The sequence below is a fragment of the Struthio camelus genome, chromosome 3, assembly GCF_040807025.1.
Source record: "Struthio camelus isolate bStrCam1 chromosome 3, bStrCam1.hap1, whole genome shotgun sequence".
NCBI lineage: Eukaryota > Metazoa > Chordata > Aves > Struthioniformes > Struthionidae > Struthio > Struthio camelus.
In genome coordinates, this window is record NC_090944.1 from 126,783,268 (window position 1) to 127,071,625 (window position 288,358).

General features: G+C 41.9%; 6 protein-coding genes and 1 non-coding gene across 22 annotated transcripts; 3 read left to right on the forward strand and 4 right to left on the reverse strand.

The window, feature by feature from the left end:
• Positions 1-1,389: 1,389 nt before the first annotated feature.
• On the reverse strand, positions 1,390-94,534 carry DISP1 (dispatched RND transporter family member 1). Of its 6 annotated transcripts, XM_068940216.1 has the most exons (11): positions 94,400-94,518; positions 86,445-86,506; positions 84,957-85,002; positions 63,121-63,226; positions 36,369-36,905; positions 19,763-19,792; positions 15,624-15,747; positions 14,099-14,226; positions 13,566-13,663; positions 11,426-11,523; positions 1,390-6,612 (listed from the first exon to the last, which is right to left on the reverse strand). In XM_068940216.1, the coding sequence occupies exons 5-11, from the start codon at positions 36,872-36,874 to the stop codon at positions 2,968-2,970; spliced, it is 4,629 nt and encodes a 1,542-aa protein (XP_068796317.1). In that variant the 5' UTR covers positions 36,875-36,905; positions 63,121-63,226; positions 84,957-85,002; positions 86,445-86,506; positions 94,400-94,518; the 3' UTR covers positions 1,390-2,967. The 6 variants fall into 6 exon arrangements, with proteins under 6 accessions (XP_068796317.1, XP_068796316.1, XP_068796315.1 ...); XM_068940215.1 differs by lacking the exons at positions 84,957-85,002; positions 86,445-86,506 and having other exon boundaries at positions 94,400-94,528; XM_068940214.1 differs by lacking the exons at positions 63,121-63,226; positions 86,445-86,506 and having other exon boundaries at positions 94,400-94,514.
• Positions 94,535-110,050: 15,516 nt separating this feature from the next.
• Positions 110,051-128,075, reverse strand: BROX (BRO1 domain and CAAX motif containing). Of its 3 annotated transcripts, none has more exons than XM_068940219.1 (13): positions 127,813-128,075; positions 126,156-126,286; positions 125,246-125,352; positions 123,596-123,692; positions 122,100-122,195; positions 121,354-121,426; positions 120,854-120,959; positions 120,205-120,294; positions 119,328-119,413; positions 117,932-118,013; positions 116,626-116,776; positions 115,021-115,180; positions 110,051-114,519 (listed from the first exon to the last, which is right to left on the reverse strand). In XM_068940219.1, exons 2-13 carry the CDS (start codon positions 126,254-126,256, stop codon positions 114,433-114,435), a joined length of 1,236 nt encoding a protein of 411 aa, XP_068796320.1. In that variant the 5' UTR covers positions 126,257-126,286; positions 127,813-128,075; the 3' UTR covers positions 110,051-114,432. The 3 variants fall into 3 exon arrangements, with proteins under 3 accessions (XP_068796320.1, XP_068796321.1, XP_009685020.1); XM_068940220.1 differs by lacking the exon at positions 127,813-128,075 and adding an exon at positions 127,081-127,200; XM_009686725.2 differs by lacking the exon at positions 127,813-128,075 and adding an exon at positions 127,050-127,189.
• A 73-nt stretch (positions 128,076-128,148) lies between these two features.
• On the forward strand, positions 128,149-159,149 carry AIDA (axin interactor, dorsalization associated). Of its 2 annotated transcripts, XM_068940222.1 has the most exons (11): positions 128,149-128,365; positions 131,786-131,855; positions 138,718-138,771; positions 141,115-141,169; positions 146,772-146,835; positions 147,286-147,392; positions 149,375-149,386; positions 151,831-151,953; positions 154,568-154,690; positions 155,175-155,292; positions 156,257-159,149. In XM_068940222.1, the coding sequence occupies exons 1-11, from the start codon at positions 128,256-128,258 to the stop codon at positions 156,351-156,353; spliced, it is 933 nt and encodes a 310-aa protein (XP_068796323.1). In that variant the 5' UTR covers positions 128,149-128,255; the 3' UTR covers positions 156,354-159,149. The 2 variants fall into 2 exon arrangements, with proteins under 2 accessions (XP_068796323.1, XP_068796324.1); XM_068940223.1 differs by lacking the exon at positions 149,375-149,386.
• An 811-nt stretch (positions 159,150-159,960) lies between these two features.
• MIA3 (MIA SH3 domain ER export factor 3) lies at positions 159,961-187,960 on the reverse strand. Its single transcript, XM_068940221.1, has 28 exons — positions 187,713-187,960; positions 186,904-187,037; positions 181,419-181,505; positions 177,434-180,374; positions 176,150-176,428; positions 174,350-174,459; positions 172,796-172,927; positions 171,516-171,537; positions 169,295-169,383; positions 169,059-169,136; positions 168,860-168,970; positions 167,984-168,055; positions 167,666-167,770; positions 166,753-166,875; positions 166,520-166,643; positions 165,614-165,669; positions 165,442-165,532; positions 165,167-165,305; positions 163,809-163,910; positions 163,653-163,713; positions 163,494-163,529; positions 163,327-163,394; positions 162,946-163,043; positions 162,730-162,861; positions 162,460-162,528; positions 162,254-162,330; positions 161,239-161,395; positions 159,961-160,857 (listed from the first exon to the last, which is right to left on the reverse strand). Exons 1-28 carry the CDS (start codon positions 187,951-187,953, stop codon positions 160,529-160,531), a joined length of 6,063 nt encoding a protein of 2,020 aa, XP_068796322.1. The 5' UTR covers positions 187,954-187,960; the 3' UTR covers positions 159,961-160,528.
• Positions 187,961-191,702: 3,742 nt separating this feature from the next.
• On the forward strand, positions 191,703-204,874 carry TAF1A (TATA-box binding protein associated factor, RNA polymerase I subunit A). Of its 7 annotated transcripts, none has more exons than XR_011140497.1 (11): positions 191,769-191,966; positions 193,541-193,710; positions 195,657-195,770; positions 197,029-197,227; positions 198,088-198,218; positions 199,066-199,224; positions 200,362-200,428; positions 201,668-201,788; positions 201,901-202,019; positions 202,295-203,366; positions 204,552-204,874. XR_011140497.1 is itself a non-coding variant. In XM_068940224.1 (11 exons), exons 1-11 carry the CDS (start codon positions 191,858-191,860, stop codon positions 204,618-204,620), a joined length of 1,419 nt encoding a protein of 472 aa, XP_068796325.1. In that variant the 5' UTR covers positions 191,769-191,857; the 3' UTR covers positions 204,621-204,874. The 7 variants fall into 7 exon arrangements, 6 of the variants coding, with proteins under 6 accessions (XP_068796326.1, XP_068796325.1, XP_009685031.2 ...); XM_068940224.1 differs by having other exon boundaries at positions 203,206-203,366; XM_009686736.2 differs by lacking the exon at positions 191,769-191,966 and adding an exon at positions 191,981-192,273 and having other exon boundaries at positions 203,206-203,366.
• A 2,686-nt stretch (positions 204,875-207,560) lies between these two features.
• Positions 207,561-226,019, forward strand: HHIPL2 (HHIP like 2). 2 transcript variants are annotated; one of them, XM_009686779.2, is made up of 9 exons: positions 207,561-207,778; positions 214,015-214,667; positions 215,732-215,875; positions 216,245-216,576; positions 218,043-218,169; positions 218,551-218,696; positions 220,241-220,322; positions 224,339-224,421; positions 225,242-226,019. In XM_009686779.2, exons 1-9 carry the CDS (start codon positions 207,761-207,763, stop codon positions 225,592-225,594), a joined length of 1,938 nt encoding a protein of 645 aa, XP_009685074.1. In that variant the 5' UTR covers positions 207,561-207,760; the 3' UTR covers positions 225,595-226,019. The 2 variants fall into 2 exon arrangements, with proteins under 2 accessions (XP_009685074.1, XP_009685065.2); XM_009686770.2 differs by lacking the exon at positions 207,561-207,778 and adding an exon at positions 207,815-208,572.
• A 2,287-nt stretch (positions 226,020-228,306) lies between these two features.
• Positions 228,307-228,379, reverse strand: TRNAT-UGU (transfer RNA threonine (anticodon UGU)). Its single transcript has one exon. It is a non-coding gene; the product is annotated as a tRNA-Thr (tRNA).
• Positions 228,380-288,358: the final 59,979 nt, after the last annotated feature.

The following is a 288,358-nucleotide window of genomic DNA, read 5'->3' on the forward strand; positions in this document are numbered from 1 at the left end:
TAAATTCCCCAGAGTGGTTTATCCACAGAAAGAGTCTTGGGTCTACTAAGCCACAGCTCCGTTGCTTCAAGGAGCAAGGGACAGCGGCAGGGCCCTTATTCCTCAAGTGGGCAGGCCACAAGAGACGCTCCACACTCACCCAGTGCACTACACACACACAGACACACGCATCCCGACTCACTAAGAGATCCCAGCGCAAGGAAGGGCCTCAGTGACAGCAAAGCAGTTAACAGAAATGAGAATATTCTAAGCTTAGCGCCTTCCCTGGGGACTTGGCAATTGCTGGCCACTCTCGAGAGAGACGTACATCTCTGTCGGATGTCATGGTCTCTGCTAAGATTTCCTGCAGTGGAAAAGGATCCCATATCTCCCCACTTGCTCCTAGCAGCCTATAAGAAGTTCAGTTCTCATTCATTTTCTGGGGATAGGATCAGGCATAGTCTCATTAGTCTCCAACCAACACGGGCACCAAGTCTTACTCTCCTCCACTCTCCAGGAGCCTTGTATTGGCTTGGATTTTACAGTCTAAGCATGTATCTACACGGCTGACGCATACACACATCCTTTTGGTGCCGTGTACACAAATAACACACTTACTCTCTTTCAGTGATTGCCATTTGTCCAGCTAAGTGATTTGGCAAGCATAAAGAGGTTAGCAGGGAGGTAATGGCAAAGTCACAAACGGCAAATGTAACAGTAACGTTGTTCGCTAGCCAAGTACATTAGCTCATTTTAATCTTTTCTAAGTGTACATTACATCACAACTCCTTATCTGCCCCAGGATTTTTTACTGTATCAGCCTTTCTTAAAAACATATAAATCATACTGAAAATACAACATTAATCTTTATCGCTTACCTCACCATTATTTAATAAGCAGTAGGAGGGAGTTTCCTCATGCAGAACGCAGTTGTGAAAAGCTGACTTTGAATAAACTCCAGTTCTGAGCTCACCAGTGCTCTTGAGTTTTGTAGCTGTGTTAACTAGGGACTTCCAAAAGGCCCACGTCTATCAATGGTGCAGCTGTGGATGACAGCCGATGCGATAGGCACTACCCGAGCATTACATCCTGCTTTGGCAAGCTCTGACTAGAGGCTGATTAAACTATCCCAACGTCGTCTTTAGTTCTGGCTTATTGTCTAGAAGTTTATTTCCCAGTGTGTTACCTACACCCCTCACAGAAATTACACTCTGCATGTGTAGTGGTTAGGAAGAAAGCTGGTCAGTACCATATGGCAAGAGCCCAACATATTTCTTATCCCTTTTATTTTGATTGCTAGCATGGCAAGTATTAATTCTTTACAATTCCTGGCCTCTACAGTGCACAGAAAATCTTTGGATTACCCTCATTATAGACATTTAGAAGGAATGGGGCTCTAAATTGAGTTCTGAGTTTTAAAAGAGTTTTATTGAAAATTAGTTTTAGTAAAAATGAGTTTTATTTTATATTTCAGAGAAAACACTACTCCCCGTAAACCATATAAAATCACTTCAGCTTTTTCTGTAAAGTTCAACCTCTTATTCTGTTCCAGTCACTGGGTTACATAAGCATGAACATCACCACACCCAGACAAACCAAACTGGTTTGTCACATGAAACTGATCTTCTATGTCCCTTTGATAGGAAAATTGGAACAGAAAAAGCTAAGCTTTTCCTACAGTGCATTATAACATGCCAAGTACAGGACAGCAAACCGTTCTATGAAATGTATCTTATGTTATCTAAGGAAAATAAATCAACATCATTGACATAAACTATTACTGGAAGAGAGATTCAGCATTAAATTATATATCAATTATAATAAATTATATATCCACATCTCAAATCCACCTTCTCTGAATGACGACCCCAGCAAGTGTCTCCATGACCAAACCATATCTGTCATTTGAGCGAACCCTGTGGTCACACAAATACAACGTGTGAAATCCAGTTTCCTGTTTACATGAGTTAGGTCAATACTTGTAACTACATTTTGGAACTTCTCTGGGTAAGCAAAAACTCAGAGCACGATATTTTAATTTATCACCTTGAGCTTTCTCGATTGACTATATCCCATACTATTGGCAATAAGTCTAGAACATGTGCTATGCTTTCCTCTGCAATAGCTTTACTTCTAATTTTCGTACTTACGGAAAAATGCAATGGGAAAAATGAAGTACTGGAGGGCATTTCGTTCCTGACTTTATAACTCCTGAACTTGTATACATACATAGATATATATCATACATATGAACTATACCTTTCTTGTCATCACTAAGCAGTAAATAACTTTACTAACCATTGTTTCTTCTTGTAGTTTCTTGTATTTAAGGGTAAGTCGATATAGTAACTGCCAGGAAGGGCAGTTAAAAATGTTTTACTGTACTATATATAGAGAGATATATAACAATGGCAGTGCAAGTGCTGTTGATTTCCAAAGAGCTATTCTTCAGATTTTTTTAGGATTAACAGTCAAATATAGTCTCAAAACATGCTACACTGCAGAGCTGGTCCTCCAGACAACCCTAAATTAACACAACTACAGCCCTCCTGTTGTTTCAAGGTGCGCACCAGGTTCAAAACAGAAGCCTGCCAAGGCAGCAGAGGAGCAGGGCAAATGATGTAGTCGTCGCACTCCATCCCAAATGTTACCAGTTTCACAATCCCTAGCTTCAGAAAAGGGAGAGTTTCTTTGCATTGCTTTATTTCTTGAGACAGTTTATAAGGAGAATTCAAACTCAAGTGCCCTGGGGCAAAAACTAAATTAAGCATAATCCATCTTTTGAGTTACAGCAAAAAACATTCTGGACAATATCAGGTTTCACTACATGTAATGGCTTTATGAAACGTATAAATGTTACTGTTCTATAAAATACATTTTTCATTCCAAAATGCAAACTATAAATTATATTTAATCAGGACTTTACTCTTTAGTGTTTTAAATGCACTTTTTAAAAGAAAGACACAAGATTGCCAAATTAAAGATTTATTATAGTGTTTTTATTAACAAACTTTCATTGGAAAGTTCTGGGCGCATTAACAGAGGAGGCACATTGGCTTCGATGTTTGGCATTTGACAGTCAACAGAATTGCACTTCACTGTTACGGCCTTGCTACAACAGTGTGAATTTTCATGGCAACCCTCACAGTGAGCCTCTCTCCCTGACGTATCCAGCAGGTGTTTCTGATCGTTTTGGTCAGCTTTCAAAACCTGCTCATTCTGCAAAGAATGCTGATCTGTTTTGCTCTCAGCTTTCTTCTTCTGCTTGGACGCTGAGGTTTTCTTGCTTTCAACCCCGTTTACTTCTGTACCACCCTTTCCATCACACTTGTCTTTCTTCTGAGAGAGTCCCGTTTGGTTATTTGATACACTGTTCTCACATTCAGAGCAATGCATTATTAGAGGCCCTGCATTTCGGCAGAGAAATTGTGAGGAGCTCACCACCTTTGGAAGAGTTCTTACGTTTTCCTCCGGGTTTTGATGACCACGTGAATCTGTCCTATTTATTCTTTGATGGGCCTGAAACTGTTGCACTGACTGGAGGAAAAAATTTTTAGGCAGAGAGTTCTGTGTCATCGTTCTTTTGAGCCTTCCCTGAAGGCAACCGCAGTGGAGGACATGCTGGACCGGGTGCACATACCCTTCTGGGGCTTGCTGCAAAGCATTTACAGGAGCCATAGCATTTTGGAGCTGTACCGTTCCAGATGAAGGAGAGCACTGATAACAGAAGGTATCACTTAACTGTTGGCATGAGTGTGGGCTCCACTTCACTGCTACTTGCTTATATGCATCAGGACAGCCACATTGTCTGCTCTGAGAGAAAAGTGGGCATATGGTTTGTTGGTCAACAGATGACTGTAACACAGACGAACTAGCAACTTTTTGCATGCTTTTATTCACTTCACTATTATATGCTGAATGCATAGACATACATGTGTTTTGGGGCCTGCTACTGAAGAGTTCTGAGCAGATATGAGTTTCTTCATAAGTCACTTTCTCTGCAGGGTTACAGTTACCGGTTTGGGATGCCAGAGGCTCCAGCTCATAGTGCTCATGCTCCATTTCTGGTTTTTGATTTCTGGAGTCCAGCTGATATTTGCTAACTGGATGTGATTTATTTTGTCCTCTGCCTCCTTGTCCTCCTGAAAAGGTCTGAGAGAAAGCATTGCATCGCAATTTTTTTGGTAGTGGAATCTGGCCACAAGTGCCCTGGGGCCCAAGGCAGCGGCACATGCACTGGAAGAAGAATGTTGCAAAAGCCCAGCTAATGCACATTATAAGCATCATAAAGGTGCCAAGCTGCGTGTATGCCAGCACTGTAGAAGGCATCATCATTGCTCCAGCTACAAATGTGGTCAGTGCAGCCATTGCAATAGCAGAACCCATACGGCTTAAAGAAAAAATGACTTTTCCCTCTCGGTCAGGATCAGGGGCTAAGCGATAAGCCACTCCATAGTGAACAGCAAAGTCTACAGATAAGCCGACAGCCACAGAAATAGTGACAGATTCTAACACATTTAGCTCCCATCCAAGAAGAACCAGGGAACCTACAGTGACAAAAATAGTTCCAGCTATTGAAACTATTGCATAAAGACTTATAATTATATTCCAAGTTGTAAGAAGCATTACACTAAATGCAACAGCAACTGAAAGACCCATGGCAATCAGAGTACCATCAGACAGACTGTCCTGAAGATCATAAAATTCTAAATTACTCACAAACCAGCCATTGCTGAGACCCTCAGGAGCAGAACTAAGCTCATTTGAAATCCAGGAGTCTACCTCTTTGTAGAACTGATGCATTTTCTCATAAGCAAGCGTGAAGAGGTAGGTGCTTTGGAACTCCAACACCACTGCCCGGATAGTGTCGTTGAGGTCAAAGCGAGGCCCTGGGGTTTTACTATCTAAATGATACCCTGTGCTTCTTTCTAACTCCATTATAGCTCTCTTGATACATAATTCAAAAACTTCTTGTTTGTATGGAAAGCTCCAGTGGCTGCAGCAGGGGTACAGAGAAGGCTCATCGCAGTCCTGATTTTCCATCCACTGCTTAAATGTTTCAATAAAGCAGCTTGTGAAGTCTTGCTCTTCAGTCTGATAATAAAATGTTTGATTTCTTAACTTCTGACAGAAACGTAAAATCCAAACCTGTGAAGCTGGGCTAGCAATATTAAAACTGCTATCTAGTTGCAACTTTCCTTTACTTTTAGGGTTTAAAGGGTCACCGTTATCTTCAGGTATGACACCCCAGATTACTGTAATTGGCATGTGGAGTTCCTCTCCATGGTGAACACGTTCAAACATAAAAAGCTTTTTGTATTCTGCATCATATCGTTCAAATGGGTGAGAAGACCTGAATACCTGAAACTCGGAGAGCTCCAATGATGGCAGTTTCATCTTTGGATTTACACACACAATATATGCTCCACCTATTGTTAAGGCAAGGAACCAGAAAAGCCAAATGTATCGAAATTTGATAACAATGCATGGCAACACTTTTTCAAAAAATATCCTGGATGCTTCTGAGACCGCAAAAATAACCCTGTGGAACATTTGGCACAACACTGTCCAGCAGTTTTTGTTGTTGTATATCCTCTGCTGAGGTTTTTTAAAGCAACTGAAAATATTGAGAAGATATCGTTCATGTAATACAACTACGGCAGGTAGCCACGTAACCATCAAAACATAATTCACCAATATGGCAGTGCCAGCATAAACACCAAAACATCTGATTGCTGTGATATTGCTGACATAATTAGCATAGAAGGCAGCAGCGGTGGTAAAACTGGTGACAAACATGGAAAGAGCAGCGTGCTGCAATGTGATGCTTACTGTCTCAGAAGTCCCAGCATGAGGTTTATCAAATTTTGTGTAATTCCAAACATCACATAAGACAAAAGCATCATCTGCTCCAATTCCAACAAGAATAATTAATGCAGTGAGATTCATAAATGGAAAAAACTCAAAATTAAATACTACCCGATAGAGAAAATACGAAACAATCAAGGAGCTAATTATTGCAAACATAGTCATCAGCGTGATAAACATTGACTTCGTGTATACACACATAACTAATAAAACAATGACAATGGCTATGGCAGGATACACAGTATCCATCAACAGGTAATCTTGAAACAAACTGTGTTTTATTCCAAACTCAATCCCTGTGATGGTTGTTACACCATCGGAAGAGTTCCAGTTCTCAAAGTTATCCAGGTAAATATTCATCATGCTTTCTCCTTTCTCAGTTGGAGAGAAGAGCATGCTATATTTTAAAGCTGGTAAGACATAGTCAGCTGTCTTTGGGCTTAGAAAATCCTTGTCCACTAGATAGTGGAGGATCTGGTAAACAGCATTGTACTTTGTACATTTACGAGGCACGTTTGTACACTTGAGTTGGTCCTTCCTTTTGGCATTCATGTCCCAGCAGTCTGGTCCCAGGGTCCCATTGTAGTAGTATTTGGCACATGTGCGAAGCAGCTTTAGGGTGTGAGAGACGTCTCGTTCTACAATTTTTTGACATGATGATCTGTTGTTTAAAATGGCAATATAGTTGCCCAGTGTCCAGCTGGGACAGCACGAAGCAGCAGTGGCTCGCTGGCAGAGATCGCCAAATTGGGAATGGGATCTGATCTGTATAAAGACAGGCAGGGCAAAAATCCATTTTAAAGTGAGAGTCTGAATGGTATTTTGAAATTAGAAACGTTCACACACAAAAAATCTAAGTGTGATGAAAACCCAGCTTACAGTCATTTTGTGTTAATATTTTAAATTCTTATTTCCACACATAGTGTTTGGTCTGCATCCCCTTATGTACACCAGGCTAAATCAGCAGCAACTCTACCGAACTGTCACAGCAGCATAAAATTGGCAGAAGAGATAAGAATATTGCACAGGAGTAACTCTAGTCTATTGTTTGAAGACGCATTGAGTTTTCTTCCAGATTGAGGATCGTTTCTCTCCTCTGTTATCTCACGCTACAGTCCTGAAAATAAACAGCCAGTCGAACATTTAAAAAGTTTCATTCTGCTTGAAATCACATACGGAAGTTTCTAGGAGAGGCAGGGATTTACCATCCAGAAAGAAGGGACGTGACAGCTTTACAGCAACGACTTCCATCATCTGGGCTCTCTTCTACAACCCTCTTTGTGAGCCTTTTTTGCTCTCATACAGCTGACAGACATTTCCCCCAAATAAGTCAGCCTATCACGTTGCACTGCATGTCCCTGAGCCAGCAGTTTCCACAGCACAAGCACAGGATAATCAAACGTAGCACAAAACCCTCCAAACTGAGCCTGGCTGCACAGAGACAGACCTCACACCTCGGAAAGCTGCACCCGCCCGTGCAAAGTCCTGAAGGTCACCTCAGTAGTGAAGGAGCAGGAGAAAAATCCTGTGGCAGCATGAATCGCAACCAATATTTTGGTTAAGAAATCCCCTTAGCTAAATGAGCGTTAATCTCTTATGTGGATACTCTTCCTCAAGACTGTTCTAGATTTAGTTGAAGCCAGTAAGAATAGGACTTTGCTAAATCACCATAAGGCACTTTTAAGCAAAATTGAGTATGTCTGTAAAATACATGAATCTCTTAGCTAACAAGGTTAGCTCAGGGAAATTTCCTCTAGTATATAAAACCCACGGACTTGATAAGGCACAAGGAATTTAAGTCTCAAAAACTTCATGGGCATGCTGCTAAACAAAACTTCTGGCTTGTTATGTATGACAGATTAGAATTAGTCTTTCAAATATTTAGGTATATGTAAAATTTCTATCTATTAATCAAGTTACAGGTAATAAGCACATATTAATAAAGTTACATTAATAAAGCTGTGTGGTGAAGGGTTTTCAGGATTTGGGCCCTAATATCATTATCCATGCATATTTCTGATCAGCTGGATTTAATAAATTACTTTGCTTTTTTAGCAAAATTGCGCAGGTTTATTACTAGCAGCCATTTATAATGCAGACAAAAAACTGCACTCGGGGATTCTCCTGGCAGTTATATAAGTTTTAACATGGACTTAATTTTGTCAAACAGTTTCTGAACAAGAACAAACTGGCATTCCAAAAAAACAGGATAATTCACATTTGATTGTTTCCAGATAAAAACACTCACACATGCAAACTCAGGAAAAACCGAACAACCTACTAAATAAAAGGAAGCACTGCAATAGCATATCTGTATTTTTCATGGCACATCTCCAGGTTTATCCTAGGAGGATATAATATGCACACCCTAGGGGTCAGGCAGACAAATTGGGAGGAAAGGATTGTATTGTCTTCTCTGCATATTCAAGTTCAAAATGGGACAATGAGGTTTATACGCTATTCTTCAATACTTGCTGCAGGCCATGGACATTCACTGGTAAAGCAACTGTTGCCAAAGACAAAGCAACACGAGCAGGCAGCTGTAACTTAGAAGCTGAAATACAAAATTTAGCTGCCGATAACATTAACATACTGTGTAAAATGCTAATACATTGTAGTATTGGGCCCTACTTTGCTAGTGATCCAAAGCCATTTTGCTGTTGCCGGAATAGGTCTGCCACTGGCAGTGTTTTCATTCATTTCAGGACAACTAAAGGAACAAAACTGTGCATCCTGTGCACATGCTGTACCTGCAGCCAGACCTCCTTGCCAAATGGATCTGTGCAGTGACAGAGAAGCACAAACACACGTTTTTGGGGCAGCAGGCTGGGGAAATCATTTACAGTCTTTGAAGTTTATAAAATAAATGTTTGTGGTTTATAGAGAAAACACTCTGTGATTAATGTGTAAAAGAAAGGACTCTTATCCACATAATTAAAAATTAGAACACCTTCCACAGCTATTTTGTACATAGTGTTTCCATGAAGATTATAGGATTACCATGTGCTCAGCAGCTGCAGGATGAAGCCCCTAAGTGTCAGTAAAACATACAGTTAAAGTAGTTATGAGCAGATGGGAATGCAATCAACACACAGGGGATTTTTACCGATAGCTTATTTTTAAGCAAATAATAGTTGGCACAGAAATCCAACTCATCATTAGAAAAATATATAAACCCTACGGTTCACACCCCCAGAAAACGTAGTGCCTAATTTTCTTGACTTTGAATATGGGAAGTTTTGCTACTTTTTTAAACAGAACGAGAACTGTGCCCCAAAGCAAGCATGAATTCAACAACAAAGAAATAACTACAAAAGAGAGTCTGTAAGACCACAAGGTCACTGAAGTCATCTATTTTTTCTGATAGCTGCAGGGCAAGTGAGCATCCTTTCGGGAGACGGGATGTTAGCAGAAGAATGTAGCATTCAGAAGTGGGGTATATCTCAGCACTTCAGGAGTTCCAGAAAGTGAAATACCATATGTAAGTAAGTAATAACAAGCGCTTTTTAAATTTTAATGAAAAAAGCTTCAGCTTCTTCTGTCCTGCTTGGTTAAGGTGCCCGATTATGATATTCTTAAGTAAAGCCCTAAGTTCTAAGTTGCAAAAAAGATCAGTGGAAACATTATCTGCAACAAATATTCTTTATAAGAATCTACACAACTCTGGGTGCAGCTGAAGTTGCCAACATTCCCGTTTCTCAAGTATTCTTATTTCAAAGGAAGAGGTATTTCTGTGGAGTCAAGATGGATGGTGCTTGCTCTTTAAAGCAGTTTCCTCTTGAGTGATTTCATCACTCTTTCGTCTTTTGTAAAGTGGTAGGTGAAATAATGCTTTATTATAAAAGTGTACATGTGTACATACAAGGCAAAAAAGATGAATTCCTCAGGAGTAATATAATCATTACAAAGACTATTCTTCAGAGGTAATTCACTGATTTCATTCTGTTATACAAAAATAATATTTTTCTTTTTTATTTATGCTGAAGTGCTTTACAATGATCTATAATATGTGAGATTCACCTGCACCAGCTGTCCACGTGATTAAACTTTTACAGGTATATGTGCACAGATGGGCATCTCCTACTTAACTCCCCTAATTTTTCCCCTTGCAAAAGGCTATTCTCAGCTCTCTCTTCCGACTGAATCACTCCCGTGATTGCTCCCTAGCTCATTTCACTCAAAGGGAGCCAGATTGGACTAAATACTGCCTTTTGCTCACCTGGCTCTTTTTGATTGAAAGAGATGAAGGGTAACCACACCGGCCCTCCTGCTAGTGCAAGATTCTCTGGTGGGGAAATGAGGAACAACGCGGGAGCACGTGAGGACAATAACCACTTACAGCAAAAGAGGCCAACCGGAACAAATTCTGTGTCAAAAGACTTAGAGGGAGATTCACCATACAGTGCTTCAGTACAGCTCAATATTTTATGCAAACAAATGCCAGCGGTTAGGGAAAAGAGTTTGGGAATTTGCTACATTAGGACAGTTGTCGGAAATGCAACAATAAACAAATATAACAAATACTCCTCATGAAATACATGTGGTGTGTTTATTATGCTAATTGTTTGCGATAATTTCGGCTTTGGAGGCAGAAAAAAAAGTTTCTTATCAGGAAATCAACAGATCGTTATTAATAGAAGAAAAACTTACTGTGTAATTAATTTCCATATGAGGCCACTAGGACACAAAAGATATGGTTGCACAGTAATTCAAATAAAAAAATGTACTGATTTGCAGTAAGTCACAAGCTTGTATTTTTAGAAACGTGCTACCTGAATGCTTCATTTATTTTAGCCTGCATCAGTTAACATCCATTAGTTGAAACCAGATATAATTTCAACAGTGTGCTAAGCTGTCTTCTAAAACATGCAAAAGAAGCTACAATAGCCCCTGAGGCTGGCTATTATACTGGTCGTTTTGGCTATGGAAGGTACTGAGCGTAAGGAAAGCCATATGTACACTGCCCAAGGAAAATTACAGCTGGGCCAGGTGGACAAGGCCAAAATATCTTTCATTTTCTCAGTCTAAGAAAAAAAAAATTTAATATAACTCTAGATCTAATTGTGCTATTTGTCTAGATACTGTATCTACGTTCCTTTGACATCCAGCTGCTAACCTATTGTCTTTTGACATCATAAATCTAAGGACCCCCTGGCTGTCAGAGAAAACTGCATATACCATGAAGATGCAGCAGAGAAAAAGCAAGGAAAACTGAAATATTTTCTGAGAAACATGAACAAAAATCCATGGAATAATATTCCAAGAGGAAACACACAGCAAAAGTAAAGTTCCTCCAATCATTCTGTATTGAAACTTCTGAAGAAACCTTAGCCTGCCCTATTCTGGAATCTGGACGATGTTAGCAACAAAATCCAAAGAAATTCCCGTGTATAATCTGACTAGATAAATTGAAAGCTGTTTGTTAACTTCCTCTGCATACAGATTGACCACCATACAAGGATGTGGACAATGTGAAATGCTCTCATATACTATCTGTTCGTAATGGGCAGCAACACAAACTTGAAATACATACTTCATATCAGCATATTAAACATTATTAAAGACCATTTTTACTTACCCTCAAGTTATCTACATTGCACATTGACTTAATTGCATTTAAATTCCATAAATTCTCTCCCTCTGTTGAAGTAAATACCACTCGTGAATAGCGATCACCTGAAATTATAGTAGGAGGGTTTATGGATTATTCAGACATGTCTGGTATCAAAGACTGAAGCAAAATCCCACCATTCAAATGATACAGATGGGATCTTTTTCAGATCACGGGAATCCACCTTCTTCTCAAGAGGGTCTCTTCATCCGTAAGATTCAGCCCACATGAAAGTTTCAGTTTCCTTACAGTGCTTATAGTAAATATGGCATCTTAAGTGGTATTTACCACTTAGAAGTTCTACAGACTTCTATTCAAGCAAATCATCTTCTGAAATATGGCAAACACATGAAAATCAAAAGATCTAATCAGCAAACTATGAAATTCTTGGCACAGCATAACGGTAGCACACAGATAATAGTAATCACAGGCTGATTCAGTAAGACATTTGGGAATATAAATACTAATTATAAGGACGTTTCTACAAGAATGTTTTTGCTTCAGAAGCAAATGACTGCAGTGGAAATTGTTGTGATATCCTTGAGGCCATTTGTAAAGAACTCTACAGTTTAGACACACACACAGCTTAAATTACAAATTAAATCATGTTTATTAGGAGATAGCTTTTAGGAAAGAAAATATTACTTAGTAGCAGCAAGACTATCATGCACAGCTAATGAGGGAAACATACACAGATGCACAAATACACGGTACTGTGTAGCACAATATGGTACTTTGGGTTAAGAAACGTTATCAGGGTAATTACAATGTTTCAAGTACCAAGAGGCTGAATTTTTCCCTCTGTTGTTAATGGTCAGAATTGCTGCCTCTCAGAGAGCTATAACCAAAAGACTCAGGAGCAGTGCTTTAAGATCTTTGACAGTCCTTTAGGATCAGGGAAGCTGAAATCAGCTGATCCTGGAGCAGACAAAGACAGGCACCAGGGATGATAAGTACTGGTCAAGAGGAAATAAACTGTTTTCTTTACATAATGTGCTGGCAAACCTTCCCATAGAAGCATAATTCTGTCATGACTGCTAGGACTGAGACTATGCAGAAACAGTAGTGGAAAGAATGAGACTTAAAACACAAAAAACAGCGGGCAGGATAAGAGCAGTTAATTCTGCTTCAAGCTATAGTTAATGCTCAGTAGAGTTTCCTCATCCTTATGAGAGGTCTAATTAGTCTAATTCAGTTCTGCTCATAGGAGCAGAACTGATGTCCTTGTGCACTTCCTCTCACTTATATTAGATGTAAGACCTTACTGTAATTGAAAAAATCATAAATCTATTTTTCACCTCTGCTTTGTAGCAGTTACTGCTCTCTCAGATTAAGTAATGTAAACAAACAATTACACCATTATGCTTTCACGTTGTAATCAGTGCTCACATATTGAAGCAGCAGCTCACATATTGACGTAGCAGCAAAAAGCCCAAGTCCCAAGGCATTCTATGAAAAAGGGCAAGATCTACATCTGCTAATGCATGCTCTCTGTCAGAACGGGACTTACCAAAGTTTTGCATTATGTCTTGTGAGAAGTTTAGTCAAAATAACCTCTTTAGTTGAAGCTAAACATATTCGCAGGACTTTGATTTTTAAGATTTTTTTTTGTTTCTTTATTTTAAACCCTAAATCCTGGACAGGATGTGACCTGTGGATACTTTTCAGATAAGAGCCTCCTTAAAACATAAAGGGGAAAAGTATTTTGGTTTAGATTTTTTTAGATTTATGTTGATGGCGCAGATAAAACACAACTTCTTTCTTAATGGAGTGAATTAGGTGCAACTTCTGTATTCATATATATTAGAGATACCGCTTTTACAATGATCAGTATTATTAGCAACTCATAAAAAGCTTTAAAGGAAATGGAACCACTTAAAGAAAGCACTTTAAGGAAGCACAGTTGCTTCCTAAGAAGTAACAATAGAATACAACAATTTAGGCTGATTCCTTCAAAGGCTTCTGCACACATGAAGACGGTACTTATCAGGAATATACCAAGCAAGAAATATTTTCCTAATACTAAGGCATACAACATAAAGAAGAGTTCAAAATTCATTGAACTGGCATAAGGCTTTAGGCTTCATTATATCATTTCTCCACTTACTTGGGATATCGCAGAAAAAGGTATCTTTGTGGAAGTTCCAGTCTGCTTGCCTCTTCTCTCTCTCATAGTGATCATCTGACCATCTGTCATCCTGATGACTAAAACAGGATAAATAGTTTTACCTTCTCTTAGCCAAGAGATGTTAAAAGGAGTACCCAAACTAGTCACGCCTCTTCATAACTCTTGCATTAGAAAACATATGTATTTTTTTGTTAATGTGACTTCAGTATTCAAAAACTGAAATATTCATTATACTTTTTGTTTTTTAGAGACTTCAAAGGAAATTACATTGAGCCTAGTATTGAAAAATACTCAAAATTCAAAGAGAAAACAAAAGTGACAAGATATTTTCAACAGCTTGTGATGGGAAAAATCTAATTTCACATGAAAGGCCTTAAAGAATTTAGAGGATCCGATTCAGTGTTCATTGAAATCAGTGGCCATATACACATTAATTTCAGAGGGTACTGCAGCAAGTCCTATTTAAGCAATAAAAATAATAAATAAAATGAGTTTTGAACACAAATTCTTACCTTTTAGCCTGCTCATCTGCATATTTGAAAGGGTAGTTTGCCAGTGTGGCTTTGTACCCTGTGTTCTTCACCATATTATTCCATGTGACCAATCTCTGTCCTATTGCTGTCCCTCTTGGTTCAAAACCCTAAGGCAGGATATTATGAAATTCCGTTAATGCATTTCATTCTTTAGCTTCAACGGGAGAGCAGAAACATGATCAAAGTGATGGATAGTTTTCATTATGAGGCATAGTTACTGCAGGCATCTACACTTAATGTAAAATGCTTTACGATGAGGCAGTTTGACAAAGTAATGACCAACCGTACGGATTGACAAGGGATTAAGAATTCTTGTGCATACTCCTTACCTCCCTGAGAAATGATGATTTTGTAGTCTATAACAATGTTTAATACGTTAACTCTTAGTTTTCAGAGCAAGGGTGCTCTAGAATGTCTTCTTCTGTATCTTAGTCATCATTCTTTATTGATCAAATATGATTAAAAAATCCTGAAGTATATCGATTACTCCAAGAATAAGGCCAATATTTTAATTATTTCAAAAGAAACTTTCAACTATAACTTGAATGACTGTTGACAATCAGCAGTCAAGAAATATCCTTTACTGTACATTGTATATGTACAGATAGACAGTGCTGTGATATATCAATAACTTATAGGAATGGTATATTGATATTTGAGGATAATAACTAAATACAGTTTTTTCTATGATAGTCCTGAAAGTTACTCATGGGTAACATAGCTCTCAGGAAAAGAAAGAAATGAGCCCAGTATTTAACGGAATCTGATAAAGATTACTTTCAGTCTTTCAATATGGATGTGATTTCATCCCCAGAAGGCTCTTAGACTCCCCTTTCCTTTACTAGATCCTGGCACTCACTCTTTGAAACTTGATTTAGAACGTATGGTCTGTGTTGTACTATGCCTATTATCTAAAATTGGGATGAATTTACATTGTTCAATGTATAGAAGTTCTGTTGCAGGACACATGAGCACTGAGGAGCTATTGGCAGAACACCGTAACTGGAACCAGTGCATAACAGTGTCTAACGTGCAACCATTTCTTTATAGCGCCGTTAGCTAGCTATGCCAGTGTCAAGTTCTAATCCTTTATTTTTATTTTTATTTTTTTTTTTAATTAGAGGAAATACCAGGCTCTTTTAAATTCAACTTCTTTTCATGGATTCATCATATAGCACTTCTCTAAGCTCTGGAAATTGATGGAAATTGATACCCACAGATTCATAGTAGGGGAAACACGTTCAGATTTTGATGATAAAGGGATAAATCTGCCAATTCAACTTTTAGATCCCAGAGTTGGTTGCACTGCAGACTTTAGACACAGATGTCCACTAAACTGAGGCATGTTAAGAGTCAGGGTTTTTGTCTGGGCAGACCTCAGTTTAAAAGGAATTTTAACAATTTTACTGAACTGTACTTAACGTTTGCTGTTTACTGGTATCACCGAAAAAACAGCACTCCAAAAATACTTATTTGACAGTATACGTGACTAGTATTTACCTACCAGCAATGGATCAGAGAAGTCTGGAAGATCCGGCACTAATATCCCAACCAGAGCGCACACCACTATTAGCACAGTGCACATGCCCAGGACCACCACGGGCCAGTCAGCTATCAGTGCGGCATAGCTACAGGGAAAGGAGCAGATGAAAAGACATTAGAGAAATGAAAGTCACACCCAGAATGAATCCATACCCCTTTGCAAGCAAAGGGCCATGCAGAAACACGGACCTGCTTCCTTCGTTTTGTTTACATGAACAAAACTAATGAATTAGGCGAGACATCAGATGTGGATGTAGGAAGGATTTGGAAACTATGTTTATTTCTACTACCATTTTATTACGCAAATGAGAAAGCAAACAAATACAAAAAATCACTTTCAAATTTCCTCCCTATAGAAACTTTCTACTCCTTTGAGAAGCTGTTCATATCAAACCAGTACTATTGTTTTTTTCAGGATTGTGACAAAAATGCAGGCTTTCTCTTAGATTTTCTTTGTGCTGATACAGGCACAACTAATTATGGGTTACTGAAATAAGTATTTCTGTCATACATGTTCAGTAATGAAAACTGCCGTGGCAATCATTTATATAAAAGAAACTCGGCACTAAAAATGCATATGTGAAGCGAAACTGTTGTTTAAGGCTAAACATGAATCATTGATATTAAGACTTCTCCCTAACTTTATACTTCATTTTTGGCATGGATATTATCCATGACGGGGTACCACTGGAAAATAAATGTTTCGTTAAAAATTTAATGATAGAAAACATTTCTTTTTGAAAGTTTCAGCTTTTTAAGAGAAATATCGTACTTAAAAAGAGGAAAATCAATTTTAAAGTAGAACCTATAACCAAAGGAAAAAAATTTCCTCTGCATTCAAAACCATCATTTCAAAAAATTACTGAAAATCTACATTCTAATAATGCATAAACTCTGTTGTAAGTTCAAAGGTGAAGGGGAGTTGCTACATGAGGCAAAAACTAATCAGCATTAGTTACTTAGTCTTCCGAAACAAGTCTTCTTGGCTTTTAACTCTCTATACCTTCTAAGTTGTAAGAATGCAAAAAAAATTTATATACAAATCTAATTTTCATAAGATTTTAATTTTTATTAAATTGGTAAAAATGTATGAGAAAAGAAAACGCCCAAATCTTAATTTCTTTATTCTTTTTAAAATTTCTTTTTTTTTTTTTATAGTGAATACTTGAAATCATATGACTCATGTTTCAAGGGTAACATTGTATAATCTTGGGAGCAAAGAGAGTACAGAAAGTTCATAAAGTTTATACAGCATTTTAAAAGATAATTATACAGTATTAATCATTCTACGCTGATAGTGTCTGTACACACTAAATATTGATCAAGAAGATTTCTACTCTACTTCCTCCTCAACTTACACGCAATGGAACACAAAAGTAAATTTATAGTAGAGTGCTCTCTGCACTTATTTCTACTACCTTAAAGATTACGGTTCTTTTCCAGTGTCAGACCAACCCATTATCTAATCACATTTCAATTATCTTCTGCACAGAAATTTTCTGTCCTACTGCTAGGATGAGATGTAACAGCTACAGCTAGCTCCTCACTCCAGCAACAGCCTCCTGACTTTTTGTACCAGGTAGTGCTAGGTATGGTCTAGCAGCCTAAGCATAGCTTTAGGAGTCCAAAGCCTTGGGTGCATCTCAATTTCTCGTTAGGTAAATGTGGAATAATTTTCACCATTCTCACACAAGATGTTACGAACCTTAATTAATGGAAGCTTGAAAAGCAATCTGAAGTGTTAGTTGTTATTAAAGGGAATCACAAAGAGGCAGCTCGCTGAATGAGCAATTGTCCAAACTAGAAGTGAGGGGAAGTAGGTGACCTAACAGAATTTCCTGTTTATAGGATTAAGTGTAGGATTAAGTGTTTTTTTGTATAAACACCGATTGCTAGATTGACTGGCTACTACAGACACTTGCTCTGAAGTCATAAAAATTACACCTAAAAGATTTATTTTCCTGTTCATCACGACTGCAGGATTTACCCGTCTGATTCCATTCTCAGCAGAGCAGCTCTTTAATTGGTTAAATTCTTTAGTCACTAGCTGTAAAAGAAACTATGTCCTAGGTGAACTGTTTAAAATGTTAATAAGCCACATGTAGAAGACAGTAACTGTGTATTTACACCCACAAAATTTTCCTGTTTCTCGTATCACATGCTCAGACAAGCAAAGATGACCCGAGCTAGAACATCTAAATGGACTAAGCACACTACATATAAATTTTACATGTCTGAGTATCATTTGGTGCCAGAGGGCTCTGGTTCCAGCCAAGTTGCCTAGAGATTGCCCAGATCCCAACTGAGCATAAGTGACAAGAAAGACGGTAGTCATTTTACTCTGCTCGCATTAAAAAGCCATAATATGTGTTTAGTTACTTTTTTATTTTCTCTGTGAAAAGTAAGCCACTGCTCTGACTTAGGCTCAGTGTAAATGACCACTTGCCTGATAATTTTTGACTCTAACAGAAAAGTGCTCAAGTCCATTCCTCAGCCAAGAAATCACTTACATTCAGAAAGCAGCACATCCTTAGTGCTAAGCAGGTACTTCAGTATTTTCCTAAATCATGATACCATTCCCCTGCTTTTTGATGCCTCATAAAAACTACAGTTGTGCAACTAGCTGGGCGTATGGCTACACTGATATGTCATCTTCTTTACCAAACTATGCAACTACTAAGTGATGAATTTGCAGTCTCTTTCCTGCCAGTTCATCCCCTGCTTTCAATCTAGTTGTCGCAATGGCAATACTACCCCCTAAGTTGCCTTATAGCATGCAAATACATATAGTTTGGATTTATTTCTTTCCTCCTGATGTTTTCCATACACTTTGAAAGTGTTCACATGTTTTAAGTAGAACCAAAAACACTTGGGAGATACAATAAGCATTTCAATCTACGTTAATCTCATTCATTTGGCACCACTAAAGACAACAGTTTCAAGCAGTTTGCCCACAGGTGATCCAGATCCCAGATGTTATTTTTAAAAAAGAAAAAAAAAGATAGTGTTCTATTTTTCCTTCCCATTTTAAGCAACGTAAGAACTGCATAGTTAACACTTTTTGATTCAGCACCTATACGCAGGCATACTCGGTTTAAACCACTACCCAGTCTCATATAAAGAGACAGGTATATACTACATATAGTTTCAGTATAGTAGAGGTCACTACGAGCAATGGAAGAGTGACTGAATTTGTATTAATGAATAATTTTTTATAACTCGAAATAAATATTTATTGAACATGTCTGTTCTTTACTGAAGGCCAAATCCCAAAGGTGGATTACGTTTTCAACATATTTTCACTTGAAATGGTTTCTTTTCACTACTGCAGGTGCATGAACAGTTTTAAATAAGTTACTCTATCGATAGTTTTCTATTATCTTGCCATTCTTCAGAGTATACATAGTCCAAAACTACTGTTTTTGATTGTTTGGGTTTTCTGTTTTGGTTTTAGAACAAGAAAATATCATTACGGTGACACAAACTGAACGTTTCTGTCAAGCTGCATTATTGTTATTGATGATACAACCAAGCAGTTTCTCAGAATAACTCCTTAATCAAAACGGTTATAAGCCACAAAAATGTTATGCTTGTGCAGACAGTGTACACATATACGTAAACAAAGAAAATGTAATTCACTATAGTCCCAAGATATCTTAAAATACTTGCCAGAAGGGAATACTGAAATCTGCCTTAAACTTTAAAATTCTTCTCCAGCGTTCCGTCTCCAAAAGTAGCAAAAGGGGAGGCTATTTACGAAGAGACGACGTAGGGGCTTTGACAAAGGATGTTAAAAAGCACATCCCTGGCTACTCCTTTTCATGTTCATTTATGGACCTGCTGTAGATCAAATTTTCTCAACCTCTTTTGAACTACCTAATGCTATCTGCCTCTCCACTGCTTCCTGTGGCAGTTCCATAAATTCACTATCCACTGTGCAAAGACAGACCTAAAAAATAATTTTTTTTTAATTAATTGCCTACTATTTTCACTGAATGTCCCCAGTATCTTGTATTGAATGGAGAATAATAGTTTAGCTTTCATATTATCCACTCTCTTCATGTTTTTGTAAACCTCACATGTGACAGTAATATACCTTACCTTTTTGGTAACTTGAATGGTCTGGCTGGTCTGGGGGAAAAAAAAAAAGTATAATTGAAAATATGTGAAACATACATGCATATACCAATTTGTTTAATTCTTCACTTTCATGGATAAACAACAAAAATCAGATATCTAAGAATATAAATTATTTTAAAGGAGTACAATCATATTCAACCATATTCAATTGAGCCTCTGCAAACAAGTAATTCAGGGAATAATTATAGCTACAAAGACAGCTGGGTTTTCAAAAGTGGAATTTTGAGGCAGCTGATTTTCAGGATTACTATTTGAGAGGCTTTTCACATTTTTAATAACAGACCAAATAAACTAATGAGATAAAAATTCAATACCATAAAAATTATGACAAAGTTTGCATTTGATGGGGAAAGACAACCAAAACACCATCTTCCGACACTGCAATTCATGAACCTTCTCAATTGTTCTTGTAGTTCCATTACAGACGTTTTGGCCATGTTTTTGTCTTTCCATAATTAGGAAAACAGAATGACAAAAGGTACCCATCTGTGGGTTTTTGTTATTTATTAAAAATCTAAGACAAATGATATTACTTTGACAGATAAGAGATAGCAAACCCAAATGCAAATTATTCGTATTTGCTGCTGTTCAGTGAGCACTTCATGTTGTTAGTTACTGGATCCTTAAGTTTCATATAAACTTCACTTTAAAAGCAGATGGGAAAAAAAGAAGCCCTAATTTCCATAAATAACCTGCAAGTCCTTTTAAGAACTTCCTGTCTTTTAATGTGACATACAACCATTTTGAAGATGCAACCAAACCATAGTTTCAGGTAAGTTACGAATTTATTCTACTTTTACCATCAAGGTCTTATTTAATGTTCTTTCTTTAGAAAGTATAGGAAATAATGATTTAAGAAACAGCTCCTCGCGTAAAATAGGTCACTTAATATTTCTGCACTGAGGTCTCCAAAAGAGTAAAGATTTACACGTTTTCACACCCCAGGATTAACAGCTCAAACTTTGGAGTCTTCAGAGATTTTCACAAAACTTCAAATCACTGCTCAAGAATGAGACTTCCTGCCCTTTGAAGAACGACATTTGCCACACTGCGGTGAAATCCTAGTCCAGGGGAGTGCAATATGCTGGCATGATCATCTCAAGGTAGCTGCAACTGTGCCCACGCTCGGTGCCAGTACTGCTTAGACTACATCTACTTCTAAATCAGAGCAGCTGCATTGGTAAAAGGGAAATAATCCATATAAGATAAAGCTCAAAAAGTCAATGCTCTGTTACACCAAACAAAAAGAACAATTTAATGTAAAGCAGGTCTTACCACAGCAACAGATCACTTCAGACACACGTTCAAAACATTGCTAACTAGCATGACTGCAAAAGGGGTGATAAATAAAGTGTGTGTAACTGACAGCCTGGAATAATATAAATGCTGACCTTCCCACTGTCACTTCCACCAGTGGAGAGGATGGAAGGAAAAATAATCTAGAGAAGCTAAAAACTGTGGCCAAGCCCTCTTTTACTTCTCCTCCTCATTTATGGTGTGTCTCAACCGACATAGCAAATAACTCACTTTTACAGAACGTTTCGTCAAGAAATATAAAGCAATTTTAATCCAACTGTGATACGAAATTTAAGAATTGTAAGAAAGTAACAGTCTCTCACTGCTGTCTGGAAATGCTCTGAACAGCCAAGTGGGGCTGCTAACTGGGACATGAATGTAAGTAGCACACAGTAGCAAAAATTGCTACTAGCAGCCACGAGAAAGTTGGAGAAAGGGAAGAGAAAGGCAGAACACCCAGTCTTCAGTTGCAGTAACTCTACGGTTGAGGAAACGTACAGGCATAAACTGATTCCAGAAATGATTCTGCAACAATAACTTGTCTGAGGCCGAAAAGGAGTCTGACGCAGGCTCAGGAAACTTCTTGCCTCCCCATCTACAGCCTCAACCACAAAACCAACTTCTCTCAGCCCAGGCTAGGCTGGAAGATAGGAAACTGGATGCCAGAGTCAGAAGTCACTGAACTTGAATCTGGAGTGAGCAGTAACAGGACTGTATCTGAAGAGAAATACTTAAACAGACCAGCCTGTCACGCGTTAATGCATCACCAAAGAACATGGAAATAGTTGCTTGTCCCTTGTGAAGTGAGCCCGTCTCTCATCTCGGTCAGAGTGGGCTTTACCACCACAAACACTAACACCGTATAACTACTCGGCACAACCAACAGCCATCCAAGGACATCAGCCAGTATAGGCTGTTGTAATTCACATTTATATTTACTTGCATAAAGGTTTATATGGCAATTCAGGTTTATGCTGACAAATAAAATTGCTTTGCTTATACTTAGACTTCTAATCAATTTTAGTACCTACTTTCACAACAAAGTTAATCTACAAGGTTGAAAAAAATAAGTGACCGATTTAATTAAGAATTAACTCCCACGGGGATAATATTTTCCTCTGCACAGGCCAGAGCACCGCTATTCACAAGATCATACACCAGGCTGCATTGCTGCTACAGCAGTCCCTATGGCTCCGTAAAGGGCGAGTTTGGTTCATGCAGACAACCACGTCCACGTGACTAGGCAACCCCCAAAATAAACGGGTTTGCTTGGACAGTGAGATACAGAACTGTGAAGTCTGCCACAGAGCCATCGGCAGACCTACGAAAACAGGTGAGAGGAACATTTGTTGGGAAAGAGCAGCGTGTAATGACATCGCCCTGGGGATGATGCAGGCACTTCTCCAGATGCCTTCTGCATACCTATTAGTTCGCTTAGTAAATGCGTGTTTTAAATCTGTCTCTTCATTGTCTCTTCATCAAGCTTTGCCCTGTATTTCCATTAGGTCCCTGTAATTACACAGCAAAAAATGTTTTACCATTAGAACTTATAGCTTGTTTTAGACAGAATCTTCAAAAATTAACTTTGGCTAATTTTTGGCCAATGACCATTCCTCATCCCCCTCGTTTCTCATCAAAATCAAACTACATTTCCCTCTGTTTCCTCCACCTGCAAAATATATTCAGTGCTGAACAAATGATGATGATGAAGTTCTTCAAAGTTAGGGAGGGTTAAAGGTCACACCTGCTATCAAACTGTTTTGTTTCGAAAAGCATGCATTAAAAAAAACAGCATGCACCAGAATGAATTCCAGCAGTGTAACCAATCCCTTGCAGCTGTTGTGATGACTCTATTATATCAGTCAATAGGAAAAGTTATCCCTGAAAACTATGCCAAAAAATTCTTTTAGTTATGCTCTAAAATTCAGAAATGCATAGCAAAACCAGATCTTTCCTGCTTAATTAATTAATGCTGCTATGCCTAATTTTTGAATTATTATCCTTCCATTTAGTCAATTGAAATAACACCACTAACTTCTTAAAAAAAAAAAAAAAAGTCAAGACAAAAAAGAAAAATCCTCATCAGTTTACATGAGAAAGAAATAGTAAATTCCCTAAGTTATGTCAGGAAAAAAATTAATATAAAGTATGTTGTCCTACCAGAAAGTCTTGGACAGAACTCAAGTTGATCTGCATATTAAATTACCTCCTTACTTAGTATTCATAAGTTTGACACTAGAAAGTGACATCGCATTTGTTTGTCATGGGACTGGCAAAACTCGGTTATTACAGAACTCCAGTCAGTGATAAATATCCAATATATACAATGCCAAAGATTGAAACTGGAAGGGGGCTGTATTCTACTACCATTTACTGCAAGCCTCGGCTCCTATTCTGCAAATGCTTTTCTTCATTCTGTCCTTCCTAATGGCTAGTTTAGACTGAGCATCATACAGTTAGGAACTATATAATGAAAAGAAGCATAGATTGGTTTAAGAAAGAAATAGAAGGCTTTTAACATGAAATATATTTGGTTGTCTAGCATCCTTCGTTGCATACGTGGTGAAAAAGATCAGCGGTGTTTCTAAAGCGCTGCTGTAATATCAAAGTTTAACGTAGGAAATTACAGTAACAGGAAGACAGATTAGAGCACCAGTTTAGACTATTACAACTCTATTCACCTATCCAGCCTAAACAATCACCTGACCTCAGCTTTTCTACTACTATTCTGAACAGCTGGGAAATAATGCATTTTCATCTTTGTGTCCACTTGAACTGAGGCAGTTCACAAACACGATAATGCTATAGCTTTCGATGTTTTTCAGCCTGAGAAAAAGAACGGTACCAGCAGTCTAGTTTTCTTAAGTAAAACATGCCAAGCTCTTCTGCCACACTCTGCGTTCAAGTTGTCAGTACAGTCAAAGTTTCCATACAGTTACAGCATTGAATTATTTTTCTCACGAAAAGGGATTGGCACAAGCATAACAGAGAGGGGAGTTTGGCTCTAATTCCAAGCACAGTAATGAAAAACAAGCTCTTGAAAGTCAAAAGTAGTATTACATTGAGTTCTATAACCTTTACGTCACACGGACGTTACTTGACCTAAAGCACTGTTTCATGAGCATGTTCCTCAGCATAGAACTGTTCCAAATCAATTTAATGCTTAATAATAAAATTAGTTGGTTACAGTTTTTGCAGGGTATTTGCTTCACTGACCTAACACATTTCAGGGGAATATGATTTCCAAGAAACCTGAACAAGTGTCTAAGTATTCTAAGACCTTCTTTGCAGTCCTCCTTCACAAATCTCAGTTGTGAAGACGACGTGAATTACGGAAACCCCTTTTGCCTCACGCTACAAAGAATCAACGTTAGCTGCTTCAGCAGTGGGTGCAAGGAACGCTGCAGAAGGCAGCCACGAAAGAGAAAATGATGAAAACAGGCTGCCTTTTGACGCACGCTTTGATGACAGCTTTCTCCCGACTGCACAGCAACCAGCATTTTAAAATATGTTAGCAGTTATCAATAACCTCATCAGGCTCAAAATTATACTAATATGATTACGAAAATGAACATTTCTACCTACACTAATAGTATGTAGCCAGTTAGAAAAGGTGAATACATTGCAAAACTTACTTTGTACTAACATACCCAAACAATGCCTTCCTAAAACATTTAAAATCCTGTATTATAACTCTACACACTGCCCTTGCTAAATATTTGACTTCTGAGTTACTTCCTAACACTTCAAGATTTGATTTGTTTCTGTTTCACAGTGTGTAGATGCAGAGACTGAAGCTCAGAAGACGGAGGGCTTTTCTCCTTCGTTCCTTGGAGGTAGCAAGAAAAACATCAGCCTTCAAGCTAAAACTAATTCCTGTGGCGCCTCTATCCCAGATATGGAGCAACAGAGAGGAGCTGACTGGGATTGTCATGTTCCAGTCTAGTATAAGGCGACAACTAATAGCATCACAGATAAGTCTGAAACGGTCTTCTCTGTTTTGCTCCTGGGAGACAGCAACTACAGGAAGTACAAAGCTGCAGCTCCCAGTAGCAGTACTCAGCCGACTCCGGTGCTTGCTCTGCAGCAGCTGAGCTAAAGACGACTTGAGGAAGCACTGCAGTGCTCTTCTGCACACCATTGCCTGCAGTGAAGCACCTTCTCAGAAGCTCCTGGTGGAAAGGCCTATAGGCATCTCAAAAAGATAGGTACCAGTCTTTGCAACCATTTTTCCTACTTCATTGCAGCAACTGGTCTCAGATGAAAAGTGTCGATCCTCTGGCAAATTGAGCTGAGAACCATGCTCAGTTGGGTCTGAATACGAACAGTGCTAGCGGACCACAATTTCATGGCTCAAACCCAGGTCAAAAACGCAGCAAAGAAAGTCACTGACAGAAACTTGGCAGATAGGAAAAGCCTAGTTTTCTAAACTATGGTCCAGAGAGAACTAACTGGTCACATGGCTGGTCTTCTTCATTTTGGCACTAAGCTGCACAAAGTTTTGAAGACAGATTAAATACATAGCTTATAGCTATTTACCCACAAAAACAATTGAAGCAGTTTTCACAGGAACGTAAAGCGATCACCAGCAGAACTGCCGATAACTCAGTAGAAGAGGCAGTTACGACAGCTGCTCTAGCAAATTGGGATCCAGAGTAAACAAAAATTGAAGACCTTCACATAGATTTATATCAACTCATATTTCTGGAAGTACGGACAAACATTGTCTTTACATAATCTCAGTTCTATTTTTTTCATGCAAGTATTCATAAAAGAGATCTATTAGTTTCTTGATACAAATAAGATCATATGCATAAAAACATGTATGGTTTTTGTGTAGCTGTCAGCACACAAACTGTATCTTCTGCTTGAAGCACCTGACATACCATAGGTGCTATCATTATCTAAATAAATAGCAATACAAAAATTAACTAAAAAGCTAACAGCACAAAAACTTTGTTCTCTTGTATTTCACTATAAAATTAACTTGAGTCAAAAATATTACAGTGAAGGGCTGTACTTACTGAAAAAAATATCAATATAAAGACTCTCCTGTCCAAGGATTATGAAGTGTTTAACCCTAACACTTTATTTTGCCAAAGGGAAGCTATTTCTTTGTTGGTAGATCTGGTTACAAGAAGTGATAAAACATAGCTTTTCGTCATTACTACACTCAAGGATAAGCTAAATCCCTGCAGGATGGAACAAGATACACATCACGTTGTACACCTTCCATTAGAACATACAATACCAACTAAATCCCTGCAGAGGAAGAAAATCCTAGTGTTTTCAGCATGTCATTGACCCATGAGAAAAACTTCAATTGCTTTTAAATATCAAGCTAGCTTTTGCAGTTACATGAGATATAATGTCTATCTGTTTTATTATTTTAACAATCAGAGCAATCACTCAGTCAATAAATCCAAGTGATTTCAGTTGCCAAAAACTTTTTGCAAGCCTCCCAATTTAATTTTCTGCTATGCTGTATAGAGTTTTCCTTGACTCTGATCATGAACTCACTTTTGATGCTTTCTAAACATGCAGTGCAGTCTGCCCTTAGCTTTGTTTATTTATATCTATAAAGGAAGCATAAGACAACACACAGCAGAGGCATGTTGTTAATGAAGAAAGAGAACTGACTTTTTTGATAAACTGCTTCTAAGTTTTACTGAAAGCAAGAACAATACAAAGAATTTCTTCTTGTCTCACGCACAAAATGTCAAAGAACAATCCAAAAGGATTTTTTTTTCCTCTCGGGATTATCAGGGTGAGATGATCTGAGACTAACTACTACTTCACGTCATGAAAAGACGTGAAATCCCAACGTTGCATGTTTGCTTAACCTTATGCTTGTGAATTATTTCTGACGAGGCTATTTTTATGCATAAAAGAAAGCAGAATGAAAGCCGTTGTAGTACAACCAAAATCAATAAATTGGTAACTATATTACAGATGTTGTTTCACGTTTTTTACCGTTGAGATACCAAGCTCTGTGAAGGCTCCTGTCCATTTTTCTTGTATTCTTACCCACCTCGTCAGTTCCAGCTGAGGATCTATGTTCACAGCAACTATGAGCAAATAATATTGCCTATCCACAAGCAAAGCGATTGCAAGTACAGTGTTAACGACAATAAAAATCATTGTCCTTGCTGTAAGTGATTTAAATTTTGTCATGAAAACGTATGCTCCACTGACTTACAGGATGCACACTGGGTAAAAGCAGATTCCTTTGACATCAGTAGCAAGCCCTATATACTTAACTGGAGCCAACACCTTGCTCGCTTTCTTTCTGCTATGAAATCTATATTAAACTGACAGTTTATTGACCTACTTTGCAAAAGTAAAAAGGAGTTTTGTCATGTGCCACTCACAAACTTCCACCTTATGCCAGCGTACAACAGATCCGTTCAGCAGAAAAATACATTTCTAATCAGTCAACAGATAAGTGAAAAGGCCAATGCAATTAGACTAACATCCTATACATATATTTTTTCATTTGGAAGTTATTTTGATGAATTTAATATCACTGTACATTTTATTATATACTAAAATTAAAACTTCTACAAATTTCTAACATACATGTGGCTGAAATTTTAAACGCTCCTGTAAATACCTCCAAGGTGTTGGAGTTCTTTTCCCTTTTGCCTGCTGCTCCATATAGACGGAATACGTGCAGGATCCCAGGATTTACTTACAAAGTCTTCACCTTCACTTTCTTTAGAAAATACATTTTTGCAATACTGACTTCTGATGCCTTCCCTCTTTCACCTGGCACAACTGAACACATATTACCAACTCCTAAGAAAGCTAGTTCTTTTCCTTGAGAGAGTCTAACCTGCTCACTCAACAGGAGGTAAATCGTCCTTTCCATAGGAAAATGTCACAGAGTATGAGGGAGCGATCAAGAACTTATGCAGTATATACCCTAAAATTACTTTTCTTGTACCCTTCTTTGCCTCAGAAATCCCTCTTCAAAGAGTCCAGCCACTTTTAAAGATAGTTCTCAAAAATTACCAGTAAGAAAACTACCAAACATACTTACAATGCATTGTCCCAGTTCTAAGGGGCAAAGCTGGTAAGTTTAAAGTATATTCTTCCTCAAAAGATTTAAAGCTATATATGTTTTCCTTTAGTGTCTGAAGCACTAAAAGCAGGACCACGTATAGTACTGCTTCGCAAGTTAAAAATTCCAAACTATTCAAGACAATAAAAAAGGCTTAGTAAAATACCACCATGAATCACTATTTGAAAACAAGCCAGCAGCTAATTTGGAGCAGACTAATATTATTTCAAGATCTTTCACAAGTCTAAAACCATTAGTCGTTTTCCTTTTCCCTGTAATTACAGTGAAATTAATAGACATGTTCTGGGATTTAAATGACGACTAGAGTAGTTTTCAGCAGTTTCACCCACAAAAAAGTTCCTTCCTTAGAAACGTTTTATTTCAAAGCTGTTTTTACTACACTTCCCAGTTTAATGGAGCCATGCAAGGTCATGGTCACATCTTCTATTTCTCGGACCGACAGGAAATTAACATGACCCAACAAATCACAGCATGCACGCAAGTAAAAATCCATCCCATATCAAAGAGGATGAAAGAGATGTACAAGAGCTTCTATTTGCAACATATGTATTTCTCCACAAAAGCTGTACTCCAGGTTCTTACAGGCATTAATAACTGTAACTAAGGATATATGCACGTTCGGCTCCAAAGCATGGAGACTTCAGACCATCATAGATCACACTTCAGCTGGTGCAGGCTTCAGCCTTCCTTCCTGTGCAGATGTAAGGATTTGTGAATGCCAATCACCAGAGGGTTCATTTTTGCTTACCGCAGACAACCTCCTGTGAATGAAGAGCTGCTTTGAAGATAAAGCAAAAACCCTGAGAGTTTCTTCCCAAAATGTTTGACAGACTGTAGGGGTAAATGCTAATTTTTATCTTTCTACATGTTTAATCTTCTACGGCAAATGAAAATATTCTTGCTTTACTTAAGCAATTTTATTCTAAATTTAGCAAAGTATTTCTCATCTAACAAATTTTAGTGTTAAGCTGATGTTCTAATGCTTGTGAATTGTTAGTCACTTAGAAACTCAGACTTTTATATGACATAAAACAAAACATATATTCAACACAACTAAAAGATTTTAAAAGGATTTGTAAGTATCTATAGAAAAAAGGCCCTTTACTCTTTGCTAACTTAATTGAAAACCCAACATATGTAACAGGCCATCACCTTCTGTATCTCCAGAAATTATATTTGTTATTTGAGTTTTGTTTGCTTAGTAAAAAGCAAGCAAAAAAGGGAATTTTGGCTGAACATTTAGAGGTTTTCAGTATTTTAGCTAAGACCAAAAAAAAAAAAAAATTAACATAACCAAAACTTTTTACTTTTATTTCTTTGCTCTCTCAGTAACAAGTTAGAAAAACTCATCCCCTTGAATGAATGTACCAGACACCTGATGCACCAGAAAAGTAACACAAGAATTTTGCAGAAAGGTATCCCGTTTACATAACAGAAAATACTGGAAAAGAGGGAGAGAGTGATGTGTGTAAGCTTTTCTAACCCAATACATTCATCTCTTCATTTATGGCTTTGCTAGACAAAGTTTAACTTCCAAAGTAGATAGTTTAGATGCTCTCAGTATGATCAGTACTGATAACTTAGGATTTCTGCCTATAACTCCTCCTCATCTGTACAAATCTATTAGTAGTACTAGGTAATTTGTATTTTTCATTAACAGTCAAAGTTGTAAGAAATTTGTTTATTCGGCAGATATGAATGACAGAACTCTCACAGCAATCTTAGTGTAACAAAAACGAGTTAATGCCAAATTGCTCAGGTATCTTTTTCTCTTGCATTTGTCATACCGTTCAAGCACCCTGACTACTTAAAACTGTGCACATCAATTTTTACTAACTAAGAGCTGAAGACGATGAATTGAAATATCATCAGAGAGGAAGGACAAATGATTTTGGAATGAGCTACAGACAATCATGGCAACTTACCGATATCTTTCCAAAGTCAACTCTCCTCATCCTGCACTACCCCCCCGGAAGGCAAATGGAAAGCTTCCAAGAACAGGGCTTACCCGACTCTTTCAAATACCGTATCTGTAAGAACGCCGAAAACCAAGTAGCTGGGCACGTTCGGTTTTGACTTTCCCTCTTCATTTTCTAACGTTGCCTTGTTTCACATTTGAACCTTACTGTTACCTAGTATTAACAGTGACCGTGAACAACTATACGTGGTCAAAGCATTCCAACAAACCAGCTGTCTTTTCTCGCTATTCCTCCACATGTGTTTTCTCAGTACTTCTAAATATAATGTGTATGTAAATGCTCAGTTTTAAAAGTTGTCCCAAGCACAACACACAGCCTACTCCTTTTCCAGAAGGAACACAGCTGATGCTACTTTTCCAGTCAATTTAGTACAAAAGGCAGCACTTGCGTTTTTTACCATTTCTCTTGCATTATCAGTTAATTATATCTTCTGAAGACCACAGTTCAAAGGCCCAGCAGATTACTAGTTAAGTACTAGCTACTCTGTTGTTCAAGGAAAGGTGAGGGATACAGGGCACGGGAAATTCATTTTCGAATACATACAGTCTCTGCCTCTCACAGGCTCCAGGTGCCAGAGGTCAGAGTCCCGCCGCACTGGTACTCGGCTGCACGCAGACCAGACCAGGAATCGTAGCCGCTCTTTTTTGCTACTGCAAAAAAATGCTTAGCTCAAAGCGGTCTGAAGTCCAGACAAATACTAACGCTTAACTAGTGCCACTAAATCCTGCAAAAACCCCTTGGATTGTCTAATGAATGAGATCTTTTAAGAGCACTCAAATCTTTTTCTAAGCATGTTATTTTTAATTTGGTCAACCACTGAATTATAAATGGCATTTTTTATTTGTATTCTGGTCTCTGCCTGTCAGCCCTTTGCTTTAAGCTCTGTGCAAGACTAACAAGGAGTGCAGCACGCTGTTTGCATAGCTGACAATGTACAATAATCATCATGGGAACTATGAATGACTGAATAAAAACAGAATAAACCTCTATCACTGTGTGTGATAACTTTTAAGACTAAGAAAAGTCAATAAAAAAGAGAACGCACAGCTCAATATGTTGACTCCCAGGAAAACATTTTTTTCCAGGGAAAGAATAAGAACCAATTGATTTGTTTGGTCACAAGGAGAGCTCTTCTTCCATACTTCCATACAACAGCGAACCCCCGTTTGGGCTCAGAGCTTCAGAAGGATGCATGAGATTGCTTTCCATTCCTTTTCCTTCCCTCGACTGCATTCAAATCCCCAAGCATGCCACTGGGCTGTTAACATTGTGACATGAAAGCAGCATCTAATTTGTGGTTCCCATTTGCCTCCAGCCTCCTCACTCTGGGAAACCGCTGGATAAAGAATTCCTGTTTTAGTACGGAATAAATAGCTTAAATGGGGAAAAAAAGGAATTCAGAATTTTTATTGTTCCCATACAACTTACTGACATGCACAAACTCCTGATCTGTAACATGAACCAAGGTATTCGCAACATACTGAACATTGAAAACATTAGTATGTTGACAAATGATGGAGCAAAATGACAATAACAGCTTCTGCCTTTTAGTTGCTGAAGGCTGATAACATGGTTCAGAAACAACCTTCAGAAATCCGACCTAACGAATTAAGACATGTACTTTTAACCTTCTAAGGGCAAGAGAGTAAGTGTCTTTTATCAATCTCTAACACAGTATACACATATGTATTGTACACAAAACATTATTGCATGTTTCATAGAAAAAGTAGAAAAAATATTCTAATGCGTTAAATACAGCAGAACCTCACAGTTTTTGAAATGAAAAATATTTAGATATGTGTTAAATACTTTGTTTAAAGACTAAGCCCTGTAGAAGTTTTTTGTGAACCGTTAATACTGCTGAAATGAGAAACCGTAAAATAAAATACTGAAAGTGTATGCATAGGAATAATCAGTTCAGCAAGCCTTGCAAAACGTACTAGATAACAATTATCCTTTTCCTGGAATCAAGCAGGGAGCTGTTTCATAACAAAGTCTTGTTATTAAGATTGGTATTTGGCAAACGTTCCTTTGCTTTTTTGAAAAACAAGAGCTTTTTATTTCTTTCTGGTTCTAATCTTTGTGCCAAGTAACTAGGAGCAAAATATAAAATGGGTAAGAGGCAGCTATAATGTTCTGTCTTCACTTCACAGCTTCTCAGCTACACGTTTTTATAGAATTCCCTTTTTAAAGTGTTAATTAAAGCATAAGTATTGAAGCATATCTGTAATACTGTTTAAACAGTGTGTGGCACAGAAATACATGACATATAGCAGAACCTCGAATCCCAGAACTGTGACATAAATCTGCAGTGCCAAAACAGTTTAAAAGGTTTAAGTCTAACCGAACAGAAGATGTCCAATAAGTTTGACGATATTAACGCTTTAACAGTTTCCTGACTCTGAAGTATTGCAGTTTTGCCCTGCTTAAAATATCAATCGGTCTAGCAAATGAAAAATTTGAATACAGCAATTCCAATTTTAGTTGTGGCCCAGCCACTCATACACTATACTGACACTGCTACTAATGGTGCAGTTATTCCCTTCTCACGGTATCTGGGTGCTGATAAAGTTCTAGTTCACGAAGGCTGGAGATGAGAGGCATGACCGCTGAGAAAAGCTTTGGAAGCTGAAAATTAAAACCAGGGGGACAGAGGATGGGGAGGGATTTATATAATTCTCCAAGTCTTAAATTTTAGCCAAGCTAATGGTTCTGTGCTGCTAGAGCTGATTTCCTTTTTATGTTCTAGCTTGATATGACTGTACGGTCATGGAGAGATCACATGTGTCTTTTTACTACAGAAATTTTTTTATCAGTAACTTTTAGCCCATCTATTTACCAGAGATAATTCAGACGCTTTACAGAGTGGTTTTCTTTACTTATCTGCTTTAGTCAAAAGCATTAACAATATAGTCTTGAAATGTAAATAATGGTAGTGATGTAGAGCAGGTCTACTCTGAGTGAGGAATACCGGTACGAATTTATGGGCTCAGTCTTGCAGAACCGCAAATACTATGCTCACTGGCAATTTGGAGTAGTTTCCTTATCGGCAGTACCACCGCTTCTTCCGCAGCGCCCTGACCTTCCATCCTCTTTCTTTTGTCTGTGAGTCCACAGTCTTAAGTTTTCCAAGCTGTACTACACAAGACAGATTCCAAAAGAGTTGGCATCAAGAGCAGCAATGACATAGGTAGCTTCCAACTAGTTTTCCCACTAAAAGTCCATATCCATGCCTGAGAAAAGCAGTCTCATTTGGTACCAGAGACAACAGCCATACACAGAAGTGTGTACACACATGCTGTCCACAAATCTATTATGACTTACTGAGTGATTTCGGCACATTATTCCTCTTCTGCTCCAATTTACACAAACATATTTGCATATAAATAATAGATTTTGAAAAATACCAGGAATGATTAAGAGAGTTTTCCAGTTTTACACTGCTTTACTGCAGGTTTAGTTCTGCTAGAATATGCAAGCATTTATTATTTTATCCTGCCTTTCATCCCATTAAACGTGCTGCTGGGCTGCACAGTTTCCTCCTGCTCTAGTGACTCCTAACTCTGTGCTTCCAGCTGTCAAGGGTGAGTCTTCACACTTCTTCCACTTAGTCTGTTGTTATCCAGAAGAACAGCTTTGCTTGGTTCCTCTTCCTCATTTCTACCTTCTACTCGGGCAAGGCTGCTGATGACTACAGAAGCAGATGGCAGCCAAGGAAGGGCAGTAGCTACCCACCTTCCAAGGGCTCTAAGCCCCACAGGTTTGTCAAGATACGTAACCGCCTTCAGACAAAACGCTCTACTTCAACATGAGCCTCTCAAAGGGAGAGGGTGGAAAATCTTCCAGAAGCACCTGAAAAGAACAAGTTGCACCACGCTCCACGAAAGGTAAGTTCAGAAGCCACTCGTCAGAAAGCAAACCGAGTCCCCAGACAATTACGTTCTAGTACGGACAGACAGCGGGAATTTCACAGAGGGTGTGCAGTCAGATATTCTGCCCACTACAACAGGGGTAAGAAAATATATGAACGAATTACATCTTAAACACAGGCATAAAATAATACAACACTTCCAATTGCTTCCAACCTCAAGTACCAGAGAAAAGATCTTCCAATCTCAGAAAAACATATTTCCAAAAATAAAATCCATCAGAACGATTAGGATGAACAGCTGAACTATTTTACCTTCTTTTATGACAGACAGACTTGTTTGCCATGATCACGTTGTATACTCACAAATATTAAAAACATTTTATTTCTTTTATGTTACAAGCCTTTCACACCAATCTAAAAAATTACCAGTTGCCCAGACTTTCAAGTTATGGTGTATAGATGACATTCCCACGTAATTTAGTTTAAACTTCAAGCTCAGGACACTACAAAACCCCAAATCCAGCCAGCTTTCAGAGGACAGGACAAGTGTGGCATTATTGCAGTCTGTCTTCTTTACACACTCCAATCCACAATGATATACCAGGCCCACATTCTTTTAATATTAGGTCACTGACAAATGTTAAGCCTTGGGCTTAAAAACCTGACAAAACCTGTCGTGCTGAAACAATTGGTTACCTGCCCAGAGCTGCAAGCATTTGTGATACAGCTTGCAAAAGCTTTCACCTCGTCTATCTAAAAACATCTTTTTCGCCCTCAGACTTAAAATTATAACAATATTTAAATGCATATTTTTAAATACAAAGAACCAAAATGAAAGCTATTTTGACTACACACTGAATTTAATCAACGTATCATATGAGAACTTGCATTTTAAATAACCCTGTTAAAACATGCACATATTCTAAAACTGGATGGATTCCAAGTCAGCCTTGTAAGAAAAGTATCTGGAAAAGGAGCTTTTGTGCAGATTTTAGGCTCAAAATATATTAAAATTAGAGCGTGGAACATGTAAGATTTAAGTTTTCATCTTTTCTTAACATTTAATCAAGTATGGGATGGAAAAATCATGTCTGACTGTAAGCAGTTCCAACAATTAGGATTTTTTCCACTTGTAAGAGCAATAACTGGCAGAGGCAAGCAGACTTGCACTTTATATTATTAACCTTATTTTCAGCGGCTTTCACCTTAAGGAAAAAAAACTTTATTCATTTTTGACATTTTCCATGTTGGATATTTGTCTCGGTCTCATATTCTCAGAAGTTTAAAATTAGTTTGTACATTTCATTGAGACAAAATGCATACAATTGGCCGAGATATATTTGTAGCTCCAAGCTCTAAAGCAAGGATGCAGATGTTGAACAGTAGGGAGAAGGGTAACTTTTGTTATTCCAATGAAAAAACATCAAATTTGGCTCAATTACAACCCCCCCCCCCAAAAAAAAAAAAAAAAAACACCCTTTTCATAAATACTTGGAAGTGTCTTGTACTGGGCAATCAGATTTTGAGAAAACTACTCCTGGACTGAGAGTGATCTTGGCCAGTACCAGCAGGCTGAAGGTGGCTTTCCTTGCAGTTGTTGGCTCTTGTAGCTGGCACTACTGTCACTGAACCTCCAAAACTAAGTAATATAAAGAGGAAAGTTTTTATGAAGCGGAGGAGAGAAAAGATTAAAACCTGGAACAATCCAAAATTTCTCAGTCCTAGCACAACTTTGAAGTTCGGCAGATATATACACTGAAGACACATGGGGTCAACTCACTGAAACAGCTGATCTGACAAAGAAAAAAAAGTCAGTATATTTATGAACAGAGTTGTTGAAAGTATTTTTCAATGTGCCTTTTTGAAGAAAAATGACTTTCGATTAGACTATGCATATATACCAGCTCTTTCAAGGCTAGCTATCTCTGCATTGTTTTATCTCTCATAATGCAGGCACGCACTGCGTCTTGCAAAAGTGTTAATGAGCTTCCAAACAATCCCCAAAAAGAAAGAAAAAATGACCTTTCTTATTTAGGAAGAATAAATTCATTCCAGGAACACTCATGTAGCACTGCAAAACTAGTTTCCTGACTTAGTTTCTTCCAAACAATAAATCCTAAGTAAGAATGAAATAAATAATTTCAACCAATTACACTATTCATACGGGCTTGCCTGATTTAAGCTGGCAATACATCAAAAAATTAACATGGGAAAGCACTGGGGAAGAAATTTGGGTCAGTTTCCTTTTTGATCTTCCGCTTTCACAGCAAAATGAAATGAAGTATTCACAGGAATAGCTACACGTATTGAGAACTAACAAAAATTTAATCTGCTTACCTTATCCTGGCTATATGTTGCTGCACAGGCTGATGCTGAAAATGGTCAGGCCATTGATGGTGAAGGCAGAAGGATGGTGAGGGTTGAAGACAGCATGCAGGCTGATATATGGGTGTATGTTTTTGGCAAATAGATGCTGAATACTCAGTATGTGGCTGCATGCAGCACGAAGTCATAGGAGACGGTGCTGAGCTGCCAACTACTGAATGGCATTCTTGCTTATTATTATGGCTACTTAAAGGATGATGGTATGGGCAAGGGTGGCAGCATTGCGACAACATCTGCTGAGTTCTTTGGTTGTCTAAAGGCAGAAAAGATGGTTTGATTGTACCATTAAGTTGCAGGCAGCCATTTGGACTCGCTTTTGTTCTTGGTGTTTCCTTGGATGGGAGTTGCTGGATGGCGGCATCTCCATCGCTAGCCGCAACGATACCTGGGCCCGTAGCGCTTGACAAGATGCTGCCGTTGCTGAGAACCACAGAATCACTGACGCTGCTCATAGCCATGCTCCCCGTTCTTGATGGGTATGCGATGTTCCTGAACAAAAATAAAGCAAAGTTAGCAAACGTGCAACTTTTTCTGATGCCCAGAAATAAGTTTAGATTTAAATCAGTAAAAAGCTCCTCTACTTTTTATCTTTCACAACACAGGAAAATGGGAAGGAGTCACGCACGCTGATAGGAACATTTCTGAAAGACTTTTTGGAAGACTTGAAAGACAAGTGTTTACTTGTTTGACAAAAAGTTGAAGTGAAGTTACATAAACGCTGGGTGATTAAACCAAAATATAAGTCAAATGAACAGACATTTGACAGTCTCTGGGCCAGAGCCAACACGTAACGTTTGAGATACAGGGGAACAAGCTCATTTTGCACAATATAAAGACTAAGTAGAAAACCACTATTCATGAAAACAGGTTTCAGCGTAAACTGCAAAACCATCCAAACCTTGCGCTGCAGTTTGCCTATGCACGCTGAAAGCCATCAAGAGGCAGGACTGCACAGCAGAGCATTAAATAACGATCAGTGTGGCGGTTTCAGTAACCTCCTTCCCTAGCCTCCCACTACTAGTGAAAACCAGGCTTATTAATATTTTTGAATAGGTTCTTTTAAAATGCCTTATTTAAATAAATCAAAACACTTCAGCAGATATCTGTCAAGATTTCCAGACGATGGACTAAGTCTGTAACAACAGCTCAAAACTGCACTGTTAGGAATACTAAAAATACGTTACGTAACCAGCAGGTTTTCCCCAAACTTTAAAAAAAAAAAAAAAAAAAAAAAAAAGAGTCTGAAAGACTCCTCGGATCCCATTATTGCTGACTGAGAAGCTCACCCTTCACAGGGACAGGTATCCCAAAGGCAACTGAGAAATGCACTGTGCTGTAAGTGTTAGTTTAGAAACATAAGGGGTATTAAAGGTTTTCTCCTCATATCTTGCATTTTTCAAGCAAACTAAATGAATTAAAACTATTTATGCTGGAAAGGTGACCGCAGAGTTTGGCGCAAAACCAAAACCAGCCTGAGGTGCTCGCAACAGCTAATTTCCCTGTGCTAACTACAATCGTGCTTTAGTAAGATTTGAAAATTGTTAGAGATTTATTTTGATGATATAATTTTGATAAATAGCATGAAAAGCGAAACATCACTCTCATCTGGGATAAGAAGTTGCTTCAAAACTGCATAGGTTTTTGGGGGAAGAAGAAAGAAGAGAGCGAAGAATGAGGAAGAAAGAACACTAATTATAGACTATTCAGAAGAGTAACCCAGCACTTGCTCAAAAAAGAGAATCAGTTAATTACCGCTGTTTTGGCTAACTCAACGTTACCCTTTTAATACTGATTTTAATTAACAACATTCCAAGTCTAAATTGCAAGGCTGACATTATAGGCACTGGACTTTGCAGAAAGACACAACATACAGATTAAGACAGATAAGTAAGAAAGTTCCTAACGAGTTTTCTTCCCTGTTACCTTTGCTGCGTGCTCAGAGGGCTAAGCCTGCGGGGCCAGCTGAGCTATTTGATTGCCTGAATGCTAATGTGGGGCAGAAAGTGCTTTGCGCAGAGGAATGCTTCCCCAGCAGCCCCCCCCCGCCCCCCCCCAATCGCGCTCCTAGCCATAACTAAATCCTCAGCTTCTGAAACAAAAAGAAAATTAACGCTGGGCTATTTATTCTAGATCGTGCGCAGAGCCAGATCCCCCGTGTCGGCAGTCGCATTTAGATAACTAGTCGGAACAGGAGAAATTGCTGCTAAACAAGAATATTTTCTCCAGAGCGCAATTCCTCACATTTTTTCTCAGCATCCCCTCCGCCGGCCCCTGGCAAGTCGAGCCCATTGAAGACTTTTCACTAAGCACAGAGAGTAAATTCAAGTGGCTGGCTAATGTTTGTCTCAGTCTGAAGAGACATATTAGTTATGTGAAATACTTCTGTGTTTGAACAGCCTGGTTTTCTCCCAAACTGTAGGCAGCTTCAAAGAGCCTGCTGGAGAGGACAGAGCAAGAGCTGGACATCAGGAAAGAGAAGGCTCCTATTGAGGCGACGGGCAGCGTTTTAGGAATTTCTGCCTGATTATTTTCTCACTCGCTCACATAACAGATACGATGCAGGGTGATGACATTATATTTCTTTTTCTAAATGAGATGCACCCATGTCATTGCTTGAGACCGCTGTAAACTTAAAATAACAATTCCTCAGATTATTATTTTAATTGTGTAAAAAAAAAAAAAAAAAAGTATGGCGATACTGCGAACTACTCTTCAAGAAGACATAAGCATCACTTTCTTGCTTTAAACCCAAAACATCTGTAGCATCCACGAGTGAGATAACACAGCATAATTTATAGCAAAAGTTTCAAGTCCCTTCACAAAGAAAAACAAGCTTTTATGCACAGGGCATACATGCATCACACATATACGCAAGCTAACCCGGATTCCTGGAAACTGGGCACTCACAGCAGTACGGGAACGCAGGCTTGGGATATTCGGTGTGCCCCTCCTCAACACGGATATGGGCGCTTTAACTTTTGCTCCTAACAGGCCAGCAGCCTCAATTTAATATGAGCAGAGGTAAAATGCTTTATTTTCAACAGATGCGATAGCCATCTGCACGTCTCTGAGTTTAAACACAGTCTTCAGAAGGACTCTTTAGAAACCAGTGAATTCAAAGAATGGCCAAAGACGATCACCATCAGTAACAAAGCACTTGAGGGATATAAGTCTGCCTTTGTTCTCTTGCTGAACAGCCTGTTCATGAAATATTTCAAGCTATAAAAACTTTAATAGATGAAGCCAATTCATTCTTTCTTCCTAAGCCCTGAAAAACTTGTGAATTTTGTCCATTTTCACAGCCTTTGAGCAAGGCTTGGAAGCATCTGCTTACCTCGAAGCTCTTTCACAGCCATATTAAAATAAGCAAGACCACTTTGCATGCTTAAGGCAGCCATGTGATTAAGTACTTTGCTCAATCACAGCTACAAAGAATTAGGACTCAGATTAATTCTCAAAGTAAAATAAGAGTTGGACAGTCTGTTTTCACTTAGTTTGACAGTTTTTCTTTTTTCAAAGAAGTGTGAGATGGCTGATGTCACTTGACAAGTCTAAGGTATCTAAATTTTGTTTCATAGATATGTAAGGGTATTAAAATTATGTTACAATTGTATTTAGTTAAAATTAAGACATTTACATTACAAAATATTACAAATTAATGTACTAGGATATTCCATTACATTTGTGTCACACTATATAAGCAAGTACAACTCCACTGACACCAAACCTTTACTTGCAGTTCTCACACCAATACATATTCTTGTAACATATTCTTATTTCTCTGCAATATTTCGACTCAGCTATTACAACTGCAGTGACTGGCAACTTACTGTGAAATGTAATGGCCCCAGGAAACATTCACCTCAGAATCTCAGCTTTAGAGGATGCACAAATAGGCAACTTAAGGCAACAAATGAAACCACAAAAATAAAATAAGGTTTTAATAGGCCGTGGCCTTGGGAAAACCAAAAAGCTGTGCATTATGAAAAAAAATCTAAAAATAGGAGTCTTCCGAAAGGCCATCTTTGAGAATTCTGAATTGCTTCACAGCTTACAGTTTATTTTTGCTGCATTCCTCAGAATGCTTTAGGATTTGTATTCCCTAATAATATAAATGTTCATTTACTACTCTGGCCACAACTGAAAGGATTTCTCCTTGATTTAAGTTTTATTAAAAAGACAATTATCACCCCAGTTTACAACCGAAGGCTTTGAAGTGATGGACGCATATTCTGCATAACGCCGTTATGGATAATACAGGTTTCAGTACAAACAACCCTAGTTAACAGAAGATTAAAGAAAATCTTTTAATCTACACGTTAAAACATACCACACACAGACATCCACCTCTCTCTGGACACATCTGAAACATTAACATCAATTCAGAAATTACGCCAGCTGGAATACTAATAAAAAAAAAACTAGAAGAAAAACTAGAAAAATTCCAGAAAACTACAATTATCTTTAATTACTGTATGCCCGATAACAGCAACTGCTAAGAAAGCACGTTAAGTCATTCAGTTCAAAACAAGAGTTTGGAACAGTGTCATATCTGGAAAGCACCACAGTACGCAGAGGCAACGCTACGGAGAGACAGTTTTATGGAGTAATCCCTCTATTATGTGCAGAGCTAACGACGAGCGCAGCTTGCCCGGCAGACATCTGCCATCTGCACTGCAAGCCCTTCAGGAAATAAAGTAATGCTGTACCACACTGAAACGATGTAGGATTTCGTGTTCCCTAACTAGCATGTTCTTTTTAGATCTGGATTAAGTTCACCTGTTCTTTTGGCTGCAACCGAAAGAATTTTTCTGTGCGTTAAAATTGCTTTAAAAAAAAAAAAAAACACCACCCCAAAACAGACTTAAGAAACCAGTGGTTCAGCAAAGCCCATCTGGATTCATAATGCCTGCAACTGAGAATGACACAAGCGCAAACACAAGAGGGAATGACGTAGTGGAAATTTAGTACAACCCAGTATATTAGTATAGATCTTTTATAGATCTTTAGAACAAGTCAGAAAACAGCTAATTGGTTTATTTAACCGCATAAGAAAAAACATACATGCTAAACATCTTGCACTAAAATAAAACCTTAATTGGCTCATAAGACTTCACATTTTTCATTTAATGGGACAAAGTTCAGGCTTCATCTGAAAGTTATCTAAAGCCTTTCAGCTGCAGTCAGCATCCTGCCACCCAGCCAATCACACCGATTCAGGTTTTGGGGACCTTTCAGACCTGCCGACTGCAAAGCGTCCCGGTTCTGACACGAGCGCAACGTCTGAAGTAACGAAAACACCTCGCCACGCCAAAAAGCTCTTCTAAGGCAGCTTAATTACAAAAGTTGCGCCTTCTTGAAATAAGCAGGGTTTAATAATCCCATCGCAACCACTAAGCCTCCTTCCAGATAAAGTATTATCATGGCCTTACAGTCCCTTAAGCCCCCACAAGTTTTTACGGCGGCGAACGGGATCCGTAGTCTCAGTCTGTCGACTCCGATAACTCCCCGCCAGCCTTGGCCCGCTGCGCCAGCTAGCGCGCTGCCGCGCCAGGGAGGGTCTTCTCCCCCTTCGCCTCACCAACGCTCGGGGCAGCTTTGTCTGTGCTCCGTAACAGGTGGTGCCTGGTATTTGATACTGGTTTTTTATGGGAGACGTCTAGTTATCTATCAATGCAATGTTCTTCAGGAAGTCAAACAGCTTTTTAATGTTTTATGGTTGTTGATCTCTGTTTTGGCTCTCAGGTAGACATTTTTTAAATTCTCTAGCTCTTATTCCCGTGCGTTCGCAACGTGGTGCTTGGTTTCTCTCAATACCCCGATTTGCACTTGTCTAGTTCAGTAGTATATTTAAAAATATATATATTTTACCTTAAAACTCTCCAATTTTTATTTCATTAGCACCACAAGTTTACATGACAGACTTACTAATGCAGCCGCTTCACTGTAAGGATTGATACCGCATAGTCCACCTTTTTAAGAAACGTGATTATAACAGTTTATTTTCTGAATAGTCTGTAAATACAGATTTTCTCAATGAATGTCTCGCTGTTAACAAGTGCATTTTCAGCAAACTAAGTGCTTTCACCACGCTGTAGTAGTGAGAAGACTTTTAGTCTGCAGATCTCTTCTGCTTCCTAACTCGCTCCCCTCCTCCGTTTTGTACGCAGCGTCTCAAAAAAAAGTTAATTCTTCCATCGCTCTCAACAGCTCGATACGGTTCGGAGCTGCCCCATCCCGAACCTGAGACTCCATGATTTCATTTCCTGCGTTGCAGGCTGCCTCGGCAATTGCAGTTCCTGTGACAGGGAGTTTCCAGATGTCACCGTGCCAGGACCGCAGCTCATGCTGCCCACGGGCACCAGCGAATCAGTGTGGCCAAGCTGGCACAGAAAATGACCCACCATCAGCAGCTGCGGGGTGAGGGAGCACAAACTGGAAAAGAACTGTACAGGGTGAGGAGGACAGGATTTTCAAGAACTTAATAAATATAGGTTGCCCTTAAGCTAAAATTACCGTTCCTGGCACAAACAACAAAACACAGCAGACCCCTTGCAGAAACCGTTTGCAATGCTTTGGCTACAGACATAATTGCAGCACTTTGACTACAAAGTCCTTTTAAAGTCAGAACTCGCAGCAAGGATAATTTTATAAAATTGTACGATCGTAAAAAAAAAAATCTGAAAGATAATTTTCATGGCTCCTTGTTGTTACTTCTTTCTATAGTTGTGGGGTTTTTTTTAAAGTATATACATAGGGAAAAGGGTTGACATAACATACTAAGAAAATCAGAAGAAATCTTCAGATACTCACAGTTTGGCGAAGAGATACAACTACAAACAAGTGTGATGAAAACAAAATATACTACTTCAAGAAAAAATGTACATAGCTTTGGAAAGTAGGACCACCTCAGTACAGTTTAAAAGCATGTAAAGCTGTAAAAAAAGCCAAACATTGCTTACAACTGGGACACTGCCATCACACTAAATCTTATTTACACAACTCACTGACTTTCCATTACCACATGAAAGACATTTAAGTTTTCGTAATTGCAAATATTCTGCTCCAAAATAGCTCTAATCCTGCTTACACAGACAGGGAAAAACAAAACACATCTCTTTTCTACATGTAAAAGGAGTTACTTGTATTGAAAATTCCACACATTTTCAAGTTCATCATGCCACCGGAACAACATTTAAACTAACATAGCTGCAAAAATACACAAAAAGAAACACTCTTTTAGGATATACCTACACCTATGCCTGCCATCATCCTGATTACATTATTGTTACGTAATGGGGTAAGAACCTTCTGAACCAACTGCCTGGGGAAAAAAAAAATGTTTTCAGTTCAAATTTGAAAGCAATACTTGAAAAATCTTCGAAGGATCTGTTGCTAATGACACCACTTTCCTCGTATTTTAACATAAGCGCTAACATCGTGCTGCAATGACTGCATATTAGACCAGCAAAACGCGAAACAAGAATGCCCACGCGCGTCGAGCGGGTAGGCGGCAGCTGCGAGGCCTCTGCGCTGGAGGCAGGGCGCTCGCCGTGCGCCCTCCGAGCGCGCAGCGCAGCGCAGGGCGGCTTTTAACAGGCGTCTGCTTCGGAAGCGCCACGCTCCAGACGCGGTTTTTCACTTCACTTCTGAGCTGCACGACTGCACCTTTTTTTTTTTTTTTTTTTTTTTAAATAAGTGTCATGTCTGCTGGGCTGCCCTACGAAGTGCAAATGAGAAAACGCATATACCATCTTTGTAAAAGGGTATTCGCTTAATTAGATTTTAACATCGGGGGGTTGTTTTTCTTTCTCACGAGGCTCTTAAGCTTTAACACAGCTCTGTTCTGAGCTCTCCGACACTGCAATATCCAGCTGCAGCCTTTTACAAGCAAAGGAGCCTACTTATGTTACAAAGTAGCGTTTCAGTGTAAATAAACGGAACATACACAATAGTCTTAGTTAAGTCTACATTGCAAGGCTTTCTGAAAGAGCAAGTTGTTTCAGCCCTGGCCTAAGATAGGCTGCGGAAAAGCACGGCTAGATTTTAAACGCCGTAACAGAAATTACTTCTAAATACTTACCAGACACAAATCCACCAAAAAAATAAAAAATAAAGATTCAACAGTCACAGAAAGAAGTGCTGTCCCTCGAGCAAGGGACGTCCCACGGCGGAGGAGCCTCTTGACGCGACCGCCCGGCAGCGCGGCCGGTCCCGGGCGCTGCTCACCCTGCGGCGCCCAAGAGGCGGCAGGGCGCGGGCCGGGGTCGGGGCCCCGCTCCCGCAGGGCTGCCGCGGCGGCTTAATGACAAGAGCGGGCAGGGCGAGGGCTTGATCTCGGCGCCGGGTCAGCGAGCCAGGATGTGAAGGTGACATGTAATTTCTGGCCCTTTTTTTCCTGCTTCTACAGGAGCGTTCAAACCAAGCCCTGCTGCCGGTTGTAACTTGCTTTGATCTTCTTGATTCAAGTTGATTGGGAGATTAAAGCCATATTCTTAGCTTCGCCTTCGCCTGCTTAGACCTATTGTGAGTGTTACCTTTCTGATCCCCGTGGGTATTCCTGTTTTTCTACCTAGTCTTCAGAACATGTGTTTACACCGAAAGGGACAGTGCAAGTCAAACGAGCGTGCCAAAAAAAAGTAAAGGGCACTCATTTGTTTTCTGAGAGGGGTATCTGGGGAAAATGGGACGCTGAAAATAGCACTGGGTATAATTTGAAATGTTTTTTAAACTCACTTCAGCCTTCATTAGTTCCTAACAACACGTCTGTGTCATCCTCCCCCCCCCGCCCCCAACACCTGATTTCATAGTTTTGTTGTAAGGCATTTCTCATAAAAATCTCTCTGCACGGGCTGCAGAATCTCTTAAGCTTATACACAACAACAACAACGACGACGATTTGGAAAAACAGGGCTTTTCCCCCCCACCGGATTTTAAGATATCTGTGCCTAAAACACCCTTTCTCAAACTTCCTTCGGAGTACTTAAGGACCTGTTAGCCCAAAATCGAACAGCTCCACATACCTGGATCCATTTTCTGAAGACGCTATGAATAAAACCGTAAGAATTATTACAGACTATTAATGCAAAAAGCTGCTATCTCCATGAGCAGAGAAGACAGTTTGTCCACCTGAAAATCAAAATATAAAAACAGAGACTGACAAGCGTGGGGGATTTTTAAACCCTCAGTTCTAGGATGACAAACGTAAAGAAGCACGCCTCGTTCAGAAAGGCTCTGTACCCGTTAGGGTAGAGGACACTGTACTTTGCAGAGCAACATCTTGAGGAATTTTTTTTCAGTATTCCTATAGGAAATGCCACGAGCTGGTCTCAACCTGCTCCACAGGCGCATACTCGTTCTAACTACCGAACCTCACATGCTTCCAACGCCTCGTAGTTCTGCGAGATGACTCCTGCCGTTTCCTCAGCTCAGGATGTCTCAAAACTGACATCCTCCTGGGGCAGCTAGATCTTATAATCCAATCTCCTGCTACTCCAAAGCAAGTCACAAACCTCCAGAGACTGGCTTGCTTTTAGAAGCAATCTCTTCCCCCTCTACTTCAGTCCAGGGGCTCTCATTTCAGGGTCAAGCTGAGCTGGTGAAGCAAAGAATATAGTTGTAAAAGGAATTCCTCCTCCGCAAGCATCTTCACTCTTTGAAAAGCAAGTAAGCTCTTTTTAAAGTGAAAAAAAATCTTACCAAAATAAATACTGGAGCTCAATTTTCCTCAGTGTGACCTCGGACTGACAAGTCCTAATGGTCCAAGTTCTTATGCAAGGCAGCTCTTCCTGCTCACTGGTTCTGGTCTTCAACAAGTGGTGGAAGACCCTTGTTCCACCGCTCTTCTTCCCCACTTCTAAGCCAAACCCTTTTGTTGTAGTTGTTTTTTAAACCAGTGGTTCTTGCCTTTTTCACTTAGCTTCCACTGGAGAATTTCACTGCCATCAGCTGCCTTTCCTCCACCTCCCCCACACACCATCAGCATCAGATCTAGCACACAATTTTTCTAACATCAATGGATTTCCTAATAGAAAACTTATTTTCCACCAGCGTAGAGCCGTTCAACGCTAATGATCCAGGACAGTTCTTACGCAAGGACTCAGGTGTATTTATCAAACAAAATATCAGCACTACGATTAGATAGCTTTAAACCGTAACTCCAAATGGAAGTAAGAATACAGTCTGATTAACAATTACAGACAGAAGCTCTATCTTGAGCAAAGTACTCCCCACCTAGGAACAGCCTGTTTATGCAATCACCTTGGAGAACAGCACATTCTGCAAAGTGCATGCATGCAGCAAGGCATTCACTTTTCAATATCTGAAATACATCCTTAAAACTGTTTCAAGAAGAATCTCAAAGATACTCTTCAGAAATCAGGAAGCCTTATTCTACATACTTTTGAAAAAACTGATACGAATAAAAGTATTCTTTCTTAAAATACGTAAATATTACTGTATAGCAGTTCACCACTGATACCATATCACTTATATTTGCTAACCACCTCCAGGAAGTTATGAAAATCACATTAATATTCGTTCAATGCCTTGATATCTGGGAGGGAAAAGTACTATAAAAATCTAAAGGATGAGTTAATCTATTAAAGCTCTCAACATTATATGTACTGCTCAGAATAGTGTTACTATATCTTGGCTCATCAACTTAGTGGAGCTACTCTGTTCCCAAGGACGATAGTAAAACGCAAGTATAATGTACATTCATAGGTTATGGTTAATAAAATATTTCCTGTGCAAATTGGATTTAAATACTGTATCATATATTTGAAATAGAGACTTTGAGTCAATGACTGGCTTCACGGTATCTGAAAAGCAAACTCAGCACCACGAGCAGCTGCAAGAAGCAACTTTTACCCACACACTATGCTCTATCCCCACAGAGCTTTAAGTGTCTAATGCCCCCTTAGCACACTCCTGGTTTTGATATCTCCATCGCACACCCTTTAACTTCCACTTCTGTACTACATTCAGCTTTTAATGTTGCTATTTATTGCGCAGTTCATCTCTCGTGGTATCAGACAAATGCTGACTTCATCATTTGTAAATGGATGATAAGGAAACACAACTGAGCTCCGCACCATGTGGTGTACAGGTACAAGAAAACTGAGGAGGGAAGGTGGGAGAGGATGGAAGAATTTAGACCGATAAACCACAGAGATTAGGGATGTCAGATTTGATCTGCGGAGGCCTAGAGAGGACGACTGCGTAACACTGTTCTATCCACTACCTAAAAATACATATACGCAGAGAATCTGCATTATGTCTCCACTACTAATTCAGTCTTAAGCCAATACAATCCTCCGGGATCCAGCAGGAAGTTCTGCCAATCTATCAATATACAAGTGATAGAATTTCTGTAATAAATAAAATGAATTCTGCAAATTTAACTATGCATTAAAGAGACAACGAACAGGATAAAATTTAATGCAGTTCCCAGAATTCTAAGCATATGCTTTAGGAAAAAAATGCAATTATCATGACAACCCTAATAGAGGTTCAAATGATTCACAGTTTGTATAATACATATAAAAAGATGAGTTTAAGATACATTATGGCTGATATATGTATTTACAAGGTATGGCTGACACTGATCACTTTCATGTCGATTAACTGTGTTGTCATACGTGAAGTTTGACCAAACATGATACGAACAGCTGCCATTCTTGGTCATGATTCTTTATGGCCTCTCCCAAACTGAAGAATCACCAAGCACTGCCATCAAGCAATACCCATTTCTGCTAATTTTGGCTGCCCATTATCAAGAGTCACTACTGAGCTACCTTTCCAACAGTATAGTGCAGCTATTCCCTGTACCTTTACTTGGCTGGATGCCTTCTCATGCCTCTCTGAACTTAACATGGCATTAATCACAGATACTTCTTGTCACCGCAGTGTCCTTTCAAGGGAGAGAGATACACAGAAGAAAGACGCTGAAGGACTCTGATAGTGTTGGACAGAAATAGGAGAGCCGGTGGCCTCTTGAGGTGTTCTGGGCATAAAGTGAAGCTGAAGGACTGTGCAAGTGCTCAGGGAAACTCTCAGAATACTTTGAAATACCTGAAGTCCAGACAGAAGGGATCATGGACTCTGTAAAAATTGTGCTGGATTGCTAATGACTTAAGGAGAACAAGTGAATATGGAACAGAAATAATCAGAGGTTAAAATGACAGAATGCACTGTCAGTGCACTCTACAAATATTTTATTACACCTACACTGAATTATGAAAATTCCTATCTATCTACAGAACTGTGGATAGAATACAAGGTGCTAAACGTAAATGTAAGAAGTCGCAGCCCCTTGCATTGGTATTCTAAATTTTTTTTTTTTTGCTTGGAGGGGAGGAGACGCCCAAACTTTAATGTAAACATAGGTTGACAAGCAAAACTGATTTAGTATCACCATATCCCTACAGCTGAAGCCTTATTGAGTACTGAGCCTTCCACTTGCAGACTGCTGACTCCATAAGGATGAAATATTATCTTCTGATCAATAGATTACGTGAAGCAAATTGGCTGCCCTTCTCCAGCTCCCATTCATCCAGACTTCATCACAAAAATCTTTTATAATTGATATCCTCAAGAAAGGCAGAGGATGAACAGTGTGGAGGGTGAAAAATCTTCTAAGCCCTGCAAAGCAGGCTTGCCAGCACTAGTGATGGGGGAAATGCTACACGTCATTGCTGTTCACACTCTATTTGTTTTTTAGATAAACAAAAGACTTCTGGCTTGTAATTAGAAAATTTAAACTTTACACACCACATTCTATGAAACAGTTTGATACCAACACATTCTTTTAATATTCTGGAAATTGGATGTTTAAGGTCACATAGTCTTAAATAATGCTGAAAGCCAAAGCACAGAACTGAACTTCAGGGGGCAAAGTCCTTCACTGCCCGTAAAGTATCTAGAACAATTCCTTCTCAATCTCTAGTGCAAATAAAAGCTAGATCGGTACAATACTGCAAACAAACACAGCAGGATGCAGAACTGCTTCTGTTATTTATTTTGTTATAAAGTTCTCAAAATATGATAGCGACATTTTCCAGTCTGTCTTTTTCCAACTGAAACAAGACCCTCCAGGAGGATTTCTCCAACATTTTTCACTGAGATCCTGAATTTTATCACAAACCAGGTCATGTTAAGGTTGTGCTTTATGAAACGTAAAACTGCCTTGTTTTATCTACTTACAGGATAGAAATGCTAACGTCGATTTAATGAGTTTTCAGTAAAAATCCAGTAGAGAGAAATCTTCTACTGAGCACATTCCTAAATCACCATATTTATGCTGAATTGAAGTAGTTATTATAATTGGGCTCCACAATAACTGAAGTCTGACATCATACAAAATCTTAGAAAAGCTAGCAAGTTTAAAAAATTTCCCCATATACACATGAGCATGGAAGCCATTATCTATCGTACCAGAAATAAAAACCCAAAGTTGTACATTAATCACGAAAAACAGCAAAGAATAAGTGTGATACTCTCCTCTGCAGAAATGCTTTAATGAGGAGAAGCTAGTAGGATAAAGTTTTATTAGCAACTGAAATAGTTTTCAAATACCAATATGAAGAAATCTTGTTCAAAGCATGGATCAATCTGAAAGCAGAACTGAAGAGCTGTACTTTTTATTTATCTATTGCTCAGCGTTTCGAAGCGATTTTTAATAGCCTGTCTTCAGTTGTAACACATAGCCTTGTTCTGTAAATAGAGAGCTCCAATAATAAATTACATTGAAATGCAGCTGCATAAACAGATTTACACACAGTTACATTTTCTCATTCACGCCTCCTCTCTCACAGGTGTACCTTTTCCACTACGAACTAACTATACTTACGTACGAATGTTATGTAAGTGCACACATGCAGAATGTCACTTGTAAAGCAGCCCAGACTGACCACGGAGGGAAAAACTAACAGAACGCTTTATCTGACCATAAAGTAAGCAAATGATGTCAAAAGCAATAATTCCATCACTCGTACAACACCGCTATTTGAATTACAACTGCCATCCTGATGTTACAGTGAAAGCGACTGCTGCAGTATAAATTCTTCCAAACGACAGGGGAAAACGCACTTTTGCGATATCACCATAGTAGTTACTGTATTAATATTACCTTTTATTTATAATCAACGAAACAACAGAAAATGGCCTTTTTCTCATTATTTGGGGAAACCTGTACAGCAAGAGTCCATAAAATACAACCACCATTATTTCTATTTTAACTAAAATCAAAAGAAAGGCACTTCAGAATCACATTCCCAGCTCAGGAAACAGCAAACTCTTGAAAGTTACAGGATTTTTAAAAAAAAAACTGAGATATCAAGTACTTTTAAGAGCACAGGGACTGGTATGTTGTCCTTAAGCTCAGGGAAAGTAAAAACGTAACAACACTATTTACTGCAGTCGCAAAACTATTGATAATTTCTAAATACAACTCTTGCAGAAGTTAGAAAATTAATCACTTTATTTCCTTTCACAGCTAAAGGAAAGAGAAGACTCTTGTTATTTAATTAAGAGTAAATGAGGCAATGATTATAGCGCTCAAACATTTCTTCCACTGGATGAAGAGTTCAGACTTCAACCCAGTACGCTGCTCACTGGCTTAGTAAAAATAACACGACAAAAACCCCACCAGCTTCTCTAATTATTCATTTTTCTAAAGCGTTTTCAAAAAACAACTGCCTAAACCTTCAAGTAATACAGGAACGCGCTCCCCGCCGCTGTGCTGCCCAGCCCACAGCCTACCTTCACCTTTCCTCATTAGGGAAGGGAAACAAGCACCCACGTTCTTTTCTCCTTCAGAAAAAAAGCTCCAAGTGTTTTGAGTAAACGGACATTGCTAGAGCCCACAGAGAAGGTTTTATTTGATGTGAGCTTTACTGACACACTAATGAAGGCCTGACAGACAAGGCAAGAGAAAACGTTATTTGAGCGCAAACTTAAATGTTTGCTCACTAGACTGCTTGCCTTTCAGAAGGTTACCCAAACACAGCTCACGCAATGCAAAGTCAATCTTTTCTAGCTGCCTCTTAGCAAACAGATGTGAGCCTGGGAATTTCTCTTGCATTCCGATAAATCAAGAACGAGACCTTTCACAACACTAACTTTCCTACCTTTAGGAGGAGATGTCAAATTTCTCTGGGACTCTCTGATTTCACACTGCCTAGACTAAACTACAGTTACTGCCTATCACACTAAGTCACATCATTTCAAAAGCAGCTCACTAAAGTGAGTTTGAAATACATAGCTTTAATTTGCTATTCTAAGTCTAAAACCTTGAGACAAGTCTTTCTAATGCTGTCTCTATTCCTTTTTTATTATGGCTAGGGATACTGAGGTGTTCCTTCTTAAAAACTTGATGTAGTGTTTTCTGCATCGCACATGGATTCCCTGGAGCCACAGGGCTCTGAGCTATATTCTTGTTAGCACAAAACTGTGCCATTTGACACTGACCTGGTCAATACTCAAATCAGAATGCCTTTGGAAAAGTAGAAGGTATATAGAAATTGTGTTACAATTGTATTACAAATGCAAAAAACTATTTCTTTGCGTGAGGTCCATTTAACAAACCCAGTTCTTCTTACACTGAAAATTTCCAACATTGACTAGGTGTCTAAGAATGATGTCCTTAAGGCCTCCCAAATCTTTTGGTCTGCGTTCAAGTAAGCACAGTTGGACAGCTGGGTAAAGACTGAATTCAAGATCAGACCTGAATTAGATTGCTTCAACTATAGTGTCTGCGATGCAGTTGGACAATACTGCTTTCTGCAGTTAATAGAGGCTACCCATTTTACATGGGCTGTGCTTTCTCTGCTTCTAGGAGGTAATTCAGAACAGGATTCTCTACCGGTTATATGAAATGTAGTATCCGATCAACTCTCTCCACATAAGAAATAAGGCATTTGAACTGGATTAGCTGCTGAGATGTGTTTAGGAGTTCAGTTTCTTTCAATATGCAGAATTTGAGAACCATGAAGTACTCCAGGGCTCTGAAACAGCAGGACTGATACTGGTCTTCTGCAAAGGAAACCAGGCTATGGGAATTAAGCAAAGATTGATAACTTTTGGTTAAGTTGAATAAAACTGTGGAGAGCTTTTTTTTTTTTTTTTTTTTTTTAAAATAACCCTGCAAACAAGAGTGACTGGGTATATGCCAGCAGTACCACACCTGTACAAAGTCACCAACCGTAAACCACCTCTGTCTCAGATACAACCCGAAGCAGCTGCTGAGGAGCGCTGGCAGCCCTGCGGCAGCAGCAGCTGCAAAGCAGGTCCATGGCTGGAAGGAAAATTTGGTCCCTTTGCAACTCTCTCCCTTCCAGCTCCCTTAATTTGGACGGTGTACTTGTTCCAGGGCATGGACATTGCTAATTTTAATAAAGCTAAGAAACTGGTTTACTACCAAGCTGTTGAACCTTTGCTGCAGGGTTCAAACATTAAAACCTACATATTGCTTTTACAATTTTAAATCTTATTTAACAAAACAGCCTTGTTTAGTCTATAGCACTTAACTTACATCAGTCAGATACTATTATAATATGAGCAATATACAAATAAGATACTGACTTTCTCAGCAAGAAAAACATTGCCAATTAGCTATTGAGAGCAACAGAAGAGCAGCAAAAAGACTGCTTGGGTTGTCAGAAGATATTCAACTTTGCGTATTATATCCTTTCCAAAACAACTTATGCTTCAAGCTACTAGGAATTTTTACAAACTGTGAAAAGTGGCCCAACTTTGGGGCCCAAATTTTTTCCATACGCACCAAACATATACACAATAAATTTCTACTCAAACAGCAACAATTATTTTTCCCAAAGGGTTTTCGTTAGAGAAAGAGAGGAAAAAAACATCTAACCTTGAGGAAAGCATCCCAGTCAACTTCTGCTCTTCACGCTTGAATCACGTATCCGACTACTCTTTCTCACAGAGAACAAAGCGAAATCATGTGGATCTGACCACTGAGCTCAAAGACAAATGCACGCAGAGCCACTGCCAAGTATTAGAAAAGACATCAATGCTCTCCCTGGCTTCGCAGTACAAGCGAGTGTGAGACGGAGGGCAGGACTAGCGGTATTTGCGGATGGCGAGTGCAAAGAGGCGACCCTGGGCGCACGGCCCCTTGGTTGCTGGCCTACGATAAGAGAAGGGTGAGAGCAAACAGGGCGCGTTGCAAGGGCAATGGGAGCAGGGAGGAAAGGAAAGGGACCTGCCATGCTCATACGCAGGTCAGAGGACAAGCAATTTTAAAGCTAGGCGATAATTTTAAAAGGCAAGCGGCTATCATACTAACACGTGCTATGACCCCCCTCCCCTGCACTTCCTCTTCATAAATTAGCTTTAATCCCAATAAATTTTCCAAATTCAGTTCACCACTTGTCTGCTGCACGTGCATGTTTGCTGGCATAAGGAAGGGGACCAAGACAGGCAAGAATAACTAGCAAGGAGTGAAGTGCTTCTTTCTGTCACACTGATGATTTAGCCCCACTTAAAAGTATCTATGTATATGATGTGTATAAATAGATTATAGTATACAATGCAAAAGCAACAGCTTTTAGAGTTGACAAACGAGCACTAAATGAAAACTTTTTAAAAATTTTGCTCAAGAAAAAGCATGTAACGCACAGAATACAATTCTAAGAGTTAAACTGCAAACAGAAAGGATAAATGTGCGAAAGTTGCATATTTTCTGGTTTTAAATTTTCTTATGAAAAAGTTATTGCTGAACCAATTTTGAATTCTCACAAAATAACAAGCCAAAAAATGAGCGGCTGGGTTTCAAATGCTTGCAAATTGAAATGCCAGTCCCCTACACACTGGAATTTCTTTCACTAGGACAAGACAGGTAGGAACTAAATTATCAGCATGCTAATTAAATACTAAAAATAGTTGAGCACTATTTGTAAAGCCACAGAAGGGTATTTTCCTAGGTTTGCATTTTATACTTTCTCGTCGAATGACTGCATTTTTGCTTTAAGAGAGAGACATTTAAAACACTTCAGCAGCATGACTGCCTTGCATGACAGTCTTCACAAATGCTGCATTGTTCTGCTACCTGCGTTGTGACCGTAAACACCAACCAGAAGCATCACTGCTCTTCAGCCAGAGCATGAATATGGTCATCCTTCTGTTCACAGGATGAGCCAGTCTGCAAGGTGTCAGACGAACACGGGAAAGAGACAACATGTAAAGCTGTATTCAATGAAAATGACATGGTCGGAAAATATGGCACTTGAGTTTTAATTCAGAGGGAGGTAATTCAAGAAAAACTGCTCTGCATTGCATATTACTGAGTTCTGTACAGCACCTAGAAAAAGTGTCATACACTTCAAAAATATAAGAACAGCTAGCTGTTGTTAAGTTTACTGTGCTCACCCCCCCTCACATTCAAAGATGGAAAGAAATACTTCCCTCAGGGAAGGGGGCCCAGCTCATAATTTCTGGATTAAACCCATTACTATTAGCTGCAGAATGAAATTATTAGTGACAGGTTCACTGAATTACCTCTTTACAGAGGTCACTAACACTTCCTAGAAACCTAAAACTGCCATTGTAAATTTAGCTAATAACAAATGAGTTTTTGAAATTATCAAAATTACAGGTAAACAGAATTAAAAATTGTTTAACACACTAATTCAGTCATGTGGTGAAGTACAATACATTTTTGCTTTCTTCACTTCAAAGTTATAAACTGAGAAATACATGAGTGCTGGCATGCTCCACTATTACATCAACCTTTTATATCCACAGATGTGGATGAAGAATTTGTATTGATTTTCAATGCACTCATTTCTCTCTTAAAACTATAAAACAAATTAAGAATCATTTCTCCAAGAAAACAAGCTATGAACTTGCAGCATTTAAATAAAAATTACTTTCACTATGGGATATTCCCTGTTAGGAAATTATGAAATGAATCAATTTTGCAAATACCAATAATCTGAATCTTTGGGGGGGGTCGGTGGAAAGGCAATTACATGTACAGTATCTTACTTACCATTTTGTGTTTATGACTGCCATTTTAAAGCTTTGCACAATTAATTACTAAGACCTAAGACAAAGTCTGTTCAATCCATCACTCTACAGGCTATGCTTTGTTCTGTTTATACTTCCAAGATTGCCAGTAAATTCTGTGCACTGTTTCCTGTAACATACATACACGCTCCTCAACGTACAGCCCGTGTTTCCTCCCTCCCAGGTAAGTGACCTCATCACTGGATTACAAAGTCCTGCTTCTCTTGCTTGCGCTCTCCCTCACTCTGGTCCTGTTAAGTTTGCATTCCTGGATGCACAAAGGATGCCCTTGAACTCAATCTAATCAACAGCTTGGTAGCTAAGACTCTGCGACGTGGTGAGAAATGCATGTTTACAATCCTCCAGACTGAGTACGGCCTAGAATACAAGTCTTCCTTTTCTTGGAGTCCTTGCACTGTTGTCCAGGAGCTACAGCAAAGCATTGCAAGGTGTTCAGCGACGCGGTGCTGCTCCTGCAATGGAATGGGGACACTGGACGGAGGTAGAAACAGCACCAGGTACAATTTCTGCTCTATAACACCTCAATATACCTTGCTGCTTGGAGCTATTGGAGCGTTACATTTGCTTCTATCGAGATCCACTTTCCCACCTACGTAAGCTCTTTCAGTACCTTCATCCCTTTTCGGTTTTGATATCCTTTGTCAGGTGCTACTTCAAGAATTTTTAGAAGTAATCATGCTTTACACTAGCTAAAAGCAGTCTGTAATCTCCACTTTTAAAAAGGATAAAATAACGATCCTTAATTCTAGGGGTTCACAAGGTACTGACTGTTAAAATGGTGCGACAGCTGAATTACTAGGGAAGAAATGCTACGCTCCACGAAGTGGGCATGGTAAATCTCACATTAAAATGAGCGTCACCCCACTGTAACAACTGAGCCATGTTCATTATTATTGAACGTTAACGTACTAAAGTTTAGATGGTTCCACAACCCTTAAGTAAATTTTAAACTGTGCTCTGCTATGATTTATTTGGCCAGTAAAAAGTTATTAAGTAAAGAATACCGACCCACTGACCCTGGCCACAAGTTCTCTTAAATACTGTGAGGAAAATTCAACAGCTGTCATACAGATCCTGAATCTAAAGTAGACTGATACTAATTTGTGATCAGGAGACTGAACTACCATCGCTGTGCAAATTTCAAGGTCTAAATTCAGTTTACTACTATTACAGTTCACTTTGTCAACCTCTTCCTACGTAATATGTTAAGGGATTTTTTTAAAAACAAATAGTACGATTCACTCAATAACTTGAGATAGCTAATGACAGACAATGATACAGAAAGCTGGAAAAGTGCTTTGTTAATCAACTGGGCGATTCGGCGTGAGCGTTGTGTGTGGCACATCCGCTTCCGAGCAAAGCAGGCAAACAAGCTGCTCTCTGCCAGGCCGGTCCCTGCGGCACTGAGGAACCCCACCCCGCTCTTAAATCCTTGCCTGGCCCTGGATTTAGCTCTTAAGAGCTCAAGGTTGAATGAAAGACCTTACCGACGTAAGAATTTCTCTGAATCGTTCCACTCTGTAGAATTTATTGAGTATTGTTAGTAAGAGCCAGCTCCGAGGAGAAAGGCGCTTAAACACTGAAGCGCTTGGCGTTCCCTCAAAAGAAGCTTCAAGATAAAACAAATCCGCACGAGTAGGTGACCAAAATATTGACAAATCCCTAAAAAAAATTCAGGCACCGAAATCATGCCGTGGTTTAAATTACTCTGTCTTCAAATACTGTTACGTTTATTCCGCTATAGTTTCCAAGTTTTACATGTCTAACTGCCCTTGCAGAATCTTAGTGTGAAAAGAAACTTCAGCTAGTCCCCAAGCCATCAAGGCGAGCTGAAGTTCAGCAAACGCTGTCAGGGGTCGCATTGAATTACCTACCATCTGGAATTTCTAAAATCACTATTCTATTAAGGGTAACTAAAAACACACATTATTAAGGCATGATAGTGGTGGTTTGACACCCTTCCAACAGAACTAACCAGAAACCGGCCTTTTCAGAACACCCCTGCAGCTGACGGGTGGCCAAGGGAGAGCAAAGAGCCCTGAGGCATCGCGCAGCAGGTTACCCAGCAGGTAAGGCCACACCATCAACGCTTCTTATCTCTGCACAGCTGCCAGGCGAGCGCCCGGGAGACAAACTCTATTTCCTTCCATAAAGAAATCTAGCTCATTTTATTTTCATTTGTAAAGCAGACACCAAAAATCAAATTTCAAAATATCAAAATTCTTTGCAAAAGCACAGTTTTCTTACTCCAGCCAACTCCATACAAGTCTCTTTCTGAAATATGCACCACAGTTCAAAATGAAGTTAAAAAGGAATTATTAGGACTTGTCCTGCATAAACGCAAGCCAAATATCGGCTTAATTTACAATAATGGTCTTTATAGGGGCTCATAAGTCACATGGCAAATTTTGGCAGAAACAGACTTCGTTCTTTAGAACAGGCACGTTTAGTTATTTGAACACAATGCCAAAAATCTTCCAACGAAAAGTGAAATATACCAGGAAAACTGTGTTTTTAATATCTGAAGAGTTACTGAACCTTAAGTGAATTTTGCAAGATAAAGAATACATTTTTCTCATTATCCTGAAGACAGATGAATCTTTCAATACCTAACAGCTGTTGCAAACAATCAAGATGCCAGAAATTCTCTACTAAGAAGTTCTGCAAAAATCTTTTATAGTGAAAAATACTTAACAAACTAAACACTGGAGTTGTTATATCCTTCTATAATTTCCATGCCATAGCCCTAAATTCACTCTACTTCATATTCATCCTACAGCCTCTAATCTTTGTAGCTAAGAAGTTCTCAGACAAGCCGTAGTCTTCCATAAAAGACTTGTTCACTTAACATTACTAATCTCAACTCAGTGAAATATTATTGTACCTGTGACCTGCCATATAAAGTAACCGGGCAACTGCACAGTCTATTCTGATGGAAAAGCAAAAAATTTAAATCAGAAATAAAAGGCTACCATTTCAAAACTAAGACTTCTAGTCCATAAAACTATGCAGTTAATTCTGTATAGAACAGTTCAGTTTACTCTATTCCTTAATTCAAACACGAAAATCATAACCTTTAACCAATTTACTAAAAAGCTTTTCTTCCATCCACAGTTTAAGCCAAACGTGCCTCAGCACTGGATCCCAAACTTTAATTTTCTTCTCCTTCAGCTATTGTTATGCCAGCACTTCTAAATATTTACCCTTCCCAGATTCCTAAAATGGAATGAGACACGGCTCTTTTGTAGTGCAGATGATTTGCACAGACCACAAGTAGTGGAGAAATTCTCACGCTTTCATGGGAGGGAACGGGATTTAGGGGACACTTTGTTCACGACAGGGTAAACTAATCTTTAATAAATTTACATTGAAGGATCTTTCTAACACAGACACCTTCCTCATGTACAATGATAAACATTAAAGGCATTAATAAACAGTCCTTAGAGAAGTGCAGATTTACATTTTAAATAAAGCACAGATGTGATCATATTGCACCTATATCTGGAAAAGTTTAGCCCAAAGTTGTTGAAAAGTTATTGCACTATATATTCCATTTCAATTTACCTTCAAAACATCAACCAGTTTTTGTAGATAAGGATTTAATAAAAGTTTTACAGTTTTACAGAAAAAAAAAGAAACCCTAAGGAAAGCCAAACAAAACACAAGCATTAAACAATGTTAAAAAGGAAGACAAGTTCCAGTTTTATGGCTAAAGTATGTTTTGGAGTCTCTGCAGAGACTGGTTGGCCACTGCCACCAAGGGGGGAAGGCAGTCTTGGTCTTTGCTAACACCACCTGGATTCATCAAAGTAACGTACAAAAGAAACATTCCATATCTCATTTATTTAATAAATCAAATGCGGAGTTTTATATGTTAAGCTACAGCAAATCTAAAGGAGATGTAAACACAAAAGATACTACAGAGCAGCCAGACACAAAATCAGTTTTCCTTTTCTCATTTTTGCGAGCACATGCTGAATTCAGTTCTCCTCAATATAAATTTGTTACTAAAACATTTATTACTGCAATAGGTATAACATACCGAAGACTAATTAAAACTTGCTGAAGCCACAAATCATGCCATTTCAGCTGAAGCTGTAAATAATAGTACCAATACCATTCTCATATCAATAGTACACCAATAGTATTCGTTTATTTTAAAGTTATCAAATTATTTCCTCTAACTATAAGGAAATCTTTCCAGAACATCTCTTACTGAGCCTCTTTGTTATCAAAGCAAACGTTTCTTTATGTGTGTATTCTATAGCATAAAACTGGATTTTTTTTTCCCCTTACGGTTGCTGACAACTTGGGGGATAAGAAACAAAATGAGACCATCATCCCCATATATTCCAGAATGTCCTGAGAATCTGTTCAAACATTTGCAGTAACTGATAGAGCAACATAATAAAACTTAGTTTTCTGCACAGTGGGGAGCTACAATTCATCAGTACCCAACTTGGAGCGCTACTAACGTCCAAGAACTCTCCTCTGAGCGTGGGGAGGAGGCTACTCTGCACGTGATTCAGAAACCGAATTAGAAACAAGGAAAGAAAGCAGAAGCTGCTGCAACCCAGTTCTCAGTCCAGTGGAGCAAAATAATTACGGACAAGCCACAATTTCTGTAAAACTAGAAAAAATATTTCGAAGGTATGGTTGTTGCTACCAAACCCGTTTCACACAGCTTTTCTCATCAACCGTCTCTTCTTATGCTCCACGTAGAGCATCATCTCTCTCTTTTCTACAGCCTTTTGCTTCTTTCTCCTGTCCTCCTTTTATATTTATCGCCTTTGCTCCTCAATTTTCCTCATTATTAAATCTTCAGAACTAACCCAGCAACTCAAGATCCATTTCTAGAAGCAGCAGTTTCTAGATAGGAAAGGAGAAAACTCTATATCTGTCCTGTATGCAGTCTTAATATTTAGAATATCAATCTGCATAAACACCATATATCACTGCAAGAAGCTGCGAAGTACAAGACAGTTTTAACACATAACTACAAAGTTTCTGTAAGCGTGCCGGTTCCACAGATCAACGTGCCATAACATCATTCCATTAACCAGTTTCACCTTTTAACCATTGCAGTGAACTGCACTGCACTCGCGTCTTCCTCAACACTGAAACATCAGGCACCACAAAGCTCATTTACGAGGCACGGCTCAAATTTTCCAATTTAGGCTACAATCATTTCAAAGCTATTTACCCTACTAAGGGAAACAGCTAAAAGAAGATGAAATCAGAAACGTTGTTACTGAGGTTAGGAAGAAACTGTAATATCCAAAGAAAGTCATTAAATAGATTTTTTTGTTTTTACAGACTGATTTCATCAAGCAAATATTTCTGAAAGCTCTTTTCAAATGATCCTTACTCAACTGGTAAGTCATGATGCAGTTACATTTCACCAGCTTTAGATAAAACCAGTCAACTATCTAAACTGTCAGGAGATCACTAAATAAGCAGCAGCCATTAATTATGAAAGCCCCTCTGAAAAAAAAAAAAAACACTGAAAACTGGTGCTAGAACTTTAAACTCTTGAAAATACAAAACTTTAAAAACAACAGTGGACACTGAAATTTTAGGTACTTCTTTGTTTTTCTTAAAGCATCTTATTATAAAGAAAAAAGAAAAGAGGAACAATTCCTTATCTCTAATCACTTCAAGCATATAGCTGAAAGGCTAGAGGCCTGTCCTATAAGGTTAACGAAGGGATAAAAGCACATTTTTCAGTCTCAGCCCCACCTCTGATGCCAGATTTGTGATTAGTTTTGAGCATCAGAATTTAAACTGACTGATAATCTTGAAACGCCTTAGACGCTATACCTTCTTAATCTAATTATCTCCATCCCGCAAGTATGATGAATCTGGCTTACAAAACAGGTAAACCAACGTGTGTTGCATGGCACTCACTAACTGTGTAATTTGGAAATGCTTTACTCACATACATTAACTTGTTTCCCGACAGTATTTAAGAAACTATGTTACAAAATAGACCTTGTATTCTCTTCTTCCGATTAGAAAAAGTGAGAAGAAAGCTGATAAACCTAAGTATTGCCAAAGGCCATACTACACATAGCAGAGTAAGCTGCTATGTCTCCCCTACAACCCATCCTCGGACACGCACAAAAAATACACTGGTTAACTTGTATATGCCTTCGGCTGAAAGCAGAGAGGAAGACATTACAGTTATCTGTCTTTCAGTCTCTAAAGCACAATGACAGATAAATGAAAAGAAACTGGCAGAAAAATCAAATATTACTATTAAATTTATCTTGTTTAAGAGCAAGTTAAAGAACTTAGGTTTTCATACCAAAGTTATGCGGAGAAAAGATTATGCTTCTTAATAGAATTACTGGCATTTGTGATTTTCTAATGTGATAATGAAAATAATACTAACTAGCTATACAGAATAGTGTAATTTTCCAGGGTTATACAGTGAGGAACAAGGGAAAAGATTTCCAAAAAATCAATTTAATCACAGTAATATTTTCTACTCGTTTGATGTATCAAGTAACAGAGCTACCAACATCAAAGCTAGTACTCAGCAGAAAATTTTAAAAAGCTGAAAAAAGATCTAAGTTAATCTTCCATTAACTGCAATAACCAGAGGTTAAGTACCACTGAAGATTGGATCAAATTTTCAAAAACTCTTTGTTTTATCAAGTTATGTGCTTTCCTATTTATTGGGTTTAAAAGGGTATTCTTGCACAAATTTTGACCTTAAAAGCCGACAGATAAGGCAGGTAGCAAAACTGGAAAAGTATAATACTGTCAAACTTGGGCGCAGATGTATCAAAGAAATACATTTCTAATACCGAACAGCAAGGTAAGCGTGGCTTGTCTAAGCTGAAAAACAGTTTTAAAGAGCAGCACAGAACAGCCAAGGTTGATTTCCATGGGGAGGAACAGTCTTAAAAAGGGAAATGTTTACATATAGCTAACAGTTCTGTATATATTATAAGAAGTATCATCCAGATAACAGGCCACAGATAGAAGTGTTTCAAAACAGGCAATGTTTGATACTCTCTGGAGTCTCGCCCTCTCCCACTCGGGCTGTACGATGGCGCCGACCGAGAGCTGAGGCAAAAGGGAGAGGAAGGGGGAGAGGGGGGAAAAAGGCATCTGGAAGGAGGCAGCGTAGCTGCAGACAGGACGGTACCGATCCGAGAGGCGCTGCGCCGGGAGGAAGGCGATTTCCGAGTGCTCTGCGCGGGACTCTTCAAGCTGACATTTTAATGACACTGAAAACACTTTTCACTGGGAAATACAGAAAAAATAAGCTTCAAGCTTTATAGAAAAGAGACCATGTTCACGTAGAAAGGTTCAGATACTTACATGTACTGCACTTTTATTCTGTCCATTACCACAAAACACAACATTCTCTAGGTTCAGATTTCTCATAGTCAGAAAGTTCATGGCTGCTTTAATTCTCACTAACGGCTAGAAAAGAAGCCACTTTCGGGTGCTGGATTACAGTTACCTTAAACGCAAGCGTGCTGACAACTGGATCAGACACTTTCCCAATAGAAAAGAAGGAGAATGATGAACTTCCCCGAGAGCAGAGCACGGTGCACAAAGCAGGCCCGTGCCTCCCCACGCCAGCGGCGAGCAACAGCTGACGGCACGCATGACGCGTCCTCCCCGTGTGCGTTACCTTCGACGTACTTTGGGCAAGCGCAAACCTTCCTTACAGCCTTCCAAGCAGGCTGCCAGGAATCAAGGCACGTTGAACCAGGGGCTGAAGGAAGAGGAGTTGTCAGCTGTAAGAGCATCAGAAAGAAAAACAGGAACACGTTTCCTGGGGCTTTTTAAATTACACGTCCAAGAGCTACTGTTACTAACAGATGCTCCGAGCTGTAAAAACTGCAGCCTCAGAGGGCAAAAGTCACAGAAACCCTACTGATTTTCCCCAGATTACTCACAGATTAATAAAATCATTTGGGAGCTAGTCTTGAGGTGATCAGAAATCTCTAGTCACAGGCCCACAGTATAGTTGTGCAGCATTTCTGTTTACAACGTTTTCATAAACTGCAGCTCTGAAGCGGAAATCCTCATGCCTACTACTAGGTGGTATCGGAAGGCAATTTCAGTACCTACATATTCTGCGTTTGCAATGGTAAAGTTGAGAAAAAGAAGCAGGTAAATCTTGAGAAGGTTTCACTACATGCTTCTAAAATAGCCTTACAAAAATGTGTTTACCGCACAGAAAGAATAAATATCAAAACTTGCATATCAATGATATTATTGATAATAAGCAAATTATCATAACTATTCACCATATAATCAAAGGGTACATTGTCTTAGAACAATAAGGTTCCATAAGGTTGGTGGGAGTTTCCTCATCATTTTTAAAAGGAACAGTCTCAGGCCACTAGGAACGACCCAAACAATGAAAAATTGCATTGTTGTTTTGAAACAGGCTGAAAAATCCCACGTATCAGGAGAAGTGAGTAAATGCGTGCCTTCACTACATTATATTTTAGACACTTCCATGGTTTTAGCTGACACATTGCCACTATTTGTGGCAATAAAAACCTTGGTCCCGTGAGGTTCCCCACGTTACCACTGACGCGGAGCAAAACAGAGGTACCATCTCAGATATCACCTCTCGGCATCCAAAATGTGGCCTGCCAGTCAGAAGTTCAGACATCCGCTGTGAATTTGTGATGTGAGATCGTTGGGGTTGACAACTAGAATAGGTATGACAAAAATCAACACCTAGGGGTAGCATCTCAATACGGAAAGAAGAAAAAAAAAATCAGTAACTGGGTAGCGATTCAACTCAGACAAACAAAAACTCAAATATACATGACACAAAGCAGGACCTCAACCTTCCCTTAATGTGACGATTTCAGTCAAAATAATCAGCATTGCTGAAAGTGCTGTGAATTTGAAAGCATCACGCATTTGAAAGCGAATCCTTTCTTTCAGACTAGATCTAAAGGCTCTGAGAGACAAAATGAAAGGACTTGAAGAAACGAAGAAACCGAATGGGCCTGGAAACCAGAATAAGATTACAGAAGAGCAGACAGCCTGGAAGAAAAAAATCACCAGCTTGGAACCCAAGGATCTCGTCAAGATATAACTCAGGCAATAATAAATAAATAAATAAATAAATAAATAAATAAAGATCCCTCTTCTCCCCTCTCCTTAAAAGGAAAAAAAAAAAACCAAAAAGGCAAAAATACCATGCGTAGCCAGCAGTTACAGGTAAGAAGCTGCCTGCCTTTGTTATTGATTTGAGAGAAATCACAGCATTTGTGGCAGGATTTTGCTTGTTCAGTCAGTGCAGTCATCACAATGAAGAGCATTAAGATTATGAGGCAGCCACTGTCACGGCTTCAAAGAAAGTCTTGCAATATTTGACTCCCCTTCCCTCCTACATCTCCAGCAATTCCAAATCGAGTCTAAGTAAGCAGAAAATTTAAACTTCTGATTTATTCTAACACGTCTTTAGTCATCTACTGCCATTTACTCAAATCCAGCAGATGAAGTAGCAGACGTAACACGTACACGCAAATACACGTACATTTAGAGGCTGAAATGGAAAGTTAAGTCTGAACATGAAATGAGGTTACGTGTCACGTACTGCTGTGCATGAAAGTTCGCTCTTCTGAGAAGGGGTTAGCATGGCAAACGTATTAGCCATTTCAGCAGTGCAAACCTGTGCATGTGGGGTTTTTTGCACACCAGAACTGGCCTTAAAGCATCGTCTAAGGAATCCTTAGTCATAAATCTTATTGGATGACGTGCATTTTCAAGGAGTCCCATGGTACTGCTGTCATTTGGTATCTAGGCCCTGCTGATTCACTGTTTGCTTGCACGTGTTGAAAAGACATCTGTCATATGCAACATTCTGCATCCAAGTTCAGTATCTTGTTTATGTTAGCATGAACTTTTGCCCACTCTTGACTGATTATACTTTTTGAACAGGAAAAGCTTCAGATAGGTCTGTGAAATTCCTTTGTCAGGGCAGATTCTCCCTCCCTTGCCCCTCATATGTGCATATACACACAGTCCATTGTACTTGGAAACAAAGGGGCAGGGACAAAGCTTTTAATAAACTCTCAGAACAACAGATAAATGTGCGTGGGTAATTCTGATAAATCACATTACTAGTTATCAGCACATTTCATCCTCAAGAATACAGGAACAAAGAGCATCTGTTATTTCCCCTGTATATCTATACCAACCAGTGAGCAGAGTTGCGTTTCCCAGCTTGGAATTAGTGTATCCGTTTCAACCCACTCCTACCAACAGCTCTTGGCCCCATTTTCCTATTCATAAAGCGTTTACATGAGTAGAACTGAACTTGCCATCTAAATGGCCTGGAGGCAGCACTCTTTGCCTGCTTACACAAGGTTGTTACTTCCAGCTGGCCCAAATTCTTATATCAGGGTGTTGCTTTATGAGTTAGCGCAGCACAGCTCTGGCTGGATCCCCCAAGTTGTAGGACAGATGTACACTGGCTGGTGATATCAATGGCAGTAAGGAATGAAGCAGACAGGTAGTTGGTTTTACATCGTGTAGCTTACCAAAGAAATCTATTGTCTTGGAGAAAAGTCACCCAAAGTGGTAAGATGTGAGGACAATTTCCATCGCCTGCAAACGACAGCTGTGTCAGAATTTCCTCATCTGGGAATCTTGACAAACAATTAGAAGTTCTTAGGTCATGAAAATCAGGTGTCTGTCTTGGAGCTACTGGGACTGGCATCATGGAAATTTAAGGTTAAAAGGGACATTTGTCTTTCCTGAAAGCTCTATGGCTGGTAGCATCTGGAGGCATCTATTAGATTTCTTAAGGAATTTTTGCAGACTTGAACTGTTTTTGACTAGTCACTGCCTGCATTGCTAGAAATGGTCTACCTTTTCTCCCAACGGAGAATTTAGGGTTACAGTAAATCTCTTCACATACTTCACTGTTGATTCTTCACCTGAGCCAGGCACCTTAAGTTTCAAGAGCATAGTCTCGTATTCTTAGAGCTACGAGCAACTTCACCTAACTACTATCTAGGGAGTCCAATTACTGGCCTAACATCTTTATGAGTCCTTAAAATTTTCCTGCAAAACCCTCTCTCACACAGGTAACGCTGGCTTTTTCCTTTTGCACTGCTTCGCCAATACAATTAAAATCTAACTTCTACTGACAAGAAGCCATCATCTAGCAAAAGAACTGTTAACCCTTGGCACTTTTAGCCCGAAAGTGCAATTTTTACACAGTAAGATTATTAGGCATAATATTACATCCCCCCTCTCCCTAAAAGATAACTGCAACAGATTCATTACTACATCTACAGTATCTTCAACGAAAAATTTACATCAAATCTATTACATAAAAAACAAAGTGAAAGAGGACAGCATCTGCTTTCTATATTTTAAGTTTAGACAATACCGAACACAAAAGCAATTATCAAGAAGCAGTTCTTTAAATGTTAATAATTACAAATGTTAAGAATATAAAGAAAATTTCAAATGGGTTTTTAACCAGAACACAGGGGTTGAGAAGTTATGAAGAAGTTGAGATGTTATACCAAAATACTTAACGTATTGCATGCTGACTGGTTCAGAAAATAACCACACAGCTCAGAGATTAAGATGAGTAATTAAAGTTTCGTGTCTAACACACTAGTTTATAGCCACCTTCAGGCAGTGTGCACTAAAAATTATCAGACAACTTTTGCACTGCTCATGTAAATTGAATGGATGGATTCAGTTCAGAACTGCCAGCCTCAAAGAGTCGAGAATTCCTAGGCCCACAGCAGCCTTTTTTTTCATTGCAGTTAACCATCAGGACAACTTTTTAAAATAAGAATTCTCATTTCTGCACCGCAAAAAGCTTTTACTCAGCAGAAAGCCTTGGGGTGATGGCAAGGGAGGAGGCTTGCTTTCAAGAATGCCCTGAAGTTATTTCAGTACACCCTGAAGAACACCTCCACGTTAGAAGACTCCCTGTCCAACGTAAGCATACTCCAATCAAGGCGACTCTATTAGGCATTTTGCACTGGAAGCAAACCTACAAGAATTAACAGACTGAGGAACTGTGACTGTCATGTTGATCTCACCTACCACAGGAATATAAAGTTCAATGTAATTCAATGCCCAAATGTAATCAAATCTATTATTTAAATAATAATAAGGCAAATATTTGCGTGTCAGCTGCTGGCAAATTTCTAATACTCTTAAAACCTGATTTATATCTGGAATATGATCTCAGGTTTACATGTTTTTTACTTGAAGTGGAAAATTGTTTAGTACTAAATATTTGTGCTCATTTGCCAAGATCCCATCTCTGCAAAGGACACTTAACAGAATGAGAGAGGAAGAGAGTTCAGAACACAATTTCTCATTCCCGGTGTCTGAAAACCGTGCACCACTTCGATTTCTAAATTTTTTTCCTCTAAAAATCAAACCTCTCTTTAAAGTTGAGAAGTGAGTTAAAAGCAGTAGCTCCACCTGGACTGACAAAAACCAGAGTCTGCAGCTATTAGCCTCATGAGGGCAGGAAGGCACCTCAGTGTAAATTTCTAAACGGAATTCTGCTTGGAATTTCGACAAGGCAATTAAACATAGACCACTTCAAAGTGGGACGTGTCTACACTGATCACGATAACATATAGAATTCCAGAAGGGGAAAAGTCAGCACTTCAAACAGCATTTGAATAAAATATGGATTTTTTAGAAATCTACACCCTACAAGAAACATAAGGACAAAAGACTGACAGAATATTTGAGCAGACCTGCTTCTCATTTTTCCAGTTAACACTACTTATGCCTACATATACCTTTACAAACAGAAACACTTAGCTGCTAGCTCCAAACACCCTCACATAATCAGAATGGTTTTAAACATTAGTTATGGTTATGAGTTATGTTCAAAATCTTTCTGAGCAGATTGCAAGGTACTGCAAATCCAGCTTGTCTTCTCCCTAGCTGACCTTAAGGTAGTGCAGCAACTAAGCTAGTCCTGCTCTAATTCAGAAGGAATACGTCTTTTCTTCAGCTCATGTCATATGTGATGCTACTTTTGTTGATAGATGATCCATGCCAACACCTTAGCTTCTTTCTTTTGTTTGCTAATTTTCTACCCTCAAACTGCAACCTCTGCAGATAGTCAAGAGAAAACTGTTCTGTGCAGTATCACACTGGCTGGATTATCTTGAACTCTGATTATTCATAACCTCCTCCCTTGTGCTCACTGACTCCCTTGAAAGATTTGCAAGTTATGACTTCTTTCCATGAAAGCTATGCTGATTGTCAATACATTACTTTTATCCAGTCTGCCTGGCACAGAAATTAGACTTACACTACTGTTTCCCTTCAGTCCGGGAGCACAAGTGAAATAGTTGTTTAAACCACAGTATCAAGGAAAAGAATAGGTCCAACAAAGTGCAGCAGCCAAAGCAGGAGGGCAACTGACCACTATTTTGGCATTAGGAGCTGTAGCTGTTACAAAAACAGATTTTCAGAAGGAGCAGAAATTAATTTGTCTTTATCCTAAAACAGAACTCTTAGGGTTTTTTTTTTTAATATACAAAAAGTATCAATTCTAAATTTATAGCTAGAAGATCCCAATGCCCAATCAGATAGACTTGCATGAAAATATATGTTGTGTACCGAGATGCAGAGGCTAGGTGACTTGAAACTTTGCCTAAGATGACATCAGTCAGTTGGGAATAGATTCTAGGTGCGTTATCAGAACTAGAAATACAAGCCAAAAGCCTGGCTCCTTCTCTAGAGATCTAGACACAAGGCAATATTTCACTTGTAGGATGGAATATACAGAAAGGAAAATAATACACCCCACTTTTACGGCATAAAGTCATTTTGATGGATGACCAAATAGGTCATGTCTCTAAATTACATCAAGAAGATTCAGGTTTTTTTTTTTAACAGATTTTCAGCCATATTTGAACTTCAGACAAAATATGCAATATTCTGCAGATTTCAAAACTGAGTACATGTGCTAGCATAATGCATACCACAGTAAAAGGCTGAGCAAATGCCGCCTGTTCAGCTGAATAGCTCTTCCTGCACATGTACGCAGATGGAAGCAGCTGTTGCCACTGAATGTGTCACAGAGCTAAAACACATTCGGGAAATTCAGCTCCGTTCCCTAGGCAGGATCCTCTCTCATGGGTTTCAGCATCAAAATTAGACAGGGCAGAAAGCGGATGCAAGTAGCAATATGCTTACTCCTAAAGAGCAGTCGGTTATTACAAGACTTAAATAAATACCACTTTTTCTTGTAATTGATAAGGAAAACACAACGTAAGCAATGTTAGCTATACTTGCACACTTTTGTTCCGTAGCACCACACTAATGAAAACTAGGCTTTTGTACAAAACCATCAGAAATACACAATTTGTCAATCAGGTCACTATAAGAGTGGTCAAAAAAGTATACTGCCTGCAACACTAGTTTATACTGAAAAAAGGAGGAGGTAGAAGGATGAGGTAATGGAAAGGGAGAAAGTAGTTCATTGCTCCTCTCTCTCTCTCTCTCTCTCTCTCTCCCCCCCTCCTTCCTTACGGGCAACTTTTGTCTGAGCACTCAGGAACAGTAGAGGACTACGTTCCTACTTGTGACCTTTCTTTGAAAAAGTGCAGTACGCAGTCCTGAAAAGTAACAGAAAAGTTGGGGTGGAGGAAGAAATCCGGCATTCCAACACTCCCACTCGGAGCTGCAACCTTGGAGGCAGACTGATTGCTATTTCACAGTCTGCTGATCTGCTCTACTTTCCATGAATCAGACATACTTAAGAAGTTTTAATTTAATCTCTGTTTAATGTCTCAAGTTTAATCACGGTAAAATTCTGTTTCTGGAATCTTCAATGTCATCAGGGGCAACAGTGGCCCATTTAAACTGAATGGCTGATAAGAAAAAGAAAGCTAAGAATCTCCTTGCTTCAGATGAGACTGAAGTTGTCTTTCCAGCGTATTTTAGAGACAAGTTACTTGGTTTTTCAGGGTTTTATATATACCTATGTATATATAAAGACAAATTGCAAGTAGATCAGTACAGAATTTGCACACTCTTTTCCAGCATTTATCAAGATATGAGAAGCCATTAGCAACAGCACTGAAACATGCTTACTTATGGATTCAGAAAATATTTATGCTGTCTGTAAGCTCATGAAGTAACTTTGCTCTTGCATAAACCCTGTAACTACAATATCATTTACTCTTTTATATATAACTGCAGATACTTCCATTTTTAAGCCCGAAATACAGGACAGACTGTACTCAACCAACCCATGAGATCAAATGGATTTCCCATAATCTCCAATAATGACAAAACATCAGATGCTTCAGCAAAAAGTGTATGCTGCCACAGGATGGACATCTCTATGGGGAGCATTTTACCTAGGTCTTAGAAGTTATTTGAGCCTCATCATATTTCTGTGCGTTAGCTAAAAAATTGTGCGAAAAAACAATAAATTTACATTTACATTGTGGTCTAAGCTCATTATGTACCTTATATGCCTCAGTATCTTCCAGCAGCCAGTTCCATATGAAGTAGTCTTCACTGTCTGAGAAAAGTTTCACATTTTGAGTCCATCTTCTTTTTTTTTTTTCCCTCCTGAGTTTCAGATATGACAAGGGCCCTATCACCACACCATCAAGCTTGCAACCACATAGCCAAATATTCTCATTTGCAAACAAATCCTGCCTCTCGTAATCCACTTCATATTTCCAAGAACTGCAGTTTTTTCATTATTATATAGCAAGTAAATTTGGAGAAGTAGCTAACACTGGAGACTCTTTTTCCTGTCACAGGACTGCTTTGCAATTAAACGATTAAAACTGTTGCCATACATGAAGAACACATAGTTATACCAACTATGCGCAGTCATGCTTTTGTGCTTCCTATGCTCTAACTAGGCCAGACACAAATCTTTCCAGTGTTTCAGTAGAGCAGTGAACCAGCAGAAATGTCAACTGTCATAAGATAGTAACTGGTGAAACAAAGAAGCCGTGCCTCAATAGCAGTCCTGAAACACTGACGCTCTGTATTTCCAAGGAAAACATGCCACTTTGAAGCTCCACGTTACTGTGCACCTCCAGAGTTTGCATTAGAAGAACCAGGTTCATGGACTCGCAGGCTCACAAAACGGCTGAGGCTGGCTGGAAGGGACCCCCCCCCCCCGAGATCGTCTCGGCCAACCGCCCCGCTCAAAGCGGGGACAGCCAGAGCACGCTGCTCTGCATCTTGCCCAGTCGGGTTTTGAAAAGCTCTAAGGCTGGAGGCTCCACAACTTATGCGGGCAACCTGTTCCAGTGTTTGATCACCCTGACAGTAAAAAAAAGTTTTTTCTTACATTTTAACAGACTTTCTCATATTTCAATTTGTGCCCGTTGCCTCTTGTCCTTTCGCTGGCCTGGGATGCCAATAACAAGAGAGTCAAGAATAAAAACTACTACTCAGAGTCACCATGCACGCAAAGCTGCTTGACCTGTGAGAAAGAAAAAGATTTCTCTAAACTTTAGGTACTACGATCTTGCTTTGCTTAGAAACATAGAAGGTAACTATCGAGGCACTATCCCTTTAAGGACGTTTCTTCTTCATTTCACTGGGTATTTTGAGCATAGGCAGCACAAAAGCAGATATATGCAAGTTTTGTTCCATGATCTGTCACCTAAATAAACATACGCATTCTATTTTTATAGACAAACTGTGCCACTGTCTTAGCCCAGAAAGCTGTATTTTTCCTTTTGCCAAATGAAAAATGATTTTAAGTAAAAAATAAATGAAAGGGGAAAAAAAAGAAAACAAAATCAATAAATCTGTGTGTCACACGGAAATCAGTATGCTTCCAAGGACACGCTCAATGTCTAAGTTAGGTACTGATACAGCTTAAAGGCATACCCTCTCTTAGTGCAGAACTTCATTTTCCATAGTTTCCACTGAACTGCACACAACTTTTCTCAGCTAAAACAACTTATATCCCACACAACTGATAGAGAAGGATATTCACTGTTCTCCCCTCTGCGGTAAGATGCACTTTTGTTAGTACTGGTTTTTAACTCAGTTAATCACTAACTGCTTTATAACCCAGTCATTACGTGATTGGGTATGATAATAATTGAAAGAAAAATAATTAAAATAATTAAAAGATTCAGTGAAAAGAATCCTCATCTACTTACCTGTCTTTTAAGTGTTTCATCCAACTTTTCTGCTTCCAACTCTTTTGAGATATTCTCCCTGGTTGGCAAGCTGAACGGGCTCAGAGAAGGAAGGATCTGACAAGTGCCAGAGCTGGTGCAGAGACCAGGCTAGCGCACTGGCTTAGCTGCAACGTGCAGCCTCACCTCCAGGACCACGAGTGTTTAACTGCTTGCTGAAACGTTTGTCTTAAAGCCAGCTTTGAAGGTGCAAGTCTCTCTTCATTTCTTATAAAGGGAGGCTGGACGACTAGCACAAACTAGGTACTTAACCTTCTAAACCTAAAGTGAGTTAGGATGAGCCCTCTCCTAAACTAGTAAGGTGGGACTGCCCCAGCAGACACCAGAGGCTACCTAGTAAGCAGCCAGATGGAACAAGTCACATTCAGCACGGCCATTTCTATATTCTTTAAATGCCTTTCACTTTATTGAGGATGCGTTTTCTATCACTGCTTCACCTCGGATGTCCCGTATACTTTATTTGTTCTTCGTAAATTTGCTTTTCCTTCAACTTTTTAACTTCATACTTTCTTCCCTATTATTCTGTTCCCTTGTGCTTGCAAGGGGAACATTCTTCCCATATACTAGGCATCCTAACAGGTCTTATTAAAATCATGACTCAGAACTACTTTCATCCTACTTACTAATTACTAATGCTCACTCCTCTGCCATCTCTATCTCAGCTCTACTCACGTTTTCAGAATGTTAAAACAAAGATGTGAACAAACTGGTGTAACAGAGAAGTACTGGGCACCCCTCTCCTTACCAATAATCCTTTTCATACCCTAGAGCAGATCTGATATTGCTTTTTACGTTGGTACCAGCACTGAGTTTTAATACTTACATTTAGTACCAAGATTATGGTGGTGCTACAAAACAGTAATAAATATCAACTAAATGTTCTGCAGAAATTAAGTTCTACCCTTAATCTATTTTTTAAAAATGACAATTTATTTCAAAAACGTCAATGACTTAGAATAGGAGTAGCTACAGAAAATAAATACTCGGGCTGATGCTGTTTCAAGCACCACATCAGTTAACATGTTCTTATAAGTCTCTAGCACTTCATGATCACAAAATGAAGTGAACTTTTTATGCTGATTTCTGACAAACTACATCCTCTCTTTCAGTATTCAAATTCCACTTGTTTTTTGAACAATACGCAACTAGTAGTAGCAAAAAAGATTATTAGGGACAAAGATTATTATTATTACGCTACCTACTTAAGAGAATTGCAATAAATGAGAATATGATATTGTATTTCCAAACTGTAGCTAAAGGTACTTAAGTAACCCTGCATTTGGATCCGTTTCATTATTTCCATATGCAGAATGTGATGGAGTAAGTATACAATGCTTTCAGCACCGTAGATTCACGAGAAATGGGCCATTTATTTAATTCACGCTGTTTCAAAATTGCAATCATTCTCTAAACGCTTTAACAGAGGGGACAAAAATCATTTAGAACATCCCGATTGTAAAACCACAAAGCAAACAAAACCCCCAAACACAGCACCCTTAAGCGAGAAGGAATATGGGAGAAAAGGAAGGGTTGGCTGACTGTCAGACTCTTGCAACAAGATCAGAAGCTTTGCATTATTTCACATTTCTGAAAATGTTTAATTCAGGCATTCAAATAAAATTTCCATAACATACACTGAACAGAATCTTCTCTAAAGTGACAGACAGCCACTTTATTACTTCGTGTAAAGTTTATGTTTTTTAAATGCCATATTCCTGCATAAAACTTACTAAAAGAAGTTACAGAATCCTTAAAAAGCCAGTGAAGAACAGTATATATTGTACTTCAGGTATTGCAAATTGAAATAATAGAACGGACGTGTAATTAGAAAATAGTTGATTCAATAAGTTGACTTAAGTTCAGCTTAGCTCTACCCATCCTACATAAAAATATACATAAAAGGTAAATATGTAAAAATCAAGTATAAACATGTCACTTGCATAACCAGCATGAAAATTTCAAGAGCTACCCAGACTTTCAGCCACTCTCTAACCACTGCTTCTTATTTATGATAGGTGAATTTTGGTAGGAACATTTTGTTTTAGTCAGTTACAGCTAAATCACTTTACTACGGTTATTTTGCACAGATGAACCCAACCAACCCTCCGCCTGTTCAGACAGGCAGTTCAGTAAAATTCCCCCGATTAGCATTTTTATTCTAGGAGAAGTGGTAATTTGCAGTGGCTCAAACCACTACCAGTTTCTAATGGCCTACATGAAGCAATCTGGGTCTTACTTTAACCACTATTGAATCCAAGCTCATACAAATGAAAAAATATAAGCATCAAAACCTAAAATGAAAAGCCACTACTGGCAGTCTGCAGCCAAGTAACAAAAACAACAAGAAACTAATTTAGATATGAGGGAGCAGCATCTGGATACCTGATTTACTCCCGATCATCAGGAACGCTTCAACAACTTCAAAAGATTGTTCATGAAACAACATTATTTTGACTACAGCACAACACAGAATAATCAATCCTCATCTTACAACAGCTCGAACAGTCTCCAGTTTTTCCCATGAATGTAAAGCCATGGATTAATATTCTATTTGTAGACCAAGTCTACGTGCTAGTTCTTTATCAGATTTTATTGTCATCGTCTCCCAAGACCAGTTCAAGCATTTTCCCCAAAAATGTTTTTCAAATTAGATTTTGTAAGAAACAAACAGGTTATTTTCTTAAAAGCAGGATCCCATTTTGTGCAAGTTCAATTTAAAGCATTAAAAATCCATCCAAAAAATAACATCAATTCTTGTGAGTAGTTAATTTTTTTAATATAAGCATATAACCTCAAAATTGTATCTCTTATCAAAGAACTGTAATAGCGCTTTAACAAAGCAGGAAATTGTATTGCAGTATGACTACTGTCACTGTCTCCTTTTTGCAGATAATTCCATTTTACCAGTACAAACCTTACCATAACTACTTTCCACTGTTTCTCCTCTCTCAAATTTTCCTGTATCATAATGTTACAGAAGATAACTCTTCGCACTTCAGAAACCCAACATCTTGCTCGGAAATAGCTTTGAAAAAATGGCATATGGCCAACTTGCAACTGATACTACAGTTTAAATACCTTCCCAGCAAAGTTGCACAAACTTCAAAATACTCTGGGATCAGTCATTAAAATGTTTTTGTTTCGGTTACAACACTAATGAAAACCAAATGTCTAAATTTATTTTAGCTAGCTTAATGGTCTAGGGACCTCACTTAAGAGAAAGGTCTGAATCAACTCCCATTTCCTTAGCTGAATAGTCAGTACAACATTGTAGCAAGATACAGATAATGCCTAGAACAAATTTTATTATAAGAGTGTTTCAGCCACAGGTTTAACTAAGGAGGCCCAATTAATTATCTCAGTTTGATTCTTCTTCTGTAAAGTCTTCAATTATAATCCACTGAAAGTATGCGCTTCTAGCATAGCAAGTTTACCAGATTCAATCTTTTTGGCGGACAGATTCCAGACCCAAAGCCAACGCTACGCTACAGCGTAAGCTACTGCAAACTGGATGATTTTACCTATCCAAATAGGGTACACAATAACCAACCTTGCTTGAAGTTTATGCTTTCCTAAAGTGTTTGCTGTCATGCTGTTATGTAAGCCTATCTATCTCCAGGTTACCATACACGCCACATTCAGAACACAGGAATATTCCAGGTGGGAAATTTAGAATACAAAAGGAAAGGCTTTGTACAAGCTGCCTTTCAGCTAAGAGCCAGGACATTCTGCTGCCAGTTTAATCCATACCCTCTACAATTAGGTCAGCAATTCTTGTACAGGCTTAGCAATTGATAATAAATTACTTTCCCCCAAAATACATTTTAGAAAGCCTTGTACATTCTTCTCCACAGCAAACAATACCAAGGTTCTGCTAAAACAAAATCAGCACAGACTGATACGAATATCTAAGTTTTCAATGACGACATTGTTGACTGCCATCCACATCTCAAGATATTGAGAACATGTACCACCTGTTTCCAACTAGCCTTCAAACTGTTCAGCTGCACAATTAATGACAGCTGCTAAAAAGTCTAAAATATCAGGGAAAAGACATAAAAGTTTAACAACAGCTATGCAGTACTGAGGCAAGCCAGAGTCTTTTACTAAATATGAGGCATTATAATACCTACAATACTCTAAACACATATATTCACGTTTCAGAGCGTTCTCTTCAAAACTATTCAAAAGTTAGGTTTCTTTATCTGCAAGAGTGCTACAGTCAGTGTGTAATGCTGTCTGCACACATTTCTAGAGCACACTGTCTGCACATTTCTAGAGTCTTACATATTTAAGAAATTCCTAGAAGAGACTTCCAAAATACTCATCCCTACATGTACTCATCCACAATTCCTATTTATCCAAGAACTTGTACAACAAACACTTAAAGCACTCAAGACAAAAAGGAGGGACTAGATATATTTCACTTGAGAGGCAATACCACGCGCGCATTTTGCAATCCAAAAAGAAAAATTGAGATTCAGTCATGTGAAATTCAATCGTTTATTCTCTAAAACAAGTAGAATTTGATATCTAGCAAGAAATAAAAGGTTATACACCATTGATCATATAGTAAGTAAGCTTTAAAACATCAATTACCCCTTTTTTTGAAACTGCAGTTTACTGAACACCGACATTCTCACTATGCTTTCAAAAGCATGTGGAACTCTCCTCCGTGTAGAAAACCCTTTTTCTAGCATACCAAAATGCTGAAATAAGCATATAAACACAGTTACTCTTTCCAGAGGGTTCCCCAGTATCATCACATGCTTACAGTGATTCAATTAATTTTGTGTATTTCAGAGGTTCTTTTTATGAAAATGAGAAGATAAAAACACATATCAGCTATGTAGTACTAGAATTCTATGTTAACCCCAAGAGGAGGAGAAAGGAGTAACGCAGCAAACAGCAGTTCTAGACTCCTACACTTGTGCTTCACAAAAAGCGTAACAAAACTGTATGCAGGGTCACGTGCCTTAAGACTCAGTGTCTTGATCACTACTTTGAAGTTTCTCTCTCAAAACTTTCAGCTGAACTATCTCTAAAAGCAACAGCCAACATGCTGAAATAGTTCAGCTGTTTAATTGCGAATGAAAAAGCATAGGAACAGTAATTCATTACTCCTCCTTCTTCCCTAAATCCACATACTTGCCCTTCACTACTTTAAGAAAAGGGAGAATCAAGGCTCAACCTTCATCCTACGCAAGAGAAATAAGTAACTATACAAAACAGAAAAGACTGAGTACTATTCAACCCATAATAATTCAACCATGCCCTTGAAGAAACTTAACTATAAAAACATCATTGCTCAGGATGAATTTTCTCAAAACCTGGCAGTCTTACAGAACATTCATATGCATAGCTCTAGCCAGCAAAGAGACACCCTAATGAAATACCACAGAGATGTGAAAATGCCTCCTTCCCTCACTAAACTTAACATACCTACGCACCTTAATTTGTTTCGGGCATTCAGCATGGAACATTGATAGGGTATTTGGATAAAACAAACAACGCTCCTAGAGATCAAGAAAAACAAACCTCTGTAACAACACAGAGAGAAGTTCTTCCCTATCAGGCACTGTTTGCACATAGTAACGTAAAACTGCAAATCGTGAACTTTAGAAGACTGCCACATCCTATCGCCACTGAAGGCAAACTGCAGTCCTAAGTTTTAAACCTACTGTTTTGGGCCTATAAATTACAAACTTCTCAAAAATGAATCTACTAAGTAGTACTGAAATTCAAATACATGTTCATTCCTATCTCATAGGAAAGTGATCATGTCAAAAGGAGATTAATGAAGAAATGATAATATTGACAAATCTCATAAATTCAGGCTATCAAGACTGACTTTTATGAAGAACAATAGATAAATATTAAATCTTCCCCACTGAAGCAGAACAGTCTAATACTTTCCACAGGTACACCATTTTTGTTTTAGCACCTCATCTACTTGGGTATTAGTTTAAAATATGCTATATATAAAAAGCAGGTACTGCTTGAGCACTGCTTGAGCTGGCTGCTCAACTGCCATCAAATCAGCATGCTCACAGCTGTAATCACTCCGTTCAGAATAAGACAGCAACATAGTGAGTTAGCATTTCACTATGTTCCCCCCCTGCAATGCTCTCAGCATTTGAGACTTTTCTCACTGCACATTAAGAAAAATCCTTCAAATGGAGAATTTTTATGTATGACATACAAAACACTGATGACACTTTTTTTTTTTTTTTTTTTTTTTGCTGTTAGCCAACCCATTTTCAAACAACTTTTAGCAAGCATAAAGGGAACATTGCTTTGTATGGCACAACTGAAGGCATTTAATAGATTGCTCCGTGAACATTCAGGCTCTTTGTGGCTGTTAGCTTTAGCTCTGGAAGCTAGCTGTCAGGCCTACGAGGCCTGACAAAAAGTGAGGGAACTCAGCAGATATATGCAGCTGTTCTGGTTTTCTTCCCCCTGCCCCTAGCCAAGCGGCTTTACTCACTATAGCACCATAATGCTACAGCTGGCAAGGCATACTGGGGATGACCAGCAAAGGTACAAAAAGCCTCTTATCTACAAGTCTGCTTAGACAGTAAGCTTGAACTGCCTTAAAAGCAGACTAACCCAAGAGCATTTGATCACTGGTGATTACCAGGTCATCAGCAGTTTGGTATTGGTAAGACAACACCTAACCTTATGAAATGGACTGCACCAGGCATTAACCCTCAAGCAGTCATTTTAAAGCATTCTGCTAAATGTGCGCATTTGGGGTATCTGGATAGCATTACAGCAAGCAGTGAGAGCTATACTGGCCATCAAAACCCACAGCTAGAAAGGCATGTTTTTCAGTGATTCCAGTGATCGCTAGCAGTATTATTTAATTGTGGAGGGCAGAAGGACAGGCAGTAGTAGCCTCTTCAAAGTTCATGCTCACTTTCTTCCTGAAATGGCTGAACTTTTGTTCAGGAAAAGTTGACTATAGTTTGCTTCACTGTTCCTGGACATGAAGCTCCCACACATGCACACTAGTGTCTGGATGTCTAGATAAGAAGGAGGACCCTTCTAAACTCTCCAGACAAGTGCAGAAAGAAGAGAACATGCGTTTCAGATTCTGAATGGGAAGTGAAGATGTTTAATGGTAGTGACTCAAGTGGTATTTATCTTGCATGAATCACTTAGAGAGATTTTGCACAATACCTGTAAAAGCAAAGAAAGAGCTCTCCAATTAAACAGATATAGGTACAAAGACAGAGGTGTTATCAACTACCACTTTAGAAAGACACCTCTCCAGTTACTGCTGGACAAACCCATAGAACTTCTTCCTATCTCAGTCTGAAACTCTGCACCGATGTACTGCAGTAACATCGACACACTTCAAGTGTATTCTGCTTACATATTTAAAAACCACAGTAGGCAGTTCTCTGTAAAGACGTTTCCAGGTTTATGGAACACACAAGGTATAAACTGTTGTGCTTTTGCCAAAAATACCTTTTATTAAACTTTACATATGACAGAACTTTAAAACAAGGTTCATAGGAGTTAGCATAGGAAACGATCGGTGCACAGCACTCTCTTATGCTGGTGACAGCATATCATGCTCAGGCTTTATCCCCAGGAAACCTTCCTTTGCATATGAAGTAGTATAGGATAAAGTCATTGCAGTCATGACCAAGGAGTTCCAGAACTAATTTTATCTTGGCATGCACAAAAGGCTCAGTTTTACCAAGAAAAGTGCTGCTGCTAGTACTGCTAAATAAGTTTATTTCGCTCCATTAGAAATGGTGATCTCTTTTAGGGGGCTGCCTCTTACTCACTACATGTTTTTCTTCTTTAGCCATCTTTCACTTTCCACATAAAAATGTCCATCTTTTCCCTCTTTTCCCATGCAGTTGCCTCTTCATTTTTGGCCGCTTCTGACATGTAACTAACCATGTGTCCAGCAGCAGTTAGTAGCCTTGCCCTTAAGGACTGCAGAGGTTTGAAGAGTGAGACATCAGCAGTATTTAGTTTGCCTGTTTGTATCTGTAACAAAGACTGATCATTTTCTTCAGCTTTGAAACATGCCTCTCTCCATACCCCGTCTTATGCGTGACTTGGGAGAGGAGTCAGTTAACACTTGACTTCTGCTTTAATCTTACACTTTTCTGAGTGGTTATTTAACAGGAGGGTCTGGCATGCTCTGTGGGTAGTTCGCATGGTTTGAAAGTCTGCAGTTTGTGTTTTGAATTAGGATTTAAGAGGTTGCATTCACAAATTCATCTATTTGTGTGATCCTTACTTTGGAAGGAGAGAGGAGTAAAACAGCAGTGAGGAAGGAGCAAAGCAGATGGTTTTAAAAGGCAAAGAACAGACCAGAAACATATTTCTAGTGTTGTGTTATATAAGTAGCCTCTACCAGACATTTGCTGACCTATGTATGGGGTTTTTTTGTTTGTTTCTGTTTTTTAATTTTCTTGTTATAGCAATTACGTGAAAACACCACCCTCTTTTTCCCAGATCATAGGGAATCCTTGCTTCATGAAGATGCATGAAACCATGCTGCAGGTTTTGTAGCAGCAACCTTGCATTCCTCAGTTCCTGGGGACAGCAGTAATACATGCATATTGTCTTCGCATTTAAATGCTGATACACAACAGTTAACAGATTAACATGATGCCAAAGTACTGCAGGGCACACATTAAGCCTGCTTGGTTTTTTTCCTGCAGAGAAAGAAAAGCAACCCAGAAATGTACCTGGGAGCACTAACAAACTAGTGCAAAATGAAGATGTACACAGAGACTCATCCGTATTAATGCATTCCAAAGTGAACTTAATCCATTTTCAAAGTAGAAAGTAGAATTCATGTTCACTGGTCAGCTGAACTCCCAGTAAGAACAGCATCTTTTGGATGCAGACCGTTAATTTGAAAATAGTTATCATGAACCTCCTCTACCTCATTCCTCTGTAAACAAACATTAAGAACCTGACATATCCATGGCAACTTGTGCTGTGGAAACCAGACCTAAACACAGCCTTTTTTAAAAAGTGATGTCAGTTCTTTCAAATAGAATTCATTGAAGGAACTGAAAACCCTGTAGGGTGACACTGTAATAATAAATTTAAATGTAAACTTCAGTGGAGGCCTAACTTAAAACACACACCTGGAGAAAGAAGCCCACAGGGATTCCAGTCTGGTTGTACCACATTGAAAAAGGTATTTCATTGCCCTCAAGACCCCACATCATATCTCACTGTTCAACACTTATGGTTTGTTAAAACAGAATTAAGTTATACTAGTACGGCCCTCCTAAATCAAATTAGGTTTAGAAAAAAGATCCACAGGAAGGTTGTATTGCTATAACCAATTCTGAAAGTCACCTCAGTTTAGACAGATACAACCTCCCCACCTAGAAAAGCTAGGTAGCACAACAGACCTGGGATTCTTCTGATAACACTTTAATTCTGCAAGTTTTAAGTAACTTTATAATTAAAGATCCAAGCAATTGCACTACGTGTCTGAAGACACGTAGAGAAAGGAGCTATCTTTTCTCCTTTGAAAAGGGAGCCTTTTGAGAAAGGAGTGAGGAGGGAAGAAGGAGAAGAGGCTGCGTTTTCCTATACAGCAAACAGATAAAGGGGAAAAAAATGCCCATCACAGTAAATTCCACTGTGATGGGTATTTTTAGGCTACTGAAATCTTAAACAGCTGTTCTTTATCCCGAAGACACTGTAACAGAAGTCAAACAACCTAAGAATCCAACAGTGAAGATCTCTGGCATTAGGTATTAACTTTTAATGCAGAAAAAAAGATGAGTGTCTGAAGAGTTTCTATCTCTCTAGCCGCTGACAAAAACCTGATCCTTACAGCATTACGTGCTGCTTGTGGAAAACAAAGAAAGAAATTAAGCATGCCCTTCACCAAATCATAAGTCAATATCATATCCAAGATAAAAATGCTGACAGTCCTGTCTCCTAGGCCTGAGTTCCTGCTACCAGACTACATTGCCTCTTATTTCTGCATCTTAATTGCTAGTTTCAGCAAAGAGCACATGCAAGATAAAAGCTGGTATCTGCTAATGAGTGGATGTTTTATTTCATATCTTAATTTTAAAGTAATGCAGAGCAGTCTGAAATCTCAGATTTTGATATCAAATTTACCATGGTTTGATGAGCGTGATTTCTCCCTTGCACCCAAAGCAAGTTTATATGACGCCGGGGAAGAAAAGATTCTAGAAGTCTGTAGCTGCCAGTATACACTTACCTTATCAACTGCAAGATGTTTACAGTTATGAAGTGGAAGCACATTGGAAGGCTTAGGTCAGAAAGCTTATAAAAGTACTTTCCCCCCTGCTATGCAATATTACTTTTCTCTGAAGAGAAGGCAGTGGAAATGAGGGTGTATGGATGTGCTATTTTGATAGCAAGAGCCATTATCACAAAAGAAGATAGTGATTACATGGACTTGATGCTATTAACCAAAACGATATTTTTTAAAATTGTATGCCCTGGCTTTCTTTGTACTGTGAAACTCTTCTTGGGTTTTCTAATCCTAGAAAATAATGGTTGGAAAGGAGCTCAATAATTCAGCTAATCCACCTTCTCAGAACTAGATTAAAAAAGCATGGTCCAGATGTAGTTAATCAGTTCTTTTAAGAAGTACTCTGAAAATGGAAATCTCACAAGCTCCCTAAGCAATTTTATTTGAGCAGTTTGCAACTTTTTTTCTAGTGTCCATCATCTCTGTGGCCATTTGAACCCATTCCTGCTGGTTCTATCTTTAGGGTGGCAATGGTGAACAACACTTTCCCCTTTTCTTATATTTTGCTTGAAGATAATTCTTTCTTCTCCTTGCAGTCTTTTGTTCTTTAAAAGAAACTATTCTGAATTTTTGTGGGGGGGAAAAAAAAAAATCATGCTTTAAATACTTTGTTCTCTTTACTTTCCTCTATACACTCTCCAGGTATTCTGTATCTTTTCTTGAGGCGGAACACCTAAGTCTAGAGTGAAGGACGTATCAGTTATGAAAAGTTATCCTGCTTACATCTCTGTATATCTGATGTATTTGCAACACTAAGGTAATAAATCAGATGCAGTTCTGTTAACTACAACAACTGCCAGTTCCTGTGCACAAAGTTCTTTCTGCTCTCCCATTGTTTACTTGTATGACTGATTGCCATTAAATGGAGGACCCTGGGTCTTGTCCTCATTTGAAACGCATACTTTTCCTTAGACCGCTTTTCCAGTGCATTCAAATCATTCTGAACCCTAAACATGTTTTCCAACATGCTTGCAGCAACTCCCAGCTCAGTACCATCTGCTGCTAATATCGCATAGCCTTAACTTTTCACTTAAGTTGAAACTAACGGAACCCTGCAGAGACCCTTCAGTCTAGACATCCTTCTAGTTTGACAGTGATCCATGAAATTACTTTGTTTTCCACCAACTTTACGGTATTTTGGGAAACATTTTCCTTGCATTTTACAAGGATAGTATCATTAGATTAGCCTCATTAAAACAAAGACATATCTGTTTCTCCCAAAGCCACAAGACTTGATACCATGTCATAAACAGAGATTTGACTGCTTGTCAATTTGGTTTCGAAAAAATCCATATTGGCCTTTATCACCTTGCTATTTTTTCTTGTAAGAGCTTACAAAACAGTTCATATTTGTTACAACCTTTTTGCAAATGGTCTCTCCTTCTCCAGTGGTTCTTACCTATCTGACCCCTTTAGATGCAGGTAATGTCTTAGATTATTCCCCTTCCCCACCCCACCATCCCCCCCCCCTTTTTTTTTTTTTTTCCTTTTAAGAACTTCACCCATCTACATGAAAACTAACAGAGGTTCTGAGACTGGGAACCAGGTGAAGCAAAAAAAGCTGTGTCTGAATTTCATCTGCTTTTCAGATTAGCACTTCTGTGTTTCCTCTTCTAAGGAGAGTTCCTACACCTCTGTTTCTGAGGTCAGCTGTAATTGCAGCTTATCCTGCAATAAAGATAAGTCTAAAAAAAGTAGTACATTAAACACTGGCTTTCTCAGCATCACCTGTTACACTTCTTTACTCAATAGCAGGACAGCTCCTTATTTTTCTTACTGCTAGATAAACTATTCTAGAAGTAGACTATCACGCCTTTGATACTCAGGGCATTTACCATAGGCTTCCTATAGTTCAAATAGGCTAAACAGATATAAAGAAAGAAATGGGCGTACAGAAAAAAGCTCTCTGAAGACTGCACTATTCTAATGCACATAGCTTGCTGTTGCATGTTGTACAGTCTTTGTATCACGCATTTCTATAATATCAACCTTTTAGTCTTGACTTTAAGATTCTGTTTGACATACCTTTATAATAGCATCAGCTCTGATCTTGGCCAATACGTGTTCTTACCTGAGTTTATAAAAAAAAAAAAATCACCTGTTGGGGCATTTGAGAGTACATAGCCAAAAATCATGCACCAATTGTTTTTTGATAGCTAGGAGGAAAAAACACACAATCAGTCATGGAACATATACATACAAGATTATAGCATTGTCAGATAACATCATTTTTCTTAACGACTTCATACTTTAGCTTGGTGCAAGTTTTACAGGGCTCATAACTGCAACCAAAAAATGCAAGAACTCTCATCCTAGAGGAAAAAAGTTTCCATATTTAACACCTTTGCCTTTCTACCCCAGTTCAATAGAAGAAAGTTTCAAATGTGTGAACTAAATATGAAAAGTTTTCTTCATAACACAGAAACCTTTCCATCTGAAGTTAAAGCTTCACTAATGTGAATAGACAGTTTTTAAACGAGAAAAATCTGTACCTTCATTAAAGGATAAAAACAAAGCTTAAACATTTCCATCTGAAAGACAATAAAGTTCATCCAAACTAGTCTTCTCCAAAAACGTTGCACCTAAGAGATTTCTGGAAACTTTTCATCACCCAGCTTCTTAATTGTATGCACCCTAATTTAGTAAACACCCAGCAGCAGCCCACATTCAAGTGGTAGCCAGTCTAGTTTGGTAAACTGGGAAAACAAAGCTTTGTGTTACAGATGGAAATGATCTTACAGCTCACTAGCGTTAAATGAGACACTTCCTGCCTCCCTCTTTTGCCTCCTCTTCTGGAGGAGCCGCACCAACCCCAGCTCATGCTCATTCTGGTGTGCATCTGACCTTGTCTTGAGTTCATTCAACTTGGTAACCAGCAAGTAACCCAACTCAAATTAAACAACTAGTTTTCTACCAGGTTAGCAACTTGAACAGGCTTATGCCATGAACAGCTAAACGTGAGGAAGGCACAAAGCAGAAGGCAGGACCATGCTGCTGGAAATTTCTGATCTAGGAAAGTAGTTATATGTATGTGTTATGGTTTTATTCTATATACACACGCTATTTGTTTTACAATGTACACTACTAAAAGCAGGAAGTTTCTGCTCTATATTTCTCATCACAACCTAGAATGCCCTACACAGTAAGAGCACAGCTGCTGAACATGGCAGCCACATCCATACCTAAAAAACTGTTTGACTTTAGCTTCCCGAGGTCCTCTAACTTGGCCGTCCACAGAAGTCTGAATTCACTGAACAAAGGTAGTGTTGAAAGAAGAGTTTAAGCAACAAAATTGCCTAATTTAAGCAACAAAGTTGTTACATCATTTTTCCCCCCCCGCTTGCCCTTCTCCATGTAATAAAATACACAGGTGTTTGCTTTTACCTGTGTTTTTATTACACTAAACAGGAAATGACTGAAGTCTACCCACAAGCAGCTCATACTTAAGATGTAACTACTTCTTATTAAGAATTACCAAAATAAATATTTATACTGTTCAGCCTTTTTGCTTACTGTATTTGCTTTCTGCTCTGCCTCAGTCATTCTGGTTAGAGCTATAATACAGTGGAGGAAGTCTGCAAGAGAAATATGAATATAAGTTTCCAGTAAACGCAAACCAGACACCACAGAGCGTTCTTTTAATCAGTTTGATAAAAGAGCCAGCATTAACCCTTGATGAGCAAAGCTGTAAAATCATTTCAGGATGTTATTCAGCCCCATTACTAGCAGTTTACTAAATTTTAACGTGGAACCTCTGACACTAAGACAGTGATCACCTAACTCTGCCCTGAAAGAGAGAGGGCAATAGGGAATGCTGGGGTAGGCAAGAGAGCTCAGCTAATTATTGGTGGGCCTCAGAAGTAGGAAGAAGCTGAACATCGTCTTATCGTCCCATTGTTACAGATTCAGTTTGCTGTTCTTACAGATTTAGCAGTCCAAATTAAACACAGCAAGGAACTCTGAACAGTGCAGTTCAACCACCTTTCGGGGCTAGAGAAGATGCCAGTTCAAGAAAAACAAAACCCAAAACATTTTGGGCACATGAGAACACATGCTAGTTTTGCCTGCCTCAATTGTAGTAAAATAAAGATTAGAAGGTCAATATTTCTGAAAATTAATAACCTCTATCGTAAAAATATTATCAGCAAAGCCATCAATAAAGAAGAGCTGTTATAGGGCTTCTGCAAAGTAACAGATTTTTAAAAACTAGTAAGGGGGGGGGGGAAAAATACACCTAAAATTCACCCACCTTCTTTACATTTCAGTGATGAAAATCCATTTTTAAAAAAATCACTTTAAAATCCCCGTAACTTCACTGTAAAGCTATTTGGCTTACAGAACTCAACAATATTCCAGGCAACTATAACCAGCCACGTGACCCGCTTGTGGAAAGGCCATGGAAAAGAATCTGTCCGGAGTTTGTGTTGGCCAAGCAAATCAATATACTTAGTCATAACTCAGCAGCACTACTTACAAAGCAAGTAATTGTTCTCCCAATAATGCCATCTCTACCATTTTTAGCAGAGAACAAGTTGCCGAAGCACTGAGTGGATCTTAAGCTGCCTTTGCCTAACAGAAGATTATACGCAAAAAAAAAACCACAATGTGTTGATACAATAGTTAAGCATTTGCACTTAACACTAGTTGCAGCTCACAGTCAACCATACCACTACTTTCTTCAGCAATCCTAATGTACACACATTATTACACAATGATACATTTCAAACACATTCTTTAAAACCCTTGATACAAATTTTGCTTTATTTTGTAAACTTCCATTGTCAAAAAGATATACAATGACTAATTCACGCCCACAAGACTTCCAGGAGTATCAGGACCTTAGACTTTACTTTCACAAAAGTGAGTTCTATATTAATGCTTTTTAAAATTTTATATCTATTTCACATGATTTAACTTCAAAGAGTCTTAAGATTAAGTCACAGAATTCTTGCAATACTTGCTGTAGATTTTTCTTGTGGTATTAAGAAAACCTATCAACAATAAGTGAGAACATATGTTTAAGACCAGGGTAAAATTTATTCCAAGAGGCAAAATTCCATTCAGCCTTATATAATTATTTTGAACAGCATACATAGTAAAATCTTTAAACCTACTTACATATTCAAACTAGGTGGCAAAGTATCTTGTAATTTTCTAAGCTCAAAACATCACAATTACAGTAATCTTTAATTTGGTACTCTGTTCTCAAAGTCCGCCTCTTCCTTCCTCCCACTCCAAGAATCCCCACATCGCCACGTTCTCATACAATGTTAAGCCAAATGCTGACATGGGTGTTTTGATATTGAGTATTTTTAATTTTAGAAGATGTTCTGTAATACAGCTGATTGGAGCCATGTAAGAACTTTCAGAGAACAGAAAGTGTAAAAAAAATTCCTAATACAGCCTCTTCACTTCAAGCATCAAGTATCAAGCAACCACGTCTTACAACTAATGGCAACGTGCAAAACTCACAGAGGACAGATGAGGCCCTTACAAGAAGCACAGCTTCAACTCCAACACTACCCTGAAGCATAACTGTAATCCGAGCTGTATCATTCCACTCACATTCCAGGTAGAATAGGTTTTATGTTTACAAAATGCATCTTCTCAAATCTCACTAGTGATGCTCCACCCTGTATACAAGTAACTTCATCACAGACAGGCACTTCACGAAAGACACATTCAACACATTGGTGGTAAATGCATCTTCCCTAAACTAGAAAGACAGAGAAAAAACTTATTGTTCCACGTACATTTAAACATGACACTGGTAAAGACGACTTAAAGAGGCTTGCATTGAAAGAATGAAGTCAAGTCTGTCACTTTACGTCCAAATATTTTTAAAGCCTACTCACTGTTCAGGCAAGCAAAAGTCATAGGAAGACATCAGTGTTCTATTTAAACATTCAGATTTGAAATGACACTCATCAATTTTCTATTCAAACGCTTAGGAAAACTGCAAGTGTGATACTTTGCAAAAGCAAGCAATAAGCATAGTATTAGCCATGGCAATAAAATTAAAAGAAAAAAATTGCTGCCTTTGAGCTTTATTCTTTGTTACAGCTTCAATAAGCATGTCTTATCACATGTAAAGATGGCAACGGCAAAGAAAATATCGGGAGGCCTACAACAGAAGACTGTTTGCAGCCCTTGACCAACCTTAGTTACATAAAGACAGGAGATAAAGAATTAAAGCTCTAGCGGACCAGAGATTCTTGACAATCCAGGAATAACAATAGTCTCAATTTCTAAGTGTTATGGCTATGCACAAGAAAGCACTAGTGCTCAGAACACAAGCTTAACCCTGGAATGTAAATATTTTCAGATGAGAAGGGATACATCCCTCCTTCTAAAGCTAGAGCCTTCTCCTTACCGTTTTATCTACATGTCAAGTTCATTAACAAGGAGAGAGTACACAAGCATAAAACATAGTGTATCCATCTGCTAAAAGTTACGGCCTAACTTTGTCATTTTTAATTATACTACAACATAACTCTTGTGCTACATAGAACCATTTTCTGGTGTTTTGTGCTATCATGCTGTGTTTGTCTGTTTCTACGAAAACAGCTCAATGTTATAGAATAAGCCACCCAGCAAGACCTTTCTTCAAAAACCCTAACAGATAAGGCTAACATTATTTCCAGTCATAGGTTGAATATACCAGTCTATCAGAATGCAAGTTTTTCACTTCCAGAGACAATAAAGATGGAGGAGGAGGTAAGAGAATAAGTATGTGGGACATAAAAAGAGTGTTTCATTTGCAGCTGTTGTAAGCTGAGCACGCTGGGAGCCTCCTGTGCCACCAAGGACACCCTACCATGCCCCTCTTGAGGGTCCCTATAGTTCCTCTCATTCTGGGCTGCGTGTCTCAAGCGCTCCGTAGCACAAGTCCCCCAGTTCCCCACCTCAACACTCAGGTTTTCCCTCACAGCCATGGGCTTTACACGCCCCACTCTCCATCCCCCTATTCCCCCCAGCAAGACTATGCACCTCAGTCACCAGCTCTTCTTCCAAGTACCTGTCCCCTTTTCATGTATATTCAATTTCACATTGTACTTAGGAACTGGTTGGTAGATGGGCAGCTATTTCTCTTCCCTCATTGCTACCTTCCCTCCCCACAAACTCTTATTCTTGTTGAGGTCTGTTACCCAACACCATCACCAGCAACCTTTAGTCTCCTGTGGCACCCTGCTTCCCACACTCCATTCATAGCACCACTTTTCTTGCCTTTTTGCCCCACTTGTCCGGTCTGATTGCTTCCACTTTTAGATCTTTTCCTTCCCAATCTATCATATGCCACCAGCACTCCTTCCCCACAAGGTCTCCCTGCCAGATATATTTCTGTAATACTGCATGCTAGAGAATCTCCCACACAGCAAGTTAAAACTGCTATTAATAAGCACAGAGAGCAGAGGATAACTCAAACAAAAAATAAAAGTTTCCACCTTTCAAATTCCTTGGTTAGGAAGCCATGAGCTGCCTGTGAAGCAATCTTCTCTGCTATTCTAGTTTTCACCAAGCTGGCTGGACTGTACTCCTTGATGACCAGAATGTTTCTCAACAGCTTTTGACTTGACAGATGTGATGTTTCAAAATTACAGAGAGACAGATTAAATGCACACCTTTTTGATTGCTACAAACCTCAAAACCAAAATTCAGACGTAAATTGTGTGGCTACTCCACTACTATCAAAAGATTCATGCAACAAGAGAATTAGCGTATTAAGCTTCATGAAAGGAGAGCCCCTTAAAAGGCGAGCTACTGTAACAGAGGTCTCATTTTGACAGTAAAGCAATTTGCAACAGAATATTGATCTGTCAATAGTTACGTTTACGTAAAAAGCTTCAGAGTGTCATACAAGCAATGGTGAAAAGTTTTAGCTGTCTTTACGTTATAGTCTCACCGAACGTATAATTTAGTGACTATAATCTATTCTTATGCTACAAAGTGAGAGCAACATGCTTATTTAGGTCCTTCTCAAAAACAGCATTTTCACACCCTCCCATTGGGCTTAATTTTTGTTCCACTTCACACCAAAGCACAGCTGACTTCGTAAAAACTGCTCACAGGAAGTCACACTAAACTCAGAAATACCATATGGTCACTGAACAAGAAAATAACCATGGTTACAAAAGCAAATTAATTCCATTGACCACTTTGAAGAGAGATAGCTGTAGACTCACTAATTATCTAAGGTGCTTATTACGTATTTCAAAGTTTGAAAGTAATTCTATACCTCTATCAAAGCTAATAAATCAATCATCTCTGTTAAAGGCTTAAAGGAAAAGTAAAGCTTACTGCTCAAATCTATAGTTAACATATGAGAAACATTACTATGAAAGCCATTGAAAAAGTCTCCTCATGGGAAAGGGCAACATTATGAGAACTAAGTGTTTTCACATGTTCTTTTTACCTTTGTTCTTTAATAGTCTTATTTTTCACCTCTTCTCAAAAAAAAAAAAAAGTCTTGCCATAGGTTACTAATCTGAATTCCATCTCTTTCTTCTCAGGGCCCTTTGGGACTGCTCTGCCCCATCGATGTCTTTTGTTCCTGCTACAGTGATTCTCTGATCAGTCAAAAATAGCTTTGCAGAGTGTTCCACAACAGAGTCGAATTAGCAACAGCAGCAAATTTGGAAAGAGCCAGCAAGTAGAAAGACACTTGAAGGGACAAGACAACTACTTTCTCAATGTTTTAAACCTGTCCACTGAGAAACAGCAAACAGGCTTCATCCTGAACTCATGTCTCATGTATTAATTAGACAGAAAAGGCCAAACTGAAGCAAAGCTGCTGCTATATCCACACACTAAAACCTAATCACTGCTCGTGCTCTTCCAGGTTTTGCGGAGGTAAACAGCTACCAGCACAGCCTTATTTAGCACATATCGCCTCCACAAACAACCTTAACTATGCTCCTATGACTTCAGGAGCAGATCAACAAAAAACAAAAAACCACGCAAACCCACCTAATGCTTACAGATCTAAGTTAACAAATCCAATGTCTGCATGTTATTCTCTACGTAGAGAGAATACTATCCAAATGGGCAAAAAAACTCCTCAGTTACGCTATAAAGACTCAGCTCCTATTGTAGTCTTTAATAGTTTGCACCACTACAGTATTAGACCCTAGTTTCAATACCCATCTGCTTTTAACTGATGTACACACTTAATCTTTAATCTCAAAATAACTGTGTCCTCAAACTAGGCTATTACATTACTAAAGGATACTACTCACTTCACTGTAAAGCAGCAAACAAATGTTTTAGTAGAATTTGACTTTCCTTTTTATTTAACGACTTCCAAGGTATCTAATGCTGAAACTATGGCACAGATTTATTCTGACATACATTCCTGGTTTCAAAGGATTTTCTTTTTTATTTAAAGTTTACAGTTTAAAGATAATTACTACAAAAGCTGCAAGAACTTTACAAGACAAGGGTTTTTGGGTTTAGACTTTTTAATTTCTATCTTAGGTCACTTGTCTGTTCAGCAACTAGCACGACAGCATCCCAGTGCTAACTGCAGTTTCTAGGAGCTCCTGAAAAAGTGAAGAAAGTACAAATTACAGTTATTTTACATTTTCCTTTTTGTAGTTGTTTATGAATGTTACTATTATTTGTTATATTATCGTTCCACAATTTAGTGATGACAAACTTAAGTATTTGCAGCAAAAGCCTTTAAATTTTGTAAGTCTTTAAGTTGCTTAATATATGCTTCCCCACTCCAAAGATTTTTCCTCCACTTGGCTGTTTCACACTAGACCTTTTCCCTCTCCATCACTACAGGATGTTTGCTTCGGGCTCACATGCCCCCCGCTCTAACATCTCTTGTCCCCTTGCCCTGTTAAGGGAGGCCATCTCAAGGAGAGCCAACCCCACCTCTCCAAACGAAATACAAGCAATGAAAAGATTCTGAGACTAATAAGCTACCAGCAAATGATCCTACCATGCTCAGATCCTATTCTGCTTTGTCATCCACCCAGCCTTAAGTCTAGGCTGAATACGTGGTTTTTTGGATAGAGATTAGTCTAACGCTATCATCATCTGATGGAATGGCACAGAGAAGCTCTGACTTAAGGTAGGTCTCCTAGGTGATATAAATACTTTTAAACACAGTATACTGCAGCTCTCCCCACCAATTAATAGTGGGCTAACTTTTTTCTGCAGGGGACTTTCATATCAGCTAAGATTCCGGCCAGTCCTCCTACCTGTTCAAACTGTTTTCTAGCCCTTATTTTCCCTGCAATCCTACCTGTCAACACTTTTAAATCTGAGCATGTTTATTTATGAGCCCATTGACAATTCAGACACGGTAAACTAAGCATTCATTACCATTTTACAGGTTTGCAATAGTGGCTTCTTTTGTTTGCTTGTCAAAACCAGAAGTTAACACTGCTATTCTGAGAGCTAGTTAGGAATTCTGATCAAGTAATTTTAGTAATTCAAAATACACACAACCTACAGACAGGTACACAAAGTAACTACAGCTCTTCATCCCTCTCCTCAAAAGGATATTGTCCCTTATTTCCCTACCTCCAGTTTGAACAACCGAAATCAAGTGTTTTGCAAAATTTTGTTTTTCCATCCCTCAGCCACAGGCTGAGAAAACCGAGGGAGCGCCCTGCTCCTTTCCCGCAGGAGCGCTCTCGAACAACTAAAACGCTAACATCCCTTCCTCTTCTGCTACGAAGAAGATGGGATAAGAAACCACCAGGCGAGTCGTCCTTTACGTGGAGGGTAAAGGCATTTGGTGAGCAGGGCGCAGCTGATGAACAGGCGCAGCGGCTGCAGGTGCCATCACCGATAAGTGTTTCCGGCTCCAGCGCGAGTTACAAGTTACCACGAAGGGGCTTGAACATCGCCCGCTCCTACACAAGTTTTTGAACTGAGGCACAGAAGAGAGGGCGTCACTCGCTGCCCGCTCCCTCACACACAGCAACGTGCGCCTGCCGCCGTCCCAACGAGACCCCCTCCTCCAGCTAAGCGCACAACCCGCCGTCGCCCACGGGTCAGGGGCGCCCCGCCCGCGGCTCAGCGGCGCTCCGAAGCGCTCCCGCCGTTAAGGTTCCCCACCGCGGGCCCCCGGGGCAGGCGGCGCGGCGGGCTGGCAGCAGCGCGGCGCCGGCAGAGAGCGCCTCCGAGCCGCCCGGCCCCAGCCGAGCCGAGCCCGAGCCGAGCCGCCCGGCCAGCCCCGTCTGCCGGCAACCGGGAGGCGGCAGAGCCGAGCCCGCCGCCCCGCGCCGCTGCGGGGGCCCCGCCGCCCCGGGCCGGGAGCTCCGCTCCGCGCTGAGCCGGCTGCGGGGCGGCGCGGCCGTTACCGGCGGCGCGGCCGTTACCACCCTCCCCGCCGTCGCGCACCTCGGTGGCGCCGGCAAACCGCCCTGCCCGGCGGGCAGCCGCCTTCCCGCCCCGCTCCGCTCCGCCTTGCAGCGCGGCGCAGCGGCGGCGGCAGCGGCAGCAGCGCGTACCTGGCCGCGGCGCGGCGGCCCCGGCGGGCTCCGTTGTTGTGGCGCGGGCGGCAGGAAGCGAGCGGCCCCCGCAGCGTCTCCACCGTGGCGCAGTTACCATGGGACAGACGCCCTCGCCCTCCGGAAGTCACTGCCGGGGGCGGGGCCGGGAGGGGGGCGGGCGAAGGGGGCGGGGCAGGGGCCCATCTTGAGCGCGGCGCCAAGAGCGGCGGCTGCTTTCCGCCATCTTGAGTGTGGCTTGCTCTCGAGGCGGCCTGGGTCCGGTCCGGTCCGGTCCGGTCCGGTCCGGTCCGGTCCGGTCCGGTCCGGTCCCTTCCCTAGCTCCTTCTTGAGACGAAGCCCAGTGAGGCGGCAGAGTCATGTCTGGAAGGTGCTAGAGCAGCATTCAGGGCACCCAAAGGTGCCCCGGCCGCCTGCAGGGCCAGGACGCAGGAGGCGAAGCCCCCGCGCTGTCTTCGCCCTCTTCCCTGCGCGGTTTGGCTAGCGTGGGGTGCCCTTGGGTTCACCTCCAGCTCGTGCTGGCCGTCGCTTTCCCTTTTACTGCGAGGTCAATAAATAAATCTGATTTTAGCGCTTAGCTGGGTGACTGTGCTGGGAGCGAGGAGAAAGGGGAGGCTCAGCTCAGGGTCAGCGCTGGTTCTCTCAGCCCCGCTCAGAGCTGAGGAGGGTCTCGCCCGCGGGGCTGCAGCCGGCAAGGAGCTGGCGCGGGGCCTTCGCCCGCGGAGCGTGGGAGTAAAATAATGCTCTCGTCATTTTTCCTTCTTTTTTTTTTTTTTCCAGCCATCTAAAACAGTGGTCGAGGGGTAAGAGAGCAAGCCGGGAGTAGCAATCGCTATGATGTTCTTCTGTACTAAACATGCAGCTGTGGTTCCTTGCGATACAAACTCAACCCTGCAAAAAGTAAGGAAAGCAAAACCTGCCTTGTGATATCGGGCACATAACTGACATTTTCCAGTTGTTTCAGAGTTGTAGCAACTGCGATAAAACGTGTGCCACAAGTCAGTGAGGTCGTTGGTTGTATTCATGTAACTACCTAGTACCTATAAAAACAGAGGTCTGGAGCGGGATTTTGCAATGAGAGGTTGAAGCAAGGGTTTCCCGAAGTGGCTAGTGTAAATCTGAAAACATGATCAATGTGGGCTTTGAGATGCTAGAAAGAGAAAAAGTGTGATTATCCAGCCCGCAGAAAACATAGCAGTGGATGTTTTCTAGAGCTCTCCAAAGAACAAGCATTTCAGTGACAGTTTGATGTTCGCAGTTTCAAGCAGATGTAAGCAGAGATCTAACCAGGTCATACTTGGGGTTAAAATGCTGGAGTACACTCTGTTGGAGTACACAGCTCTGGAGTACAATGCTGTGGAGTACACAGCATTGCACTGCATCTTTTTTTTTTTAATTAAATGTTATATATAAAATTACATCTAGAGAAGAATTTTATCTGAATGGGTAAGTCAAGTGCTGAAATGCTAGGACAGGCTTGCTACAGCCATAGTTGTGCTGTCTTGTGCGTGCGCTATATGCTACATTTTTTAATTACATGAACGCATACCATTTTGTCCCAAAGGATCTCTGCCTCATGTCGTGCACAGAATAGGCTGAAATACAGTTGCATTGTTACTCGTAGACCTGGAATTTCCTAACTTTGGAGGGCTTACTTTTCCATTTTAAATAAAACTAAGTATTCCTAATTTTTGAGATCAGAATAAAACATCAAATAACCAGCAGTCATCCCTTGCACATGACAGGCCGTTACGTTTTTCCCACCATTATAAGGATAATTGGCCCTTTAAGAGCAGGCTGAAGTGTTGTCCGTTGTTTGTGAGTCAGAGTTTGCAGCCTGAGTCAGAGGCACTGATTCCCGCCCCAGTTCTTTCCTCTAGTGTTTACTCTGCATGGTTTTTATTAAAGGCTCATTGTAGTTGTAAGCTCTGACTTTGTACCAAACTCCGACGTGTCTCCTCTATCAACCCAGAGATTAGTGTTTGATCAGGTAGGTGTACGGTCAGAATACGAAATGCTGTGAAAGCTGCTGTTCCTGACTCTGTTGCGCCGGAGCTGCGCTCAAAGAGTACAAGCGTAAATACGGGAAAGCTCATGGATTGAAGAAGAAATTCCTTTTCTGCGAAGCAGCACAGGCACATGGAAAAGGAAAGCTGCAGCACCTCTGGCTCCAGAGGGATTTTGCTGCCAGGCCTTGTCCCAGGGGTGACCAGCCTTGTCCTCAGCAGGCAGGTCCAGTGGTGGTCCTGGACAGGGCGTGGGACACGCTAAATATCATAGTCTGCCCTTTAGTCTCAAATACTGCTCATTTCTTCTATAGGTTTGACCGACTACTAAGTCATGTAGTATAGTTTCTGTAATTCTGTGATGCTTTCCTTTTTTCACAAAATATATCTACAGAATATCAGTTTTGCTTCAGTGAACCTCCACTGAAGTACACGAACCCTGAGAAATTTAAAGTAAGTCTCCATTTTAACTACCCGGCTCCTGTCTTTCAGTGCCATCTAGTGTTCACACATGGAAAAGATGCTGCAACTAATGGAATTGCTCCTTGTCAGATCGATTTGCTACAATTAACACGTTTTCGAAATTGATAGATTTCACTAATAAAACTTATCACTGTAAATTAATAAAATATGCCTATATATAAAACTTAGCGATATAAATATTAATATTTTTATTTTATGGCATTAACTTCTGACACTGATCTCTTTTACATTATTTAAAATCAATGACGCTTGCAAATCAAATGTATATATCAGTTATTTACTTCTAGCTACACCAGTCGTGGTGACTAAATAGACTACTTCAAAAAGTAGCAGTTGCAAAAAAAGAAATGTCCTGAAATAACCTGTCATCCAGCTTCATTTTCCGCTCTCCCAAAAGGGACTGGCCACCAAGGTGGAAGCCCAATCAGAATTTCCTGCAATGCTAGGAGTGACAGATCTTTCAGCTCCTCTAATGAAAAGGAGTTGGGTGGCTTTTGGTATATAGAGGAAATGAAAAATGAGGGATTATCCAGAGATCGTCTGTTTTCAGCTTCTTATCTTTTCTCCCCGATGTCTTTCTTTACAGTGACTTCTGGTTCTCATCCTCATCCATGATCAGCAGCTAAATAGTTCATGACCATTGAAAATATCCTTGTCTGGCTTTACTATTAAACACACTAAGTTACTTAGGAGAAGAACACAAGGGACTTACAACAGGTTATAAATTAAGATACAAATTCTGCATGTAACAAATAAAAGAAGACAAAATTCTGGAAGAAATTCTGAAGAAATTCTGAAATTCTGAAGACAGAATTTCATAAGATAGTTTCGTGCATACTCTGGTCTTTGAAAAAAGCAAAACTGAAGAGGCTACACTCCCACCTAGTCATGAAAGACTCTGAAAGTCATTATTATCTGAATTAGTCTAGTCGAAAAGAAAGCAAGGCAAGGTGCTTAGTTACTTTCATTGCAGTGACAATTAAATTAAATTAGAATAATTCCAGATTACATTTCTGGCAGCTGTGTTTATCGCACTTTTTTCAAAGCGTAGGAATTAGCATGACTGACATTAGTATCAAAGCTTATTTATCCACCCACCCACGTTCTGCCAGCCTTCTGAGTCGGTCTGTTTATTTAGTGCTTTAGTAACACCACAGTAAACCCGATTTCATTTCAGAATATACGTGGTTTTGCCAAAGCATTTAGCATGGACTTCTTGTAACGTCATGTTACAACCCATTGTTGTAGGTGTGACAGAAGAACAGCTAGCAGTGCTACAGAAGAGATATTTTAAATAGGACCAGATGAGCAAGACAAGAAGGACACAGGGTGGGATCTGGAGTTTCCTTTTCCTTCTTTTTGCCAACAGCATACCTTAAGCTGTTGAAGACTTCTTGAGCCCTAAGGCAGCCAGATCACTGGTGTATTGACCTCACAGAGTTTGATTAAGCCAGGCCCTAGTAAAGACTCAGCTGCCTTTTTCACAGCTTCTTGCCAGCTCATAAGGAGGCACGAGCACTGCCCGCTCACTGGCTGTGCGTAACCTGTTATCGTCGATTGTGAACTAAAAGTTGCTTCTCACTGGTAAAGGCCATCTTTTATTTCTTATTTCCGCAGCACCTGGCAAAATGAGACTCGATCCGCAGCTAGAGCTTCTGGAGCACAGGAACAACTTAACTGCGCAGTAGCTCAGCTGCCTTTCTGGGGGCACATATAGACTGCTGCCACCTCAGATAAGACACTAAAGACAACAGCAGGAATCTACTGCCTACGCTGCAACTTCAAGCCTCGAGGTGACAAAAACAAAGCATTAGGGTTGGGTCCTGAAGGGGTCATTCTCCACGTATCACCAGTAGCTTGCATATAGTCTTGATTATTCATGGATAACAAAGAAAATAAGAGGAAATGATGCTACAGGAGGAGACACAGCTCCTTTCAATTACCTTCCAGAAAGATGTAAAACAAACAACTCTATTTTAATTTTCAGTAAGGGGAACTCAGTGGACTTATTATACCAGTTTCACAGCTGGGTAACCTGCTAAAGAGTCCCTCCAGATCTCCATCACCCATTTCCTTTTTCTCACCCTTACTCCCAACTTCCCAACATAGGTGTCATCAGGCGCAAACTAGAAGCAGCGAAGAAGAGAGACAACCTGCCAAAAACCGAGCAGAGTGGAAACGGAGCCTCTCGTATGTATTACCCAGACAAAAGGGGCAGGTCGCGAGCCATCTTAGTTCAGCTTCCCTTATGCAACCAGGAGAAAGCCAGGATGAATGACTCTGCAGGCAACAGGATGCTGCGGTGATTTTCTGCCTTGCAGTGAAACATCAAAACTGGTGATGGAAAAGACTGTTCCTTTCCAAAGGTTTATTGTGCTAAATGCAGAACAGTAATCTCCCTTAGACACTGTTAAAGGCATTGGCACTAACTGAAAGAAAAAGAAATCAGCACCCTTGTTAAAAACGTAATTCAGAACTTGAACAGTGAACAGCATAGCTCTAAGTTGCCTCTTCAGTAGGCATAGGATTGTGAAGAGACGTCAAAACAAATTCAGTTTAGATTGAGACATACAAGTATAAATTTGAGTAATTACCCTTTGAATGACTATTACCCTATGATTCTTCCATACGGGAGACATGCATTGCTATATCCTCACTGAAAAGACACTAAAACTGCTATAGATAGAGCCTCTAACAGTTGCTGAAGCACACTTCCGAGAGACCTGCAGGAGGCGGTGACATATAAAGAACCCCCTGTACCAATATACTGACATCTGCTTGCGCTCCAGGGCTAAATGGTGGACAAAAGTGTTACTTACTGTGCAAAGTTCACTGCAGAGGTTGAATGAAAATCGTAAATTCATAATCCTTCCTCAATTCTCTCTCTACAATATCTTCAGCAGCTCTGTAGTTGCTGCAGATTACAGTATGGTGCACACCAGCATATTACTAACAAGCCTGGCTGCATTGTACGGGTGGCTTTTACAGCAGAGCTGCCGAACCTCTGTGGAGCGACGACGAGAGCCTCCCAGAAGAGGGTGGACCTGGCCGTGGCAGGCAGGAACCCTCCCAGCCAGCCTGTTCGGAGGGAAGCCATTCCCGCTCGTCCAAGAGGTTAGACCCATCCACTCTTGCTGGTATTGTACAGGACACTGGACTTAAGAGATAGCACTTGGTTTTGCATCGGGGTGACAACGCTGTGGGAAAAGATGAATTTCATTAGTACAGTTGGCTACACCTGGAATTTTCGGTAAAAGCAAAAAATACTTCAAGAACTGGCTCCTTTGGCATTCAAGACTGTGCATATTAAATGCTAAAGCATCCAAAAAAAATAGGAAAAAAAAGAGAGGATGACTAATGGGAATAATTTCCACTGTTTTGACCGCAGCATTACATTATAAAATCCTGGGACTTAACATGCAGAAGACTTATCACAAGACAACAGTTGTGCGTAATGGAAATCATTTAAGTTTCAATATTTCATCCACCAGTGCAGACAGGTCTGTGGAGTGCTCCACATCAGCTGAAATATTTATTGATTCTGGCCCCTAGTTTATATAGCAGGAGGTGAAAGGTTAAGAATTCAACTCTCAAATTTTAAAATTGGGAAAACAGAAACGCCAAGGAAACTACACACTCAGCAGCCTGCGGGAGAGCCTTTCAGTCATCCCCAGCACTTGTTATACAGAGATAGGCTAAACACTCACTCCTGCTTGGAGGTCGTGTCATTTTCTATCTTCCCTGAGGGACTCAGGCATGGTTTATAGTGAGTTGCATTTACACAAATGGACCCTCTGCTTTCAATGACCGTGTTTCAGAAACTTATTTTTTCACCAGTTCACTAGTTTTCAGAAAGAAAAAAGCTTTTGAGGTGACTATTTGTCTTGTAAAAAAAAAAACAGACAAACCCATCCTCATGGCCTAAACCATTATACTCAGTCTACTTCTTCTTTTTTTTAAACGAAAAAAAAGGCACAGTATATACAACAGAGCACCACTGATTTGCATTTTTAGCTGACAGCCCAGTGACTGGAGAATTTTGTTTATTCCATTTAGTCAGGCAGAAACCACACAGGCCCATACAGAACCGAGACTGGAATGTGCTTTTTCTCAACTACCACGGAACTGCCAGTGAAAAGTGTATTTCAGAAATCCACTCAAAATGTTGTCCAGAAAACTCATCTTGCATAGCACTTTCCATAGTCCACTCTTCCAGATGCTCTTCTCACTTTCTTGATGCATGTAAGTAATCAAAAAAGGGCAACTATAAGTAGCTTAGGCAATATTCAATATCTCATAATGAGATTATTGTAGGAGCACATCAGCTAGGATAAGTATATTCTTCTTTTATTAGCTTGATTGTTCTGTAAAGCCAATACACCTTCTTATGAATATCAACCAAGATTTGAGTTTGCAAAGAAAATCAGAGGCCAGACAGCAAGAATTCATAAAATCATGGTTAGTAGTGTTCAGCCACTCACTTTATTGACTATTTAATAGGATAAGCTTTACGTGTTTTCAGTCAGCTAAGATTAATTTTTTATTCATTTTGCTGCTCTGATGAATGAGGAAAAATCTGTAGCCCCTCCCAGAACAAAACAGGACTTTGCAGGCTGCATTAAGTGTTCCAGAATATTGAATTGCACTGTACTGTCTGAAGCGGTACGTTTTCCGTCTTGGAAAAGTAATCAACTAATAATGACAGGTCTAAGATCCATGCATCAAAAAGTAAGAGCTTCAGTTAAATGGGAACCAGATGGCAGAAGCTCCAGCTATCTCCTTAGCTTAAATAAAGTGTGTTGTAAACGCGGCAAAGGCCTTATTAGACCCTCACTGAGCTCCTTTCTCTCTTCAGTGACGGTGTTGCTCTTTTCTCTGCTGACCACAGAAATCATGCTGTGCTGGGCAGAGGGAAGAGATGTGTTATTCCATGGCCTGCTAGTGATTCATTCATGGCCTGTAAAGTATTTTCATCAGAGACATAGCGGAATGGCAACATTCATTATTTAAAAGCTGAGACGCTTTACTTTATGGATCATGTTCTGAAATTTCATTAATCTTTGCAAAAGTACTTCTTTGAGAAAAATCCACTATATCATTAACTGATCCATACTCAACACCTTGTACTCCAAGGTGGCATTTTTCACTCAGAGAGTGTATATCATGTCTCTCAGAACCTTCTTCATCTTCTTCATGTTCCTGAAGACAAAACAGTACAAAATTCATTAGACAAAATGTAATTAATTTCAGTGACTTCTGTTAGGAGCACTGACAAATGATAGCTGTCTCAGTGCTCCTAGATACCTTGAGTATTAGTGGCTCCATTGCGTAAGGCGGATTTATGGCTGTAGCTTACATGGTGAAGTAAAAGAAAGACACTCGCACTATCAGAAGCCACAGAACGTATTTAAAATATGTCTGGAAAAGCAACAAAGTGGAAACACTGGCTACAAATCTGCTATTGTATTTTGGAAGTTCACCAGTTTTACTTTAGTGACAAAAGCCTGCATGAAGCCTGTGTTAGACACAGAGCTGGAAAGGTGAGCTGGATTCTTTTATGGCCCAGGTTTCAAGCAGCGTTCCAACTGCAAAGTCTCCTCTGTTATCGTTTAACTCTCAGGTTACTCCCTCCCCTTTTAAGGCCAATAAAATGTGATTAAATAGGTTTCTGTAGATGTATCAGAGGTTTAAATTTAAGACAGAGTAACCAGGAAATAAAAATAGCATTGGATGAAGAAGAAATCAAATCCAAGTGCAACGTCGCTGAATACGTCAGTAGCTCTCCTGAGCAGAGCTGAGATCTTCTTCTAAAGTTCTGCTGTACCACACCTACGGTTTGGAAGACCGCGCTACCGTTCTGTATCCTCTTTTACAAAAATGATATAAAGAATAAACTGCCACCAACTGGCTCTTTAAGACTTAAAGGAAGTTGCGTTGTGACTAAATTGCAAGAGTTCATGCCTGATTCATCTCTAAAGTTAAAATTCTATGTAAAACGATCAACTTGGAATTTGAAATACAGATTCAGACATTTTCGGAAAGTTTTTTGGCGCCTCCATCTCTAGGCGGTTCTCAACAATGTAAAGCGAGCTTAAAAGGACAAAGTGTTCATAAGCTTCTCTTCCCACATGTTAAACAAACAAACAAACAAAAAAAACCCCTCTTCCTTGGAAAATGTTAGTGCTAGAAGAACTGGACTTCACTGCAGTTTTCCTCTATCCTTACTTTAAAAATGTCACCTGCTTGATCAACTGCGCAGTGTTTCCTTAAGCAACACTGTGACATTCCTTTGATCAACTAAGTATACAGTAAAATAACCATTATCACAGCAGTCAATAACTGGTTTCTCAGCACAACAGAGCAGGGCAGGTTATTTTGTTCCTGGGAGGAATTAGTAAAAGACCTCATCACTACCTCAGAACAAGTACCTCTTCTATCTGCTTGTGTACATCTGCCTTGCTCTGTACAGCAGAAGAAGAAATGAGATCGACATCTCTTGTATGGTAGGAGGCTGCTGATCTTTGAGGAGAATGAACTGATTGCAACCACTTGCAGGCCCCACCTCTACAGGCGCAGCACTGCCCTGCCTACAGCAGCCTAGCAAAACCCGTCCGGAATAAACCTCAGCCAGCAGAGTCATATTGTCCGGATGCCAGCTTCCTGAGACAACGTTCTTGGCAGCAGTTATTATTATGACCCATTTGCTTTTTCTTTATGCCCTCAGTTCCTGCCTCTAGGCCAGTTTCTACTATTTTGCTAGTCCTTAAGCCTTTTCTTTATTTGCACCGTGCTTTCCATTTAGTTATGGCCGTCCAATCCCAAATGCTCAACTGCTTTTCCCAGACTGGAATAAATTTTGTTTGAACGTAGCCTACTTGCTGCCTGCTAATTAATATACCTTATTGTAGGTCACATTGACAGTGATACCTTTAATTAAGTTTATACAACGCTTATCAGAAACATTATTTTCACTTGCTGATAATTTGTTGCTAGAGCTGAGGTATTTTGTAACACAGAGAAAAAAAAAAGGTCTTCAAAATGTTAGAAAATATGGGTATGAGCGAAATAATGGATTTTCTTTAGTCCACATTAAAACAACTCTTCAGCATTTTCACTGCTGTAAATCACAGCGATATTAAAGCATTTCAGAGTCTTGAGATTTGGCAGAGGAGAGGGCTACTGATTCAGCTTTCACTATTCTTATGAAAATTTGCCCCAGAGCCAAATATTCAAAGTTGTAGAGAAGACCCATGAGTGGAAAGGACATGGGGCATTTCGCAGAATTATGTTTTATTATTCAGACTGCTTAAGCTTTTCAGAAAGATTAATTTAGATTGGACTTAAAGAAGTTAAAAGAATGCTCAGTGGCAGCTTTTTCCATCATGAAGGGGATCCTAAATCTCCTACCTATATTGAAAAATGGAAAAGGGTCTAGGCATCATGCATCGTTCTTTTGCCTACAACGCAGGCCTCCTTAGCAGCGGGATGGAGCAGGCGATGACTTTGGCTGGACGAGAACTGCGGAGCGAGGGATGCCGCTGTCTACAGGAACCTCACCTGTAACCACTGCGAACATGGCAGATGCGACTGAAACAGAAGCCTGAGAAGGAAGAAAAGATGATTTCATAATAAAGGCAACTGAAAGGTGACTCAGAGAGTCAGATACTATGGCAGGCTCTACCTTAGAGTTCCCATATGATCCCTATGTTAATTTTGACAGTTCATAAGTGTATGATATGAGCTTGCTGGGCTCCAGTCAGAAACACCTGCAGTCTGCCGGCAGCACGGTTGACGTTCATAGCTGCTACAGAAGGCTACAATAGGACCGCTATCCATAGCGTAAAAAGCTGGATGTCCCATAGCCTATCTAACTGGATACTCTAAATGAACTGACTACCGACAATTTTCGCTCTCATATTTGTACGGCAAACATTCATATTTATAGACCATTCAGATACGTCATATGACACCCCTTTATGTGACGCCCCTTCAAGAGCCCGGGAGGAATGACCAAGTCCCCATTCTGCACTGCATTTGGATGTTGCACAGCCAGTAAAAGAGGACAGACCGCACGGGTGCATAAAAGACACTGAGAATAGACCATGCTCTCTTGAATGAGTAACTGTCCTACGCACAAAGAGAGGCAGTGGTCTTTTGGAAAAAGTGGTTCATAATCTTGTAGTTAAAGCCTATCATGATGCATAAGGACAAGGCATTGAATTCAAATCCTGTAGGCAACCCTAGTTCTAGCTATTCACACTTTTTGAGTAACTAATTTTGCCATCTTAAGTTGCTTTTTGGTGTTTAACTGCAATATAATAATTTCTCTTTATAGCTAATACATCATATGGTAATAAAAGAATTAATCTAAGTATCTGCCATAATGGTATAAATAGAGATGTGGTGTTTATTTAAAAAGATCACTGGCAGGAAAAAGTGTATTTAATATAAGAGGATGGAATGAGAGCAAGTAGCTTCATATGGCTTCAAATAACAAGGGTCAGCCATGGGTCTAATTGTTCTTAGAAAATGTGTTTTTCTGTGAAAGAATATACAGAGATTAGTTAACAATATTTCACTGTCGAGCACAGTGGCATGTGCAGAGCAGGGCTCTGCCTTGGACATCTATACTTAGTACTTTCATTAGCAAATGGATTGACGCAATAGATAATGTATCTGTAAATATATCTTGGCAAAGAAGCTGAGAGCAGTATGGAAAAGAGGAATACAATTCAAAAGAATGTCTATAAAAGAAACATTCTGAAAAAAAAACCCCAGGATACAAGGAAATAATTTCAGGGCTCTGCACTTAGCCAAGATGGGAAACAGCTGCTTAAGTAGCAGTCATGCACTCTTCTGCCTCGGTGAGCCCCAGCTGGAGGCTTCCGTTCTGTTTTGGCCACGACACTTGAAAAGCACATGGACAAATCAGTGAAAGTCCAGAGGACAGCAGTAAGAATGAGTAACTATCTTGGAAGTAAGACTAAGGCAAAAAGACGCAAAGAGATGGTGGTGTTTACACTACAGATGGAAAAGCTAAAAGGAGGCATGGTACTAGTCCAATATAGAAAAAGATAATGAAAGACAAAAGAGTAATTTGTTAATAGGATGAGAAATAAACTTAAAATGCAGCCAGCAAGGTCTGGGTTAAACACAAAGAAAAACTTTCTGATAGAAAGGGTAACAAAACACTAAAATCTATCCCCGAGGGAGGTGATGCAGTACCATTGCTACAAGTCTTTTAGAATAAATTTGACAAGCATGTCAGGAAGGACTTGATCCGTTTTTGGGCCAGTGGACAGACAAAACGGTCAATCCTTAATTAGAATCATCCTATTTTGATATTATTGCAAGTGCTTTCTGCCACATTGTTCTGACTATGAAAGTAGAACAAAATTCACAGCGTACCTCACATGCTGAATCCTGGTCATCAGCTACTTTTACAATAATCAGGCTTTTGCCATTGTTTTTAAATTGCTCTTTGACTCACTGGTGATAAACCCTTGAGATAATGCCAGGAGATATTAAAAGGGGGAGAAAAAAAAGCAAAAAGTTTGTTTCTTCAATAATGATTGCATTCCAATTGATCTATTCTTAAAGTGAGCTAATCAATCATAAACTTACTAAGTTTAACTCACTTCGCAATGAACTTATTAAGAAATGAAGTGGTTGCAATTCAAACTGCCTAAAACCAGAGATACAGCCCCCAGGAGAGTCTGGACTAGACCAAAAACAAGAAGAAAGCTTTAATGTAAAAAATATAAAGCCAAGCTCATGCATGAAGTTGCACTAAACATTGTCCTGTACCATGCAGCTGGCAATATGAAATAGTCTGCCACTATGCAAAGAAGAAAACCAGTGGCCTGTTTAATTAATCTCCTCACAGGCCGTTGTCCCTGGCTGGTTTCAGCTAATATATCATGTGCTTTAAATAACCTCACCATGAGCAGCAGACTTCTTATCTACATTGAACATACGTAACAGCTATACAGAGATCTGAATTTAGAAAGACGTAAGTCTCAGAGAAATCACAGAATCACAGAACAGTTGAGGTTGGAAGGGACCTCTGGAGATCAGCTAGTCCAACCCCCCTGCTCAAGCAGGGTCACCTAGAGCACATTGCCCAGGATCACGTCCAGGTGGGTTTTGAATATCTCCAGGGAAGGAGACTCCACAAGCTCTCTGGACAACCTGTTCCAGTGCTCTGTCACCCTCACAGGAAAGAAGTTTTTTCTCATGTTCAGATGGAACTGCCTGTGGTTCAGTTTATGCCCGTTGCCTCTTGTCCTGTCGCTGGGCACCACGGAGAAGAGACTGGCCTCATCCTCTCGACACCCCCCCCTTCAGATACTTGTAGACATTGATCAGATCCTCTCTCAGTCTTCTCTTCTGCAGGCTAAACAGCAGGCCCAGCTCCCTCAGCCTTTCTTCAGAGGAGACATGCTCCAGTCCCCTCATCCTCTTTGTAGCCCTCCGCTGGACTCTCTCCAGTAGCACCATGTCTCTCTTGTAGGGGGGAGCCCAGAACTGGACACAGTACTCCAGGTGAGGCCTCCCCAGGGCTGAGAAGAGGGGCAGGATCACCTCCCTCGACCTGCTGGCAACACTCTGCCTAATGCAGCCCAGGATCCCATTGGCACTTATTACCTGGAGGCACTTGTGGGACTAAAGTTGGAACCGCTTCCAAAATCTGGCCCAAACGGGATAGTTTTAAATATTTTTAGAGATTTTTTTTTCCTTTCCTCCTAGCAAGGGCATCATCTTTCAGACAAGTGACCACGCTTAGCTTATTTAAATGCTTTAATTTTTTTCTCAAGTCTTTAGAAATGTGTTACATCATGCTGCATTCCCTTCTTCCTGTTATCCCTGCTGAGCTCCAGAAAACCAATACCTGGGGCTCACTGTGTCAAGAGGCTGCTGCTCCCCCTGCCCCTCTTCTTCCTCTTCCATGCTGTAGTCTTCCCTGGTGTTACCATTTGCAAAATAAACCATCCTCCTTGGAGATTTTGCTCATTCAAGCTCTTTTTTGTCCCTCTCCGTCTACTGGAAGCTAGCATCCTCTTCCTGCTCAAAGACGCCCATCAGGAGCACAGTTTTAGTACAGTAGATAGAGAAGGTACAAGGCTATTCTTGATATTTAAAGGATTGTTAAAATTCAGAATAGCATGACTGAAGGTAAGGATTTCTTTTATCCCATCTTCTCCCTGAATTATAAAGCATTCCAAACAGTTCAGTCTAGAAAAAGAGACAAGCACCCAGGACTAACATCAGAAATGGCCAAAAACCAACTTGTGCACAGCTACTTTAGAGCGGCTTTTTAATAGCTATGATTATTAGCTGCACCAGTTATAAACTCTTCTATTGACCTACAAGTATGTAGCTTTTTTTCAGTTAAGTCAAAATAAACAGTGTCATTTAGTAGAAGAAACTGCAATATAATAATGTATTAAAAAAAAAAAACACTCAGGAAGACCAAATCCTGCATTATAGAGAAGGGCCAGTATTTCAAAACATAAGCCTACACGAGTAATTTACTGTAATTAAATCAGCAACCTCTCAAAAGGGTGGTAAAAGACTGACACCCTAAAAGAAATTACTTTCTCAAAAAGAATGTGCTCCCTTTAAGCTTATTTTTTTAATTAATTTTCACTTTTTTTTTTTGTTGTCTAACAACTTGATCTTTGGTCAGAAAACTCAGTAAGGCCTGCAGAAGTATTTTCTTTTTTAACTGAAGTTGTAAAATAGAAGATACATCAGATGACTCAAAAAAAACCTTGAGTACGCAGAGCATCATTGATGTTCTCTTAGCCAAAGGTGCACTTAGAGTTGTGTACTGCTATTTAGTCTTTATTTACATCTCTCTTGCTGTAAGCCAGATAGGGAAAAACAGCACGCATATACTTATGAATATATATATGTATGTATACACACACACACGTGAGACTGCTACTGGATGAAAATTAAAAGAAAACAAAGGATTATAATGATAAGCAAATTAGGCAATGAGATTACTACCACAGTGCCATACAAGAGTAACGTATCAAAGCTCTTTATGGTAGAATTTTAGCGTTAAGTCACTTTATGGAGTTAGGGCGTCAAATAGATACATTTGTGAAAAATACCTTGCATCAACAAATTAAAAAGGAAACTCATCTGTAAAATTTCCTGGGGCTTTTCCATCACATAAAAAAAAAAAAGGTGAAGAATAGTATTTCCCAGGACAAATAAAGAAGACAAACTAGAACCAAGACATTTAGTGCTCCCACACAGAATTGACCCACCAAAAAACAAAAAAAAACCCAAAACCACACACACCTGCATCGTGTTAGCAGCAGTGCAGAGCTGGAGGCAGATAAGAAAACCCAAGCTTAGGGCTACAGGATGCAACTATCTGAAAGGAGTGCTTGTATTTGAACTGTGGGCAGGTCCCGACAATTTGCAGGCTTGGCCCGAGATTAAGAACAGGTAAAATGGGGAGTGGGGCATCTGGGGGAGAAAAAAAAAAAAAAAGCATGAAGCACAAAGGCACAAGCCTATGTAAACTGATACCGTTCAGGCAAGCGTTAAAGAGGCAGTTGCAGGTTTCCAAGTATGCCATACTCGGAAGTAATTTGTAGTATCTGGCCTCCTTAAGCGAATTTTCATATAGGAGCTAAACTAAAGTCTCAGAGGCTAGAAGTCATTAGTGTGTTTTTACACAAAAAATTGAGAAAGAGCCAAAGCTGCCTCTGAAAAGGAAAAATCCTGTTTCCTGCTAACCTATTTGCCACCTGCCGGCAGCTTAGAGAAGCGTCCAGCAATTCGCATTTGCCAAGTGACCCTTTAGCGCAGTACCTGGAGCGGCCTTGCCAGCGCTCCGATTTTGCATCGGCAACAAGCCTACCGTTTAAAAAAAGACAAAAGAAAAGAAGTTTGGAAATCCCATCTTCTCTCTTCCTGCCACGTAACTTTAGACGTGCTTCCTCATGCACCCAATTCACATAACCGTGTGAACCGCGTAACCGTCACCACTGTGACTTGCTTAGTGAAACTCGCCTTTAGACATACTCCAAGAATAAAGTATTCTCTTTCCATTTCTGTATTTGTATTAAATTGGAGAAAGCCACATTCAAGATAGACCCTATTTCTTCTTACTAACAATTTTAAATAATGCAACGAAAGATAACATAATGATTGCTTATTTTTATTTTAAATAGTATTCTGAAACTGGTGGTTATATACAAATTTTCAGTCTATCAAACTTAAGACTGCATGGTGACCATCTTCATACAATAAGGCTGCTTGGTCAATCTCACCATAGTTTATTCCATTCAAGTTCAATTAATTGGAGCACACGCTTGCTTCAGATACTAGTCTGTAACCCATGAAGGCACCATCACAAAACAAGGTGGGCCTTACTTCACGGAAAGCTGATCAAGAGCCCCCTCAGTTGCCAAGTGATATCTGTTGGAATTTGAAAGCATCTCCAGCGGGGCAAGATCGGAGCGAATCTGAGCTGATCTGTTGCGGCAGGGCTGCGATGCTGCACGCTCAAGATCTGGAGACAGATACCCACTACAGGGGTCTTCCATGCCAGACAGTCATTTTCAAGGGGTTTTACTCCTCCCTTAATCAGGCCAGTCGTTAATAAAAATAAAAAAAAAAAAAAAAGTGTAGCTCACACTGCTTTGTTAATTTAGCAATAATGATCTTTAGAGAGATTTTTAGGGATGAGTAATACGCATACACAGGATTTACGTTAATACTAAAGCGTCAGTTTTAGATGCTAGGCATAGGGATGAGATGAAACATTACATATGATTCCCCCAGCCAGTAGAGATAAACTTAACTTCTCCAAATTGACACGGAAAACAGATGAATTACTGCCTCCTCTCATGCTCCCTCTGTACTGAAGATAGAGATAGGCTTCATGAGTTTACTTTATACATAGACAATTAAAAATACATTTTGGTAACGTTTCCCATAAAAATCTTACCAATACCACCGTAGTGAAATCAGGGCAACAAAATTAAAAAGACAGGAAGGAATATTTACAAACACATTGTATTGTACTGAAATTGCAAGATTATAAATTTCTAAAGTGCAAAGTTTGCTATATTCTACACAGATACAGGTATGGTTTCTTGCTTATACTATGCACCAATACCATCATCACAGACACATCACATATCCATGCTGAACATTCAAGTGACCAAATGTTTTCCTTATGCTGACAGGCAAAACTCCCCTACTGAAGCCAGTGGGAGGCAGGCATTAGCATCCAAGGGCTAAATTTAGTCTCTTCGTTCTAGGAGTGTCACATGCCAGATGGTGATAAACTACTGTAAACCCAGCAACATGAAACATTGAGGAAGTATAAAGGTCTCAAAGTATAATTCCTAGAGAGCTTACCGATTTGCTTTTTAATCTACTAAGACGATCAGTGCATTTTTAAAAGCACAAAAATAAAGGGCCCAGTGCTCAGCATTTTATTCAGCAGTAGTTTTGTCCTAGTTTAGACTGAGCACAGGTTTTTAAGACATTACTATTGTGTGAACGACATTTGCAGGTTTAGCCATTAGAGCCTCGAAACCCAGAGAGAGGCCACAAGAATGGGCTCTTGCAGCATGAGAATATCAAAAAAGTCACCATTCAAAATACATCATTAAAAAAAACTATCATATGAAACCATAATAGAAGGAATGTGGCTGCTAGGTTTCCAGATTACCTGAAACTCCCAGTCAAGTCACCAATATTCCTCAGGATATTAGACAGTTAATCTAACTATTATGTACAATAATTCTCCCCACTTCCCAACAAAACTGAAGAGAAAAACTGCCTGCTGACTGACAGCGTTCTACACATATGCTTGGCAAAGCAATCAATCTCAATTTCCTTATTCTTGGGCAAAACTGTTCAGTGTTTGCCATAGGATTTTAAACTACAAGTAAACAAAGTTTGTCTTGAAAAGCAACATGTGTTAAGTAAATTAGTTTGTTCCATTAGGCTATTTTAAAACTACTACACCATATTTACTGACATAGCTATGGCGTAAAAAAGTTTCACAGCTAGCCTTAAGTAATGCCATAATCTGACACGATCCAGTTGCTTATACCGAAAACTATTTACAGGGAATTTGGTTCAAACAAACCACTTAGTTTGAGAAAGCACCAAAGAATTAAAAATTGCAATTCTATAAAATAATATTTTCTAAGATTTTTTGGGGAGTGATTTAGTCAAGATTTGCTCTTTTTATTTTAAGATATTCATACACTGAAACACACCCCTGGTCAAAAGCCTCACTGGAAATGAGTCCAGCGCACACATGTATTAGCGAACAAAGGTGAGTCTGTGCCAGTGTGTAGCGGACAGGAGGGAAAGTGAGGGGGAAGAAGGAAAATGGAATATAGTGCGTTTAGAAAGAACCATTAAATAGACTGAGACATATCAGCATCAACAGACACAGACTTCTGAAAAACAATGAGCAACTGACAATTCATGATTATGAAACTCGGTTAATTGAATCTTGATCCTTAAAGGGGTCAGGCTAAGCGAATGCAGATGCCTATAGCTGTAATAAGTTTTTAAAGAGAATTAAAATTGGTATTGGCAGAGTAGCTCCACGCTCCATTCCGGTAAATCCTAAGCTAGGTCTTTTAACTATGCAGGAAGTCTAAAAAGTCAACTGATCAACTCATCAAGAGCTCTGAGTAATTCTTCATCAAATACAGTCATCTCTTTCTGTATGCTGTGCAGTTGGAAGGAATACACATATTTTGGATAAAATCTCACTAGATACTTGTCATCCTCTACCCACATAAGCCCCTCCAAAACAGAAACTTGTTCTTCCAAAGTGATCCTCTGGATTTTATGCTTATTTTTAATGTGCAGAACTGGTTGAAAGAAAGATTCAACACTGGACGGAGCAAGCTTTGCAGTTGATTCACCCATGGCAATCGGCATTAAGATCCTCTTAGTCTTCTGGAGCAATGAATTCTGTATTTTGGTCCAGTATCCAAGGAAGAGTCTTGTGTTCGTATTAACCTCCTCAACAGTTTTTGTTCCACATGCCTTCAAGGAGCTACACAGCTGGTAAGTTGGTCCAGTCCCACAAAAGATTTCAAACACTGAACCACCAAATTAGACTACCGTGAAAGGTGAGCCAAATCAAACAGTGCAATGCCAGGAATTTGTTCACAGTATCCATCATGCTAAGTGCGTACATCATCGTGTTTTGTTTAAATGGGAACATTTTCAGGCTGTTCAGTTTCTTTCGCAGGTAGAAAGAAGTGCAGCAGCCGGGACCTGGAGACTGCAAGGCTCTCACTACAACACACGCCACACATTTGCAACAAATCAGAAAACTAAAAGAATGATTTTGTTGACATGGATGTTTTGGAGTGCTCAGTACTAAGGAATACTATCACGTTTTCCACAGTAGGAAGATATGGAAGAAACGAGTTCTACAAAATACTTTCCTCCTCAGTCTTCGCTGGGCTTGGCCTTTGGTAAATTCTCTTCATATGGGGCTGATTTCAGTGTAATACTGAGAAAGCTGGGAAATAGCACTGTTTATATATGTTGTAAAGGAAATCTAGAGCTTGATGTCCCAACTGTGTCATTAGCTCTTCAGCTAATCTTTCCTACCTCTTCTCTTGATGGTTTCTTACACACACTATCCAGTTGGAAACAGAGCGTCTTAATTACAACCTCGTTATCTTCTGCAGGACAACTTTATGCATCCAAATTGAGCTCTTCTAGTGCCAGGGGATTTTAACCATCTGCAGCTCTCAACCTTTTAAAATCTTTCTAGATCCAAAAACTACGAATGAATTACACCAATGCGTTACCTTTAGGAGCTTTCTCATTACTTGCTGCATCATTTTCATATACAATCTGACATTAAAGGATTTTAATTTAAGGACAGACAAGCTAAAGTACCTTACCGTAAACTCTGATACAGGAACCTGAATCTATGAAGGAAAGGACAGAGTCCAATAGTTTCAGAAGAATATACACTGTGCTCCAATTATACAGAACTTCAAGCTTTCCAAATTGTGTGAAAGTCTATGAAACACTATACGAGTGCTACATACCAAACCCAGCTTTTCTTCACTCGTTACAGTTAAGTGAATCAGAACAAGACAGGGAGTTAAGCCTTTGTGACAAACCTAAATAAATATAACTGTTCAGGCTAATATCTTTTTGTAGAATTTGACATTATATGGCATATAATTTAATGGAAAATCCTCAAGTGTTACAGTCATGATTCTTCCTTTGCTATTTGTGGGTAGAAACTAAACCCATAAAAAGAAACTCTCTAGAGGCACAATAGGAACATTTAAGCCCGTTCATTCTAGGATATCCCGCTAAGACCCAAAACAAGCCAGATATAAATACATTTCTTCTAGAAATCCACCACATTCTCAAGCAAGATAGACTCATACTAATAAAAACTAATTAAATTAGTATTCTAAATGAAAAAGAAGAATCAGGAGTTTAGAACTAAGAGCCCCAAAGTCCAATTAATATAGTTTTAAAGGGAATTCAAAGCACTTATGGCACTTAAGAAATCTGGCATCCACTGTCTTTCTGAGGCTTTATATCTGGTTCCTTCAGAGGTTTTACATCTTCATCTGGTTTCGGTTTAGCCTGCAAACAAAAAAAGATTTAAAATACCGCAAGTAAAAACCACTATGTCTGCCAAGTATTCATGTACTGCTAACTTTACATATGCTAATGTAATAGTCTCCCCTCTTCCCAAAGCTGAAGGCTTTGAATAAAAAGGAGAAAAAGCACCAAGCCTTCTCTATTTCAGTGTCCTTAAATGGATCCTTTTTCAAAAATAAATCTTTCTTCTATAGCATTCTTTCTTTCTATAGCATTCACTCCTGTAGCATCTCAGCATCTCACACACATTACTGAATTTCCTCTTATGCAGTACTTTGTGACCCCGTAACTTCCATATGCTGACAACGTGACAAACATGAACTGACTTGCCTCTTTGCACATTGGAAATCTGAACTCAGGTGGTAGCCTGATGCTTATGCCCTACACTAAGCTGAGGAAGCATGTCAGAAGAACAAAACGGCAACTCTGTATTATACGTACAACAAAGATGATAGGAAAGAACTGAAAATAAGATAATCTTACAGTGTCATCCTTTGGCCTCTTGGTGAGATCAAACGCAGCAAGTGTTTCAGGAGTCCAGTGCGCATTCAGGGCAGGAAATTCAAAAGGAACAGGCTCTACTAAGCCATAGTTTGCCTTTAGTTCCAGCTGCGGAGCCTCTGCTGGCACCTTTTGAAAATAACTGTGATAGAATATAATAATATGTTTAAAACACAACACTATCTCTGCAAGTCTCCTTTGTAATTCCAAAGAAAAACAGCCTGGCCTTTCACAGCGGCTACCAGTGCTGCTCTCCATTTCATTTCATTAAGGCATCATCTGACATGCATTCTATCAGCAAGCTTCACAACAACAAAAGCAATTCCTCCCTGGCTTTGTTCCTCCCCCAATAGCTAGCTGGGCTCTTTCCTATCCCATAACCACTCTTTCCAATGCTTCAATAAAAAGAGCAATTTTTGCCCCCCCCCCCCCCAATCCTAAAAATCCAGATGAAGATTTAAAATACCTCCCAAGAAAGGTGAAGAGGCTGACAGCTCTTTTCCTCTGCTACTGCAAAATGAGCCTTGGTGTTTTACAGGGCATAATAGTACCAACACTGCAACATCCACAAAGACTTCCTACGATACACAGCCTGAATGAGGATATAAATCTACCCTTGGCAAACTCAGTAATTGAAAACTGACAATTACTGGTGCACACTACCCTACTTCCTGTGCTCCAGCAGAGCTTTATGGCAGGCATATCTCCTAAAACATGCGAGGGTTCCCTGGCGTCTCCTTCACAGTTTGGTTCTACAGAGACATGGATATGTTGAAATCTCCAGCATACCGTTGTTATAAGCTACAACAAGGGTTATTGAAACCAAAGCAGAGTAGAGCATTTTCTTCCTTTTTTCAGTTTATCTTGATATACCCAACAATCCTTTGTGTTAGGTCAATTCCCCTACTATAGAGGTCTTTAAATCCTGTAAAGGGGGAAATAAAATATATCATGGAATACTAAATCATAAGAAGAGAAGAAGGGAGAAGGAAACCAGCTAGAGAATTCTAAAGCTGAATTAATACTGCTATTCTAAACTGCTTCCAAACTCTTTTTGGAAGGGGCATTAACTAACGGAATACCCTATTCACACTATTAGTTACACTTACACCGGTAGAGCTCCTAGCACTCCAAGCATATTCTTCACTGAAGGCACGACTGTGCTTTGACTTCCCTGCTAGCAAGGCAGAAAAAGCTACTAGTCTTCTCCATCTCCCCTTTGTCCTCTTTGCCTACTAGATCGCAGCAGCAGGAAAGAGGGCATTAGAGCAATAAAGGAATCTCTGCAGAACTCCTGCACAGGAGAGAGGCAGAGGAACGAAGAAGAAAACAGCTTAACCTCTCCAGCATGTCAGTCCAATCTACGCAGTTGAACTGGCATAGAGCAGGGACAGGGGGATAGCATCAAATCCACAGCAAGTTCGCTAACAGGAAGTCAAAGATTAATTTGCAATTCTGTGAATTACATCTTATGCCTTAAAGGTGTGTCAGAACTGGACAGTAAAACTTACCATCCCATCCTGAAGCAAAAGCAAATGAGGTATTAACAATTCATACAGAGTACAATATCAACCAGGAATTACTTACATGAATCCGTTCTCTCTCTGGCATTTTTCTAGGGTGTTCTTAATCAAACTTCCTAATTTCCTAAAGAAGAGATGTCCAGAAGGTTTGGCTGTAGTCCCAGGACCTTTGGTTTCTCCATATTCTTTGCACAATGCTTCAGCCTTGGCAAAAACTTCACAAGAAAGCAACGTAATAAAAATCAGTTACACGAATCTATTAAATGGCAGTTCTGATTTACTGTTGCTTTAGTTTTAAGAGATACCAGATTGCATGCAGGCTTCTTATTTTTTGAAAATAAAATAAGCAAGCTCAAGGGTAGCACCTCCAGCCAAGATTTACTGCATCCAAGAAGTGACTATGAACAGGAAAAAAAAAAAAAAAAAGAAAAAGAAAAAAGAAAAAAAACCAAAGCTTTTTGAGTAGGGAGAAGGGAAGCATGCTTACTTGTGGGGCAAAATGTAAGAGTAAGCCTAAAAAACTCTGGAACATGGTGGGAAACAAGAGTGGGTATGAAGGTGCCTACGCAGTGCTGATGTCCAAAAATAAACAGTAGTTCAATAAGGGGCGCGGAAAGAAGCACTTTTATCTGAACAGAAGGCACAGTAAAAAACACAAGGTTTGTTTTATGGAAAGTAATCCTATTTAGTTTATGCTGTCATTCAATTTTTCCTTTATCTACTTTTGAAATTGATACTAAAACTCTCAAATTGGATGACTTGTGTGCTTTTATGTTTTCATGTGTTGTGGTAAAGTAATGCAGTACAGGCCACTGGGATACGACAAAAGTCACCCGTCTTTAGGCAAGATGGTACGGCAATATCTTTGCATATGAGCAATACCTTTGAAGGGAGAAGGATGGTGAGGGGAAAGACTCTGAATTACTGTAATAACTCTAGTTAGCTCCCCTAATCTAGCTTCCAAAGGAATGGAAAGGATAGAAATTATCAGAACTTGTTTAAAAAAAAAAAAAAAGCTGCTTTGAGAGGAATCATAGTATATTTTCATTATTTAATGCACAATACTGCAACTTTGTGATTTGGAGGTTGCTGTAATTTAAGACACAGATCAGAAAATACAGTGACCAGACAACTGTTTTTTATTATAGACAGCTCAAAGCCATTCTTCATAGGCTGAGAAACATAGTTGAAATTTTCTGCAGCCTCTTTATGAGAGACAGTCTTCAGTAAGACATACCTAAAACAGAATACACTGCCTCTGTTCAAATCGTGCTAGATTTTCACCAGGAGACCAAATAAACACACAACAAAGCAAAATAAAACATGCATGTCATCCTCACACCCTGCCATCCATTCTTAATAACACTTACATTTTTCTGATTCCTGCAGAGATCTGATCGCCTCCCCACATTTATCACTGGCCAGCAAAGTTTGACCATGGTAACAGTACGCCTAATGAGAGAGGACAACATCATTATCAGCATCACTTGGGTACCTCCTGCATCAATTAACTTCTGCTCTTCCTTTCTTACATCAGTTGCATCTCTTTGAAGCTGCCATCATCAGAAAGCTGACAAAGCAGCACTCACCAATGACCCAGTATATTTACGCTGAACAATGCAGCTCAGCGTATGTACACCTAAGTTAGGCTTAAAGCCTAACTCTCAAGTATGGATGTAGTTTAGTCACCAGTAACTTGGAGCTTCATCTTCGAAGGCTTTTATCTAAAAGCAGTAGTAGATAGCCTCATCCTCTCCACCTCAGTGTGTAGCATTAAATCCCACCAGCAGAAAGATGATGAACCCCAGTCAAGTTTACAAAAGTGAAGACTAAAAACTAAACTACCTGAACCCTCAGTAACTGCATCTGCAACCAACATCAAAGAATCCAGAAGAGATGAAGGTATCTGCCGCCTGTTTGAGATACTTTGCCACAGTCCAAATAACTTTTCCACCCAAAAAAGTCCCATTCCTGCAAACTCACGCTTAAAGACACAGAGTACTGTGTTCTAGTGAGAACTGAACAGCCTTTTCTATTATCAGGAGATGCTGAGTTTAAAGTACTTAAGTACTAAATTCTGTAAGTATAGGAACATTCCCATGAACAACGCATACCTTCCTGGCTATCCCATGAGAAGAGACGTGAAAGTGTAACCTTAACCTGCCATGGCCCATTTTATACAAATTAGGTACTCTTAAAAAACATACACACACAAAAACCCCACATACCATGCTTGCAAACATGCAGCTTTTAGACACAGTTTTAAAGCAAGAGAAGGACAACTTCAACCGTTTAGTTCCAGGCTTTTTTACAGTTCAAAAGAGCCAGCTCATAGGTTCTGACAGGCTACAAGAAGCAAATAGCAAGCTGAGTAGCTGATGATCCCTAGAGTGCCACTGCACTTGCTAAGAGATCCATCACGCAAAAGGGACAGGACCTGAAACGGCAACAAACGTTATTTGATGCAGTTTCATTCGGGGCTTTAGAAAAGATGATCATCTCTGAATTATGCCTAGAATCAGATTGCGACACAGATAATGGAAGATAAGCATCATGGTCTACCTGACCTGGTTCACTTAGAGGAAAGTAATGGCAATAAATTCTATACAGCAGGCACTTCACCTGGCTCAATAAGAACACTTCAAATGTCATTGACACTGCAGAGTATCTCTTCACAGCATGATAACAAGGTCAAAGCAACGCTCAGTCCACATTCTCTGTCCAGACAACGTTAAAAACTATGATCAGTGTCAAGCTAGTACTTACATACGCCATATAGAAACAGGTCTTCAAGTTTAAGTACTTCCTCCATTTACCTACATAGGTTGGATCCAAACTGGATAATGTTTGATCTATGAATAGGTAAGCAACATTACTCTTTAAGACAACTGGAAACATAAAAATCCCATACACGCTCACAGAGCAGAATTCTTAAACTCAGCAATGGATCTTAACTACAAAGCGGTTAGAAACAATTGATAAAAATCATTCCTGCAAAGGCATAAAGAAACCGTGAGAAAAACACAGAGCTACCATGCAGTTGTTCCTAGACCCCTGGATCTGCTGTCCGCTAGGTCTAGAAGACTAATTTTCCTAAATACTTTTAGGTAGCATTTCAAAGTTTGTTCCCAGTTTAATTTCAGGTACTGACCTACAAAAGTTTATGTAAGTTACAATATTCCATCTCCCATACTGACTCCTGTATTTTTGCCCTTTTCCAACTTGCCTCAGTAAGCCCACAGATCAGCTTGCTCTTTTGGAAAGATGTACACAATTAACCTGCTGCACTCTCTACAGTCTGCATCATACTCTGCATGCCAAAGACAGCTGAACATGCTCCGTCTACATCAGCCATTTGTTTGCTGGCAAGGTATCTCAAGACATTACTCTGTCTTCCAGCTCCTCTCATTAGCATGTCCTACTAGTAGGTACAGAAAAAGATGCCCTCAAAAAACGAAGGCCTTATGAAAATATATCTGGCATGCTGGTAACTGAAGCCTTGAATATACTAAATAGAAAATAAACATGCAAAGCATATCCACTGAGAAACAGCATTAATCCTGCAATCGATGGGCGGGTGAACTATGTCTGCTGGCAAGAATGCATAAATCGGGTCGCTAAGGATACAAAACAAGACACTTACCAGCTTTTTGGTAGAAGTTAGCTGTTTCATAAGCAAGAGCAGCTATTAAACCTGGATTATGTTTCAACTCAATAGCCCGGGCAATTGTCACTGAAAGAAAATCCCAGATCACAGTATTAAAGTTTAATCGAAAATGTCTCAAACTTAGCAAAGGCATTTAGCATTTTAACACCCCTGCATAAGCAGAAAAGTATTATGTTCTCACAAGTCAAACAGACGACAGAATGAAGACAGACCGTTACTTGAAGAGGACGATTCCCAATTAAGAGAACAATTGAAAGATTAGTCAGAAGACCAATGAGTAAACAGAAGCACCAAATATCTTTAAATAAACAAACTGGAATTTATGTGAGGCAAGAATGGTGTTGGAGAGACTGCATGAAAGGAAAAAAGGAGGGGGGACGATTGTTACACACAAGTTCTTCAAAACTGGTCATATTTGTACTATCAGACTGATCTTTGGTGTTTTCCTGCTATAACTAGAACTTAAGTTTCTTTAGAAACAACCCTCCCCACCGAACCACAGTACTTGGAGAAAAAACTGTCATTGCTATCAAGAAGACGTCATGAGACATCAAAGAAGCCCACAAAGACCGCCACTTCCCAAACCAACCCATATTCCCAAACCAACGTGCATATTTAAAAATACCTTCTTGAGCTTCAGCTTGGCACTGTACGATGTAAGAGTCTATAAGTCGAGCTTCTAAATCTCTTCCCTTTTCCACAGGTGTAATCAATTTTGGAATATGACTTTCCTAAGTACAAAGCAAGTCTCAAAATTAGTTAAGCTTAGTATCACTATCAGTAATTCAAAGCAAGTCCCTAAATGGGGGCTATTTGATGCTGTTCCTAAACGGATGCAACACTGAGTGATGATCACAAGATGCCTGGCTACACCGTAGCACGTGCTACTGTCCAGACTTGATTGCTACTCCACTGCCATGGGGAAAGAGCAGCAGGAACTGAGCGGTAGCACAACAAACTAATACTCTTTTCTATATGAAAACGGAAAAACTCTGCAGGGAGTCTGAGGTATTTGTTCAAATATTCTCTAACTTCATCAGAAAAGCAAAGCCCTTCTAAGACAAGCAGCCAAGCACTCTAATTAGAGACAACTTAAGGAACAGACAGCAAAGAACATTTTTCTACCTTCAAATGTTTAAAAATCCCAGCTGCTATCTTCAGGCTTCTGTGAACATCTTTTGCTTCATCTTCTGTTATACTAAGAAAGGGCAGAACACACACTGAATCATAGAAACGTTGGTTGGAAAGGACCTCTCAAAGTCATTTAGTCTCACCTGCTGCTTGCAGCAGGACTATTGCCAACAGTAGGCCTGGTCAGCTATGGCTTTGTCTAGCTGAATCTTGGTGTCCTTCAAGAATGGACAGCTCACAATCCCTCTAAGTAACCTGTGCAGTGCGTCCCTCTGGTAAAGAAGTTTCTTACAGTGCCGTATCACTAAATAATCAAGTAAAACTAATTTCGGGAAAAAAAGTAACACCTTGTAATGACTTTCAACTGAAAGGGAGCCTCAGTGTTAAAAGCCAAAAGCTTTAGAAACCTGTAGGGTTAAAAGACAGCAGAGCTGTGGTTCTGAGAATGTAAATCTTGGAATTTAAATCTTGGAACTAATAGAGTAGGACTGATGAAGGGTTTATTCACAGCTGATGCCTTCCCTATATCACAGTCATTTAGTATTAGTACCCTGTTCGTAGATGCAAGGAGGGACTGAGGTGCACTTGGACATTAAAGCACATGAATGAAGGCCAACTGCCTCCCCGAACTCATAGCTGCGTCCATTGGACTTGCACTACAGCGGTCAAAACTCAGAAGCTACTAAATTTTTCGTGGAATACTGTTGCAATAGAATTACTAAGAAAAGAAAAACACTTACTCTTCTTTTCCAGCAAGCCTTGATGCATATTTTGTGTACCACAGAGCTACATTAAATCCCATGGAAACCAGTTCAAATACTGCATCCTGCTGGGAACTAAAGAAAGAGACAGAAACCCCAAAACAACCCCCAAACAATTTAATGCTTTCCATTTTGTTCTGACAAATTCTCTCTTAGAATTCTAAAGCATAAGTTGCCATTTCTGTCCATAAAATAGTTTTCATTTAAGAAGTCAATAGTTTCCAGTTCAGAACCTCCTGTTTGTTGAACTGCCTAAAAGAGACTTCAGTTTTTGCTTACTCCCTTCAAGAGCTCATAATTATAATTTCCCACATTCAGATGCCTACCCTTCCCATTTGGGAACTTTTATTTTAGAACAGTAACTTGAGATTTGTTTAGCTTTGGGTGTGGCTGACATTTTTCCATTTTTTTTTTTTAATTGCACATTTTGTGGAAAGCTTCACTCTGGAATGCCTATTTTAAAGTTGTAGCTGCTAAGTTCATAAGTCTGCTAATCCCTCAAAATGCATTTTATTGCAAACACATAAAACTGCAGTCAAATGGCACGTATAAATAGCAGGACATTTCAGAAGTTAAAAACATGCTTGGTCTTTGAAAGAGTGAACTTGCCATCACAAGCTCAATGCAGCTTAGGAACTAAACATCTCTAAAAAGAAAGGTGTGTGGGAAATAACGTTGGCACAAGAACAAACGGGTACATCCGTGAGAAAATTAAAAGAATCCTAATCAATAGATTGTCCTCCAAGGGGAACAAAAGCTGTGAGGGAGCTGAACACCACTTCTAGACAACCCTCGACAAATCTGTAAGTGTAATACACGTTATACAATGCGATCACCAACAACAGCAACAGACCACTGAGTAATCCAGGAGGCTCTTTCCAGGTCTGTACTCCTATTTAAAACAAAAACTTTGTTTGTTTGTAGCTTCTACATGTACTAGGCATTTCAGAGAACAGGAGCCAAAAAAACCCAAAAAACAAAACGAAAAACCAAAGAAATCCCAAAAACAAAAAAAACCCTCAAAAACCCCAAAACAAACAAACAAAAAAAACCCCCAGACCCTGAGCAACATGTGGACTTCAAAAAAGTCAGAAGATCAGGCAATAGGGCCAAATGGAAGAGTCAGTTTTAAACAGCAGGATCTATGCTATCACATTTAATTCAGAAATACTCTCAAAGTTCTCTTTTTGTACTCCTCTAGGCAACTGTACATACAATTTGTGTTTTAGTTGATCTCTCATGTAACTGATATCACAAATTATCACAAATACAGGCAACACATGCTTCAGAATACGCAGCACAGAAGAGTATAGCAATTATTAAAAACACAAAGTAACAAGTTTTTGGAAACTACTTTGTGTCCAAAATGTTGCTACACTTAAGTTTTCCCTCACACACCAGCTAGCACAGGGGCACGCATGTAGCAGATCAAAAGAAAATAGCTGCGTACCCTGTAATGGTGAAAGCACACATACCTTGGAACTTGTCCTTGTAAAGTGTCTGTCCACTTGAAATTCTGAATATATCGCAACTTACATTCTTGGGAAGAGTCATCCAGTGAAATAATAAAACCTATAGAATAAAACATGTACCAAAAGGCAATCTCAATATGAGAAACACAAACAAGTAATGAAAGGAATGGGGATCAGTGAGAATACAGATGAAGGAATGTTTTTTGTCGTACCACTTAAAAATCTGTGTTATTTCCTGAAGCTTTTATTTCTCAATATCTTGAGAACAAGGCTTGCAACAAGACAAATTGGCTAGTGTAAGAAACTGCTTGCCCAGCAGCTTATCAGTTCAACCCTGTGTGTGGTGCTTGTTCAAGGAAGACCTTGCAGATGTCCGCATGCCCCCATACGGGGACTAGTGAGGATTTTGGCTGGCTCAGGTAGTGGATGGCTGGGGCTTCTCAAGGTGAGTTGATGACTGTCCCTGCTACTGCAGTGGTGATACAGGAATTCCAGGAAAAGCTGCTTGGTCAAGAGGGAGAGGGAAAAGGGCTTTTAGGAAAGGACTTGCTTAGAGATCAGCTATTTTATCTCAAGGGCTACCAGAAACTGATTCTTTATATCCAGCTGCTCAGAAAGGGACAGCGAGCAAGAAGGAGCTCATGTTATGGGATGCACAAATGCTAGCATATGCAGACCCAGGAAGGAATTTTTCTGCATGAAGACTGGCTTTTGCCTGCTAGCAGTTTACCGAGTTCAAAAATTCAAGACTTGCTAGCTATTTAGGGTACAACTCTAGATGTTGTCAGATGTTCAGAAAGAGAGCAAATAGTTGTTTCTTTCACAAGCAGAAGATTGTAGCGACCAAGCACGATGCTTTCTTGAAGACGCTCTTCAAATCTTGTCTGCAGCAACTTGGACTGTTATCTTACCTTTATCTAGAATGTCTAATTAGCTTATACCTTTCTAGAGGCCGAGACCTACAGCAGCTTGAACTGTTTCACTTGCCACAGAGTGGAGGGGGGGGGGGGAACATGCACAATATTTTAATTGATCAGCTGATTACTGACAACTCTCAATCCTAAGTAACTTGTCTGAGTATCTGACTGTTAAGAGGAGGTTATCAAAATGTTGGCAGGAGGCAGGTTTCAAGGAAACACATTTGAGCCATCACAGCTGACCAGCTACATAAAACGTAGATGTTACAACAGCAAGAAGCTATATATGCATCCAAGATAAGCAACAGAAGAAGTGTAAACTTGAAATGAGTCTGTTATCTAGCACTAGACAAATCAGGAGTTTACGCTAAAGAGTGACTCCTATCAACTAGTTATAGGTTCAATTTATTCTAAAGGAGCAACTCAGTACAATCTATTTTTAGAGACAGAGGAAGAGAGTCTCCTCCAGCAGAAAGCTGAGCGAGGTTAAAAACAAGAGGACAGGGCTAACCAACACCAGGTACTGGCAGGGTCACAAAGGATACTGAAACCTGTAGAAAGGGCCTGGTGAGCACTCGTTGGTAACAAGCAGGGAACCCACAAAGACACATGCCTTCCTGCAAAGTGCAGAGCTTCTTTATATAAGATTAGTACAACATATGTTCTTAGCAGTGTCATCAAAACTCAAACTATATGAAAGAGCTCTTGACTTATTAGCAGTTTTGCCTGTCCCTACCTTGCAAGAGTGAGAAGTACAAGTCAGTTGCATTCTTCATCATTTCTGGATTACAACTCAAGTCAGTGAACAGCTCCAACAGTCGTGTTCGAGATAATCTTAAATCACTGTATGGAGGGAAAAGAAAAAAAAAAATTAAGAAATTCTACTCCAAAATGTTCTATTGAAAAAAAAAAGTACCCACCCATGTATACCATCACAGCCTGCTCTTTTAGCTAAGAAAGTGAAGCTCACATTCAACTTAGCTAGCTTAACACAAAGAGAGGTACTTTAGGTACTTAGCAAGAAGCTAATAAACATACAAAAATCTTCCCATCTCCTCTGGATACATAAGACTGTGCAAAATAGACCATGTTTTAAACCAAAGAATCAGATAGCAATGGGTAACCACTACTCACTTTGAATTTCTTGTTCAAATATAGACCAAAAAGAAACATCCCTTTATCCACAAAGAGGTTGGATGCAAGGAAAGGCAAAAGAAGTAACAAGCAGAAATATTCTTCAACATTAGAATGGGAAGAGCACATGAATAAATAAGAACAGATCTGGAAAATAACTGAGATCTCTTTTCATTATATCCCTACCTACAATAGTACATTCATGCCTTAATCACTTATGGAAATTACCTAAAATAATCCTTTCGCAGAAAAGCGCACAGTCATCAGAGATACAATGAAATGTTTAGTCTTTTGCCTCTGAGTTATTATAATGTGCCTTGCTATACAGTAAGAGACTTGAAAACTGGATAATTCACTCTTTGTAACGAGCTGCTCAATGTTATCAGTGCTTTATTGTCTCCCAGCCTACACATCTCTAGTATCTTCAGAGCAAAAATTTATGAGTAACCATTACTTTTCAAGATGCCCTCTAAACTGTGAGAGACAGACTGAAGTTAATCGCAAGCACTTACTTGCAAATCTTTGTTGCACCAGGAGTGGTAGCTACCCCATAAAAATTGAAGGAAACAGGAGCTGTAGCCTTCAAAGGGTTGCGATGAAACCAGTGGGTCATTTTCTTTCTGTAGTGCTGTTTATGCCAAATCTAAAGAGCAGAAGGAAATGATTAGCTCTAGTAACAGGTAAAACTGAGGTGCTGTAAGTGTCACGTTCCTCTGCCCAGTAAAATAAATTCAAAATGTAAACGGTTAGAAAAGAAATGAATTTGCAAAGTTTTACAAATAAGTACAAGGAAATAATTAAAAACTTATTTCAGTAACATATATAACATAAGCATTACAATGAGATGTTTTTACAAGCTTTTCCCAGTGCGGTATTTTCGGAGGATGAGATACCACGGGCAGAAGCCCATGGGAGGTTTGTACTGGATAAAGGGAGAAACTTTTTCAGCATGGGGACAGTCAGGCAGTGGAACAAGTAGTCCTAAGTGGCAGTGCAGTCTCCATCCACAAAGCTTTTCAAGACCCAACTGGATAAAGCCCTGAGCAACCTGGTCTAACCTCATAGCTGACCCTGCTTCGAGCAAGATCTCGGTTGGACTGGAGACCTCGTAAGGTCCCTTCCAACACGAATTATCCTGTGATCTTTTTTGAACCTGTAAGTTCATCACCATGAGCACCGTGCAGCTTAGCTGGAAGACGCAGGTCTGCCAGAGCCGCAATCGCTACCCATACTCAAGGCCGCTGTCCAGTGCTTTGCGAGCGACCGCAGAGTAACCTCTCTACAAACCTCCGCAGCTGCCAACGAACCTTTCACCCCCCCGCACAGCGGCTCCCTTTAACGGGCGGCAGACCCGAGGACAACCTGCCGGCTCACGGACGGCAGCGGACAATCCGACAGGTGCTCACCGAGAGAACAGCGCCGGGCAGCTCTTATCACCTGAGTCCTCCTTTGCTCCCTCCAGGTGACGCACTCGGCAGTTTTACTTGGCCGACGGGGCGGGGGGACGACACGGGCCTTGTCCAGGCAGGTTTCGACTCCGGCCCGGCCGCCGCGGAGGCGCCCCACCACCCTCCCCAGGCCTCGTCAGGCGGCGGCAGCAGCAGCAGCAGCAGCACCGCCGCCGCGGGCTCACGGCGCCCCGGCTCCCAGCGGCGCGGGAGGCAGCCGCGCACCCACCGGCCGCCCCGGCCCTCCCGCCCGCCGCCGCCGCTCCGGGCCCGGCAGCGGCCGCCGCTGGTGCGTCACGCAGCGCCCCGCCCCTCGCCGCAGGCAGCGCGAGTGGAGTGCGGATGTCATCGCTCGGCGCGCTACGGCGGGCCGACCGCATCGAGCCCGCCGGTTGTCCCGGCCCCCCAACCTCTTCCCCCTGCCGCCGCCGCCCTCCCGCACCCCGGCGGCGGCCGCCGCTGCCCCCAGGCCGCCTGCGCCACGCGCGAGTGGGCAGCGAGCCTGGGCAAAGCCGAGCTCCCCCGGTCTGGCACCGCCGTGACCGCGGCTCCGCCCGCCGCGGCGCCGCCCCGGGCCCGGGGAGCGCCCGGGGAGGCACGGCCAGGCCCCGCGGCCCCCCGGCACCGCGCACGGGGGCGGGACGGCGACAGGGACGGGCGCCGCCGTCAGCAGGGGCTCGCCGCGGCCCGGCGGCGGCCGCGCAGCGGCGTCGCTACTCACCGCGCACGGGGGACCTGCCGCGGCGGTACCGCCAGCCGGGAGCGGGGAGGGAGGAGCCGAGCGGTCCCGCCCGGCCGCCGCCGAGGCCTGCAGGGAGCGCCCGGAGCCCTCGGCAGCGCGGCGGCCACGTGACCCCCGCCGCCATGACACGTACCGAGGCGGCAGCGCGCCCTTTCCCTACGGGCGGCGGCTGCCTCGGTAGCGATGGCGCCGGCGGGCGGAGCCGGGGCGCTCTGGCCGCCGAGGCGCGGCCGGCGCAGCCTACCTCGCTGGGCGGCGCTGGCGGGAGGCGCCCGCAGCGCTTGGTTGTCGCGGCGGCGGCGGCGGCGGGGCTGGGCTGGGCCGGGCCGGCGGCAGCGGCGGCGGCGGCGGGGCTGGCGGGAGCGGCTGCTCGGCGCGATCCCCCGGCCCCGGGGTGAGCATGGTGCCCTAGTGCTGAGGCTATGTCGGAGGCGGCCCGGAGCCTCCTGCAGCGCTGGGGCGCCAGCTTCAGGAAGGGCACCGACTTCGACTCCTGGGGGCAGCTCGTGGAGGCCATCGACGAGTACCAGATGTGAGTGGGGCGGCGGCGGGGCCTAGGCCGCGGGGCGCGGCGGCGGCTCCCGGCGGTTGTGTAACGCGCGGGGCAGGTGTCGCCAGCCAGAGGCCGTGGACGGCTGCCGCGGCCGGGCGGCGGCGGCCCCGGGCCGAGCCGGGAGCCCTGGACGCTGCCCGGCCGGTGCGCGCCCCGTCCCGGCCCACGGCTGGGCCGCGGGGGCGGGAGGGGGCAGCGGCGGGGATGGAGGGCGAAGAGGGAGCGACCCCGGCCGCCCGCCCGCGCCTGGCCGGCCCGGCCGCTGGCGGAAGCCGTGGGCCGGTGTCGGTACCGCCGAGAGAGCAGGCCCCGGCGCTGGGGAGAGGTTGGTGCTGTCACGGGAGAGCCGCTGGTGGCCTCCTCAGCCGTACGCCTGGTAGCTTTAGCCCCACGCGCTGGTTTAGCGCGCTGTTGGCCGTGAAGATGGAAGCCGTTTCCTTGCGAGTTGAGAAGTGCAGGTTGAGTTTCTTACGGTGAGCTTTCGGGAAGACGTCCGGAGGGTTTGCGTCTCTTCCCCAAGAGAAAGCCAAAGAGGTGCCATCTGAGAAGTCTTCTAGAGCTGTTCAGGGCTGTTCGAGTTACGGGCTCTAACTCTGGGCTGGCTGCTCGTTCGCTTGCCGCTCGGAGCAAAGAGAGTGCTGGCCAGGTACAGCACAGAGTCACGAGCTGCTATAATCTCTTGAATTCTTTTCTTTCGCCAGGTAGGATGGTGCAGGTTTGGTTGTTTGCGGTTTGCTGATGGTCTTTGGATCAGGGCAAGCTGTCACTGCACAGCTTGGCACAGGGATGGGAAAAAGTTCTTGTCTAGGTCTGTATCTGAGAAGAAAAAACCTTCATCAGAAAGTAAAAGAAGATATTTTTAGTAACTGCCCTTAAGTGGACACCTCTGAGGTGTCTGCTAGGACCCTCATGCTTCAAACCATCGTGACAGTCTCAGCAGTCGGTTTCCTTTAGTGACGTTTCTTCAGAGTTTTCGTTCTGAGCGTGCTTCACTAAGAAGTAAGGTCTCTAAACTTCTGCAGACAGTCCTGTTTGAGAAGTGAACTATAACTTCCATTCCTTTCCTCCCAGCATCACTTGTGCCTGACAAGAACTGAGCTGCTCCCTGTGCCCTTGCTTCCTTCAGACTTTGTAGCCGTGTGATGTCTTTGTAAGAAAGCTTGCCTTGGGTAGTAGTATTGTAAGCTTCTCTCACAAGCTTATCCGTGAATTTCTGCTGAAGAGAGTAGTCAGTAGATGAACTCTTTGTGGTTCCAGCAGGGAGAAGAAAGCAGAAGGAAAGGGGATATTTCCTGGGAAGGAGCAGAACCTTCTCAGTGTGCATAGCCACTTGTAGTATCACAGGTACAATAATAGCAATTTCAATCAGTAGGGTAGAGGCTGCCAGTAAGAGGCATAGAGCAAGATATCTACTTGTAGCTCTGGAGAGATGTATCGGCATGGTTTTGTGCTGTTGCCTGCTCAACTGGTAACCTGAGATGGGATTAACAAGTGTGTTGCTGCAGCTGATTAGGTGCTGCTAACATTGGCAAGGTCTGTACTGATCAACATGGGAAGGCTGGGGATAATTTGGATATAGGGAGCTTGCTGATGCTGGAAAACGTTTCCATGAGCCTGAGCTACTTCATTTCATGGACTTAATGGCTATTGACACAGAACACAATTATTTGCCTCCTGTGTCCAGAAGGACCTACATCTGCTTAGGTCTTTACGTTGCTCCTGGAAGTGCAGGAACCTTGGTATAAAGATTGTCCCATGTTCATTCAAGTGCTCACTTGTACAAGAGCCCTCTGAGCTGTCATCAGGGCCTTCTCAGTTGAATATTCCTGGCAGTGGAACTTGGTCTCATCCAATGCTGAACAAGCTTAGGGTGGGATGCCAGAGGCATGTATTTGGATTAAAGTGGGTTTTTTTTTTTTGTGTTACCGACAAATGGAAAGATTGTTGTGTTACTGATGCTTGCACAAATGTTAGTTCTGTAATGCTGTCTGTTGTGGGTGGCTTATTGCTGCTATGGTGATACGTTTTCTTAAGTCATGACTCTTCAGTGCTCTGTGTATCGTGCATCCAACGCTTGCCTTGTGTATCCCTTCAGACATACCACCAGGGCGGCAAGAGAGGACTATGTATTTCAGTGCTAGCATGTTTGTGCTTTTTGACTTTTCTCTGCCACCATCTTCCCTCTTTTATAGAGGAGGGTAATGCTACTGGGTTGTCTTGTTATCTTGTCCCCTTGCGTTGGTTTTTCACTAGCGGAGGGTGAATGCTACAGTGGTGGCTTCAAACCTTGTGTCTTTTTAATGGAGCTTGTTTTTTATAAAAAGAACAGCAAGAATTGGGTTCTGGTTTTGGTTCTGCTGCAGGTTTTGATGGTAATCTGTTTTTGTGTATGCTTTTATTTTAACCCTCCCCCCCCCCAAAAAAAAAAAAAAACAGGCTAATGCTCACTGCAGCAGTGGTGAGAAGCAGTGGTGAGATTCCTTTAACAACGTAAAATTATGAGGAGATTCCAGACAGAAGTGTACTGAAATGTCTCGAGTACTGTTGTTTTCATTGTTCCCCCCCCCCCCCCCCACTGCATTTTTTTAAATTATTTACAGGGAATGGCAACAATTGCACAGAGGTTTTGCTTGTTTAATTTTCTCCTTCCTCCCCGGACGGAAACTATAACTCTTCCCATAGATTCCCTTCAAATGCTCTCTAGCTTCCTTTTGCTTTCTTGCGCTGTTTGCTTACTGTTACTTTCCAAACCCCTTGATACTCCTGTCTCTGTGGTGATAATGGGTGGAGTCTCAGCTCCGCATGTGATGCTTGCAGGAGCAAATGTGAACTAATACACCCAGAGAGCCTTGGCCAAGCCACCCTGTGCTTGGTTTCCAGCAGCAGGAGAGCATGTGGCCATTACCTAGGGCACCAGCTGCCTCTCTGCCTGTGCTCGCTTACTTCTTCTGGCAGTCAGAGCTGCCTCATATTTTCTCCATGAAATGCAGATAGGCTTGTACTGCAGTGGGTCTTCTCCACAGACAGTATAGTGTTAGTTTTTAAAAAAAAAAAAAAAAGAGGAGGAGGAGAAGAAAAGGTCAGTACTTGTACAGTACAAGAGGCTATTAGCTAGAAGGGCTTCCTTACCTGTTCTCCCTGCAAGACACTGTTATATATGTAGTTACATAGTTATTCTTGCCTAATATATTTGTATACTTTGTCCACCTTCTATTTTTTTTTTTTTTTTTTTTTAGTAAGGCCTAGCATAACTACAGAAAACTGTGAAAAAGAAACTATTTGGAGCAGCAGTCTGTGGACCTTTCTGCTGCCACGTTTTCTGGCAACTGTGATGGTGGTGGTGGGGTGAGGAGGGTTCTGCATTGTTTCCACTGTACAATTTTATTTCCCCTTACCCAGATTAGCAAGACATCTACAAAAAGAGGCCCAATCTCAACACAACAACTCAGAATTCACAGAAGATCAAAAGGTATGTATTAGTGTTTGCTCAGTCAAGGGGCTTGACTCCTCCGTAGATGTCAATGTGTATTATGGTTCTTTGTATCTCTCAGACCTGAATGTTAGAAGACGTTTTTCTCCTCCCTCAATGTACAAAGGGAAACAGAGCCTAGCATGGCTGAAATGGTTGCTATCATTAGATGTGACAGATGCTATGCTGTGTGATATTGAATGTCTTGCATGCTGGCCGGAGTCTTTCGTAACCTGGGTTTTTCTTTTTTTGGGTGACCTCTTGATAACTTGCTTATACAACGTTAGCACAATTTATGATGTGAAGTCTGAATACAAAATGTCTTGAACCGCAGACATCCAGGGTGTGCGTGGAGGATGTTAGCTTAACACATAACACCTGACTGGGAAGGGTCCTGGCAGAAGACTCCCTATGAGTCCCTTAGAATGTTTTTTGTTTATAGTCTTTCAAAATATTCAAGTGACTTTAGTCCTTCCTCCCTCCCTCAGCTGAAAAGGCTGTTTCTTGTCTCAGCATCAAATTGATGCAATTCTGTGACAGGATTTAAGAGGAAAATGCTGGTTGAGTTCTCACACACTCAAGCATCTTCAGTATAATAAAACAAAATCTTTTGAGAAATGAGGTCCTGGTAAGTTTTAGTATCTTGCATAAAGGCATGTTTTTCTGAGGAATACCTGGCTGGAAAATGCCCGTGTTTCCAGACTTCTGAATAAGATCACTTGGTTGAACAATGCCATTAATTGAAGAGTGACATTTTCTGGCCCCGAATCCCAGATATCATAATAGGGTGTTACAGTAATGGGATGTGTGTTGTGCAATATCTGCTCTGAAAACAGGTCCTGGCTACAGAAATTGGAGATGAACTTAATGTGTTTAAAAAACTCATCTGCCACAAAGAAATATACCTTTACATCGAGTCTGACAGTGGTTTCTAACTGTTTCCTTGGCATGTACCAATAAAAAAGCAAAGAACGGGCCGTCCAGGTGCTACTTCCCTTTTGCAGAGAGGAAGATTAGAGCCAGGATGTACCTAAAGAATCATAATCTTGGAGAAAGATTGGGATCACCTTTCCTGAACTCAGGGTTTGGGAGCTTTGTTAACACAGAACATCTGTTCGTTCTTTGGTTGCTTCTGCTCCCCCCCCCCGCCCCCCCCGCCCCGCTGATACCTTCCTTCATAGTTATCAGCTATAGTGATTTTTACTGCCCCGTGGATGCTTTTGAAAGTGCGATTACTTCATGAAGAAGAAGCTGTTAATGTCACTTTTGGAGGCATCATCTCCTGTGAGTATGGGAACCAGAACCATGCTGGGCTTTGCTTCCAGATGTTCCTTGAATCTGGTGGAAAGGATCTTGGAAGTGAGGTCAGCCATGAGGGAAGGCCTGGGAGGCTCAGGAAGCAGAGGTAACTGACCTCCGATGTGAGATGCACAACCGTGAGCTTTTGTTAAGGCGACAGTCTTCTGAAAAGAAAAAATGAAGAGTGGTTGTTTTTAATGCCTGCAGAGTGATACCTGTTTCCAAAGCTGATACAGCTTACAGAAGAGGTTGACATATTGAAATGTATCATTTGCTTTTTGGCAGATCAGAAAGGGGCGGATGCACCTGAATTTCAAAGAGCCTGTCATTTGAGCCTCGTTCTCAAGTAGCGGTGCCTGTTTTGTTCACCACACACACAGCCAAACTCCCCAACTTTTTGTGATGTGTTTAAGTAACAGCATTCTCTTTCTCTCTCCTACCAAGAGTAATACTAGTCACAGCAAAAATGAGTCCTGTTGTTGTTTACAAAGAAGCGCTTAAAAGTCTTTGTATAGCAAAATCTTTTAGTCTGACATTAAGCTTCTTACTGTTCTGGTCTTCCTTATTTCTGCAGGAGTTGGGCTGATATAATCTGGTGATCATGAGCAATTACTAGCAGCGTTCAGTCGGCGTGTAGGGATAGAGTTTAGCGCACTTTTTTCCCCAGGTTTTCAAGCATTGTAGTTGAATAGGAGCATATTTTCTCTCTCCTCACCTCTCAAAAATCCAAATACTGAAACAGCTACTTTTGCTCAACTCGGTTCCTGCTGATGCATCCATCAGCATGCTGTTTTCTCCCCCTGTTTCTGGAAGGTCTTTCTTTCCCTAATTTCTTGTCACTTTCCAGGTACTGTTTGTCATAGGAGAGCCACCTCTTTATTTTTCTGAATGCAGATTAGTATGTTCATTTCGGTGTTTGTGCATCTGATTTCACTGGCTCAGACTGAGCACAGAATTTCATGGATTGAGGAAGGGGGAAGGCAAGATCGTGAAGCTAATTATAATCCCGTCAGTCTACTCTCATCGTAGTCTCTATGCAGATTTACAGCTAGCTGTTTCCTAAAGCGCGATTCACACTGTTGAGAATTACTGTGAGGTTGTCATTGATTCTTACCTGATGTACCACGTGTAGAAGATGGACTTAAGCAGATTCATCTGTACCAAGGAAAAACCACCGTCTTTACAGCTGTGGGAAAAGGAGAAGGTTAGGTTCAAATTCTCAGCCCTGTCTCTCTGTATAAGATTTTAACAGGTTAGCATTATTTCATGTATCACAGGTGGTGTTACTGTGCAGCTTATAGCCACATCATAGTTGATGGTGTATTGCTTGCTAATTTAGTCATGCAATCTGTTAATCCAGCAACGCTTGAGAGATGCACCAAATTCCTTCATAGGTGTACATGAACCAGTTATCATTTAGCATTCAGTAAACGTATAGCTCACGATAAAAATGTAAACTTTTCCTCCATTTTACCTTTTTGCAATTGATCTGAAGACTCTGTTTTGAAACACTGTACCCTACTCCATTTGATAGGGAGACTGGTCTCCAGAATGCAGTGTTCGTTCCTGCATTCTCAGCTTATGGGGGCTTGTCCGTCTTCTTATATCTACTGCTGGACATAATTCTGGAGTTTTAGCCCTTAGGGAAGATGCTGTCATGACTTGGATAACTGACAACGTTGAAATCTTCATTAATGATTATGAACTTGGTTGGAGACTGCACAGAAATACTGTAAATAACAAATCGTCGTTTGTGTTTAAATGTAGTCACTCTGCAATGGTTTTAAGGAAGCTGTGCAACACTTTCATCGCCTAAAAGCTCCCTGTATGGGATATTAGCAGAAGATTGTTACTGGCAGACTTACCCCAGCCTTAACATCTGCATCCCACCTTTCTTCATTTTACTTTCATTCTCTGAAACCCTCTCCTCATTCATGATCACCCATTGTATTTTGCTATGTGAATTGATCTGCTTAGATTTGGCAGTGGCTGTCTGCTTGCCTCCAGCTATAGTTATTCTCACCCGGTGCTCCACACAATGAATGTGACCTTTCAACCCCTCTGCTAACCACAATTGTTGCTTCTCGTATAACTCTTCTGTGCTAAGCTAGTATTAAAAAATCATGCGTTTTGTGCAATGGCAGCTTGCTGAAATAACAGCATTGTTGTACAGTCTTAGTATGATTCATTAAACTACTGGTCTGCTAACAGCCTAGACCTCTCTTTAAAGCCAAACTCTGCTCTGGCTCTGTATTTATGCAAACATCTTTGACTGCGTTACAGTCATTACTCACACAACTGCACAGAAGAAACCTTGACTACAAGATCGACTGACTTTTTCCCTTTCTAATCACTAGTTTGCATAAAACTGGATCTTAACTACTTTAAGCTAGCAAAGTTAATTATAACTTCAGTCCTTCTAATGAAATGCAGAATGTTTTCCCTGCTGGAAAAAGGAGCCCTTGCATGGGATAGTTGCAGCTGAAAATGATAGCAGTGTTTAGCTGCATTTTTAACTTTTGGATTGGGTGTGGTCCCTTAAAAAAATAGTTATGAATAATGCCTGCTGGGAGCTTGCCATATTTCAATAGATTCCATATAAAACCTATTCTTTACTATTTTAAGACTCCCAAATTCTTTTCAATTAATCTATTTCTAGAGCCATTATTGCCCTTCAGCCCCCAGGAGTCAAAGGACACACATTTTGTGTAGTTGTCAGTCCTATTAGGAGGTTCCTAGTTCAGGCAATTTTAAGAATACAGAGTTAAGAATCTGCAGGATGGGGGACAGTGGCTTTGCTGCACTTATCAGTGGATTAACAACAGAGACAGGATCCGAGCAGCATTTCTTGAGACCTCATTCACAGTGTGGTCTTAATGCTCTGTGTGAGAGACGGTGAGAGGAAGAGCAGTGTAAAACTGTTTGCATGTTCTGACTCCATTGTGGGGCACTCGGACTGTTTGCTAGCACCCTGCAAGCTTTGAGCCCTCTCTCTGCAGTGCAGTTGGGGAGGTTGTGATCTAACATGGAATTGGCATGCTCTTTGCTCGGCAGTCAACACCCAAACCATAGGAACAGCTGGCTTTTTGCAAATGTTAGAGATCGTAGTCCAACTTCAGAGATTTCCCCTCCCTTCCCGAGGGAGCCTCTGTGGATTCCTCTTTTTTACCCGTTACTTCACACCTTCCTCTTCTTTGAGGCTCTACCTTTGCAAACATATCTTCCAGATGTTTTCAAATATAAGAAGGATTTTTTTTCGTGTTATGCTGCAGCTGATTAGAAGGATCCAGTGCATTTGCTCCCTAGGCCCTGAGAATCTGCTTCTGAAGTCCTACCTGGTGTCTTCCCACAAAGCCCCAATCCACAAATCCCATGTGTGAAATGTGGATCTGAAGGCGTCAAAATGAATCCAGGACTGTATATGCTCCTTTCCTTTTCAAAAATCTATATCTTCTCCAACTATGCTGGAGATCCAGCTATGGATCTCTGTTATGTAGCAGAAGTTATTCCAGGGAGACAGAGGTTTGTTGACTGGACCTAGATTGTAAAATGAACCTCCACAGAAATGAAAAGCCATAGTATTTTTTACTCTGCCGTGTTGCATATAAACACACAGTCGTGTTGCTCTGTATTAAAATTCCCAAACAACACGCTGCTGCACACACGGCATCCCAGGGAGAGGAGAGAACAATGCGTGTCCTGTGCTAAGACCCATTGCTCACTGCATTCCTGGAAAGCACTCAGAGGAACTGAAATTTTATGTAGGACCTCCATGTAATGGACAGTAATGTAAACTGCAAGGATGCAAAGTCTGGATTAATGCCATGTTGTGATAGAGTGTTTAAAACCAGAGGAGATACCAGCTGGGGAGAAATGGCTTCGAAAGCTTTGATGGGCCTGTGGTGGCAGATGAAAATCAGGTATCTGAGGCTTTTACAGACTCCAGCTGTTGACTTTGCCCGTGAGGTATTGATGTCTGCTCTGCTCATGAATCAGCTCCTGAACTCTTTCAACTTTCAGTGAGGCCTAAGGTAAACTGAAACTGGAGCCTCTTTGCTTTCAGCCCTGTGCATTGAAAGTAATGGCGGCCAAGGGGTTGGTTTAGACACAATTTGGACATGCTGGTGCAGGAGAGTCAGTGCAGAAGACTGGGGAAGTTAGCTGTGAAAGCAGGCCCGTTGTTTTTATCTGCTGCTGCAAGTCTCTTGGAGGCCTAACGTCACCCTTCCTTTAAAACGACGTTTTGGCTTTTGACTGATACCACGGAGTTTGCCAGGTGCCCGTACTCTTGAAGTTCTTTGATGCTGGAGTTGCTCACTAGGCCGTCTTTTGCTCCCCCTTGCATGCAGCTTAGAGAGAGAGCTGTTTTTTTGATACTGCCTAATTTAAAAGAAGAGAATGAGTTACAGGTGCTTACTTCAGCTTTTATCTTCCTACTGGGGGAAAACTTACTTTGAAAATAAACTGCTTTTTTTAAAAAAAAAAAAAAAAAAAAGCTGAGTTATTGCCATTTTTCATCCCCTGTGAATGTTCTGTAAAAGAGTTGGATTTTCGTTTGGCCTCACCTAGGCAGACGGACTTACTTTTTTTCCACTAAAACCTTTTAGTTGATAAATAAACTTGTGATGCTTAAGCAAGATAAAATTTACTGTGCCGTTGTGTCCGTTTGATGTGAATTACAGACATCTTAATTCCTCCAGACGTTTTTCAGTTGGTAGTAGCAGAAACTAATTTGACTGCTGCTTGAGCTTCTTATTTTGTGAGACATAAGAACTTCAGTAGCATTGTCCTCAAAGTAGACTGCTAGAGAATGGCTATATTAAAGCCCTTCCCTTTCTTCTATGTTTTTAAATGCAAACACAAAGTCACAGTTCTGCTAAGAGATGTTTTAGATGGCTGACAAGTTTCAATCAAAGAAAATCTATTTTATAGTTCATTCAGAGTTCAAATGTCTTTGCAATTTAGAAAAATAGAACATTAGAAAATTAGCCCCTTTTGTATTTCCTTCCCCACCAAACCACACAAGTGGACTGTATTTTTTCAATGCTGAGATACTGGGCATTCATAACTTCTGAGGAGGGCTGACTTGGTCTGCTAGCACTGTGAACTAGATAAATGAACTGTAGGCATGATTCCTAAAAGGGCAAATAGAACAAACCACTCAAGTGCTCTAAAGCTAATATAGGGGCTTGGGTTTTTTTTTTTCTTCTCTTTTCTTTTTGGCTCTCTCCTATCACTTCAGAGTGGTTGAATTTATAAACAGTTTATGATGTGGTAGGCATTATTACGGTTTCTGCTGAGTGAACAACTCCCATCTGTGCTGATGAACCATGGGGAAGGGAGTTCAATGGCAGATGTTTCGATTTCATCTATTGCACTTTCAGTAAATCTTGAGTGTGTATAAAAAAGCTTTTGATGCTGAATGATCTGATACTGAATAATAGATTTGAAATCTTTGCAGGAAAAACCAATTGTTCATAGTTATATCTTTTTAAGAAAAGAATGTCAATATGGACAAATGCAATATCAGTATTAAATTGTTTCCTCTTTTTCTCCCTTTCAGAAAACCATAGCTAAAATTGCAACATGCTTGGAACTGAGAAGTGCGGCTTTACAGGTATAGCTCTTTTTCCCATGTGATTTCACACTTCAGTGATGGACAGCTGTAGTGCTTTTTTTAGCTAGTTTAATGTCTTTAGACATAGCCAAAACTTCTGAGAACACAATGAATGACCCCTTTAATGCTTGCGCTTTCCAGGTTGTCAAGATAATACCCCAGGTAGCTGCCTGAAAACCTTTGAGTGCTTATAGGAGCATGTGTTAGAGTTTGTACAGGAATGAAACTGTAGGGTTTGTGCCTCTGGTTCCTTGTCTCATTTTCCTCCTGCAGAACTGATTAGTTTCTCTGCCTAACCTGTGTGCAAGAGAAGGAAGATCCTTGGAGTGACCCTTGCACTAGTCCAGCCACTTCACAAGTCATAATAGAACACAAGGAAGAGTGTGTGTGCAGAATGAAAACGGCTCTGTAGCCATCATGAAAGTTGGCAACAGCAGTAGAGATGTGTGTAACAATAACTGTTTAGAAGCTGTTCTTTGGGCTTTTTTATGGATTGAAGGTAGATGCCATGGAGGTGAATTTCTCTTCTGTACAATCTTATCACCAAAAAAAAAGAGAGAGAGAGAGAGAGAGGGGATTTTTCCAAAAGAGGGTGGATAGGGGAGAGATGAACCATGCCAAAGTGTGGTAGCTTGGGTTACTATATTAGTTCTTTCCCAATGAAGGGTAGTGACAGGCAAACTTTGCACCGAGTTGCTTACAGCAGCACCTCTGACTACTTCACGTTGCTGTACAAGGTATAGCAGCTCCAGTTGTGTATGAGGCTGGGGAAGAGTGAACATTTAAGCAGCAGGCTCAAGCTGGACTAATGGGGGGGAGGCTGACCAGTCCGGATGCTGAGCAGCATTCAACAAGTTTTTTAATTGGCTCCAACTGTCTTTCTATTTTGATCCAACCTGGGGCCTTTGAATAGTGGTACGTTTGTTCTGAGTCACAGCGGTTTTGTGACGAGGGAAGAATCTCCGTTGTGAGACAGTTTGGTAAGTCAGGTCACTTAGAGCAACAGCAGATAATGCTGAAACATCCTCAGCTGCTAAACTGAAGAGACCCCCATCTCACAAGAACGGCCTTCCTTGTTGTAGCTTCATTCAGGGGTTTATAACCTGGTTAATGATGGTTTTGTTTGTTTGGGTTTTTTTTCTTTTTGTCTTTTGGGGGTTTTGAGTTTTTCGTTTGTTTTTTTTAAGTAAGATGAAATGGAAGCCCCCCCGACCATTTGAGGAGAATAAAAAAGATCTTGTTTGTTTTTGGTGACACTGGGTTTTCCTGACTCACCCAGTTGAGGCTTACGCCGAGCGAGTCACTCTTTTCTCAGCAGTAACTCAGGAATTTTATAACCTGTGAGGATACTAGAACTTCTCATCCACCTCACTTCGAGAAGCATTTTTACATGCTGCAGTTTTGTTACAGTTTCTTAGCAGGGTTAATGAGTGTGGTCATCTTTTACTGTTCTTCTAACAGTATGGGTACGTTCACTGTCCTGCAGTCCTCTGTGGTGTCTTGTTGACACTTGAGCAAGATCAAGAGAACTGTCAGGCCTTAAAGAAGTATTGAAAACAAAAGGTAATCCAAAAATATGCTGAGGGTGCGATGGGACAATAGGTAGTCCTCCGCCAAAAAGAGGATGTCCAGTGTCACCCCTCTTATTTGCACCATTTTTATTGTGCTATATCTGCCACTCATCATCTTGGAATAGGCGGGTTCGGCTCTCCAAACTGGCAGTGAACTAATTCAGAAGAAAAAGTTAATAACTTCTCTGTAAAGTTAGTAAGTTTAATAGGCTTATTGAGAGATGCAGACCAGGGTCCTAGCCAGATGGGGAAACTTCATGGTCAGGGCTGGAGAAGGGAGAGACGGTTCCTCTTCCATTCCTCTTAGGTCAGCTGAATTTTTTGTCAAACTCACCCAGAATATGCTAATTTCTGCCACGGTTACAGCGTTGGAAGTATTTCTTCAACGACTACTGGAGCATCACTTTGCAATCTTAGAGCTTATCTTGCTTCAGGTTGGGGAAGAATTAAAACAAGTCCCTCTATCTCAATGTTCTCATGTGTAGTGAGTACAAAAGATCAACTAGTTACTTTAAAGATATTTATCCTGTGTTAGAGCTTGGAATTTGGGATAAATTTGTTGTCAATACATGAGAAGTAACATCCTTTCTGCCTCATCTGTGAACCTAGCCTCTGTTGGGGAGTGTTTTGTTTGGGATTTTTTGATGACATAGCTTTAAAGTAACTTGGTATACTTGAACTAAGGACATGCCTTACATGCTTGTTATGAGATATGTCTAGGGGTGGGGGGAAGTACATATCAAGTTCTCACTCTTTCTTTGTAATATCCTAGTCCACACAGTCGCAGGATGAATTTAAGCTTGAGGATCTGAAGAAGTTGGAACCAAGTAAGTAGTATCTTTGTATTTTAAGTGAGTGACGTTTATCATTACAGTGGAAAATCTGACAGCAGCATGAATACTGACTGACCACAGTGTGGTTGGCCGGTAATGCTGTTTTTAGGTGGTTCTTCCAAATCTCTGCTACCACATAGACAAAAACTTGACATGCCTTAAGGAGTGTAATACGGGTATCTTTGAAGTCCTAATGTTTCAGATAATGTATTATTATTTTTTCTCTAACCTGAGTAGTTCTTTGGATGCTAATTTTGCAGAGAATAGTAATTTAAGCTATCAGTACTGTAGTGTATAATCAGAAGAAATCTAAGAAGTTTGAACGTTTACCTCCGTATTATTTATTTGAACTTCAACACTTTGCGGTCTTCCTACTTGCAACATCACGTGTGTTTTTCTTTTAAAAACATTTAGTATGTGCTCATGGTAAGGCAATCACCTGTCACCTACCACAGTGATGCTGTTAGACTAATGAAGTTAGAGTCAAACTAAGGATGTGAGTCAGTCCTTGGAGGGTTTTTTTTTCCCAGCTGATCCTGGATCTGTTTTTGGTATGTCAATCCAGAAATAACTTTCTTGTAGGAAATGCATTTATCTGCTACATTTTCCTTCTGGTAACACTGGCTGTTTTATTTTCAAAGCATCCTTGTGATCAGATCTTCCACATCTAAACAACATTATCCTGAATGCTACAGTTTCTTCTATCCTTGTGGAACAGGAAATGTGGAAGAGCTTCTTTCATGCTGGAAAAAGCTGGTTCTATTTCGCTCCTGTCACAATTGTGCCGTTTAGGGGAATTTTGAGAATAAACATTGTGGGTAGGCAAGTGTTGCTGTGCCCACTTCATGGAGAGCGTCTTTGCGCTCCCATTCTCCAAGTAGCACAAGATCCTATGGGAAGCTTATGGTGAGGCAGGACATTGAATTGAGGTTCCTAATGTCTCTACCAAAATACAGAATCCAAATGCATTGAAATTGTTCCCCAAAATGGAAAGTGAAGGTACATAACAAGAGCGCTATGTCTACGAAGACCATAAACTCAGGAAAGGATTTAAGTATATATTGAAAGTATTATTTCTTTCTTCTGCTGCATATTGTGTGTCTGGAATCTGCATCCTCTAATTCACGATTATTTCATACCTGAAACCTAGGTACTCCTACTCTCTGTATATAAAGTATTTAAAATGTTGCGCTCATTTCCTGCCCATGAATTTTAGACTCTGGTATGCAAGTAGCCCATGAGTGACTACATGAGGGGAAAGGGAGAGGAATCGTATTTTAATTGAATCAAACTATTCCACAAACGAAAGGAAGTGAATATTGAAGGATTTAGCCAAAATTTGCGTCCTGCCTGGAAGACTTAATGCCTTCCTTGAAATGCCTCCTTTTCTTAAAAGGCGAAGTTTCAATTTACAGTGTAACAGTCCTGTTCCTTATCTCACCCTTCCTTAGGGAATTGATTTTTAGCTGTCAAAAAACCGTTCACCAGTGTGAACAACACTTAGCCCACTCTTCGTACAACAAGCAACTGTATTAAAACTGAGGGACTGTGTGTGGCCATCAGTCTTTAAAAACATTGAGTTATTTTCCTTGGAGGAGAATGGGTAGAATTGGTGCTTCTACAGCAACGAGTGAATGTTGCAGTTCTTCATGTTGCTGTCTGACTTGGATTGTTCTGATAATGCATTGGCCTGTTTCTCTCTGAACTGTGCCTTTGTTTTGTGGTTTTTAAGAATATCTTGTTGAATAGATTAAAAATCAGGCCAAGCCCAAGCATTTCATGAAATATATTAGGAAGTGTTTTAATTTAGCATTTTCTTGATTTCCTCTTGTATCCCACCAAAATAGGCTAAAAACTCTGGACTGGCAACGCTAATAAGTGATTCTTCCCTTAGACCAAGTCAGTCTGTTAGGATGGAATGAAAACAGCTCTTCACATAATATGGGCTGTTTTACTTTTATGTGTGAAATTTTCAAAACGGCTGAGAAATTTGGTTTTGGTGGTGTTATAACAAACAAGACCCTTAGATTTATCCTCTTTTTTTTTTTTTTTCCTCTGTTGTGAAGTTCTAACACGTTTCCTTCTTGTTAAGCTTGCATTTCACGCTGCATGTGAAGTAAAACAGTAGGCTGGTTTTGTTTGTTTGTAGGATTTGTCCCTGAATCTTTCGTGTTGGAATAATGCTGTAGGAAGGTCCATACAAATAGTTCTCTTGCGAATACACTATGTGAAATCATTACTAGCACGCTGGATCTTGCAAATCCTTTTCTTGTGACAGCTTATCCCGGTGTTAATACACATAAAAATAGATAGGCTGTGATATCTTGTACATCAGAATTGGCTTTGGTGTGCAAATAGGATGAAGTGGATCAGGCAGTGTTCTGGCTGAAAACCGGTGTTATTTGCTGGGTCAGTTTGGTGACCTGCGTGGGAGTTACAGCTTGGCGAGAGCGTAGTTGGGAGCATGCGTTCACAGTGAGGATAGGACTGTCGCTCCCGCAGCAGCCCCCACTTAAAAAGTCATATTATAATTGCTATGAACCAACTTAAGTGCCTGTGTTCATACGTGTGATAATTCTAGCCAAGAGTGGCCAGTTCCAAAGCTCTTAGTTTGTGTGCATTGCGAGGGGAGTAGGTACTGGGTTGTACTGGGGAATTTGATGTCTGAATTGATTTGTGTATCAACTATGTAAAACGATATTCAGTACAGGTGTATATCATAGGTTGTCACAAAAACAAATTTAGAATTTAAATTTAAAAGTGGTCTTTACCAAGAAGTGCTAAGTGGTCTTACTGCTCATGCTGATATTCTCATTTGAAATCTTTCAAGAAAAAAAACAGTGTGGTAGTGCCCAACACCACAAAAGAAATGTCACTCTTGAAGAGGCAGCTTCTGCATATAAGCCTGCTGAAGCGTCTTTAAAAAAAAGACTTCTCCTGGGAAAACGCACATAGATTCAGGACGCACTCCTGGAGATCTGCCTTTTAGTTCTGAATTCTGAGTTAGCAACATGGAGAGCTTTGTGCGGGTCGTGCTCTCAGCAGCAGCGTTATCGAGGGGAAGTGCTCTTTCCTCAAGAGATGTGTGCTAAAACAAAACAAAAAAGCGGCTCATAAGTTTGGACGTCTTACGCAGTGTTTCAAGGGAGAGTCTGGCGCATTATAACCTAGCGTTTGTCCTGTATCTGGTTATTTTGTTTTAAAAAACAGAAGTTCCAGATGTGATAGGTGAAAGAGGGTTCTCTTTTCCCCCTAAGAGCTCTTGTTACATTGCGTTTGTATTGGTTAGCTTTATCCTTAATGACTTTGAATAAGTATTTCATCAGACTGAAGGCTGCAGATACAGTACTTGTCCCTGATTACCCAAGTTTGAGGAGCATATTTAATAAATCCCAGTAGTAAGACTTTGCAAAATTATTCTCTATTGCTGATTAAACAGGGTGTGCACACGTAGCACTGAGTTCAGACGACGACAAGCTCTCGGCACTGAAGCTGTTTGCCCTTTTCTCTGTGGCACTCGTGTCATGTCGGTAGAATATTTTGTGCCCTCTAGTGATGACTGGCGTGAATTACTGGAAGGCTTTTTCGGAGGATGTTCGTTCACGTAGCTAGAGAAACCGCTCGCTGGCAGCAGCGAAGAGTCTCGCGCGTAGCGGGCCTGCGAGAGGTGGGAGAACCCCTGTAACTGACCTTGCTGCTTTAGAATCTGCCTGTGCTCTGTAGGAGGTTTTCCTTTTCGGAGATTTTTCTCTTTGGGGTATAGTTTCACTTTCCTTCTCTGGCGTGATGCAGCACTCCAAGACTAGGGGAATTCGGAGAGTAATAAAAATCCCCTTTTTTTCCTGAACCTCAGCTGTACTCCAAAGTTGTCACCTGCTATTAATCAACTGCCTTCCTTTTGGAAGGTGGCTGTGATTCTTCACCAGCATACTGAGATCTCCACTGATGGTCCCTCAGGGCAGACGTCCCTGGAGAGGGAGAGGTTTGGTGTTTTTAAATTTGCCATCAGTTCTGTCTGTCACATCTCTGACTGAATGGAGCTTAAAGCTTTCCGACTGGACACAGTACACGGATATACAGAATTAAGCAGTTACCTGGCCTCTCACATGGTGATACAGAAGTCAGAAAAAATCAGAATGAACAAAGGCTGAAAAGATTTACTGATTTCTTCATAGTTGCCCCACTTCTTCATAGTGGGGTTCTCTATTCACTATAGGATTTGGAAGGTGTCTTGTAAGTTCACGGCGAAGCCCACGTGGAGTGATGTGAATGTAAAGAAATACAGAGCAGCAGCTGAAGTGTCACATGCAGAGACTGAAGGGCCTAGCAGTCCTTGCTCAAATGTAACTGGCATTTCCATACCTCTGAATATTTGTATAATTTTAATGCTATTTAGAAACATTTTTGTTGTCATCCAGAAGGCATAAGGGGAGATTTCCAAAACCTGCTATGAGAGGGCTTATTACAAAGTGACACTCGGTGAGAGGACTTAGCTTTTTCCACTCCCTCTCCTTCCTGCCCATTCTCAGATACTCGTTGTCTGCCAGGAGACTGCCTCCCCTGCAAGCTCGCTCTCTTAATGTTTTTAGGTCCTTTAACCATCAAGGCTACAACAGAACTGTTGAAGTGAAAGTAGGCACATGACCCCTTTGGAAGTCATTAACAATTGAATATTAAACAGTCATTTGGCTTGAAACTAACCTGGTTTTTAACTGGCCCCTGATGTTCAAATTGGTATCAACATGCAAGTGAATATCTAGGTTTTAAAATCAGTATATGTATTTTCTGCTGCTTTTGTTTAGCATTTTGAAAGTTCTGCTTTCAGCACCTCTGGGTTTAAATACTTATTTCCTTTTTGTCTTTTTAGAAATATTACCTCTACTAGTTAATGCTTTTTGAAATACAAGCTAAATGTATGGTAACTAAAACTTGAGTAAGTTTCCTTTACAGAAGGCAAAGCTGAAATTCCAGCCGCTGGAGAGCGTAGCTGCTTTCTGTTGGCCTTAATGCTAACATACTGTACTGCATCTCTTCTGAGTGTTTCTAATTTGCCCAGACATCTGAGGGGAGGAAAAATCTGCACATGCATGAAAAAGTAGGAAATCTCAACTGAGTTATGTGTTACCAGCGTTCCTGGACTTCTACAGTTGCTGTTTGGATGCGCAGCCCAGATGTGTGCCTACGTGCGTTAGTTCTGGAGACTTCACTCTGTTTGGAGCTGATGCCAGTAACAGCATCACCCTCCTTTGAATGAATACCGAAGATTGCTACCGTTACCCCAGGGGCCTGTAGCTTTTCCTCACAATGCTTTTAGTTATCGCTGTGTTTATCTTCCCTGGCTGTGTAAATGTGGTAGTGATTATGTCCCGGAGTTGCACTTAGCCAGTTTGAATGCTATAGTGATATGGCTTTGACCAGGACTGTACTGATGTTTCAAACATGATGAGACAGATATTTTTGGCATGATCTGATGTGTTTTTGTGAAGATGCTGTGACAATGGACATAGCTGTGCAAAGTGGTGAAATTAATCCTGATTTATGGATATGGATTCTTAGTAGTTTTTTTTGTTTTTTTTTTTTTTTTCCCTCTCTACAGTCTTAAAGAATATCCTCACTTATAATAAGGAGTTCCCCTTTGATGTTCAACCTGTCCCACTCAGGTAAGAGAGAGGACTGCATCACTGCATGTACAAATAAGTGTTTGAAAGGGAGCATGGTCTGATAACTAGTGTACGTCTGAGACATGAGAATTTCTAGAGCCACACACATGCTGAATTGCTTTTAGTAAACTGCAGTTTAAGCAAGAACTTTTGAATTCTGGTTATCTAGGTACCACCAAAAATTAAGCCCTTGCTCTTGGTAGTTGATAGGCCCATCGGTTTCTCTGAAGTTGCCTCTTTTTTTGTTTGCAAGCTCTCTGCTCTCTTTGTGTGCGCTAAGCTTCTGCAACCTCTCTCAGGGTCCATATCTACAAGAAGTAACTAATTAGAAGCATGAGATGATATTAAAGTATAATGCTTCATCTCTACACTGAGGTGCGGACTTGCGAGTTGAAAGCCAGATGATAGCTCACTATCTCTGGTCTCACTTTTCTTTTTCATATTTTACAGGAAGATTTTAGCACCTGGAGAAGAGGAACACTTGGAATTTGAGGAGGATGATGAGGAAGGAGGAGCTGGAGCAGGGTCTCCAGACTCTTTTCTTGCTAGAGTTCCAGGTAGGGGCACCAGCTGACATAGCATACTTAAGTTCTGTCTCTGAGAAGCCCCTTTCTCCACCTCTGGTTTGAAAAGTTTGAACAAGGAGCAACAAGCTAACGTAAACTCTAAGGACGTATAGGAGAACCATGAAGGTGGCTGGTGGTTTTTTTCCTCAACGAACCATTTCTTACTGCAAAACAGATAACCTGTGAGATGGTACCGTCTGCTTCAAGTAATTAATCTTTATTCCTTTTTCAAACTCAGTATTTTCATTTCATACACTTTCTTAACTGTATTATGTGAAGTGACTCAAAGGCATTCAGATATAAATTGTAGCAATGTTTGCTCCTGTAAGTAGCATCACCTCCTGCTACGAATGTGATAAGTTGTTGCTGCTCAGTTTTTTGTTGCATCATCTGGTGAGACAATAGCTTGGATTAAAGCCCAAGGGGGCTAGGGAGGGATAAGGATGGGTAGCGCTGGTTTTGCTAGCTTAAGTCCTTGTCCTCATGAAAGCGTTTGCAGAAATGATTGTACCTGTTGATTCTGCAGAAGTCTTCTCGTGGCTTCAACTTTTGACAATTTACTAGGTAACAGAGCAAAACTTTTCAGTGGAAGGTCTTTTGGTTCCGATCTAGTTTCTTTGCAGAAAAAATGACTTTCTAGTTTTAGAGCAGGCTGGCAAACTTCTGACTTCTGGAAAGCAATAACAAATAGGGAAACTAGTACTGGAATTATGGTTGAAAGAACTGGGGTGTAGCATTTCTTATACCTGAGGAAAACATGACCCTGTCCTTAGATGTGAGCCCATGGGTGCCACTGAATATTGTCCCTGTAGGCTACACTGATGTAGACATGCAGAGTCTACAGTTGTGTACAGTAAGCTCACAGATAGGCTGTAATACATTGTGGTATTTCATTACTGGCATTCTACTATCTTTATCTTTGTTATCTGTCACCATGAATCCATATGTGAAGATGCATTCTGTCTGTCCTGAGTACAGCATTTGTTGGAAATTTCATTTGGGCTTCCTCTGAGTACATGTATATTTTTCTCTAGTTATATTAATGTGCACAATTCTAGATTTTTGACTGGGATTCAGCATTAAATCCTACCGCTGCTGTTTGATGCTGACATCTCTAGGTAGCTAGATGGAGGTCAAGTTAGAGGAGGAACATATTTCTGGGTGGTTTTTTCTTTACCTTTCGGCACACTGGTTAGATAAGGTTCAAGGTGCGGGGGAAAAAGAGAGAGATCTTGAGTAGCTCACTGGAATGGTGGTGAATCAATAAGGCTGTGACCACTTACCATGGTGCCAACAGTTAACCTCTGTGCAACCTGTTGAAGCTATATGGATATAATAGACATGGTTCGGGGCTGTGTATGTGCTTAAGAAAGAATCAGAGTTGACTGTAGACAGGTTGAGTTTACAGTTAAATCCTGTTCTAAGAAGTAGGATATCCAAATCAGAGAGAAAAGAAGTTTGGGGCATTTTCTTACAGAATTACTCCTCATGATAATTCCATGCTTTAAGAGGAGGTGATAGTAATTCCTAAATTTACTGATGTATTACATTGTAACCTACTTCATGAACTGCATATCCGTCTTTTCTGATTTTTTTTTTTTTTTTGCACTAAGATAAACTTTCCCATAGCTATGTTAAACTAAACCTCTGAGGTGGTTTTGTACTAGTTTGATACCACAGACCTTTTTTCCCTGTTGAATGTAAATTTTTGTATGGTTTTCTCAGATAATTGGATGTTGGGTTGTTGCTTTCTCTGGATGATGAGGCTTAAACAAAACAGTTTGCAGTCTTCTAAGCTGAGCCTTATAAGTCTAAGTGGACTTTCCATATTGAATTGATAGAACTGTGTTGCACTCTTTGCTTCTATATGCCTTTAATCCATAATGCATAACTGTATTGTCTAACTGACCATGGTCTTGTCTTCTACATGCATGGCTTCATCGTTATCACATTGCACCATTCATCTAACCCAGGAGCCAATGAAGGTATGATAACCTTTTAATACATACTGTAATTTCTTTGATCATGTTCATGTAGCTGTGACATCTTTCATTTAGCTCTTAATTTCAGCCCTCGAAATACAATCTCTGGTAACAGTCAAAGAACTGAGCATCTATTTGTTGATCTTTATGTGCCTCCTGTGCCAGAAAAAGGGAAGGCCATATTTGGTGACACACCTTACATAGTGCTCTAGAAGTCTTACTGTGCTAATAAAAACAGGCTGACTTGCAGTGTTGCAGAAGGTAGGCATACCTAGCTTTTATTTAGCGGAGTGCATATTTGATGGGAAATCTTACACTAAATGTACTCATGTACTTATGACCTCAGTCCTGTAAAGAGATGACCTGATCCAGTGGCAGGCAGCCCCTAACACAGAGGGTCTCCTGGTTGTGTACTCTTTTATTCCAGTGCTGTGCTGGCCACAGACTCCTTTGTGAGCCGTTTCCACGTTCTTTCCCCTTTTCCTGGTGAGCTGAACTGAGGGCTGGGGCTGGAGAGACAGGACACCTCTGTCTTGGTGGCAGTGAGCTGTTAGGTTGGCTCCTACAGGTGAAATGCACCTGGAGGAGGATGCTTATTTCATTTATAGGTGCCCTGTGCCTTCTCTGGTAATGACTCCCTGCCACTATGTCTGAAATGACTGACACTTCCCTAATGAAAAGCCTCAGTGTGAGCCTGCTAAAGGCTAATGGGCCCCAGCCATGATGGCAGACTGGCATTGCGATGGCCAGCCGTACTAAAGGTACCTCAGAGAGGTTACTGTCAGCTGATGTCTCCTGCGTGGAATGACTACAGAGTCAGCGAAAGACCTGCTGGGTGGCCACAGCTCACGGGAGATAGATGTATAGTCAGCTGCTATATTGCATTTCTCACTTGGCTGTTCCTCCAGCTGAAGTGGCAAAAAACCCACATTTCCTTAGAGACTGTGTGTCCTATTGTTCTCTCACCCACTGAAAGTGAGCTTGACTTTTCTGTTCATTACAACTCTGCAATTTCTGAAAAGCATTTTGCAAAGGTAGAATTTTTCTTAAGCTGATTTTTTTTGTTTGTTTTTAATAATAATAAAAGGCAAAATCTGATGCATCTGTTAGGTTATTTTACATGTCAAATATCCTATCACTTGGTCCCTTTCAGTGATGGACAGGAAACTGGAAGTTACAGCTGGTTATGACTCGTGGCTGGGCATGCTGCTCTTTGGAGATAACTGAAAAGTGTCAGAGCAAAATTTTGTGCCAAAGAGAAGACAGGCTTGCCTCTGCCTTCCATTAGGTTGAAATAACAACCCTGACTTTGAACATCTGTTCAAGAGATATATTTCAAAAAAAACTCAGTTCTCCAACTCTTCAAGAATATCAAGGGAAAAGAAGGATGAAGGAAATCCCTTTATGACTTGCTGAAGGAAACTATTACCTGCTTTAGATCTCAAAGCCTTGGGATGGATATATATATATATATATATATATATATATATATATATATATTATTTTTTTTTTTATTAGAAAAATCAAAACTTTAAGTGAAACTTGCTCATAAGTCTAAGCATTGGTCTTGGTGCTTATTCATCTAATACCAGAGACAGGCTTTAAGCAAGCCTGCCAACTTCTTCTAAAGTCACCATGAAGAAACTACCCCATTGCTGGTTACAGAATCCCACAGCTTTTAGTGGGCTTGTACAATTTGGATTTTTTGCGAGCTGCACTCTCTTCCTTAGTACTGCAAGGATTCACCTACACTGACATCAGCCAGTGACCACAAAGATTACCTGATGTTAAAGTCTCTTCATACAGAGCTAGTAACTCCTTCCTTAAAGCAGAAGGGAACTTGAGGGATGCAAAAACTATTTTCCTTCCCTTCCTTTAAGTCCATGCCATTGGAATTTAGATAATTAAGAGTCTCTCTTCTGGTTTCCTTTTGTCCAGTGGGATTTTCAACATTGCCGTTTTCCTTCTAATTCTTCCAGTCTAAATGCTCAACATGAGGCCAAGCCATGTTCCGTGGGGTGGTTACTCCTGATTAAGTGTCTGAACTTCCTGCAGCTGCAGATTGAATCCAGCCTCCCAAGTTTTATTCTTAAAAATGATGTACATTAAATTCCATGCATGAGTTATTTTGCATGACAGCCAGAAAGAATACTTAAACAATGTTCCACTCTGTTCTTAAGATATTACAGTTTTCTATGGATTTATTTAACTTGAGGCAGTCCTGAGGGTTCTTGGTGTGGGCTTTGAAATCTGTCAAATGGTGCTGTGTATCTGTGCACACAGACTTTCCCATAGTGCTGTGTACTATCAGGGTATGAATCCTTGGGCTTTGAACCCTCTCGGGAGAACAGCGTCTTCCATGAAAGATGATAAATAATAGGTGGAATAAGCAAGGCCTCTGCTGTAAGATTACTTAAGGGGTTAATAATATGCTTTACTCTTCCCAGGTACTTTATTACCCAGATTGCCGTCTGAACCCGGGATGACATTACTCACCATCAACATAGAGAAAATTGGTCTGAAAGATGCTGGGCAGTGCATTGATCCTTACATCACAGTCAGTGTAAAGGGTAATGATTGCTGTTCCTGGCTCCTTATTTCTGGTGTGGAGAAAGTGTGTTTTCTGAAAACTGTGTTGATTTTTAAACCTAAAGGGAAAAGTGTTTGTTGATACTTGCATCTTCTGTTGTGGACTTGCCGCTCTTATTTTAATCAAAGATAGGAAAATTCTATGTTTGAGAGAGACTGAGAGGGTGAATCTCCTCCTTGCTCTCTGCAGGAGCAACACTTGTCTTTGTACCCTGGGGTGCTTTTCCCAAGCTGGGAGCTGAGTATCAGTGACTTGGCAGATTGTACTTCTCTGTCTCGTGTTCTTCAGCTGACTCTGAAGAGCAGGTCCCTTTGGACTGCTTGTATTCCACAATACATATTGGTTTCTGGGTTTTCTGGAGACAGCACACCACCACCCACTGGCTCTATTTTTGTGCTGTCATTAAACCAGTTCTTTAGTAAAACAAAGATCTGCTTACCAAGGCTCAAGGTTCGGAGAAACAGAGGTAAAGTCAGGAAGCAAAGCTTATAAGCGAAATAAAACATAAAATGCGATTCCGCCTTGGCAGTGAAAAATCTCAGCCAAAGTCTGGTGGGCTAACAGTCTCCATGCCGATAGCCGCCATGAGTCTGGCAGAACCTCTCTCTGTCAGCCCAGAGTATGCAGCATCAAGTTTTCTCACTGTTTCAGATGGCCACATGGTTGATGGCTTTTGTTTGAGGCTGAGATTTTTGGTATTCTGAGTCTTTCTGCTGGGAGTATCTGGCTCTTCCCCATTTCTTAGCAGGAAGCTACTGTCAGGATTGCTTACCCTTAACCTGCCCTGCCTGACTCATGCTTATCTTTGCAATTTTTTGAGGTATATCATTTTTTGTTTATCAGATTAAAAAAAAATATGTGGCTGGGCCTACATCCTCTAATTATGTTTAGTTTTGATAGTGACTTTGTATGTATCCTCTTTAGATGTGCTATCGGATACTAACTATAGGGGTAAAATATTTGTTAGATGTGTAATCAGGCTGCTTCCTCTACCAGACAAGTTCTTTGGTGGAGATGAGGGTCACAGTATCTAATGTCACTTGAATCCCAGTGGTGCTTCAGATGCCACCTGACAAATATGTAGACAGAAAGCTTTATCTAATCCTGCTTCCTGTGATGATTTCTCAATAGTCAAACCTTCTGCTTCACTCTGAAGGTTTGAGTTGTTCACCTGGTTAGGGCAGAAGGCTGACACATGACTCTCATCTTCCCCAGCTGATATGCTTGTTCTTTTTATTTTCAGTCTGGGAAAAATGCAGTCTTTTTTTTTTTTTTTATTTAATTGCTGTACGTTTGCAGCATTATTTTTAAATTGTCAAACTATTCTTCAGGCCCCGTTTCTCTAGTCACTTTTGGATCTTTCTTTGCCCCCAGTATGCTAGAAAGCTGAGGGACAGGTGATTTCAGTGGCAAGACTAGCCAGATGGATGTAGGTTTAATCAAACGTAATTCTTTCATGTTGAATTTCCCTTGGCCAACAGGGAAATACCTGTGCTAAGGGGTTCTAACATTGAATCCTGGAACTTAATGGAATTTGTAAAGCAAGTGTTCAGTGTTCCTTTCCACTGAAGTGTTTGTCTTTCTTAACAAATATATATTTAAACTGTTGCTTGTCTTCAGAGCTAGCTTTCGTTTCCTTTCTGGAGCAGGTAACTCTGAAAAGTTGTTTTATCTGTGTTAAAAGAAGCCTCAAGATGCTTAGTAGTCGTTTTCCCAGCTGTCTTAGAGCAGGTCTGCTCTACTAATAGCTTGGAGGGAGGATTTCTGCATCACACAAGTGCATCGTTGGTGATCCTTGCCGGCTCCCTGAAAGAGGTGTGTTCAGGGGCACTTTGGGCCCTGGCCTGAGCCTGTACCCCAGGCACACTATGTCTGTTATGTACTTATAATCTTGACCGCAACATTAGCAGCTTGGCTCCACCTGAGGGAAAGGACACACTAGTGAGAGAGAAGGAGAGTAAGAGGACAAAATTGCACAAACGTGCTGGTGCAAACAGCAGAAATTTACCGAGAAACAGTATTGTTTGTTCCGGCTTGTGCCTGAGCAGCACAACCTGCAGCTGGTGCCGACAGCAGGATCCGAACCCACGGGCCCCCGTCCCTCTGCCTGCGAGCAGCCAAGATAAGTAATGCACACTGTGCCCAGGCAGCAAACCAGAGGGGGCTGCAATGACTGCAGCTTGTGCGCAAGCTGTGCTATCCATGCCGCGCAGATCCTGTGTGGAGGGGAGGCCCGTGGTGCCTATCCCTTCCTGCCTGTTCAGCGGCAATTCTGAAGCCCTGCTCAAGTCCTGCTTGCAGAGGGAATGGAATCCTTTGCTGGCAGCAGCAAGAAATGTCCTCTTGAAATAAAAGGAGGGATAGTTCCAAATTTTCTTCTTAAACGTTGTCAGAACTTCATCTGCTTTCTCTGTGCTGTCAAAAGGTAAGACTGACTGTAGAGTATGATTGCCCGTTTTTAAGGTTAGGAAAAAATCCAGGCGGATGTTAAATTTCCACTGACGTTTTAGAAGTTATTCTCAAATCTCTTAAAGAAAGCAAGACCTTAAAGTCTGAGAAGCTTCTGCCATTCTCATGGTATTTCTTCCCTGCAGATTTGAATGGGATAGATCTGACTCCTGTGCAAGATACTCCTGTGGCTCTGAGGAAGGAGGACACGTATGTCCATTTTAACGTGGACATTGAGATCCAGAAACACGTTGAAAAACTAACAAAAGGTATGTATTGTCAGATATTGGAAATGGGGCCCAGGAGCTTTCAGAGTATAGACACTAGGCTGCTCCTGATCTAGTGAACAGGCCATGCCTGAGCTGCTACTGCAGGGCTCAAAATCCAGATGTGGATAGAAATAGACCTTTGCATCCTGTCTTTTTCAAATGGGTCATTGTGATGACTTGCAGATAAAGGAGGAATGAAAACAGATACAAATGCAGCACTCTGCTCTGTTACATATTTAGCTGCTTTATGACCTTCTCAATTCATTGGACAAACTGTTACCTAGATATAAGTAACTGAATTGGGAGTGCAAGCTCACGTGAGTGTGATGAGCAGTGTAAGAACATGGTGTATCTTCTGAGTAAATTACAAAAGTATTGGAGATAATTCTCTCCACTGTATATAGCGCACCTTAATGGCAGATAAGTTTTCTGATAATTGTTGCCCATAATTGCTAACTTTCTGTTAAACTGCTTTCCACTCTAGGTGCAGCTATTTTCTTTGAATTCAAACACTACAAGCCTAAGAAGAGGTTTACTAGCACCAAGTGCTTTGCTTTCATGGAGATGGATGAAATTAAACCTGGGGCAATTGTTATAGAACTGTAAGTGACTCGCAGTTACAGATGCCAATGGCAGGTGCTACAGAGGAAACGAACTAGACTTCAGTTACAATGTGTTGCTTGTTGCATCAAGGAAGGTTTTCTGGGCTCATCGGATTGACTTCCATAAGAAATATTCTACTTTTAATAACGAATGGAAGATAAAAAAGCCTTTAGACAAAAAATGGCTAGAGACCTTTCTCAAAACTAGACTATTTCCAGACACCAGCATTTCATTTGGAACTGAATTGTTTAAGAAGTTAACAAATTCTGTGTGGGAGTCTTTCGTTTTGACCTTAGCTTGAGCATCAGATCAGCTATGTAAGAAAATATTAAACTCTCATGAACTTCTAGTACAGAACTTCTGTAAAGGAAATACAATTTGAGATATTTGAGGTTGATTTGAAATTGAATTCTTACGAACATTTCAAAGCATTTTCTTTTTTTTTTTTTTTTTTTTTCCCCTCTAAGCAGGCAGGGAGATAGATTAGCCAGTTACACTGCAGTGCTTGTGGTGTGCATCCTGCCCTTACTGTGTGGGTGAGGGTGTGTTGAAGGAGGTCTTTGCGGAGGAGGGTTGAAGAAGAGGGGGAACGTGCAATTCAGAGCATCTTTAAGACGTGTTTAACAAATGCCTCCATTGGCTGCAGTACTTCTGACGTACTGAATTAACTGGTACTGTATTTCCTAGGATCCAGAGTATTATAGCAGGAATTCTCCTTACATAAAGCTTACATGTATTTTAAAAATTGAAATCTTTATTTTTCCTAAAGTAATATTCCAGAGAAAATACTGCTTGGAGTTTCTTCATGTAAATCTATTCATTATTGTTCATTTCAGTGAATCCTAACTGATGTATTTGAAAGATTATGGCAATAGGATCTGGACAGGACAAGCTTTTTAGCATGCTTTCATTTTCCTACATAGCCTTTAGCACTTGTATTAACTTACTTTCTTGTGGTTACAGGTACAAAAAACCCACTGACTTTAAAAGGAAGAAATTGCAACTGTTGACCAAGAAACCACTTTACCTTCACCTCCATCAAACATTGCACAAGGAATGACCCTATTTGTGAGACTTCTGTGAACTAAACAAGTCATGGTAGCTGTGTGTAGTAGCCTTAGCCTTCAAGGGGCAGGAAAACGACTGTATTCATGCCAGTAGGTCAAATGGGACCATCACATACTGCACAGCACTACTACAGGGTCAGAGGCAAGCCTACCATTCAAGTGCAAGTTTTTTCAGTACCTTCCAGATGCAGGCTTTTCTGAGAGCCCTGAAAAATTTTGACTGCTTTTCCTAATTTTGCTGTTCAGAATTTTTTACCTTAACCATTATTCTCCTTTGCCCCAAACTCCGTTGAGGGATGGAGACTGCCCCTTTTCCAAAGCTGTAGCAATAAAGATGTGGCAGGCCTACTAACCTGTTTACACTTGCTGTGCTATTGTAGTTCCTCTCATCTGCATTTCAGGGTCCTCTGTAATGGGGCTGGGTGGCAGAAAACCAGGAAAAAGAAAAGGTGGTGTGGGAAGGAGCTTGAGCTACCGCAAGTGATGTCAAATGAGGGAAAGGAGGATGCTGGGTGCGTCAAGGAAGGGAGACGAGCTGGCCTCAGGAGAGCTCCTCAGTCAGCTGGTCTTCTTTGGTCAGGCTAGGAGGAGGAGGAGATGACTGCAGATGAGAAAACTGAACTATGATTTTAACAGCTGAATCTTAGTTCTTAGACTTGCCTGATCCACTCTTACCAAGTTTTGGAAAAAGTATATATTACAAACCTTTAAATCACAGTTACTCCCAGGTAGAGCTATTTTTTTTCCCCCTATGTCTTGTCACAGAATGATTTGCAAAGATGGGCAGAGGAAGAAGAGAGGCTTCCTTTAGGGCCTCATCCTCACCCCTAGGTGGCGGGGTGAATTTTACCGTTTTGGTGATAGCAGGACAGGCCCCTCAGTGTTCAACAACGTCAATTTTCCAGAGCTTTTAATAAAGTAGATCTGGCTAGCAGGTTGACCCACCTTTTACATGAAACTGCTGTTTTTATGGAAACTGATTGTATGCAGTTTTTTGCATATTTGTGCAAGTCTGGAAACTTACTCTAAAATTACCTTTTTATGTAAGTAGATAGGATTATCATTTATTTTCTTTATTATTGATTCAGTGTGTAATAAGCTGCAGGACATTGGCTTATTTTGACACACAATTTCACTCACTTTTTGACCTAATAAAGGGACAGAAGTAGAACCCAGTCAAATCTTTCATATATTTGAGTGGATATTTAATACAATACTTTAAGGTTTGATATACTTCTTGCGTATCTAACTCGTGCCTAAATATTCTGCTATGCTAACAAAAGACCCAGCCCTCAAAACCATGTCAAACGTTAGGTTGATTTTAAACCGTCTGGATGCAGATGTTTGTTTTACTAATTCTTCTTTTCTGAAATGTAACACTAGGATGTTGCAGAATGCTTTTAAAAAAAAGGATTTTACTTCTCCTTGTGGTTTATTTGTCTGTTCATAAGGAGGTGTTCAGAATTCTGTTTGCTTTACAGATAAGGACATTCAGAAACAGCTTTTTATCTTCTCTCCTTTCCTCTGTTCTGGCATAAAAATTGAGGATGTAAACTTTCCTCACTGAACATAATTATTTAACTCTTATGACAAAAAACAGCAACAGTTACTCAAATTCTATTTATGGTTGGAAAAAAATACAGAAGTGCAATTGTATTTTCCTGTTTACAGGTCTTTGAAAGAACCCCTCCCCCCCCCCCAGTGGTATTACAGCTGATATGTCAGATTACCAAGCCCTGAAAAGATATCCCCATGAGTTATGGAAATACCTCTAATTGAGGCATGCCAGATGATACCTTACAAATGATGGATACATTCTTAAAAACAAAACAAAAGCAGCAACTTTATCCCTCAAACTCTGTAAAAAGGTTGGACAAATCCTGATGGAGCAAAACATTAGTTAAATTTCTACAGTTACAAGTAAATCTGAGTTAAGTCAATAGCTGTATTAATTTGCCAACAGTGCTTTGCTGGCTCAGGCCTCTCCTAACCTAAAAATCTATAGCACCAGGCTTTTTTGCGTGACGCATACATCTCGTCTTACTCAGCAAGTGGATATTCTGCAGCTCTGTCCTTAGTCTAACATCCTACTGTTTCTTTTAGTGTCACTCAATACCTGGTAAAAGCACTGAACTAAGCTGTGCGTTCTGCCTGCGACTAACAGCGCACTCACCCTCCTCCTGCTGCTCCCAGAGGATGATTCCTTCCAGCTGAAAGTTGTGTTAATGCTAACTGCAGTGGGCAAGGGACAAGACATTAAACATCATAAAACTTGGTGTTGGGGAAGGAAAGATGCTAAACTAGGAGAATCTGACTTTCAAATACAGATGTTCAATGCGTATGTAATTAGCCACTATTCAAATTGAACACTTTTCATTTGACTTACAAACCCACTGTTATCAGCTACTTACCATGACTCTTCCCCAGCTTGTAGATGTCTGTATTAATTCCAGTTATATGACATGTCAACTTTGAAGTATTTTTGTTAAATACATAAGTAGAGCTTTGTATTTAACTAATTGTGAAGTAATGTTTGTAGAGTGTGAAATACCATTTTTACAGTTGCTTCTATCCTTTGCATTTTTTTTTTCTGCAAACTGGCTTTCATTGAAAGGACTACTATTCCACAAAACACAAGCTCCTACATGTATTGTTTTATGCTGATGTTCTATCTTGTCTTTCATCTTAAATCTAAAGCTTACTACTTGTACTGTAAGAATGTAACACCTACATGACAAGTTTAATGGCTGCTTGTACTCTGGCAGTAAAGCTATAATGGCCTTTTGTTAGATTTTTTTTTTTATTATTACTCCTAATTGTTTTCTCTTCCCCCTTTTCTCCATAAGTACTTCTGTACAGAGTATTGTTTAAAGCTTAACGGCTTAGCATCTAGATAATTGGCCTGCTATGCCCACTATTACATGTCTTGCCTTCAGGGATTTCTTTGAACGTCTGCAAGTGTACAGTGTGTTTTTAAAGCTATCCCATGTTCTGTGTATATAAACTGATTTGAAACAATATAGGTTAATATGGTTTACTTAAAACTACTCTGCTTAAGGAAAATTTTTTTTTTAATTATTATAGCATTAAGCGAAAAAGGCTGAAAAACACCGACTTAGTGCCAAGGAAGCTGAATTGTTCTTGAACACAAAGATTTAAACTCAGTTTTCAAACCTTGCTCAATATGCTGCTTTCTGCCCCTTCTCTTTTGAAGGCAAGAGAGGCTCTAGGAAGCCAGTTTTGAAAGCAAAAACGTGATTACTATATTTTTTCATTTCTAGAAGCCTCGAGCCATAACCTGTATTTCTGAATTAACCACATGATTGTGGCATTCAAGAGCTCAGGCTGTCCATAGTTTCCAGCACTAAACTGCCTTTCAGTTGAGGTCTGCATCCCCCACTGTCTTCATAGTGGAAGCAAGTCAGCAGCATGCTAGACCAGTTCCACATAAGGTTAACACAATCATTAATTCTACAACCTATGCAATTACTCAGCCTTGATTCAGTTCTTAAACTTGATCATGGCTATAGCATTCTTTGGTTAAATTACTGAAGCAGTGTCCTTTCTGAATAAAAAAAAAAATGGCATTGGAACCAAGTCTTGAGGGTTTAGCAAAAGGAATTTTGCTTTTTATTATAACTTTCCTTTGAATACAGTGTCATTTGTGCTTCTGATCTCTGACCAGACATCTTTTTTTTTTTTTTTTTAAAAAAAGTTCTTACAGTCCTTATGTAAACCCCTGGTCTACAATAACTGCAGCTTAATGATGTGATGGAGAAGGCAGGTAAGATAACATTTTACTTAAAAATTATTTCCACAGGAAATGATTTGATTTACATTTTTCATGAAATTAGTTCATTCACCAACTGGTTACAGAGGCTACATTTAATTAAAACTAGCCACACAGGTACTTCCTTCCTATTGCACGTTTAGAGTAGGTTCAAGTCCATCACAAAAAAGTTCTTGCAGCCCAAGAGGATGGATGAGTTTAAGGTGATCATAAATGCACATAAGATGTCTGTAGCAATTGGATAAAAATTAATCCTGCGAAAGCTGAAATATACTGAAATGAGACAAATGGCTTCAAACAGAGAACCATTTTCTAAAGTCCTGACTGCAGGAAGTGCGCTAGAGTCTGTTCCACTGAGCTGCTGATCAGACACTGCAGTTAGGGTTTCTGTGCTGGAGGCTGTGTATAGTCCTTTGAGCCTGCAGGCGGTGGTGGTGGAGGGCCTGCTGGGTAGTCTCTAGGTCCTGATGGAGGCAAGTCTCTACTAGGAGAAGGTGTATAGTCTCTTGAGCCAGGTGGGGGTAGCCGTGGGCCTGGAGGATAATCTCTTGGGCCATGAGGACCAAGAGGTCGAAAAGAAGGATGCCCACGTCCATATCCTCTTGGATCTGGAGGCGGTAGTGGGCCAGGAGGCAGATCTCTCATTCCTAACGGTGGGCCAGGTAAGTAGTCTCGCACAGCTGGAGGTGGTAAGGGAGCTCCACGAACTAGAAGAAACGGAAGACATCAAGTTAACAGAAATTTTGCTCAAATCTAAACATATTAAACTCCCAGCTTGTTCCTCATTTTGTAATTTGTTGGAGCCTCTCTGGGGTGGGGTCCCTATCGCATGCAGACTTCACAGGCCATGAACTATATTCTAGTGCCTTTTGGCAGCTGGTTTCCAGTTTAGACTTAACAGGGGAAAAACACCTAGAAATTAAGGAGGCTTGAAGAAAAACCTGTCCAGACCTACCAGGCAAGACAGCTAGCCCTCATGAAGAGCAGGGAAGCTGTGTGCTAAGGGATGGCAGATTCTCAGTTCTGCAGTAGGCTTCATGAGAAGCACAATGGGAGATCAGTTTCAGCACAAGGCAGTGGAACTGTACCTAGGGGCCCAGGAAGAGGTCGAGGCCCAAAGTGCCCACGGAGAGGAGCTGGTGGAGGTCCATATCGAACAGGTGGTGGAGGTGGAGGTCCCATCACTGGAGAGGTCATGATAGGTGTCCCAGGGAAAGAAGGTGGGCCTTTCGGACTAATGTTAGCCTGTGAAGGATTAGGTTAATACTTCAATGTGTGACTCACTGCATCACAGAAATACTGACACTGCTGAACACCACACTCACTCACCCAAATGCCAAGAGATGGAAGAAAGAAATACATTAACCAAGTGGAAAGTAGCAAAAGTCACTGCAGCTTCATTGCCCCTTTGCACAGAACATTGCTTGCACTACCTCCTAGGAGCGAATACTTAGTGTACCTTCTGGGACAACAGCTTCTTTAGCTAAAACTTCACTAAAGAGCACTTCCATCCCTTTAAAAGTGTCCTTGAGCCTCAGAGCTCTTAAAACAGCCAGAAACCCTCCAGAGGTTAAACGGCCTGGCTCCTTATATTGCATATGGAATTGTGCTTAAATACCACAGGTAAGACAGTTTCTTAGGATTGTTGTAGTCACTCAAAAGTGAAGTGTTTGCCTGCAGTCAACAAGAAAGATTTGATTTCCTCAGTTCCATGAAAATGAGACAGCAACTGTTCATCATTAAAGAGACCTTTTGAGACAGAGGTGTAAGCCCTTGGTTAGTTTTGCAGAGCATTTTGTTATTTAACAGTTCAGAACACCAAGCCTGTTATTCCTCTCCATCAAAGCAGAGTAACACCATATTCAGCCTCTGAATACTCACTGTAACTGGTTCAATAGATGAAGATGAATCAGTAGTTACACAGGGGGCTTCAGACTCTTTGGGAGAGGGCTGCTTTTTTTTTTTTTTTTTTGGACAGCAAATAAGGATGGTGACAGGATATAGACAAGACAGAACATGATACAGTTAAAGAAGAAGCAGGAAGTACAGTAAATCATGTATTAGAAATGCTTCCTGTAGTTTTTTTTTTTTTCCCCAGCTTACCACTCCATCCATTGCTGCAGAAGGGGAGGAGGTTCTTGGCACACTACTGATGAGGGATGCTACCGCAGGCCCGAGATCTGTAAAGAGAGATGCAATTGCATGTCTTACCCTGCTTTGGGCAAAAGGAACGTGTTTTTTCAAATTACATTTCTGAAGTGAAAGAATAACTGAGTGAGTTACAGTTCGCTGCACAGCACATAACTTACCAGGAACTGACATCCTTCCAGATAGCTCTAGTGGCCTTCGTGGAGCGGAGGGGCCATCTACCACTGTACCTTAAGGGAAACAAGAACACCACAGAGCCTAATCAACACATATGTCAGCTATTTCTATTAGAAAACAAAGCAAAAAACAACATGTTTATTATAAAGCAGGTGTCAATACATACACTTCTCCCAGAATCAGACCGGAATTTAGTGTTCTTGGTATTTTAGCATATGAGATACTTGTGACAGAAAGGAAGCTGCAGCACTTACCAAATTCACCTCTTGAGCCTTCCCTTCGAGGAGCAGAAAGGGGACGACCAGAAACTTCCATCATCTGTGTGGGGGAAGGATTTCCCCCGCTCACAGGCGATGGGCCAAAAGATCCATCTCGGCTTAAGGGCCCTACATGAAAGAAGAAACAATATTCAAATTACTTCTCTAAACTGACTCAAAGACCAAAGTTTTAGGAGAAATAGCAGGATTTACCTCTTCGTGGCGGGACCTGGCGATCAGGTCTGCCTGGAGTTGGCTTGACAATTAATGGTCTTTGAAGCATGACAATTTTTTGGTTCACTTCTATTAACCTAATTTTAAAACAAAATTTTTTTTTTTTTCCATCCAAATACATGAGAGTTATTTGTTATGATGTAATACTATCATAAGCAAGTTACATTGTAAAATGTTAGAGCTCTTCACTAATAAAGTGTATTTACACCGTCAAAACAGTTTAACTAGTTTAACATTAGTAACTCAGACGTGCACTGCACATTCCAGGCTAACAGCCACTTGCAAAGTTTGAGCGTCTTCTCTCCTAAGCAATACAGAACATTTTCAAAAAGCAATACAAGTGATCTGCCCTGTACTTACTTTTGCCTCAGGTTGGCTGCTTCTCTTTTTTCTTCAGCCAGAGCTCTCTCAGCAGAGCGGGCAATAAGCTATTAGGGGAAAATTTTTGCCAACTGCGTTAACTGCACCAACTTGAAGCTAAATACAAAGTGTTTGCTTTATTATAGTCAGAAAAGGAAGATTCTTACCCAATTGTCATGTGCCTTTTTCTCATGAGCAGCAATCTAAGAAAAAAATAAGTGTTTTAGCTTATTTTTCCCAACAACTAATATCGCCAAGAACTCACTAAAGAGCGTTAGAATGATAAAGTAAATTGTGACACAATAACAAGCAAGCAGGAAATTTACCTGATTTTTGTAAGATCTCTCTGTTTTCTGCAATTCTTCTTCCATATCGTGAATCCTTTGCCTGTCAAGAAAAAGAGGGGGAAGAGAGGGGTTTAAATGAGTTTTCCTCAGCAGCTGAAATAAAGGAAAACAACAATCTTCAGAAACTTAAGTTACTTGTAAACTTTCACTTCCTCAACGGCCAGCACTGCTTTTTCATCTGCAGCAGACAATTTCTGCTCCTTCTCCTGGCGCTCATACTCTTCCTGCGTCAGCTTTCTATAGAGGGGGAAAAAAAAAAAGTGTGTGTGTGTGTGTGTGTGTGTGTTTACACACACACACACGTATAGACAAACAGCATTTTTAACTTTATGCTTCATTAATACTTGCATTTTTGACATTTTTCTAGTAGTATTTAAAAGAAGCCAATAACGTGTTCATGTCTTACAACAGCTATCCCATAAAAATGGAACCATTAAACTAATAAGTTAATTATTGCTAATAGCCAATTCAACACAAGACATTTCCTTAGCTACACATGGAAACAATTTTCTGTAAGAAAACTGTGGAAAGTCCCTCATTCAAATCAAGAGGTAGTAATGGGTAACGTAACTTTTTAAACCTTTTGGAAGGAATATATATCCTTCGGTTACAGAGGTCAGGAGGAAGTTTTTCATGAAAGACGGGTTATCCTTTACCTTCCTATTATGCGTTTACTACATCAGGATGCTCAGGTAATGAGACCAGTCCGTTTCATTTCTGAGGTACTCAGTAGAGCCTCAATACCCTAATTAGTTCCAGCCTTGTGCTTCTGCCCAGCACACACACACGTGAGCCTTAGAACTTTCAACTGCTTCTCTACCAGAATTTCCTGAAGAAATTTTTAGCTGAAAAGACCTGAATCATATCTCAAATTCCCCTCATAGAATTGAGATTGTATTATGGACGTTTCAACAAGTTGATAAAAATAAATGAGGAACGAACATAACTGATACACAGCTAGTTATTCACTCCCAGTCATTCATTCATTTCAGCTATTGCCATGAACCCAACCATAATTTAGTCATTTGAAAATGCAAAAAGCTCACAAGGCTAAAAAATAAGTTTCTTCATTATGAAAGTTAGATTCATTTAATTGACATTCAGAATAACTGAAACAATATTAATCAATGGTCACCATCTTCTCCTTGTCACTTCTGAACAAGGAGATACCCCAGCCACAGAGTTTGCAGACCAAGCCATGTGGACAAAAGTCTGAAGTTTCACCCGTTTCCCTCCAAAAAAAGTTTTTTTTGGCTAGAGACATTATCGTGTGTGAAAAAAAAAAACTGAGTTTTGGAGAACCTGTGGAATGGCAAAAAAAAAAAGAAAGAAAAAAGTAAAAAAGTTGGGGCTAGGTTCAACCATACTGAAGCATTAGCCATCACCACTCATTCAATACAACTTGAAGTCATTTGATCCTACTGAGCAAAGAGTACTTGGATAGTGCATATGATATAATACGCTCTCTTGTGGAAAAGTAATGAAAGGCTTACTTCTGGAGCGCCATCTCTTTCTGCTGGTAGAGTTCACTGAGAATCTCCACTTTCTGCTGTAGCGTTTTGCACTCATTTTCCAGACGAGCTTTGGCTGACTGCAGTGAACAGGAGTCATGTTCTAATTTTTTGATTTGCTCTGTTGGAGAAACAAGGGTAGGTGAGGAAGCTGAAGAGAGGTGCTATGAGAACCATTATGCCACTTAAGGGTTCTAATGTTTCTTTTTAAACTACAGACAGAATTTGACAGCAAGCAATTCTTTTGCTAAGACTACCTTCCAGCTCATGTCTTGCTGTTACTTCATCACTCAGTTTGGATTGTAGAAGATCTCTATCTTCTTCAACTATGGATAACATAGTTTTTACCTGAAAAGAAGAGCAAGAAGTTTATCATCATAGGTACAGCAGTAATGGGGCTGTATTTATTAGATATCTTGTGCAGCATACCCTGGAGACATCCATCATCTGCTTAATCTGAGTCTTCATCTTCTCACTCTCATTATCTTTAAAACAAATAAAAAATAAGAAATAAATTTTTTGCCTCTTTCTTAACCCCAATTCCCTGTAATCAAAAGCTGTTAAAAATAACATTCTCCACTTTTTAAACTGGGATAAGTTTCCTTACATGTTGAAACAAAGAGGGGGGGAAAAAAAAAAAAAACACAACAGTAATTATCTCCGATATCGCAATTCTGTGACCAGCACAACAAAACCAGAAGATTTATTCAAAAAGGTGTTCAGAAGGTTCTTTTTTGTCGCTCCTTCTAGCCACCACACTAATATTAATATGCATGTAGTACCTGCTATTGGAAATGGTATAAGGTTAAAAGAGAAAGACAAAAAAGGAGTAGTAAAAAAGTCTTCAAAAACAGAGATATAGCAAATACAAACAACAGCAAGGATGCTACACCTTCTAAATAGTTTTGAAAACTTGTATTTCAGTCTTTAAAAATGTCATTATCTAAAATAGTTATGTATACCCATTAGCAAGTACTCATTACTCATAGAACTTGCATAAAAAAAACTAGCATAACAAAAAAGCTGAGATTCTCACGTTTTGCAGTGGCCTTAACTACTAATCTTCATGCCCTTCATCTTTATAGCTCTGTCATTACACTGACAGTACACTTAAACACTATTTTAAAAGCAATTATAAACCTTTTAACTGGTTCTTCCCTTGGAGCTAGGAGGTATTTTGTGTTGTTTGAGGATTAAACCTGACAGTCGCTTAACTCATAAGCAGCTATGTGCATGGAGTCTCCTTGTTCCCCATGATATGACATGAACATAGCAGCTTATTATATGCTTTATCTACTGTGTGTGCTTAATAGTCAAGAGATAGGATTACTGTACCTGGTAACTCTCCATTGGCCAGATCGTCTCCTGTACTCCATTCATGCCCTTCACCATCCTTCCTAGCCTCAGAGGCAGGAGCTACATCAAGCTGCTTCAGCTGCATAATGCAGTTAGTTAAAACCTAATGAAGAAATCAAAGGATCACTGAAGGATAATTGCTCTGCATTCTGTTAAGTATTCCACACTATTTTACAGTGTGTAATATTCAAAACTTGTTAAAAAGAACTTACTTCAATTTCATTTTCCTTGTAGGCGAGTGCTTCTTCTATATCTTTCTGAGACTTCTGATACAATTTAATTTGCTCACTGAGCTCAGTATGTCTCTCACTCCAACCTTCAGCTTCTTTTAGCAGCTGTACAAAGAACAAGGCAAGATGATTTTTTGTTTTATTTTTAGTACAGGAGAGACATAATTGAAGTCTTTTACTACCAGCTCTGATCATAACTGATCACCGAAGGTCACAGAGAAAGGGTAAACTTCAGAGTTATCATATTCATGACTAGTCTATTGGTAGAAGTGGATGCTGGAAATCTTTCTGCAATTTATATTACTAGGCACTTCTACAAATTTGATTTTTTTTTCCATCTGATATTCCAACATTAGAACCAAACTGCTCACATGCTTCAAAAATGATAGGAATTAACTGCAATCTAGTGGCAACCAAACCACGTTCCTTAAAATGACTACTACTTCATATGTGGAGAAAGACAACAGAGATATTTCAATTAATTTGTAAAAGGACAGTCACGACATTTCAAGGCTAAAGAGCCTGCCTATCTAGCCTAGCTTCAGAACTGATTCTTGGCAATTCTTTACTGTGACTTCCTTCAGTCCCATCCCCAAATGGCATCTCCTGATGATCATAGGGACCACCACATCAATACAGACTTTTGGTGAAGTTTGATAAAAACCAAATCACTGCAACTGGCAAAGCCTTCATAATGGAAGCACACGGTTCATTTGCACAAAAAACCTGTTTTAACAAGTGGTTTAAGTTTTATCATAATCATATGAAATCCTGACATGTTAAAAAACATAGGAGAAACGGACACACTGAAGTCATACTCAAGAAAACTAGGACAAAACGTCCTAATATTTAATACAGAGGAGAAACAAAGTTGCCTGGCCTGGGAAGAACTTACTTGGTCCTTGCTCTTTTTCAGCCTAGCGTTCTCTTCCTGCACGTGACGAAGCTCAGATTTCACCTTTTCTTCATTTAGTTTAGCTTCGTTAAGGGCTATCTGCACCTACGTATTAAACAAAAATGAACAAAAAAGAGAAAGTCAAACTGTAATGGAATAAGAGCTACATATTGCTTGGTAACACATAAAAGTAAACATGTGCAGACAACCTGGAATCTGGCAAGCTAGCATCTGCTATTAGATCTGATGCATGAGTCTTCCCAGTACAAGAACTTCTTCTACCTATGAATGTTGAGAAGATGTAAGATAACGCTTTACCTCTGAAAGCTCTACAGAATGCACACTGATAACTTCTTGAAGTTTCTCCAAGGACTTCTGGGTTTCAGAGATCTACATAAGAAAAAGATGAACAGTGACTTTCCACTATCTGGTATGTACCTTAGCCTGGGTATGTAATTATTTTATCTGTGTATTTTGAAAGCATAAAGGGAAATTCAAAGCATCAACCAATCCCTATTTAGAACAGCCACTAGACTAGTAGCACCACAGTGCTGCCTTATCAGCAATGCAGAACTAAGAACAAACTGGAGGTTAGAATCAGCTCCAACCCCCCACCCCTGCCTGGTGACTCTGCCTTTCTGTGGCGGGGAAAGTTCCATGTACATCTGCGCAGTCTAGAACGAAAGTAACACGTGCTGCTGCCATTAGCAATAACCTTTGATCACAACAACACCAAAGAACTTGTTGGAACCTACCATTATTAAAGCAAAACAGGGTTGGGGGGGGACCTATGGACAAGAAGAACGAGGGGCAGGTCAAAGAGTCTCACACTTACTATAGAACTAGAAGCCTCTTCTCAGCAAAACCATTTCCCATACCAACCTCAAACCCTCAGCCCATATTTTTAAGGAACTTCCTGGCTTTGGTAGGAAGTAGTAGACCAGCCAAAGACTGGAGTACATCTGTTTGCATGTGAAGGCACATAACCACAGAAGTTCATCAAATACCTTAGAGAATCAACATAAATTTCAGTTCATCTCAAGTTCAAGGGGGGAGGGGGGATTCATTGCAGTTTTCCTTCTGAAGTGGCTCATCTCCTTTTCCCTACCTCTATCTGTTCACCCATCAGATAGCAATCAGCTTTAAGGCACCTAAGTTAAGGACAATATAAGACATTAGTGTGATTGTTCTTACCTTGCTCTGTTTCTTCTCGTTCTGTTTTCTCTCAGTTTCAAGCATTGTGTGCAGGTTTTTTACTTTGTCATCCAGCAGACGATTTGTTTCTTCTAGCCCTTTGACAGTATCCTAAAAATAAAGGAGACACATCCAACTAAAGCAAGGTATTTTATTAATGCCTTTATTTTCAGTACAGCAAGAATGAACCACGTGTTACCTTAAGTTCTGCAGCTTCATCTGAGAACACGCTTTTTTGTTCCTGGGCCACTTTCACTGATTCCTTTGCTTCCTTTATCTAAGTACAGAAACAATCAAACAGAACTGAGGAAACTGTCAACATAATATTCAGTAAGAACAGAAAATTAAAAGGTATTAGCTGTTGTATTGACTGTGTCATTAAACCAAGAATAGAAAATTATGAAGCATATGACAACAACACAGACAACAACATACCTTTTTATCGTATTCTGACATCTTTTCTAAGATTTCTGTTTTTTCTTGTAGAAGGTTTTTAATCTTTTCAGCAAGTTGCTTTTCAGTCACTAGGAAGAAAAAGAAAGCTTGCAGTAATTGTACTTCCTGGAAAAAATTCAGAGCTATTATTACTACCACTTTAGGGAACATTTTCTTCAAGTAGGGACTAAAGCACAAACCAGGACGCTGCCAGTTCCCTGGCAGTCAGCACCTTCTGCAGAAGTCTAAGCATCTTCAGCTTTCGTTAAAGTTAGGACTGAAAACAACTTAAGACAGTTAAGCACCAAGCACTGACACGAAGCATACAGGTCTTGCATCTGCTTCAGAGAAGCCAGTCGCAGAACGCAGACTAGAGCAGGCTGACGTGCTTGCTATACCTAGATGACATATGTTCAGGGAAAGAACTGCCAGTGAGGATGTCGGAGCACCCTTAGACTGCTGCTCTGAGACTCAAGGAGATGCAAACACCTTCCCTAACAACCAGTTCTTTCTGCTGTACTGAAACTTCAGTCAGCAAAGAACAGGACAAAAGCTTTGGAAGATCTGCTGTGAACAGAATGACGTCGTCAGCTAGCAGATGGCATCAGTAAGCCTCAAAGAGCTGCATATTTTTCTAACAGACACTATTTCCGGATCTCGCAAACGGCTATGATCAAGCAGCAGTTCTCTGAGGCATTTTCATTTCTCAGTCTGAACAGCTTGCTGACCATTCTTTAGGATTCAATGCTTAACATACTTAATGTTACATTACCTTAACATACTTAAATTATTTTATTGCAAATTAGTTTAGAAGCAGCATCCAACTGGCATTCTTTTCCAAGTCCTAAACCGTCTCCATTATTTGACCATCCCAAGCCCCATTTGCCTCATAGCAAATCCTGCAGCTCAGACAACACGAAGCACTGGTTGTTCCAACGGCATCCTGCAGGTTGTAATGGCAAGTGCTTCTCCCCCTTCCTCTCTCCCATATGAGGGCTTTTGGACTACAGGATCCCCAGCCCTTCCTGCTCTGCTGAGAGAGGAGGTAACAAATGACTGCTGAGAGATACAAGATCTTTCTCAGCAGTTTAAATGAGGCAGGAATCCCTGCATTAACTCGGTCTCCTGACTTTCCTACTGTGATGAAGAACAGATTATAGATTTTACCAGTGGGGCTCCAAATGAAATCTATATTTTAATTCATTTTATCATTGTTAAAATTCCATTTCAGATAGAGATTTTAATAACAAAAAAATCAACTTTATCATGTTTGAAGAGTATTTATTTGCTTTTAGCTTTAGTAGTTTCTATACTCTAACATACAAAATAATATTTTGGAAAAAAAAGGATTAGACAGTGTTCCTTAATTTTTTTTATTTTTTTATTTTTTTAAAAAGAATGGCTGCTAAGTAGCTTCTATACCATCAATACCAGCACTCTTCCTCCTCAATATTTGTTTTACAGCACAGAAATCTCCTTACAGACCTAAAGTAAAATTTTTCAGCTCACCAGTTCTGCATTCATTATGTAACAGGAAACTGCAGTATAACTACACTGAAACTAGAGGGCAATGACAGATAAGAAGCGCAGTTTGTGAAGAAACAGGCAGAGAGTTCATGGGAAGACAACTCTTCCATGTTTTTGTTCACTTCTGAATTTCAGCAATGGCCCTATTTTGAACTTTTATCCTTTTCTATTCAGTACACTTGAATTTTGTATATTTGAAGCTTGAGAAATGCTCTTGTAAAAAAGCTGTGTGCTAGGCACAAGACTATCTGTGTATTTTTGTTTTCAGAAGGTCTCTTTGTAACCGCACAGTAACCATTATCAGGCTCCCCTCATCAGAAAAGGCAAGATGTATTAGATACTGCTTTTTGCAAGAAGGAACAAGCAAAAGTATTAGTCGGAAAACCAGAACAAACTCTGCCCCACCACCACCTTAGCAGTAAGCCAAAGGATCACATTTAAGTTTCACAGGGTGGAGCTTTTCCTTGCCCTTATCTTTGATTTGCAGGTGTGGGCTGCTTCATTTCTCCCCAGCCAAGCACATTCCACATCCTCAGATTCAAATAAGTATCATCTATAGGCCTTACACTTAACCTTACACTTAACGTTCTCCTGGAAAAGGAGGGAAGATTAACACTTGGTCCTCAGAAGATCTTCAAAACTTTACATACATAAACATAAGCATCAAGTATGCTGTAAGTACAGAGAAACTTACCTTGATACATTCTACTCTTTACCTACAGAAGAAAAAGAAAAAAGTAATTAGCCATAAAGTGGTAACTGAAAACTTCTATTTCTTTTTCCTAAAAAGGAAAGAAAAAAAAAATCAATTGAACATATATGGATTAAAGAAGCATACGGAAAGTTCTGTACATTCATCAGTGCCAACAAGAGTGTTGAATAACACTACACAAACAAGCTTAAGCAGTTTTCTAATAAAAGCTTCTAGGTTAATGCTCTATCTTTGGGCCCGAGTAAAGGTCTGTTTACTCAGTCACTACAAGGATACAAATAACAGATCACATCCAATTTTCCATAAGGAAAATTAAACCGTTTTTACCAGGCAACAGTCATGAACTTTTAAACATAAAAGATTCTTGCTCCCCACTTTTGATTCAACATTTAAAGGAAGGTATGTTTGCACGGCCATTGCTCATTTCAAAACAAACACCATTTAAAGAAGAAATGCAGAAGCTATTCTTCTCCTGCTATATATTAACAGTATTTTGCATTTGAAACAGATCTAATTCATTAAATATCAAAGCAAGAGCAAAGAAAAAAACACTGGTGTTGTTCCAGATAATATTTAGTTTTAATATGTTTTTATAAAGCAAAGATAATAGATTCCATAGATTTCAAGTGCATATCATCAATGAGCTTGACAGATGAAAATAATCCATCCTAATTCATTTTTCATATATCCATTCCCAAGGAGATGCATTGATATATTTGAGAGCTAGTGATAACTTGTCTGTTCAAGAAAAACATCTGTGTAGGAAAGAGGGGAACAAGTGCAAACTGAGCAGCAGGTTTGGGAAGGCGCTCTGCAGTCAGAATGAAAATCAGGTTTTTAGGTTTCCAGATGTGGCACCTGCACTTAAAAGCAACTGAAGAACATGAAGGGGGGGAGGACTGTTTGTTTTGGAGATCGTTAGCAACAGGCTCAAGCACATGGAAGGCATCTCATCTCAAAGACATGCTAACCCTTTCTTCAGCCTTCTAGGTTTATACCACACTCCCTATTTTGCCTTGGGAACTGCCTCTTACTAGGAACCGTGCTAAAGCGAGTGCTCTCTTAACTTGAAGAAAATAACAACTTACTTCAGCTATTAAGCCTAGCATTAAGTTTGTGTTAATGATCTAAATGGAAAAAGTAAAAAAGCAAAAGACTAGATACTGCTTTGACCCCAGGAGTGCTGAAATACTTTAAATCATACAAAAAAAACACTCAGTGAGTTAAGTAACAGCAAGCTTGCAAGCATGAACGATACTCACTGAAAGGCAGGTTCTCCAGAAGATTATAGCAAGCGTAGTAATTCCCACTAAGGCAGTCATAATGATAGGCTCCCATGGAAGTCCATGGAAATCAGGCCCAGGACGGATATCCTCAGGCAGGGTGGCAACCAACTAAAAAAATCAACAACATTGACAACTATGAATATTGTTTTCATTAAATTCTCAGGTACAACGTGTAGTCTGAAAAAAGCTTTTCTTGCACTCGTAAAATCAGAGTGCCATCTAGAGCTTTCTTGGATCTGCCTCAGAAGGCAGGAAAGAACAATAGAAGAGAAAGAAAAACTGCACTATCTTGTCAATAAACTGAAAAACAAAAACAAAGCAAACCACAGAGCAGTTTACTGCTTGCGTTACTACTCAAAAGTCTGAGTATCTGAAAGACACCTGACAGTAATAATCTGAAGGCAAAGAACAGGCCGTTACGTCAAAATAAACTGATGTACACATTTTGCATTAGGAAACACTAACAGTTAGGAGATTAATTTCAAAATAAAACTATAAGGATAGAAAAAATAGAGAAAGAACAACTTCACATCTGGATGTCAAAAACAATCCAGTGAAAACGGCTCGGGTCTTTTCACAAGTTTTACCATCATCCTAAGTCTCTCGCTGAAGAACATAAAGCACTGACTGACTGAAAAGGGTCCAAATACCTGGTACAACTTACAATGCTGATGTGGAAATGGCTTTTGGCAAGTAAACCGTACGACATGTATCACAGAAACCCCTTCCTCCTCCCTGATCAGGACTCACGTGAGGACGAAATAAGTAAATAAATAAATAAATTTGGGGCCTCCAAGGGCCAAACCTAGGGCTGCCAAACCTAGGAAAGCGCTCTTATCTTCACAAACACCCTCCCTCCCACAGCGTCAGGGTGCGACAAGCTGCCACGCAGCAATTTCTCGCCACGTTTACAGCAGCAGACGCCTCCGCTCGCTCGGGATTTGCCCTAAATCGGAGGAGAGGCGAGAGGAAAGAAAGAAAGAAAGAAAGAAAAAACCACACACAGCTCCTTGCTAAAGGGCTGTGAGCAGGGATGACCCAAGGCGCCGAGTGACCCCCTCGGGGACAGTGAGCAGCATCAGGGCCGAGGCAGATGTTGCTGCCTGTCCCCGAGGTGGGTCACCCGGCGCCTCGGGCCCGTCAGTTTGGACTGGGGGCGCCCCTCCCCCCTCCCCGGCTCCACACAGCCGCCCGCGCGCCCGTTAACGGCTCCCAACGGCCGGCGAGGCGGCAGGGCGGCCCCGCCCGGCGCGCGAACCCACCACCCTCTCCCCCCTCCCCCTTTAACCTGCAGCACCGCGGCGGCGCAGCCGCGCGCCGGAGGCCCCATGAGGCGCGCGCCGGCGCCCGCGGGTTCCATGGCGGCAGCAGCGCAGCGGCGCGAGCCCAACTTCCAAGAACACGTCAGCCCGGAGTGACCCCCCCCCTCCCCCGCGCCCCCGCCGCGAGCGCGTCATCGCCACGCGCCGCGGCCACCCGGAAACGGCCGCAACGGTCGCGGCGGCCTCCCGTTCCCGCCGCGGGACTCACCAGCTGCGCGAACGGCCGCAGCGCCGCCTTGGCCTCCGCCATCGCCTCGCCGAGGGCTCCCCGTGCGGCGGGACCTGCCTCCGCGCCGGCTCCTGCGCCGTCCTCGGCGGCTGTGGGCAGAGGGAGAGCGGTGTTCACTCCGCGCGGCCCGGCCGTGCCCGCCCCGGGGCACCGCGGTGACACCCCGTCCCCCCCACCCCCAACGCGGCCTGCGCATGGGGTGGGTGGAGGGGGGGGGCGGGTTTCTGTCTCTGTATTTCTATGGTCCTTGTTTGTCCCCGGCATTGAAGAGGAGGCAAAAGTCCTCAGAAATGATAGCGATTTTCTGCTGGACTTCATTAGAAAAGCTACTGTGAAGAGGGACGTGGATACAGAGCTCCGGTTGCTTTCCCAAGCCTACCTCAAAACACACACGGCAGGCAACGCGTTCCCACTGACTCAACAAAAATGGGCATGCTCTTTGATCCCCAGGCAAAAGACCCACCTTGGGATCCAATAAATTTACAGCACTGTGAATACAGTGCAAGAGTCTTAAATCATCTTTATTTCTACCCTGTGCTGAAGCTTGTCTCCTTCCCTCGCTGCTATTGTTGCCAGGAATTCACATTAGCAGATTCAAATAAACTTTTTGCCCAGTCTAATGTTATATTGTGGGAGAGCTTCTGTAACAAATGGTGCTACAAACGGCTGCTCTTGTTTCCTCACCAGCATTTCCAGCAGTCTTCATTGGCATTGCTGGCAAACAGCATTTAAACAGTTAATCTGATGTTACCATGAAGGAAAGGACGATGGTCTAAAATACAACTGAAGGACTGACCGCTTAAGCACATGTAAGTAATGAATTTTAAATGGCTGGTGGATTAAGTACCTTTGCATTCAACATACAGTTTCCCTTAGTACTTAAACTTGGTCAAAAGTGCTTGACTATGGGGACAGAGGTAGTACGGTACCTCAGTTGAATACGGAGGCTAACAAGACATGCCTAAATTTTGTCTAAATTCTCAGTGAAACCTGATTTGTTAAGTGGATGATGATCAGAGATGAAGGCATACCAAAGCTGAGCTTGGCACGAAGAATGGAATCAAAGCCAGTTTCATGCCAAAACAGAACTGGGGATGATGGCGGTAACAGAAACTCTCCTACTTCTCTCTCTCTCTCTCTCTCTCTCTCTCTCATAATGACCGTGCAGCACAGCTCAGCACATATACCTCCAGAGGAAGAGAGCTGGAGTTAAAATTTTGTTTTCAGAGGAATTGAGTCAAACCTCTTTCTCCTACTCCAACAAATACTTTAGCCAGAAACTACAGAATGGCTTCAGTGGAACTACACTCCTTTTTTCCTGGAAAAGTATTTTTGAGAGGAATATAGTCCACAATCACAGGTTAAAAAGAGAGCCAGAAGAGACAGAGCATGATTCTATATCCTAATGGTTAGGTTGTCAGTCCTTTCTGTAAGAGAGGAAACCTGGGTCTACCCTTCTTTTTTTAATGCATTACCACTGTGAGACACAATCCACCACCCTAGCACAGAATTCTGACAATGATGCTTGCAAGAGGATTTTAGTTTTGCAGTGCAAAAAGGTAGTGCCAAAAAAGAAAAAATCTGTCTATTGAGATCAGTGTAAGCTAGAAAATACTGCCACTAGAGACTCTTGTCTTAGATTACTGGAAAAAATGCTAGAATTATAGTGTATATAGTGAAAACATTAGTGAAAAACCTCAGTATTTGCATAAAAGAACGAGTCAACTATACTCATATTTAAAAGCAAAAGAAGAAAACAAGAAATTTCAAAAGCTTTACCTGCAGCAATATCTTCCCTGGTACTCTGTCCTGAATCAATTGACCCAAAGGGAGCTTCTGCTGGCAGCAGTCGTCTTTCATTGTCGTACCCTTCCTTGGCATCTCTGTTATCCAAGAAGATGGCCTCTTCGTGCTCAGGTGGAATGTTAACAGCTTGCTCCTCCTTTTCAATAGGCAGAACTGGCCTCTTATCTTCAGGTTGCTGAAATATCTGATTGCTCTCAATGGCATTTGGGTTCCTGAAGGGAACTCTATCATGTTCAGTTTCTTTTGCAGCATCTGTGGCAGACAGAAAAACATGAATTTAGCACTGAACTGATATTTATTTCTTACTAGCAGCTGTCTCCAGCAAAATACTGCATTTGACAAAGCCTTGCTGATGCTTTTTGACACCAGCTTGTATGTTGCTTCCAATATATTCTTAATCAACTTTCAGTGACATCTAATTAAATGCTTATAAGGAATTTATGCAAGGTATCAACCACTGACCAGATAGTGAGATTTTTTTTTTTTCATTGTGTGACATAACTTTATCAGAAATTACATGCTGAACATTTATTACTGTGAGAGGAGCCTTGCTAAGGGCATATCTTACTGCCTTACTAATTGGATAAAATAGCAAGCTTATAGCAGACTCCAGTGCTTGTTCCTTCCCTTGTCAAAAGATAGGCTTGTTCAGCATTTCTTCTATTTATGCACCCTCTTTTATGAATGTGGACAAAAATATGCTGATAGAGACATCTGAAATTGTAGGTGTATATTTTTAGTGCCTGAATTTATTGGTCACCGCACATCTCAGAGTTAGGTGTTAGTTTGGGGCGGAGGGGAATCTCTAGACCCTATGGAGAATTCAACACATGCTACAGACGTGAATCCTTATTTCGTGGGGGGAAGGGGGAGACCTGAATGTCTCCTTCTAGCCATATCTATCCACTGATCCCACTTTCTTACACAGAGCCTGGCCCATAAGAACAGACGCGCAGAGCTCAACGTTTTCTTTCTCAGGATTTCCCAGGGCCACCTATTACCATGGCAAAAAATTGCATCAGAAGTAGTCAAAATCTCACTGATTCCACAGGACCTCTTCAATTCTGCTTCCTCAACCCCCTCTTAAAGCTTTTCTGGGTTACATAGCTTGGTCTGGGATAGGGTTTTACTTCCATTTCATCTATTCATTAACTAGTTTGGGTTTAATGTTTTATTGGGTTTTTTTTCTGCAAACGTGGAACACGATCCTCACAAACTGTCCAGAACAGTCCTCATGCATGCATTTTAACATCCTACCTTTATCATGGAGTGGGTAATCTTCTTCCTGTTCTGGAACAGCTGCAAGTGGGACACTCTCACTAGCAGATGAGTATTTGCTCCTTAAAGAGTATATTAATTCTTGAATATCATCCATCAGCGCACTCTCTTCATCATACAAATCCATCTCTTTCACCACCTCCTCTTTATTTTCTGCCACCCTGGAATCTAGAACTTTTCCTACAACATCCATAATACTAGATTCTGAAAATTCAAGTATCTGGTCCAAAGCTTTTTCTATATCTTCATTATTATGACTTGCCTTCCGAGCAAGCTCCAACTCTATCTTCATGTCCTGAAACATGGCTTCTAGCCTAACCACATGTTCGAGCCCAAGGTACTTTTGTAAACGTGCTACGCGCTTTTCATCAAGGAAATCCCTCATTATTGCGAGCCGTTTCACAGACTCACTATATTCTGATGTGACGGTGTCTTTTGTCGTTGCTGAGACATCAGCGGGGCTGGGAAGATGTGCAGAGTGCTGGTGATCATTTCTTGCGTACTCTAAATTTTGCATCTCTTTTAAGTCTTTTTGCAAACCCCCCCCTGGGAGAGGATCTTTCCTTTGGTTAAAGTCATCACTGTCTTCTGTTTCAGGAGATTTGAAATTATGTTCTTCCACAGCTGATGGTTCTTCAGCTTCAGAAGACTCCTCATCATCTTCCTTGACATGTTCCATTCCATCCAGTTCAGAGTCTTCACTGACTTGTACATCATCCTCTTTGTTCGCAGTCTCAATTGCATCTTGCACGCTGATCATTTTCTTTGCTTCCTCAGGAAACGCATTTGTTTCTTCTCCCATTTCATCAGTTTGGTAACTAGGATTAGCAGTTCCTGAAACAGCTTCACTTAGAATTTCTAATTCAGGGTTTGTACTTTTCATATTTAGTTTATTACGCTGTACATTTGCAAGTCTTGCTTGTGACAACTTTGCACTAGCAGCATTCTCGTCTTCCAATAGCTCTTCCTCTGCTTGTTTCAGATCAGAGTCTTCTTCAGCATCCAACTCTTCAGATGGGAATTCTTGTCTTTGTGTTTTTTCTCTAGCTAAATGTGTGCCAAGATCACTGTCTGAATCTCCATCCTCAGTATGATTAGTTCCCTGCTGAGTAAAATTCTCTGTATTAGTATTCTGTGTGGTGCCTTTTGGTTCTTCTTCAGGAGAACTTTTCTGAATGCTTTCTACAAATACTGTAGCCTCGCCAAGATTTCTTGAAAGCTCTTCTTTCACATTTGCCTCTGAATACTGTGTCTCGTTTTCCCATGGCCTAGGTTGCTCGACAGCTCCTCTGCTCACGTGCTGATGGTTTGGGTCTCTCTCTCCTGTAGGGCTTTCTTTCACGTTTACCCCTTTTATTTCAGGTTCTTCTTTAAAAGGGATATTTTTTAGATTTTCCTGATCAGCCTCCCCTATTTGTTTTAAATCTTCATGTTTCAGAACTTCTTTCTCCACAGCAGGCATTCCACGCTCCATTTTGTCTTTTAAGGGGTCAGCATCTCCCAAGTCATACTGAGATGCATTTTGTACCTCTTCCACTGGTTTGGCTGGAACATCAACAGAAGGCTTATCCTCTGCTCTTCCTTTCTCCTTTGTTTTCTCCCATACCATTCTGTGCTTCAAATCACTTTCGAAGATCTCCTCCTCCAAGATCCCATCCTCAATGTTTTCCTCCTCTTCAATTGTTTCAGCAAGTGGCACTCCTTCTGGACTTCTGTTGATGTCACCGAGGGATGGTTTTAAAGCGTCTTGCTTGTTTTTAATAGATGATTCATCTCTTGGACTAGGGAAAACATGGGAATCAGGCACAGATGTACTCTTCAGCTCTTTAGTATGTGATTCAATCCCACCATCCACGAGCTGTTCTTCAAACTGTTCAGTTTTGTTTGGTTTTCCCTTTGAACCAGGATCACCTGCAACTCTAGGTTCCTTTATAAGCAGCTCATTGGAGAGATCCTCAAGCTGGGGTGTTGCTGCTGCTTCTTTTTTACTTATTAGCATTACCTCTTCCTGCTTCTCCTTTGTTTCTACAGATTCAGACCTATCCACATTTATATTGTCACCTGACCTCCTGCTCTCACTGAAGGCATCCTCAAGAATTAATGCATCTGAATCATATTTTTTCTCATCATCTCTTTGGTTATTTAGCTCTGTAGCATCATTTGGTGACTCAATGCCATTGTTTTCATCAGCTTCTGAATCCTCTAGGGATACAATTTCTTCTTCTGCCATAAACGACAGCAAAGGGATTTCTTCAGACTGCTCTGCAAAGTCTTGTTCCTCCTCTGTATAAGGAGCATCAATGCTCAAATCTTCATTAAAATCATCTTCCAGTGATGTAACAAGGCTAGTCACCTCATCATCAGATACAACAGCATCAGCAGTGGAGCCAAATTTTGTTTTCAAGTTCACAGACAGCTCTCTGTTTAAAAGCGTATAGGCATTGACTTCTTCACTCTCTTTGTCAAGTTGACTGATTTCACCCTGAAGAATACTAGTGTTTTTGGTATTTTCACTTTCTAGCCCTTTTAGTTTCTCATGTAGCATTCCTTTCAAGTGCTCATGTGCAATTTGAGCTCCCTGAGAGTTTTCTTCATGACTGTTTACACTGGGGTCTCCCCCAGTATTTTCAATTCCTTCTGTAAGAGGACTGTCTATTTCCTCTGTCATAGCAAGGGTTTCCTCGTCTTCCTCTGTGCTTAGCTCAAGATTGTCTGCCTCCAAAGCATCACGGGACTTCATTGTATCAACCTCTTCCATCTCTTCATCTGTTTTGATTCCTTCAACTGGTTTTGTCCCTGGATCGCTCAATTCTGTTTCCCTTTCGTTTGCTATGGTCTCTCCTGATGACTTCAAAAGTTCATCCACATTATAATTATCAAAATCATCCCTTCCGCCATCAAAACAAACAAAATCTGTTTCCTGAAAAGGAAAAAAAAAAGTGTCAGTCACAAAACTGATTCTTTTCTTTATTACAGTGATGACACCCAATCCATTTGGTTGGTTAGAAATACATCAGCAAAGGAAATGTTATTAATTTTGCGTGCCACATTAACTCCTTGAGTCCTTAACTAAAACTCTCGTTGAAATCAGTGGATATTTTGCCCAAGAACCCATCAAAGCTAAGTAAAAAGCTCATGGCTTAACCTGTTCTAAGACCTCCTAGTGAGGAGCAAATTGGAAGTTGGCAATGGAGTTGATAGTACTATAATTTGTCACATGTATCTTTGAAATAAGAACAATTCCATCACTAAATGACAACGAGGAGTTCTTAATTGTATAGAGGAAAAGCAAATTCACTAAGCCTGTTTGTCCCAGTCTTCATTAGCTGGTCCCTCCTCAAACAAACTCCTCCAAGCAAGGCTGCCCATTACACAATTTCTGAAAAATAAGAGTGGTGCAAGCCACAGAATTCAATTTCATAATGGTCTGAACCTGTCTCCACAAATAGGCCTTACTCACACAATTCTGGAGTTACTAGCTATTAGTGCATGAAAACTATTTGTGTGAGGAAGCGTTGAGGGATCAGCTCTAGAATCAAAGTGCTAATAGTGTAGCATGTTTTGCTTGTGTCTGTAGTACTTTTGATACTGATTGATTTCTGATAGTACTAGGCTTTTGAAGTTCAAGACAAAATTCTGAATATATACCAAATAGTCTAGTGAGCTCTATAAATGTTGTTAGCTGGCTTGCGCATAATTAGAGGTATTCAAACAGGTTTTGTTAGAAGAAAAACATAACATTCAAGAAAAGAAAAATCAGTTTTACATACCCATCCACATACATATCCGCACAAACATTCCACCTACCCCTAACATGTATGTGCACATGCACACCTATATAGCTGCTGACTTACAGAAAAATAACTAAGGTTTACTGATACTCCTATTCTCCTTAGCGATTTTACTGAATGATGAGGTAGGAAGTAGTAAAAAGCTTAATTAAAAAATAACAGCCAAAACTTACATCTGTTGGTAATTCTAGCTCCTCATTGGTATAATTATGATTTATTTCAAGTAAATCCTTTGGAAAATATCCAAAATCACTTCCGACCTGCCGGAAAACAAAAGCAAGCAAACAAAAGGGAGTTCAAGAAGCTTCTGAAATCATGAAATTATGAACTAAGTACATGTTAGAATCCTAATTACGGACACTAGTCACAAATACGTCAAACTCAAGCATTTCTAGATGAAGTTTAACCCAATGAGTAGAAGAAAATAATTAGCAATACCTGGCTTGCACAAGACTTTTCATGCAAGTTTTATACATACAACTGTTTCACAACAGCTTGGTGAAGTTGGGAAGTTTTATTACTCCTGCTTTAAAGATTGACTTATATAACAAATTGTTAGGAAAGTTGAGAATGAAACCCAAGCATTCTGGCTCACGTGTGCTTCATCTGCTAATCCATGCTCTCCCTCACACCCTATTTGTCTCAAATATTTTTTTAATATTTGAGCAGAAGAGAATCTTTAATAAGACTTACCTCCTTGTAAAATATTATTGTACAGTAATAGTATTGTAGCCTGTAAATATACTCATTTTGTAGTTTAAGAAAAAGGTAATTCTTAGAGCAGATTTTAGGAAAATATATAGTTGTACTCAAGGTAATGTAATATTCCGAGACCTGTGTGCAAAACACACCCCCTCTGCAAACACATTATTGATCTTGAGTGACTAATGTGAGCAAGTTAGTTGCAGGTGGCTATTTAAAAGCAAGGCAACAGCTGAGGCAAGTCAAACAGTGGAAGACAAGAACATCTCTTATCACTCACTGGATAAGATCTACAGAGTAATACTCTCACTTGAGAGTTCTGACAACTGCTGTCAAGAAGCCAATATTAATAGCATGCTATCACTGTGCCGATTAGATAATCCAGACAAATAGAGCCTGGCGGACACACCCAGAGGGGTAGATCGTTCCTAGAGGAACGAAATATCCAGGAGAAGAAAGTATTGCTCATTTCCTAAATGTTTTGTTATAGGAGGAAGACAGCTGCCAATTTTCTTGAAGAGTTTATTTGTGAAGAGCACTGACTTAAAGAGTAAGTTAAAAAGAAAAACAGTTATGTCAAAGCAATTAGGGAAGCCAGGTTTTGTTAGGCTCATATAACTGAAACCAGTTAATCTTGGCTGAAGTTTTCTGGGTTTACAATGGCTTAAAGACAAAAAATCTTATCCAGTGGATAAGATGCACTACTACTTTTTTTTGGTTTTGCATGCAGAGTAAGTACTGATATGTTGTGGAATTTCCCTTGTAAAGTATTTTGTATTCAAATCCTATATTACATCGTTAAGATTTATGAAGTTAGTTATAGGGAAACAAACAAACAAAAACCCACACTATTTAATCCCCCCCCCCCACCACACACACACATTTTACAAATACACAGCAGATAGTGCACTAATTACTCTCTTATGGAAAAGAGATCCTGTATGGAGTTGTGATAGTACAAACCAATCTTGGAAATGGAAATTAAACTCGACAAGCCAAATCAAAAGCTTGTTACTATGTTACATAGCACAGTTTTATTCTAAATTGTCGTGTTTCTCTCCACAAACTCTTATTCCAGTTTTAAATGATTTCTACAAAAACAAAAGCAAAAGCTATCAAGTAGCCTCCTTACAGTCTAATCTCCATGACTACCATTATAATTAGGCATTACAATTTGGAACTGATGTAGTATAATCCAATCTGCTGACTGCAGAAGTCCTCTGTGGTGACCCAGTTTGCAACTTACATGGTTTATGACCTATGCAAGCACTGTGTGCCCAAAATTGTGTCTGTTCCTCTCTCTACAATTCCCATCTTGCAAGGGAAAAAAATGTCAGCTTCGTACCATTACGCAGGGAAAGGAAACATGCTTAATTCTGTATGTATATGACAGAGGAGAGGCAATACGAATGCCAAGTAAACAAGGGAGAAAAAGGTACATCCCTCAGACCATTCAGGAGACAGCTTCACTCTCTTGCCAGCCACAATGCCCAGGGTGGAAAAAACCATGTGGGTGGGTGTGCAGCATCTGTCCCCACCTGTAACAGCAGCCAGCTGTTGCAGATTCATCAAGCACCACTGACAAAGAAGCCAGTCCTTCACTCTACCTACCTTGGTGACAGAAAACAGGGAGTTTGGCAAATAAAATGTTCAAATGTTTTTAATCTTAAAGCTCACATCCCTAAAGCACAGACGTTACCAGGAGGGCTCCTGTCACAGGTAGCAAAAAGTACCAAAAGATTGGTCCAAGGAGGGAGTTGTTTTGGTCTGCTCTTTTTAAGTGCTGGCATTGTTCAGAAAAATATAGAAACAGGAATAAATCCCCCGATTCTGTTGGTCTTCCAGACATACTGTCTTCTGGTCTTACTTTAAATTAACTTCACCTTTCTTTCCTCTCTGCTATGTTCTGTATGAGATTTGGAAAAAAAAAAAAAAAAAAAAAGAAAAAACAAAAAGCAATCAGCCGCTAAGTCCATTTCTTGAGGCCAGAAATGGTTTCTTCAATCATGCATCAAGAAAAACAAAGTTCAGCTCTTTGCTGTAAGGTAAAATAATAGTCTTGTGCAGCAACAACATGCAGCATCTTTGCTAAAGTGTTTCTTCAAAAAAGAGCAGTTTTTACTCAAAGTTTTGGAGTTTCGGACCCTGCTGAAGGTGAGGGGAGTCTGCAGAATTGTATAAGAAATTCTGTATCACAAAACTTGATGATGTAAACAGTGTGAGGTGGATGCTCAAAAAAGAGGCTAATTTTAGAGTAGGCCATGGAGCACTAGACAATGGAAGCACCAAATATGCTCCCTCTCTTTGGCTTTGAGAAAAACCCAAGTATTTTTTGGACTTGAAGTATTCATGAGATGTGTAAAATAAGATCACTCAGAATACTGTCCCAGCATTTGGCTTTGCACTATTGATGAGGTTCAGATAGCTCTGCTAAAAACTGCATGCCGTGTAATATAGCGAATAGATATTATAGGTAGGTTCCAGAAATTTTTCACAAGCAAAATACGAGCTCAATGGGAATTCTGCAAGCAATATCGTACAAAGTATACAAGACTGAGTTCATAAAACAAAGATTCTGTTTTGTTAAAACAAAGCATGTTTACTGGCACAGGTCAAAACTGAACAATAACTTGAACAGGGCAGAGTGAACTTGATAAGTAAAGGCAAATAAAGCCCAAATACAACTGCTTTAGATTTTCTAGCCTTGATGAATCCTTTCTTATCAGATCATCTCCTTTTAGGTCAATAGTATTTCTCATGGCTCCTCAAAATCAATTCCATGATTAGAGCCTGCATTTATAATTTGTTTGGAACAAGCCCCAAATTCCAGTAGTTCAAGCTTCTCATACGCACTTTCCCCTAACCTTTGCCCCAACCCAAGGGGAGGAATATCTGCTAGGAATATCCATGAGTTAGTCACAAATTAAACCCTCCATCCACAAGGGGAAATCAAAGCTTAAACATTTTAGTAGAAATTCATGCAATATATTTCAGACTATTAACTCTTCATGAAATATACAATTTAATGACCTTCAGTTTTCAATAAACTGTAGTTGGTTAAGTTGGAGTTATCCCTGGATTTCACAGTTTCCATTATACTCTAAGAAATGCTTTCCCCCAAAGCTTTGGGAAATGGAAAAAAAGCAGTAGAGTCAGATGACACACATGAGCACACATGAAGGCACGTGACAAGATTCCCAAAGGGGCTGCAGCAGAAGGTAACATGCCTTACACTAGAATTTCTTTGAACATAGACCTCAAAAGGTTGCCTGTTTCCAATTTGCAAACAACGGCCTCTTCCCAGCTCCAGGACTCCACATAGCAGGTACAGCTGGTCTGCGTAAATCAAGTTGCCCAGCTGAATCTGGCACGTGAAGTCATACACTTGCAGATAGTGCAGGAGAGAAGGACCACTGCACTATCTGCAAGCGTATGACCGCAGGGTCAGTGGCAGCGTCAGGCATGCCAGTCCCCTATTGGGCATGCAAGGGTAGGCAGGTCTTACCCCTCAGCAGCATTTGCAACCTATTTCTTGCAGTATTAGGATTCGCGCAGAAGCAAGCAGTCAATGAAATTGGTGGTGGTGTGGGAAGGGCAAGGGGACTACAGTCACAGATTGAAAGGAATTAGTCTGTATTAACTATCCTAAAAGAAATATAGGAAACTGAGTAACACAAATAAATAAATAAATTGGTGTTTTAGAATTCTTTCAGACCTGCCAACTTCAGCTATTATTTGCTGACCTCAAAAGTCCTTTTAACTTGGAGACACACACTTACCTGTTAGTACTGCATTACTTCCCTATCAGTGAATACAGTTAAACTGAGTATTAACTCAGCAATTACTGAAAACCCGCAGGTCTGATCTTGCGCCTTGTTAGCAGAAGATGTGGAGTAGTAACATGGGGCCAATTTTGCATCTGAAGAACTGTCAGCCATGAAAACCTGTACCATCTAATTATCTGGATTATTTATGGTACAGTACATGTCAGAAGGGAATTACCAGCATGATACAATTATAAACTCTTTTCTTTTAACCACCTGCTGCAATTTTCTGGTGTCTTCTGTGTCGTTTCAATTGGATTCGACTCCTGCTGAGAGCCTGGCTGTCCACACCCAACCTGAACAGGTTAGAGAAAGTGATACATCCTGCTTTTCACTAAACCACTAGTTCCACAATAAACACACAGGCGTGGCTTTCAGCAGTCTAGACCATTGTCAAAGGCAGCATCTCTGGCAGCAGAGCAGAGCAAGAAAGGAGGCTGAAGTAAACAATTCTGATGCAAAGAATAAGGGAAGGAGAGGGGAGAGGAAAAAAAGCAAGGAGCAGGAGGAACAGGGAAGTGGACTAAGCAGCCTCCAAACTGCCAGAGTTTTTGCAAAAAGCCTAGAAAAATCATTCCTCCTCAGAGATATCTCAGAGGATATTGAGAGGAAATTGAGAAGAATTTTTTGTGGAAAAACCTGCAGGCTCACACCCGGAGAAGCATTTGCTGTAGAGACCCTCCTTTCACGTTAAGCAGTCTGAGAGGGTGAGGACAACAACTGAATATTAGGACGAGAAATTTGTTTAAGATATATACGTTGAACGATCTTTAGATTGTTCACAGGGCACATGGGTCATGGGTAAAGGCAAGCTCAGGCTTAAGTCTCTCTAGATGGGAAGGGAAGCATAGTATCTACTAGATAGGTCCATGGGCCATCAGTTACAGTGTTGCAACGTGGGGGTTTCAACACAAAGGAAGTTTTCTCAAAGAAACAGTATTTATCACATATTAGCATGTCTATTTTCACAGCACTTAATACCTTAAGTTGGATGCAACCACACACTAACCTCAAGCATTGATTATTTATGTTAAAAGATTAAAGTGTTCTTATAAGAGGCAAAAGGATGAAAAAAAGTTACCAAAGAAAGTGCCAACAAGATCAAATGGAATAAATGCTTTACGGTACTTACACTTCCAGCCCAAAGCTCAGTTGATTTCCCTATTAGTTTGTAATACACATACACTGCTTCTCCTTTCTTAAAATTGACAAAACGACAGTCTGGACCTTTAAAATCCTGCATGGCCTTCCCTCGGCACATCAACACTGTACAAAGAAAACAAAGAGCAGAGTATTACTTCAAAAAATTGAACGTCATAGTTTTGCGGAAAGGATCTTTGCTAATCAGCAGGAAAGACGACCTCTCCGCACGCACAGTTTTTACAGACTGGGTCAAGGGGTGAGAATATAACTGCAAGCGCAAATAGGATAAGTAAGGGAAAAATATTACCTAAGCCCACACAAGAGCTCAATAAAGCACCGGAGCGTTACATTTGAGAAGCGCGCTATGAGGCGAATTGTTAATATTAAATAAGAAAGGCTGAAGGATGGCATCTGTTTCATAATGAATCAGCCCTTTTGCTACTCGGGCTGTGAAAAACACCCAGCCAGCGTCTCTTACCAGGGGGTCTTGCGGAAAGAGAAGAAGCTGCGGGAACGGGAAAACTTGGCCCGAAAGACCAAGCGGGTAAATCCCAACCTGCCTCCCCGCGGGAGGCTGGCGAGGAGCAGCGCGCGCCCTGCTCCCTTCCCCCCCCCCCGCAATTTTAAACAAAAACATCAAAAAAACTAACCCCCCCCCCACCCGCGGCGCTGCCCCCTCCCCGAGCGGGACCCCCCCCGGGGGGGGGGCGGCGGCGGCGGCAACAAGTCGGCGGGAGCCGGCGCGCCGCCCCGCAGCCCCCCCCCCCAGCGCTGCCCCACGGCCCCGGCCCCACTCACTGCTGCACTCGGGGTCGGCGCAGCGTTTGCGCTCGGCGAAGCGGCGGCCCAGCTCGGCGTCCAGCGGCCGCGGCAGCAGCAGCAACAGCAGCAGCAGGGCGAGGAGCGGCCGAGGGGCCGGCGGCGGCGGCGGCGGCGCTGCGGCCATGATCGCTGGGCGCCGGCGGCAGGGAGGGAGCAGACACGTCAGCAGGGCCGGCGGCGGCAGCAGGCGGCGCTCGGACCCCGCCGCCGCCGCCATTTCGCCCGCCCCCATCCCGCCCCCTCGCCGCCATCTCACCGCCCCCTCGGGCAGCGGTTGGCGGCGGCTGCCCCGCCGCTCGCACGCCTGCCGGGGCTGCTTCTCGTCAGCGCCGTCCCGCGCGGGAGGGCCAACGTGAAGTCGGCGTCTGCCCGGCCGCCTGTTCGTCGTTCAGCCAAAGGAAAGTTCCCTCTGCGAAGAGGAGGCGACAGCAGGGCAGCGCGGGTAGGCGACAGGCCGCGGCGTCCTGCGGCTGGTTCAGTCAGACGGCAGGTGTTCGTTGCCCTCTCCGGGCGCGGGGCAGGCTCTGCAGCTGCTCCAGAAACGAGCCGGAATTGGGCCGGTCCGGTGGTCAAGGGGAAGGGCCCCGCTTTTTCCGTGCGTCTCTCAAGAGGCGTTTTAAGCGACACGTTTGCGCGCGCTCTGAGCATCAGCTACCAGAGGAGCTGATCCTCCTCTTCCGCGGACGGCCAGCTCTTATCGCCAGCAGCTGGCAGTCACCGCTGCTGGCTGCCTTAGAGGTACTGCTCGTGTTCTCGTATCCTTACGGTTACTGATTTTGCTTTACCTGCTCTCACTTCTACGGCCCCATCGGACAAGATCTGAGAGCCAACCGTAGTTAACGCTACATGATCTCTGGAAAAACAGGTATTTTATTTTAACCTCCCCCCACTCCCGAGCAGTTTACTGTTTTATCACGTTATGAAAAGGCATCAGGACAGAAATAGGTATCTTCCTAATTTAACGCTACAAGGACAGGCTTCAGTATTTCACAGCCAAACTTACCTTAAACATCTAGCCACTCCTTACAGCCCCATCTATCCCAAGATTAAGGAAACACCTATACGTTAGAGGAACGCAACAGTTCATTCACCCCGTACTATTTTCTCCAGGAAGGTGCCTCCACATATTCCCTAGGCCCAGCGCAGTATCGCGGCTGTAGAACACAGCCCCCCTGGAGTTGTGCTGGCGTTTCTCTATTTCACATCCTATAAAATGAGGTGATACCTATTTGCCATTACTGACGCTGTCTGAGGAAAAGCTCTAAGAAAGTCTAACTCATAAAATTGAAACGTGAATTTCATCACAGCTTACAAGCAGCCTGAGCTGTGAAGCTGCAGTTCTCTTGAAATATATCCTGTAAGAGTTAACTCCAAACAGAAACATAAAAACAGATTTTACCAAAAAACTATGAACTACAAACTTGGCAAAATTAGAGGATTTTAACACACTGCTGTATATGGAAACTAGAATATTGAAGTCATACAGCTTATGAGACTTTAAGAATAAAAGACAACTGATTTTTCCCTTGACGTTAAAATTTCTTGTGGCTTAATTCCCATTCTGATCTTTAAGTCCACTTGCTTGTGAAGATATAGCTGTTGGATAATTCCCTGACAGTACTAGGTTATCAAGCTTATCTATCAAAAGACCAAGATAAAAAGTAATGGTGTCTATGATCATAAAAACCAAGCACAGAAAAGCGACACATGAAGAGAAACAAGATTACTTATTTCTTGCAAGAGTCATTGCCATTATTGTATATATTGCTGTCAATATATATACATGGGTTTACCACTGCAACCATCCAAAATTCCCTACAATTTCAAATATTTCATAGTAATAATATGTACGCAGCTTTCTCTTTCTCACTTAATTAAATTCAAATGTTTTAGGAAAGATTTCCTTCAGCCTTCAACCCCAATCTTGCAGATACGTGCATTCAAATTTGAGAGGAGTGCCATTATGTGGAATCTAGAGATGTGTACATGTTCACAGCTACAAACAAAGCAGTTTCCCCATCTCTTCTGCGCTAAAGCATCTACCAAATTAAAAACTAATACCCATGAATAAGACCAATTGGCAAAGTTCACACAGGAACCAGCAAAGACTCTCATTTATGTAAGACACAGAAAAATTGAAAAGCCCAGAGAAACATTAATCTGCTTCTAAGCAAACATGAGAACTTTCAGAGATAAAATGGGGGAAGCTGAATACCGAAACTAGGGTATTGATGCAACAGAGCATCAGAAATATTGTAGGACGTGACGCCATACTTGGGGAACACCAGTAATCAGTGAGACGCTTATACGAAGCATTGCTTATAAAGGGTAGACAAAGAAAATATATACTCAATAAGGTTTATAGTCAAATTAGTTGAATAAGTTAACTCTGTCTACGAGTAATACCGAATACTTATGAACTGAAATTCTGGGCCTAAATTGGAAGAGCACTGGATTAAGACTGCACTGTTGTGATAACACCGGGGACCGGGAGATGCCAAGATCAGAAAGGCTGAAAGAGCAGAGAAAAACAGTAACATGAGACTCCTGCTATCCCCACATAGATTTATTAAGTGTCACAGTAGGGTATGATACTAAGGTTAAATGTTTAGACACTACAAAAAACTGCCCTGCCTTATACTCGTCCTCTGACACCTGTTCTGGATCTTAGCTGAAGACAGGACACTGGATTAGGTGAACCTTTCATCTCAGCCAGTATCATTCACTTACTCACCTTCACCTGGCAGAACTGTTTAGAGAAAAATAAAAGTACGTTTTTATTCAGAAATCAGGACTTTGAACATACCAAATCACTCCGAGGCTAAGTCAGTTGCTGCTAGTGATTTAATGAAACGAGCTCCAGCACAGGTTTGTACAAACCAGGCTCTGTGCAGACGGACTTCTGGCATCTAGGTGTTCTAGACTGACTCTTCTAGGTCCTTTTCTTCTGTAGAAAAACGCTGCTCTAAATTACAGACCCACAGAAAAGTACCAATAAACCTAGAGGAAAAAGGTGGTAACAGGATGTAGGAGGTAACCATCACTTTCGGAGTTACTGGTGGCAGGTGTAACAACGCTCTGATGGTGCTATGCATTAGACGGTTCTCTGCTACCCCTCTGAGCACGTCCACCAAGCCTCCCATCCTCCTTCTAGGTGCCTGCTATTTCCTCACCCTGCCGTTTCTCATTTCCCCACCTCCACAGGCAGTTTATCTGCCAGCACATCCCTCGTACACGTGCTGCGCTCCCTTGGCGGGGCCGGGGCGCAGGACAGCTCAGAGCCCGCCGGGCCGGGCCATGCACCGCAGCGGTGACAGCAGCGCCTTCAGCCTCCACACGACCGCTGCGGGCCGCTGGCCCCGGCCCAGCTCCGGCCACCTGCTGCAAACCAACGCACAGCCACGCTACTTGAGGGCTGATTTCAGCTGGAAGTGGCCCCAGCTACCGCCGCACCCTGACCCGCAAGGGGCGCTCGCTACCGAGGGTGAGCGGCACCTTTCTGGGACGCATCCCAAGGCACGCCCGAAGGGCCGCCAGCCCGGCCGCCATGAGGAGAGCAAGCGGGCGACGCCGCCCCCTCCCGCGCCTCCACACGACCCCCTCCCCCCCCTTCACTGCGCAGGCGCACGAGACAATTCCCCCTTTCATCATGGCGGCGGAGGTGGCTAAGTTCTTCAGCGCGCAGGCGCAAGAGCCAGTTTCTCCCGTTTCATCATGGCGGCGAAGCGGCCCATGTTCCATAGGGCGCATGCGCCTTGGCCGCTATGCGCACCTGGCCAACAGCTGGCCTACGCTCTAGGAGCTAGGGCTACTTGGGAGCGGAAAGAGGTGGTCATCTTTAAACTGAGCCCCGGCTAAGCTCGCCAGGGCGGAGCGGCTTCGCCTCTCTCACAGGATGACCTTAGCAGCTCGGTTTAGATGAGGCTGGCTAGAAACTCCAGTTAGTTCGCCCCGAAGCCCGCCGCCAGGATCAAAGATGGCCGCTGCCGTCAGGCGGTTCCCCGCTATAGCCGCGTGGGGGGGGGGGGGAGCGGTCACGTGGGAAGAGGACGGCTCGCGCAGCGGCGCCGTTAGCGATCGCGGTAACGGCCGCCCGGCGCACCGGCCCCTTCCTGCGGGCTATGGACGGCTTCGTGGAGCGGGCGGCGCCGTGCCCGGCCGCGCAGGCGGGCGGCGCCCTGCTACCGGCCCTGCACCTGCCCTTCCTGCCGCCACACCTCTACCGGCCGGGTAAGGGCGGAGCTGTGCGGCGGCGGCGGCGGCCCCCGCGGGTCCCTGGGGCCTGAGGGAGGAGCGCCGCCCGCCGCGTGTGTCCGCCGCCCCCCCCTTTTCTGTGGTCTGCGCTTGGCCGGTCTGTCTGGCAGCCTTTGAGGTGCTCGAAGGTGTCGTTTCTGCTCCGTGCTGTGAGGTCTCAGTGAAGCAGGAAGAACTGGTGACTGTCCTCTGGCAGTCTTGGCCTGCTCTCCTCCGTGTGGGCAGCCCCGGCAGTCTCGTGGCTTCAGGGGCCTGGAGGATGTTTGGTACCTCAGAGACTGAGGTCTTTAATCATAGCATCCCTGTGTTGTTTCTCTCTGTTTCTGTGGGTAATAAGCTGCATGTGGCTTATTCCGCATTTTCACTGTTAGTAAAATAAGGTAGATGAAATAACTGATAACAAAGGCATAGTGGATGTAGGTAACTGCCAAACCTCTAGCAAAGTTCCTGTTTCAAAATACTTCTGTAGTAAAACACTTGGCAGAGCCTTTACATCGCATCTATCTGTATCAGATGACTTCTCAGTAACTTATGTGATGGGACTTACCTACAGTAGTCATAGTCCTTGGTATATTTAATCTTGCAATGTTTGTTGCGGTTTTTCTATTCTCAATGTTTGGAACCTGTGAAGTTACAAATAATTTAAATGTTAGGCCAGGTGTGAAGACACTATTGCTCTACTAAAAGAAGCTTCTTTTAGACTAGTCAGTATGGTCTTGGGAAGGTTGGTTAGAGGTAACTGTGTACAATGCACTGTAATAAAAGTGCTGTCAGCCTATGTTTGAGTCACTGCTTTGCCTACAGCATCCATGTAGGAGCTGGTTTGCTCAGCTCTGCACATCCTTTGCAGAAGGTTTCTATGGCTTGAGTGACATTGTGGGGGCACGTTAGGTCAATGGCATGCAAATATTACATAGGCATGGGCTTAAACATGGAAATGGGTTCAATATTGTGCTATAACAAAGGTGAACCACTGTCTAGCACCCTTTATATAAAAGGGATGAGTGGCCTCCTTCCCATTTTGTATTCACAAAAGAATAATCTGCTATGTGTATCTTTGTGTTTTGCTTTTTGTTTTTAGTGGGTGTTGTTTCACCTTTGTTACTGGAGTGGCCCATCTGTATGTACTTATGTGACACTTCAGCACAGTAGAGTCACAAGGTCAGTTCAGGATGAATAAGGGAAGAGAGAGGTTCCCTTCTCCCCCTCCCCAAATATCAACATACACTACTAAGTTACCAAAGCACCATGGTTTTCTGATTCCTCTAGAGCAGTAGTGTGTAACAGCTAGTCCTTGGCTGTTTCAAAAGTGTCTTCATCTCTGTGTTGCTTGTGAAAATGCTGTTTTATACTGTATTTCCAGCTTTTTTCATAGTTTGTTGCTCTCCTGTTAGGTTTTTCAGAACCTGGATGTGTTTACTTTCAAAGTCATATAGGTGAAGACTGGTTTCTGTAGTGTCTGAGGAATCATGTCTCTTTGATAGAGAGACACTAAAACAGTAGGCATGTTATTATTTGAATGAAGACTGGGTTTTTTTGTTTGTATTTAGCGACTTCCCATGAACACAAATTAAACTTCAGGAAGAGCAAGGAAGCATGCTTAAGTTACATTCAGGATGCCATGCTACAAAAGCAGTGGAAAAGGGCTGCGGAGTTTCTGACCTTCTATACTGAGTCATTGGAGAAAGACTTTTCTACTGAATACATGGGTCCTTCAGAGGTAAGTAAGTCGAAATCCCTTATTGGAGTTGTTCTGCAGTTGAAAAAAATACTTGCAAGAAGCATCTGTAAGACTTTAGGGCTAACATTTGTCTCAGTTGACTAAAATAAATTATATAGACTTGATTTAGAAAGAAGTGTCAAAGGTAAGACCTGAAAAGCCAGGTAACTTTTGCAAGCTAAGTAAGTGCCCTTTTTTTTTTTTTTTTTTTTTTTTTTTTTTAATAAAGGTCATTGTATAATTGGGTTTGACCTGCTGGAAAGCAGCTCTGCAGAGAAGGACCTAGGAGTCCTGGTGAACATTAAGTTGACCATGAGGCAGCAATGTGCCCTTGTGGCCAGGAAGGCCGAGGGTATCCTGGGGTGCATTAGGAAGAGTGTTGCCAGCAGGTCGAGGGAGGTGATCCTGCCCCTCTTCTCAGCCTTGGTGAGGCCTCACCTGGAGTACTGTGTCCAGTTCTGGGCTCCCCACTACAAGAGAGACATGGAGTTACTGGAGAGAGTCCAGCGGAGGGCTACAAAGAGGATGAGGGGACTGGAGCATGTCTCCTCTGAAGAAAGGCTGCGAGAGCTGGGCCTGTTCAGCCTGGAGAAGAGAAGGTCAGAGGTGATCTCATCAACGTGTACAAGTATCTGAAGGGAAAGTGTCAAGAGGATGAGGCCAATCTCTTCTTCGTGGTGCCCAGCAACAGGACAAGAGGCAACGGGCAGAAACTGAACCACAGGCAGTTCCATCTGAACATGAGGAAAAACTCCTTTCCTGTGAGGGTGACAGAGCACTGGAACAGGTTGCCCAGAGAGGTTAGTGGAGTCTCTCGAAACCCACCTGGACGTGACCCTGGGCAATATGCTCTAGGTGACCCTGCTTGAGCAAGGGGGTTGGACTAGCTGATCTCCAGAGGTCCCTTCCAACCTCAACCATTCTGTGATAACAGAGAACATATGGATTTGAGCATGGTGCTACAAAGGGGGGAAGACTGTCAGTGTAAGTAGTTATTCAAGTGCTGATGGAGAAGTGGAAGGTCTTGCATGACAGGCTGCAGAAAGTACATCAAACTTGATTACTGGTAATGTTCACGGCAGTATGCTGCCTGATTACTCTTTGAAAGTGTATCAGGCTGGCATCTGTACAAGCATGCCTCTCTGCTGTGGGTTTGACCAGTCTTGCTGGACATTGAATTCTGCTGAGATCTGGCTTTCGGGAGTGGTGAGAAATTACTGAACTCTGACGTCCTTCCTGACAACGTTCAGCGTTCCTGAAATGTTCTCCTCACTTGCAGGCTTTTTCACATAAGCCAGTGATGCAACAGATGAAAACTTGGCTTTGTACAAGTGAATTCCATCAGTGAAACAGATGAAAACTTGGCTTTGTACAAGTGAATTCTTAGATATGTCTATCTAAGAAAAGTCATCTTAATGTAGTCCTCTAAAATGGAAAAGCAATAAATGTATTTGCCTCTGGCATGCCATCAGTTAGAATCTGTTTGAAAGTTAGTGGCTTACTTAGGTCTTTACTAGCTTTTCCAGTACCTACAAAACTTCAAGTAGTTACTGAGACAGAAGGAGGAGGAAGGGTATCAAACTGAGCTGTTAAATAAATGAATCATCTATAACTTGCACTTCAGTGAGAACACATCAAAGAAAAACAAGCTTTTCGGTGACAGGAGGGGGAACTTTCTAACATACAGTTTTCATATGCTTTAAGTGCTGGATTTTTAATGAGCAATTGTGAAACACCCACTGAATGATTATAAAAATGTGCTAGATGGTCATGTAAGTAACGATAGCAGTAGACAACATTTAGTATTCTGTTTTTAATTGGCAATTCAGATGCATATTTTATTCATATGTTACAGTAGCTACAAGCTTGATAAGATTGAGTGTATGGTGATTCTTTCCATTTTTGTAATAAGGTTATTTTTGGATTTTTCTCCCTTGCCTTGATAGATGATTTGGAGAATAGGAACAGAAATTTTGTGCCATTATTCACACAGCAGCATGAAAGAGTTCAACTCTTTCATAGAACAGATGAAAACTTTAGGAGTAAAAAGATACTTGAAGGTAAGAGTGTACTTAATGCAGCCTTGATGACTTGCCAGACGTGTCTGTCTACTTACTTGAGTATTGCTGTTCCTGAAAGTTCTATATCTTTTAGAGTGTATTACTGACAATAGCGTCAACAATTATACATCTGTATTACCAATTGCATGATGATTTTATATGTTGTTCTATACATACAATATCTCATTGGTCTATGCATTTGATCACAGTTGCATTGTCAGTCCTTAGTAGACTCTAGATCTTTTAATTAAATCATTTACTTTGAAACCTCTATAAATTGGTTTTCAAGCATGCCCTAACGTTATCAGCAACATCTAATTTATTGTTAACACCTGCAGAGTTTTCTTTTATACTTAGTTTTTTGCTATCATTATCTACTCACTTTTCAAATAGTTAATCTATATGTAAAACAATAGGCCTTATACAGTGGACCCTTGTGTCACCCAGCTGTTGTTCTTTGTCCATGATGGCCCGTTAAAAGGTATGCTGTTTTGGTCTTCTGACTGTTTCTCATCTGTGACTACCTCTCTGTCCTACTAGTTCTAGTAATCTCTTGTGAAGAACTTCTGGTAAAGGTCTTCAGCAACTTAAGGCTCAGACTTTTATCCATTGCCTGATCAACATGATAGGGTAGTAAGACATCCCTCTTTCAGGTGGGCTGCATTTGGGTAACCAAATGGAAAAACTAGGCAACTGTGAACGTGACTAGATTTCCTCAGGTCATTTCTGGATCTTCTAAAATAGATACAGCACTGACTAATGACAAGCAAGCTTTGGGACAACTGCTTTTGATAAGAACCAGTGGATATAGACCACCTGGGTTAGTGATTTTTCTCCCCCACAAATTATCAGAAGGTTTAGCCCTCTCCCTTCCCAGGGACACATCTTAGTATCCCAGATATCCTTTTCATTCATGTTTTTCCAGTATCGTCAGACAGAGCAAAAAATGTTTAGGTTCTTGGCACACCCATTTCCTCACCCTGCCCCCCCCCCCCCCCGGTCCCCAGTGGCATTTGCATTCTTGCATTCCTGCATTTTTCTCCAAAATTCTCTGTAAAGATATTTCGATAAGTGAATACATGTAAAATGCAATTCTAATTAAAGTATTTTACTAACAGTGTGTTTGGAATACTTTATATGGATTTCAATAGTGAGGCTCTTTTCTCTCCCTGTACATCTATATAGAACTTTGCTGCTTTGCTAAGATTCTCTCCATTTATGACGTGAAACGCTGTGGTATGGACTGTTTGAATTGTAGGTCTGTTTAGAGCATGCCTTTCATCTCCTTTGTAATGGACGAACAGATGAAGCCTACCAAAACCTGTCCCTGGCAGAAAGCTGGAGATTTGGAGAGCAAACAACTGCTCAGGATAAAGAACTGAAACTAATTCAGGCTTACAGGGGACTGTTGGACTACTATAGCTGGTCTAAGCAGAAGAATGTCTTGCTAGAGTATGGTAAGTCCCAGTACTGCTTTTTGTACTGAGCTGTAAATTTCAACTTGCTTATTCTTGTGAGCCCCATGGTTTATAGTGACAGTTTTTTTCACATAGGCTGCTCTTCTCTCTGTGTCTGCATGTTAAGGCACCAAAGTGACTTCAAAATTTAGGGTACAAATGGTACATAATTCTGTATCAACAGTGATGGTCGGTGGTGCTGGAAGGACACACTGACCAGCACCTTTCTTGCTACTTCTTAAAGTAGCTTGAAATGCTGTTCTGAAACAAAGTAACGTTCCCTCCCACCATCACAGTTCTTGTATCCAGCCAGTATGGCCTAAAACATGACCGAGGGAGTGTATCCATCTATAGCAGTGGCATCTTTGTAGGTGCATGAGAGTGTGTGACTGCTGCTAGAATTTTGAGTGCTAACAAAAAAAACTCGTGTGTTTGGGTTTTCTGTTTAAAAATGGCAATGTGTGGGTTGCTGCTGGTGCATGGCCTCTAACCTTGTACATACCTGCTCGCTGTGTGTTATTAGTTGCATTGGCTCTCTGCTTGTTTCTATTAGAAACTCAGTATTGAATTTGATTTGTAGATCTTGTGTTGGTAGTGTCTTTTCTTGGAACAGAGCATCTCATGTCTAGTGATTCGAAGTTTAGTGATTATAAATGTGAATGCAGAACAGTGTAAACTTCTTGTTGTTCCAATACTGAGGGTCTGAGGATTGCTCTGAGGATTTTTTTTGTTTTTGCTTTCTTAAAAGCTCTGAGAGTGGAGCCCTTGCTTAGCAAAATGTGATAATCTCAGATGTACCACTTCAAGATCCCTCTTGATTAACAAAGCTAACTTTGTGGCATTCTGTCATCTTTTGGTAGATAAGGATGGATTTGAAGATTTGTCTGTTGAACAGGAAATGCACAGTTCCTTCCGGAAGGCAGTGGTGAACTTAAAGGAGATCATTCAAATACCTGGAGTCTGGGATCTCTTTGTGAAATGCTATGTGGATGTAAGAGCTTGTTTCCTTATCTGATTTTTGCTGTCAGAGTAAGGTATATCTATAGTTTTGTTATATATATGTGGGTGACAGTGAAATACTTTAAAAGCAGTGTATCTAGTGCACGCATCTCATTGGCTTTGATTTAGAGCAACAGCATAGCCTGTATAGAATACAAACAGGATTTCATCCATGCCTTGCCAATAAAAAGGCAACCAACTTGCAGATTTTGTTTTTATAGTAGTGCTGACATAGAAACTGGAGCACAACTGCTTTTTTAAATTTCTGAACACAGATTCTTTCCCTTTGTCAGGACAGTGAGAAAGAAATTGTTTTTCTGACTATACTAAACCTTAAAGACACCGAACATTCAATCTCTCAGTTTCTTTTTAAGTATCTGCTTAGACATTCTGGTCAGGAAATAAAATTGATCTTAGAATCACATTGAAATGACTTAATATTGTAATGGCTGATAAGCTCTGACTTCTCTTACCACGTCTTATGGAATTTTACTAGGTGCTGATAACTGCCAAATTCTCTCATTGTGTTTCCCCTTAAAAGACATGGTAGGTTGCTGCTGTGTCTATTTCCCCATGAACAAGTGATGGTGATTCTTAAGCAGATAAGTGTTAAAGGAATTTTTCTCCTGTAGCTGCTTCTATATGTGAATTTTTGTCTCCATGTGACAAGAGCAGTAGCATTAGGGACCAGTAAAATACACTGGTCTTATTCTGTTCTAATATGCTGTATTGTTGGATACAGACTCTGCTACTGGACAGTTCTGTGGCATCCCAAAATTAGTTGCAAGAGTTTGATTGCCAGTATGTGGCAAATGAATGACAGACTTATCTTTTCTTAGTTGTTGGAGTTCTATGGGGACCATGATGAAGCCCGCCAAGTATTAAGCGATTATGCCTACAACTCAAAGTTTCCTGCTAATCCCAATGCTCATGTTTACCTCTATCAGTTCCTAAAAAGGCATGGCGAACCAAAGAAGTCACTGATCTCTGTGCTCAAGGTATATGTTATGTAGTAGATACAGTTGTTCATGTTGCATAGCACTCTGACAGTTTGTTCAGCTGCATCCCATTACTTTATTTGCCCTGTCGCATTCTCTGTGGGAAGTAGAGAACTGGAGGAAAGTCAGATGGAGGGATGCTGATGAACGGACCAAGCAGCATCCTTTGCTATCTTCCTTTCCTCTGCTAGCTTGCATTCAAGTCTTTCTTCTGTCTCCGTAACTTGATACGTCACAGCTTCTTTAAGCTGATAACTCTAAGCTCAGAGAGGATGTTTGTATGGTCCATAAGTCTGTACCAGCAGCCTTGAACATGACGTGTTGATTTCTGTTAGTTTGAACTTTATTATATTAAATAAATGATGGGGTGCTTGCTTTCTTCACATTGATCTTGTCTAGCAATTAGTTTTTCTGTTTGTTTTCAATGAGCCATGCATTTAAGCTGCGATACAACTTTGTGCTGACTGACAGACAAGACCTTGCTGTATTAAGCTTTTTTGTAGTTGCTTTCGAATTTCTACTCTTCTTGCCCTTGCTCATTGGTCTTGGTAATTTCTTGCCAACGATACTGTATTATCTCTTTTGCCACTTGATGGCACTAAAATGCTTTCACTAGGGCGGATACTTTAACAGAGCATCATAAAGTTGAGACTTTTAAACTGCAGCCTGTATGAACAAAGCGCCGACTTCCCAGAGTTGTTCAGCAGCGGTTTTGTAAGCTAATCTTTTACAAGGCAATGACAAATCAAAGAACTGGTCTTGAGAGATCCTGAAACCGTTATCTAATGCACAGAGCAGTAAACAGGGGAGCTAGAGCTGGCCTAGGAAGGAGATGATGTTGCCCTCTAAAAAGAAGATGCTGGATATGAGTTTGGGCTGCTTCTGGGGGATGTTGTATTTACGTGCAAGGTTTCTCAATTCCCATCAAGGTATTTCATCTATCATGTCACAGAGTAGTGTCACAGAGCTGCAAAATGGCCCTAGATACTTGTTATGTCAAGACACTAAGGTACCTGATTGCTTAATTTTTCTACTTAAAAAAAGATTCTGAAGCATGTGCTTCTACCTGACCAAGATAAATCTTTGAAAGTTTGCATGTCAGAAACAATGTCTCTGGGTTTTGTTGTTCTTTTTCAGATTTTGCATGATATTGTTCCCTCTCATGAACTAATGGTGGATTTTCATACCTTGCTTCAAAAATCGAGTAAGTCTTTAGATATCTTTACTCTTTTCCTTAATGTTAATCTAATGTCTAATGATATTCTGAAATCCTTTCATGCTTTTTAAAGGAGTTCAAGGTTCCTGTGACCTGAAACTAGACCTTCTTTTTAACTAGAAGTCAGCTGCTGCAGTAGGTGTTTATAAGCTTATATAAACAAATGCTTTCCTAAGTTAAAAGGCTGATCAAAGCAAAATGTTGTAACATATGCCTAGGATATCGAAAATACTTTTTGTTTTGTTTTTTTGAAGTATCAAAGTCTGGGTGCTAGACTTGCTGTTCTCTTTGTGGAATCTCTAGTTTTTTTTCTTCTGGAGAAGTTGAGATTGACCTTAGTTCAATGTTATTGATCAGAGAACAAAATCTTGATCCTCTCCAAGGGAGTTCTATCTTCAAGCTGGTAGAAAAGCTTTCTAAACTGGAGATTTGTTTTTCCATGCTGATAAGTTATATTCCAAGTTGACTGTCTTCCTGAAACCTGGTATGTTGCAGCAAGTCGGCAGATTGGTTAAAGGTCTTTGAATCAAGATTGTTCTCCTTTGTTCTCCTTTTTCTGTCGCTCCTCTTTCTGAGAAATCCTACTCTTGGCTGAAATTTCATTTTTCAGGGGAGAGGAGTATCTCTTGTTCTTGCATGATACTTTTGCTAAGTTTTCTTAGCTCTTGTGGGCAACTTGATTTTTGAAGAACTTGATACTCATAAAAATAACTTTTCACAGATCTACCTGTTCTGATAGTTCAAGTCTTGTTTTAAAATCTCCACTGATATGTAGCTGCTGATGTGAAAGGCCCGTTTTATTGATATCAATCCCAGATGTGCTTTGCTGCTTCTTTTTTTTTTTTTTTTTCCTCTCCTGATAGCATGTCAGGACTTGAAATGGCACAGAGGCACAGTGTTCAGTGGACAGCAGCTCCAGTTGGGAGCATTGATTAGGGAGCTTTGGAAGCAGCAGCTGTGTTCTAAGCAAGGGCAGTATGGGTTAGGTGAGCAGTTCTAGGTATGCCTTTTGAATGAGCAGTGTTTGAGCAAGATGGGACTAGAGACAGTGTCTCTCTGATGTGAAGTGTTCTCTAGACCCAAGAAGTCATTTACTTAATCTCTTGAATGAGGCAGTAGGTAGAAGAGTAATAAGGAAAGTAGCAATGTGTGGGAAGGTAGAATGAATGGAGAACTAGATTTCACTTGTGGTTGCTTACTAATGAGTTCAAACTAATCTAATTTCAGAGAAAAGAAAAAAACGTCGATTGGGGCTAGAGGTTATTTTTGCAGCCTTGGATTATGCTGGGTGGAAGGAAAATGTAAAAGCATGGAGTTGTTTGGGAAGGCAATTTAAACAAATTATAATGTAAGTATGGTATCTCTGATATAACATACTAAAAACAAACTAGAGTGTGTCTGGTCTCCACCACATCTCCATCTCCATGCTCTCTACCTGTCTCCTTGGACGCTTGACAAAGTGATCCGTTGTCGAGTTTGTCCTCTATGCTGATGAATGGAAGAGTCAGCAGACCTGCTCCGAGTTTTGTGGCGGTACTTGGCTGCGGTGTGCTTTCATGGGGAGGAAAGAAGAAATACGGTAATTCTTGAATTTCAATTGTCTTCAAGGATAATCCTGAAAGGATTTTGTTTAATCACGCCCTGTGCTCCTGCAGAAGGAGTTGTTCAGATGTTTGGGTAGCCTTTGCTGCCCATCACCATTTTCTATCTTCTGGGGAAAAAGAGTTGTTGGGTCTTCTGAGTGTCTACTGTGCATATGTTACTTGAAGCTGTTTGAGAATCCCTTGGTGATGACACGTGCACAGCTGGCACTGTACAGACTGATGTGTTGTATTCTCCTTTGTTGTGTGATAGCGGTAACTGTTGAAGAATGAAGCCAGTGTCGTTTCGAAGGCTGAGCCAACAGGCCCAGGGATTGATGTGTCCTGGTCAACACTGACAGGCATGGACTCCACAGGGAGCCAGCTCCGGGCAATCCATACTCCGAAGGCCTCTGACTAGACTTTATTTTACCCAACATACAACTTTTTTTTTTTTTTAAAAAGTTCTGTATATTTACAGTAAAATTAATTCAGTAGTTTGACCCATTTTGCTCTTATCATGGCTCCTTCCCTACAAAGCTAAGGCCTAGAGCTTGATACGTTGAAGCTAGGAGTGTTGATGCATATAGCTAGTAAAAATGGTGTGATACTCTAACTTTACTTGCAGTTTTGTGTTTGAAGACACAGCTTCAGAGTATCTTGAAATATACTGAGTATTTTGCTTGTTTATGGAATATCACTTGTATATTGTAGTTAGCTTGAATTTCTGAAATGATTGTTTTAAAGTCTTTATTGTGTAACAGTTACAGGGGTAGGTTAAGTCTCTGGGATAAATTAGTCTTTGAGTATACAAACTCTTAAAAATCAAAATACTAATTTGTTGACAAATTTAAAGAAACTTTCTTATTACTATTGACAAACTGGCACACAAGTCAAAAGCTTGCTTTGTTTCGTAGCATAATCTGTGTCACTGTAGAATCTAGAGACTGCTATAATTCACCTCCTGCCTCATTAGCATTGCTGGAGATTTAAAAAAAAAAAAAAAAAAAGTGGATATTTCTGTCTAGCAGTGTTTCAGTCTGCAGTGCAAGATCAATTCATCTATGCTAGTATTTTCTGAAACTTGCAGTGCTCTGATTATAAAAATCCTCCCCCCACACACACTCCCAGTCATCATCTCAGCCTAATTTAAACTCTTCTGTAACTTGTTTTGCCTTTTCCAAGCTCCGAGAAGCATCTTGACTGGATCAAGCAGGAGTGGAACTCCAGGAAGGACTGGTGGCCAGCCTTCCATTTTAGCCGATACTTGGCAAAAAAGAATTGGCAGGAAAATGAAAGCCTTGCGTATGAAAAAGCTCTGGTGGCTGGAATCTTATTGGGAAAAGGTAATACTAAGTCTTTCCATTTCACTACATAGAAATATTGCCTAGTTCTAGTCCTAATGAAATGAGATGCATCTGATCTATTCACTGGAAGAAAGGCAATTTCATACTTCTAGGGAAGATTGTCTTCTCTGAAGCTGAACATGAGTAAAAGTCCAAAATGGTTTGATATTTGTCAGAGACACGTATTTCACATAACTTTGTTTTACATTAGTTTAAAGTTCTCCTTTATCTGGCCTTGTTGAACAGTCATACTATTAGTTATCTTGTTCTTGTTTATAACCTTGAAACTACAATTTCAGAAATACACAACGTGCTTCTGAGTGAGTGTTGTGGGGACTGTGGAGACTTTACTTGCTGGATGCCAGTCTAGGCAGTGTCCCAGCAAAAATACTGGGGAGTAGCCGGTGTTTAAGGATCATGGGTGTATATCTTAGTATAAGAAAGAGGAGGAGGGAGGCCTTGAGTGTGTGCTGTCAGCAATTTGATAGAAAGATGAAGATCATGACCTCCTTGATAGCGTTCTTTGAAACGCTGACAAAACCAAGTGGAAGCTCAGACCAAGAAGCAGCCACTAAGCTGAGAATGAGAAAATCGTGCAGAGAGCATGGCTTGTAGACAAGTCTGGACTTCTGGATGGAAGTCACTTTGTTCTTTGCCAGCGTTGCTATAACTGATACCTTCTGGCCTTCATAAAACAGAGCTTTTTTGTTTTCAGTAAAATGTTATCGAATGTCTCCTGGCTTTTATCTCTAGATGACTAATAAAATGGTTCCAGCTGTGACTTTCTTTAATGAAGCTATCTGTGCTAATTGGTGTAAAATAGAGGCTTATATGAGCCTCCATCTCACTTGTCCAATATAATAAGTTAATGTGTGAAATAAATGCTTCTTTATACTTTTGAAATCTTTCTAATATATCTGAAGAGTAAGACAAAAGAAACATATGCTCTGTCTTGCAGAATATGTAAATGTTTTATGGGTCAAATGAGGACTAATTATTTAAAGCTACAGTTATGCCTCTAATGTGCCTGCCATGGATAATAACTTTTTATTACCGGAAAATTTTGCTGAGATTTTTGCATGTGAAGATACTGTTATTTTTGAAGAATGGAACAGTTTGTATTGGCTTGTATCATGGTATAACCTACATTGCTGTTTGTTGTTGTTGGTTTTTTTTCCCTGTTAGATTGCAAGTACTTTAAATATATATCACACCAAGGCTGTAAAGATCAGAAGAAAAGGTTTCGGACACTGAAGAAATTTGTGAATAAACACGGTCCTGTCTACCTGAGAATATCTGATCTTTCAGATTCTTCTGTACAAAGTTGAGAACCTTAAGGATATCTAATCACTGTACCTTTTCTTCTCTGTGAAACTGGGTTCTGTATTGGTGCTGCTCTAAAATGTCCAGGCGAACCCTATCAGCTCAGTACTAGACTTTTTGTATGTTTCTGTAAACAATTTTTTTAATTTATTTTATAATAAAATGATTATATATCAACTGATAAAGGATTTCTTTAATATTAGTCTCTTTTTTTGTGAAATGCAAACAATTATTTTCAAATACATCTTAAAATATTTAATTATGGAACAGCATTTCTGTGGCAGGAGTACAGTAGGGTTGATTCTCCATGTATTTAGATACGGAGACGCTGATTTAAATGGCTGCTGGAATCCAAAAATGGCTGTTCAAATCCATTCAGGATTAGCTGTGGTGTTCATAATAAGTGGAATGTCTTAACCTAGGAATGCTGCATGACGCAGTGCAAGAATATACTTCTCAGCCTGTAAAGGTTACATAACTGGCTGCTTGTAATTGATTTTCCGGGAATACATGGAAAATGATTGAGGCCTATATTGTATTTTTGCACTGTATATTTAGTAGAATTATAGGTCTTGAAATTCTACTGCAGTTTGTTCAAATGGATGATGAACTTAAACATAGCCAAAACTACTTTTCTCACATGTCGTGCTTGTGGGCTGTATCCGGTTCAGGAAACACTTTTTGTCCCCTTCCTGGTAGGAGGAGAGGGAAAGGTCGTCTCCATTGCATGGCTGCAGAGGAAAGCTGGTGTCACAGTGCTTTGAGAGAGCAAAGGAACAGAACTACCAAAAACTTTACTGCCTAGTGGAAGAGGCTTGCTAGAACCTTCTTGCAGTCCTGCTCATGACAGCTGAAATACACACTCTTGCTCTTTCTGGAAAGCACATGCTAATGTGTTGTTACAAACTAGCTGTACAATTCTTTTTTTAAAACAAAATGAAGCTATTTCCAAATGCTTGCTTCTGTTTTAATTTCTCTAATGACAGCTCCGTAGAACTCTGGTGGATGAACAACCACTGGGGATGGCTTTAACAGGGTAGGACAGTAGTGTACGGATGAGAGTAGCTGTGCTTTAAAAGCCAAGTGTTCGCTGGCTGCATTAATGTTGAGTCTTGTCCTTTGACTCTTTAAACATTAAGTGAGCTACTTGTCATAACTTCATACGTAATCTAAAAATTAACAGTTATCCAAGTCAGTCCTGGTCTGAGCACTTAGTTCTGACTCACTAGCAATGCTGCTCATTCTGCAGTACTCTACCTTTTGTTGGAGGTCTTTTGCTGAGCTTTGAGTCCTTGTCCAGAAGCAGCATGTCTCCAGGAAAGAGAGAGAAGGGCTTAAGTTCTCTTGCCAGAAAAAGTTGATCTGGTAAATAAGGTTAGTTACCCCAAAGTGCTCAGTAATGCTAAAGGAATGAAAAGCACAGGAAACTTGAAGGCCTGTAGTTACAAATGAGGAATGCACAAGAATCCTAATTTATCGTTATCATTTATATTTCTAGCTGTCACTTTGCACTGGTTATTTTACTGGGAATCTAGGACTGGGAAATTCAATTTCCCCGTGAGCCACATGCAGCTAGACCATTGGGAGTAAGCGACGATGTGTGGGGAGAGGGGAAGGAGTTTTGAATGAGTGGAAGTGTCTCTAAACGTGAAATTCTCCCTTCAGGTTCCCTTTTCCTACTCTCTGCCCCATGGAGGAAGAACAGGTAAGTTGGAAGCTGCAAGAAACAGCACAAACAACATCTATGGATTGGCTGTAATAGCTTCTTCCAAGATCTATGGGGAGGAGAGACATCTAATTGGCGTTTTATTTTTTAAAGGCAGAAGCTAGTCACTAAAACACTCCCCAAACCATGCAAGTTTTTTATATGGAAGAACATTCTGGATCATGAAGCATGTGTGAAAGGCCTTTTCCCCGAATGTGGTTGGTTCAAGGCTAGCTGGACACGCCTGAACGTTTTGTCAGTGTTGCTCTATCCTAAACAGCAATTAGATTTTTTTCCTAAGTGCTCCGAGATTTGTGTAACCTTGAACTATATAAAACTTATGCAAAATGATTCTGTGAAGATGGATTTTCAAGTTATAAATGATATCTTCATGTCCTTCATGTCTTCAGTGTCCTTTGAAATCACTGCCTGCAGGTGCTGTTAAAGTACTATGCAAACTTTAATGGTCACTTAATGAGAAAGGAGCTTATTTCAGATGACAATGTCTCTGGGTGAAAAAGTTCTGTAATGCTGAGTTGCAGGAATTGCTTGGTTCCTTGCTAGTGCTTCAGAAGCAATAGAACAGATTGCAAAGCCTGGTTCTGTTGCATGGAAATGTCTAGAGGGTAGATGCATGCTAAAGCCTTTTCCTCAGTAGAATCAGACCTGTCTCATTGCTCCTATGTTTGTAAAGAGCGTGACTCTCCTCTTCATTGAATCACTTGGGCTCATGGTTTGAGGGGTGCACTGCTGTTTTGAACTTGTGTTTCTCATGGTGTATACTGTGATGATAAACGTTATGGACGGGTGTAGGTTTGTTGTTGTGTTACAAAGAGTGATAGGTATGTGAGAGGAAAACGCTTGCTTTTGATGAAATGGTAACGGATCTACGTTTTGGTCAAAGGAGTCGTGGTCTGCTTGTGGAAGAGTGGAGTTAGGAAAAGGTGTCATTCTCAGAAACCAAGGTTGAGTACAGTATGTTCAAACATAGTACACTTGCATATGCAGCTGATGCTGTACTTAGTGAACTCTGGAGGGAGCTCTCTCGCACTGCTCTCCAGAAAGGAGATAGCAGGCAGAAATCTCATGCTTCTTTAAGTATCAGTAAACAGTACGTGGGTCAAAACCACTAAAATCAGTTAACTTAAACGCAGGATTACTGCGTAATATCATAGCTCTGTTTCGGGTTGCTTAGGTGCCTTAAATGCATATTTTCTTTTTCACGATTTCTGAATTTCTTTTCAGTTGAACCCCGGATTTGTACCTGGATTTGGAAGTACTCCAGTATCTCTGTGAAGCCTTTGGAATTGTAGTTAGTTGTACCTATGGTCCACTGCTGCCTTAATCTGATCTTTTTTTTTTTTTAATGATCCCTTGTCACAGGGTAAGAATTCCTCTTCAGTCTTTATAAAACCAGGTATGAGTCTGATCCATTTTTAAAAGTACCTGAAAAGGATTCATCGTGTGTTTTGTAAATGGGGAGAGAGAATCAGATTCTGTATACAGGTATCGTACACTGTGTTATTTATTTTGTATTTGTATTTCTTCGTGAATGATTTCTGAGCCTATTTAAACTAAGCTGTAGGATTAGATTTGTGAATGCTTTTAGGGACATGAGAAATGTCCGGGGAGGGGGGAGGGTTCAGCAGTCTGACGTGTGAAATACCAAAGAGGCAGCCTGGAGGGTTTCTCTCTAGCCAAATAGTAAACTACAGAGAGAAAGAGGGAGAGAGAATGTAAGGAAACCTGAGCAAACACTGAGTTCTGCAGCTGGCAAATTATAAAGCACAGAGGATGAATGAACCATACCACGAAGAGGTCGAGGATTTCCATACATCTGACCTCAAGAAGCCTCCAGTGGAGAAAGTGAATGTTTGGCCACGCACTGGCAGGAGCAGCAGCAGCTCTGGAGTTTCCTTTTCTTGCCCATATGTCTGTCTTTGCCTCTCCCTGTTATGCCAAATTGGCAGTCTTCTGGGGCATCCTCAGTGCCTGGATTATGGGCCGCCTTTCCAGCCCCCTTTTCACTTGGAGTTTTGCACTGCCTATGAAAACTTTGGCTGCTGTGACCAGGAGAAAGACAACAGCATTGCAGCAAAATACTGGGAGATCATGGATCATTTTGATCCCCAGCGGCATAAGCTGTGTGGAACGTATATCAAAGATATCCTGTGTCAGGTAGGGCAGAAAATTAGCATCTGAATCCTACAGTTTGGGCTGACCGTTGGGGTGGTTTGGGGCTCTGATCGTCTCTATAGCTGTGTTGCTGCGAAAAGAGGTAGGGAGCAGGGGAGAAGTAGGCTGTCATGTCAGAGTGATGATACCTGATCCCCAGCATGCATTTTGCGAAGTGCTTTGTGTAAAGCACCTCCCTTTGTGGTATCTTGCAATATATAGTGATGTTTGATAGCGATAACGATTTACGAAAGCATTGCCCAGCTCATGATGATGGCAATCGTGCTGCTATGTTTATATTCTTGTAACAAAGGGGAGAGTTACAGATCAATATTTATTTTCTGTTCTGCTTGCAGCTACTGGATGCTGGATGGCAAATTCTACAGGATCAAATGATACCAGATTATCAGGCACAGTGTTTGGATTCCTAGGTCCCAGGAAAGGATGTGTTAAGATTGCGTTCCTGCCTAGAATGCTCCAAATGTTGTGGTTATTAAAACATAACGACATTTAATAGACAGTGGATTCATGCAACTGCATGGTCCCAAGGTTTCAGTTGCTGTGTTTCTTTCAGTGCTGTCTTCGCACTGTTGGCCTGGCTCACAGAAGCAAGTATTGCGCAGTGACAAAAGACCAAGGGCACAGTTCTTCCTGAGCTCTCTCCTTAGAAAAAGAGTAGAACTGACCTGCCTTTAAGAACTGTGTTAGTCATGCAGAGCAGGACTTCATGCCAGAACATAAAGCAGCCAAAAGACACACTTGTTCTAATTAAGAACACAAAAAACTCTTCTAATGAAAATTTTCTTAGCCCTAAATTTTTTTTTTTATCAAATGTGTTAGATGCTGGCAGGATTCTGGCATCTCCTTGGAAAAAAATAATTTTTGGCATCTAGGCTGAAAAAGAATAGGCTCAGGGTTCTCTTTGTCATTTTACAGTTGATAAACCAGAAAAAGGTGCATTATAGGTCTTAGCAGAACCACCAATATTCATGTTTACAAGATTTTCTGCATGTTGCAGGTAGAAAAGAAACAATAAAAATGTGACAGTTGCCTCCTTAGACTTGAGCTGCTTATTCTGCAGAGCATAGTTTAATTTCACGTTTGTTGGAATTGTATTTTACAGCATATAAAAACATTGAGATATATATTTTCAAAGTAATGAATTAAGACTTTGTCATATCTTTTTAGAATAAGATTACTGTAAAGTATTTGATGGTAAGGAGCTCGTAATTGCATTAGGTCTTCCTATTCCTGTTCAAGTTAGTGACAGCCATGGGAATAAGGTTAGGTTCTTTTGACAAGTATTATTTGGCTGTTGAATTAGTGGAGGGGCAAAAATTTAATGAATGGTCTCACTTTAGTGATGTCACTTTGCTGGATCGAATTGTTGCTGGTGATCTCATGTGGAGAGGGTGGAAAATGATGACCGATCTCCATTGTACCCAGTTCACAGTATCCTAAAAATTAGTAGTCACTAATGTGACACGTGCTTAATGGCAACACATGCTTAGTGCCACCTCAAATACAAGAAGATGCATGCATATACATAATCTGGATGTGATTCTGCCAAGTGCTTATTACTGCTGTGTATGCCAGGACATCAGGTAGACTGCTCTCAGTAACAAGCACTTTTTTGATGTTGTTAGTATGGAACTTGGGACGTGAAGATTAAACTCAAGCAGTGACAGATGAAATAAAATTATTGGTTTTTGTTTTCTGAACAAAACAAACTTAAAGAAAAATACAGGTGCTCATTGATAAACCTGAATTTTCAGTGTTTGCTCTAATACTGTGAAGATAACATTATTTCACATCTTCTGGGGAACTGGACTAGTAGGGAGGCATTGTTACACAGCCATAGCAGCCCGTCTAGTCAAGTGTTTCTTTGATGCCCAGAACAGTGGGCAGTAAACAGCAGTCCAGCTATTTTTTTCCCTAGTCTTCCTGGTGCGGTAATGAGTGGTGTACTGAGTGTTGAACAGAGGAAACTGTTTTTGGTGACTGCAGCAGTCTCACTGGTCCTGCAGAGCCCAAGAAAGAGCTACAGAATGCCCCTTACCTTGGCGCTGTAGCCGTGTGTTTCTTTATAGACAGAAGATGATTAGTTGGGGATATGTTCTGGATCATCTCTGTATTAGCTATGTTTCTCTTAAAAACTGCCTTGAAGAGGCATCCAAACAGTCTAGAAAGCAATCTGACTCTGCTGGTAGAGCTACTTCAGTTTATACCTGACAAGATCTGGGGCTATATTTGCCAGTTACACTTGTAAGCGTTTGCAGGTATAGAGCCCGGCCCTCAGCTGAGCTGTTTTTAAGGAGATGCTGTACAAGTTGCATGGCTGCTGAAACTCCCTGGACACAAACCTTGCTACGTGTGCTAGAACTACTGTATGGCCACTGCCTGAGAGGATGTTTCTGTACTCGGAAAACAGCCTTGTTCAAGCTGAATTGAAAGCTGTGAGAGAAGCCTAGCGCAGGGAAAGCAACGTACTTTTCAGTTTTAATCTGAGGCCTGACTTGTGATTGCTTGAATGCATGCTGTTAAGTCTATTGCATCCTAGTTTGGACCGGTAGGAGACTGTGCCCTGCACATACAGGTCAGTGCTTTAGAGGTTTTGTCTCCTCAGTCAGGGGGAGTCTGGCGTGGCGATAGGCAACCCCAGGTTTGTAATGTAGCGTTATGTGGTTCTGCACACACTTATTTACAATGACTAGGAAGAAACTGGATGGATACTCTTGCAGAGAAATTATTATAAAATGGCAGAGAAGTATCAACTTGATCTTAGCAGCTTCTGCTTCTTCTGCTCTATTAAGTAGCTGGATTAATTGTACTGTTTCATGCACACTAGAGTGAAATGAATGCAGACAACCAACGATTACTGCAGGGCCGCTTAATCCTGGGAATTTATGTCCACCCTCAGGAATGCCTCTACCTCCTGCATTTTGCCCAGATTGTGCTGCAGATGTTCTTTGCCAGGCAAACAATGTGTGGGAAGCTGAATGGCTGGAAAAACATGGCAACTGCCCAGGGACTACACTTAGTTTGAAATCATAAACTATAGGAGACCCTCGTGCTGCAGACTGTCAGCAGAATAGAGATGACTGAGCTCAGAGGTGCTGAGAATATGCCCTGTCTCAGAGGAAGCTGTTGATAGTAGGTCTCGTATCCTGTGCTGGGAGCTTGATTCTGCTCTAACTCCTACTGAGGCAAATTAAAAAAGTTTTTAGAGAACTTAATCACTTCAGAACAGAACTGAGAAGAGCTTTAAACTGCAACTGAACTATGGAGACTCGGGTGCAATGAGGAACACTGAGCTAGCTGCAGGGACACATCAGTGGGTTTGAGTAAGCTTCCTAGGACTTGATATGCAACGCAGGTTAGGCTCTATCTACTCTTCCCCACCTTTCCTTGGTGACTCCCTAGCAGGCTGTCACCTCTCCTTGACTTCTAGTCACATGAAATTAGTACCATATTTTGTGAAAACTGCAATTTAACTGGAAGTTCAACATATTTAGGTGTATATGAGTTAATGCTGCCAAAAGCTGAGGGGGAGAGCAATGAATAATGGACTTAACTAGGTTGTAGGAGCACACCAGCCAGATGCAGTAGAAGTGCTTGCACCAAAGCTGCTCTATTTTAAGAAGATAAGGACAGAAAGGCACTTACCTGTGGCTTTGACTTTTTGAGACAAAAGGCAATCAGGACCTAATGGCTCAGGGAAGAGCTTAAGCACCAGAAAAACGTTGTAGTTTTACTATTTGGGACTGGGCTCAGGCTGTAAGGGCAGGCCTGGGGGACTTGGCTCCGCTTTGTTCTGATTTGGGAGGAGATGAGCGTGGCGTAGAAAAGAGGTACAGACCATTGACATGCACACAGAGGGCTCTCCTGGTACCTGACATTGACCTGGGGCAGTTTTTTCTATCTTGGATTCCTTGCAGATGTGTGAAACCAACAGAAACCAACGTATTCCATGCAATTTTCTAATCAAATGGCAACAATGAAAAGTGAGAAACCTAGCACACCATCCAACAGCTGGAAAGGCCTTTGGTACTTTGAAGAGGTCATATCTGTCTTTAGGATGGCCGCAAGCCATTGGGTTCTTCTGTAAGCAAAGTATACTGTTTGCTATGCTAAGTTCAGAATAAAGGTCTGTAGCCTTCGCATTAAGTATTCTGGAAAGGCTGCTACTTGCAACAGAAATAACGGAAATACTTTATATAACTGCCCCAGATTTGTGTAATGAATTTTGTTTAATGAAGCAGGGAAAACAAAACAAAAAACGCTAGTGTAGTAGTTCTTCATTCTTAGACTTGTCTTTGTACTTATCTTCCTACGTAGATGCACAATACAAAATCTGGGTAGACTTTTTCAGGCTGCTGGCATGAAAATAATATTTCTGCAGAATTTAGCTCCTTCTGTTTTGACTTCTGCAGTTTTGTTCTGATTAATATAAATAGGTGGGATTTTAACAGAAATATTTTACAGAAGTTCTGGCCCAGAATTTTTGCAAGATGAAGAATTTGAACTTAAGCACAAATTCAAACACAGTGCATGATTTCCGGTATTTAAGCTGTATTTTGTGCAGCTAAAAATTTACTTACAGAGGAAGGTGCATGATTACAGACACATACATTTGAAAACGTTGCCCGAAGTGACTGTTCCCAAAGATCACATATACAGTCAATAGTAGCTACATTGATTGTTTAAGATTTATTTATTCCAAATAGTTTTAAATCTCAACTGTAGTTGACTTCAGTGATACTCTGCATACAGGAATATGACCATTGTTGTACAGCATCAGGACAAAAATTCAATTAGTCCAGGGCACTATCTGACAGCAGCCAAAAGCTGTTGGAGGAGAGTGTAAGAGCAAATACAGGTACTTCCCCAGAATACATTCCCAGCCTCAGATTGCTTTCAGCTTAGGGACTTCCCAAACTGGATGTAATTTCTGTGTAGTTAGTGATCGTCAATGGCTTCTCTTTCATGCAGTCATACAGTCTCCCCTTGAACCAATTTACATTTCTAGCATTTACAGTTTCTTTTGACAAAGTTTCACCTCCATTTCTAATCAAGCTCCTGCTAGTTTTATCTGATGCTCCCTCACTTTTCTACTGCGGGAACTCTGGGGGAAGGAGTGAACAGCTGATCCCCATCCATCCTCTAATGTCACTTGTGATATTTACAGACCTCTGTCAGACCCCACTCTGATCATCTCTCTTCTAGACAGCTCCGTCCCACCTTACTTAGCTGTTCTGTATCTTTGTGACCTTTTACTTGTAGTTCTGCCATGTTGCTTTTGAGAAGGGGGATCAAAACTGCACAGTGCTGAAGGTGCAGGCCAAGCTGTATCTATTTTATTAATTGATTTGCTTCCATGAAGGTATCCCTGCTTCTCCTAGATGTGTGTACACTGCCACATATTCAGTTTCTTTTACTTCCTAGGAATGTTCTCCATATGCTGCACATCTCTATGATGCAGAAAACCCTCAGACGCCTCTTCGAAACCTCCCAGGACTTTGCTTTGACTACTGCTCTGAGTTTCACTTCAACTGCCGCTCTGCTATCGGCCTGCTGACTGCTGATAAACACATCCAAGAATGCTGTGAGACAAACAAGACGCGCTTCTGTAACCTCCTTAACGTACATGATAAGGACTATTGCTTCCCCAATGTGCTAAAGAACATAGCCCTTAACCGTAACCTGGGCTCGGTGGTGGAGGACCGCAAAGGCTGCCTCCAGCTGTGCCTGACAGAAGTTGCCAACGGCCTGAGGAACCCAGTTCTGATGGTCCATGCAAATGACCATACCCATCGCATGTTTGTAGCTGAACAAGTGGGTGTGATCTGGGTCTACTTACCTGATGGCAGTCGGCTGGAGGAGCCCTTTCTGGATATTAAAACTATAGTGTTGGCTACACCGTGGATCGGGGATGAGAGAGGCTTTCTGGGGATGGCTTTCCACCCCAAGTACAAGTACAATGGGAAGTTTTATATCTATTACTCTTACATGGATAAGAAGCAAGTGGAAAAGATCAGAATCAGTGAATTGAAAGTTTCAGCATCTGATGTCAACAAAGCTGATCCACACTCAGAAAGGTAAAAGCTCGTATTGAATGCTGCTGTATACCATGATGAGAAATGATTTCCTGTCCCTGTCTTCCTCCTTCCTTGCAGAACTTGCAAATTCCCAGTCACTTTGCTTTAGGCATGTGACTGGACCTGTTACGAAGCTCCTGGAGGCAGAGTGGCTCAAGGTCACATAGCAAACTAGATGAAAACAAAACTGAAACTAGAACCAAGGATCTGGACTTCAGGTTTTCCATCTTGTACTCCTGCCTTTTAAAAAACAGTTTGTTACTGCCTTAAGCCTTAACTGGAATGAACATCTGCTCTGATGTTGCTTTATGCTGTTGGAGAACAAATTGAAAAAAAACTGTCTGGTTTTAGTACTTTTAGTACTCACTACAGGGATGTTTCATTTATGGTACTATATGTTCAACTAATTGATCTGATACGTGCCTCCCCCTTCCATCCCCACCCTCCCACCCCCGAAAAAGAAAAAAGCTAATTCTCAGTCATGGAGAATAATTTGTTAATAGTACAAACTTATTTTGATTTTCACAGTCACCACAGACCTCAAAGATGCTTCTAAAGCCGTCAGATTCACCAATTACTTCTCATTTAGGATAACAGCACCCACCTGTCACAAGCAAAGTTTCATTGTCAACTGTTCCATCTAGGCGAAAGCTTTATACGTTTTTATCCTTGTTTTTAGATGAGTTCTGATATTCTTATGCCTACAGTGGTGAGTGAGTTCTCTTATCAGAAGAGGCATTGATAGGGCAGGTTAAAGCTCTAGTTCATGGCCTGTTGAATGGCAGAGAGGCCATGGTGCTGTACGGTTTGTGGGAAGTGTTTTTCCTTAAGGGACTTCATACTGAAAAGACACCTGCTAGAAAGCATGCAGCCAGCCTTGTGCTGCAGGCTCTTCCTGTCAGAAATAGGATGCAACGCAGCCCTTGCACCATATTTGACAAAGCTGAAAAGTCTGTACAGCTGGGAAATTTTGCTTTCTTCTGTAGAACATGTGATGCAGTGCTTCTGCAAACTAACAAAACGTTCAGTAGCTGCATCTGGCGCTGTTTCTCTTTTCTTCTTAGGAATCTTTTGGAGCTTGAAGAACCAGCTGCTAATCATAATGGTGGGCAGCTACTCTTTGGTGTGGATGGTTATATGTACCTATTCACAGGGGATGGAGGGAAAGCTGGCGACCCTTTTGGAAAATTTGGGAATGCTCAGAACAAGTAAGTAGGAAGGCAGGCAAAAGCCTTGAGCTGGTGCACCAAGAGATAAGGCTTGGAGGTAAGACAACATGGAAGAGCAAACTAAAAGAGCTTCCTGGAAGTGCTTGTGCGTCTGCAAGTCAGTCCGATGCAGTATTTCAAAAGTTAGTTAAATATTACATTTTGAAAGCTGAAGGGACCCAGTTCCCTGAGAGGGGGAAGAGCCTTTTGGGCTTGAATGGATTGCAAGACATACCAGCTGTTGGTTTATTTCTGCTGGGCAGAGAATTTTTCTTCTAGAAAGGGGGAAGGAGGAGAAAACTATTTACGCTTTCACTTGTTTCTTATGCTGGGGTTTGTAAACCTGCCTCTATCTGCCATTCTCTTTAGGAGCACTTTGCTGGGAAAAGTCTTGAGGATTGATGTGGATGGAAAAAGCCCCGATGGAAAGCCTTATCTCATCCCTCCTGACAATCCTTTCATGTCTGATCCCAAGGCCCGCCCTGAGGTTTATGCTTACGGGGTCAGGAATATGTGGCGCTGTGCGGTTGACAGAGGGGACCCTGTCACGAGAAAGGGAAGAGGGAGGCTCTTCTGTGGGGACGTGGGGCAGAACAGGTTTGAAGAAATTGACATCATTGTGAAAGGCGGGAACTACGGCTGGAGAGCAAAGGAGGGATTTGAATGCTATGACACAAAGCTTTGCCGTAATTCCTCTTTGGGTAAGGAAGAAGTTTCTTCCAGGAGACTACTTAAAGAACGCTTATGGTACTATATGTATTTAATCAATTATAGTGCCATTTTTCCAATGAAGCTAAATAATCTAGTGTTGTGTGTTGAAATAGAGTTTGTTTACTTGTTAAGAGCAGAAATCCCTTCTCTGCAGCCGTGCAGCATTGGGATGTAAGGATGCCCTGTGTCTTCAGGGAATTTCCTGTCACACACTGCACTGAAAAGGGAGTTTAGAGTCAAAGCCTGCGCCTTTTGCAGATGGAGTTCTTCCAGAGTCAGGAAGGTAACAGATTAGGTTTAAATGCAAGTAATATTTTATTTTCTTCAGAAGTTCTGAGCTGTGTCTATGGCTAAGACAAGGGGACCAGGCTGAGATTGAGATCCTGAAACAAATCCTACGGAGGGGGCAATGTACCCCAGCGAGTAGGACACTGCAGCAGAACAGCCAAAAGCTATGCTCCGTGTCTGACTGTGTGACTGGACGAACTGTCTCTTTCTGCCTTTGTGTTGCTCCCTTTAAAAAAGAACGGATACCGCTGGCCTTTGTAAAGATTTTGGAAAAGCACTGTAGAAGAACTAGGTGTTATTATAATGTTCCTTAAGCCACTGGAAGCAAATACCTGGTCTCAAGCTCATGTAGATGATTCTGAAACATTTGTACGAACAGGCAAGTGTAACTGGCGTGTGTTATCAATGTTTCTCCTCTTCAGTGCTGGTACCCACACGGCTCTGTTATTCTAAAACAATTCTAATAGTGGTCCAAGCCTCAGCTGACAACACACCTGCTTTAGATTTTGCTGTTAAACCACAGTTTTTAATGAATTACATTTATCCTCAGTATTAAAGACAAGCCATTTGTTCCAAAGGGAAAAAGTGAGGACAGGACTAAAATTTTGTGGGATTTGAAATCTGATTTTTCTCCAAGTAAAGGATGAATTCAGTTTTAATGTTGTCAGAGGCAAAGCCTTTACTTTTTATGTCTCATGACACATGCTTTTTGTAGGTAGTCCATTTATGCATGTTCTGTGCTGAGAATGACAACAAATCCATAAGGGTGTGGAGTTGACTTGCAATTGTTTGATCACATCCTCTTCTGTAGAAATGCTGGGATTTGCAAAGACAATCTGTTCAAATGACTGGTGCCATCGCATACGTATATTTCCTGCAGGCTGATACTATTCTATATTGCTTACTGGATGCAAAGAATCTTGGTCCTATGCATTATAGAAGTTCACTGAGCAAGCCTTGATGAACTACACAGAAAGCTCTTTAAAGCCCCTGGATCAATTCTGTACTGGAGTAAACTGTGGAATCCCTACTGAAATTTAATTATGCTGTTTTTCAACTATACCAGTCCTTCTAGTCATTTTTGTGCCCATCAGTGTTACTGACCAATTGCTTTTTGATGCTCCCTAACTGTAAATTTTTCTGCTTTTCATGCATGTGCATTTAACAGATGACATTCTTCCAATATTTGCATATGGCCGCAATGTGGGAAAATCAGTCACTGGAGGTTATGTATACAGAGGATGTGAATCACCCAACCTGAACGGCCTCTATATTTTTGGTGATTTCATGAATGGGTAAGATAGAATTCTTTTCTCTCCAGCTCCAATTTTGTACATGTATTTGCCTTGTTGGAGCAGAGTAAGCATCCTCATACACTTGAGCTGGAGTAAATGAGAATTTCGGATGTCTGGGCATTAGATTAAGGGCTCTGTCTGACCATTATAATGACACTGTGATTGGGATCTGAACTTTCTCCAAGTTAGGGTCCTTAGGACAGGTGGGTTTTTTTTTGTTCGTTTGTTTTTTTTGTTCAGGCCTGTTTTCTCTAAAGAAAAAATTAAAGCTTGTGAACAGTCAGGTTCCTAATTGACATTTTATTTCAGTAATGCATAATTTTAGCAGGTGCTAACTTTGATAATGGAAACATAAAACACAAGGTTTTATTTTTCATCTAGTCGACTTATGGCTTTACAGGAAGATGAGAAGACTAATAGATGGAAGAAGCAAGATATCTGCATCGGTAACACAAAAGCTTGTGCTTTCCCTGGAATGATCAGTTCTTATAGCAAATTTATCATCTCATTTGCTGAGGATGAAGCAGGTCAAGTATCTCACTAGTCATATCTTTACTCAAAATTGTACCCTGCTAGTTTTGTGTTCTAGGGCAAATGTGTGAAATTGTGTTGCAACTCATAAATGCTACTAAAGAGCAGGCACTGCACAACAGGTTTGTAGCTATCTCGGCACGGCAGGAAGGGTTGAAGTGTGGTTTAGAGATGTCTCCTGCCCTGTGAGGCTCTTGCAGGCATGCTTGATAGAGAGCTCAGGAGATAAATCCTCACATGAACTGAGTGTGAACACTCCAGGTACACGGAGGAGTTTGAACTCATGTTTTTTTCAGGCTTACCTCTCCTTTTGGTGCTGTTTATGCTGCTCTATTAATGAAAAGACTATGTCAATACTGTGTTCTTTCACTAACAGCTCATCCTTGCTTGAGATCTTCTAGTTTGTCTGAATCTCTCCCTCTTTCTTAGTATAACTTCCTCAGACTTCACAATAACAGCACTTCACTTTGTAGGTTATAGACCAAGGCTTGATTTGAGGATGAAGAAAGCCACTGATTTCAAAATTTAGTGCAAATGTCTCGATGCACAGGATTATTATGGTCATGATGACTAGACCTTTCACCAGATGCATAGATTGTTCATTTTTAAACAAGCTTCCTGACAAAGACCTATGCAATGCAAAGTATTTGCAAACATTTTGAGAGAATCCAGATGTGCTTTAGTGAGTTTTGATATTTCATGATTTGGCAGAAAACATTTTTTTAATGGAAAGATCCTACCTGATTTTCCTCGTATATTCTGTCAGATGCAGGGAGGCCTAGGAAAAGTGGCTTTATTATGAAATATGTGTAAGTTTTTTCAACAAGTGGATGTTAAATGCTTCTTCTACTGACTGTTCTTTTATAAACTACAATGGTGCTGTAATGTAATTTGAAATGCAAACAATAGTTTTCCATCTCTCTCTCTCTTTTTTTTTTTTTTAAGCTACAATAATCTGCCTGGATACTGTACTAGTAGCTGCTGAATGACAGGCATGAGGTGTGGTTGCTCAGTCACCATTTAGTAACAAGAAGCTTCTGTCTTACATGGATAGCCAATATAGCTCCTGTTGGTTGTTTTTTTTTTTTTTTTTTTTTTGCTATGGTTATGAGATGGCTAAATATTTGTTGTGTGGTTTTCCCCTCTATTTGTAGCTTCTAGCTGCTTCTTTGGTACAAACAAGTTTTTAAAAATACATATTTATGTAGTGGAAAGTAACCTTTTAGAATGCTACTAACATGAAGTAATGAACGCCCTGCTCATGCATTGTGCTTGATACAGGACTGCTAGCTCTGCATGGTATGCTGCTGAAATCAAGAGATCATTCTGTGTCCCCAGTAGCCTGCCTGCAGAGGTTAGGGTGAGACCAAAGCCCCCTTTTTGCAAGTAAGACACTGACTGGGGGGCTGATTGAAAGGATGTTCTTCCCTGACCCTATGAATTTGTAGAAAAAACAGGGAACAGAGGGGGAACGGAGAACAGAGATTCGCCTTGGGCATTTGCATCTGAAGGTTTTCTTACTTTTTTCATCTCCCTTTAGGTGAGCTGTATTTTATGTCTACTTCTTATCCTAGTGCCTATGCACCACATGGATCTCTCTACAAGTTTGCTGATCCTGCAAGGTTAGTAATGAAAGGTCATTTTTTCTGTCCCAAATTCTTCTATAATCACCATATGTTCTACAGCTATCACACTAGATAAAGAGTACTAAGTACTATTGATATACAATCTTAGCAACCTACACATTCAGACTTTGGTCTCTGTTAGCCTCCTGTACGTCTGCTTCAACTTTATCAGTTTCAATGAATTTATTCCACACACATCATATCTATGCACCCGGAAATAGATCAGGTTCAGACCTCTTAAAAGTCTGGGATATTAAGGACCAAAATAACGTCTGCTTGTTTGCATATCTGAAGTATAGCGCAGTGCTGTTTTTAAAAAATGACAATCCATATTCTTTAGGGTCGTGAGGGAGATTACATTTTGTCTACGCTTGAACCAAGGACCTTGTAAAATTAAACAAAACTAATTTTGCAACAGCAGAGAGACTTCTCACTCTTCTGTTTTATTCATACTGGCTGGCATGTATCTCTTTCCATCATAAAACGCAGGTCAGGGGTGTGAAGGGTATCCTTGCAAATGGACTGATAACCTGTGAAATAGTAAAACCCGGTAAAAGGCTGACGGTATATGACAGCATGAAGAGGAATAGTTATGGTCTTCAAGGCTTTTGCCCCATCTCATAAGTTCAAACTTAGCCCAAACTGCATAAGGCTGAAACTGTTTCTATTTCACTAGCAACTTAATGATACAAATTGGTGGTCTCATCAAATATCCTACCATAGCTTGTTTTTTCTACTCACATATGCCTGGGAGGTTGTCCTCCAGCCCTCACAAATAGGCCCACGCTGGAGTGGGCCATGCAGAGATTGGTAACCTTCTGCTCAGGGATGTGGCTGCAGCCTGTTCATGGGAGAAAGCTGGTGATGCTAATCCTCACACTACCCAGCATCTGTGTACAAAGGACTCTTGATATCCTAGATGGTCACAGTAGCAGTCTGCCCTGCTGCTAAAGCAATTTAAATTGAAAACAGATGTGGAATGCTTTACTGAGGCCAGCCTCCAAGGATCCTGCAAACTCTGCTGTTACGTAGTGAGGCTAGCAGAGTTTGACAAGATTGGCTGTGAACCTTCTTCAGGCTGTCTAAAAGACTACCCTTTGCTGATCACTGAAGTAATTGAAAAGTACTGGGAGGCAGATTCTTCCATGACTTACTGCCATTTCTGACTTGACAAAAGGACTGTGGGGATCTGTCCCTGATTGCATGCAAGGAAAACTGGCCCGCTGGAACCATCACATGCCATTAAGAGCTTGCCACTTGGAAGGCAGATTAATAACTTTGAATCCTTGGTTAATTTTCCATGTGAAAACCCTCTCCATGGAAACTGGGGGAGAGGATTAGCCCACACTGTAGAGACCCTGATGAAGGTCTCACATAGATGAATATTAAAGCTGATGGTGGAGGAGAGAAGGCTGTGAGAACAGCTCTTGCAGGTTAGGCACTTAATTCTCACTGATTTCAGGGAGAATTAGTTGTCTAGTGAAAATCTCAAAAATACTTGCACCTGCAGAGATCTGAAACGACAGCACATCTCTGTGATGGACTTTGATTTAAAAAAAAAAAAAAAAAGTAGTCCACAGATTAAGCTGCAAGCCCTCTAACGAAGAAGAGTGAAACCTGGTGGTTCATGCAGTGTTCACATAATAAATGGAACTTGAAAACAGAGTTTTCCAAGCAAATTGTTTTTTTTTTTGTTTCCTTTTAAGCAGTTATTGCTGCCAAAGTCTGTTTTTATAGTAAGCATGCTTGTGCAATTTTTACCTTCCCAAGCTTTTGGCTCTTGATAAAAATCATTAAATGAGTTTCAAATTGCCTTGTAAAGTAGATAAAGTACTAACACGTCTGTTCTGTTGCTGAGACCTCAAACGCTAACAACATGAAGAAATCAAGAAACGTTTTCTTGGGAAGGTAAATCAAAAGTTAGGTGGTTCACCCAAAGTCTGTACCAAGATGGTGGGGAAAGGACTTTGAGTCCTTTACTCTAGATGACTTTGCTGCCACTACTTGAGGAGACTCCTGTCTTTAGTAATGCACAGTGTTACTATGACTCCTCGGGGGCAGCAAGCTCCTGCCAGCAATAAGGTGATTTTTGCTGCTCTGAAAGGCTTTCTGGAAACAAGGTAGCTCCCCCTTGTGCTTTTGGAGCTTCTTATTCATCATTTCTAGAGCAGGATCAGGCACTCGGACCCTTGGCTTTTTGGAATTTATTCTTGTATTTTCTGGCTGCCCTTGTTACCTTAGCCCTGCTGCTGCTCTGTTCAGTTTTGCCCTTGTCTGTTTAGTTAAGCACTTAGCAAGCTTGCCAGGGTGTACAAAGCACTAGCAGTTCCTGTGGAAGCTGAAGTTGCTTGGCCCTGGAGCAAATTAAATTCTGACACCTCCAGATCCTTGGTTGTGCTCTGGCTTCCTCCTGATCATATTATGAGTGGAGACTTTCCATTTTTCTGTGCAATTTAATGCTGTTTATAGGATTCTTCTGTTTCCTTCCTGCTGTGAGCTATGGCTTGGCTGACTGGTTCCTCTGTGACACCTTGCCAATGGGTGTGGCCCTGTTCTGTCCAGCCCATGCACTCCCTGCTTCCTGCTCACACTTCAGCAAACACATTGGCAAGGGTAGCAAGCCATACAAACACCTATATGTACCTAGTGGTGGGACCACTGCCCTATCTCTGAGGGCAAGCCTACAATTTTCGTACAGACCTCACAGGAAAACAGAAAGCAGCAGAGCTGGGTGTCCCCACTTTAAGCTTGTCTCTCCAACAGTGCTCTGAGAGACAGCAGAGTGGGGATTGGATCGGTGCCTGGATTGGTACCAAATTCCCTCAGTCAGGAGAAGAGGGAAGAGGTGTTAGGGGGTGCTTGAAAAGTTAAAAAAAAAAAAAATCCTGTTCTACAATCCTGCCTTAATTAATAGCCTGTCTTTTTTTTTTCTTTTAAATTGAAAATGTGTGGAGGAAACGCTTGGCCATTTCCCATGTCTGAAGGAGAGTGCTAGTTACAAGAAAATGTGACGCTTCAGGTCATGCTTTGCTCTGTGCTATTAAGCATGGCAAACTGGAAAAGCCTGTTTTTATTTGTCTCACAGCAGTTCTCTAGGGGCACAGAAAACACAGCTCTGTTTCTCCTCTTTGTGTTCCTCCTTCCTGTCACTTAACAAGTGACAGCTTTGCCTCAGGGAAAGTGCACATGGGTACTTTTGTACTGGGGAAGCTGCCAGGGAATGCCAGCAGGAGAAGAACTCCAATACCGTTCTTTGCAGCCATCGCTTCCTCCCTGTTCCGTTCCTTTGTAAACCCTCCCTTCTCGATGTAATGCCACCTTATATCCAGCACAGCACCCTTGGCAGGTCGCGTTAACTTTTGTGGAGCTGTATAGGAATGTTCTGTTGAGTGGACAGAAGTCCTCATGCTGTACTGCGAGCACGCAGAAAGTGCTCGGTCCCTGATTAGCCTTATGTGCATGAATATGGGACTCCTTCACTTCAAGGTGGGATGCAAGAGCCAGTATTGGTGGGGACAACCCAAAGTGATTTGGAAGTCTGAAGTATAGTCAATGCATTATACCAGCCAGCTTCTGGAAATAGTGATGTGCTGTGCCTCTAGCAGCAGGGACGTGGTAATTGAACATGCCTAATCAGCACTCTTGACTTAGTGGTGGGCCACAAAGATTATTGAACGGGACATGCAGGCAGGTCAACATCCCATGGCCTAACACGCCAGCTGTCAGTGTCGAAGAAAGAGTGTAGACTGCATAATAGCATAAAGTTGGCCAAAATGGTGGTAAAAGAGAAACTTCAGGTTTCCAGCTGCTATTAGTAATCAGACAGGGATTTCATGGATTGCGACCCTGCATTAGGCTCTTAAATTCCACCAAAACTGCACTCTAGGTGCCTATATGCTTTTACGCCTGTTCCAGCAGAGGAAAATGACAAGGGAGGACTGATACATGCCTCTGGAACAAATAAAATTCTAACAATTTCTCAGATATCTGCATATGTCTTTGTGTTTTTCAAGGAGAGCTCCTCCAGGGAAGTGTAAATACAAGCCTGTGCCAGTGAAAACAAAGAGTAAACGTATACCATTTGCTCCACGGGCAAGTAAGTTGTTAGGCTTTAATGTTACTGAGAAGCAAAACTGTCAACAGTCTTAAAGGCATGCAATTGAAAGGGTTAATGATTTTTAAAGTACGGAGCAGGAACAATCTTGAAGTTAGATAATCACGCTTAATGCATGCTTCTGTTGTCTAATAGATACAATACCTTTTTATTTTTTAATCCCCATTATTCCAAATCTTGTCAAGCAAAAGTATGAGCGGGCATCACAAGGGAATGGGTGGCTTTGATTTAGGCATTGGATTTGGACTGGGAAGTTCTGACTGCCTGTCCCAGCTCTGCGACAACCTCCTTGAGTCAAATAACATAATCCTCCCATGTTATACAGCCTTCTCCATAAATCTAGAGGAGTTAATCTTCCTTTCTCCTGGCCTCTTTCTGTCCTAGGTCCTAAGCAAATAGAGCAGAGGTTGCTTCTTATTATTGAGTAGAAGCAATGTTTAGCAAGGTGAGGTTATGTTGTCTGGGATTTCCAGATATCGGTGTAATATGAATAATTCATAATGTTAAGTCTGCCAAAGAGAAATGTGCATGCTTTCATCTTATTATTTCTGGACTTATTCTCCCAAATATAGATTAATCATTTCTCTTCTAAAACTAAACAAATTTTATTTCTAAAAAGTCCAAGGCTCCTATGATAGAAGAAAAGAGGTAGGCAGGTTTACACAGTCTGTATTTCTTTTCTTAGAATGTGAGATAATTTTTCTTAGCTCTAGCTTTACAAAGGCTTTATAGTAGCCATACTTCTGAATCAGCCTTTTGCCTCAAAGCAGGGATGCTGAAACACGTTAATTATTTTTCTCAGAGACCATCCTTGAGCTGCTTAATGAACCTTCAACGTCCCAGCCTCCTGAAAAATCCTCTTCCTCCAGGGGAGTCACCAGAACAGTTTCTTCTAAGAAAGCTAAAAAGACCCCACCCACCAAGATAAAAGCATCAGGAGTGAAGCCAGCTTCATCCGGTAAAAAGAAACAAAAAATCAAAGCCACGGCTAGACATTACAAGCCAAAGCAGAAGGTGAAGGTTACAAAGGTTTCCAAAACTAGGCCAGTGCCTTCCTTGACAAAAAGGAACTCCCGCCTAACCAGAACCAAGAAGCTTCTGCCAAAGAAAGGAGCAGGAACTAAGAAGAAACTGGTGGAGAAGAGAGTAGATTAAGAAGCAGCTTTTGAAGCTGAGTGATGTCCCCAAAAAGGCAAGTCATTTAGAAGATGGTGACTAATTTGATAGGTAGAAAGAACATTTTCAATAGAGACAAAATTAAAAAAAAATCAGTTGATTTGTTATGCCAATATGTATTGATCCCAGGTGCTTCTCCATTAATGTCAGTCTATATGTTCTATTAAACTTTAATAGCACCAATCTCCTAATATTAATCTTCTTTGCAAATACTGTTGTGAAATTCTCTTCTGACATAAGTAGTTACGAGAGTCTCTGATAAACGTTTGCTGGTAAGATTTGGCTTTGTATGTCCATGGCTAACAAATACAAGTGCCTGCAGCTTTCAGAGCAGTTACAGAAGACTTGCTAATAGGTTTGCATCTTTATTAGAAGAATATGAAATAAATATGTCAATGATCTCACCTTTCAGTGTTATTTTGTGGTCCTGGACACTGAATTTCAGCTAAAGTAAATGTTAAGAGTAGTTGCCTTTCAGATGATGATGTAATCAATAGTGATTTTCGTTAAACAGTACTGTCTTCAAGTTATGGATCAGCCACAGCTCCCAAAGGATGCAATACGGGCTAGAAATGTCCAGCAAAGCTTTAATACCCTCCTCCTACTCTTCCCTACTCCCCCCAAAAGAAAACCAACAAAACCACAAACTGCCCCCAAAAAGGCCAGCTGTGGCTGGGCAATTGAATTTAACTATCCACTGGCTTCTAACTGAGCAGCTGTCCTGCACTGGATTCTGTCCTCCTATGTATCGTGACATTATAAAGCTCCTGTGTATATTACACCTCTTGTATTATGTAAGCTGCAGGATTTTTTTTTTTTCCATATTCCCAGATAGATACCCAGAGGGAATGGAACTATTGCAACTTCACTGTGTGGCCAGTTTAGACAGTTGAAATAGCTCCAGCATGCATAACTAGTTCCACCAAGACTGCTAATGCCCTGTGTGTGAGGGGTAGGGCCATGGCCATATCCCAAAGAGGCCCACTTCCCCTTGGTACTGTGTGGGGAAAAGCAGCGTTCTCTGAAGCTGCAAGTAATGACCAGAGGAGAACAAAGACATCACTCCAAAGACAAAGAAAGGAATCTTTTCCTCAAACTATCTGCAAACTTATCTTTCCCCTCCCCCCCTTCCCCGAACTTTAAAAGGGTCCCTTATTTAACATTTGTATTAGAAATCATTAGATTTGAAGGGCTGGATTCAGAAGCTTAGCACATCTCTGAACATAACTGTCAGGAGCTTGCGTGTCTAGGGGCAGTTACTGTGCAGCTCTCCACTGCTGCGTCTTTTCCTTTTGAGCACACGGTACAGTAAGCGCTGGAGCTAGAGCCCTGAGCTCAAGGGTTCGCAGGGGCTCAGCCAACGTGGCAATAGCTGTGTTCCTTTGTACAGAGAGCACACTGTGAAATTAATTTCAAGGAGAATTAAGCAAGTGAGGATCACTGCCACTAAAGGAGTTCTATTATTTTTGGCGTAGGTGGAGGATTCATAAACCTCAAACGTTCTTTTCCAGAGAAGTATATTTGAGTTGCAGAGCCACCGTCTAGCTTAGCCTGTGCCAGCAACTCATATCCTTAGGCTAAGATGGAGCTAAAACAAATTACCTCACTTCACAAATTTCAACTTAAAATGGAACTGCTTTCAAAGTTATGTTTTCTCCTACTGCCCTCTTCTGGACTCACCAGTTTGGGGTGTAGCATTGCCGTTAAGTGAGATTTAACTTGAAATGGTACAACTGCTGTGTAGAATAACAGTCTACAGTGTCTGGGAAACTGCTTGAGAAGGTGTTAATTGACAACGAGCTGCAGGAGGCTGGTAAGGAAAACAACCCACAGGTGTAAGGCAAATACCTGCAGAACAGCCACGCAGCTCAGCTGACCAACTTCTCATTTTCAGGGGGCAATATATGGTTCTTTCAGTTAGAGCAAGGTGGGATAGAGACCTCAGCAGGTGCTGATAACACAAAATATAAAGAAAACGAGAGCTGCCAAGTAAGGAAATGCAGTCTCAGCCGTTCCTTGCATCAGCCAAACTACGGTCCTGGCCTATGACCATTACTCCCTCCTCCTCGCACAGAATCACCATGGCTGCTGATGGATGACACAGAACTGCTATGGCAAATGCCACAAGCGGGAAGGATGCAAAAATGTCCTGCTGTCCGTGTAACTCGGGAGTCTTCATCCGGGAATTGTCGATGCTGGGGAAGATGAATGAAAATGGGACTTGCAAGTGGCTCACACGGTCTCATTAAGTAGCATCTCCCGTTACCACTACCATATTCTCCTGCCAGGGCTCAGTGCTAAGCCAGCTCTAACAAAACCTTAAAGCTCTTTTAGGGGAAGGAAAGCCTGAAGGAAAAAAAGAAAAACGCAGAGAGAACAACCGACTTCCTCTGCACGGAAGGCTGCAAATAAAAGGTGAGGGGTGAAGGGCAGCGCACGGCCGAGGGCCTGCGCTGAGGGAGCGATACGCGCCCACCGCGGTCCCGTCAGCTCCCAACGGCTGGCGGCCCCGCCCCAACGGCCGCCAAGGGCCGCGCGTGCGCGGAGGCGGCTCGCGGCGCACTGCCGGCCGTGAGGCGCCCGGGCGACGCAGCGTGGGCCCACGGGGCCGCCCCGGAGGAAACGGGGCGGGGACGGCTGAGGAAGAAAACTCCCCAGCTTGGCCCAGGGGGAAAAATGAAAAAGCGGAGGAGGCCCCAGCGAGGATCGAACTCGCGACCCCTGGTTTACAAGACCAGTGCTCTAACCACTGAGCTATGGAGCCACCTATCACTTCCAGCCCTGCTGACGGGTGCTGTGCGCCAGGAGCCGCCCCCGCCGGCCGCCAACGGCTTGGTGCGGGGGGCTGCTGCCGCCCCCCCGTCGGCTTGGGGACCCCGCCACGCTCTTCCTCTGGGTTTAATTTCACCCAAAGTTCAATTTCCCTCGCGACGAAGGGGCCCTCTGCCGCCTCTGTGACTGCCCCCGGGCTCTTCCCCACCTGGAAAACATCTAGCCCAGAGCTAGAAAAACTGCAGGCCGGCTCAGGCCTGCTGTCTCTCAGGACTCCCTCAGGCTGCTTTCTCCCTTGTACCCCCTCTGCCCTGCTCCCAATCCTTTGTGTTTTCCCTGGATCCCCTTCCTTCCTTCACCTGGAAGAAGGACCCGTGCCTGAGGCGAGTGCCAGTCCCTGCCCCGGTGAGCAGCGAGCTCGCTTGCCCTCAGGGCGTCCCCCGGGGGCGGCCAGGTGAGTCCCACCTGTCTGCGCCTATGCTGACTGCGTGCTTAGACTGTGAGCAGAACGTGCCTATAATTAAATATGCCGTTGTAATGCACGGCGTTTCAGTGACAAATTCAGTCTTGCGAAGGGGATTTCCTCAAGGATTGCTTCAGTATTCTTCACTTCAGTCCCTCAACTGCCTGGTTTCATAATCTGCTGTGAAGAAGCTAGTAGTGTCTCCCCCCTGGTGGGAGCTGATGGTAGATGTTGGGAGAGCTGCACAAAGTACAGTTTTGTGCAAAGTGAAACCTCTTAAAAAAAAATGCAATTTAGAAATTATAATCAACTTGGTGTTGTAAATCTCAGGTTTTGTGCAGCTTGATGGTATGGAAAAACTGTGGTTTAATTTTCTTGTAGATAAACCACAAAACTCGGTTGATTAGGATATGAACCCTACTGCAAGATAGGCATTGTGTAGCCTTATTTTTTCTTTTCATTTGGACAGAACAATGAAGTTTGAAGCTGCTGAAGATTTTTCCCTTCCTTGCATGAGAAAGCCAGTCTTTCACATTCAGCTCTCGTCCGTGAAAGTTTGTGTAGAAGTGAAAAGGTAAGCTGTGAAGAAGAAATTGAGAGACACTGCTCTGGAATCATATCCTGTGCTGTGCTCTTTCAGTAAATTTGAGCAGTTCTGTTGAACATTGAAATCACATTCTAGAAGAGCATACATGATTCGCTGGATGCCAGCCTTAAACAGAACGTGACCAAAAAGAGAGCTCCTTGAAATGAGAATGGACAGAAAGAGCTGCATTAAGGAATTACAGACCTTTCATCCATTCCACGCTCCACAATCATGAATTAGGTCAATCACGAACTACGTCAGTCTTTTCTTATTTTTTTTCTCCTTACACCTTTGCTTTAAATGTTTATGATCTCTGTAGACAGACAAAACCAGTTCTGGTGAACTCAATCTTTTTGTTTGTATAAGACATTAAAATTACTTTAAAATTTCTGCTTCTGACTGCTGGTGTGGCAGCTGATAAATTTGTGAAGTTTCACATTTCTCTGATTGTTGGGTTTTTTTTTTTCCCCCCCTTCCCTTTGAGAATGGTGACTCTTTAGAGATGGTGAAGCCCTTCTGGAAAGGGCTAAAATGTCAGAACTGTCCTGTATCTTTCCTAGAGTAAGACAAATCTACTTTAACCAGTCTAGCAGTGCTGAGCCTCAGGGTGAGATGAATTCTGAGAACAGAAGCTCAGAATCAATCTGTCTGTGGTGGTAGGGCCACTTGTCACCTTCAGTTTTACACTTAGTTGCAAAGTCTGTAACTCTGCTGTAGTTGCCCTCTTCCAGGTTTCTTTTACTGTCCACTTAGTGCTTACTATGAGATGGCTTCAAATGCTGTGTAGCAGACAGTGACAGTCTGTCAGACATGCTATGTGGGATTCAAGACATGTGATGTAGATGATATCCTATCAGTAAGTCCTCAGTTCCATTAGAAAGGGAAGCTAAAGGAAATGATACGTTTCTAGGTTGCAGTTCGTCTTATCTGAAGGCGGACCTCTAAAATAGCTTGGCTGAATCGTGGTCTAGAAATGCTCGTTTCTCAGCTGACTGCAGAGAGAGTCTATGCTGAAAACATTGTCGGTGAGACAGATCTTACTGATCATGACAGATTTGTTACCAACAGAATTCTGCTCGTGGCCCACGTAATCAGACAGATAGTCCCCATCAAATGTGGCTGCGAATGGACATAGCAATTGTTTTAACAGGCACAGCAGCACTACACAGCTCCTGTCTGCGAGCTACTAATGCTCTTGACCTATCCATCCTCTCAGGCCATGTCTGTGCAGAATAAGCTTTAGTGTATATTAGGACCCTTCTGATTTAAAGTTTAAACTAAAATAGCCGGAAAATTCTCCGTGATAAAATGTTGCAAAAAATTTTAGTATTTACATAATTTTCTATGTACCCACTGGGACCCGTTAGGACTACGCCAAGAGAGTTTTTAGAAAGATAGCAAGATAAACTCTATGTCCAAAAAAAAAAAAGATTTTAATTATATTTCTGCAACGAAATGCAAAGATTTAGAAATTTAAGCGTTTAGGCCAATAATACACCTGCCTTGTCTTCAGTCTGATGTTATTACTGTCAAAAGCCACTAGATGGAACCTAAGCACTGCCAGAAAGGAAAAGGAAAATACTGATCTCTTAACAGACTTTAAATGCTAAAAAGGGTGAATTTTTAGTGCACAGCTTAAAAAAAAAATCTATAGGACAATTCACCTTTAAAGATGTGCCCCAGACGTGAAAAGATCTACCTTTATGTATGCTCCATAAAATTTCTGCTGAGTAGGATTGGGAGTAGGATTAAATTTATTGCAAGGGGAACACGCAACTTATTAGGGCTTTCCCAAGCATTCTGCCTTTTCATCTTGTTCAGTGAATTAGTACTGATAAAAATGGAAGGCTAATGACAGCTGTTTAGTGAAGAGCATCGTGAAAGCAAGCAGACAGGCTCTTTGCAAACTGCCCAGCTGGCATAACACATTTGGCTTTCTCTTTCATACAGAAAAATTTTGTAACGAAGAGCCTCTCCCAAGGTGAAAGGGAATACGTAAAGTTATTGGAAGCAGCATACAGAAAAGTTTCCCCTTCCTGAGGACAGCTATTAAGAAGGAGCAGGATATGAAAGATGTGTCCTAGACTTTTTTTTACTCCAAGGGTAAGCACTGAGCTAGAAAATATGATGGCTGGTGTGATGTCAGATGTAATCTTGCCCTCAGTCTGGACCAAGGCTAGTATTAAAAAATAAATTAGTTGTTCCTGATTAGCTCCCTGCATGTCCTTACAAGCGTTCAGAGCAAATGTGTTTAACTGTGTAAAGCTGGTGTCAGCTGCAGGTGTCAACCATGTTACTGTGAATTTATATCCATCTCATTGCTAAGAGCAGTGTGCTGATCTCATGCCTATTCCGTATGATCTTGTTGCCATATCTTGTATTCAAACGCTAACAAGAGAAGTAAACCAGAGGAGTGACTCTTCGTACAGCTGGCTCCTGAATTATCCCTGGAAATTCTATTGTGCTACAGTAGATTCTTTTCTGAACTTCTTTACCTGGCTGTCCATGAGCTCCCTGCTGAATTTGTTTTTACTGCTATTTTGCAGGCTTCATTTCTTTGTTCCACCAACCAGCTACCAGCTTTGGGCTGCAGTGGTAAGAAAAAAATAGCGGCGGCAGTTTTCTCTGCAAACGTGGTGTGCCTCGTAACAGGTTGTTGTCGCTTACCTACCTTTGTCCTCTTCACAGCTGATTCTCTGTGTCCTAAGGGCAGTCTAGTATACCAGGGTTTATCTCAGCACGCATACAGATCAGCAGAACTGGCTTGCTTGCCTTTCTTTGTTAAACTCTGTGAGAAAGGACTTGTAGCACAGCTCTTGTCCTTTTATGAAGCTGGATGTTTTGAGGATTTTAGTTCTGTTTGATAGATTTGGAAATATTATTTCCTTTCTTAAAGGAACCCTATAGTAACCTAAAGGTGTCTGTATGTTTGATATATGCATTTTAACTGTCAAGTTCTGGTGGACACTTTGTCTTGTACAAACACAAGGCGTTTTGAGCAAAAAGCCACCAGTTTGGGTGGACTTTGGAGCTGGTCCCTGGGGTATTTTGAGCACTGAAAGATCTGAACGTGTGATTGAGTCCTGGCTTCTCTTCGACATGTGAAATTTTCAAGTCCTGTTTGATCAAGAAGTGCCTGAGGAAGTGTCCTGTTGTTTGGTGGTTTTGACTCAGTCCTCTTTGAAAGACAGTGTTCTTTAAATTACACAGGAGTGATCCGTTTGTCCTTGACACATGGAGGACAACACAAAACTCTGACCTAAAACTAGATAAAAATCAGCAAAAATAAACTTCCATGTTTTTTCCACTAACAGTTGCTGTTTGCTACAGGGGCTGGATAATGTGCCACAAAGGCTATGTACAGGTTTGAGCTTGTGCGCTGTTTGCATCCTGGCATGAGATCATTGGGTGCACCCCTTCTCTAATACCTTGTTTTCCATAGGATAGAAGTTTAGCTGTCAGTGAAAACTTGTGTGGATTTTGTTTCCTTAGGATGTGGTTAGAGAGCCAGGCCTCATATTTGAGATGCCTGTAACCAGTGCATAAATTCAAGGGTTTTTGAGAGCTGCGATACTGTGTATCGCAGTAGCCCATATCTTCTTCTTTGCTTTTATTATTCGTGATTTAAATAACATTAGCCTGAGATTCATTTCATGCAGGAATTTCTCACCTACTGATTTGTGGCACTTTGTTGCTTGAGTGCTGATATTTTTGTTTTCAACCCAAAATGAAACTGAGAACAGGGCTGTCAGGTGAGGACATTCATATCTCCAACAGCTATGGTCAATGAGCCAAGCTTGTGCAAACCCATTGCTTAATCAGCTGGGGGGAATTGGCACATCTTGTTTGCCTGAGTCAGCTACCTAAAGGATTTTCTATTAGCTAAAAGTTTGCCTGAATCATTGGGCTGCCTGGTGCAGTAAGCATGTGCTGACATCCTGCCTGCTGTAATTAAAGAGACAAGGATGTGCTTTTAAAAAAAAAAAAAAAAAGAGAGAGAGAGAGACAGCAGTGCACTGCTGGGCTAAGGATAATCTTTTTTTTTCCCCCAGTTTTGTTAATATTTTAATAATATCGCTTGACTTATCTCTGTTTTTTCTTAATGGCAAGACCATTAGCCGTGACTGTGCATGATGTATGTAGCTATATTTTGGGCATGTTTAGTTCTGGAGACACTTCAGTTCTTTATGATCACAGGACAATAATGTTATGCAAAACAGTTCTTCAGCAATGTAAAAACAGGGCCTGTTAAAGTGAAGTGTGGAGGATGAGGGCAATCCACCAGAAGGAACTGTTCAATAGTGAGGACTGTCAGCTTGGGCACAGGTGAATGAAGTTCAATTTACTGCAGTTCTGCAGACATCAGGTGAGTCTTTAGGTTGATCAGATCCCTGCCAAGATTCCTCACCTGCACGATAGGGATAATAGTATATCCCCAGTGTCAAGGAGATGAGATATGTTCAAAGACAGTTGTGAGCTGCTTGAGCATTGCAGTACTGGGGCCTTAGCTTGATAAATGGAAGTTGCAATGTACATGCACTGTGCAGTTATTGTATGTTAATGAAAGTTTCTGCCACTGATAAACTCAACAAATCCACTTATTTAATCCGTTGGGGGCAAAAGGCAGTTAAACCAGCTGTATCTACTGATGTATTTGAGAACTTTAAAATTACGCTTATAAGCTTAATTTCATTAGATAGCTCTGAGTTCCCATGGAAATAAAATACCTTTCCTGACATATAAAAAGCAGGTTAAGTCCTCCAGAGCGTGATTCTCTCTGTTTATGTCTCCTTTCTAAAAGGAAACCTGTTCATGAAGTCTGATTCCCAGTGCTGATAAGATGCTAAGTTACTTAGAATAACAGTGTTCTTGTAGCTTTGATGGCCCAAGGATATGAGGCAAAGTTTTTCTATCTCCACTGATATAGCTAGAACAAAATAGGTCCAACAGAAGGCCAAGAATTTTTTTTTCCTTCTGTATCATTTGGTCTTGTATAAGCTGTTAAATTTTTCTACTCTGAGCTATTAACAAAAATGTTTAACCTTAAAACTTTTTTTTTTAATTCAATGGGGAATATTCTGATGATATTTTTAATTGCTTCTTTCCTACTGAGAGCTGAAAATCAAAATGGTCTTGTGATCGTGATGGTCACTTGGGAGACATGACTCTTATGCGGAAATTATCTGCAGATTTCAGTTTGCCTCAGTATGACTAATATATTTGTCTATGTCTTGGCTGAAAAGATAGTTTAAACAATGAACGCAAACAGGTGGCAGATAACAGTGTGTGTGAATGCCCAAAATTGAACTTTTGAACTTTCAAGCAGAAGCCTGTTACTTGCTAGCTACAACTGGTACAGGCTGGTTGTAAATTTTGATAACACCTGGACTAAAAAGAAGTGGCAAGTCTCAAATCCTCCAATTAATGTCCTGAATACTCCAGTTAATAAAGAAGATATGGAAAACAATCACCAATTAGGAGGCTGATCATGTGTTGTGCTTTTGCACCCTAGACTATTTAGGTTGGGAAAACCAGAGGTTTGGGGTACTGGAAGGAAGAGGAGGCCCAAAAGAAGACTTCCCTAAAGGAAGTGTTTTTGGAAAGAAAAAGGGGGCCTAGAAAGAAAAGGGTGAAGATCTCTACTGGAGGAAAGATTCTGGAAGTGGAGGAAGATCATGGAGATGAGGGAACTGCATAGTGACGAATTCTGGGGGATGCCCGGGAATCTTGGCTAGTAATGCCTGAACATGAACTGGCACAACTTTTTACCTGACTTACCTGGACCAGCAGTGAACTCCTTGCCAGGAAAGGAAACTGAGACACAATGAATGTAGCACAATGTGGGGAGTGAGTGATTTTGTGAGATAATCAGGTAGGGTAAGAAATCTAATTTTGTTGCTTGTTAAATAAGCCCTAGTATCCAGATTCACTATGGATTGCCGTTTATTCTGTTCTACCCGTGACACTCTGCTACGCTACATCTATAGTGGGAAATATGTGGACCACTGTCAGGCAATGAGAAGTAATTCTGTTTATTGAACTTGAGAAGTGTCATTCTGTATTGGCATCTTTTTTGTCATTGCAATGTTTTTAAGAAATAAATCAATACAGTAAATTTTAATGCCTGGGCAATGTGATTGACAGTCCACAGGGGAACAAGCCTCTATTTTTCAAATAGTTACTATATAGGACAACTTTGATACAGGCATTCCCATACTATAATTATGTCTCAGTGACAGCCCAGCAAACTTTGTGGAGTTTGCTTCCTGTTAGGACTATTAACAAGGTGTTACCTGGAGCAAACAGTGGTCCTTGTGCTGTAGGCCTTTCTTCTCAGATTGAGACAAGACATAGAGGGCTTTTTGGATACCACAGCCATTCATTACTGCTCATCTGGAAGGAATTCAAATTGAAAACCTAGAGAAGAGGGAAAGCAAGAGAATGTATTCAAGTAGCTTCTTTAAACTATTTCAATTTTAAGGTTAGGACTCTATTTGGAAAAATGTTGAGGATCTTTGGGACTGCAAGATTGTACCCTGAAGTATGAAGAAAACCCCAACTCTTTTGTACTCGTGCAGTTTTCCTAGCAACCTGGTATTTTTTTAAATCAAGCCATAACAAGTGAGAAGTGCGGTCTGCTCTGCCTGCTGAATGGAAATACATTTAGATATTTATCTGTACCTAAGCATGTCAGTAAGGCTGAAGCCAGAGCCAAGCTGAGTTATACTGGAATTTATCAGAGGACCAGGATTCATTAAGTTAAAATACACAAGATCAGTGGGAAGCTGGGAATAGCCTTGACAGTTTAATGCTTCCTTGGCTTAGCTTCAATGAAGTTTGATCTGCCATTGCCTCTGTTTTACCATGGAGTATTTCTCACAGAGGGGAAGTTTCTTTGGAATCACCTTTTTCAAACAGACAAGGGGAAGTGCTAAGGACTGATACTTAATGCTAGGATAAAGTAATCACAACCAGTTTTATGAGAGTTGCTAATTAGAATTAGATGCAGATGAGAACCACCCCTAGATTCTATGCAGGACTGAATGCTGAAGTGTAACTTACTGTTGGCGATCACACCTCAGAAATTTTGGCCTTTGAAGATTGCAGTGAAATAGGTTGCTGTTGCAGATGATTAGTATTGCTTAAAAATAACTTGCAGCACATTGATCTGTAGACTTTAAAATGCTTACAGAATGGATAGGCCACATATTTCCCTCTAAAAACAGAAATGGAGGCATGTAGAAGTTCACTGGATTACCTACATTTTTTGCTGTCAGCTAATCAGCAAGGGAATCCAAGAATCTTTGATTATGCTTGCTCGTTTGCTTCACGTATGACTGAAGAAACAGAAGCCCTGTTATAGAGGTTATTTTTTCAGCATCTCCCATTGGCTGGGATTGCGTCTTAATGTTTTGAATGGTCAATGATTATAGTCATTGGTGGCTGCAGAGAGCAAAATCAATCTGAGAATGACAGGTAGAGATGACTGTGGAGACTGAGAGGTATTGATGTTGATATCAGTTGTTGCAGACGGATAGGAAAATCTACGTGAGACCGAAAGCAATAGATAGGTGTGGAGATGGAGAGGTATCGATAGGGGTGGATACCGAGTGGTATGGGTTTTGAGAGAGGTATCGATGCCTGTGGATAGGGATCAAGATCCGTGGATGTTGTTGTGAGGCAACATGTATGGCAATTGATACTCCTTGGGGCGTCTCGATGTTGTAAACGGTCAATGTTGATAGTCATCAGTGGCTGCAGAGAGCTGAATCTATCTGAGTGCAAAAAGGTAGAGGTGACTGTGGAGTGGAGAGATATCACTGGCTCTTGATAGGGGTTGTAGGGGTTGATATCAATAGGTATCAACATCGATGCCTATAGCTGTGTTTGGAAATGGGCAGGCATCAATGGCCCTCAATATCGAGAGGTATTGATGTCGATATTGGTCAATGCCGATGCATAGGGAAATAAGCGCGAGACTGAAAGGGATAGATGGGTGTGGAGATGGAGAGGTATCGATGTGTATCAATAGGGATGGATACAGGGCGGTATGGGTCTTGAGAGAGGTATCCATGCCTATGGATAGGGGTGGATATTTGTGGATGTGGTTGTGAGGCGACACATATGGCAATTGATACCCCTTGGGGCGTCTTGGTGTTGTGAACGGTCAATTTTGATAGTCATCAGTGGTTGCGGAGAGCTGAATCTGTCCAAGTGCAAGAAGGTAGCGATGGCTGTGGAGATGGAGAGGTATTGCTGGCTCTCGATAGGGATCGATATCAGTAATAATCAATGCCTATTGATATTGATGCCTATGGCTGTGTTTGGGAATGGCCAGGCATCGATGGCCCTCGATATGGAGAGATATCGATGTCGATATGAGTCGATGCCGACAGATAGGAAAATTGGTGTGAGACTGAAAGCGATAGTTGCATGCGGAGATGGAGAAGTCTCGATGCATATCGATGATGGTCAATACTAAGAGATATGATGCTTGAGAGTTTATTGATGCCTATGGATAGAGATAGATATCTGTGGATGTTGTTGTGAGGTGACATATGGCAATTGATACTCCTCGTGATGTCTCGATGTGGTGAATGGTCAGTGTTGATAGTCATTGGTGGCTATGGAGAGCGGAATCAATCTGAGTGCAAAAAAGTAGAGGTGGCTGTGGAGATGGAGAGATATCGATGACTGTCGATAGGGATTGATATCGATGCCTATGACTGTGTTTGGAAAAGGGCAGGCATTGATGGCCCTTGATATGCAGCAGCAATCAATGTTGATATTTGTTGATGCTCACAGATAGGAAAATTGGCGTGAGACTGAAAAGCAATAGATGCATGTGGAGATGGAGAGGTATCAATAGCAATTGATACTGAGTGGTATGGTTCGTGAGAGGTGGAGAGGTATTGATAGCGATGGATACCGAGTGGTATGGCTCTTGAGAGAGGTATTGATGCCCGTCGATACGGATCGCCGTCCACAGATGATGTTGTGAAGTGATCGATGTGGAAATCAATCATCCTCAAGGCATCTTGATCTGGTGAACGGTCAATGTGAGGAACTGATGATGATATCAGTGGCTGTCAACCAAGGACAAACTGGTGCTGAGCTCGAAAGCGATGGCTGTGTGTGGAGATGGAGAGGTATGGTGTGACGCACCAGTAGAGGGGCGTCCGGGATTCTTTCGTATTCTGGGATTAGTTGCACTGAACTCGAGAGATCATTCTTTGTCAGATGTAAGAATTTATTAGATCTAAGCGGTTCTGCACATATGACGGATACTGGACAACACTAAACCATCAACAACAGACAATCTACAAGTATAACAAAGCTAAGAAGTATAGTAAGGAATCAAAAACACACACATATCAGAGCTCTACGGTTAAGCCACGGAAGCACAGTACAATGACTGCTCTCGGATGCACGGTATAATGACCGCTCTCGCCCTTTCCTTGTCCTTTTGGGCCACCCCTCCGGTATAGTTTTCCCTGGATTGTTCTCACCACGCTCGAGCTGCGCCAAGAGGATTCAGGTTCTCTCTGGCAGTTGGCATCAGGGGCGTCCCTGCTGATGGGTGGGTTGTCGGGTCCGCAGGCCAGCTGACGGTGAGTCCGAGTCCACACCGAGGTATGTGGCTTACTGTCTTTTATCCTTCCCGGGCTTAGTTCATTAATCAGTGCCAGACCATAGCTGGACAATGGAACAGATGGTCTTAGGTGATAACAGTATGGATGCCGACAGGATGGTCAACAGGATGCTTATCAGTACATTCAGCAGCTATCAGTGCGCATGTTTAACAGTTGCACGTTTAACAGCTATCAGTGCGCACAGTCAGCAGCTATCAGTACGCACATTCAACAGCTATCAGTACGAAATTCCAAGGTATCTAGATGCTTACAGTGTGAGTCTGTGGTGTCACTTCTCCTTTGCTGACTAGGTTTGCTCTGCACTCATGCTCTGCACTCATGAGGCTACGGCAACCCCACAGTGTGGTGGCTCTGGCCGTGGTGCACCCGGGGTTCCTAAACTCTTGGGGAGCACCCCAGAGCAAGCCCCTCTTCTACGGGCTGCACCATCCTGAGTCCCACGCTTGCCTGTGTGGCACCTATCATATGGATGCCAGTGGATAGGCATGACTGTGGAGCTGTCTCTATGGAGAGAGATATCGATGCCTATTGATAGGGATTGCCATCCACACATGATGTTGTGAAGGGATCGGTGTGGAAATCAATGTTCCTCAAGGTGTCTTGATCTGGTGAAGGGTCAATGATGATAGTGCTGGGCACTTGGGGAGAGCAAAATGGGTCTGGGATTGAGAGCCATAGATGTGTGTTGAGATGCAGGGGTATGGATGCCTATGGATAGGAATCAATATTCAGAGGTATTGAGAGGCCCACATTAGGGTTAAGAGAGAGAAAATGTAGAGCCACATGTAGAGTGGGGCTGCAAAGGCCATGCCAAAGGACATGAGAGGCTGCACCACCATTGTTCCCAGCACAGCTTCTTTCTTTTGGCCAGGAATGGGGCCTGCAGGGCTCAGGTGCAGGCCCTGCCTTAGGGTTAGGGTCCGCGTTAGGGTTAGGGGAGAGAGAAAGCGTAGAGTCCCAGGGGCAGTGGGGCTGCAAAGGCCATGCAAAGCACGTGCGGGGCTGCATCAACATTGCTCCTAGCACATCTTTTTACTTTTGGCCAGGAATGGGGACTGCAGGCCCCGCCTCTGATTAGGGTCGGCTTTAGAGAAAGCATAAAGCCCCCTGTGGAGTGGGGCTGCAAAGGCTATGCCAAGAGACATGCAGGGTTGCACCAAAATTGCCTCCAGGACAAATTTTTTCCTATCAGCCAGGAATGGGGACTGTGGGGTTGAGGTGCAGGCCCTGCCTCAGACTAGCGTTCACGATAAGGTTAGGGTTACATTTAGGAGAGAGAGAAAGTGTACAGCCCCAGGTGGAGTGGGGCTGCAAAGGACATGCGAAAGAACATGGGAAGGTGCACCAATGTTGCTCCAAACACATTGCATTCAATGCTAAGCCTAGATGGTCGAAACTTATTCAAATCCATCCCCTGCGATAGGTAAGGCGATGGAGGGCACAGGATGGCTGTGGAGCTGGAGAGGAAAGGATGGGTATGGGCGGGGATGGAGAGCTCTGGAGGTTGTTGCGTAGCCAACGGTCTGGAAAAGGAGAGTCCTCGAGGCATGGCCTAACGGAGCGCGGTCAGTGGGGAGAGTGGGTGGTGCCTGGCAAAAGTGCTGCGAGAGCGAAAGCTAGGGAGGCCAGGACAGAACCAGCGGAATCGGTGCATATCAAAAGGCATTTGAGGAAAGAATACCAAGGGAGCATCTCTACAGAGAACGCCTGAATGCAGAGTCTGAAGAGGATGACATCGTCTCTAAGTTGGAAGATTAAAATCAATGCTGTTCACAGCTGATTAACTTTCCTTTCCAATATGTCCCACAGTGATATATGTGACTTGGATAGCGAGAGGCTTTTAAAGCGGAAGGAGGATCCACTGCTGATTTCATCAACATTGGAGGAAAGAAATAGCAAAGTAGCAACTCCTTGGAGAAGCCCCGAATGCAGAGTCTGAAGAGGATGACATCGCCTCTCAGTTGGAAGATTAAAATCAGTGCTGTTGACAGCTGATGAACTTTCCTTTCTGAAGTTTCCCACAATCACATTTGTGGCTTGGGTAGCGAGAGGCTTTGAAAGCGAGAGGCTGATCCACTGCTGATTTCCTCAGTATTGGAGAAAAGAAATACCAAACTAGCAACTCTTTGGAGGACCCCTGAATGCTGAGACGGAAGATGATGATATCACCTCTCAGTTGGAAGATTGAAATCAGTGCTGTTCACAGCTGATTAACTTCCCTTTCTAATATTTCCCACGATGAAATTTGTGGCTTGGATAGCGAGAGGCATTGCAAGTGAGAAACTGATCCACTGCTGGTTTTGTAAACATTTGAAGCAAGAAACGGCACACTAGGAACTCCTTGGAGAAGCCCCGAATGCAGAGTCGGAAGAGGATGACATCGCCTCTCAGTTGGTAGATTAAAATCAGTGCAGTTCACAGCTGATGAACTTTCCTTTCTGAAGTTTCCCCGAATCACATTTGTGGCTTGGATAGCGAGAGGCTTTGAGAGCGAGAGGCTGATCCACTGCTGATTTCCTCAACATTGGAGAAAACCAATACCAAACTAGGAACTCCGTGGAGAAGCCCCGAATGCAGAGTCTGAAGAGGATGACATCGCCTCTCAGTTGGTAGATGAAAATCAGTGCTGTTCACAGGTGATGAACTTTGCTTTCCAGTATTTCCCACAAGGAAATTTGTGGCTTGGATAGCGAGAGGCTTTGAAAGCGAGAGGCTGATCCACTGCTGATTTCCTCAACATTGGAGAAAACAAATACCAAACTAGCAACTCCGTGGAGAACGCCCGAAGGCTGAGTTGGAAGAGGATGACACGGTCTCTCAGTTGGAAGATGAACATCAGTGCTGTTGACAGCTGATTAGCTTTCCTTTCTGATGTTTCCCCGAATCACATTTGTGGCTTGGATAGTGAGAGGCTTTGAGAGCGAGAGGCTGGTCCACTGCTGATTTCGTCAACATTGGAGAAAAGAAACGGTGAAGTAGCAACTGCTTGGAGAAGCCCTGAATGCAGAGTCTGAAGAGGATGACATGGTCTCTGAGTTGGAAGATGAACATCAGTGCTGTTCACAGCTGATGAAATTTCCTTTCTGAAGTTTCCCACAGTGAAATTTGTGGCTTGCATAGCGAGAGGCTTTGAGAGCGAGAGGCTGATCCACTGCTGATTTCCTCAACGTTGGAGGAAAGAAATAGCGAAGTAGCACCTCCTTGGAGAAGCCGCGAATGCAGAGTCGGAAGAGGATGACACGGTTTCTAAGTTGGAAGATTAACATCAGTGCTGTTCCCAGGTGATGAACTTCCCTTTCTGAAGATTCCCACAATCACGTTTGTGGCATGGATAGCGAGGGGCTTTGAGAGCGAGAGGCTGATCCGCTGCTGATTTCCTCAACATTGGAGGAAAGAAACAGCGAAGTAGCAACTGTTTGGAGAAGCCCCGAATGCAGAGTCTGAAGAGGATGATCTCGCCTCTTAGTTGGAAGATGAAAATCAGTGCTCTTCACAGCTGGTTGATTTTCCTTTCCAGTATTTCCCACAGTCCAATTTGTGGCTTGGATAGCGAGAGGCTTTGAGAGCAAGAGGCTGATCCACTGCTGATTTTGTCAACATTGGAGAAAACAAATACCAAACTAGGAACTCCGTGGAGAATCCCCGAATGCAGAGTCTGAAGAGGATGACACGGTCTCTCAGTTGGAAGATGAACATCAGTGCTGTTGACAGCTGATGAACTTTGCTTTCCAGTATTTCCCACAATGAAATTTGTGGTTTGGATAGCGAGAGGCTTTGAAAGCGAGAGGCTGATCCACTGCTGGTTTTGTAAACATTTGAAGCAAGAAACAGGAAACTAGGAACTCCTAGGAGAAGCCCCGAATGCAGAGTCGGAAGAGGATGACACGGTCTCTCAGTTGGAAGATTAACATCAGTGCTGTTCACAGCTGATTAGCTTTCTTTTCTGAAGTTTCCCCGAATCACATTTGTGGTTTGGATAGCGAGAGGCTTTGAGAGCGAGAGGCTGATCCACTGCTGATTTCGTCAACGTTGGAGAAAAGAAACGGTGAAGTAGCAACTCCTTGGAGAAGCCGCGAATGCAGAGTCGGAAGACGATGATATCGCCTGTCAGTTGGTAGATTAAAATCAGTGCTGTTGACAGCTGATGAACTTTCCTTTCTGAAGTTTCCCCGAATCACATTTGTGGCTTGGATAGCGAGAGGCTTTGAGAGCGAGAGGCTGGTCCACTGCTGATTTCATCAACATTGGAGGAAAGAAATAGCAAAGTAGCAACTCCTTGGAGAAGCGCCGAATGCAGAGTCTGAAGAGGATGATCTCGCCTCTCAGTTGGAAGATTAACATCAGTGCTGTTCCCAGCTGATTAACTTTCCTTTCTGAAGTTTCCCCGAATCACATTTGTGGCTTGGATAGCGAGAGTTTTAGAAAGGGAGATGCTGATCGACCGCTGATTTCCTCAATATTGGAGGAAAGAAATACCAAACTAGGAACTCCGTGGAGAATCCCCGAATGCAGAGTCTGAAGAGGATGACATGGTCTCTGAGTTGGAAGGTGAACATCAGTGCTGTTCACAGCTGATTAACTTTCCTTTCCAATATGTCCCACAGTGATATATGTGACTTGGGTAGCGAGATGCTATGGAATCGAGAGGCAGATCCACTGCTGATTTCCTCAACATTGGAGGCAAGGAAAACCAATGTAGCAACTGCTTGGAGAAGCCCCGAATGCAGAGTTGGAAGACGATGATATCGCTTGTCAGTTGGTAGGTTAAAATCAGTGCTGTGGACAGCTGATGAACTTTCCTTTCTGAAGTTTCCCACAATCGCATTTGTGGCTTGGAAAGCAAGAGGCTTTTAAAGCGGAAGGCTGATTCACTGCTGATTTCCTCAACATTGGAGGAAAGAAATAGCAAACTAGCAAATGCTTGGAGGAGCCGCGAATGCAGAGTCTGAAGAGGATGACACGGTCTCTCAATTGGAAGATGAAAATCAGTGCTGTTCACAGCTGATGAACTTTCCTTTCTGAAGTTTCCCACAATCGCATTTGTGGCTTGGAAATCTATAGTTTTAGAAAGCGAGAGGCTGATCCTCTGCTGATTTCATCAACATTGGAGGAAAGAAATACCCCAGTAGCAACTCCTTGGAGAAGCCCCGAATGCAGAGTCTGAAGAGGATGACATCGCCTCTCAGTTGGAAGATTAACATCAGTGCTCTTCATAGCTGATTAACTTTCCTTTCTGAAGTTTCCCACAATCACAATGGTGGCTTGGATAGTGAGAGGCTTAGCAAGCAAGAGGCTGATCCACTGCTGATTTCATCAACATTTGAGAAAAAAATATCGCACAGTACCGCTCCTTGGAGAAGCCCCGAATGCAGAGTCTGAAGAGGATGACATGGTCTCTGAGTTGGAGGATGAACATCAGTGCTGTTCACAGCTGATTAACTTTCCTTTCCAATATGTCCCACAGTGATATATGTGACTTGGGTAGCGAGATGCTATGGAATCGAGAGGCAGATCCACTGCTGATTTCCTCAACATTGGAGGCAAGGAAAACCAATGTAGCAACTGCTTGGAGAAGCCCCGAATGCAGAGTTGGAAGACGATGATATCGCTTGTCAGTTGGTAGATTAAAATCAGTGCTGTTGACAGCTGATGAACTTTCCTTTCTGAAGTTTCCCACAATCACATTTGTGGCTTGGAAAGCGAGAGGCTTTTAAAGCGGAAGGCTGATCCACTGCTGATTTCCTCAATATTGGAGGAAAGAAATACCAAACTAGGAACTCCGTGGAGAATCCCCGAATGCAGAGTCTGAAGAGGATGACATGGTCTCTCAGTTGGAAGATTAACATCAGTGCTGTTGACAGCTGATGAACTTTCCTTTCTGAAGTTTCCCACCATCACGTTTGTGGCTTGGATAACAAGAGGCTTTGAGAGCGAGAGGCTGATCCACTGCTGATTTCGTCAACATTGGAGGAAAGAAACGGTGAAGTAGCGACTGCTTGGAGAAGCCGTGAATGCAGAGTCTGAAGAGGATGACATGGTCTCTGAGTTGGAAGATGAACATCAGTGCTGTTCACAGCTGATTAACTTTCCTTTCCAATATGTCCCACAGTGATATATGTGACTTGGGTAGCGAGATGCTATGGAATCGAGAGGCAGATCCACTGCTGATTTCCTCAACATTGGAGGCAAGGAAAACCAATGTAGCAACTGCTTGGAGAAGCCCCGAATGCAGAGTCGGAAGACGATGATATCGCTTGTCAGTTGGTAGATTAAAATCAGTGCTGTTGACAGCTGATGAACTTTCCTTTCTGAAGTTTCCCCCGAATCACATTTGTGGCTTGGATAGCGAGAGGCTTTGAGAGCGAGAGGCTGATCCACTGCTGATTTCGTCAACATTGGAGGCAAGAAATACCAAACTAGCAGTTCCGTGGAGAAGCCCCGAATGCAGAGTCTGAAGAGGATGATATCGTCTCTGAGTTGGAAGATTAACATCAGTGCTGTTCACAGCTGATGAACTTTCCTTTCTGAAGTTTCCCACAATGAAATATGTGGCTGGGATAGCGAGATGCTTTGAGAGTGAGAGCCTTATCCGCTACTGATGTCCTCAACGTTGGAGGCAAGAAATACCAAACTAGGAACTCCGTGGAGAAGCCCCGAATGCAGAGTCTGAAGAGGATGACATCGCCTCTCAGTTGGAAGATGAACATCAGTGCTGTTCACAGCTGATGAACTTTCCTTTCTGAAGTTTCCCAGAATCACATTTGTGGCTTGGATAGCGAGAGGCTTTGGGAGCGAGAAGCTGATCCACTGCTGATTTCGTCAACATTGGAGGCAAGAAATAGCAAACTAGCAACTGTTTGGAGAAGCCCCGAATGCAGAGTCTGAAGAGGATGATATCGCCTCTTAGTTGGAAGATGAAAATCAGTGCTCTTCACAGCTGGTTGATTTTCCTTTCCAGTATTTCCCACAGTCCAATTTGTGGCTTGGATAGCGAGAGGCTTTGAGAGCAAGAGGCTGATCCACTGCTGATTTTGTCAACATTGGAGAAAACAAATACCAAACTAGGAACTCCGTGGAGAATCCCCGAATGCAGAGTCTGAAGAGGATGACACGGTCTCTCAGTTGGAAGATGAACATCAGTGCTGTTCACAGGTGATGAACTTTCCTTTCTGAAGATTCCCACAATCACGTTTGTGGCTTGGATAGCGAGAGGCTTTGAGAGCGAGAGGCTGATCCACTGCAGATTTCGTCAACATTGGAGAAAACAAATACCAAACTAGGAACTCCGTGGAGGTTCCCCGAATGCAGAGTCTGAAGAGGATGACATGGTCTCTGAGTTGGAAGATGAACATCAGTGCTGTTGACAGCTGATGAACTTTGCTTTCCAGTATTTCCCACAATGAAATTTGTGGTTTGGATAGCGAGAGGCTTTGAAAGCGAGAGGCTGATCCACTGCTGGTTTTGTAAACATTTGAAGCAAGAAACAGGAAACTAGGAACTCCTTGGAGAAGCCCCGAATGCAGAGTCGGAAGAGGATGACACGGTCTCTCAGTTGGAAGATTAACATCAGTGCTGTTCACAGCTGATTAGCTTTCTTTTCTGAAGTTTCCCCGAATCACATTTGTGGTTTGGATAGCGAGAGGCTTTGAGAGCGAGAGGCTGATCCACTGCTGATTTCGTCAACGTTGGAGAAAAGAAACGGTGAAGTAGCAACTCCTTGGAGAAGCCGCGAATGCAGAGTCGGAAGACGATGATATCGCCTGTCAGTTGTTAGATTAAAATCAGTGCTGTTGACAGCTGATGAACTTTCCTTTCTGAAGTTTCCCCGAATCACAGTTGTGGCTTGCATAGCGAGAGGCTTTGAGAGCGAGAGGCTGGTCCACTGCTGATTTCATCAACATTGGAGGAAAGAAATAGCAAAGTAGCAACTCCTTGGAGAAGCGCCGAATGCAGAGTCTGAAGAGGATGATCTCGCCTCTCAGTTGGAAGATTAACATCAGTGCTGTTCCCAGCTGATTAACTTTCCTTTCTGAAGTTTCCCCGAATCACATTTGTGGCTTGGATAGCGAGAGTTTTAGAAAGGGAGATGCTGATCGACCGCTGATTTCCTCAATATTGGAGGAAAGAAATACCAAACTAGGAACTCCGTGGAGAATCCCCGAATGCAGAGTCTGAAGAGGATGACATGGTCTCTGAGTTGGAAGATGAACATCAGTGCTGTTCACAGCTGATTAACTTTCCTTTCCAATATGTCCCACAGTGATATATGTGACTTGGGTAGCGAGATGCTATGGAATCGAGAGGCAGATCCACTGCTGATTTCCTCAACATTGGAGGCAAGGAAAACCAATGTAGCAACTGCTTGGAGAAGCCCCGAATGCAGAGTCGGAAGACGATGATATCGCTTGTCATTTTGTAGATTAAAATCAGTGCTGTGGACAGCTGATGAACTTTCCTTTCTGAAGTTTCCCACAATCGCATTTGTGGCTTGGATAGCGAGAGGCTTTGAGAGCGAGAGGCTGATTCACTGCTGATTTCCTCAACATTGGAGGAAAGAAATAGCAAACTAGCAACTCCTTGGAGAAGCCCCGAATGCTGTGTGGGCAGAGGATGATACGGTTTCTCAGTTGGAAGATTAACATCAGTGCTGTTCACAGCTGATGAACTTTCCTTTCTGAAGTTTCCCACCATCACGTTTGTGGCTTGGATAGCAAGAGGCTTTGAGAGTGAGAGCCTGATCCGCTACTGATTTCCTCAGCATTGGAGGAAAGAAGTAGCAAAGTAGCAACTGCTTGGAGAAGCCCCGAATGCAGAGTCTGAAGAGGATGATATCGCCTCTCAGTTGGTAGATGAAAATCAGTGCTGTTCACAGGTGATGAACTTTCCTTTCTGAAGATTCCCACAATCACGTTTGTGGCTTGGATAGCGAGAGGCTTTGAGAGCGAGAGGCTGATCCACTGCAGATTTCGTAAATATTGGAGGAAAGAAATAGCAAAGTAGCAACTGCTTGGAGAAGCCCCGAATGCAGAGTCTGAAGAGGATGACATCGCCTCTCAGTTGGTAGATTAAAATCAGTGCTGTTCATAGCTGATTAATTTTCTTTTCCAGTATTTCCCACAATGAAATTTGTGGCTTTGATAGCGAGAGGCTTTGAAAGTGAGAGGCTGGTCCACTGCTGATTTCCTCAACATTGGAGAAAACAAATACCAAACTAGCAACTCCGTGGAGAACGCCCGAAGGCTGAGTTGGAAGAGGATGACACGGTCTCTCAGTTGGAAGATTAACATAAGTGCTGTTGACAGCTGATTAGCTTTCCTTTCTGATGTTTCCCCGAATCACATTTGTGGCTTGGATAGTGAGAGGCTTTGAGAGCGAGAGGCTGGTCCACTGCTGATTTCGTCAACATTGGAGAAAAGAAACGGTGAAGTAGCAACTGCTTGGAGAAGCCCTGAATGCAGAGTCTGAAGAGGATGACATGGTCTCTGAGTTGGAAGATGAACATCAGTGCTGTTCACAGCTGATGAAATTTCCTTTCTGAAGTTTCCCACAGTGAAATTTGTGGCTTGCATAGCGAGAGGCTTTGAGAGCGAGAGGCTGATCCACTGCTGATTTCCTCAACGTTGGAGGAAAGAAATAGCGAAGTAGCACCTCCTTGGAGAAGCCGCGAATGCAGAGTCGGAAGAGGATGACACGGTTTCTAAGTTGGAAGATTAACATCAGTGCTGTTCCCAGGTGATGAACTTCCCTTTCTGAAGATTCCCACAATCACGTTTGTGGCATGGATAGCGAGGGGCTTTGAGAGCGAGAGGCTGATCCACTGCTGATTTCCTCAACATTGGAGGAAAGAAACAGCGAAGTAGCAACTGCTTGGAGAAGCCCCGAATGCAGAGTCTGAAGAGGATGATCTCGCCTCTCAGTTGGATGATTAACATCAGTGCTGTTCCCAGCTGATGAACTTTCCTTTCTGAAGTTTCCCACAATGAAATTTGTGGCTTGGATAGCGAGAGGCTTTGAGAGCGAGACGCTGGTCCACTGCTGATTTCCTCAACATTGGAGGAAAGAAACAGCGAAGTAGCAACTGTTTGGAGAAGCCCCGAATGCAGAGTCTGAAGAGGATGATATCGCCTCTTAGTTGGAAGATGAAAATCAGTGCTCTTCACAGCTGGTTGATTTTCCTTTCCAGTATTTCCCACAGTCCAATTTGTGGCTTGGATAGCGAGAGGCTTTGAGAGCAAGAGGCTGATCCACTGCTGATTTTGTCAACATTGGAGAAAACAAATACCAAACTAGGAACTCCGTGGAGAATCCCCGAATGCAGAGTCTGAAGAGGATGACACGGTCTCTCAGTTGGAAGATGAACATCAGTGCTGTTCACAGGTGATGAACTTTCCTTTCTGAAGATTCCCACAATCACGTTTGTGGCTTGGATAGCGAGAGGCTTTGAGAGCGAGAGGCTGATCCACTGCAGATTTCGTCAACATTGGAGAAAACAAATACCAAACTAGGAACTCCGTGGAGGTTCCCCGAATGCAGAGTCTGAAGAGGATGACATGGTCTCTGAGTTGGAAGATGAACATCAGTGCTGTTGACAGCTGATGAACTTTGCTTTCCAGTATTTCCCACAATGAAATTTGTGGTTTGGATAGCGAGAGGCTTTGAAAGCGAGAGGCTGATCCACTGCTGGTTTTGTAAACATTTGAAGCAAGAAACAGGAAACTAGGAACTCCTTGGAGAAGCCCCGAATGCAGAGTCGGAAGAGGATGACACGGTCTCTCAGTTGGAAGATTAACATCAGTGCTGTTCACAGCTGATTAGCTTTCTTTTCTGAAGTTTCCCCGAATCACATTTGTGGTTTGGATAGCGAGAGGCTTTGAGAGCGAGAGGCTGATCCACTGCTGATTTCGTCAACGTTGGAGAAAAGAAACGGTGAAGTAGCAACTCCTTGGAGAAGCCGCGAATGCAGAGTCGGAAGACGATGATATCGCCTGTCAGTTGTTAGATTAAAATCAGTGCTGTTGACAGCTGATGAACTTTCCTTTCTGAAGTTTCCCCGAATCACATTTGTGGCTTGGATAGCGAGAGGCTTTGAGAGCGAGAGGCTGGTCCACTGCTGATTTCATCAACATTGGAGGAAAGAAATAGCAAAGTAGCAACTCCTTGGAGAAGCGCCGAATGCAGAGTCTGAAGAGGATGATCTCGCCTCTCAGTTGGAAGATTAACATCAGTGCTGTTCCCAGCTGATTAACTTTCCTTTCTGAAGTTTCCCCGAATCACATTTGTGGCTTGGATAGCGAGAGTTTTAGAAAGGGAGATGCTGATCGACCGCTGATTTCCTCAATATTGGAGGAAAGAAATACCAAACTAGGAACTCCGTGGAGAATCCCCGAATGCAGAGTCTGAAGAGGATGACATGGTCTCTGAGTTGGAAGATGAACATCAGTGCTGTTCACAGCTGATTAACTTTCCTTTCCAATATGTCCCACAGTGATATATGTGACTTGGGTAGCGAGATGCTATGGAATCGAGAGGCAGATCCACTGCTGATTTCCTCAACATTGGAGGCAAGGAAAACCAATGTAGCAACTGCTTGGAGAAGCCCCGAATGCAGAGTCGGAAGACGATGATATCGCTTGTCAGTTGGTAGGTTAAAATCAGTGCTGTGGACAGCTGATGAACTTTCCTTTCTGAAGTTTCCCACAATCGCATTTGTGGCTTGGAAAGCGAGAGGCTTTTAAAGCGGAAGGCTGATTCACTGCTGATTTCCTCAACATTGGAGGAAAGAAATAGCAAAGTAGCAACTCCTTGGAGGAGCCGCGAATGCAGAGTCTGAAGAGGATGGCACAGTCTCTGAGTTGGAAGATTAACATCAGTGCTGTTCACAGCTGATTCACTTTCCTTTCTGAAGTTTCCCCCGAATTACATTTGTGGCTCGGATAGCGAGAGGCTTTGAGAGCGAGAGGCTGATCCACTGCTGATTTCGTCCACATTGGAGGCAAGAAATACCCCAGTAGCAACTCCTTGGAGAAGCCCCGAATGCAGAGTCTGAAGAGGATGACATCGCCTCTCAGTTGGAAGATGAACATCAGTGCTGTTCACAGCTGATGAACTTTCCTTTCTGAAGTTTCCCACAATCACAATGGTGGCTTGGATAGTGAGAGGCTTAGCAAGCAAGAGGCTGATCCACTGCTGATTTCGTCAACATTTGAGAAAAAAATATCGCACAGTACCGCTCCTTGGAGAAGCCCCGAATGCAGAGTCTGAAGAGGATGACATGGTCTCTGAGTTGGAGGATGAACATCAGTGCTGTTCACAGCTGATTAACTTTCCTTTCCAATATGTCCCACAGTGATATATGTGACTTGGATAGCGAGATGCTATGGAATCGAGAGGCAGATCCACTGCTGATTTCCTCAACATTGGAGGCAAGGAAAACCAATGTAGCAACTGCTTGGAGAAGCCCCGAATGCAGAGTTGGAAGACGATGATATCGCTTGTCAGTTGGTAGATTAAAATCAGTGCTGTGGACAGCTGATGAACTTTCCTTTCTGAAGTTTCCCACAATCACATTTGTGGCTTGGAAAGCGAGAGGCTTTTAAAGCGGAAGGCTGATCCACTGCTGATTTCCTCAATATTGGAGGAAAGAAATACCAAACTAGGAACTCCGTGGAGAATCCCCGAATGCAGAGTCTGAAGAGGATGACATGGTCTCTCAGTTGGAAGTTTAACATCAGTGCTGTTGACAGCTGATGAACTTTCCTTTCTGAAGTTTCCCACAATCACGTTTGTGGCTTGGATAACAAGAGGCTTTGAGAGCGAGAGGCTGATCCACTGCAGATTTCGTCAACGTTGGAGGCAAGAAATACCAAACTAGGAACTCCGTGGAGAAGCCCCGAATGCAGAGTCTGAAGAGGATGACATGGTCTCTCAGTTGGAAGATTAACATCAGTGCTGTTCACAGCTGATGAACTTTCCTTTCTGAAGTTTCCCACCATCACGTTTGTGGCTTGGATAACAAGAGGCTTTGAGAGCGAGAGGCTGATCCACTGCTGATTTCATCAACATTGGAGGAAAGAAACGGTGAAGTAGCGACTGCTTGGAGAAGCCGTGAATGCAGAGTCTGAAGAGGATGACATGGTCTCTGAGTTGGAAGATGAACATCAGTGCTGTTCACAGCTGATTAACTTTCCTTTCCAATATGTCCCACAGTGATATATGTGACTTGGGTAGCGAGATGCTATGGAATCGAGAGGCAGATCCACTGCTGATTTCCTCAACATTGGAGGCAAGGAAAACCAATGTAGCAACTGCTTGGAGAAGCCCCGAATGCAGAGTCGGAAGACGATGATATCGCTTGTCAGTTGGTAGATTAAAATCAGTGCTGTTGACAGCTGATGAACTTTCCTTTCTGAAGTTTCCCCCGAATCACATTTGTGGCTTGGATAGCGAGAGGCTTTGAGAGCGAGAGGCTGATCCACTGCTGATTTCGTCAACATTGGAGGCAAGAAATACCAAACTAGCAGTTCCGTGGAGAAGCCCCGAATGCAGAGTCTGAAGAGGATGATATCGTCTCTGAGTTGGAAGATTAACATCAGTGCTGTTCACAGCTGATGAACTTTCCTTTCTGAAGTTTCCCACAATGAAATATGTGGCTGGGATAGCGAGATGCTTTGAGAGTGAGAGCCTTATCCGCTACTGATGTCCTCAACGTTGGAGGCAAGAAATACCAAACTAGGAACTCCGTGGAGAAGCCCCGAATGCAGAGTCTGAAGAGGATGACATCGCCTCTCAGTTGGAAGATGAACATCAGTGCTGTTCACAGCTGATGAACTTTCCTTTCTGAAGTTTCCCAGAATCACATTTGTGGCTTGGATAGCGAGAGGCTTTGGGAGCGAGAAGCTGATCCACTGCTGATTTCGTCAACATTGGAGGCAAGAAATAGCAAACTAGCAACTGTTTGGAGAAGCCCCGAATGCAGAGTCTGAAGAGGATGATATCGCCTCTTAGTTGGAAGATGAAAATCAGTGCTCTTCACAGCTGGTTGATTTTCCTTTCCAGTATTTCCCACAGTCCAATTTGTGGCTTGGATAGCGAGAGGCTTTGAGAGCAAGAGGCTGATCCACTGCTGATTTTGTCAACATTGGAGAAAACAAATACCAAACTAGGAACTCCGTGGAGAATCCCCGAATGCAGAGTCTGAAGAGGATGACACGGTCTCTCAGTTGGAAGATGAACATCAGTGCTGTTCACAGGTGATGAACTTTCCTTTCTGAAGATTCCCACAATCACGTTTGTGGCTTGGATAGCGAGAGGCTTTGAGAGCGAGAGGCTGATCCACTGCAGATTTCGTCAACATTGGAGAAAACAAATACCAAACTAGGAACTCCGTGGAGGTTCCCCGAATGCAGAGTCTGAAGAGGATGACATGGTCTCTGAGTTGGAAGATGAACATCAGTGCTGTTGACAGCTGATGAACTTTGCTTTCCAGTATTTCCCACAATGAAATTTGTGGTTTGGATAGCGAGAGGCTTTGAAAGCGAGAGGCTGATCCACTGCTGGTTTTGTAAACATTTGAAGCAAGAAACAGGAAACTAGGAACTCCTTGGAGAAGCCCCGAATGCAGAGTCGGAAGAGGATGACACGGTCTCTCAGTTGGAAGATTAACATCAGTGCTGTTCACAGCTGATTAGCTTTCTTTTCTGAAGTTTCCCCGAATCACATTTGTGGTTTGGATAGCGAGAGGCTTTGAGAGCGAGAGGCTGATCCACTGCTGATTTCGTCAACGTTGGAGAAAAGAAACGGTGAAGTAGCAACTCCTTGGAGAAGCCGCGAATGCAGAGTCGGAAGACGATGATATCGCCTGTCAGTTGTTAGATTAAAATCAGTGCTGTTGACAGCTGATGAACTTTCCTTTCTGAAGTTTCCCCGAATCACAGCTGTGGCTTGCATAGCGAGAGGCTTTGAGAGCGAGAGGCTGGTCCACTGCTGATTTCCTCAACATTGGAGGAAAGAAATAGCAAAGTAGCAACTCCTTGGAGAAGCGCCGAATGCAGAGTCTGAAGAGGATGATCTCGCCTCTCAGTTGGAAGATTAACATCAGTGCTGTTCCCAGCTGATTAACTTTCCTTTCTGAAGTTTCCCCGAATCACATTTGTGGCTTGGATAGCGAGAGTTTTAGAAAGGGAGATGCTGATCGACCGCTGATTTCCTCAATATTGGAGGAAAGAAATACCAAACTAGGAACTCCGTGGAGAATCCCCGAATGCAGAGTCTGAAGAGGATGACATGGTCTCTGAGTTGGAAGATGAACATCAGTGCTGTTCACAGCTGATTAACTTTCCTTTCCAATATGTCCCACAGTGATATATGTGACTTGGGTAGCGAGATGCTATGGAATCGAGAGGCAGATCCACTGCTGATTTCCTCAACATTGGAGGCAAGGAAAACCAATGTAGCAACTGCTTGGAGAAGCCCCGAATGCAGAGTCGGAAGACGATGATATCGCTTGTCAGTTGGTAGGTTAAAATCAGTGCTGTGGACAGCTGATGAACTTTCCTTTCTGAAGTTTCCCACAATCGCATTTGTGGCTTGGAAAGCGAGAGGCTTTTAAAGCGGAAGGCTGATTCACTGCTGATTTCCTCAACATTGGAGGAAAGAAATAGCAAAGTAGCAACTCCTTGGAGGAGCCGCGAATGCAGAGTCTGAAGAGGATGGCACAGTCTCTGAGTTGGAAGATTAACATCAGTGCTGTTCACAGCTGATTCACTTTCCTTTCTGAAGTTTCCCCCGAATTACATTTGTGGCTCGGATAGCGAGAGGCTTTGAGAGCGAGAGGCTGATCCACTGCTGATTTCGTCCACATTGGAGGCAAGAAATACCCCAGTAGCAACTCCTTGGAGAAGCCCCGAATGCAGAGTCTGAAGAGGATGACATCGCCTCTCAGTTGGAAGATGAACATCAGTGCTGTTCACAGCTGATGAACTTTCCTTTCTGAAGTTTCCCACAATCACAATGGTGGCTTGGATAGTGAGAGGCTTAGCAAGCAAGAGGCTGATCCACTGCTGATTTCGTCAACATTTGAGAAAAAAATATCGCACAGTACCGCTCCTTGGAGAAGCCCCGAATGCAGAGTCTGAAGAGGATGACATGGTCTCTGAGTTGGAGGATGAACATCAGTGCTGTTCACAGCTGATTAACTTTCCTTTCCAATATGTCCCACAGTGATATATGTGACTTGGATAGCGAGATGCTATGGAATCGAGAGGCAGATCCACTGCTGATTTCCTCAACATTGGAGGCAAGGAAAACCAATGTAGCAACTGCTTGGAGAAGCCCCGAATGCAGAGTTGGAAGACGATGATATCGCTTGTCAGTTGGTAGATTAAAATCAGTGCTGTGGACAGCTGATGAACTTTCCTTTCTGAAGTTTCCCACAATCACATTTGTGGCTTGGAAAGCGAGAGGCTTTTAAAGCGGAAGGCTGATCCACTGCTGATTTCCTCAATATTGGAGGAAAGAAATACCAAACTAGGAACTCCGTGGAGAATCCCCGAATGCAGAGTCTGAAGAGGATGACATGGTCTCTCAGTTGGAAGTTTAACATCAGTGCTGTTGACAGCTGATGAACTTTCCTTTCTGAAGTTTCCCACAATCACGTTTGTGGCTTGGATAACAAGAGGCTTTGAGAGCGAGAGGCTGATCCACTGCAGATTTCGTCAACGTTGGAGGCAAGAAATACCAAACTAGGAACTCCGTGGAGAAGCCCCGAATGCAGAGTCTGAAGAGGATGACATGGTCTCTCAGTTGGAAGATTAACATCAGTGCTGTTCACAGCTGATGAACTTTCCTTTCTGAAGTTTCCCACCATCACGTTTGTGGCTTGGATAACAAGAGGCTTTGAGAGCGAGAGGCTGATCCACTGCTGATTTCATCAACATTGGAGGAAAGAAACGGTGAAGTAGCGACTGCTTGGAGAAGCCGTGAATGCAGAGTCTGAAGAGGATGACATGGTCTCTGAGTTGGAAGATGAACATCAGTGCTGTTCACAGCTGATTAACTTTCCTTTCCAATATGTCCCACAGTGATATATGTGACTTGGGTAGCGAGATGCTATGGAATCGAGAGGCAGATCCACTGCTGATTTCCTCAACATTGGAGGCAAGGAAAACCAATGTAGCAACTGCTTGGAGAAGCCCCGAATGCAGAGTCGGAAGACGATGATATCGCTTGTCAGTTGGTAGATTAAAATCAGTGCTGTTGACAGCTGATGAACTTTCCTTTCTGAAGTTTCCCCCGAATCACATTTGTGGCTTGGATAGCGAGAGGCTTTGAGAGCGAGAGGCTGATCCACTGCTGATTTCGTCAACATTGGAGGCAAGAAATACCAAACTAGCAGTTCCGTGGAGAAGCCCCGAATGCAGAGTCTGAAGAGGATGATATCGTCTCTGAGTTGGAAGATTAACATCAGTGCTGTTCACAGCTGATGAACTTTCCTTTCTGAAGTTTCCCACAATGAAATATGTGGCTGGGATAGCGAGATGCTTTGAGAGTGAGAGCCTTATCCGCTACTGATGTCCTCAACGTTGGAGGCAAGAAATACCAAACTAGGAACTCCGTGGAGAAGCCCCGAATGCAGAGTCTGAAGAGGATGACATCGCCTCTCAGTTGGAAGATGAACATCAGTGCTGTTCACAGCTGATGAACTTTCCTTTCTGAAGTTTCCCAGAATCACATTTGTGGCTTGGATAGCGAGAGGCTTTGGGAGCGAGAAGCTGATCCACTGCTGATTTCGTCAACATTGGAGGCAAGAAATAGCAAACTAGCAACTGTTTGGAGAAGCCCCGAATGCAGAGTCTGAAGAGGATGATATCGCCTCTTAGTTGGAAGATGAAAATCAGTGCTCTTCACAGCTGGTTGATTTTCCTTTCCAGTATTTCCCACAGTCCAATTTGTGGCTTGGATAGCGAGAGGCTTTGAGAGCAAGAGGCTGATCCACTGCTGATTTTGTCAACATTGGAGAAAACAAATACCAAACTAGGAACTCCGTGGAGAATCCCCGAATGCAGAGTCTGAAGAGGATGACACGGTCTCTCAGTTGGAAGATGAACATCAGTGCTGTTCACAGGTGATGAACTTTCCTTTCTGAAGATTCCCACAATCACGTTTGTGGCTTGGATAGCGAGAGGCTTTGAGAGCGAGAGGCTGATCCACTGCAGATTTCGTCAACATTGGAGAAAACAAATACCAAACTAGGAACTCCGTGGAGGTTCCCCGAATGCAGAGTCTGAAGAGGATGACATGGTCTCTGAGTTGGAAGATGAACATCAGTGCTGTTGACAGCTGATGAACTTTGCTTTCCAGTATTTCCCACAATGAAATTTGTGGTTTGGATAGCGAGAGGCTTTGAAAGCGAGAGGCTGATCCACTGCTGGTTTTGTAAACATTTGAAGCAAGAAACAGGAAACTAGGAACTCCTTGGAGAAGCCCCGAATGCAGAGTCGGAAGAGGATGACACGGTCTCTCAGTTGGAAGATTAACATCAGTGCTGTTCACAGCTGATTAGCTTTCTTTTCTGAAGTTTCCCCGAATCACATTTGTGGTTTGGATAGCGAGAGGCTTTGAGAGCGAGAGGCTGATCCACTGCTGATTTCGTCAACGTTGGAGAAAAGAAACGGTGAAGTAGCAACTCCTTGGAGAAGCCGCGAATGCAGAGTCGGAAGACGATGATATCGCCTGTCAGTTGTTAGATTAAAATCAGTGCTGTTGACAGCTGATGAACTTTCCTTTCTGAAGTTTCCCCGAATCACAGTTGTGGCTTGCATAGCGAGAGGCTTTGAGAGCGAGAGGCTGGTCCACTGCTGATTTCCTCAACATTGGAGGAAAGAAATAGCAAAGTAGCAACTCCTTGGAGAAGCGCCGAATGCAGAGTCTGAAGAGGATGATCTCGCCTCTCAGTTGGAAGATTAACATCAGTGCTGTTCCCAGCTGATTAACTTTCCTTTCTGAAGTTTCCCCGAATCACATTTGTGGCTTGGATAGCGAGAGTTTTAGAAAGGGAGATGCTGATCGACCGCTGATTTCCTCAATATTGGAGGAAAGAAATACCAAACTAGGAACTCCGTGGAGAATCCCCGAATGCAGAGTCTGAAGAGGATGACATGGTCTCTGAGTTGGAAGATGAACATCAGTGCTGTTCACAGCTGATTAACTTTCCTTTCCAATATGTCCCACAGTGATATATGTGACTTGGGTAGCGAGATGCTATGGAATCGAGAGGCAGATCCACTGCTGATTTCCTCAACATTGGAGGCAAGGAAAACCAATGTAGCAACTGCTTGGAGAAGCCCCGAATGCAGAGTCGGAAGACGATGATATCGCTTGTCAGTTGGTAGGTTAAAATCAGTGCTGTGGACAGCTGATGAACTTTCCTTTCTGAAGTTTCCCACAATCGCATTTGTGGCTTGGAAAGCGAGAGGCTTTTAAAGCGGAAGGCTGATTCACTGCTGATTTCCTCAACATTGGAGGAAAGAAATAGCAAAGTAGCAACTCCTTGGAGGAGCCGCGAATGCAGAGTCTGAAGAGGATGGCACAGTCTCTGAGTTGGAAGATTAACATCAGTGCTGTTCACAGCTGATTCACTTTCCTTTCTGAAGTTTCCCCCGAATTACATTTGTGGCTCGGATAGCGAGAGGCTTTGAGAGCGAGAGGCTGATCCACTGCTGATTTCGTCCACATTGGAGGCAAGAAATAGCAAAGTAGCGACTGCTTGGAGAAGCCCCGAATGCAGAGTCTGAAGAGGATGACATGGTCTCTGAGTTGGAAGATGAACATCAGTGCTGTGGACAGCTGATGAACTTTCCTTTCTGAAGTTTCCCACAATCGCATTTGTGGCTTGGATAGCGAGAGGCTTTGAGAGCGAGAGGCTGATTCACTGCTGATTTCCTCAACATTGGAGGAAAGAAATAGCAAACTAGCAACTCCTTGGAGAAGCCCCGAATGCTGTGTGGGCAGAGGATGATACGGTTTCTCAGTTGGAAGATTAACATCAGTGCTGTTCACAGCTGATGAACTTTCCTTTCTGAAGTTTCCCACCATCACGTTTGTGGCTTGGATAGCAAGAGGCTTTGAGAGTGAGAGCCTGATCCGCTACTGATTTCCTCAGCATTGGAGGAAAGAAGTAGCAAAGTAGCAACTGCTTGGAGAAGCCCCGAATGCAGAGTCTGAAGAGGATGATATCGCCTCTCAGTTGGTAGATGAAAATCAGTGCTGTTCACAGGTGATGAACTTTCCTTTCTGAAGATTCCCACAATCACGTTTGTGGCTTGGATAGCGAGAGGCTTTGAGAGCGAGAGGCTGATCCACTGCAGATTTCGTAAATATTGGAGGAAAGAAATAGCAAAGTAGCAACTGCTTGGAGAAGCCCCGAATGCAGAGTCTGAAGAGGATGACATCGCCTCTCAGTTGGTAGATTAAAATCAGTGCTGTTCATAGCTGATTAATTTTCTTTTCCAGTATTTCCCACAATGAAATTTGTGGCTTTGATAGCGAGAGGCTTTGAAAGTGAGAGGCTGGTCCACTGCTGATTTCCTCAACATTGGAGAAAACAAATACCAAACTAGCAACTCCGTGGAGAACGCCCGAAGGCTGAGTTGGAAGAGGATGACACGGTCTCTCAGTTGGAAGATTAACATAAGTGCTGTTGACAGCTGATTAGCTTTCCTTTCTGATGTTTCCCCGAATCACATTTGTGGCTTGGATAGTGAGAGGCTTTGAGAGCGAGAGGCTCGTCCACTGCTGATTTCGTCAACATTGGAGAAAAGAAACGGTGAAGTAGCAACTGCTTGGAGAAGCCCTGAATGCAGAGTCTGAAGAGGATGACATGGTCTCTGAGTTGGAAGATGAACATCAGTGCTGTTCACAGCTGATGAAATTTCCTTTCTGAAGTTTCCCACAGTGAAATTTGTGGCTTGCATAGCGAGAGGCTTTGAGAGCGAGAGGCTGATCCACTGCTGATTTCCTCAACGTTGGAGGAAAGAAATAGCGAAGTAGCACCTCCTTGGAGAAGCCGCGAATGCAGAGTCGGAAGAGGATGACACGGTTTCTAAGTTGGAAGATTAACATCAGTGCTGTTCCCAGGTGATGAACTTCCCTTTCTGAAGATTCCCACAATCACGTTTGTGGCATGGATAGCGAGGGGCTTTGAGAGCGAGAGGCTGATCCGCTGCTGATTTCCTCAACATTGGAGGAAAGAAACAGCGAAGTAGCAACTGCTTGGAGAAGCCCCGAATGCAGAGTCTGAAGAGGATGATCTCGCCTCTCAGTTGGACGATTAACATCAGTGCTGTTCCCAGCTGATGAACTTTCCTTTCTGAAGTTTCCCACAATGAAATTTGTGGCTTGGATAGCGAGAGGCTTTGAGAGCGAGACGCTGGTCCACTGCTGATTTCCTCAACATTGGAGGAAAGAAACAGCGAAGTAGCAACTGTTTGGAGAAGCCCCGAATGCAGAGTCTGAAGAGGATGATCTCGCCTCTTAGTTGGAAGATGAAAATCAGTGCTCTTCACAGCTGGTTGATTTTCCTTTCCAGTATTTCCCACAGTCCAATTTGTGGCTTGGATAGCGAGAGGCTTTGAGAGCAAGAGGCTGATCCACTGCTGATTTTGTCAACATTGGAGAAAACAAATACCAAACTAGGAACTCCGTGGAGAATCCCCGAATGCAGAGTCTGAAGAGGATGACACGGTCTCTCAGTTGGAAGATGAACATCAGTGCTGTTCACAGGTGATGAACTTTCCTTTCTGAAGATTCCCACAATCACGTTTGTGGCTTGGATAGCGAGAGGCTTTGAGAGCGAGAGGCTGATCCACTGCTGATTTCGTCAACATTGGAGAAAACAAATACCAAACTAGGAACTCCGTGGAGGTTCCCCGAATGTAGAGTCTGAAGAGGATGACATGGTCTCTGAGTTGGAAGATGAACATCAGTGCTGTTCACAGGTGATGAACTTTCCTTTCTGAAGATTCCCACAATCACGTTTGTGGCTTGGATAGCGAGAGGCTTTGAGAGCGAGAGGCTGATCCACTGCAGATTTCGTCAACATTGGAGAAAACAAATACCAAACTAGGAACTCCGTGGAGGTTCCCCGAATGCAGAGTCTGAAGAGGATGACATGGTCTCTGAGTTGGAAGATGAACATCAGTGCTGTTGACAGCTGATGAACTTTGCTTTCCAGTATTTCCCACAATGAAATTTGTGGTTTGGATAGCGAGAGGCTTTGAAAGCGAGAGGCTGATCCACTGCTGGTTTTGTAAACATTTGAAGCAAGAAACAGGAAACTAGGAACTCCTTGGAGAAGCCCCGAATGCAGAGTCGGAAGAGGATGACACGGTCTCTCAGTTGGAAGATTAACATCAGTGCTGTTCACAGCTGATTAGCTTTCTTTTCTGAAGTTTCCCCGAATCACATTTGTGGTTTGGATAGCGAGAGGCTTTGAGAGCGAGAGGCTGATCCACTGCTGATTTCGTCAACGTTGGAGAAAAGAAACGGTGAAGTAGCAACTCCTTGGAGAAGCCGCGAATGCAGAGTCGGAAGACGATGATATCGCCTGTCAGTTGTTAGATTAAAATCAGTGCTGTTGACAGCTGATGAACTTTCCTTTCTGAAGTTTCCCCGAATCACATTTGTGGCTTGGATAGCGAGAGGCTTTGAGAGCGAGAGGCTGGTCCACTGCTGATTTCATCAACATTGGAGGAAAGAAATAGCAAAGTAGCAACTCCTTGGAGAAGCGCCGAATGCAGAGTCTGAAGAGGATGATCTCGCCTCTCAGTTGGAAGATTAACATCAGTGCTGTTCCCAGCTGATTAACTTTCCTTTCTGAAGTTTCCCCGAATCACATTTGTGGCTTGGATAGCGAGAGTTTTAGAAAGGGAGATGCTGATCGACCGCTGATTTCCTCAATATTGGAGGAAAGAAATACCAAACTAGGAACTCCGTGGAGAATCCCCGAATGCAGAGTCTGAAGAGGATGACATGGTCTCTGAGTTGGAAGATGAACATCAGTGCTGTTCACAGCTGATTAACTTTCCTTTCCAATATGTCCCACAGTGATATATGTGACTTGGGTAGCGAGATGCTATGGAATCGAGAGGCAGATCCACTGCTGATTTCCTCAACATTGGAGGCAAGGAAAACCAATGTAGCAACTGCTTGGAGAAGCCCCGAATGCAGAGTCGGAAGACGATGATATCGCTTGTCAGTTGGTAGGTTAAAATCAGTGCTGTGGACAGCTGATGAACTTTCCTTTCTGAAGTTTCCCACAATCGCATTTGTGGCTTGGAAAGCGAGAGGCTTTTAAAGCGGAAGGCTGATTCACTGCTGATTTCCTCAACATTGGAGGAAAGAAATAGCAAAGTAGCAACTCCTTGGAGGAGCCGCGAATGCAGAGTCTGAAGAGGATGGCACAGTCTCTGAGTTGGAAGATTAACATCAGTGCTGTTCACAGCTGATTCACTTTCCTTTCTGAAGTTTCCCCCGAATTACATTTGTGGCTCGGATAGCGAGAGGCTTTGAGAGCGAGAGGCTGATCCACTGCTGATTTCGTCCACATTGGAGGCAAGAAATACCCCAGTAGCAACTCCTTGGAGAAGCCCCGAATGCAGAGTCTGAAGAGGATGACATCGCCTCTCAGTTGGAAGATTAACATCAGTGCTGTTCACAGCTGATGAACTTTCCTTTCTGAAGTTTCCCACAATCACAATGGTGGCTTGGATAGTGAGAGGCTTAGCAAGCAAGAGGCTGATCCACTGCTGATTTCGTCAACATTTGAGAAAAAAATATCGCACAGTACCGCTCCTTGGAGAAGCCCCGAATGCAGAGTCTGAAGAGGATGACATGGTCTCTGAGTTGGAGGATGAACATCAGTGCTGTTCACAGCTGATTAACTTTCCTTTCCAATATGTCCCACAGTGATATATGTGACTTGGATAGCGAGATGCTATGGAATCGAGAGGCAGATCCACTGCTGATTTCCTCAACATTGGAGGCAAGGAAAACCAATGTAGCAACTGCTTGGAGAAGCCCCGAATGCAGAGTTGGAAGACGATGATATCGCTTGTCAGTTGGTAGATTAAAATCAGTGCTGTTGACAGCTGATGAACTTTCCTTTCTGAAGTTTCCCACAATCACATTTGTGGCTTGGAAAGCGAGAGGCTTTTAAAGCGGAAGGCTGATCCACTGCTGATTTCCTCAATATTGGAGGAAAGAAATACCAAACTAGGAACTCCGTGGAGAATCCCCGAATGCAGAGTCTGAAGAGGATGACATGGTCTCTCAGTTGGAAGTTTAACATCAGTGCTGTTGACAGCTGATGAACTTTCCTTTCTGAAGTTTCCCACAATCACGTTTGTGGCTTGGATAACAAGAGGCTTTGAGAGCGAGAGGCTGATCCACTGCAGATTTCGTCAACGTTGGAGGCAAGAAATACCAAACTAGGAACTCCGTGGAGAAGCCCCGAATGCAGAGTCTGAAGAGGATGACATGGTCTCTCAGTTGGAAGATTAACATCAGTGCTGTTGACAGCTGATGAACTTTCCTTTCTGAAGTTTCCCACCATCACGTTTGTGGCTTGGATAACAAGAGGCTTTGAGAGCGAGAGGCTGATCCACTGCTGATTTCATCAACATTGGAGGAAAGAAACGGTGAAGTAGCGACTGCTTGGAGAAGCCGTGAATGCAGAGTCTGAAGAGGATGACATGGTCTCTGAGTTGGAAGATGAACATCAGTGCTGTTCACAGCTGATTAACTTTCCTTTCCAATATGTCCCACAGTGATATATGTGACTTGGGTAGCGAGATGCTATGGAATCGAGAGGCAGATCCACTGCTGATTTCCTCAACATTGGAGGCAAGGAAAACCAATGTAGCAACTGCTTGGAGAAGCCCCGAATGCAGAGTCGGAAGACGATGATATCGCTTGTCAGTTGGTAGATTAAAATCAGTGCTGTTGACAGCTGATGAACTTTCCTTTCTGAAGTTTCCCCCGAATCACATTTGTGGCTTGGATAGCGAGAGGCTTTGAGAGCGAGAGGCTGATCCACTGCTGATTTCGTCAACATTGGAGGCAAGAAATACCAAACTAGCAGTTCCATGGAGAAGCCCCGAATGCAGAGTCTGAAGAGGATGATATCGTCTCTGAGTTGGAAGATTAACATCAGTGCTGTTCACAGCTGATTCACTTTCCTTTCTGAAGTTTCCCACAATGAAATATGTGGCTGGGATAGCGAGATGCTTTGAGAGTGAGAGCCTTATCCGCTACTGATGTCCTCAACGTTGGAGGCAAGAAATACCAAACTAGGAACTCCGTGGAGAAGCCCCGAATGCAGAGTCTGAAGAGGATGACATCGCCTCTCAGTTGGAAGATGAACATCAGTGCTGTTCACAGCTGATGAACTTTCCTTTCTGAAGTTTCCCAGAATCACATTTGTGGCTTGGATAGCGAGAGGCTTTGGGAGCGAGAAGCTGATCCACTGCTGATTTCGTCAACATTGGAGGCAAGAAATAGCAAACTAGCAACTGTTTGGAGAAGCCCCGAATGCAGAGTCTGAAGAGGATGATATCGCCTCTTAGTTGGAAGATGAAAATCAGTGCTCTTCACAGCTGGTTGATTTTCCTTTCCAGTATTTCCCACAGTCCAATTTGTGGCTTGGATAGCGAGAGGCTTTGAGAGCAAGAGGCTGATCCACTGCTGATTTTGTCAACATTGGAGAAAACAAATACCAAACTAGGAACTCCGTGGAGAATCCCCGAATGCAGAGTCTGAAGAGGATGACACGGTCTCTCAGTTGGAAGATGAACATCAGTGCTGTTCACAGGTGATGAACTTTCCTTTCTGAAGATTCCCACAATCACGTTTGTGGCTTGGATAGCGAGAGGCTTTGAGAGCGAGAGGCTGATCCACTGCAGATTTCGTCAACATTGGAGAAAACAAATACCAAACTAGGAACTCCGTGGAGGTTCCCCGAATGCAGAGTCTGAAGAGGATGACATGGTCTCTGAGTTGGAAGATGAACATCAGTGCTGTTGACAGCTGATGAACTTTGCTTTCCAGTATTTCCCACAATGAAATTTGTGGTTTGGATAGCGAGAGGCTTTGAAAGCGAGAGGCTGATCCACTGCTGGTTTTGTAAACATTTGAAGCAAGAAACAGGAAACTAGGAACTCCTTGGAGAAGCCCCGAATGCAGAGTCGGAAGAGGATGACACGGTCTCTCAGTTGGAAGATTAACATCAGTGCTGTTGACAGCTGATGAACTTTCCTTTCTGAAGTTTCCCACCATCACGTTTGTGGCTTGGATAACAAGAGGCTTTGAGAGCGAGAGGCTGATCCACTGCTGATTTCATCAACATTGGAGGAAAGAAACGGTGAAGTAGCGACTGCTTGGAGAAGCCGTGAATGCAGAGTCTGAAGAGGATGACATGGTCTCTGAGTTGGAAGATGAACATCAGTGCTGTTCACAGCTGATTAACTTTCCTTTCCAATATGTCCCACAGTGATATATGTGACTTGGGTAGCGAGATGCTATGGAATCGAGAGGCAGATCCACTGCTGATTTCCTCAACATTGGAGGCAAGGAAAACCAATGTAGCAACTGCTTGGAGAAGCCCCGAATGCAGAGTCGGAAGACGATGATATCGCTTGTCAGTTGGTAGATTAAAATCAGTGCTGTTGACAGCTGATGAACTTTCCTTTCTGAAGTTTCCCCCGAATCACATTTGTGGCTTGGATAGCGAGAGGCTTTGAGAGCGAGAGGCTGATCCACTGCTGATTTCGTCAACATTGGAGGCAAGAAATACCAAACTAGCAGTTCCATGGAGAAGCCCCGAATGCAGAGTCTGAAGAGGATGATATCGTCTCTGAGTTGGAAGATTAACATCAGTGCTGTTCACAGCTGATTCACTTTCCTTTCTGAAGTTTCCCACAATGAAATATGTGGCTGGGATAGCGAGATGCTTTGAGAGTGAGAGCCTTATCCGCTACTGATGTCCTCAACGTTGGAGGCAAGAAATACCAAACTAGGAACTCCGTGGAGAAGCCCCGAATGCAGAGTCTGAAGAGGATGACATCGCCTCTCAGTTGGAAGATGAACATCAGTGCTGTTCACAGCTGATGAACTTTCCTTTCTGAAGTTTCCCAGAATCACATTTGTGGCTTGGATAGCGAGAGGCTTTGGGAGCGAGAAGCTGATCCACTGCTGATTTCGTCAACATTGGAGGCAAGAAATAGCAAACTAGCAACTGTTTGGAGAAGCCCCGAATGCAGAGTCTGAAGAGGATGATATCGCCTCTTAGTTGGAAGATGAAAATCAGTGCTCTTCACAGCTGGTTGATTTTCCTTTCCAGTATTTCCCACAGTCCAATTTGTGGCTTGGATAGCGAGAGGCTTTGAGAGCAAGAGGCTGATCCACTGCTGATTTTGTCAACATTGGAGAAAACAAATACCAAACTAGGAACTCCGTGGAGAATCCCCGAATGCAGAGTCTGAAGAGGATGACACGGTCTCTCAGTTGGAAGATGAACATCAGTGCTGTTCACAGGTGATGAACTTTCCTTTCTGAAGATTCCCACAATCACGTTTGTGGCTTGGATAGCGAGAGGCTTTGAGAGCGAGAGGCTGATCCACTGCAGATTTCGTCAACATTGGAGAAAACAAATACCAAACTAGGAACTCCGTGGAGGTTCCCCGAATGCAGAGTCTGAAGAGGATGACATGGTCTCTGAGTTGGAAGATGAACATCAGTGCTGTTGACAGCTGATGAACTTTGCTTTCCAGTATTTCCCACAATGAAATTTGTGGTTTGGATAGCGAGAGGCTTTGAAAGCGAGAGGCTGATCCACTGCTGGTTTTGTAAACATTTGAAGCAAGAAACAGGAAACTAGGAACTCCTTGGAGAAGCCCCGAATGCAGAGTCGGAAGAGGATGACACGGTCTCTCAGTTGGAAGATTAACATCAGTGCTGTTCACAGCTGATTAGCTTTCTTTTCTGAAGTTTCCCCGAATCACATTTGTGGTTTGGATAGCGAGAGGCTTTGAGAGCGAGAGGCTGATCCACTGCTGATTTCGTCAACGTTGGAGAAAAGAAACGGTGAAGTAGCAACTCCTTGGAGAAGCCGCGAATGCAGAGTCGGAAGACGATGATATCGCCTGTCAGTTGTTAGATTAAAATCAGTGCTGTTGACAGCTGATGAACTTTCCTTTCTGAAGTTTCCCCGAATCACAGCTGTGGCTTGCATAGCGAGAGGCTTTGAGAGCGAGAGGCTGGTCCACTGCTGATTTCCTCAACATTGGAGGAAAGAAATAGCAAAGTAGCAACTCCTTGGAGAAGCGCCGAATGCAGAGTCTGAAGAGGATGATCTCGCCTCTCAGTTGGAAGATTAACATCAGTGCTGTTCCCAGCTGATTAACTTTCCTTTCTGAAGTTTCCCCGAATCACATTTGTGGCTTGGATAGCGAGAGTTTTAGAAAGGGAGATGCTGATCGACCGCTGATTTCCTCAATATTGGAGGAAAGAAATACCAAACTAGGAACTCCGTGGAGAATCCCCGAATGCAGAGTCTGAAGAGGATGACATGGTCTCTGAGTTGGAAGATGAACATCAGTGCTGTTCACAGCTGATTAACTTTCCTTTCCAATATGTCCCACAGTGATATATGTGACTTGGGTAGCGAGATGCTATGGAATCGAGAGGCAGATCCACTGCTGATTTCCTCAACATTGGAGGCAAGGAAAACCAATGTAGCAACTGCTTGGAGAAGCCCCGAATGCAGAGTCGGAAGACGATGATATCGCTTGTCAGTTGGTAGGTTAAAATCAGTGCTGTGGACAGCTGATGAACTTTCCTTTCTGAAGTTTCCCACAATCGCATTTGTGGCTTGGAAAGCGAGAGGCTTTTAAAGCGGAAGGCTGATTCACTGCTGATTTCCTCAACATTGGAGGAAAGAAATAGCAAAGTAGCAACTCCTTGGAGGAGCCGCGAATGCAGAGTCTGAAGAGGATGGCACAGTCTCTGAGTTGGAAGATTAACATCAGTGCTGTTCACAGCTGATTCACTTTCCTTTCTGAAGTTTCCCCCAAATTACATTTGTGGCTCGGATAGCGAGAGGCTTTGAGAGCGAGAGGCTGATCCACTGCTGATTTCGTCCACATTGGAGGCAAGAAATAGCAAAGTAGCGACTGCTTGGAGAAGCCCCGAATGCAGAGTCTGAAGAGGATGACATGGTCTCTGAGTTGGAAGATGAACATCAGTGCTGTGGACAGCTGATGAACTTTCCTTTCTGAAGTTTCCCACAATCGCATTTGTGGCTTGGATAGCGAGAGGCTTTGAGAGCGAGAGGCTGATTCACTGCTGATTTCCTCAACATTGGAGGAAAGAAATAGCAAACTAGCAACTCCTTGGAGAAGCCCCGAATGCTGTGTGGGCAGAGGATGATACGGTTTCTCAGTTGGAAGATTAACATCAGTGCTGTTCACAGCTGATGAACTTTCCTTTCTGAAGTTTCCCACAATCGCATTTGTGGCTTGGAAATCTATAGTTTTAGAAAGCGAGAGGCTGATCCTCTGCTGATTTCATCAACATTGGAGGAAAGAAATACCCCAGTAGCAACTCCTTGGAGAAGCCCCGAATGCAGAGTCTGAAGAGGATGACATCGCCTCTCAGTTGGAAGATTAACATCAGTGGTCTTCATAGCTGATTAACTTTCCTTTCTGAAGTTTCCCACAATCACAATGGTGGCTTGGATAGTGAGAGGCTTAGCAAGCAAGAGGCTGATCCACTGCTGATTTCGTCAACATTTGAGAAAAAAATATCGCACAGTACCGCTCCTTGGAGAAGCCCCGAATGCAGAGTCTGAAGAGGATGACATGGTCTCTGAGTTGGAGGATGAACATCAGTGCTGTTCACAGCTGATTAACTTTCCTTTCCAATATGTCCCACAGTGATATATGTGACTTGGATAGCGAGATGCTATGGAATCGAGAGGCAGATCCACTGCTGATTTCCTCAACATTGGAGGCAAGGAAAACCAATGTAGCAACTGCTTGGAGAAGCCCCGAATGCAGAGTTGGAAGACGATGATATCGCTTGTCAGTTGGTAGATTAAAATCAGTGCTGTTGACAGCTGATGAACTTTCCTTTCTGAAGTTTCCCACAATCACGTTTGTGGCTTGGATAACAAGAGGCTTTGAGAGCGAGAGGCTGATCCACTGCAGATTTCGTCAACGTTGGAGGCAAGAAATACCAAACTAGGAACTCCGTGGAGAAGCCCCGAATGCAGAGTCTGAAGAGGATGACATGGTCTCTCAGTTGGAAGATTAACATCAGTGCTGTTCACAGCTGATGAACTTTCCTTTCTGAAGTTTCCCACCATCACGTTTGTGGCTTGGATAACAAGAGGCTTTGAGAGCGAGAGGTTGATCCACTGCTGATTTCATCAACATTGGAGGAAAGAAACGGTGAAGTAGCGACTGCTTGGAGAAGCCGTGAATGCAGAGTCTGAAGAGGATGACATGGTCTCTGAGTTGGAAGATGAACATCAGTGCTGTTCACAGCTGATTAACTTTCCTTTCCAATATGTCCCACAGTGATATATGTGACTTGGGTAGCGAGATGCTATGGAATCGAGAGGCAGATCCACTGCTGATTTCCTCAACATTGGAGGCAAGGAAAACCAATGTAGCAACTGCTTGGAGAAGCCCCGAATGCAGAGTCGGAAGACGATGATATCGCTTGTCAGTTGGTAGATTAAAATCAGTGCTGTTGACAGCTGATGAACTTTCCTTTCTGAAGTTTCCCCCGAATCACATTTGTGGCTTGGATAGCGAGAGGCTTTGAGAGCGAGAGGCTGATCCACTGCTGATTTCGTCAACATTGGAGGCAAGAAATACCAAACTAGCAGTTCCGTGGAGAAGCCCCGAATGCAGAGTCTGAAGAGGATGATATCGTCTCTGAGTTGGAAGATTAAAATCAGTGCTGTTCACAGCTGATTCACTTTCCTTTCTGAAGTTTCCCACAATGAAATATGTGGCTGGGATAGCGAGATGCTTTGAGAGTGAGAGCCTTATCCGCTACTGATGTCCTCAACGTTGGAGGCAAGAAATACCAAACTAGGAACTCCGTGGAGAAGCCCCGAATGCAGAGTCTGAAGAGGATGACATCGCCTCTCAGTTGGAAGATGAACATCAGTGCTGTTCACAGCTGATGAACTTTCCTTTCTGAAGTTTCCCAGAATCACATTTGTGGCTTGGATAGCGAGAGGCTTTGGGAGCGAGAAGCTGATCCACTGCTGATTTCGTCAACATTGGAGGCAAGAAATAGCAAACTAGCAACTGTTTGGAGAAGCCCCGAATGCAGAGTCTGAAGAGGATGATATCGCCTCTTAGTTGGAAGATGAAAATCAGTGCTCTTCACAGCTGGTTGATTTTCCTTTCCAGTATTTCCCACAGTCCAATTTGTGGCTTGGATAGCGAGAGGCTTTGAGAGCAAGAGGCTGATCCACTGCTGATTTTGTCAACATTGGAGAAAACAAATACCAAACTAGGAACTCCGTGGAGAATCCCCGAATGCAGAGTCTGAAGAGGATGACACGGTCTCTCAGTTGGAAGATGAACATCAGTGCTGTTCACAGGTGATGAACTTTCCTTTCTGAAGATTCCCACAATCACGTTTGTGGCTTGGATAGCGAGAGGCTTTGAGAGCGAGAGGCTGATCCACTGCAGATTTCGTCAACGTTGGAGGCAAGAAATACCAAACTAGGAACTCCGTGGAGGTTCCCCGAATGCAGAGTCTGAAGAGGATGACATGGTCTCTCAGTTGGAAGATTAACATCAGTGCTGTTCACAGCTGATGAACTTTCCTTTCTGAAGTTTCCCACCATCACGTTTGTGGCTTGGATAGCGAGAGGCTTTGAGAGCGAGAGGCTGATCCACTGCTGATTTCATCAACATTGGAGGAAAGAAACGGTGAAGTAGCGACTGCTTGGAGAAGCCGTGAATGCAGAGTCTGAAGAGGATGACATGGTCTCTGAGTTGGAAGATGAACATCAGTGCTGTTCACAGCTGATTAACTTTCCTTTCCAATATGTCCCACAGTGATATATGTGACTTGGGTAGCGAGATGCTATGGAATCGAGAGGCAGATCCACTGCTGATTTCCTCAACATTGGAGGCAAGGAAAACCAATGTAGCAACTGCTTGGAGAAGCCCCGAATGCAGAGTCGGAAGACGATGATATCGCTTGTCAGTTGGTAGATTAAAATCAGTGCTGTTGACAGCTGATGAACTTTCCTTTCTGAAGTTTCCCCCGAATCACATTTGTGGCTTGGATAGCGAGAGGCTTTGAGAGCGAGAGGCTGATCCACTGCTGATTTCGTCAACATTGGAGGCAAGAAATACCAAACTAGCAGTTCCGTGGAGAAGCCCCGAATGCAGAGTCTGAAGAGGATGATATCGTCTCTGAGTTGGAAGATTAAAATCAGTGCTGTTCACAGCTGATGAACTTTCCTTTCTGAAGTTTCCCACAATGAAATATGTGGCTGGGATAGCGAGATGCTTTGAGAGTGAGAGCCTTATCCGCTACTGATGTCCTCAACGTTGGAGGCAAGAAATACCAAACTAGGAACTCCGTGGAGAAGCCCCGAATGCAGAGTCTGAAGAGGATGACATCGCCTCTCAGTTGGAAGATGAACATCAGTGCTGTTCACAGCTGATGAACTTTCCTTTCTGAAGTTTCCCAGAATCACATTTGTGGCTTGGATAGCGAGAGGCTTTGGGAGCGAGAAGCTGATCCACTGCTGATTTCGTCAACATTGGAGGCAAGAAATAGCAAACTAGCAACTGTTTGGAGAAGCCCCGAATGCAGAGTCTGAAGAGGATGATATCGCCTCTTAGTTGGAAGATGAAAATCAGTGCTCTTCACAGCTGGTTGATTTTCCTTTCCAGTATTTCCCACAGTCCAATTTGTGGCTTGGATAGCGAGAGGCTTTGAGAGCAAGAGGCTGATCCACTGCTGATTTTGTCAACATTGGAGAAAACAAATACCAAACTAGGAACTCCGTGGAGAATCCCCGAATGCAGAGTCTGAAGAGGATGACACGGTCTCTCAGTTGGAAGATGAACATCAGTGCTGTTCACAGGTGATGAACTTTCCTTTCTGAAGATTCCCACAATCACGTTTGTGGCTTGGATAGCGAGAGGCTTTGAGAGCGAGAGGCTGATCCACTGCAGATTTCGTCAACATTGGAGAAAACAAATACCAAACTAGGAACTCCGTGGAGGTTCCCCGAATGCAGAGTCTGAAGAGGATGACATGGTCTCTGAGTTGGAAGATGAACATCAGTGCTGTTGACAGCTGATGAACTTTGCTTTCCAGTATTTCCCACAATGAAATTTGTGGTTTGGATAGCGAGAGGCTTTGAAAGCGAGAGGCTGATCCACTGCTGGTTTTGTAAACATTTGAAGCAAGAAACAGGAAACTAGGAACTCCTTGGAGAAGCCCCGAATGCAGAGTCGGAAGAGGATGACACGGTCTCTCAGTTGGAAGATTAACATCAGTGCTGTTCACAGCTGATTAGCTTTCTTTTCTGAAGTTTCCCCGAATCACATTTGTGGTTTGGATAGCGAGAGGCTTTGAGAGCGAGAGGCTGATCCACTGCTGATTTCGTCAACGTTGGAGAAAAGAAACGGTGAAGTAGCAACTCCTTGGAGAAGCCGCGAATGCAGAGTCGGAAGACGATGATATCGCCTGTCAGTTGTTAGATTAAAATCAGTGCTGTTGACAGCTGATGAACTTTCCTTTCTGAAGTTTCCCCGAATCACAGTTGTGGCTTGCATAGCGAGAGGCTTTGAGAGCGAGAGGCTGGTCCACTGCTGATTTCCTCAACATTGGAGGAAAGAAATAGCAAAGTAGCAACTCCTTGGAGAAGCGCCGAATGCAGAGTCTGAAGAGGATGATCTCGCCTCTCAGTTGGAAGATTAACATCAGTGCTGTTCCCAGCTGATTAACTTTCCTTTCTGAAGTTTCCCCGAATCACATTTGTGGCTTGGATAGCGAGAGTTTTAGAAAGGGAGATGCTGATCGACCGCTGATTTCCTCAATATTGGAGGAAAGAAATACCAAACTAGGAACTCCGTGGAGAATCCCCGAATGCAGAGTCTGAAGAGGATGACATGGTCTCTGAGTTGGAAGATGAACATCAGTGCTGTTCACAGCTGATTAACTTTCCTTTCCAATATGTCCCACAGTGATATATGTGACTTGGGTAGCGAGATGCTATGGAATCGAGAGGCAGATCCACTGCTGATTTCCTCAACATTGGAGGCAAGGAAAACCAATGTAGCAACTGCTTGGAGAAGCCCCGAATGCAGAGTCGGAAGACGATGATATCGCTTGTCAGTTGGTAGGTTAAAATCAGTGCTGTGGACAGCTGATGAACTTTCCTTTCTGAAGTTTCCCACAATCGCATTTGTGGCTTGGAAAGCGAGAGGCTTTTAAAGCGGAAGGCTGATTCACTGCTGATTTCCTCAACATTGGAGGAAAGAAATAGCAAAGTAGCAACTCCTTGGAGGAGCCGCGAATGCAGAGTCTGAAGAGGATGGCACAGTCTCTGAGTTGGAAGATTAACATCAGTGCTGTTCACAGCTGATTCACTTTCCTTTCTGAAGTTTCCCCCGAATTACATTTGTGGCTCGGATAGCGAGAGGCTTTGAGAGCGAGAGGCTGATCCACTGCTGATTTCGTCCACATTGGAGGCAAGAAATACCCCAGTAGCAACTCCTTGGAGAAGCCCCGAATGCAGAGTCTGAAGAGGATGACATGGTCTCTGAGTTGGAAGATGAACATCAGTGCTGTTCACAGGTGATGAACTTTCCTTTCTGAAGATTCCCACAATCACGTTTGTGGCTTGGATAGCGAGAGGCTTTGAGAGCGAGAGGCTGATCCACTGCAGATTTCGTCAACATTGGAGAAAACAAATACCAAACTAGGAACTCCGTGGAGGTTCCCCGAATGCAGAGTCTGAAGAGGATGACATGGTCTCTGAGTTGGAAGATGAACATCAGTGCTGTTGACAGCTGATGAACTTTGCTTTCCAGTATTTCCCACAATGAAATTTGTGGTTTGGATAGCGAGAGGCTTTGAAAGCGAGAGGCTGATCCACTGCTGGTTTTGTAAACATTTGAAGCAAGAAACAGGAAACTAGGAACTCCTTGGAGAAGCCCCGAATGCAGAGTCGGAAGAGGATGACACGGTCTCTCAGTTGGAAGATTAACATCAGTGCTGTTCACAGCTGATTAGCTTTCTTTTCTGAAGTTTCCCCGAATCACATTTGTGGTTTGGATAGCGAGAGGCTTTGAGAGCGAGAGGCTGATCCACTGCTGATTTCGTCAACGTTGGAGAAAAGAAACGGTGAAGTAGCAACTCCTTGGAGAAGCCGCGAATGCAGAGTCGGAAGACGATGATATCGCCTGTCAGTTGTTAGATTAAAATCAGTGCTGTTGACAGCTGATGAACTTTCCTTTCTGAAGTTTCCCCGAATCACATTTGTGGCTTGGATAGCGAGAGGCTTTGAGAGCGAGAGGCTGGTCCACTGCTGATTTCATCAACATTGGAGGCAAGAAATAGCAAAGTAGCAACTCCTTGGAGAAGCGCCGAATGCAGAGTCTGAAGAGGATGATCTCGCCTCTCAGTTGGAAGATTAACATCAGTGCTGTTCCCAGCTGATTAACTTTCCTTTCTGAAGTTTCCCCGAATCACATTTGTGGCTTGGATAGCGAGAGTTTTAGAAAGGGAGATGCTGATCGACCGCTGATTTCCTCAATATTGGAGGAAAGAAATACCAAACTAGGAACTCCGTGGAGAATCCCCGAATGCAGAGTCTGAAGAGGATGACATGGTCTCTGAGTTGGAAGATGAACATCAGTGCTGTTCACAGCTGATTAACTTTCCTTTCCAATATGTCCCACAGTGATATATGTGACTTGGGTAGCGAGATGCTATGGAATCGAGAGGCAGATCCACTGCTGATTTCCTCAACATTGGAGGCAAGGAAAACCAATGTAGCAACTGCTTGGAGAAGCCCCGAATGCAGAGTCGGAAGACGATGATATCGCTTGTCAGTTGGTAGGTTAAAATCAGTGCTGTGGACAGCTGATGAACTTTCCTTTCTGAAGTTTCCCACAATCGCATTTGTGGCTTGGAAAGCGAGAGGCTTTTAAAGCGGAAGGCTGATTCACTGCTGATTTCCTCAACATTGGAGGAAAGAAATAGCAAAGTAGCAACTCCTTGGAGGAGCCGCGAATGCAGAGTCTGAAGAGGATGGCACAGTCTCTGAGTTGGAAGATTAACATCAGTGCTGTTCACAGCTGATTCACTTTCCTTTCTGAAGTTTCCCCCGAATTACATTTGTGGCTCGGATAGCGAGAGGCTTTGAGAGCGAGAGGCTGATCCACTGCTGATTTCGTCCACATTGGAGGCAAGAAATACCCCAGTAGCAACTCCTTGGAGAAGCCCCGAATGCAGAGTCTGAAGAGGATGACATCGCCTCTCAGTTGGAAGATGAACATCAGTGCTGTTCACAGCTGATGAACTTTCCTTTCTGAAGTTTCCCACAATCACAATGGTGGCTTGGATAGTGAGAGGCTTAGCAAGCAAGAGGCTGATCCACTGCTGATTTCGTCAACATTTGAGAAAAAAATATCGCACAGTACCGCTCCTTGGAGAAGCCCCGAATGCAGAGTCTGAAGAGGATGACATGGTCTCTGAGTTGGAGGATGAACATCAGTGCTGTTCACAGCTGATTAACTTTCCTTTCCAATATGTCCCACAGTGATATATGTGACTTGGATAGCGAGATGCTATGGAATCGAGAGGCAGATCCACTGCTGATTTCCTCAACATTGGAGGCAAGGAAAACCAATGTAGCAACTGCTTGGAGAAGCCCCGAATGCAGAGTTGGAAGACGATGATATCGCTTGTCAGTTGGTAGATTAAAATCAGTGCTGTTGACAGCTGATGAACTTTCCTTTCTGAAGTTTCCCACAATCACATTTGTGGCTTGGAAAGCGAGAGGCTTTTAAAGCGGAAGGCTGATCCACTGCTGATTTCCTCAATATTGGAGGAAAGAAATACCAAACTAGGAACTCCGTGGAGAATCCCCGAATGCAGAGTCTGAAGAGGATGACATGGTCTCTCAGTTGGAAGTTTAACATCAGTGCTGTTGACAGCTGATGAACTTTCCTTTCTGAAGTTTCCCACAATCACGTTTGTGGCTTGGATAACAAGAGGCTTTGAGAGCGAGAGGCTGATCCACTGCAGATTTCGTCAACGTTGGAGGCAAGAAATACCAAACTAGGAACTCCGTGGAGAAGCCCCGAATGCAGAGTCTGAAGAGGATGACATGGTCTCTCAGTTGGAAGATTAACATCAGTGCTGTTGACAGCTGATGAACTTTCCTTTCTGAAGTTTCCCACCATCACGTTTGTGGCTTGGATAACAAGAGGCTTTGAGAGCGAGAGGCTGATCCACTGCTGATTTCATCAACATTGGAGGAAAGAAACGGTGACGTAGCGACTGCTTGGAGAAGCCGTGAATGCAGAGTCTGAAGAGGATGACATGGTCTCTGAGTTGGAAGATGAACATCAGTGCTGTTCACAGCTGATTAACTTTCCTTTCCAATATGTCCCACAGTGATATATGTGACTTGGGTAGCGAGATGCTATGGAATCGAGAGGCAGATCCACTGCTGATTTCCTCAACATTGGAGGCAAGGAAAACCAATGTAGCAACTGCTTGGAGAAGCCCCGAATGCAGAGTCGGAAGACGATGATATCGCTTGTCAGTTGGTAGATTAAAATCAGTGCTGTTGACAGCTGATGAACTTTCCTTTCTGAAGTTTCCCCCGAATCACATTTGTGGCTTGGATAGCGAGAGGCTTTGAGAGCGAGAGGCTGATCCACTGCTGATTTCGTCAACATTGGAGGCAAGAAATACCAAACTAGCAGTTCCATGGAGAAGCCCCGAATGCAGAGTCTGAAGAGGATGATATCGTCTCTGAGTTGGAAGATTAACATCAGTGCTGTTCACAGCTGATTCACTTTCCTTTCTGAAGTTTCCCACAATGAAATATGTGGCTGGGATAGCGAGATGCTTTGAGAGTGAGAGCCTTATCCGCTACTGATGTCCTCAACGTTGGAGGCAAGAAATACCAAACTAGGAACTCCGTGGAGAAGCCCCGAATGCAGAGTCTGAAGAGGATGACATCGCCTCTCAGTTGGAAGATGAACATCAGTGCTGTTCACAGCTGATGAACTTTCCTTTCTGAAGTTTCCCAGAATCACATTTGTGGCTTGGATAGCGAGAGGCTTTGGGAGCGAGAAGCTGATCCACTGCTGATTTCGTCAACATTGGAGGCAAGAAATAGCAAACTAGCAACTGTTTGGAGAAGCCCCGAATGCAGAGTCTGAAGAGGATGATATCGCCTCTTAGTTGGAAGATGAAAATCAGTGCTCTTCACAGCTGGTTGATTTTCCTTTCCAGTATTTCCCACAGTCCAATTTGTGGCTTGGATAGCGAGAGGCTTTGAGAGCAAGAGGCTGATCCACTGCTGATTTTGTCAACATTGGAGAAAACAAATACCAAACTAGGAACTCCGTGGAGAATCCCCGAATGCAGAGTCTGAAGAGGATGACACGGTCTCTCAGTTGGAAGATGAACATCAGTGCTGTTCACAGGTGATGAACTTTCCTTTCTGAAGATTCCCACAATCACGTTTGTGGCTTGGATAGCGAGAGGCTTTGAGAGCGAGAGGCTGATCCACTGCAGATTTCGTCAACATTGGAGAAAACAAATACCAAACTAGGAACTCCGTGGAGGTTCCCCGAATGCAGAGTCTGAAGAGGATGACATGGTCTCTGAGTTGGAAGATGAACATCAGTGCTGTTGACAGCTGATGAACTTTGCTTTCCAGTATTTCCCACAATGAAATTTGTGGTTTGGATAGCGAGAGGCTTTGAAAGCGAGAGGCTGATCCACTGCTGGTTTTGTAAACATTTGAAGCAAGAAACAGGAAACTAGGAACTCCTTGGAGAAGCCCCGAATGCAGAGTCGGAAGAGGATGACACGGTCTCTCAGTTGGAAGATTAACATCAGTGCTGTTCACAGCTGATTAGCTTTCTTTTCTGAAGTTTCCCCGAATCACATTTGTGGTTTGGATAGCGAGAGGCTTTGAGAGCGAGAGGCTGATCCACTGCTGATTTCGTCAACGTTGGAGAAAAGAAACGGTGAAGTAGCAACTCCTTGGAGAAGCCGCGAATGCAGAGTCGGAAGACGATGATATCGCCTGTCAGTTGTTAGATTAAAATCAGTGCTGTTGACAGCTGATGAACTTTCCTTTCTGAAGTTTCCCCGAATCACAGTTGTGGCTTGCATAGCGAGAGGCTTTGAGAGCGAGAGGCTGGTCCACTGCTGATTTCCTCAACATTGGAGGAAAGAAATAGCAAAGTAGCAACTCCTTGGAGAAGCGCCGAATGCAGAGTCTGAAGAGGATGATCTCGCCTCTCAGTTGGAAGATTAACATCAGTGCTGTTCCCAGCTGATTAACTTTCCTTTCTGAAGTTTCCCCGAATCACATTTGTGGCTTGGATAGCGAGAGTTTTAGAAAGGGAGATGCTGATCGACCGCTGATTTCCTCAATATTGGAGGAAAGAAATACCAAACTAGGAACTCCGTGGAGAATCCCCGAATGCAGAGTCTGAAGAGGATGACATGGTCTCTGAGTTGGAAGATGAACATCAGTGCTGTTCACAGCTGATTAACTTTCCTTTCCAATATGTCCCACAGTGATATATGTGACTTGGGTAGCGAGATGCTATGGAATCGAGAGGCAGATCCACTGCTGATTTCCTCAACATTGGAGGCAAGGAAAACCAATGTAGCAACTGCTTGGAGAAGCCCCGAATGCAGAGTCGGAAGACGATGATATCGCTTGTCAGTTGGTAGGTTAAAATCAGTGCTGTGGACAGCTGATGAACTTTCCTTTCTGAAGTTTCCCACAATCGCATTTGTGGCTTGGAAAGCGAGAGGCTTTTAAAGCGGAAGGCTGATTCACTGCTGATTTCCTCAACATTGGAGGAAAGAAATAGCAAAGTAGCAACTCCTTGGAGGAGCCGCGAATGCAGAGTCTGAAGAGGATGGCACAGTCTCTGAGTTGGAAGATTAACATCAGTGCTGTTCACAGCTGATTCACTTTCCTTTCTGAAGTTTCCCCCGAATTACATTTGTGGCTCGGATAGCGAGAGGCTTTGAGAGCGAGAGGCTGATCCACTGCTGATTTCGTCCACATTGGAGGCAAGAAATAGCAAAGTAGCGACTGCTTGGAGAAGCCCCGAATGCAGAGTCTGAAGAGGATGACATGGTCTCTGAGTTGGAAGATGAACATCAGTGCTGTGGACAGCTGATGAACTTTCCTTTCTGAAGTTTCCCACAATCGCATTTGTGGCTTGGATAGCGAGAGGCTTTGAGAGCGAGAGGCTGATTCACTGCTGATTTCCTCAACATTGGAGGAAAGAAATAGCAAACTAGCAACTCCTTGGAGAAGCCCCGAATGCTGTGTGGGCAGAGGATGATACGGTTTCTCAGTTGGAAGATTAACATCAGTGCTGTTCACAGCTGATGAACTTTCCTTTCTGAAGTTTCCCACAATCGCATTTGTGGCTTGGAAATCTATAGTTTTAGAAAGCGAGAGGCTGATCCTCTGCTGATTTCATCAACATTGGAGGAAAGAAATACCCCAGTAGCAACTCCTTGGAGAAGCCCCGAATGCAGAGTCTGAAGAGGATGACATCGCCTCTCAGTTGGAAGATTAACATCAGTGGTCTTCATAGCTGATTAACTTTCCTTTCTGAAGTTTCCCACAATCACAATGGTGGCTTGGATAGTGAGAGGCTTAGCAAGCAAGAGGCTGATCCACTGCTGATTTCGTCAACATTTGAGAAAAAAATATCGCACAGTACCGCTCCTTGGAGAAGCCCCGAATGCAGAGTCTGAAGAGGATGACATGGTCTCTGAGTTGGAGGATGAACATCAGTGCTGTTCACAGCTGATTAACTTTCCTTTCCAATATGTCCCACAGTGATATATGTGACTTGGATAGCGAGATGCTATGGAATCGAGAGGCAGATCCACTGCTGATTTCCTCAACATTGGAGGCAAGGAAAACCAATGTAGCAACTGCTTGGAGAAGCCCCGAATGCAGAGTTGGAAGACGATGATATCGCTTGTCAGTTGGTAGATTAAAATCAGTGCTGTTGACAGCTGATGAACTTTCCTTTCTGAAGTTTCCCACAATCACATTTGTGGCTTGGAAAGCGAGAGGCTTTTAAAGCGGAAGGCTGATCCACTGCTGATTTCCTCAATATTGGAGGAAAGAAATACCAAGCTAGGAACTCCGTGGAGAATCCCCGAATGCAGAGTCTGAAGAGGATGACATGGTCTCTCAGTTGGAAGTTTAACATCAGTGCTGTTGACAGCTGATGAACTTTCCTTTCTGAAGTTTCCCACAATCACGTTTGTGGCTTGGATAACAAGAGGCTTTGAGAGCGAGAGGCTGATCCACTGCAGATTTCGTCAACGTTGGAGGCAAGAAATACCAAACTAGGAACTCCGTGGAGAAGCCCCGAATGCAGAGTCTGAAGAGGATGACATGGTCTCTCAGTTGGAAGATTAACATCAGTGCTGTTCACAGCTGATGAACTTTCCTTTCTGAAGTTTCCCACCATCACGTTTGTGGCTTGGATAACAAGAGGCTTTGAGAGCGAGAGGTTGATCCACTGCTGATTTCGTCAACATTGGAGGAAAGAAACGGTGAAGTAGCGACTGCTTGGAGAAGCCGTGAATGCAGAGTCTGAAGAGGATGACATGGTCTCTGAGTTGGAAGATGAATATCAGTGCTGTTCACAGCTGATTAACTTTCCTTTCCAATATGTCCCACAGTGATATATGTGACTTGGGTAGCGAGATGCTATGGAATCGAGAGGCAGATCCACTGCTGATTTCCTCAACATTGGAGGCAAGGAAAACCAATGTAGCAACTGCTTGGAGAAGCCCCGAATGCAGAGTCGGAAGACGATGATATCGCTTGTCAGTTGGTAGATTAAAATCAGTGCTGTTGACAGCTGATGAACTTTCCTTTCTGAAGTTTCCCCCGAATCACATTTGTGGCTTGGATAGCGAGAGGCTTTGAGAGCGAGAGGCTGATCCACTGCTGATTTCGTCAACATTGGAGGCAAGAAATACCAAACTAGCAGTTCCGTGGAGAAGCCCCGAATGCAGAGTCTGAAGAGGATGATATCGTCTCTGAGTTGGAAGATTAAAATCAGTGCTGTTCACAGCTGATTCACTTTCCTTTCTGAAGTTTCCCACAATGAAATATGTGGCTGGGATAGCGAGATGCTTTGAGAGTGAGAGCCTTATCCGCTACTGATGTCCTCAACGTTGGAGGCAAGAAATACCAAACTAGGAACTCCGTGGAGAAGCCCCGAATGCAGAGTCTGAAGAGGATGACATCGCCTCTCAGTTGGAAGATGAACATCAGTGCTGTTCACAGCTGATGAACTTTCCTTTCTGAAGTTTCCCAGAATCACATTTGTGGCTTGGATAGCGAGAGGCTTTGGGAGCGAGAAGCTGATCCACTGCTGATTTCGTCAACATTGGAGGCAAGAAATAGCAAACTAGCAACTGTTTGGAGAAGCCCCGAATGCAGAGTCTGAAGAGGATGACATGGTCTCTTAGTTGGAAGATGAAAATCAGTGCTCTTCACAGCTGGTTGATTTTCCTTTCCAGTATTTCCCACAGTCCAATTTGTGGCTTGGATAGCGAGAGGCTTTGAGAGCAAGAGGCTGATCCACTGCTGATTTTGTCAACATTGGAGAAAACAAATACCAAACTAGGAACTCCGTGGAGAATCCCCGAATGCAGAGTCTGAAGAGGATGACACGGTCTCTCAGTTGGAAGATGAACATCAGTGCTGTTCACAGGTGATGAACTTTCCTTTCTGAAGATTCCCACAATCACGTTTGTGGCTTGGATAGCGAGAGGCTTTGAGAGCGAGAGGCTGATCCACTGCAGATTTCGTCAACGTTGGAGGCAAGAAATACCAAACTAGGAACTCCGTGGAGGTTCCCCGAATGCAGAGTCTGAAGAGGATGACATGGTCTCTCAGTTGGAAGATTAACATCAGTGCTGTTCACAGCTGATGAACTTTCCTTTCTGAAGTTTCCCACCATCACGTTTGTGGCTTGGATAACAAGAGGCTTTGAGAGCGAGAGGCTGATCCACTGCTGATTTCATCAACATTGGAGGAAAGAAACGGTGAAGTAGCGACTGCTTGGAGAAGCCGTGAATGCAGAGTCTGAAGAGGATGACATGGTCTCTGAGTTGGAAGATGAACATCAGTGCTGTTCACAGCTGATTAACTTTCCTTTCCAATATGTCCCACAGTGATATATGTGACTTGGGTAGCGAGATGCTATGGAATCGAGAGGCAGATCCACTGCTGATTTCCTCAACATTGGAGGCAAGGAAAACCAATGTAGCAACTGCTTGGAGAAGCCCCGAATGCAGAGTCGGAAGACGATGATATCGCTTGTCAGTTGGTAGATTAAAATCAGTGCTGTTGACAGCTGATGAACTTTCCTTTCTGAAGTTTCCCCCGAATCACATTTGTGGCTTGGATAGCGAGAGGCTTTGAGAGCGAGAGGCTGATCCACTGCTGATTTCGTCAACATTGGAGGCAAGAAATACCAAACTAGCAGTTCCGTGGAGAAGCCCCAAATGCAGAGTCTGAAGAGGATGATATCGTCTCTGAGTTGGAAGATTAAAATCAGTGCTGTTCACAGCTGATGAACTTTCCTTTCTGAAGTTTCCCACAATGAAATATGTGGCTGGGATAGCGAGATGCTTTGAGAGTGAGAGCCTTATCCGCTACTGATGTCCTCAACGTTGGAGGCAAGAAATACCAAACTAGGAACTCCGTGGAGAAGCCCCGAATGCAGAGTCTGAAGAGGATGACATCGCCTCTCAGTTGGAAGATGAACATCAGTGCTGTTCACAGCTGATGAACTTTCCTTTCTGAAGTTTCCCAGAATCACATTTGTGGCTTGGATAGCGAGAGGCTTTGGGAGCGAGAAGCTGATCCACTGCTGATTTCGTCAACATTGGAGGCAAGAAATAGCAAACTAGCAACTGTTTGGAGAAGCCCCGAATGCAGAGTCTGAAGAGGATGATATCGCCTCTTAGTTGGAAGATGAAAATCAGTGCTCTTCACAGCTGGTTGATTTTCCTTTCCAGTATTTCCCACAGTCCAATTTGTGGCTTGGATAGCGAGAGGCTTTGAGAGCAAGAGGCTGATCCACTGCTGATTTTGTCAACATTGGAGAAAACAAATACCAAACTAGGAACTCCGTGGAGAATCCCCGAATGCAGAGTCTGAAGAGGATGACACGGTCTCTCAGTTGGAAGATGAACATCAGTGCTGTTCACAGGTGATGAACTTTCCTTTCTGAAGATTCCCACAATCACGTTTGTGGCTTGGATAGCGAGAGGCTTTGAGAGCGAGAGGCTGATCCACTGCAGATTTCGTCAACATTGGAGAAAACAAATACCAAACTAGGAACTCCGTGGAGGTTCCCCGAATGCAGAGTCTGAAGAGGATGACATGGTCTCTGAGTTGGAAGATGAACATCAGTGCTGTTGACAGCTGATGAACTTTGCTTTCCAGTATTTCCCACAATGAAATTTGTGGTTTGGATAGCGAGAGGCTTTGAAAGCGAGAGGCTGATCCACTGCTGGTTTTGTAAACATTTGAAGCAAGAAACAGGAAACTAGGAACTCCTTGGAGAAGCCCCGAATGCAGAGTCGGAAGAGGATGACACGGTCTCTCAGTTGGAAGATTAACATCAGTGCTGTTCACAGCTGATTAGCTTTCTTTTCTGAAGTTTCCCCGAATCACATTTGTGGTTTGGATAGCGAGAGGCTTTGAGAGCGAGAGGCTGATCCACTGCTGATTTCGTCAACGTTGGAGAAAAGAAACGGTGAAGTAGCAACTCCTTGGAGAAGCCGCGAATGCAGAGTCGGAAGACGATGATATCGCCTGTCAGTTGTTAGATTAAAATCAGTGCTGTTGACAGCTGATGAACTTTCCTTTCTGAAGTTTCCCCGAATCACAGTTGTGGCTTGGATAGCGAGAGGCTTTGAGAGCGAGAGGCTGGTCCACTGCTGATTTCATCAACATTGGAGGAAAGAAATAGCAAAGTAGCAACTCCTTGGAGAAGCGCCGAATGCAGAGTCTGAAGAGGATGATCTCGCCTCTCAGTTGGAAGATTAACATCAGTGCTGTTCCCAGCTGATTAACTTTCCTTTCTGAAGTTTCCCCGAATCACATTTGTGGCTTGGATAGCGAGAGTTTTAGAAAGGGAGATGCTGATCGACCGCTGATTTCCTCAATATTGGAGGAAAGAAATACCAAACTAGGAACTCCGTGGAGAATCCCCGAATGCAGAGTCTGAAGAGGATGACATGGTCTCTGAGTTGGAAGATGAACATCAGTGCTGTTCACAGCTGATTAACTTTCCTTTCCAATATGTCCCACAGTGATATATGTGACTTGGGTAGCGAGATGCTATGGAATCGAGAGGCAGATCCACTGCTGATTTCCTCAACATTGGAGGCAAGGAAAACCAATGTAGCAACTGCTTGGAGAAGCCCCGAATGCAGAGTCGGAAGACGATGATATCGCTTGTCAGTTGGTAGGTTAAAATCAGTGCTGTGGACAGCTGATGAACTTTCCTTTCTGAAGTTTCCCACAATCGCATTTGTGGCTTGGAAAGCGAGAGGCTTTTAAAGCGGAAGGCTGATTCACTGCTGATTTCCTCAACATTGGAGGAAAGAAATAGCAAAGTAGCAACTCCTTGGAGGAGCCGCGAATGCAGAGTCTGAAGAGGATGGCACAGTCTCTGAGTTGGAAGATTAACATCAGTGCTGTTCACAGCTGATTCACTTTCCTTTCTGAAGTTTCCCCCGAATTACATTTGTGGCTCGGATAGCGAGAGGCTTTGAGAGCGAGAGGCTGATCCACTGCTGATTTCGTCCACATTGGAGGCAAGAAATAGCAAAGTAGCGACTGCTTGGAGAAGCCCCGAATGCAGAGTCTGAAGAGGATGACATGGTCTCTGAGTTGGAAGATGAACATCAGTGCTGTTCACAGCTGATGAACTTTCCTTTCTGAAGTTTCCCACAATCGCATTTGTGGCTTGGAAAGCAAGAGGCTTTGAGAGTGAGAGGCTGATCCACTGCAGATTTCCTCAACATTGGAGGCAAGAAATACCAAACTAGCAAATGCTTGGAGGAGCCGCGAATGCAGAGTCTGAAGAGGATGACACGGTCTCTCAGTTGGAAGATTAACATCAGTGCTGTTCACAGCTGATGAACTTTCCTTTCTGAAGTTTCCCACAATCGCATTTGTGGCTTGGAAATCTATAGTTTTAGAAAGCGAGAGGCTGATCCTCTGCTGATTTCATCAACATTGGAGGAAAGAAATACCCCAGTAGCAACTCCTTGGAGAAGCCCCGAATGCAGAGTCTGAAGAGGATGACATCGCCTCTCAGTTGGAAGATTAACATCAGTGCTCTTCATAGCTGATTAACTTTCCTTTCTGAAGTTTCCCACCATCACGTTTGTGGCTTGGATAACAAGAGGCTTTGAGAGCGAGAGGCTGATCCACTGCTGATTTCATCAACATTTGAGAAAAAAATATCGCACAGTACCGCTCCTTGGAGAAGCCCCGAATGCAGAGTCTGAAGAGGATGACATGGTCTCTGAGTTGGAGGATGAACATCAGTGCTGTTCACAGCTGATTAACTTTCCTTTCCAATATGTCCCACAGTGATATATGTGACTTGGATAGCGAGATGCTATGGAATCGAGAGGCAGATCCACTGCTGATTTCCTCAACATTGGAGGCAAGGAAAACCAATGTAGCAACTGCTTGGAGAAGCCCCGAATGCAGAGTTGGAAGACGATGATATCGCTTGTCAGTTGGTAGATTAAAATCAGTGCTGTTGACAGCTGATGAACTTTCCTTTCTGAAGTTTCCCACAATCACATTTGTGGCTTGGAAAGCGAGAGGCTTTTAAAGCGGAAGGCTGATCCACTGCTGATTTCCTCAATATTGGAGGAAAGAAATACCAAACTAGGAACTCCGTGGAGAATCCCCGAATGCAGAGTCTGAAGAGGATGACATGGTCTCTCAGTTGGAAGTTTAACATCAGTGCTGTTGACAGCTGATGAACTTTCCTTTCTGAAGTTTCCCACAATCACGTTTGTGGCTTGGATAACAAGAGGCTTTGAGAGCGAGAGGCTGATCCACTGCAGATTTCGTCAACGTTGGAGGCAAGAAATACCAAACTAGGAACTCCGTGGAGAAGCCCCGAATGCAGAGTCTGAAGAGGATGACATCGCCTCTCAGTTGGAAGATGAACATCAGTGCTGTTCACAGCTGATGAACTTTCCTTTCTGAAGTTTCCCAGAATCACATTTGTGGCTTGGATAGCGAGAGGCTTTGAGAGCGAGAGGCTGGTCCACTGCTGATTTCATCAACATTGGAGGCAAGAAATAGCAAAGTAGCAACTCCTTGGAGAAGCGCCGAATGCAGAGTCTGAAGAGGATGATCTCGCCTCTCAGTTGGAAGATTAACATCAGTGCTGTTCCCAGCTGATTAACTTTCCTTTCTGAAGTTTCCCCGAATCACATTTGTGGCTTGGATAGCGAGAGTTTTAGAAAGGGAGATGCTGATCGACCGCTGATTTCCTCAATATTGGAGGAAAGAAATACCAAACTAGGAACTCCGTGGAGAATCCCCGAATGCAGAGTCTGAAGAGGATGACATGGTCTCTGAGTTGGAAGATGAACATCAGTGCTGTTCACAGCTGATTAACTTTCCTTTCCAATATGTCCCACAGTGATATATGTGACTTGGGTAGCGAGATGCTATGGAATCGAGAGGCAGATCCACTGCTGATTTCCTCAACATTGGAGGCAAGGAAAACCAATGTAGCAACTGCTTGGAGAAGCCCCGAATGCAGAGTCGGAAGACGATGATATCGCTTGTCAGTTGGTAGGTTAAAATCAGTGCTGTGGACAGCTGATGAACTTTCCTTTCTGAAGTTTCCCACAATCGCATTTGTGGCTTGGATAGCGAGAGGCTTTGAGAGCGAGAGGCTGATTCACTGCTGATTTCCTCAACATTGGAGGAAAGAAATAGCAAAGTAGCAACTCCTTGGAGGAGCCGCGAATGCAGAGTCTGAAGAGGATGGCACAGTCTCTGAGTTGGAAGATTAACATCAGTGCTGTTCACAGCTGATTCACTTTCCTTTCTGAAGTTTCCCCCGAATTACATTTGTGGCTCGGATAGCGAGAGGCTTTGAGAGCGAGAGGCTGATCCACTGCTGATTTCGTCCACATTGGAGGCAAGAAATAGCAAAGTAGCGACTGCTTGGAGAAGCCCCGAATGCAGAGTCTGAAGAGGATGACATGGTCTCTGAGTTGGAAGATGAACATCAGTGCTGTGGACAGCTGATGAACTTTCCTTTCTGAAGTTTCCCACAATCGCATTTGTGGCTTGGAAAGCAAGAGGCTTTGAGAGTGAGAGGCTGATCCACTGCAGATTTCCTCAACATTGGAGGCAAGAAATACCAAACTAGCAAATGCTTGGAGGAGCCGCGAATGCAGAGTCTGAAGAGGATGACACGGTCTCTCAGTTGGAAGATTAACATCAGTGCTGTTCACAGCTGATGAACTTTCCTTTCTGAAGTTTCCCACAATCGCATTTGTGGCTTGGAAATCTATAGTTTTAGAAAGCGAGAGGCTGATCCTCTGCTGATTTCATCAACATTGGAGGAAAGAAATACCCCAGTAGCAACTCCTTGGAGAAGCCCCGAATGCAGAGTCTGAAGAGGATGACATCGCCTCTCAGTTGGAAGATTAACATCAGTGGTCTTCATAGCTGATTAACTTTCCTTTCTGAAGTTTCCCACAATCACAATGGTGGCTTGGATAGTGAGAGGCTTAGCAAGCAAGAGGCTGATCCACTGCTGATTTCGTCAACATTTGAGAAAAAAATATCGCACAGTACCGCTCCTTGGAGAAGCCCCGAATGCAGAGTCTGAAGAGGATGAC

Excerpts from the sequence above, each read along its gene's own strand:
- DISP1 (XM_068940212.1), bottom strand. The coding sequence starts at position 72,630 with ATGAAACACTTAAAAGACAG. Across the intron at positions 15,748-19,762 it reads CCATTCAAGTTACCAAAAAG|CTATGCCGCACTGATAGCTG; the intron begins GTAAGGTATATT and ends CTTTCCCTGTAG. Across the intron at positions 6,613-11,425 it reads GCAATGTAGATAACTTGAGG|ATCAGATCCCATTCCCAATT; the intron begins GTAAGTAAAAAT and ends GTCTTTATACAG.
- BROX (XM_068940219.1), bottom strand. The coding sequence starts at position 126,256 with ATGACCCACTGGTTTCATCGCAACCCTTTGAAGGCTACAGCTCCTGTT. Across the intron at positions 125,353-126,155 it reads GGTGCAACAAAGATTTGCAA|TGATTTAAGATTATCTCGAA; the intron begins GTAAGTGCTTGC and ends CCCTCCATACAG. Across the intron at positions 116,777-117,931 it reads TCTGCAGGAATCAGAAAAAT|TTTTTGCCAAGGCTGAAGCA; the intron begins GTAAGTGTTATT and ends TTTCTTGTGAAG.
- AIDA (XM_068940222.1), top strand. The coding sequence starts at position 128,256 with ATGTCGGAGGCGGCCCGGAGCCTCCTGCAGCGCTGGGGCGCCAGCTTC. Across the intron at positions 131,856-138,717 it reads AATTCACAGAAGATCAAAAG|AAAACCATAGCTAAAATTGC; the intron begins GTATGTATTAGT and ends TCTCCCTTTCAG. Across the intron at positions 155,293-156,256 it reads GGGGCAATTGTTATAGAACT|GTACAAAAAACCCACTGACT; the intron begins GTAAGTGACTCG and ends TTGTGGTTACAG.
- MIA3 (XM_068940221.1), bottom strand. The coding sequence starts at position 187,953 with ATGGCGGCGGCGGCGGGGTCCGAGCGCCGCCTGCTGCCGCCGCCGGCC. Across the intron at positions 174,460-176,149 it reads CAGGGAAGATATTGCTGCAG|CCGCCGAGGACGGCGCAGGA; the intron begins GTAAAGCTTTTG and ends CTCTGCCCACAG. Across the intron at positions 166,644-166,752 it reads ACAAGGAAAATGAAATTGAA|GTTTTAACTAACTGCATTAT; the intron begins GTAAGTTCTTTT and ends TTTCTTCATTAG.
- TAF1A (XM_068940224.1), top strand. The coding sequence starts at position 191,858 with ATGGACGGCTTCGTGGAGCGGGCGGCGCCGTGCCCGGCCGCGCAGGCG. Across the intron at positions 195,771-197,028 it reads GAGTAAAAAGATACTTGAAG|GTCTGTTTAGAGCATGCCTT; the intron begins GTAAGAGTGTAC and ends TTTGAATTGTAG. Across the intron at positions 203,367-204,551 it reads TGGAATCTTATTGGGAAAAG|ATTGCAAGTACTTTAAATAT; the intron begins GTAATACTAAGT and ends TTTCCCTGTTAG.
- HHIPL2 (XM_009686770.2), top strand. The coding sequence starts at position 208,189 with ATGAATGAACCATACCACGAAGAGGTCGAGGATTTCCATACATCTGAC. Across the intron at positions 220,323-224,338 it reads AAGTTTGCTGATCCTGCAAG|GAGAGCTCCTCCAGGGAAGT; the intron begins GTTAGTAATGAA and ends GTGTTTTTCAAG. Across the intron at positions 224,422-225,241 it reads ACCATTTGCTCCACGGGCAA|AGACCATCCTTGAGCTGCTT; the intron begins GTAAGTTGTTAG and ends TATTTTTCTCAG.